Genomic DNA, 279,472 nt, shown 5'->3' with positions numbered 1-279,472 from the left:
TTACCTGTTCTTTACAAATTCTCAAAAGTACTTACTAGCCGCTCTGAGATTTCTTTACCGACTTCTCCGTGTACTTCAGTATGAATTTAACCAGATCCAGCTGATCTGAAAACATCCAGTTTGTATAAGTTATCTGTAATCTACTATATACTACTACTATACTACTATAACTACTATGTAATCTACTATTTTCTTATTTTAGCCTGAGTTCCCAGATCTTTTTCACTGACATTTGTCATTAGCCATCTGATCGGAGCTGATCTTTGAAGTGAAGACTGAAGCAAAAAGTGCATTAAATGCTTAGGTCTTTTTTCTCTGATATTATCATTCATTCCCTGGTGTATAGTGAATCATCTTTCTTTCATCTTCCTCTTACTACTAATGCACATACAGATTGCCCTCTTGCTTCCCTTTCTTTTCCCTCTCATTGTGTGCCTTGTCCCTAATTTTGTCCACATCCTTGTCCTTACGCCTAGGGGCACCCAGGCTACGTGTGAACAGAGCTTACAAGAGATGCTCACCAGCAAGGGCCGTGGTTTAACAAGCTGCGGAGTGCAAGGAAGTTGTGGCTGGAATAGTAAACTACACTCAGCATCAGGTGGCTAGTACTTCTGAAGTGTTTCGTAAATACCATGACAGGAAGGACTTCTAAGGAAAATCTTGAATCACGGTAATTTAATGGCCTTGCAGGTTTTCTTTTTTTTAATAATAGTTTCCTTCATGCATAAGAAGTGTCATGGGAAAAATCCAGTGGCACTTAGGAGTAAAGATGACCAGCCTCTTCCATGCCCTCAGCATTCATGTTCCCTGTTCCAGCTATCAAAACTCCTGTTTGTACCAGTGGTCTTGACACATTTGAAAGCCTGTGGATTCTTCCTTGCTCTCCCTGTGTGCTGTAACTGTCTTCCTTTATCCTTGCAGAAACTCACTTCCCTTCCTTTGCTTTTACTCCCGGTCTGTTTACTCCTTCCTCGTGCCTTCCTCCACAAGAACCACTCCCAACACTGCGCAGGACTTGCATACGTGTCTGGCCATCCCTCCTCCTGTGCCTAACCCAACCCTTGGGCTGCCTTCATGTGCTTTGCCTCGAGCAGGCTGTAGACCTTTTGCTTCAATCCGTGCTGATAAACCAAGTGCTGGGGCCTGTTCCTGATGCTGCTGTTACTAAATTGGAAGGAAGTGGACAAGCATGTAAAATGAAATCCCCTCTAAATCAACTTACCAGTTTTACGTGGGCCTCTCCATGCTCTTCAAGCTCTTGCAGCCACGCTGGTTGGATGTATCCAGACTGCCTGTTCGGAATGATCTCTGGTCTGTGCTAATTTCTGAACCCTGTCTGGAGGTGGTCTGGGAGAGCGCAGTTGGCCCAGGCCACACTGTGCCAGGAACAGGCTAACTTAGGGTCGTAAATGATTCAGTTACAGTGCTCATGCTCTGGCACAATTTAGTTAGTAGTATAAAAATAGCTTTTGTTGCTTAGATCTCGTCTCACTGAAGCTTCCTGCAAATTACAGTTGCTTTAGTGCAAACGCTGTATCATATATGAAACAGGAGAAATATATGGAGAAATCAAGCCAACCAGGAAACGGCACCCCAGTTCAGGCAGAAACAAGAATCCTAATCCCAAATCTTTGCTCTAAGTGCTTAGACAAAGCCACCTGTTACATTATGTGGAACTACGCTTAGTCAGATTGATTTATCAGTTGTTGCATCATGATTCTAGCAGGTTCCCGCTGGAAAGAGCTGCGGATGAATGAGGCTAAAGGCACTCTCTGCAATGATGCTCATTCCTTTATTGTTGTCATTGCCGGTTTTTGGAAGGGTGCTGGCACTTTCTGTTCATTTCCAGCACGGAGTCAAAGCTACATTACAGAATATTGAAGAGGTGTCCATCCAAAGCCAGGGGGTGTGTGAGATTAATGACCTCTCTCCGTACAGTATGTATAATATATATATATTTATAATATGTCCTGTATATTCATATGTATAGAGTGACAAGGCTGGGCCACCATACAGTAAACTTTTGGTTTCTAAATAAATCACCATAGCAACAGGCACGAAAATTTGGTCCTAATCAAGGCCCTCACCTTGTCAATCAATCCAAAACACACCCAAACCCACCCCCTGCGAAAAAAATCCAAATCTGAAACAAAAAAAACTAAATAAACAATTAAACAAAAAAGCCCAAGACCAGCCCACTAACCCCCTCTGGAATTTGCCCCCCTGTACAGTCACTCACATTGAAGGTAAATAGATCCCTTGGCTACACACCCACACACACACCCACACACACCTACATACATTCATATGTAAATACATACACACCAACATACAAAGAACAAAGAACATTACAAATATACATCTGAGGTTGTTGCAGCAACGCAGTGAGGCTGCGGAGTGACCCAGCCTGTCGTACCAAGGCGGAGGGAAGACACCGCTGCTAGCTTGTTGGTTCTCATTTTAAATAATCACTATGTATTTACAACCTTCCTTGGGTTTTGTGCTAAGAAGATTGTTGGGTTGTTGGCAGCAGTGGATAGAGAAGGAGAGTGCACATGAGATTTTTCAGACCTACACGCACAATAGATGTGTCAAAGCAGCACTTGGACATTGAAAGCAACTCACCCCTGTTCTCTGCACACGGATATTCATCACATGCATGCATACAGCCACACGTGCCTGTCCTAACACCATCAACGGGGGCATCTGGCTGTGGGGGCCTTCCTAGAACATAAAAGCCCCAAAAGCCAAATTCAGAGCAGGGCAAGTGATGCATCCTAACACCCACAGCCTGTGTCAAATCTCTGATGCCTGTCACCAGCCAGGCAGGGTGTCCAGTGGGCTGACTGGTGCAGCTGGGAGGGTTTCCATGTGGATCCCATTGCGGCCACAGTCCGTCGGAACAGTGTCCCTTGCCATGGCACAGGAACGTCCCTTTGGAGACTGGGCGCTGCAGGAAACTCTGGCGTGGAGAATGATTTAACAGATTCGCAGTCCTACCGGAGAAGGTGCCCCTAGATGAATAAAGAAGCAAAGCTAGCAGTCCAAACAGGCACAGCTACCCAAACTTCCTTTCAGCAGGACATACTGTGGCCTGGGGTAAGCAAGGGGGGATGAGAGGACACTATCAGCTCTTGAGCTTTGTCTCCTGTACTCTGGACAGTGAATGGTGGTAAAAGAGAATCTGTCACCTGTTCCCCATGTCAGGCCTCAGCTAGCTCTCTGGCCGAAGGTGAACTTGGGAAACTTTGAAAATAAGGAAGAAGGGAAGAATATTTCTGCAGGCTGCCCTGTAGACAGTTTCTTCTCTTTCTTGGATCTATACTTTCTGACCCTTACTCCCAAAGGATAGCCTGAAAATGAAAGCGAGAAAGAACTGGGTCTCTTTGGTCCAATGGGTTTCATAAGTTCTAGGGCAAAATGTGCTTCATGTGGTGCATATCGACATTACACTGGGTATTGGTGGCATTTGTGGACATAAAGAACTCACCACAAGCCATGAAAGACAACAGTCTTTCACTCCTAAAACGCTCTTCCTCGTGCACCCTTCTTCTCCAGCTGTGAAAGAGGATGTGTGGTGGGACAGGCCAGTTTCACGGCCATGTCCCATGCTGAGGAGCGCTGGGTGCCTTCCGTCACAGTGACTCTCTTCCCTACACAGCTGTGCGGCCTCACTCCTACAGAACTGACATTCACTATTCAATTCCCTGTCCACATGCAGGATTTCAAGGCAAGCTTGTATTCGGATGGAAACCCATGAGACAATTCAACATCCTACCAGACTATGGGTTCTTTTAAATAGCAGGGGGCTTTGCAAGGACGGGCCTTTGCTCTTCATAGCTACAGTGCCTGGGATTTGGCTGCTCTGTCTGAACTTTGAACAGGCTTCATGGATGGAAGAAACAGACCCAGCTGCTGCTTGAGGGAATAAGTTCAGTCCTGGGAGGAGGAAGCAGCCTACAGCTTCTCAAAATAATCTACAACTCAGTTACTTCCTTCTGGAATAGGAGAGAAGAAGGACAAAGATTTCAAAGAGGCAGAAGGTGTTATGGGATACAGGCAGGGGAGGGAAGATGGTAGCACAGGGCAAAGATCAAGAATGCAAGGCAGGATGATGTTACAGTAGAAATGGGAACAGATTCTGGGGAAGGGAGAAGAGATCCCACAGTAGAGCAGGGAACGTGTCAGAACAGCTTGAAGGTCTGTTCACCCCACAGCCCAGCCACATGGAGAGTGCTGCTGGGACATTCTTTTAGGTGTGATTCACACTGGTCTAACATAGATGCAACTGATGTCTTCTGTCCACTTCACTGCCTCATTCCTCTCCCTCCCTCCCGCGGGGCCTGGAAGAGGTCCTAGGTCCTGGAGGCACTGGTCTGAGCTATGAACAGTCCTCAAAGGGAAATTCTCTTGATCTCCAGAAAACACAGTCCCTACCTGTACTCTTTTCAGATTTGCCTCCCCAGTGACCAGTTTCAGAATACATCCATTTCAAGACCCATATCTTCCCACATGAACCAGGTGAGTCACTCCCTTATTCACTGGGATCTTGTAAAACAACCTGATCGCCCCCATCTCCACGCACCTGAAAGCCATCCCAGGTAGACTGTAGCTTTCTGTGCCCAAGTTGCTGGCCTGGCACTTCCAGAGATGGTTTTGAGCAAGGACCCACCTCCCATGAATTGAATTTTTGAAAGCTGAATCACTCAAGAACACTGAATGATGTCCTGGCAACCATTTATGCTGTTACCTGGGATGGGTTTTAATTTGCTCTGCTTTGTGCCAGGCAGTTTCTTTACTGCCTCCCCCTCTCTTACCCATCTCTTGCTCGTCCCTCTCTTATCCATTACCCATTTCATATCCATTACCTCCCCCTCCACAGCCCATGCAGTGGCCAGAAAAGTTCTCCAGACTGTCAGGTGAATGCTGTGTAATATTACCCAGCCCTCAGGAGAGCCACTTCTCCTGGCATCACCATTTTGTCCTGCATTTCTTCATTGCCTTTAGTGGCCAGGATGGTGGACAATATCATCTCTCGTTTTATTTAGTTAGATAATGTTGCTTCCCAAACTATGTGTTTCTTTGGGAGGGGTTGGTGGAAAGAGATGGAGATTTCCATCTGCTGTTCTTGCTCTAAGGAGTTATACACCCACTTAGTCAGGGACTGAAGCAAGCTGGATGTCAGACTACCTAACAGGGCAGGGCCAGCCACCTCCAGAGGGTGGCACAGATGAAGAAAGTCCCAGGAGCACTGGGACTGACTTTGTTTCGTTAATTTGCAACCCCTCTTTGTGGATTGAGCTGGCATTCACAGTGACAGTCATGCCCAGAAGTCAGTGAGATGTCATTGCTGCCACCACTGTTGATGCAGCTTGGAGAGTCTTGGTCTTTAACAAGCCCAGCTTAAGGTTCTACAACCAGGAAGTCTCCAAATTCCTGTAGAAGTTGCCATGATCTGGTGCATAAACCGTATGGGAAATTCGGTGGGATCCAGCAAAGCAAACGGTAGCGTGGAGAGTTCTGAGTTGTCTCATCTTGTGCCGAAGCCATCAGAGCGAGCGAGCTTGCTCTCTCTCGTCTGCTCTGAGGAATATAACTGTGCATTGGAGGTGAGCAGTACATCGGCGGCACAAGGGAAACGGAGCTCGCACCCGCTCCAGCTGCGTTCCTGGTGCGAGTTCCGGTGTTACACAGTTGTTTCAACAGTGTCGTGGAGAGAGGGGGTAGGAGCTGAGACTACCAGGGAAATCATCTGCGTGGTGCCCACTGCTAGCCTTGGATGTCCTGCAGTCTGAATGCGCCTCCTGACTCTGCATCATCAACCACTCCATAAATAAATACATTAAATAAATAAAGTGACAGATCCGTATTGGGGGGGGTGAGAAGGAAGGAGGGGGCAGCTCTCATCCCCCTGGGAGCTGTTTATGAGTGTCTCACACAAACACACGCTCACACAAAGTAGCTGAAGACAAAGACGAACAGGGACTGGTGGGGACGTGGCCGGCTGGGGCCCCTTCCTTGGCCCCTCGCTCTGGAAGGCAGCCATCAACGGGGCGTAGTCCTTGCTGTGTGAAGGTGTGGGGGACGAAGGGGTCCAGGATGTCACTCCTGAGCTGGCATCGTGGAGGCGCGTGGGGAACTGGAGGTGAGGGAAACATGCGTGGTTGAGGATGGCAGTGACCGTGGGGTCTGGCACCTAGAAGGGGATGAGAAAAAGAGAAAACTTGTTTTCCTTGCCCTTCCTCTGTCTCTTATTCTCCCCTTCTGCCAAAAGTTCAGTCATTTTCTCAGTGATTTGCTATACAGGTAGCATCAAGGGAAATCCAGTGTTGGACAGCACAATACCCTTTGTATTTCTTATATCATTGTCCTGCTTTTAATACTCATTTAACAACCATTACAAAAGTAATGTTAACTGTATTTCAAATGTAATTATGCACTAACAGTTCCAGGCTAGTTTCAAGCACAAGAAGAACTAGGGGAATAGGTGATCCTGCTGAACAGTAATTTAAATGTATGAATGCAAATTAGGTTGTAGCATTTAGGTTCCCATATTTGAAAAATCTGGCCCAGGTTCCCCTTGGACTGCTGAGTCTGCCTCAAAATAGAAACAGGAAATGGTTTCCTGTAACACGGTCCTCGCACAAACGCTGTCATCTGTCAGCTCTGGGGAGACATCCTGACTTCAGTGAGCGTGCCAGATGAGAAACTAATTAATTAGAGTCTGACTCACAGGTCCCAGGTCACGGTGGAGATGAGGGCATGGCAGAGGGCGCAGCTGCTGAGTGGACGGGCTCTGTGGCCCCCGAGCTGAAAAGGCCCAGGGGCGAGGATGGTTGGCAGGGGGGTGGACACAGGGGCGAGCTGGCAGGAGACACCGTCCCATTCCCAGTGTCAGGGCCCACGACTGCCTACATCTTTGGGTTTGCAGCTTCCTCTCTGCTGTGACTTCTTTGCATGCCCCCGGCCCGTGTGCTCCCCCAGCATTGCCTTGACTGGGTCCACAGCATCAGTGAATTCCACCACTCTGGCAAGCACTTACCAGGACCTGGACTTCCTCACCCTGGAGGCTGCTGGCCGTTCCAGGATGCTGTCCAGGTGCATCAGCCTCTCCAGGTGGAGAGCTCGTGGGTCCTGCTCAGCCGGGTCCCTGGTCCGTTCAAACTCAAACACGGCTGGAGGGGAGAGGTCCAGCTCCAAGAACATGATGTTCTCAGCCTGCAGCAGGACAGGGCAAAGAGAAAGCCAACATGGGAAATCACTGTGTGGCAAAACACTGTACCAACTGAGGCAGATCAACACTGCTGAGAGAAGCTCAACTACATGCTAGGGAGAGGGAAACACTTCTGATTACAGTGGCAGCAAGGCAAGCTCCGAAACCAGGGCCCAGACTCCCTGGCCTACTTGGGCTGTTCAGGTCTTTCATGCTACTGCATCCAGTAGAGAAAAGACTGAATGTCCCCATCCTTTCAGACTAATTGCAAGAGCTGCCTGAGTCAGTGAGCCAGCAGTTCAAGAAGTGGTCAATATGCACAGCTATTGATCCTGCCAAATGAGGCTGAGGTTTCTAAAGCTGGGGGTTTCATCTAAGTGTTTCAGACTATCACAAGCTTATTTATTCCATCTATCCATCCATCCATCCACCTGCTCCTCCCATGACCAAATGACTTCTTGCCACCCAGGTGTGCACCAATGTCTCTCACTTACCCGGTACCTAGGATGAGATCCCATAGCCATGGCCACACGGGCGTATTGGCTAATGGGCCTCTTGTAGCCCACAGCAGAGGTAGGCCTCTTCTTCATTTGGTTGCTGTTTCTAAAAATAAATTGTTAAGAGAGGAACATTTATTAGAAGATAAAAGTACCTACTAAAAACTTGTCCAAACAGTGAAGAACTAAGCTTGTCTACACCTCTCTGAATTCAGAATGCCCTTCCTGGCCTTCCTCGCATGACCAAGGCTTGGCAGAAGCCGGAGTGGATTTCCACAAGCAGAGAACTGCGGTGTTTTCCTGGATCCCTGCTATCAGCAGCACCACATCCCCAGGTCCCAGGTCTTCCTTAAGATGTCCCACTACTGCAGGCAGAGGCCCTGCCTACCTTCTTGCGCCTGTTTTCTAGAGCTTCCCCCTGAGCTCTCAGGCTAGCAGCTAGCAGGGAGGCTGCAGGGAGCAGTGCTGGGAGCTGAGTTTTTCTCCCCGAACCACAAACATACCCTCCAGCAGGCACAAGCGGCTGAAACTTCCACTGGTCCTCTTCACAGTCAAAGTACAGGCGATTCATGATTTTGTTCTTCTCTTCCGGTGGGATAAAATTCTCGATGATCAAGTACCTGAGCATGTAACATGTCAGGAGAGAGAAGGGACAGCAGAAACAGGGTAGGAAAGAGTGGGAAAGGAAGGAGTTAATATGACAAATAATAGAAAATAGGAAGGAAAGGGAGAAGAAGGAAGCAGAAAGGAAGGGGAGGAATGTTCAGAAGAAGAGGGAGATGTGCAGGGAAATAGAGAATTAGCCAGAAGATGGTAACATGAGTGCAAGGTGGGAAAGGAGGAGAGGAACAGGTGAAAACAGGTGAAGCAATAGACCCAAATGGCAGAAAGGCGAGAGAGGCAGCAAGCGAGACAGGGGAGAGAAAGGGCAGAGGAAAACTATCATTCAGAGAGGGGCGGAAGAAACATCAGCAGCTCTAAAAGCTTTCCTTTCCGACAATAACCCTGCATTTCCTGACCAGTCCATTCCCCTAAAGGAGTCCCCTGGGCCACTGCAATATTTAGCACACGTTGCCTGGCACTTTGCAGCCTCAAAGCAAACGAGGGAACTAAATCACGGGGAAACCTCCTGCGGGCAGAGCACGGCCCCCCCGGAGCTGGCAGGGGCACACGAAGGCGCGGAGACCTGGCTGGAGGCAGCTCGTCCCTCCCGAGAGCACCCGGGTCCAGCACCCAAGTGCCTCTATCAGCAGCAGGTTGAGCTGGCTTTTAAAAGTTAGCCAGTTCCTCTGCTTATCCACTTATCCCTGCCTAATTCCATGCAAAGCACGAGCCTGCCCATGCCGGCTCTGGATACCAACTGGTAAATACCTCCCAATCCTCCCTTCAGAGCGAAGCTACCTTAATCCTTGGTTGCTCGCCCAGGTCTCTGAGTCATGTAAACTATATTTGGTAAGGTCAGAATTACAGTGACCTGCCTAAATCAGGCCAAAGAGTCACTCCGTAGCTCTTGCGCCAGGCCAGCAATGTCATCCTTCGTAAGAGCATTTCCTCTCAGCCCCAGATTGTTCTTTTTCCCCTTTTTTTTTTTTTTTAAGGCTTAATTCATTTTCAAAATCTCTTTGGAGGATGGAAATCGGAACAAGTTCTGCTGTCCCAGCAAAAAACCTTCCCCATGGGAAATGCAGAAGTGATATTCACTCTTCTCCTTGTACGTCCAAGGGCCATGTTACGTCTGCCTGCTACAGAGCTGCCAGACCAGAACAGAAAAAAAAAAAAGGAAAACATAATAATAAAAAATTTACCCCAAAGGGAGTTTTTTCACATTTCGGGGGGCAAATTGAGAAGCTGTAGAAAATAGTTTCAATTAGACAAATTGAGTCTTATTTGAGTTTGCAGGTTTTTTAAAAGTTTTAATCATGTTCAAAGGAAAATGTAGCAACATTTGAAATGAAATTTTGTTCCTAGTAAAAAATATTTTATCTTGAAAAGGCTAAAATATTTATACTTTTTCTAATCTTTTCAAGATATTGAATGAAATAATTGCTTGAAATGGAAACAAACCCATTAAACATTACTGTTGAATGAAATCTGCATTTCCCGGTGGAAAGTTTCTGATGGGAAAATGCTGCCCAGCTTTAACGGGGGACACCGCTGTGCTGGGAGCTCCCGTGCGGCAGGGTCCCTGCGGGGGCCCTCAGCCTCACCAGCGACACTGGTGCCCCACCAGTGCCCTCCAAGCTGCCCTCCAGCCACCGTCCTCCATGCCCAGTCTTGCATTTCGCTGTGTCACGGAGCGGTTTTTCTAATGAGCCTGACTGACCTGGCCCCACCGCGCCGCCAACTGCAAGTCATCTGCATTTCTTCTCCACAATGACTTTACTGTATAAGTTTTCTACGCCATTAATAAAGACAGCTTTGGGCAAGAGCAGGTCCCCAGCCATCCCCTGTTAGGGAATATTTATTTCCGACTACAATTGCAATGTCAGTTAACCAGTTTGTAGCCCGTCTTGATTTTACAGTGGCTTTTCTGTTTTTATGGTCTTTCAAGGTAGTTTTAAGTCAAAAGCTTTCCATAACTCACGTGCATTCATTGCACCATCGTCCTTTCCGTTTGCTGTCAGAAACTCAGTGTTGGCTTTCTATGTTTTTAGCACAAACTGTGGTCAGACTAAGGTGTCAATAGGTAGCTGCACTGCCAGATTTGATTTTTTAAAATATATGAGCTACACCAGCTTTTTCTCCCAGTCCAAGTTTGGTAAAAAATGAACCCTAATAGTTCAAAACCTTTTCCAGCAATTATTTTAGTCCTCTTGCCTACAAGTCGTCTAGCTTGACAGGTTTAAATGCATTTAACACCTTCTGCCTTTACTGATGGAGGAGGAAGAGTCTGGTTATCCCTATCGATAGGACTATCGTTCCCTCCAGCCGTGGACCCCAGCTTCCCTTTGCCCGTGGGCGCCCAAGAGCGGCGATGCAGCCGTTGCGCACGCTTTCCCGGGAAGGAGAAGGAACACCTACTTGAGTTTTAGCTCCCGCGTCTGCTCATTCTGCGCCTCCTCCAGGTCCTGACGAACTCGGATGTACTCGTCGTGCTGATCCTGAATCTCTGCCTTCACAGCCTGCAGCTTGGCATACAGCTGGGGGACAGAGAAGAGGACTTCAGTTAGCACCGGTGCCCGTGAGCAGCTTCTGGGATTTTGCCCGAGTTTGCCCTGTGCCTGGGACAAGCCTGCTGGCTGCCGAGAGCCCTGACGCTCTGGTGGCCTGAAGGACGGGTCCAACAGAGGCTTCCAGCAGAGCTTGCCCAAGAACACGCCACGGGCAGCCTGTCCTGTGCCCACTCAGCTGAGGAGTTCCAGCCTGCTCTCAAGACCCACCTGCCCACCACCTGCCCCATAAACCCTCAAGCCTAGAAGAAACCACTGCCTCCCTGGAGCCCGCTGGATGGGAGATCCTCGGTGTATTTTGTGCCTTAGCACAGGTGCTAGCTATCGCCTGTGGGGTCTGAGAGCTGCAGACCAAGCGTGCCCTGGCCAGGACGGATTGCAGCACACGTGCTTTGACCCCAAGCTACAGGAGCCAACAGCGATGAAACAGAGGGGGACCGGGCTCTGCAAGCTTACGCCTGCTCCTGCGTGTTATCTAGCTGTGCAGACATGGACCTGAACTGCTTGCCAGGAGCCTGGCTGCAGTGTGGCTGGGCGGACAAGGCTGCAGCTCTGGCGTGAAGCCGAGCCTTTGGGACAGAGCCCAGGTGGTGGAACTGGGCTGGCCATCCCCAGCTCAGTGGGGGACGCGGTCATAGCACTCAAAGCTTCGTCCAGGCCAGCAGGTCCTGGGAGTAGGTCGCGGTGGCCTGAGCAGCCTGTACTGTCACCGGTGGCGTGCACTGAAGTTACACCAGCCACGTGCCTCCATGGACTTGCAGCAGCCAACATAAACCACTACGTATGTGGCAGGTGCTTTGCTCAGCACACAGGGAGCAGTCCAGACCCCCTCTAATTCCTTACAATATGGGCCAAGAGGCAATTCCCCCGGGCTGTTATCCCCAACAAAGCCCACCCCGCCACTGCGAAGGCCCGTGTGGTCTCACCTTCTTCAGCTTTTTGGTTTTGATCTCCACCTCCTGCTGCAGAGATGTGTAAGTCTCCCTCAGCTCCATGGTCTCCTCATCCCGCAGCAACATCTCCTGCTGCATCTCCCTCTCCCGGCGTTTCTGCAGCAAGGGGAAAGATGCACAGAGCCCAGCATGGGACAAGGAACCAAATCCCCCTCGGAAACCCTTGCCTTGGAGCCTAAGCCAGTTGCTTTCAAGCTGGTGTCCCCTTTCTGGTGGGCCAAAGGAGCCAAAGCTCAGTGCTGCTGAGCTTGTAGTGTCGCCTGGCGCCTGGGCAGAGCCCCAGGACCATCCGGTTACAGACACGTCTGTGTGTGCTGGGTCCTGGTAGTATCTGTAAGAGTTAGTTTGTCACCTTTTAGGTGGGACGCTTCAGTAGCACACGGGAGCAGCGCACTCCGCTAGTCACTCAGTGCCGTGCAAGGGGGAACGGGCACGGCAGGAGATCTGCCCACGAGCGGCAAGGACGGGTCTGGCCTCTGTTTTTGTGGACCGAAGCCGGGCCAGCCCCACACGAACACAGCCGTTACCTGCTCGGCTATCTCCTGCCGCTTCAGCTCCAGCATCTTCTGCTGCTCATTGGTGTGGTCCATGATGTTCCTGCCGCCGATGAGCAGTTTGCTCTCCATGGCCTGGGAGGGAAGAGGGTTGGGGAGGTCAGAGCGTGTCTCTCACCTGAACGGGGTCTGCTCTGGGCAGGGAGGTGGGGAGGGCTTGGCACGGGCTATATAACCTGTCCACCAGTGCTGCCACCCACAGCACAGCGATCCTGTGACCGCTGCGGCGAGCGCAGCCGGCGCAGACGCTGCACGGAGCTGCCTCGGGGACGTCGCAGCGCGCGGGCTGACGCGGCCGAGCACCGGCCGCTTCGCCGCCTGCGCAGAGCCCCCGGCGGAGCCATCCCCGCGGCGGGGAGCCCGGGGCGAGCTGCGCTAGGTGCCCCAGCCTGCGGTGGGGACGTGCTGCCGGTGGGGACGGGAGATGCCCTGATCGCATGCACGGCGGTAGGGAGCCAGGAAGGATCACAGCTGTCCTGAGGGACAGAACTGACCTCCAGCTCCAGCTTGCTGCAATCTGCTGAAATTTAAAGTAAAGGTTAGTGCCCTGGGGTGCACCCTCGCCCCGGGATGCACCTCGCTGCCGCAGCTCCCTTTGCCTTCTGCCGCCTTCGGGGTTTCTCCAAATCATGCCCCGAGAGCGCCTGAAACCGGAGACCAGTTTTGGCCTCTACACCTTGCCAAAACACCTGGAGGCAAATACAGCAGAACCGGGATCTCACCGGGACGTGTGCAGGGCCAGGGGGCAGGAAAGACGCGCGTGGAATAAACGGCTGAAATAAATAAACGGTGTCTTCCGAAGCTCAGGGGCTTCGAGGAGACCTGAGAGAGGGAACGACCCTCCCTCTTCACCCACTCGTGCTTCCCGTCGGCCTGACGCTGGGACGCCGAAGCAGCCGTGCGCAGCCTCCCCGTGGTGCCGTGTCCCCTGCCCGTCCCGCGAGCCGCGGGGGATCCCGTCCCGGGATGCGGGGACGGGGCTGAGCACAGGCATCCCCCCATGCGATCGCCCCGCTCGTGGGGGCCGCGGTGCCGGGTGCAGGGTTTGGGCACGTCCCCGCGTCCCTTTCCTGTCCCTGCGCTGGTTTGAGCCCGTCGTGCCGCAGCAGCGCAGCTGGGGCCAAGGAAGCGGCTTCCCTGCGGGCCGCGGCCTTGCAGACCGGAGCAGGGCCGAGCGCTGCCCTCCTGCCCCGGCGATGCCCCGAGGCACTTTTCCAGCCCCCCCCTCCGGAGCTGCATCCTGCAGCATCCCGTCCCCTGCATCCCACGGCTCCCGTCCCCTGCCTGGGCGAAGGGGGGCTCCTGTGTCGCACGGCTGTGCACGCACACGTGTACATCAGTGTACACACGCACATCCACGCGTGCACATGCACCGTCGCACAGCCATGCACGCGCATGCTTGGACACGTTTGTGCACACCCGTGCAAGCACTCGTCTGCACACACACCCGTGCGCGCACAAACTTGCACACGCTCACATGTGCGTGCACGTTTGCATGCGCACACACCCATGCGTGCGCATGCTTGCACACACACGTGCACAAACGCGCTCCTGTGCACACATGCATGCGCACGCTTGTGCACTCACACGTGTGCACCCATGCAGGCACGCGCGCACACACGCACGCACGCACACACCTCGCCTTCCCTCCAGCCACAGCCCAGCTCCTTTGCAAACATCTCCCGTGCTCGCCCCGCCAACGCCAATGCAAGCAGCATGATTAATCGCATCCTGTGGGAAGGAGCCGCATCCTGCACCCGGGAGCGGCGTGCCGGCGAGCCTGGGCCTCTCCGTGCCTTGCACAGCCCGTCCAGGCCTCCGAGCGAGGCAGCCCCGTCCCCGTCCCCCCGGCAGGGCCCAGCGCGGCCAGGTGCCGGGTAAACGGGGCGTTCGGTGCAGACAGAGGAGCCGGGGCCGGTCGTGATCCGCTCGCCAAATAGCTGCAGTTAGGGACGCGGAGCACGGCTGGAGCCAGGCAGCCCCGCGCCCGGGTGCTTAATCGCCCAGGCGCGGCGCGAGCGGCAGGCACCGACCCGGCGGGCGCTGTGGGCCCGGGGCCGGCGTGGATCCCGGCGCGCCGGGCAGCCCCTCGCTTTTGCACGGTTGGATTTGCAGCCATTTGCATGCAGCAAGGTTATTTTTCTCCCCAGCAAAGTCCCCCGGGCTTTGAGGCGAGCACGAGGGGAAACCCAGCCGTCCGCCCGCGCGCCCGGGCCCGTTTTACCCGTTTGCCCCCCAAACGGAGCCGGCGGCTGCCCCGCGCACAGCCCTGCGCCCCCGTCGCTGCCCCTCCGCAGCGCGGGCCGGGCAGCGCGAAAAGCCCCGGCGAGGGCCGCGAATCGCCGCCCGTCTCCTGCATCCCCATCGCGGCCCGGATTCGCTTCGACTTTATTACCGGTTCGACCACAAATAATTTCGTCTCTAATTACTCCATCTGGTGACTGCTCAGACTTAAGTACAGCAGAGCCCGGGCCCGGCTCTGTCCCCTGGCTCCCCGCAACGCGCCGCGGGGCTCGTGCGCGGCTCCGGGCCGGCTCCGGCGGCTCCTGCGGCCTCGGCAGCGCCCGAGCTGGCAGCCCCAGCGGAGGGACACTCGCCGGCGCCGGCGGTTCATGCCGCGACCTCGCTGCCCGCGGCGGGCAGGGAGCCTGGCTGCTGCCTTCGCCAAGCGGTGTCGAATCCCAGCCCTCGTCCTCTCCTGGGGACGCGGCGCAGGACACGGGACCCCCGGCACCCCGAACCCGGCGCCGGGCTGCCGAGGGGCTGGGTGGCCCGGGGAGGACGGGGAAGGAGGCGAGCGGACGCCGTGCTCGCGGTGGGGGGGGGGGGCTGCGCCAGGGCGCCAGGGCGGTTCGGTTCGTGCTCGCAGTGGCCTTCGCACTCGCGGGAGAAGCGCACGTCTGCCCAGGTGCGATGGCACACAGCTGTCCGAGCACCATGGTGCACATCTGTATGGGGGGGGTGGCACACATCTGTCCAAGTGCCACAGCGCCCCATGGCCTGAGCGGGACAGCACAAATCTGTTGGACCCCCTCAGTGCACATCTGGCTGAGTGGGACAGGACACATCTGTCCGAGCACCATGGTGCACATCTGGCCTAGCGGGATGGTCCTCGCAGATCTGAGTGGGATGGGGCACATCTGTCTGGATGGGACCGTGCCCACCTCTCCGAGCGGCACGGCACACACCCACCCGAGCGCTATGGTGTCCGTCTGTCCGCACGGGATAGCGCGCACCCGAGCGGGACCGTGCACATCTGCCCGAGCGGGACAGTGCACATCTGTCTGAGTCTGACGGCGGGCGTGAGACGAAGGGGAGCGCCGGCGCGCCCGTGTGCGACCGCGGGCGTGCGAGGGCTCCCGCGCGCGTGCGCCGGGCTCGCCCACGCGTGCCCTCGCGGCACAACGGTGCCTTTGTGCCGGCGCCGGGGGTGAAATGCCTGCGACGGTTATCCCGCTGCGAGAGGCGCGAGCGGCCCGGGAGGACACGGGGCCCCTTCTCCGTCTGCGCCCCGGGGCTGGCAGTGCCCGGCGAGAGGGGAGCAGCGCTGGGAGCGCGGGGATGCGGAGTCATCGCCTCCGGCCCTGCCGCGTTACTCAGCAGTTCCCGGCCAGGCCGTGGCCCCGAGCCAGCCCCGCGGCACCGAGCCGGGCATGGAGACGCCGCGGGACGGCTGCCAGCCGCAACCTGCGCCCCGCTGCAGGGGACGAGCCCGCAGGGAACCGGCCTCCGCGCCGAGCCCCCTGCCTCCGCCGGCAGCCCGGCTCCAGCACCCGGGCAGGACACAAAGCAGGGCCTGTTTCGGTGCACGGGGGCTCGTCGCCGGCGTTGCCGGATCCCGGCCGGATCCCGGCCCCGCTGCTCTGGCACGGCCGGGGGCTGCTGTGGTGGCAGGTCCCCGTCTCAGGGCGCTGCCGCAACAGTCCCGGCGCCGCGGGGATCCCCAGGGCACCGCGTCCGCCGGGAGTGCTGTCTCACGCATCCCAGTGTCTCACGCATCCCAGGGAAGCAGGAATTAAAGCCGCCGCGGGAAGCTGCCCCAGGGCGCTGCCGAGCCCGAACCCCCCCCAGCTCGTCCCGCTGCCTGCGCGGGGTCCCGGGGGACACGGCTCCGGCCTCGAGACCCCCCCTCTGCGGAGAAGGGGCGAGAGCTGCCTCTGCTCCGAGCCGGGGGGCAGGAGCCGCCTCCCTGCTTGGGGCCAAATTCCCTAGTTTGGGGCCGAATTCCCAGGCAGGGGCGGATGCCGCGGGCAGGACCCCGTGCGGAGGACACTGTGCCGGGTCTCCAGCGGAGCAGTACGGGGCAGAGCTGGAGTGACGCCGGGGGTCAGGACGCCGGGGTTCCTGCCCCAGCTCCGCCACCGGCTCCCGGCGCCACCTCCGTCCCCATCCCTGCTCCAGCCCAGCGGGCCAGGCACTGCCCGGGACACGCAGGACGCGAGCCCACGGCAAGGCCTGGCAGCTCCGCGGGGACCCGCCGGGTACACAGGAATGGCCCGGCGGTGCCGCTGCCCCGGCCTGGCGCGTGTCCCCGGGGCCACCGCCGATCTGCAGCATCATTCCAGCACACCGCCCCCCCCCCCTTGCGAGCGGCTTTGTCGTGCAGAGGTGGGGGCAAGAGCTGAGCACGCCAAACTCATGCCGCCAGTGAGGGCCTCACCCACCGCCCGATGGCTCTTCCCGCCCTGCACCCCAGCAGCTCCACGTGCGAGGCCGGCCGGCAGGTCGGTGTCCGAGAGCAGCCCCAGCCCACCGCTGCGTGGGGGCACACGGCTCCGCTCGGGCGCCCCGCTTGACCCCCCCCAGGTTCGAGCTCCCCGCTCGGGTCTGAAGGCCACGCAGGTCCCATCCCCACATCAGTCACGAGCACCCGGTGCGTGGCAACACCTACCTTGTACTTGGTGGCCAGTAGCTCCGTGGCCTCCTGCTCCTTCCGTAGATCCTCTATCATCTTCTCCTTCTCCTCCAGCAGCTTCTGCTTCTCCTCGCTCACCAGGCTGTGGTCATCCTGAATAGCTGCTTTCTCCTCTTCCAGCCTCTCCTTCTGCTCCTTCAAGTAATTCTCCATGTTCTTCTCCAGGCCGTCCTCGTTGTCATCCTCTCCTTCATTCTCCGTGGCACTTTCTCCATCCATCGCTTTCTTCCTCCGGCTGCTCCTTCTCCTCTTCTTCCCCAGCATGCCTCGTTTCTCCAGCTGGGCTTTCAGCCGGACAATCTCCTCCTGAAACTCCCGCAGCAATGTGTCCTTGGGGTCCTCGTTCACCCGGGGCTTGTTCTTGATGTTCTTGGCCCTGTTGGCAAACCTGAGGGTGGAGAGGCTCTCGTCGTAGCTGTGAGAGGCTGGGCCCAAGGTGGCCACCATGATTGTCTTGGCGTTGCCCCCCAGGGAGTCCTGCAGCAGACGGGTCAGCTTGGAGTCTCTGTAGGGGATGTGCGTGCTTTTGCCGTCAACTAGAGCCGAGATGACATTGCCCAGGGCGGAGAGGGAGAGGTTGATCTTGGACGCTTCCTTGGGGCGCTCTCCGTGGGCGCCCATTTTGCTCTGGCGCTCGCTGCCGGCGAGGTCCACCAGGTTGAGCTTGCCCACCCGGATGTGCTCCTCACCGTCCAGCCCTGTCTCGCTGCACTCGATGGTGATGAGGAAGATGGCGTGGGAGCGGGAGCTGTACTCGTTCATGTTGGTGCTGCCCACAGAGCGGGTCTGGCTCCCCAGGTTCATGACATGCTCGATCTCCTTGACGTTTTTCGTCACGAAGGAGGAGAGGTCCTTGATGTAAACCCCCGTCTCGGGGTTCTCCTTCAGCTCCAGCTTCTTGCTCTGGTCCTTGGCGAGGAGGTCTCTGATCTCCTCCTGGTAGATCTCCAGGTACGAGGCCCTCACAAGGTACTGCTGGTTCTGCGACCGGGAGATGTGGGTGAAGATGTGCTCGAAGGAAATGGGAATGATGCCCCTCTTCTCCGGCTCGGCCCAGGCCCCCTGCATAGTGTACGTCTTGCCAGTCCCCGTCTGGCCGTAGGCGAAGATGGTCCCGTTGAACCCCTGCAGCACCGAGTCTATGAGCGGCCGGACCGTCTCGTCGTAGAGGTCAGCCTGCTTGGAGCTGGCGTCGTAGACGGCGTCGAAGGTGAACGTCTTGGGCAGCTCCCCCGGCGAGGCCCTGGGGTTGCGGATGGTCACTTGCCCCAGCTTCACGTCCATCTCCAGGATCCTCTCGTACCCCGCCGCCTCCTCCTTCCTGCTCATGGGGCGGCAGCGGGCCACCACCTTCAGCGCCTCGCTGCTCCGGGGTTTGTTGGCCATCATGATGCCGCGGCTTCCCAACGGCCCCGCCGCGCCTTAGGAGACGGATGATCGCCCCGGCCGCTCCCCGGGAACGGGCACGCATGGATCGCAGCCCGGGGTTTTGTTTTCCTCCCGCCGGCGACGGCGGCCGCTGCGGTTGTTTCTCCCCCTGGAGTGCCGCACAAAGGACGCGATCAGGCGCGCCGCTCCGGCAGCATCCTGCGGCGGCGGTGGCGGTGGCGGGCGGCCTCCCCACGCCGGATCATCGCCCGCGAGCCGGGCGTGGGGGCCCGGGCCGAGCCGTGGCCGCGGGCGACGGAGCCGGGGGGCCGAGGGAGGCGCGTGCAGCGGCGGGGGGGACGCGCCGGGCCGTCGGCTTCGCCTCCGCTGCCGCTAGCAGCCGGGGGCCGGGGGGCGCGCGGGCCGGGGGCCGCGGGCGACGGGCCGGGGACGCCTCGCCCGCCCCTCCGGACACCCGTTCATCGCGGCGCGGCCGCTGCGCCCTGCCTGCGTGCGAGAATGAGGGAGGAAAACAGAGGCGAGGGGAGGGCTGCCGGGGAGTGATGCTGCCCGGCGGGGGGCGGCGCGCCGCGGCTGATTTGCTGGGAAGCGATGCACACGGATGCACACACGCACACGCACACACACGCACACGCACACACACGCACCCCGGGATGGGCTCGGCTCGGCTGCCAGCCCCGGCCCTCCGCCCCCCGGCCGGCCGGAGTCAGCCAGGCACGCCGGGAGCTGTAGTCCTGCCTTTGTTGCTGCTCCGGCAGGATGCAGGATGCAGGATGCAGGATGCAGGATGGGATGCGGCATGGAGGATGCAGGATGTGAGAAGCGGGATGTGGGCTACGGGATGTGGGGTGTGAGATGCAGCATATGGGCTACAGGATGCGGGATCAGGATATGGAATCTGGGATTTAAGATGCAGGATATGGGATACGGGTGCAGGATTGGGATGGGGTGGGGGATGCAGGACGTGGGATGCAGGGTACAGGATGTGGGATATGGGCTGCAGGATGCATGATGCAGCATGGGGGATGCAGGGTGTGAGATGTAAGATCGCAAGATCAGGATATGGGATATGGGGTGCAGGATGCATGATGCAGCATGGGGGATGCAGGGTGTGAGATGTGGGATATGGGATGCAAGATCAGGATATGGGATGCAGGATGCATGATGCAGCATGCAGCATGGGGGATGCAAGATGTGAGATAAGGGATACAGGATATGGGGTGCAGGATCAGGATACGGGATGTGGGGTGCAGGATGCAGGATGCATGGTGCGGGGTACAGGCTGCGGGACAGAAGACGCAGGGTGCGGGATGCACAGTGCAGGGTACAGGCTGCGGGATACGGGATGCAGGACTCGGCTGTGGGAGGCGCCCAGCTCCCACAGCGAGGCAACGGGGAGAAGCTCTTCCTTTCGGCCTCACTGCTGCTCCGGGGGCATTTCCACCCCCCCTCCCCAAAACCCCAGCCCGGCCCCAGCGAGGGGCTGGAGCAGGTTTGTGCTGGCTGCAGCCCCCTCCGCTGCCTCCCTGCAGGGGCCCCGCAGAGGTTTGCGGGGTTCGGAGAGGGACAGGGGGGTCGGGGTGTCCGCCCTGCGCCCGGCGCTCAGCACTCTTCCGGGCGGAACGAGCTCCGGGTGCCACGCGGGGCCGGCGAGGCCGAGACCCCCCCCAGGATCCATGCACGGCCCCGCTCGCTGCCCGGCAGGAATAACCCCGCTTACAGGAGCCGCAACAAGCGGCTTTGGTGGGAGATGAAACATTCTCGTGGCTAATCGAGTCACAGCAGCCAGAGATTATCCCTTAATTAATTAATTAGGGTATTTGCTCGTGTACGCAGGGCTGCTTGGTGCAGTCCAAGGGCTCCATCTCCAGGAGGAGCCTTTGCGGGGGACCGTCCCCATCCCCGATGATGCAGCCCAGCCCGGAGAAGAGCCGTTCTGGTGCGTGCACCCCGGGAAGGGGCTTGTGGGGCCGGGAAGCAGCTTCTTCCCACAGGAATTACGGGGCTGCCGTGCCAGGGCTCAGCGGCGCTGGCCGGGCGCCTGGCCCACCCGGCCGCTCGGGGGGACGGTGCCCCCGCGAGCACGTGGAGCAGGGCACCGCGTGCCCCGGCCTGGCCCCAGCACTGAGGCGGGAGCAGGACGGGACCCACGGCAGGGAGGTGCAGGGACCCCAGGGACGCTGGCCCCAAGGGAGTCTCTGGAGTGGAGGGAGGCGTGGAGCAATGCGGGACCGGTGTGGACACGGGGCAGCCTGCTCTTGGTGGCCTTGTCCCCAGGGCGTCACCCTGCATCCCTCAGGCAAGGAGAAGCTCTCATCCGCACGGCCACAGCACCCCCCGTCTCTTCACCCCCTCGGGACCGTGGGGCTGCGTCTCTGCCCGTGCTGCGTGCAAGGGTCAGAGCCTGCGCTGGTGCGGGACCGGGGGCAGGAGGAACCCGGGAGACTCCTTGCCCTGTCCCGCCAACTGCACAGCACTGCCCTGGTGTCCCCAAGGGTCCCAGGTTGGGTCATCGGCCCCTGCCTGGCAGCCCCCAGGTGCGGTGCCCCTGCCCCACATCCTCCACACGCCCACGGCTGGGGTGACGTGTAGGGCTGGGGCGACAGGGAGGGATGGGGTTACATGGAGCTATGGGGTGAGATGGAGGGATGGGGTGAGATGGAGGGACGGGGTGAGATGGAGGGACGGGGTGATACGTAGGGATGGGGTGACATGGAGGGATGGAGTGAGATGGAGGGATGGGGAGGGATGGAGTGAGATGGAGGGATGGAGTGAGATGGATGGATGGAGTGAGATGGAGGGATGGGGAGGGATGGGGTGACATGGAGGGATGGGGTGACATGGAGGGATGGGGTGACATGGAGGGACAGGGTGACATGACAGGACACGGTGACACGTAGGGATGGGGTGACATGGAGGGATGAAGTGACATGTAGAGATGGGGTGACATGGAGGGATGGGGTGACATGACAGGACACGGTGACATGGAGGGATGGGGTGACATGGAGGGATGGGGGACAGGGTGACATGCAGGGACGGGGTGACATGCAGGGACACTCCTCACCCGCAGGTGTCAGCACCAGACTGGAGCGTGTGGACATGCCCAAGGCTGTCGATGGCCGGTGCCTGATGCCCGGGCTCACGCTCGCCCTCAGGGCGGCTCAGGACTGTCCCGGCGGGTCCCCAGGGCGCCTGGCACCGTGGGCCACCCTGGCGCAGCGGGAGCTGGGGGACGGCGGGTGCCCGGCTGCACGGCTCCGCCAGCCTTGGGGCGAGCGTGGAGCCGGCACGGACCAGCCCCCTCCAAACGCGACGTCCGAACCGGGCAGCGGGGAGAAACCCGGGCCCCGCGGTGGCTGGGCTGGCGGGACCCCCCGCGCCCCCAGGTCCTGGCTGCCGGTGGGCTTTGCACGGGGTCCCCGGGGAGCCAGGCACGGTTCCTCATAAGGGACCCTCCCGGGAACCCCCCCCTTCACCACACTTAACCCGTCCACGCTTGCCCAGCTGGTTTTACCCCCTGCTTTCTTCCCCGAAGTCCCACGAAGGGGCAAGGGGGGAGGCAAGGCCACCGCCTGGGGCTGGTCTCCCTGGTGGCCTCCTTGGGGACTTCCCGGACGGGGCAAAACCCACCTCGTGCCACATTGACACGGGTTTATTCTGCAAGCGGGTGCTGCTGGGCCGCCCGCGCTCTGCCGCGGCCCCCGGGGGTGCAGCGTCCCTGAGCCCCTGGCCCGGGCGCCGTGGGGCCGGCCGGGGTGTCCCACGTGGGCGGCCGAGCTCCCGCGGGCGCTGGATTGCAGCGACCTGAGTCACGGGGTGGGGAGCAGGGAGAGTCCTGGGAGCCGGAGCTGACTCACGGCCCCGGCGCAGCCCAGCGCCCGGCACCGTCCCCGCGGTCCCCCGGCAGGCGAAGGCAAAGGGGAGGCATCTCCCGGCACCGGGGCGCCGGGGGGGACGGTGGGGCTGGGAGTGATGGTGTCGGGAGCAATCGCCTGCCGCCCCCTTCCTGGGCGAGGGTGGGATGCCGCGGCCGTTCCCCAGGGACGGGGCAGGCCCAGGCACAGCCCTGCGGCGACGGACGGCGTGGTTCGTGCCAGCCGGCGGCAGAGCTCCTGCTTCGGCCCTGGAGGAAGGCGCCGTGCTCCTTGTTTGTGGTCTCCTTCGATCCCTGTCGCCTGTCGGGTCAGCTCTGCCTGGGCATGAGGCTGGTGGGTACCACGATGGCCCAGGTGGGGATGAGCATCCTTGTGGGTGACGCTGGACCGGCCGGCATGGTGGGCTCGGGTCTGGGCGCCGTGCAGGGATCAGATGCCGTTCTGCAGATGAAGCCCGTGCACCCTGGTGGCCTCCCACCCCCTGGAGTCCGGCCTGCTGCTCCCGTCCCCCGAGGGCCCACGTCAGCCCCAAAACACCGCAGCTCACGGCTGAGTCGAGGGTTTTCATTCCCTGCCAGCCCCGGGCACTGCTCGGCTGCTTCCCCTTTCCTCTCGGCGTGGGCCCATCCCCTTCCCCTGCCCCCGTGTCCCATGGCCTCCCCGGGACCCCATGATCATCCCTGCGACACCGCAGCCACCCTTGGGACACCGTGGCCACCCTTGGGACATCTGGGCAGGTTTGCTGCTTGCCGAAGGCTTACATTTGGGATGTCCTGGAGAGGCTGAACTGATCCTGTGGCTCAACAGTCAATTGCACAGCTGGTTTCAATAACTGGGTTTTGGTTTCCACGACCATGGGACCTTCTCTGAGGATCAGTAACTGTTTGGAAGAGATGGGATCCCCTGACCAAATGGGGCAAAACTATCTTTGCCCACAGGCTGGCCAAGCTGGTAAGAAGAGCTTTAAGCTGGCATGACGGGGCAAGAGAGAACGACCGCTGGTCAGGTAAGGAGGTGGTGAATGGGGTTAGCAAGCAAAGGGTCTGCGAAGATGTGAAGAGAAGGGACCTCGTAATCGACAAAACAGGGCTGAAGGGGAGTCAAGGGAATGCAGGTAAATAAGGAAGGGCCTATGGGCAGTATTATGGGGCAAACTCTTGCGCTCCCGGGAAGCCAGCACGCTGGAGCGCCTCTCTGAAGCGCCTGTGCGCTAGCGCATACAGCGTGGGGAATGAGCAGGAGGAGTCAAAGGTCTGTGTGCAGCTGCGGGGCCACGATCTCACCGCGATCGTGGAAACGTGGTGGGTTAGCTCACACGATGGGAGCGCTGCGATGGATGGACGCAGGCTCTTTAGGAAGGATGGGCTGGAAGAGCATTGCCAGGAGGTGGAGGGAGGTGATCCTGTCCCTCTACTCAGCCCTAGTGAGGCCATACCTGGAGGACTGTGTCCAATGCTGGGCTCCCCAATACAAGAGAGACATAGAGCTACTGGAGCAAGTGCAGCGGAGGGCTACCAAGGTGATGAAGGGCCTGGAGCATCTCTCACATGAGGAGAGGCTGAGAGAGCTGGGCATGTTCACTGGAGGAGAGAAGACTGAGGGGGGATCTTTCAATGTGTATAAGTATCTGAAGGGAGAGTGTAAAGAAACTCTTTTCACTGGTGCGCAGTGACAGACAGAGAGGCGACAGGCGCAAACTGAAACACAGGAAATTTCATCTAAACATGAGGAAGAACTTTACTGTGAGGGTGGTTGAACACTGGAACAGGTTGCCCGAAGAGGTTGTAGAGTCTCCATCCTTGGAGATATAAAAACCCAACTGGACACGGTCCTGGGCAAGGTGTTCTAGGTGACCCTCCTTGAGCAGGGGGGTTGAACCAGAGGATCTCCAGAGGTCCCTGCCAGCACCAGCTACTCCGCGATTCTGGGAAAACCAGACCCTGCTGGACTCTAGCTGGAAGAAGCCAATTCTCAGCCCTTGGTGCGGTGCTTTGAAGATCGTGGGCACCCAGGTGCTGCAGCTCATCAACGCTGCGCAGTGGGAGAGCCCCAGGCAGGAATTTGGTGAGCTGTGTGCCACACCGTGTGAGGGTGACAGAGCACTGGAACAGGTTGCCCAGAGAGGTTGTGGAGTCTCCTTCTCTGGAGACAGTCAAAACTCACCTGGACACGATCCTGTGCAACGTGCTCTAGGTGACCCTGCTTGAGCAGGGGGTTGGACATAGACGATCTCCAGAGGTCCCTGCCAACCTCAACCGTTCTGCGATTCTGTGGTTCTGTGCCCCAGTGAGCTGCTGGGGTGCCCAGCACCCTCCATCCTGGTGTAAAAAATCCCCCAGGGAGAGGTGTCTCCTCCAGGAGGACCTGGCCCACGCAGGCTGATTAGCTTCTTCCAGGACTTGGCAAAGTGACGGGTTGGAGTCATTAAAGAATTAATGAAGAGGAGAGTAAGGGAAGCCCTGCCAAGCCAGGCAGGTTTATGGCAAGCAGCCCCGGCCAAATCACGCCAACGCCACCTTTAATGGGGCTAGAGGTTGTTCTGATAAAGGCAGCAGCGATGAGGTAAATCCTTTTGCCTCCCAGAGGCTTTTGACTCAATATCATACGGTATTTTGAGGAGGGAAGGGAGCTATCCGAACGCAGCCGGCACAGCGTGCGGGGGCCCACGGGCAGACGTGCCTCCCCCGCCGCTCTGCGACGCGGCAGGACGCCCCGTCCCCAGGCCGGGGAGCACACACACGGGCTCCCGCAATGGGAACGTCTCCACCACCTTCAGCCGGAGGCAGGCTTTCCGGGTGTGTGTCCGTCTGCTGGCGAGCAAATCTGAAAAACAAACCTGGCCACGGGGACACTCCCGGGCAGGGCAGCTCCCGTCCGGGTATGCTCGGCCCAGTGCGGGTGCAGGCATCCGGGCGCTCCGGTGAGGAGCGAGGGATGCTCTGCCCTGCGGGAGACGGGCCGGAGCCTCGCAGGCGTCTGCGGCTCCCCGCTATGGCCGTGCCCCTCGTCTTGTCCCCCTGGAGTCAGCCCCAGTCCTCAGACCCAAGATTTTTCCTGTGCAGGAGTACGGGGGGAAGGGGAAGAGGGGAAGGGAAAGCAGCCAGAAATGAGAAAAACAAAAAGGCTGCTCAATAATTGAGCGGCAGGGACACCCGATCCCGCCGCCTCCCCGGCATCCCAGCCCGGTGCCGTGCCACGAGCTCAGCGTGACCTCGTTCTCCGCAGGGCCGGGGCCCTCGGCTCCCCGCTGCGAGCTGGAGCGCGGGGACAGCGGGGCACCTTGGGGAGGGGACACGCGTCCCCGAGGCAGCACTCAGCCCTTGTGCACGATGGCCCCAGGCCGGGGTGAGGGCACCGCTGCGAGCGGGGACGGGCCAGCGGCACCGGACGGGGCGGCTGCCTGCGGCGCTGCTGCCGAGCCAGCGTGGGAGCGCGAGTGTGAGTGAAGGAGCGGGAGCGCATGTGTGTGCGTGCCTGAGCGTGAGTGCAAGTGCGTGACTGCACACGTGCGTGCGTGTAAACGAGTGCGAGGACAACGGCACATGTGAGTGCGAGCGACGGTGTGCACGAGTGCAAGCACGTGCACTTGAGTGCAAGTTTGTGAGTGAGTGTGAGCGAGCATGTGCATGAGTTCAAATGAGTGTGTGCATATGAGTGTGAGTGCACACGCACGTGAGCGTGCGAGTGTGCCTGTGGATTTGGATCTCGTGGCGACAGTGCCACCAAAAGGAAGAAAGGCGAGCAGGGCCCCGATCCTGCCAGGTCCTGTGCCGCCCTGTCGTGCCCTCCAAGCCCTGCCATGCCCTCTGGGCCGTACTGCTGCGTCGCCCATCCGTGCCCTCCCGGCTGTGCCGCTGGTGACAGCCTGGGAGGTAACGTGGCTCCGAGCGGCTGAACCAAACCTCCGCTCACTCCCCGAGCCTGGCGCGACACTGCAGCCTGCGCAGGGCTGGTGCCAACATCCCATCCACTGCGGACACTAGCTGCCCCGGCCTCTCGGGTTTCCCTTGCTCCCTCACCTGGGATAGCGGCGTTGGAAGCGGGAACCGCAGCTGCTCTCCCGCCAGGACAGTCTGCAGGTGCCGCTGGCTGCTCTGAGCCACCCCAGTGCTGCCTGGAGGCCGCTGGGCGCGGGAGGACAGTGACGCCGAGGGCTGTGCGCGGTGATCCCGTACTGAACGTGATGCTTCACCTCTTGTGGGACCCACGGTCTCCATCCCCTCTCCTCCAGCCCCGGGGTCTCTGCAGGGAAGTGCACCGAGGGGAAACGGTGCCAGGGATTTGGCTGCCGTTACCCTCTGTGCAATGGAAGGAGAGCTCCCGAGGCACCCGCCAGCCGCGTGGGCAGGGAGACGATCCGGCTGCCCACCCTAGGGAGCAGGCGACGGGGCTGATCGTACTCAGCGTGCATCTCTCTTCCTCTCTGCTCCTCCTTGTTTTCACAAGCTGGGACTTCCCACCTTCCCCACAGTCCCTCATTCCCACGTTATTCTTCAAACCGCCTTCCCAGCTTCCCAGCCACATTCACGGTCGCGATGAGCAGCTGGGTCCAGGCCGTTTCGCACGATTCCCGTTCTGGTTCCCACAGTCTGGAACGCCTTCGCTCTGCTTAAACAAACATTGCAGTGGGAACGCTCCCAGGCTGTGAAAACCCTTCTGCCCGCATTGTGTTCGGAAAAATGGTGTCGGGCCTTAAACAGCATCCTCTGCGCCGAGTCCTGCTGCTGCCAGCTCATGTCCAAGAGGTCCGGACTCTCTCCAGGGACGACCGTGGCCTCTGGGAACACTGCTCCGGGGACGGAGAGGAGAGGGAGAATCACACAGGCTGGAAACAGGGACACGATCGCCGTGCTGACTGCAAGCTGACAGACGCTATGCCGTGACTTAGCTTTTTGTTAAGGTTTGACTGACTGATACGGTGCCTTGCGCTGCTGGCTGGACCAACCCTGAAGAAAGCTCATCCTCCTCACCTGTGAAAGGAGAATAAGTCCCTGCGGGGGAGCAAAGGCCCAGCAGCTCCCGCGGGTCCCCCGGCCCTGGCCAGGACCGAAGGCAGCGATTTGCACCCTGCTCCGCGGCAGCCCAGGGCAGAGGAGCTGCTGCCGCTTGGCGCTCGCCCTGGCACGGGCTGACGGGACGAGCAACGTGCCCTTCAGGGCACCTCGCTCCGTCCCCGGACACCAGCTCTCGTTACACCCCCAGGTCTCTGCTGGACTTGTCATTCGACCCGATGCTCCGTGTGCCAGGACGAGCCGGGTGAGCGAGGGGAAACCTCAGTGGGCTGAAGGTTGCTCTTTGACGGGAACTAACAGACTTGGGAGCAGGACCGAGGACACGCTGGCAGCAACCGAGAGACTGTATCCTCCCAGTCGTTCCCTTCTCATCCTCTGTTTTCTTTTCTTGGCTTTTATGGGGGGAACGGAGAAAGGGGACAGCCTGCGGAAATCTGAGGCATTTGGCTGCTCTCTCCCTTCACCAGTCTGCCAGCGTTTCTAGGGCACAGTGCGGCTCGCCGGTGCCACGGGGAATGGGGGAACCCCCAGTAACACCAGTCCGAAGCTCCTGGGGATGCTTCCCGGACCTCTCTCTCTGCAGGTGAATCCCATCGGATTCAGCCACCTGATATCCTTCTCCTTGCTGTACCAGGGAGTCCCCGCAAATCCCAAGCCGAGGCAGGACGGGATCCGGTCCTGTGACACCGTACCAGCATGCAGTCGCCGGTCCCTGCTGCTTCCCCCAGGATCCCTGGGGGCTGCGGGCTGGTTCCCTGGGCTCTCCCAGCCTGCTGGAAAGGACCAGGCTGCAGGACCTTCCTGGTTGCTGCTCCCTTGGACAACGTTGGGTTCAGAGGTGACTCCAGCCGGTTCCTTACACTCATACAGTGAATTTCTGCAGGCCTGCTCACTTCGGTGCCTCTGGCATCGCTACACAGAACCTCAAGAAATATCTTTTTTCCATACTCTAGCTTGTGATTCTTGTTCATTGTTAACGTTACATTTATTTGATTTGTGTCACGATTCTCCTTCTATGCAGCGGTTTTGAAAAAGCCAGAAATGAGGCAGCCTGCTCTGGAGCATCTCTCACCGCTGCTGCTCTTGAACAGAGTAGCTTCATTGCCCTTTGCCTTCAGCTTGTTTCAAGCATACTTACACAACCTCTTCTGCAGCCTCCTGTATCCTCTTGATAGCTGAAACTTATTTTGTGGTTAGGTTCTGCCTATATCCCTCTTTACTTGTGTTATTCCTCTCCTGCCCTATGTTCTTGACTTCTCTTGTGTCATCCCCCTTTTTAAATGCTGGGTCACTGAAGAGCTTGTGAAGCAGCTGAATCTCTCACCAGCCTTCCCTCCGCCCTCCACAGTGCGTGGTGCACGTCTGTGGCTTGTCTGGCGTGGGCCCGTGCGATTTTGGGTCAACGGCTTGTAGGCTCAGGGTGTTTAACCACTCCTGCCCTTGATTATTTTCCTGAGAGTTGCTCGTTGCCTGAATGAGCTGATGTTCTTTTCTTTTCTTTTCTTTTCTTTTCTTTTCTTTTCTTTTCTTTTCTTTTCTTTTCTTTTCTTTTCTTTTCTTTTCTCTTTTCTTTTCTTTTCTTTTCTTTTCTTTTCTCTCTTCTCTTCTTTTCTTTTCCTTTCCTTTCCTTTCCTTTCCTTTCCTTTCCTTTCCTTTCCTTTCCTTTCCTTTGTTTTGTTTTGTTTTGTTTTGTTTTGTTTCTTTTGGTTTCACTGCCCATCCTAGCCCTGTTCTGATGCCCTCTCTCCCTTGAGCGTCTCCCAGCTGGGTGCCAGACACCTTTCTGCTCCTCTATGAACTGGATAGCCCGTGCCCTACCATACTGGTTCTGCAAAGATATCTGGGCAAATAGTCTCCAGTTACTGCACGCTTGCTTTGGTCCTTGCTGCTCTTGCAACAGGAACCAGCAGAAGAACGAGGCTGCTGGCGCGAGTAGGCCTGGTACCATTTGGATGTCGGAGGCTCCCGGTAGCAAAAAGAGCGACTCTGCCCAGCGGTGGGGCTGTGAGATGTCCCGGCTACACTCAGCCAAGTCTGCAGTGAGCAGGTGTTTGATTCCGCTTCCAGAGAGCTTGCAGGTCCTCCCTGTTGACCCCATGATGGATCGCTGCCACCAGCAATGTCCTGGGCTTCTCCCTCAGCGAGCTGGGCAGCTGTGGGCTTTCCCGGTGCCAACGAGCCGTGGCCATGGGCTCCTGCTGCACTGCCAGTCCACCTCCTTGGGGTGAGAGATCAGAGGCGCTCTGGCTCCATTGGGCGACGTTTCTGACCATGATCTTAGCATTTGTAGAGTGACAGAGACCAACGCAGCCTGCACTGAGCTCAGAAACCGCATGGGAAGGCAGTGCAAGGACAGCTCCTCTAGCAAACCCTGAGGAGGCAACCGGGAATTGCTCAGGTAGCAGATTTGCCCCATATCAAGAGGGAGGGAGTTAGAGGGGCAAGTGCAGCTTAAACTAAGCCTGGATTGAGGATGGATCAGTTTGCTGGCAGCTGACTCTTCTATAATTAGATGGCGGCTTCAGTAAGGGAGCCAACTTGGAGCACAGAGCTCCAACGTCTTCCAGTCCACAGTTGTATAATTAAAGGAAACCGTCCATTTTCAGAATGACTCTCAGATGCTTAAAACAGCAGGATGAATGATGAGATGTATCTCTTGATGAACAAAAGATCCTGCAAAGTGCTCCTTTTTCTGCAGGCACTTGGAGCTGCCCTTACAGGAGAAGACTCTCTGAAATGCTCCAAGAGCTCGGCGTGGTATGAATCCTCCCTGGCGAGGAAGCGGTCAGAATATGGGGGATTAATGGTTGGTGGTAACTTGCACCACCTTGGGATTCACTGGTCATGCAAAAGAAGGACCGGAAAGAGTCACGGCCTTGGTCAGCTTTGCCTGCTGCAGGATGGCACTGCCCATGTCCCTTCCATGCACACGGCATCCGTGACCCCCAAGCTGGATCCCATCTCTGCCCCGACTCGCTGTGTGACCCGGGATAACTTCATCCCTCCGTATGGCACGGCCACTCGCCTACCCGCGAGAGACCCTGCAGCCTCAGGGCTCTTCTCTGCGCCCCAGGGATTGCTTTGGCTGCCCTGACCCGCTTCTCTTCCCACTGCTAATGCTCCGGGTGGCCCAGCCGGAGCCCTGCCGGTGGGACTAGCGCAAGAGCTGTGGAGAAGCAAGTGCCCTGGGGCAAGTCCCGCAGTCCCTCTTCCCATCTCCGCTCTCGCCATGGGGGAACTGCAAGAGAGGGTAAAGGGACTGTTGGAAACCATTCAGGAAGCTCTAGACTTTTGCTGTGGATCTGGGTTTCAACAGATGTGGTGTGAGCAATATCTGTACGGCAACTAGATAAGCATCATTGCTCAGAGATTAAAGGATTTAATAATCTGCTGGCAAGATGTAATTTAAAGAGGCAGAGCTCTGGTATTACAGCATCAAATAAACACACTGAGAAATTCCCACTCTTCCCGAGTTCCCTCCAAACTTCTCTCTGAGCAGAATAAATCTCCAGTGCGTATGGTGTGGGCCTTCTTCTACACAGTCCCAGGGACTAAAATCTAATCTTCCCTTTCAGCTAGCTGCTTATTAATTGTTAATGTGCTTCTACAGAGCCTTTCATTCAGAGATCTCCAACTGTTCTGCAAGGAATAATGAATTAAGCTCCGCGTTAGGTAAGCAGGCAGTGTTTCGATGCGCAGGGAGGGAAGCGGTGCTGTGACTCGCCTGAGATCGTGGCACGATTCAGCAGCAGGCCGGGAAGCGCTGTTTCCCAGCCCCTTATTCTAATCGCTGTTTCGCTCTGGCGAGAACCTCAGACAACAAGGCCGTGACTGGCTCTGCAAAGCACTAACGGTAACAATGCTGAGCTTTTTCCTCCGCTCGCAGGCAGCGCGGCATCGTGACCTAACATTACCATGAGCGAGCAATGCTGCGACGAGGGGGGCAGAAACTTCTGCGTGCAGACGGAGCGTTTGGATGCCGTAAAGGGGGTGGGCTGCCTGCAGCCGCTTAGGGAGGCTGAGGAACGCGTGAAGACGAAGGCCCTGAGGTCTTAAACCCGGGGGGAAGCGTCTCTGCACACGTGTGCCTGAGGTGCGCCCTCGCGGCGCTGGGCAGAGCGCGGAAAACGCCCCCGGCACGTCCTCGCGCGCTGCCCGCCGCAGGGCAGAGCCCTGCCGAGCCCTCGGCGCTGGGCGCTTCCTTGCCAGAAGCGACCGTGCACACGTACGCGCCTGGCACTGAGACCCTCTTTGCCGAACGCTAGCCGCACTCGGCGTGACCTTTGCAACCTTCCTGCCGCCTTGAAGCGCCGATAAAGTGCTTCTGCGCCCCATTCCCTGGCGACTGCTAGGCAGCAACCCGAGGGAAGACGGTCGCTATTTCAGAGTAATGCAGCTGCGCTTCTTGTTCCTCTTGCGCGCTGCCTTGCCAGCGCAGCTGGGCTGGAGAGACAGACGGAGCAAGAGGCAGGGAAGTAGGATCCAAGGGACAGCCAGCCGGTAAAAACCACACCGTGCCAGCAGCTGTGGTAAGCGCCACCCTAAACACCGCTTTATCCTGCTGCTAGCAAAATGTCTTTTTAGGAAACTGCTGATGTCGAGCTGTCCAAGGCTGCTGCGGAGATCAGCTGAAGGCAGTAGAAAGGCTGGGAGGTATTTGTGTGAAAGAAGTATTTGTGAAAGAGAAGTATTTTTGAAAGAGAAAGTATTTGTGAAGTATTTGTGAAAGAGAAAAGCAGCGTGGGGGACCGCACTGGCGCTCTCCTGGATTTCCCATCAGGAATTCATCTTTCTGACCTTGTAGCTTATTTCTTATTTTTGGCCCTTCAAAGGTGTCTCAGAAAAATGTGACCAGCTGTCACGTACAGTTCGATAATTCTTTTTTTTTTTGAAGTCCCTGCCTTAGCAAAATAATAATAATAAAAAAAAAGGCAGCTGAATGCTGCATTTGTCTTTGGCCAGGAGGTTATTGGTATTCTGCATGCTGGAGTTCGGCGCTCCTGAGCAGCGGCTCCTCTGGCACCCAGGGTGCTCCAAAGCACAGATCATGCTGCAGTGACCTCTGGTAAGAGCAGAACGTTGCACAGCTGCATGCAGAGCAATTTCCACTCCCTTTCTGTTCCTCCTCAGACAATATGCTGAATATCTGGGGCTATCAGTCAGCTCCAGAAGGACTCTTGTCCTTACAGAAGTGCTTTTGTTCCAGAAACTCCTGAAGTGTTGGGAGCTGAAGGTGACTTGGGGGCTGGGTTGCTGCAGGGGGGTGACAGGGGGCTGCTACCCCCTGTTACTTGGGGACCCTCCTGGAAGGCTCCACAACAGCTCACACCTCAAGGTGAGGAACAGGGACCAGAAACGGCGTGAGCCAGAGCCCCTTCAGACCGCCTGACTCGTGCCTGTGGTAGAGCAGGGGCGATACTGTCTTACTGGGGGAGCAGTTGGAAAAAATAAAGCTCTTTGCTAAGGCCGTGGGGTTGGTGATGCCTCCTGGATGACAAAGCCCTTTTCCTCGCTTGCACTCACCAAGGGCCAGGCCCTGCTGTGTGAGAGGAGCTGACTAACCAGCCAACCTAGCATGTTGCAGCTTTCCTCGGGTAAACCTCCCCAAACTTATAGATCGTTGCACAAGTTGCTGGTGATTCACTTTTTCCCTCCCCACGGCAAGATCGGGAGCGCATGCATCTGCGACGCAGTGTTGCAATCTCAGCAGTTCAGCAGTTCCTGACAAGTGGGCTCCTACAGCCAGCCAGAGGCTGCCAGCTCGTGCCGGCTCTCCCTTTCCACTGTATTCTTCCCAACTTTGGTAACTATCCCTTGCCACCTCAGAGCAGTGCCCTCTTGACACTGGAAAAGAAGCTTCTCGGGAGGACGTGGTCAGGAGCCCAAGAGAGCTGCTGAGAATCGTCCTGCCTCTTGCAGGACGTCTCCAAATCTACCAGCCTTGCAGTGACGGTCTCCTGACCAAGATCCAGAGTGATCACAGAGCCAGGATGTCCTTGTCCTTGGCAGGGTGTCTCCTGCAGGATCGACTCCCTTAGTGGATAACATTTAGCGTCAGGGCCAGCGTTAGATGTCAGACAGAGAATACTCCATTTTGTCTGCAGTGGGATATGCATGACTTCATGTTACTTCCTTTCTAGTATCTTAGCAAATAAACTTCTTTAAACTTAATTGCAAGCTCTTTAGGGCAACTGATTATTACAAACGTCGGTGCAAACATCCAGCAATGAGCTGGTACTAATCAGCCTTTGAGGACTAACTGTGAGACGTCTGCCTGTGGATTCCCTGCTATGTACCTGTGGCAGTGTCTCCTGCGGAGTTCTCCATGGATACTGGCTTTCTTCTCCTAATCTGTTCAATTGTATGCAGGAAGTATTTTGTATGGTGCTCTTAAACTGATCTATCAAAATGCTAAAATTAAACCTTTTTGTGGAGCTGTAAACTCCTGCCCTATCTGCTATGTCTTTACTTAAAAGCTCCAACTCCTGCAGATAGCTGTGAGAGTTCAAGGCTTCTTGAGAAAGAGGTTTGTACCCCCACTAAATGTGGGGGAAGTGTGCTTGCAAATGGGAGCCTGGGAGACATGCAGGCTTAGAAATCAAAATACAAATGAAAGAAACCCAAGTGTCTCTCTTTAGAGATACGGTAATGTGAAGCCATACTTGGGGGGGGGGGGCTGGGGAAGGAGGGCTATGACTTGCATTAAACCTTTTGAGTAAGGCAGCCCACAAACAGTGGGAAATTACTGCTCACAGAACACTTAATTCTGTAAGTAAATCATAATTGACAATGTGCTGGATCACTTCTCGCTGCATCGCGGGGCAGTTTACGGGAGCGCTGGTTTGTTTGCGAAGAGCTACTCTTCCCCACTTTGAAGTGAATAGGTCTCCAGCAGCCCTGGGTGACCAGGCATGTCGAGTGGCTTCAGCAGTTGTTCCGCATCTTGGCTCTGATGGTAGAGCTCACTTTTCCAGTCTGGTGAGGCCGAGAGCTGCTGTTGAACGTCCTGAGCACCCAGGCAGCCGCCACGGACTGTTTGCCCTTCTGCTGCCGTCCTGGCTGGCGGTTTGATTCAGCGTATCCATGGCCAAACGCCTTCGTGTGCTCGAGGCACCTGGGCTCTCCGCGGAGGTCGACGCACTGAGTGCCTCCATCCCGTCAGTCTGCCTGGTATTTGTTCCTGATTTCTGGCAGTGCCTGAATGAGAATGAATGAAACTCCCCTTTGTTACAGTGCCTGGCTCCAGCTATTTATAGGAGCTGCTAAAAGCCTGCCCGGGAGTCACTGCTGGCGGAGAGGGACCGTTGTGCTCAAAGCCCTCGGCCTCCCAAGCGGTGCTGCCCATCCCCAGCACCGCTGTGGGCTCCGACTGGCTCTCACAAGGGAGGGCGGCCGCTGAGGGACCGCTGTCGCCAGCCCCGGCGCCTTCCCTCGGTGGTGATGAGGACCCAGGCCTGCGTGGCGGGTCCTTGGGGGCTCCGGCCTCTGCCTGAGGAGGCTTGGCAGGCCCTGGGGCTGGGGGGGCCTCAGGTCCCGGAGACCCCGCGGCCTTTCCCGGAGGGGGCTGGAGGGGTCAGACTGTCCCTGAGAGAACTGGTGGCCCCAGGCTGTCCCTGAAGGGGTGGTGGGGTCGTTGCAGTCCCTGAGGGAGCAGTTGGGGCCACTGACGACCCTGAGGGACTGGTGGGGCCACTGACGACCCTGAGGGGGTGGTGGGGCCGTTGCTGTCCCTGAAGGGGTTGTCAGGGCCGTTGCCATAACCGGGGGGGGGGTGGCGGGGCCGTTGCCGTCCCTGAGGAGGTGGCGAGGCGCCGCCCCCCGCCGAAGGTCGCGCTCGCGCCCTGCCCCTCGCTGACGTCACCCCCGAGCTGCGCTGCCCCACCCCGCCACCCCCTCCCGTTCCGACGCCGAGGCGAGACTGGCAGGCGGGCGCGCCCAATGGGAGCGCGGCGAGCGGCTGCGGGGGAGGGGGGGGAAAGAGGGGGGGAGTGGGAGGCGGGACTTCCGCGACGCGGCCGCCCGGCCGAGGGGAGGGCGGGGCCGCCGCGCCCTGAAGCCCCGCCCCGCGCGGCCACGCGCGGCCGCGAGCGCGCCGGCGTCACGGCGCCGGGGCGCGCGCCGCCCGCCTCCTCCAGCCCATTGCCATGGCCGGGAGGGGGGGGCGCTCCGCGCGGGCGTGCTGACGTCAGGGCGTGCGCGCGCGCGCACATCCCCCCCTCCTCCCCTCCCCTCCCCTCCCCTCCGGCGGCGCCATGACGCGGCGCGCGCGCGCCTGCCCCTCCACCTCCCCCCCGCCTGGCGGCCTGCGCGTTTAACGAGCGGCGCGCGCAGCCCGCGGAGCGCCCGTGAGGAGCCGCCGCCGCCGCCGCCCGGGGGGGAAGCCGCGCCGCACCGCGCCGGGCCGAGCGGAGCGGAGCCGAGCCGCGGGGTTATGAGGCCGGGCGCCGCCGCCTCCCCGTGAGGAGCAGCGAGCCGCCGCCGCCGCCACCGTCGGCGGCGCGGGGAGCGCGCGAGGCGCCGGGGCCGCCCCGAGCCGGGAAGCCATTTTGTGGGCCCCCCTCCTGCTCCTTCGCCGCCGCCCTCGCGCGCGGTCGCGGCCGGTGCTGCCGGTCGGGGTGGGCGGGCAGGCCCGCGGCGGGGGCGCCCCGTGAGGGAGGGCGGCGGCGGCGGGGGGGGGGCAAGGGAGGGGGCCGGAGCGGGCGGCGGCCGCCGCGCCTCCCCATGGCGAAGAAAACCTACGACCTGCTCTTCAAGCTGCTGCTCATCGGGGACTCGGGGGTCGGCAAGACCTGCGTGCTCTTCCGCTTCTCCGACGATGCCTTCAACACCACCTTCATCTCCACTATCGGTGAGTGCTCGCCGCCCTGCCCTTTCCCTCCCCCGCGGGAACATGGCCCCCGTGGCGTGGGGGCCCCCGGGCTCCGGCGGGCTCTGCGAGGCCTCCCCTGCCCCGGGGGTTGGCACATTCCTGCTCCCTCGCTCGTCACACGGCTTTTCTTTTTTTTCTTTTTTTTTTTTCTTTTTTCCTCCTCATTTTACCCTTGGTCAAGCAGCCCCCACGTCGGAGCGTCCCCGCGGGTCCCCAGGGACCCCCCCCCCCCCGTCCCCACCCCTTCGCCTTCTTGCTCTCGCTGTTTACGTAAAGCCCTTGGAGAGCTGGCTGCCCTGGGCACGCCCGACACCAGCTTCGCCTCCGCCGCAGGAAGAAGCGGCTTGGTTTCTCCCCGCACTCCAGCACAGCAGTTTTGCTGCTGTCAGTGACCCTGGGTGACCCTCTTCTCCCCCCCCCCCCCCCCAACCTTGGGGGTTGCGTTGGCAGCTGGTCTCCCACCCCGTCTCTGCCAGTTAGAGCGAGGACCCACCTGGCTCCTTCCGTCACTAGTTAATCTCTAGCCCCCTGTGCGGGCGAGGGAGGTGGCGTTGCCATCCCTGCACGGTATCTTCAGCGCTATTGATGTGGCCGGGCAGGAATGGTTGCACTTGTGGGTGGGGTCTGTCTTCTCGCATACCCTACAAAGCTGTCCTTCCCTCTCCTGCGAGCGAGCGAGCGAGCCGCTGGGGCTTCTGTCAGAACTCGCTGTTGCCCTTTATTCGTGTGCAGCTCCTCTCTAAAGCAGTTCCTTTAACATCATGAACGAAGGCTGTGTATTCTCATAGATTTTTTTTTTTTCCTTTCTCCATTTAATCTGTGCTTTTAGATGGGCCTTGTACCTAATGTCCTTTCTCCCTAGGTTTATCACAGTGGCCTCTTTTTCCCTCCTTCCCTGAACACCATCTTGTTTTGCAGATCCAGAGTTCAGGCCAGCGACTTCTAACCTTATTGGGGACTGACTGTAACAACTGAATAGAATTAATGCCTCAGCTGTATCTTGCAGTACCCACTGGTGTAATGTGTGCAGATACCTACCACACATCTGAAAAATTCAGGTGTTTCAGTTTGAATTGGATCTGTTTTTTTTGTGCTTAATGTAAATGCCTTAGGTGATTGGCAATACAGCTGTTCACCTAGGGTGGGAGATGATAAAGTGTCAGTGCAAATCCTAGTGCTAGGTGTAAGAGTTTGTTGCTAGCCACTCCTGTGTACTTCCTTATCAGTGTCCTAATGTGGCCCTACAAATACTGCAGCTCAGACTACAAGTCAAGACATAAGGCACTCTTAAGCAAGCCTTCAGTAATTTGAAGTAAAGCAAAGTATATCTGGGCTTAAAGGGCAACTAATTGTCAAGAGATAGTTGTTGCCTAATGTGTGTCTTTGGGCCTCAACTAAGAGCTTTGTTCAGAAGTTCTTAATTGTTTTGGGGTGTGGGGGGATTTCAGTTGCTCAAGTTCTTAATCTTGCCTCTTAGCATCTGCTAACTTAACTATTGAAGGCTGTATTTGTTTTGCTGTAGTGGCAGTAGTTAAATTTCTTACTGCTTGACAAATTCTGGCCTAGTACACATGGTGTTTGTTGCTTTCTGGGCTTGCTGGGAAGGCTTTTTCAATTATCAAAGCTAGAAGTAGTCAAGTTAAGAAGTTGGTGGTTATATGGTGGCTCTTGCTTCACAGAACTTGTTTTTAGTGATCAGTGATTTTAGTAATTACTTCTTGGTCTACATCACTCTGCAGTTTTTAAACTTTCAAGCAGAATATCATCAGGCTTAGTAGCAATGTGCATGTGCACAATTTGGAAGCATTTCTGAACAGCTGAGCCAATTTAGACCAGTAGGGATTTCTGGAGTACATAAAGGAAATACTGCTTGTAGTGCCAGTACATTAGAAGGCAAATAAGTTTTATGGCTAAATTTTGAACTAAATGGCTAGTTATAGTAGCTGTGAACACCGCTGGATGGTGGATTGGTGGGTCAGAGAATGTCGAACTTAAATTTCACAGTGAAGTTTAGCAGATTGTGGAGGGCAAATAGGCTTTCCATGTGGTGCTGAATTCCAGCTGCTTAACTGCACAAAGTTGGCTTAAAATGTATTTCTTCCTTATTACTTCTGCATGTAACTGTTTAATGAAAACATGTGGTGTGAAGGGGTCTGTGCTAACAACATCTGTTAGTTAAAAAAAAAAAAAAAAGAAAAAGGGGGGGAGGCAGTTCATTCATCAGGGAAAAATCTTGAACTCCTGATACGGGGTAAGACACCTGTCCTCTTAGTTCTCACTCTTTTGAATGCTGCATTGTTGCAACAAAGTAACTGAGTAATAGTCTGTTTGAAAAAAATGGGTTATCTCAAGCTGACGCTTGTAACTATAGTTCTTAGGTTTTTTCAGATTTTCCTCTGGACTGTGCCAATGCTGCACCAATAACAATGGCAATTCGCTAATGTAACATGGAACCTAAAAAGGTGTTTTGCCTGGCAGTAACTGTTGTGGTAACTCCTGCTGCAATAACTGCAACAGTTATGCTAGTTCTGTGGCTGCGGCAGAAGACTTTCAGGAAAAAACTCAGATGGAGTCTTTGACCTGTAGCAACAAGGAAATACTGTTTCCAAATCATTTGTGTACACAGTAGATGACATTGAAGGTGACTGGCTTATTGGCTGAATCTCTCCTTATACCTAAAGAAAAAAATCTTCATGGCTTGTTAGCTCTGATTCATATTTCTGTGTTTACTCTGAGCTCCACCAAGAACCTGAGATAGTCAAGTGGGTAAAATGTACTGTAGTCTTGACGGTTTTAAGCGGGGACTATTTTAGTCTTTCTAGTCTTTATAGTAAAAGATGAGTGTCAAAGAATACTGAAACTTTTATGTGTATGTAAAAGATGGGGGGGCAAAATGTTTTTTAATTGTATAAAAGCAAAGGTTTGTCTATATATGTAAGCAAAGATGCAATAATCTGCATTTCTAGTTCACATTAGTAACTTATTTACACTTACTTGCATCTTTACACACCTTAAGAACTGACAGCATGATCAGTGGTAGCAGATTGGGTGTGACTTACTATACTTGTAATTTGGTTTACTCTCTTTAACAGTTGACTTTGAATCACTTCAATCTAATATTTCCTGCTTAAAGAGCAGTTAAGCTTTTGGATGTGATGAGATGCATGTGTGAATGATTTCATTACCCTGTCTAGAGGTATTATAAATAATCCAGATGGTCCTTCTGCAAGAATCCCTAAGTCATCGTAACCTCCTTGATTAGAGCAGGGGCCTTATCTTCAAATTCTATATAGCTGTTTTTTTCCAAGTAGAAAATGAATAAACTATAGAAGACAGTCTACCACTAGCCATGTTTATTTTTAATAGCTCTTCAATAACTCTGCAAAAATCTTTTTTTTATGCTTAATTTTGAGAAATCTTGTGATGACTTTTTTCAGTTTTGCTTTACAGGTTCTCCACAGCTGGGTCGGTTCTGTCAGTGGTAGCTGTTCCTGTGAATGGCGGTGTTGGTCCTTGGTGCTCTTAAGCACTGGATAGTGGAGGCCCATCTTAGACTTCTGCCCAGAGTCTCATCTATCTGCAAACACTACTTATTTTAGTACTTTCTCTTCTGCCTCTAATGCTACTTGCAGGTTTTTTTTTTTTAATTTAAAAAAGGTTGGTATAGGTAGCCTCAAATAAATATATGAGACCTACATTTTCTTTAGTCAATTTTTATTGGTGTTTAACATGTCAAGTTGATGACTGTTTGAAGAGAATCATTGAAAAAAGATCTGTCAAAACTCTCCACGCACAGTTTGTCAGGGTCAGCAGATAAAGCGTTAGCCTTTGCTTCCTGAGCATAAGCAGGTAGAGACTGCTGTTCTTGCAAGAATGTCAGTGTCTATAAAAACTTTAATGTCAAAATTGAAATCAAGCACGTAATTGCTATTGTTTGACTAAATAAAATGCAAATTAAGATGAGTCACAAAGTGTTTTCCCAGGAAATCTGGCTACCTCTAGTAGTAGGTTAAGAGAACAAAGCGTATGTAATCCTTTGGAGACCTCCTCTAAATACTATTGATTTACTTAGCTAAAACTTTCATGAATCTTAACACATACTGAAGATATACTATGTTCTGTGTTTCTGTTCATTAAATTCTGTTATGACTTGCGGTCAGCATAAGTGGTTCTCCAATTCAAAACCAAAGAGACAGAGAAAAAGCAGTATGCTTTCAGGTTTGATTTCTGCATGTCTTATTTTGAATGCAGAAAAGTCTTTATTCTAAAGCTGTGTTAGTGTACAAAACTGTATTGTTTTAAATGCAAAGATGCATTAAACTGCTTTCTAACAAAATTGTAGCTTTATCAGTTTTATTTTTAAATTGTTATTTCTTCAGTCTTCGTTTGAAGTGATTTTTTTAAGTTGTTGAGCACTTGCTTTGGAATCACTGTATGTTGGTACATTTAAGTAGCAAAATTCAAAACAAGTCCCTGATATCAAAACTAGTAAATATAACAAACCTCTTCTTGCATCTTGTGATGATTTGAATGCCCATAATTGTGATATATCAATATTAGGAAGAAATGAGTCTCAGAATGGGGAAAAGCTTGGTAGATCGTGGGAGAACCAGCTAAGCAGAAGTTACATTCTGGATTGTGGGAAAAGCTTTTAGCTGCATGGTGGGTGTGCTGAAGTTTGGAAGACAATAAATAGTTTCTAGGGTCCAAAAAAGGGTATTGTCTCACATGTTGGCTCTACTGTCTTGCTGTTTCCCTATATTCCTTTTCTGTGTCTGTCTAGATTGTAAGCTTCTAGGAGCAGTAACCACCTTCTAGTTCTGTTTGTATTGTGCCCAGGCTGTGAGTTCAGTACGTGTCTGACTCCTGGGATGGAGCAGGTCAACTAAAAAATAAAAAATAAAAAAATTATTCACTCATTTCCAAAACATGGAGTCTAGAAATCATCAGACAGCATGAGATGCAGAAATAAGCTTATGCGTATGTAGTTGAACTGTAAAACTTCCTGTCACAAGAGCTTTTGGAAGCCAGAATATAAATGGAGTCAGAAAGAAAGTAGAAAATCAGTCTGAAGTAGATCCATCAGTGGCTATTAAAAATGATGATCTGGATGCAGTCCTGAGCTTGGAAAATTCCTCTACTGTTGATTGCTGGAGGTTGAGCAAGTATTCTGAGGCCTGGAAATGGTGGTTCTCACCTCTTTCTGCTGCAGACACCTAAGAGAAATGTTGCAGAGCTAATTGGGCTTGCAGTTGGATACAGTATGGTTGAGCACTTTTTTGTATAAATCTAAGGTCATGGATAGATGATGAACAGTAGTTTTGCTTGTGCATGCTTTACACAGTTGGTCATAAATGTTTGGATGGAGGTATGGTGAATAGCTGGGGAACTGAGCTGACTGGAAAATTTTTTAAATATAGTTATTTTTCAGCTGAGCTGGATCAGTTCCCTGATTTGGTTTCCTATGTGGCCATATAAATCTATAGCGGCAGAGTGCATAGGGCAGCTGGGGACAGGGAGACATCTGAATAGGTGGTATTCATACTGAGTGGTTACTTGTGAAAATTCGGTTTAGGATTGCCGTTTCATGGTACGAAGCACTTGGCGGCAGCACCAGTGTCTAGTGTTCCCTTTCTCCTTTCCCTTCTCCCTGCCCCCACGGTGGTGCTGTCTCTGCCTCGGTGGCAAAAAGAATTGAAGGGTAAGAATGCTGCTGAACCAACCGCTCTTTCACACGTATACCTGTACAGCGGCAACGCAATATAAGTAGGCCTACGGTTTCTTTTTCTGTTTGTCCTTGCGCTGATGTGCTATTTATGTTCGACTGAAACTAATAAGCAGCCGTTACCTAAATGTGCTAAGCGTGATCAAGGGACGTGGAAGCGGACGGGAAGAAGGGTGTGCAGGGTGCCTGCTCCTGGAGGTTGGCGGCTCCAATTAAGCCAGCGTTGTGTCCAGGAGGAGAGTGAGCTGGCACTTCAGCACTAAGTGGTGAAGATAAAGAATGAATGAAGTGACTAACATTTTCTAGGGAAAAGTGTGCTTCAAACTCAGAGAGCAGGCCTGTAGCTTCTGTGGCAGGCTGTCCATATAATCCACAGTCTGGTCTTGAATTTTACAAAACCAAGTGAAATGCCTGTTGACATTGGTAGAACTTGCTCAGGAACTGATAAGCAGGGGTATAGCCTTCACTTAGAAACAAAACACTTTTTTTCTTAGTGCCTTGTTGAGTGATGAGCACAACTGGGGGGGGGGAGGGAGTATTTTTCCTCTAGGCATTTTGATCTGCCTCTTCTGAAATAGTCTTTTCTTTTATTCCTCTCTTATTCTAGAGATGAGAAAATGCTTGATCTTTTCTATTCTTAAAGTTAATACTGATATTTAACCAGAGAATCAGATTGGTGTATTTATCAATGGACTCTCACTGGGGATAGAAAAACTTCCCAACTTGAAGCTTTTTTTTTAGCTTGTGTTAAGCAGACATTGCTGCCTGTAGTCCAGAGATGTTAAATATGTGGGGTTTTGTCTTGGCAGGCCACGCTCATTGTACCTGCTCCTGGCAGCCCTGGGAGCAGGGTGTGGGCTGGTTCAGCTCTTCTGATGGCAACAGCTTGCTCTTGTCCTCCCTCTTTCTGGAGCTGTGGAAGGGCAGCATGTTCTTGCCTGTTCGTTGTGCAGTGGAGGAAGAGCTGAAGATTCGCAGGAAGGATGGCAGCTGCAAGCAGGCTTCTCCTGGCAGAACGCTTTATCCTGCCTGGGGTTGAGAAATGCCCAGGAATGAGATTGGCTGAGAATGGGTTGCATTAGTTTTTTTGGCAGCAACAGCTTGCTCCTGTTCTGTTAAGTGACCTTCTGATGACATGTGGAGAAGGATTTCTCTCAGTGTTGATTTTGGGGACATGGTAAGGTATTCAAAACTGTTCTGTGAAGAAATGGGCTTGTTCAGATTCCTGGTGCTGTGGGAATTCCCTGTCTAGCACTGGGGAAGTATAAGAGAGACCTGCAGCTGGGACCAGTGCTGCTGCAAGCTTTCTTGAATGTTTAGTGTTTCAGTATAGCTGAACTGTGTGGGTTTTCTTCTGTGTGGGTTCAACTAGAAGTCTTTGCATATTTTTGTTCCTTTCTGTAGTTAAAAACCTTGAGGCTTTTTTGACTGACTGTTTTGTGCTGCAGAAGCCTGGAGAAATACCAGGTTGAGTAGTGTCTCACATTTCCTACATGTGATTTAATGCTCTTTGAAAAAGGCCTGCTCTCTTGATTGCTGTTTATATACACAATAGGTATAATGACATTCATACTTGTAGAACTTTTTCCTAAAGGTTACTATTCAAACTATTTTTACTCATATTCAGACCGATGATTGGCTATACAGATACCATATATGCTGAAGCATTTGTTGGAATGGGGAAGAATATGGGAAATGGTCTCCTTCAGATAATGTGAATCTGGTGTGGTATACTTCTTTATGCACCAGGAGTTCCTTTAGTACCAAAGTCTGACAGGGCTATAATCAAAATCATCTGTAGTAGGAGGCAATCTTGACCCAAGATCTGAGCTTCAGAACCTTAAAAAGAAGCAGTTGCAAAGATGGGGAATACTGCGATCGCTTCAGGAGTTTATCCATTTTAGGTTGGAGGTAAGGTACCCCTTACTTGCCTATCCTTGGATTTACAAGGATACCAGAAAGCTCATCAAAGCTGGTCCTGTCAGATCTTTGTCTCATCTGTGGCATATAAGATCCAGCTCTTGTTTCTGTTTCATTGTGGCAACACTTGCTCAACAATATGCACCTGGGCCTGAATAAAATTATTTCTGCTGTCTGAGATAGTTGAGAGTCTTAACTTGGCTGATGCTGGTCTCACCAGCATTCGAGTCATCTAAAGTAATGATGATTCATTTTACTTCAGGGGTTCAGTTATTAACTTCAGTCATCTGGGCATATAAATTACCATGCTGATGCTTGGCAGTCACTGATGTACCACGTGTTGTCTTCCCTGCCTCTCTCCCTTCTAACCGTGGTAAATGTTAACTGTTCTTTCTCCCTACAGAACCTCATTGGCAGCTGACTTCCCTGTAGCTAACTAACTTGATTTTCCTTCTCTTACTACTTTTTAAACAAGTTTTACTATTGCAGAGCTATAGTAAATGTCTGACCTTCCATATTAAAAAAAGTTGTATACCTTGGTTGCAGTATCTAGATATTCCCAGGTGCTTTAGCTAGCAATCTTAATTTTACATATTCTAAAAGCTTGCTGAAGTTTACATCTTATCCTCTTTCTAGTTCTGAAATGGGGTTCATGCTATAACTAGCTGCTTTTAAAAGTTGAACTGTCAGCATGGGATGGGGGGAAGAAAATAAGTAATTCCATCCATCTTAAGATAGCAGTACTTATTTCTCTCTGTCACTTTGAAGCTTAGATGTGTAGCTTAAATATAGCTGTCTAATTGTTGTTGGTTAAATGAATCCAATGCATCTGTTTCATTAACCAGGCTCTGAAATGCTTTCATCTCATACTAACATTTTGATCTTGCCAATAAACAACAAAATGCTTTTGAGCAGTTACTCAAGTTTCTGGCAAAAACATAGATACTACTGGCTAGTTTTTTGGGTTTTCTGCTTAATGTTGATGTGTGGGACAGCATGGACCAGAAATGTGAGTTCTCTGAAAAATCTGCTACTTCCATTCTCAGTTTAGTGAACAGGAATGTGACAGTTTGCACAAAAGGGGGCTCAAACTCCACCTGAGACAGTGTTAGACTGCTAGAGTCTGCTCAGTCATGGTGGCAGAGTGCCACAGGGCATGTTTCCCAGTGCTGGCTGCAGCAGTTGCTCCAGTATGTTTTAGACCTTGATCCATACAGAGAAGTGGGAGGATGCGCCTGTCCCGGCTCAGGCACCAGGCACCCCCTGTGGCCTGTCCCCAAGGCTGATGCTGAAGGCAAGAGGCAGTGAACACAAGTTGCTACAAGGAAAATTCTGACTGGGTTTTAGGAAAAAAATTTTACTGTGAGGGTGCTCTGAGTCTGGAACAGGAATGAAGGGAGGTGATGGAATTGTCATCCTTGGGGGTGATAAAAAATTTGCCTAGAGAAGACTCCTGAGCAACTGGATTTAATGCGACCCTGCTTTGGGTAGAGTATTTGAAGCACATACTCCACACTCAACAACCTGTGTCAGTCTGTGGCTTGGCTCTGGGTGCCAGGACAGGACCTGGGTGGGAGTCAGAATTCCCAGTGTGTTTCAGAGCTGCTGCTGGATACAATCGAAAGCACTACAGTCTGAAGAGATTGCTTTTTGGAAGTCTGAAGTGCTCCTTTTGATCTTCAGAGGCTTAGATAATGGCTACCAGCTTTTAAAGAGCTTCTAACAAAATAGTTCTCTAAGAGGTAGAGAAAAACACTGATAAAGAAGGCATGTGATGTCTTGCTCTGAGCAAGTTAAGGTGTTCCTCATCTAGCATTTGTAGAGTTCGGCAGCAGTGCTGAAGCTCCTAAGTAGGTGCTTCTTTGGTCAGATTTGCTGTCAGCATTTTTAGGTCTAAACTCTGTAACTGATGGTGCAGCTGAGGTCTCAGTTTATGTTTACATGGCTGAGTCCAGTTATTGGTAAAACTCTTCTTTAAACTGAATTCTTTCCATGTAAGTACTAATGTCATTTCCTAACATAGTCCCTTTCGATGTCCTAGCTGGACGCTTAGCTCCAGAGTAGGTAGGGGGTGTACAGAGTTATAGTAGGTTTTCTGCTGAGACAGGACAGCTAGCTGTGTGACCATTCTTGGTTCCTTTCAATGCAAAGTCAAATGGGCTTATTCCAATGGAATTGAAACCTGGAATCTCTGCAGCTGTGAGCTGCAGGGGAGCAGCTGTCCTGATCATCTTGAGGCACAGTGCTTGAGTATTTGCAAGGTACTAGCTTAAGGCTTTTTTCTTTTTGCAGATGAGGTACCTTGTGGCAGCATACAGTAAACTAAAAGAATCCAAACAGGTCTTATGGTCTCTGGTGTTGTCTTGGGAGAGGCTGATGTTTTGGGGTAGCAGTAACTTTTGATTGTAGGCAGTATAAAGTTGCTAACTGAGGTGTTGTGTGGCATTCTTCCCCCTCCCCCCTTTTCAAAGGTACATAATTCCTGTTTCTCAACCTTTTTCTTTCTGTGAGTTCAATTTGAGCATAGCGGTAGAGATGCATCAATAATAGCTGCTGGAGGTGGTAAAACTTTGACAAATGTGCTTCTGGGTAATATTGCAGTGATAGGCCTTATTTTTGATTCAAGCTTTCTTGCTTCTAACTAGCTTGGCAACCCTGTTGTTCACCTTCTTCCTCACTGGAGAGTTTTGATAAGAGGTTGGATAGAAACATATGGCACAGTATTTGATCTTGCCCCAGGGTACAGTGGTAGTAGCAGCCTTTCGTGGTCAAACTGTGCCATATAACTCTGGTGCTGGGAGCAGAATTGTCTTGTAGATTCCTAATACTTGGTTTAAACCAAAGATAAATACCTGCCATACCTCATACTGTGTGAAGGCTTTTGTTTCTTGATGCTGAAGTGTTCACAAGTCTTTTTTTGAATGTATGTGTATAAGCTGAACAATAACTGAAAACATCCTAAATCTTATGGTAACTGCTTCAGTTAGTACATACTGGACTGTACTGATGTAGTGCAAGCAAAGAAACTTCCAAGTTGGACATATCGTGTTTCACATCAGACACAGTGCCGTTCTTTGGAGTCAGTGTAGGGAATAACAGGTGTATCTTTACCCAACAGTTTTGTATTGGAAATCTTACGCAGAAAGGACTGGGTCACGGCTGATCTCCAACCCTGTCACAGAAGGGGATGATGCTTCCAGATTGCAGTGCTTACTACTTTACTGATATTAATGCAAATCTAATATAAACAATAAACTTCACTTACTGCTGTAGTGTGGTCTAGGTAGCTTGAGTTAGGGTACTCCTTATAAACTACTGTTAACCCTTCCTCTTTATAACTAAAGAAAAACAAACCTACTGATTTTCCGGCAATAAGTACTCACTTACAAGCACATACATTCCTTTTAGAGAGCTGGAAAAGGTAACTGTTAGACTGCTTCCCCAGAGAAAACATTTAAAACTTAAAATACAGTAACTAAGTCCCATCCCCCCCTGACTTGCATGGACTTAAAATCTTTGAAAGACTTCAGATATTATAAAACATGTAAAATATTACAAGTGTTTGTCTCAAATATTGATGATATGACTATATCATGTGAACAAACAATCTATTTAATGAAAATGATTGGAGAATTTCTGACTCTCAACTTTGCTGTTGAATGTTTGAAATACTTACGACACTGATGTTTGTTTCAGTGTGTTTAGTGTCTTTCCTTTGCTGTCGTGCCTGAAGCTAATCAAATATAGGTCAGTAGGTTCTGCTGAAAGCATGTCTTCCAGAAGATTGTCCGGTCTGAAAACAGCAAGTGATGGTGTCTCATTCCTTTCTTTTAGCTTTAACAGTAAGGATTATTAATTACTTGTTTTGATAATAGTTCTTAGTTTGTCTACTGCGATAAGTCAAGTATTTATAATGGGTTGACTGACTAAATTTTTTAATGACCTCTGAGACACAGTACTTATTGCTTTGGCAAAGCTAATACTGCTACCAAGGCAAACAAAATGAATCTATTTGCATTCATTTACGTACTAACTTTGTCAATCTGATCACTATAAATTAGGGTCAGTGTTAACTTGAGGTTTGGTTTTATGTAACCTGAGGACAGAATTACTGTTGTAGTTAAGTAGTGACAAATTTGCTGTTTCATAAATAGAATCAGTTTATGTGAATGTAGTTTCATTACGTACCATATTTATTTTCTAGCTGACAAATATAAGTAGATTATGACATTCATGAAAACTGATTTAATCAGATGTAATTGAACTTCCACATGCTCAGTGCACATGCTTGGTGGCTTTGCATGGAATTCTGATTAGTTGCCAGTTTGTATGAAGCCTCATCTTACTGGATTCCAGACCTTTCCTTATCATGGTTTTAGGTTTAGGGCCCAGTGGGGGTGGCTGACAGAGGTGCATATGGAGATATAGCTGCTTCTTGTGATGCTCTCTCCAAAAATACACGCTGGTAAAGGAGGCTGACCAGAATTTTACTGCCTGAACCAGAAGCTAAGGAGTAAGTTAGAAAATGAAAGATGTAATAGAAGTGGAAAAAATAAATCAACTTTCAAACCTGGAATTCATTGATGCTAAGCAGAAATCATTGCTGCACGGGAACAACTCTGCTGTAAATACTACTCCTTGCTAAAGTTTCTCTTCTTTCTTTTTTTTTTTGGCCTAATATCTTATAAATAAAAACCTTATTGTCTGTTTTGTCTCTTGCTGTGCAAAGAACACCACTAAAATAGTTCCATTGTTCACTTTCTCTTGTTTTGTTTGTGGGAGTCTTAAGGTTTAGCCTCTGGAATAAAAAAATGATAAAGTTTCTTTTCAAAGAAGTAAAAAAGAAAACCCTGTGTGTGGTTTCATAGACCTAAGTGGCAGCAGCGTAGGTGGTGTCAACAGGAAGCTTCAGTTTGCTTTCTGAGCAGAGATTTTTAAATGGTCATTTGAACTGTAGTTTCACATGACTTCTGAAAGTATGTTTTTTTTTTTTTTTTCTGGAAGGTCTCATGGTTTTAAAAAAAAATATCCTGTGGTATCCTCACCAGTTGGTCTGCCTGCTTTCTCTAGCCACCTCAAGTCTTCCTGCACAGCATCCTATAATGAAGATTGTCTAACACTGAATATTACAGGCTACTTATGGTTAGACTCCACCAGACAAAGTTTATTAAACTAATGCTCATAAATGAGATGACGGCAGCTGGGGAGAAGAGGATGAGAAAGTTTCATAATTGATTTTTGACCTGGAAAATGGCTTTTGTCCCTATCATGTACAGTAGGGGTATTACGTAACAGGTTACTTATACCAAAGTGAGACACTCTGAACTTCTCATTGCCTGGGGACTCAGTCTTGGTCTGACTGGTGTAAGTGTCAGATACACTCACTGCACCTGAAATCGATGGGAACTGTGGTTTGAACATGTCAACTAAAATGATGCTTAAAAGTTTAAACGTGCCGGATATTCTTAAGCATGTCATTTGAGGTCCAGAACTTTGTCTGCATCCATTTTATTGGGAAATGCACCCTTTCCTGGTGATCTCCTGAACTTTGCCCGGGCCCTGATATGGAGAGTGCTATCTGGCCAAGACCAAAACCATACCAGGAACATTTAAACAACCGGATGAAGTTCCAGTCCTGGGAACTTTCATTGCAGTCTCACGGATGAGTGATGCACTTCACTCAGTCGCACACTGTCACAGTCCTCTAATGCGCGATTAGGAGTGGCCATAGCATGTTGTATGATGCTTGATACCCTGAGGTTCTGATAGGCCAGTGTTGATGGATATAGCTGCAGCAGTTAAACAGCATGCCTCAATTGCTCCACCCTGTTTTGCCAGAGATAAAAAACCATATGTGTTCTTTCATTCTGTCTCAGCCATCCACATTAATTTAAATCACTGGTGGTGTCTTTGTTAATCATGCAGAAATGTGGACTTGGATTGCTGAGGCATGAATATGTTTCTGCCTTTGCACATGGGGAGGAGGATGTCACACTTGTCACAGAAAGGTAGCTAGAAACCTTTTTTTTTTTTTGAACTCTTGTTGATTTGAATTTAGCTCATTAAGATACTTTTCCCTACAGACTTCCAATCAGGCACCTCTGATTAATGTTTGTGAGCTCGTATATCTTAGTTCTCAGTTCACAGTTCCTCATTTCACAGGAATGTTTTTCTTTTTAATGCGGTGGTTTGTTCTTTTTGTTTGGTTGATTTTGTTTGCAAATAAGCTTCATCGCTAGCCTTTCCTTTACAGGGCGGTAATTAAATGTGTGCAGTAGATGCTAAGAATCTCACATATGTATCGAGTTTCAGCTCCTCTATTGCAACTCGCTGTCAATTTCATTGTTGAATGAGGCAGTTGCATTTAAATACTATTGAGGTGAGTACGTGTGATGGGACACCAACTAACTGATGCTGCGTAGTGAATGGAATACTGTCGTTCTTGACTTCTCGTTGTTTGGATTTGCTGTCTTAATTGCAGGTGTGGGGATGAACACCACTTTAACCTGTATGCTAAAGCTTACTTTCTAATCAACTTGTTAAATGTCTGAACAGTGCCACTTAAAACAGCTTCACAGAATTCCTGACTTTTTAATACCCCTTGTTTCTTAAGAGCCTTGTAGCTTCTGAGACCTGAATGTGTGGACATAATCTGTATTTAAGAACTGTTCCTTTTCCAGCTAATACAGTGACTTATATCTGCAAGTATCCAGTGTATAATGGGAAGGTAAGGGACTTACCTCTTCTGGAGGGCAGTAAGGCAGAATGAAAGCCATCTCAAGGTTTGCTTCTGAAGATGGTTAACTCTTCTAATGTAGGTGACAAGATGATGAAAAAGTGGAAGGTCACAGTCACTAAGTAAGTGGAACAACCTGGTGCAGGGAGAATAATCAAGGAGAGAGACAAGGGCTTGTGAATCATCTATATGTTTGATGTTAATCTTCTGTGAATGTTGCCCTCAAGTGCTCTTAAAAAGCTCCTGGTAGCAATATCATTGACTTGTGTGGTGATTTACTCTAAAATTAGCATGTAGGTGTTAACTTACTTGTGGCTTTAATATAAATATCTGAAGAGTGATATTTGAGGAGGTCTCAAGTGAGGCTAGTGGTGAAAGATGATTTTTGGTGCACCTGAAGGCTGTAATCTTGACCTAATTTAACATTCATGCTTGAAACAGATGCACAAAGGGAGCTTGCATGCCTGCAACTTATCTGTCCCTTTGAAGGGCAGTGGGAATATTTTAAAAACAAATTTTAAATTAGGAAAGTGTCTTTCACTCTTCTAGTTCTGAACCTTACTGTTCATCTTTGGACTGTCTGGTTGACTATAGGCAGAGTATGAGGCAAACTGCCTGGAAAACTCTAGCAAGGCAACTCTAGATGGGGAAACTACAGTGCAGTGGGAAGATCCCCTGTTTCTGAAAACTTTGAAGATATGTATGAATTCAAAGAATGTGGCCTTGCTCCGATAAGAGATCAGTCTAGATAACAGTGGCCTTCTATTGTTTTGGGGGATTATAAAGCCAGAGTCCTGGATTGTCACCCCAAATGAATATTCAGCTGGGTCCACCTTATTGGTTAGTCAGGGTTGGCTTGCATATATCAAATGTCTTTGTACTGTTCATTCCTGCAACACTGAGTCTCATTTATTTCAGTTTCTTATTCGTTCATAATGTATGACAGCATTTGAAAGCACAACAAATGCGTGTGTCTAGAATGGAAGAATTTAGGTCACACTGAGAAGTTGCTGTCTTGCAGGGTTGTCATCTGCTTCATTAAGGATGGATAATCATTTGAAGATGATCTGGCAACAGTGCTACTGTTGTTGACTCCGCTCTCCCTTACAAATATGTTCCAGAGATGTTCGTGTATTGATATGGTATCAGTGAAACTTAACTTGTAAAGACAACTTTCTAAAAATACTTTAAAAATTATACTGAAAAAATGAAGATTAGGGAAGAACTGTGGCAATGATTCAGAGGGACTGAAAAACTTACAGGAGAAACCTGCTGTTCAGTCCGACTTGTGTCTAGGTTTTAGATAGGATTTGATCAGCCTATTGAAAAAGGAATAAACCTTTTTGAGAATCTCTACTATGGTAGACTTTGTCAAAAGCTGAAGCTAAGCTTACTGTTTGTCTGGATTATAAGAATCTACTTCATTCTTAAAAGTGATGCTATAGGTAAATGTGTGGTTTATTAAGATGCACAACATCACACTAGCAAAAATTACTGGGTAAGAATCTTCAGCTTATCTTCTGAGAGAAAGATGTCTGGTCATAATGATTTATCTTGGTACCTAGTTTTTGAAGATAGCAGTTTCCAGGATAGTCCGGGTACAGAGACAAACCTCTTAATAATTCCTCTTGTCCCATGAATGCTAATTTCAGTACATGAAATAGCAGTTGAAGCTATAGCTATGCCACCCATAGTTTCTCTGCTTGTTTTTATGAATGCTGTGTAAGAAAAGCTTGTTCTGTACGATGGCAGTTGCTATCAAGGTGTTGTAGATTGAGGCTGGTGGCCTCAAGCTAGAGAGGTGAATGTTCACTTAAAATTGATAGTTCATGAGGGTACTAAAACTCAGTATTTAATTGGTTGCATAAATGGAAGAATGTTTAGCAAATAGATGGCTAGCAGCCTTTAGAAAAGGTGCTTTTTGAAAGGAGAAGCAGCTAAGTGTTAGGTTTGGTCTGAAAGTGGAAGATTGGCAACAGTGCCTCAAGGTGTGGGAAAGAGGAGCAAAAAAGTGTAAAAACCAATCAAACCCTCATTTGTGGCTGGTGGAATTAAACTGTAATTAAATTACTTGTTTCTCTAATTATTGTCTTTCCATGTCTAGCTCAATCAAAACTGAGCTCTCAAACAGGACTTCTGTGGATGTCTGCTGTTAACCAGTTGTTAAGTGGAACTTTGTTAGACTACTGGAATTAACTAAATGTGCATTTCCTAAGGCTTCATAAAAGATACACATTTTGCTATTTAGATGTAACTTCTGATGTTCTGTAACTGCTAAATTGTCATGACTTGGAACCTTCCAGAGCGGGAAGGCTGAGTTCTTTCTTGTTGCTGTTCTAGCTTCTGCACTCTGCGTTAGCAAAAACTTACTGCAGAGAGGATGAAACACTAAAGCACACTAAGTCATTGGATTTCTGTTTTAGTACTGCAGAAATCCCTAGTTTGCTCATATCTTGAATACTATGTTACAATCCTGGTCACTGAATATCAAAACCAAAAGAATTAAAAGTTTAGAGAAGGACAGCCAAGAAATGCAGAATGCCTTTCATGCTGGGAATGATACAGTGAGTTAGGACTTTCCCTTTGGGCTAGAAGGAGTGACCAGAGGGAATGCAATAGAAGCCTTTAAATAAGGAAGACGAGGACTTGAAAACAAGGCAAATATGGGCCTTCTACTTGAATGCTGTAGGTGATTTAGTGACAGTGAACACAAAGCTGAGGTAGTCAATGGTTCCTTTGTCTTTGCTGTGAAGGTCTTCAGTGGCAAGGTCTCCTATGCCCTTGGGCCTAGATGTAGGATTCAGGGAAGGAGGAGAGAAACTGCAAGTAACTCACAAGGAATAAGTCAGACTACTTGAGAAAACGCATTAATTTTATGGAACCAGATGGGATGCTGAGAGAACTAGCTGATTTCATTACAAGGTCACTGTATCTTTGAAAAGTTGTGGAGCCTGGGGAAGATCTCCAATGATAGGAGAAAGGTGAATGTCATGCCCACCTTCAGAAAGAACAAGAAGGATGATCTGGGGAGTTGCAAGTCAGTCAGCATCACTTTGGTCTCTGGGAAAGCCTTGAAGCAAGTTCTTGTGGAAGCCTTTTCTGGGCATGTGAAGGACTATTGGGAATAGCCAGCATGGATTTACCAAGGGTAAATCATACTTGACCATCCTAATTGTCTTTTCTGCTGAAGTCGCTAGATCTCTGGGTGAGGTAAAAGCAGTGGATGTTGTAAACCTTGAGCTTATTGAAGCCTTTGACATGGTTGCATGTAGCATCTTTGTATCCAAGTTGGGATGTCGCAGTCCATCCATCTAGAGTGCAAAATGACTGAAAAATGATTGGATCAACCTCCTCTGATTGCCGTAACATTTCAAAGGTAATAACAATCTTACCGTGGCATTGGCCAGTTATGGCCAAATACATCTCAGCTTGTCCCATGGATTTGTGTGACTTCAGTTTGCTTTAGTGGTCCTCTACTGTAAGTAGTGGCTTACTGCAACTAGTCTCAAGGGACTTTACTAATAAAAACAGGTGAAGAAAGCATCGAGTACCTTGGTGTTTGTGCCTGATGAGCGCCTCAAGGAACACCTGACCCATATTTTCCTTAGTTTTCATTTTGCTGCCAATGTACTCTTGTCTTTCATATTTGTCACTTGTTTCAACTCCACTTTCCTAATTCTATCCCTACGTGCTCACACAGTGTTGATGCAATTCTTCTGGGTAGCCTGTCCCCCTTTCTGCCTTCTGTGTGCTGCTTATTTATGTTTGAGCTCAGTCAGGAGTTCCCAGTGCTTGACCTTCTGCACACCTTTCTTGTGCTTTGAGGAGGTTATTCTTGAAGATCAACCAGCCCTCTTGGGCCCCTTTGCCCTCTGCAGGGCAGTCTCCCGTGGGACTCTCCTACCACACAGATCCTTAAACAAGCTGAGCGCTGTTCTCCTGAAGTTCAGGGTGGTAACTGTTATTTGTCTTGCTCTCTTCTTTCAGGATATTAAACTCCATGATTTTGTGGTTGCTGCAGTCATGGCTGCCCTCAGTCTTCATATCTCTGTCCAGTTCTTTGTTTATGAGTAACAGATCCAGCATAGTGCCTCCCTTAGTTTTATTTGTTGATCACCTATTTCAATAAACTGTCTCCAAAGCACTCCAGAAATCTCCTGGATTTCTTGTGGCCTTTTGTCTTGCCATACTAGCAGTAGAGATGGTACTCGAGCAGGACTTTAACTATGGCCTGCAAGTATGAAGCTTCTTTCAGTTGCCTGAAGAAGGCTTCAGCTACTTATTGCTCTTGTTTGGGTTGTTTGTAGCAGATTCTCACTGCAATTGCACCCCTCTTGTCCTGTTGTCCAGTCGTTACTTATAAGCTCCCGACTGGCTTATTACTTGTTCTGAAGGAAATGTGCATGTGTTTGAGCTGCTGTGTGGAGGACATCCCTGCTTCCTGGCCTGTCCTTCCTAAAATGTCTATTCATCCATTGCAGTGCTCCGGTCTTGCAACCTGTCCCACTGCACCCCTGGAATCCTAGTAAGATCACAACTCTGCAGCTGTGCATAATTTCTCCTATGTGTTTCCCGTGCTGTGGGTGTTTTGTTCCCCCACTTGAGAGGGAGCCCTAATCATGCTGCTTTCACAGGATAAGCAAGAGGTGAGAGCCTCCTCCATCACCTGATCCCCTGAATATTTCCTCATTGCCCATGTACCTTCATTTCCCTCTAGGCTTTGGTTGTCATGCCTAGCAAACCTAGTGTTAAGCCCTCCTCTCTACATTAGCAAGTCTGTTGCCAAAGATGCTCCTGCTGTGCTTTGAGATGGATCACATTCCTCTTCAGAGACGGTCCCCTGTCATAAAGGCAAAGCCGTGCCTGTGACACCCACAGAAGATGCCCACTCCTACCTAAGCACTTTCCCTTTCACTGGCAAGCATAAGGAGGACACTACTGGGACTAACATGCCATTTCCCCAGCCCCCAGTCTCCAGTCACTCTGGATATGCTCAACATCTCCCTTGACAGTGTCAAGGGTGCAGACACAGATGAACTGCAAGGGATAGCAGGCCAAAGACCAGACGAGCCACAGCAGTGTCCCTGCAATGTCCCAGGCCCAAGTCTCCAGCAAGTAACAAACCATGGGAGAGAGGAAGTCTGGTCAGGAGATAGGTACCTCCAATGCTACAGAAGGGAGTCTCCAACTGGGATTGCTGGCTGCTTTCCTACTGGTACTGATGTGTTTAGGCTCAGCTGTCTCTGATTTCTCCCCTGGCAGAGCTTGTTTTCTACTTGCATCTGCAGGTGGGGAAGGAAACTGCCTTCTATTGCCAGAAATCACAAGTCTCCCAAGATGGGGAGGGCTGGAGACTCCAGCTGCTTGTTCTAGCATAGCCTGTGGCTTTCCCTCCTTCCATGCAGCCTTCCTTGTATCCCATCTGAGCCACTGTAGAGAGCTTTGTTCAGTCTTTTTCAGTCCTCCAATGTCCTGCTGGAGGCCAGTCACTAGTGGGGGTACCTGAAGAAAATGGGACCAAGTAGCTATTCCTTAACATCTTCATCAGTGACCTGGATGATGGGACAGAGTGCACCCTTTGCAAGTTTGCAGATGATACACTGTTGGGAGAAGTGTTTCATACACCAGATGATTGGGCCACCATTCAGAGGGATCTTGGCAGACTAGAGAAATGGGCAAAGAGGAACCTTGTGAAGTTCAGTAAAGGGAAGTGCGAAGGCCTGCACCTGGGGAGGAATAACCCATGTGCCAGGACAGGCTAGGGGCTGACCTGCTAGAAAGCAGCTCCGCAGAGAAGGACCGGGGGGTCCTGCTGGGCAACAAGTTGACCATGAGCTAGCAAGGTGACCTTGCAGCAAAGAAGGCCAACAGTATCCTGGGCTACATTAGGAAGAGCATTGCCAGCAGGTTGAGGGAGATGATCCTTCTCCTCTCCTCAGCCCTGGTTAGGCCACACCTGTGGTCCTGTATTCAGTTCTGGGCTCCTCAGTACAAGACAGACATGGACATACTGGAGCGAGTCCAGCAAAAGGCCACAAGGATGATTAAGGGACTTGAGAGGCTGGGAGAGCTGGGACTGCTTTAGCCTGGAGAAGAGCAGGCTCAGGGGGGATCTTACCAGTATAAATACCTGATGGGAGGGAGTAAAAGAAGGCAAAACCTTCAGGCTTTTCAGTGGTTTCCGGTGAAAGGGCAAGAGGCAATGGGCACAAATTGAAATACAGGGAATTCCATTTAAACATAAGAAGAAGCCTTTTTGCTATGAGCGTGATCAAACACAGGAGCAGGTTGCCTGGGGAGGTTGTGGAGTCTCCATGTTTGAAGGTATTCAAAACCCGACTGGACTCAGCCCTGAGCAAGCTGCTCTAGTAGATCCTACTTGACCTAAGTGTTGGACTTGGACAATCTCCAGAGGTCCCTTTCAAACTCAACTATTCTGTGATTCTTGATAACCTCCTTGCTGGTACTAGGGGCTGCTCTTGGGTTTCCCCTCAGCCTTCTCTTCTCCAGGCTGAACAAGCCCAATTCCTGTAGCTTCTCCTCACTTAAGTGCTCTGGCTCTGAACATCTTGGTGGCATCTGCTGAAATCACTCCAGTTTGTTGATGTCTTTCTTGTGTTGGGGGACCCAAGACTAGACACTGTATTCTGGATTTGGTCTAACAGTTGCTGAGCAAAGGGCTCACCAGTTGCTGCTGCTGGGAAATATGCCTTGTGGCACCTCACCACATTCACAGGGGTGACTCTACGAGTCCTGCACTGTCTTGAGTAGTTTTCTGGGGCCCTTTCTGTGCAGACTGCTGAGACCCCGCTAACCTCTCCTGTTGCTGTGCTCCTGGAAGCTGTCGCTTCTGAGCAGCGGTTATATAGCTGCTTTCTAGATGAATAGGAGACCTTGAGTTGTTGTGACCTGTGAGATTACTAAGAAACTGTATCATGTAAATTTGTATTGTGAAAGTTTGTAGTCTTTTTCTTAAGTGTTTATTTTAGGTCTGAGCAGCGCGGTAGTAGCCTTTAGTTAAAAAGAATGGACGTCTGCTTTTGTGTAGGCACTTCGTTCTTGGTTTGTTCCATAGTAGTAGTTGCTTTTACTGGATAATATCTCTTCGGCTTTTGGAGTTGTCTGCAATGGTTGATGCACTTGCAGGTTTTAGTGAGGTCAAGAAAAATCGAAAAGAAAGGGCAAATTTTGCTGGAGAGCTTAGCTTACTCTGTGTATCTACTGTCTGGGTGCTGTCTCAGCTCTTTGTTGAAACAGAGAAGATAAAATTGACCTTAGAGCCATGTAAGTAACCTGCCCTGGTTTTTCTAAGGGAAGGAACTGGCACCAGGGCTGCAAATGCAACTATACTAGCCATGTCTTTGTGTAAAGTTTTGTTTTTGACTATACAACTTCTCCCATTAATCGCACTCTTCCTCTTCCTTTACCTAGTTCCCCATCTGCAGATGGAGAACACAGCATGGGCAAGTACTAGAGCAAAACCTGGGGTATCTAGTTTCTCTTTCCACCTCTGAAATGAGCCACCTAAAGACAGCCCAGGCCTGAGGCTCTACAGCCTGTGCTGGTTGTCTGACCTGTTTGTGTATTCTGTGGTAGGTTAGTGTTCTTGGGAGTGATCCATGACAGCCTACAGCTCTCCTTAAGAGCTAGGAAAGAGGTTTGTGAGGCTGGGATGCTCAACCATTCTCTGAGGACTTGCATGATTTTTGGAAAACTTGGATTCAGTGATCTTAATTTTCACCTTTCCAAAGCAAGATGGAGTTGTTTGTTTTTTGTGTAAGTTTGTGTTAAACAGTATTATGGCTTCTCCTTCTTCAAGGAATTCATTGCCGCACATGAGTATAGAAGAGATCCAGTCTCATCTGTGTGTGTGTGTATGGATAGGCATGTATATCCGTGTGTATATACATATGTATACACATGCACACAAAATCAACAGATAAGCATATGTATAAAATAAGTTTTCTTCTGAAAGAGGAAGACAAACTGTCTTATTTGTTTATGGGATTAAATACTAAATCTATTTAAAAGCTGGAGAAGAAGGTGGGTTCAGTACTGTGAAACCCAGAGGTGGAAAGCTACCTTGATAGCTCTTTGTACATCTTCCTACAGAGGTGTAAGCAAAACTAGTATTTCCTGCTTAAGTTTAGACACTAAGAGCACTGGGTATTTGTACGTTGTCAGACTCTAAATCATTGATACGCTTCTCCTGGTATTGATTGGATTGCTCCATTTTCTGTTGCTGGTCCCCAGTATTTATTTGGTTCCTTCCCCAAGTAGCTGAACATGTTACACCTGATCAGGGCTAGATGTAAGGAAAAGTTCAGATGCAATGTAACCTTGATTCCTGATGAATAAATACCTTGTTAGAGAAACTCGTTATGATATAAAGTATCAGTTCTTTACGTGGATCTGCAGTTTCTTCATATCGCCTGAGAGAAACCAAGTAGTCCAGGTTCTCAGGATTCCTGGTAGGCTTTGGTAATCTCTTTCAGACTTGCTTTAATGAGCAAGAGTTGGAGACTTTGTGTAGTGACTCCTTGTATTGCTTTTATTGCAATCATCTGCTGAAAAAAGACTTCACGCAGAATTTATAGCCTAGCAGGTCTACCTGTTAAAGAAATCCATGTAAGATCTGAGCTACAAATAATACAGGAGAATAGCCTGGATTCCTGTTCCATTTATAGTTACTGGACTTTTCTGCCATCTATAACTGAATGCCATGCTTTCTTCCAAAGGTAACAAGTCTTATTTCAAAAAGAAATAACATGACTGTAGAGGCCTGTCTCAACTAGCCTAAAGCTTCCTGTTGCTCGTCAGCTGAATTTTGTACCTATGATAAAACTTATGCTTTTATTCACGCTTTTGCCAAAGGATGAGAATGTAAATAACTTCAGTTTCTGTTCCAGAACAGCCTGGATAATGATTAGTTTTGGAGGCTCACTAGGGATTTCTAAATATTAAAAAGTTATAAATCTTAAAAGTGGTATCTCTTCATGGATGCCTATTACTTCCCTATGTGTGCTGGACCTGTGAAAGGGAACATCCCAGGGAGCTGTAAAAATGCGGCTCCTGCTGACCCTGCAGCTGTTTTCCAGGCGGCTCTTGCTAAATTACAGTGTGCCTAGCAAAGCGGAGAAGCCATGCTGCAGACAAGAAAAAGACTACCTGATTCTTCTTAACCTGGAAGAAAGCAGTCATTTGGATTTCCTTCTGAAGAATCAGAATTGAGGTTATTACGGGATAATGTAATTTGTACGTTTGTCAGCTATTCATGTAATGCTTCTTAATCAGTCACTGTAGTATAATAACTTTCTCCTTCCCTCTTGTATTGATGGCGTTCTGTCCTTCACTCTCAAGAGCAGTTGGTTTGTGATGTAGCAATGGAAGAGTGATCTATACAGAAACCTGGAATGGGCTTGAGAAGGTGAAACGTGATATATAACTGCTTGGATGCAGTGGTTATGAATTTTAAATACTGTCCTTTTCTGAAACAAGTCCTGAGTCTTCATTATAGTCTGAGAGCAATGGAAACTCAGAACTGCTGAGCAGGTAGTTCTGTGTTCACCAACACCTTCAGCTATGGAAGCTTACACAGACTGCACTGGAATGCTCTATCAGGAGTGACCGAACATGTGATGCTTCTGTTGATACAGAGACTTAAGAGCTGGACTTCAGCGGCCTGATGTAGAAGCCTAACATTTACGCTTCCAAGACTGTTTTTGGCCTGCATGTAGCAATTCATTGTCGGTGTTTTATGGTGAACAGGCAAAATTGCCTTTCAGTATTTGTGTAATGGCAGATTTTGTCTTTTACATATCATGAGGTCTAGTAACTTTTTTAAGCCTTGATGCTAGAAGTCTAATAACCTAAAGAAGGCATAAATAGTTTCTATCTTTTTAATGCCGTGAGTTCAGTTTTTGGTCAGTCCTAGGCCCATACCAGTTGCTTAGAGCAACGTAAGAGACTTGAAATTTGGTGGAAACCCAGAAGTGAGCTAGAAACCTTGGATGATCAGCCTATAAGAAAGCTTTGTTATTAAACTGTGTGAACTACACTAAAGCATAAGAAACTTTCCAAACTTTTACTTGAAAATGTGGAGTTATATTGACAACATAAAAATGTTTAAGATACTTCCAGGTTTTTCTTTGAATTCCACCTTGCTCTAAACTGTTAGAATTAGTATTTTACCAACACTTAAAGAGGGAATAATTTCATGTTCATCTTTAATTCATTAATTCTTCAAATTTGTACTTCTTCTATAATAGTAATATGGCCATTGATAGTAATGTGGCCCTTCTGCATGTCATTTTATTTTATTTATTTATTTATTTTTACCTGTTATCCCTCTTAAACTCTTTCCTGAAATTAATCTTCATGTCACTGGAAATTCCCCGTATCTGTAATCCATTCCTCTGAAGCCTTAAGGACTTAGCTGGAAAGTTCTTCAGAGAGGCCTGGAGCTGAATTGGTCATAATAGCTGTGCGAAAGTCCACTTTTTCCAGTCTGTTAAAACTAATTTGGAAGTATTTATAGGCAAATGGCAATTGCTATTTATAACTTTTTCTGTTATGAAGGGCTGAACTAGTATTATAATGTAGTTGGAATGGAAGCAGAGTATAACGTGGTATTAGAGATTTATTTTATCCCTAAATACTGAAGTTAGCTAAACCCCTCTCGGTGCAGAAAAGAGTTAACTTATTTGGCTAGCTTAGCAGCTTCCTTTATCTTAATGCGTAAAAAGTGCCTGTCAAACATCCTGCTCTCTGGGCAGAACCTACAAGTAAGCGTCACTGTATAAAATACTTTTATTTATGATCCCTTGGCAAATGCTGTGTGCTATTAATGTTTGATACGCAAATATTGCTGTGGAACACGACATCATAGCGAATGGCTTGGCTGAAAGCAGCACAGCGGGGGGGGGGGTGGTTAAAACTAACTCAACTGCTTTTTGGGCAGTTTTGCATGTTGGCTGTTAGCCATTTAGCGGGTTTGTTTTTCAAACCCCGTATATATGATCCCAGCTATATTGATGTACAAGTTTAGCTTAACATGAGTAATGCAATATTGCTCGGCTAGCTGCGACGAATCGAACGCTTTGAGCTGTCGTCCGCCGATTTGCTGGCGGCTACGTGCATGGCTCGTGTCCGGCGGAGGGAGCCCCGGCCACGGAGCTGGGAGCTGCCGCGGGGGAGGAAACTTGCTTCCTTTAGAAGCAACCGCGTCACATAAGAGCCTTCCTTAGTGTGTTATTTTTTTAAAGCTTGAAATCTTTTGCGTTGTTAGAGGCCTTTAGCAAGGTGCCTTTGAATGCCCGACTGCTTAGGTTTTGTTGAAACTTCTGCAGAGCTTCATAGAAATGCTCCCTTTACTGGTATCGCGCTGGACTCCTGTGGACTGGACTTCCTGACAGCTAACAGAGTATTTCAAATAAAAGGTCTGTGCCAGGTAACCTGCAATTGGAGTCTAAAAGTTCCAAGCTGACATCCTAGAATTAGGGGACAACTTTGGCCTTTAATTGCTGCCTTGCTTTAAATCCCTAGAAATGGGGAATTTTGCCCCTTTAAGCTTAGATTAGTGTTTATGAAATACTTGAAAACTACTGTTACGGATGGCATAAGAGGCTCTGTGAAGAACTGTATTTGATAATCATTTCAGGGTTTTTTCTCCATTTTCTTTTTTGTTGTATATTTACTAGCTGTCCATCTAGTGCAAGCGTTCCTGCCTCTGCATGAAACAGGCCTGTGGGGAAGGGGCGTTCGCCTCCCCTCCCCTCGCCTTCCCCCCCGGTTGTGTAGCTGTTCTCAGAGAGGCTCGGGTGCTCTGATTTTTAGGTAAAAGAATTTAATATTTCAACTTTAAAATGAAGTACTGCTTACAGTATATTTGGGATGAAAGGAGTTAAACTTTGTAGCGTTTAAACCAGATTTCTCATGTAGACTTGTTATATATAAAGTAATGTTTCCTAAACTCTGTTTAATCTTAATTGGTGTAAAATGACTTTGTAGATTTAGGAGGGAAATTTGTGACTTCAGCTGCTGCTTAAAAAAAGGCTAAATATAAGCAGATTTTTAGAAAACATGAAAAATCATCAGTGTTGGTTCTCTGATTTGAATTGAAAACCAGACCTCTGATGTCTAATTACTCTCAGAGCATTTTGAGGAGACCGCTGTTGGTGTTCCAGCTCCGCTGGATATCGTCTATGCCAGTACTTGTAAGCATTTGGGGAGAACGAGGTTGCAACAAGACGGGGTCCTTGAGTCCCTCTTGATCCGGAGGAGCTGGGGCTTCCTCGTCCTGACTTGCCTTGGATTGCCCCTGCCTCGATCCGAGTCCGTCTTTTCTGGACAAGAGTGATACGGTTTTCACCAGGTCTTACACGATGATGTTCTTATTTCCCTAACTTTGCTGGACATTTCTCACTAGGTGCGTGCAAGACTGTATTTGTCCATTTTAGAATTGCCTCTCTGTTGGTATATAGTTATTCCATGAAGGTAAAATGGTAATTTCTTAGCCTTCAGTCTTTCCTCTTTTTGTTGCTTAGAAACAGCTGCTGATTCGTAAAAGAAATTCTTGGTTAACAGGCAGGTAATACTGCATTTTGTACTACTGACATCCATCCCTTGGTTTTTTCTTCAAGGTTACCGATTTCTTATTTTAATTGTGCTTTTTAGAATGCCTCTCAATTTCGTGAGCAGCAGACTTTAATATGGCAATTTATTACACCAGAATTAGTAATGCAAATATTAAATACTGGTTTCAGCACTGATCTTGGCTAATGATCTGTCTCCAGTTTGATAGTTTCCTGTCCTTCCTCTCCCCTTTGGTCAGTCCTTGCATATCCCATACTCAGCTAACTTCCCTGCAGAACCGTTTCAGATTTTGCCACAATTTAACATGTGAATTATTTTGTATTAGTTGATATTAAAAGTAAAACCTCATTCATGCTCTGTCATTGAAGATGACCTCAGCTTATCCTAAGTTTTGAGAGACATGGTTAGGCCCTTCTGTCACGTCGTGACTTCCCTCGTACAAAGCCAGAGGCAGGACCAGAGATGAACTCGGATGAAGAGAAGTAGTGGTTGGGTTCCAAGTAATTCTGATGGAGATAACTTGCGTTTTATTGCTGGTAAAAGCTTCATGTCACTTAAAGCTTTCTGTTTACGTTATTGAAGCTTGAGGTTGACTGTTTATAAACTTTGTGTGTGTGTTGAATCCAAGAGACAAGCAGCGGAAGGTCTGAAATGTATCAACAGTGTAAAAGGCAAGACGGCTATTTTTAATAGTCTGCAGTCTTGCCACATGCTCTGTTTTAAGCTCTCCCACTGACCTCTTCAAATTCAGTTAAACAGGTAACAAGCATTAAGATTTTTGAGGTTAATCTTATTCTTACAAGTAGATTATTTAGGATTAAAAGAAAGGAGAATCTCAGAAAAAAAGCTTGGCAGTTTTTTGGGAGGTGTTTTCTGAAATAGTGCCTAATCACAAGGATTAGGCATAAAAGTTGTTTAAAAAAAACATGGTTTCATCTTTTGGGAAAATAATATTTTTAAAAAATAAGAAAAAACTTGCTATTTTAATTAGGATGTTTAAATTTACACCAAACCCCAAAATTTCCTTTGTTAGAAGTTCTTCAGAAAAATTGTAAAAGCTTGATATTTTTCATTGCTCTTAAAACTAAGCAAGATGTTTAAAAGTCTTTTAGGCCAGATCATCTTAAACACTTGAAAGTGTCTGAAGTTTGACCAGTTGTGTAGACTCTCTGAGGCCCTGTTTGCGTTGGTAGCCATCCTCTTGCTTTCCAGCTTATTCTGATGTTCTTGATTTGCCTGACAATTCAATAGAAGAAGAGAAAAAGCTGTTTGAAACAATTCTGAGTTGATGTGGAATTGCTCTTTTGTAAATAAATACCAATTATTTTTTATGTATTTATTTATTTTAGGGATAGACTTCAAGATTAAAACTGTTGAATTACAAGGAAAGAAGATCAAGCTACAGATATGGTGAGTAATGTACCCAAGGAGCTATCTGGTGGCGTGCTCTTAAACCTGCTTCTGCAAGAAGCTATCTGAGTGAAGTGTAATCTCAGAAGAGACTGAGATTGCCGAGGTTACGTTCAGGAATCTAATTTCATAACTGTGGTGTGTATTTCCAGCAGTGGTAAAACTCCATGTGTGAAAAGCTCCATGTGTTAAAACTGAAAAGTGGAGTGCCAGCACTGTCTGAAGTTGTTTAAACTAGTGCGACATTTTAATAGATCCTGCTCACTCTCTTCAGCTTTTTTCAAGAAATAGGGAAAAGATCTGCGTTGCATGTGTAACTGCTGTTACTGGACCATTACTTTGGACAGGCTGTTGGCAACTCTCCTGTTTGGAAGGACAAGGATATTAGTAGTCTGTGTTTTAGTGGGAAGTGTTTTAAAACTAGAATTTTTAAACTACAAGTTGTCTTGAATCTATTTTAAATTGACCTGTCAGCCTTCCTTTGCATCAGCAAGAAACTGCAGTTCCTCTCTGCACTTATTTTTTTCCATAATAAACTGTGGACAGTTTCTCAGTTGGCTGAGAAGATGACTACTTTTCTGTAGGAAAGTCTAACATGAGGCAAAACTTAAACTTTGTTTTCCTTTAGCTTTTTATGCATGTCTAGCTGGAGATTCTTTCCATTTTACTAGCCCCTTAGCAAGTTAGGGCAAGAAAGTTAGTGGCTTCTCCTAGCTTGCGTTTTTGTTTGAACTCCCTCCACAGCCAAGCGCACGTATCACTGACGCACTCTCTAGCTTTACTTTGAGTTCAGAACTTGAGTTTGCCCGTTTTGTCGCTCGCCAATAAAATCCTTATTTATTGCTTGATGATGTTTGACATTTGTAAATGCCGAACTCGTGGTACTCTGCAGCATGGATTTTAGCCAGAAGGAAGCATTGTTCTTCCTCTGAGCCGTCTTTCTACTGCCGTGAGACTGGCTGAACGATCAGCCTTCCCGACGGATGTTTTCTGAACCCTTTGGGTTACCACTGCTCTGAGTGTGCACCGTCCCTCAGCTGTGTCTCCTATCCCAGTCCTGTGAGCACCTCCTTAGCCGAAATGCGCCAGCTTAGCTATTTAGTTTGTGTCCGGAGAAGAGGAGAGTTGTCAAAATTGATTTTGTTTTAAAAACCGCGTAGCTGGTGGATAAAGAAGCACGTGGATGCTGAAGTAACTCAGTGCCCAGGAACGCTTCGTTGGGGAGCAACAGAGGGCAGCCTCTCCGTAAGGGCAGTGTTTTAGGCTGGGATGCCTAAAGAAGGATAGTTGTAGATAAGCTGGGAACTGAAAGCAGAGCAATAAAAAGGAAGAGACTGAGCCATTCAGGCTAAAGAGGCATTCAGGTGTAATATAGCTTCCCCGATCGAGTTACTGGGGATCTGTTGCTATGATCTTAGTCTGTTGGACTGCTAACATTCAGATTTTCAACCCAAATCAAAGCATAACTTCTAACAATCATTTTGTGCATCGTATTTTTTTTACCAAACCAGGATGGATGCTGTGAATTTCAATAGGATAGAAGGATAGAACAAAACACTGAAATGACTTAAAACAAAGTCTTAGACTAAACATCGGAAAAAATCCTCATGAAATGTAATAATTGAATATATGGAATACTGAGGATGTGGAATGTGTGTATAGACAGACAAGCAAGCTGTCATGAAATTGTAAGCACTGTGGGGTTTAGATGCTTAGAGAAATGAAGAGAGGTTTGGATGGGCTGAGTTTTATTCTAATACAAATATTAATCTTGTATAGCTTTGGCAAGTAACTTCACTTCCCCCCCGGAAGACCTTAAAGTACTACGATACAGGTTCTCAGCGTGATCATGCTAACATGTGGTTCTGATTGTTAGATATTGACAGAATACTCATATTTTGTACCAAATAAATGAACACTGACAAACTCATGCCCTAGGTGTCTTGGAATAGACTATTCCTGATTGTTGGACATGGAACTCTTCAAAATTTTTTTAGCATCTTTAATTGAGACGTGTTTCCTGGTGCAGCACTCCAAAGTAACCGCTTTCCGAGTGAGGAGTGTTGATGGGACAAAGTCAAGAAATACTGTGAAGTAACACATAGGGAATTGCTAGCTTTCCCAAAGTTCACTGAATGCATTGTAAAATAACTTCAACAGATTTCTGGGGAGTTGAGCTCAAGAAGCATATGATTCATGGGATGGTTGTTCTGACTGTAAATGACGGATGACCTGGTAAGCAAGCATGGAATTTTTACTAGGAGTATTTAAGTGTAGTTGCAACCTTTAAGTGTTGCAAAGATGAGAGGTGGTTTGTGAATCTACAAAAGCATGCTCCTTGTTCCTGACAGTTTGAAATTTCACTTTTGAAATTAAACTTGTCAAGTTTTGGATAAAGTTTCCTATGGCACACGCTCGTCATGCAAAAAATATGGGGCTTTATCTAAGACTCTGCCATTTCCATCTTTGCCTCTAAAAGGATTTTTGCCCAGCAGTGGTTTGCTGGTAGCTAGAATAGCAATGTGTTTTGGTTAAGATACTTTATTTTGTGTAACGCATCTATATTTAACTGTCACTTCCTGTATTTAAACTGAACCTTTATTTCTGGGAGTTACATAACATATTTCCAGGACAACACCTCGTCCCCTCCGCAGTAGCTCAGTAAGCAAGGGATGCACTGGGGCCAAGGGTTTCCCCACTAAACTTGCGGCTGTGCTGATAGCTTTTCTTGCTTTGTGCCGAGAGGAGGGAATGTGCTTCTGTTGCTGATGTAAATGCACAAAAGCTAACATAGCTGAATCGATTTAAAGAATATATTCTGAATCATGGGTAGAGCTTTCACGGGGATGCGGCTACCATACTTGAATAAGCTGATCAGAAGATAACAAAAGAGCTTCAGTGAAGAGAAAACAGACTCAGTTTCAGTTAAGGACAGGAGACGGGACACTTGGTACTTGGGTGCTTCCAGTTACGTTGCAGTTATGCCTGTGCCTCAGGTGTGTTTTAGGCAGGATATCCATGTTCAGAATTTAAAGGAGGAATGACTGTTCATTTCTGTCTGCCCCCCCCCCCCCCCCGAAAGCAATCAACCCGTTTCTGAGATTGTGTGTCACTTTGTTTGCCCTGTTTCTTGTATGAGTTTCTGAGCTGCTGCTTCTGGTCCCTGACAAAAACGGGATACTGGGTGCAATAACTGTGTCTGGCCTCGTCCCCAACTGCAAGTTCAGCAGTGGGTCTCTAAAATGGAATGCTGTTCTCTTCTTGCTTGTTATCCATCCATTTTATTTTTAAACATCTTGGGAAGCAAAGGTAGTTTTGTCTTGTATTATTATTATTATTATTATTGGTGGTGGTGGTGGTAGTGCTTATTTAGATTGATACCTACCTTGAGGTTTTTTCAGTACTTGACATTCATCTTCATTTCAGAATAGTGAAATTCAGCTGTTTCCAAAATGACAGATGCTAACAGATAATTTTGTACACTAAAGAACTTAGTATATGTTAGCCATTTTCCAAATATGAAGGAGTTTCTTTACATAAAGTTGCCCAGTGTTTACAAAGGACCTGGGCTTGATAAACCATCGCTGGCAAAAGCGATGACTGAACAAACCTGTAGCTTGCAGAACAAGCCTTGAAAGGTTTCTACATCAGTGGGGACAATTAAGTATTTGATTAAGTAGCATTTGGTATTTACAAAGGTGAAGGGTGTATTTCTTTTCTCATACAGAAAACAATAGAAATAAACTGTTTCTCAATTTAAAATTACTATATTAACCTGCCTCTCACTGAACCATGTAATCCTCCATCACCATGCGTTAAACGCATTAAATCTTCTGCATGCTGCTGTCCTTGTATAGGAGCTGCTCTCTGTCTGCAAAGCTAGATCATTGGGTTTTAGTGCCCTGCAGCATCGTCAGAAACCTGACACTTCTTATGCTTTTGTGTGTTGGTTAGTGCAGATTTTTGTACTCTTCAGGACGGGGACAGTCTCTCGTACCTTGTCTAGCACGATGAGAGATCAGTGTCACAGAATGGCAGATAAGAACAGCTCTTTCTAATACAGCTCTGCTTCTTTCCTAAAAAGCAGGACAGCTATGTACCTATTATAGGGTATGGAGACTAAGCACACGTGATGATGTCTCAGTCATGCCTTGACCTTTAAGATATGCAGAAGTGAAGTAAGAATACCCAAGGTCAAGCTGAGTTAAACCTCACCAGAGGCGATAAACAGCTTGCTATTCCATAGCTGTTAAAAAGTGGAGCTGCTGTTCAGTAAAGTTCGAGCTAGGATTAAAGATATTGCTCCAAATGTTAACGTGCGTCTTCGTTGCAAAACGGTGTTGCAATGGAGAGAGGAGGTTGGGACAAAGGGAAGTGGAGAGTGGTGGGGTGGGTAGCGAGCAGGACTGCGTTTGTGTGCATGAAACTCCTGTACGGCTTGAGTTACGCTGGGCAAGCTCAGCACAGTGTGGGCTGCAAGCAAGGAGGAGGACGGGAGGCTGCTCTTGGGACGAGCCTCCTGCGGGAAGGAGCTTGGTCAGTGCAGGAAGGGTCACGGCGTAGCCAACGGTGGTAGCAAAGGATGGAAGAATCGAGGGTCCTCTTAATTAAGAGCAAAAATGGACAAGTAGTACAGTGACCTACAGTTGATGATGTGATGCCATGTGGAAAGTTACTAATGGTGGGATTTAGTACAGGATTTGGCAAAAAGCTATAGGTACAAACGTTTGGAGATAAAAATATTTATGAAGGGTGGCACCTGGAAGGAAGGGCACTGATGGATTTCTTGAAAGATACTGATATTTTCAGTAATGGTCATAGCACAGAGAAGGGAGGGAGAAGGGAAGAGCCAAAGTAAGAATGATTACTGCTCCAGAGAGAGGTAATATTATCATTGTAGAAGTGATGAAACACTTCTGAGGAACAGAGTAATAGAACTAAAAATGCAGCTGTGGAGAATGTAATATCATACGCTCTGGGAGCTTGGGTACAATTGCTTTGCAGTGGGAGCTGAAAGGCTAAGGCATCCTGTAATTCACTGAACTTACTAGCGTAAATGCAGCAATTGAAAAATTAAAGTGACTTTTTTCTGATACAATGGGTGCGATCATTTCCTGTGGGCAGGGAAATAAGTGTCATGGTTTAATATAATATACAGTTTTGATTACCATGTTTCGGAAAGGACAAGTAAGATGATCAGAGGGATGTAATAGCTGTTTTAGAAGGAACAACTAAAAACATTAGGATTCTTCAGTTTGCAGGAGAAGTGACCAAAGGGGATTTTTAAAAATACGAGTGTCTTGAAAAAGGTAGGTAGATTGGTTTGCTCATTGCCTCTTCCAATACAAGAACATTGGTTCTAGCCAAGGCTGGAAGGTGGCGTGTGAAAACCACAAGGAAGCGACTTTAACGCTGCACGCAGTTAAGCTGTGCAACTCCTCATCACGCGGTGTTGTGGTAGCTGCACATTGACATGGGTTCAAAAGGGAGTTCACAAAAGAACAGTCTGTTTGCGACTGTTCAGCATACAGATGTGATCTCTGAAGTGATCTCAGAAGTCTGTGGACTACAAAGACCTGGAAGCTGTGAAAATATTCTGGGGAAAACCTCTGCTGTTTGCTGCTGGAGAAAGGCTGGCTGAACCGCTGGCGCGACCAGGTGTGGCTGTTACGTGCTTGTGGGTACACACAGAAGTCGGCTCCAGATTTTTCATTCAGTGAAGTGAAGACTGAAAGGAAATATTATTGCTATGCTTAAATACCTAGTGGTGGCAGATGCCAAAGGAAGAAGGAAGCCCTCTGAGCTCAAGGACTGTGGAAATCAAAGTTACTGGAAATCCACCAGCGGGGATGGGAGACACTAGATGAGGTTCTAATTCAGTGTAATGGGGATGAAGCAGAGAAAGGAAAAGGTGGAGATAAGGCTGGAAGTAAAGAAGTCATGATACATCCTGTTCTGCTACTGCAGAAAAATGTGTCCCGGGAGCCCTCTTTCTGCTCCTTCACAAATACTCGGTGAAAGCCGTATGCAGAGAATACTTAACTACTCGGAGGCCTCTGTGCCTGGACTCTGGAGTCCGGGCAGATTACTAGGAACTCCAGGAGGTAATCCCAAAGGTGAACCAGCAGGATGCTGATACTGGGAGAGTGAATTGGTTTAAACAACAAAAAAAGCCTAGTGCTAACAGTGTGGAGCGCGGGAGGGCAGAAAGCTGTTCAAGAAACAGCTGCAGGATTTACGTACAGGTTTCCTGGGGTTATAAGCAGGGTGGGGTTATGTGAAGAGTGAGTGAGTGATGAGCCTCTTCAAGAGGTCGGTGTTTGCTCTTCCGAGCAAGTGTAGTAGGTAATCCAAGCTTTCATAAACAACCACACGCATATACAGTTGCATTTCAGTGCCTTGATTCTTAAAGACTGACCAAAATATGTGGATACAGCTATATTCAGGGTTGTGCAGAGGTTCTTGGGGACTAACCGCTGTTGATTTCTCATTCGTGAATTTTCCGTTCATCGGTTTTCCTGGCAACCTGCCAACGTGCAGTGTGTGTCGTCAGGCCCGTAACAAGGAACTCCAGCAGACGGGGATGTAGGTACGTGAGTGAAGCACTTGCTGCTGCTCGCACCTAGGACAGGCTTGCTGGCAGAGTTGCTGCCCTGTAAGCGTCTGAGCGGGCTGCTTGTAATGCTAATGCCGGAAAGTTGAGATCGAAAAAGTTAGAATAAGAACCTGAAGAACTTCCAAAGCTGAGAAAGACAAGTTATCATCTTCTCTTAACTGGGAAGTTCTCCTCAGTGGTATATACAACGGTTATACTTAATAGTGATATAATAGAACAGCTATTAGTATGGAATCAGCAAGAATACAAAATTGCTTTTGTAATAAAAAGCACTTAATTTGGAGAATTGAAGACATCTAATTTTTTCTTTTTTTTCCTGCCTAACTACCACTCTGATCCTCATGTCTTTACGTAAAACTTGAATGTCATTGTGTTTTCCTAAAGTCTTGTTGACTGACTCCAAATTCTAGAAATAACTTCATTTTTTTTTAAATATGCAATTCTTAAATTTGTGTAGAAGAACATAAAGTAAAACTTTTTCTGTCAGTGCATCATAGCTGGGAACACATTTACCTGGCTAGAAAACTTCCTGCAAAATTTTCTGTTTTATTCTGCATTAAGCTTCAGAATATGATCTTTTCTAAAGCAACTTATGTTCCATGCTTAGTAATTACAAAAATAATCACCCAAGCTGAGTCTAAGTAAAAAATTTGCATCAGTGTAGCTAATGGAGATAGTTACACATGTATGGATTTCCTAATGTATGCAAGAGCTGGCATGCAACAAGTATGGTGATGTCCACCTAAAGCTGCCAACAGCTCCACTAATTAGATATGATCAATCTTACTAATTTTTGTATTACCCCAAGAATGTCTAAAAGTTAACTCTTTTGCCGTTGACTGCTTTTGAGACAATTTGGCATGGATAGATTTCTATATAACTTTTTTCTGGACGAATATTTCTTCAGAAAAGCTGAAATTTGCCAGTCATGAAGTGTCTTACAGATGTTCCTCTGTGCAGGAAGGTCTTCCACCCGGTGGCTAAAGCTTCTGCAGCATACCTGGTGTTAGCAGTGCAGGCTCAGTCGTTCAATGCAGTATTCTGCAGTGTAGTTTTTTAAAAAAGTAATTGAAGATACCGTGGGACGTTATTGAAAACCTTAGGATTATTTTTCTGGGAATTACTTGATTTAATACACTGAAGACCTTTATTTCATGCTGTGTGGACTGGAAGGACCTTCATAAATCATCGGGTATTCTCTCTTGTTGCAACCATGTAAACCTTTCATATACAAATCATGCTACACTGTAAGGTTTTTTTGGTCTCTGCTAGGTCAGTTGGAAAGCTGTCCCAGAAATTCCCTTCTCTTTTGGTTAGGCTTTTAATATCATATAGCGTAGGCATATTTGAATATTGGCAAGTGAATAATAGATTTTTCGCTTTTCTTGTGCTTTTCCTTTCCGTCCTCTCACTATTTACACAAGACAACCTTCTTTGCCTTCATTTTGCAGCTAAACAAATCCAGTTCTTAGTTTCCTCTTGTGCAGCAGAGGCTCATTTTCCTTGGCTACCCTGCTAGTCCTTGCCTGCATTTATTTTAGTGTGGAGAACTTCTGACCGCTGTGGTCGGGCTGGCAAGGGAGCGCTCTAGACCCCGGGTGTAGGTGTTCCCTAGCTTCCACGGATACTCAGCTACAGCAAGCATTTAAGAGGCACCCATAGCTTTCGAGTGGATTCTTATGTCTTAGAGGTTTGAACAAAAGAATGGAAACTTAGAGCGATAAGCAAGACGTGGTCTCAGGTCCTCTGATGCCATTTACACAAGGTGGATTCATCAGTCTTGGACAGTTCGAAAACATAACTCATTTCCCCTGTGTTGTTTGCTTCAATCAGTTCCCTGATATCAGATCCATTAAGAGTTATCTTTGAATAATGAATGGAGAGATCCATTAAGATGAGGAAAGGGCAAATAGTTACTTGCTTTTTCCCTCCCCAGCCTTCTTTTCATCCACTTGCTTAGTTTCAATTCCCAGAAAAATTACTGGAGGAGTTAACTAAGCAAGGCAGTTGAAGGCACCTAGGAGAGGACAAGAAATGAGTAACATATATATATTTAGTACAGTAAGGCATTTCTGACACTGTCCTGCCTCATATAAGCAAGTTAGGGGAAAAATGAATTAGGTGGAAGAACTATCAAGCAGCTACAAAACTTGTGGGGGAGGAATTAAACTATGTGCAAGTAGGAGTTTTGCTGAGATGTTTTGAAGGAGTCTTTCCCAAGTTTCGTGATAGGCAATGTTTTCTTTAATGATTTGGATGAAGGAATAGTATGGTTATTATATTGAAGATAAGCAGGAAAAGATGAAGTTGCAAAGTACTGATAATATAGAGGACTGGATTATAGTTCGGACTTTTTTTGACTGATTGGAGAAATACCCTTGAAAAGAGCTCTGGGAAATTCATTAGAGACAAATGCAAAGTTGTACAGTTCAGTAGGTATAATCGATGGCTTGAATATGAGAAAAGCCACTTGATGATGCGGAAAGGGCGGGAGGGGGGGACGCAAACAGGCTGCTCTCGTGTGCTGAGCAGCGATCTGGGGTCCGAGCCAAACGGAGCTGATGGGATTCTTTAAGCAGCAGCTTTGCAGAGCGTTTCCTCTGCCTCTCGGGAACTTTTCCTCCCTGACGCCATGGGGTTTAAGGGCTTTTGATTTATTCCCTATTTGCCGTATAACAAACTGATATATGGCCAGAACTCTGCTGTGCGCTTAATCAGCCTGATGTAGCAACTACAGTCGGTGTTTCTTAGCTCGATGGTAGGTGGCTTGGTGGGGGCGAGAGCTGAATTGTCACCAGTCTGAATTGCCTTGTGGTTTCTGTATTCGGACGAGGCGTTTGCTAGCCCCTAGGTACAGTTGAAAGGGCAATGGCTTGAACTAGTTTACCGTCAGTCTGTGATCTTTGCTGAGGCTATTGGTTTCTGAATGAGGAAATTGGTGCCTGTGGGCCAGGTGGGGAACGCTGCACGTATGCTTAGCTGTTTTCTATTAGAGGCTAAACAGGTGTTTCTAAAAGAGTCTCAAATACCTGTAGTGTGTTTCTCAAAAAAGCCTCAAATTGTGGAAATCTGGACTGAAATCTTTCTGAAGTCAGTTAGGGAATGTTTAATCACAACTTGAATCCGTTTAAATTTGGAGGTACCTTTGTTTCTAGCTTGTGAGAATAGCATCATTGAAAACTGTCAGTAAATACGTAATCTGTCGGGTTTATGCCCTCTGAAAGGCATGTCTGTGCAGTTCACTCTAAATACTCAACTGAATGGCATGCAAGTTTTTGTTTTTTTGTTTTTTTTACCAAATGTGATGCATCCCATCAAAGGTCTCAGGACTAGAAGAGAAATACGCCTTCATTAACCTTTCATAATCAGTGTTCATCATCTTCCTTATAGAAATTGATAACATAATATTAAAGTTATAGTATATATCTTAGATTTATTTTTATACTCTTCTTTTGACCTAAAATTTCAGGAATATAAACTTCTAAGATAAGTTTAAAGCTTTATAGACCTGATCTGAAAACAGTTTTTTTCTCTCGTAAATATATAATATCTGAGTCCCAGAAAATGTTGAGCCACTGTCTTCCTGGCTGCTCAGCAGCTGCGGAGATGGAAAGGGAGCTTCTCGTTCCCTGCGCTTTTGCTGGATCGGTTCGTTGGGTCAAGTCATCACTGGCTGCGGTTCCAGTCTTTTCTGACTGCTAGAGCAGCACTGCTAGACAACCTAGAACGTTTTAGGAACTCCGTATGGAAACTTTGGTCCTGGATCTGCTAGGTGTGTGCCGTGTCCAGTCAAGCTGGTCAGTGGTTATTACGTTTAACCTACAGACTGCAGTTGGAGTCCTGAAGTGACTTGCAGTTGTGTGTTTGTTTTGGAAGAACTGCTCTGTAAAATGAGAATGTTTTGGACGACAGAACATTTCTAGGGTTACTCGGACACATTCCCAATGCTGAAGCTCACAGTTGTGTTGAAATATTATTAGAGCATTTCTTTCTCCTGGTTATATTCTGTCAGGTACCAGGTCTCACTGATACTAAAAAGTCTTTGGAACACTTTAAGATATGAAACTTCAGAATAAAAACATCTTTTGGGCACAATTTTCAAGTTGACAACTTAATTGTGATGGCTTTCAGTTAAAAAAAAAAAAAAAGTTTATAATTAGCAAATTTCTATCATAACTTGATACCAGCATTATTTAATACTATAACTAACCACTTTGCTGTTCAACAGATCTGTTCATCTGTTCATCTTCTGCCTCCTAAGTTATATAAACTGAGTTAAGCAGTCCAGTATCTTTTGCCTTTGACATAGTTGACTCTGAAATGTGTTTTTAAAAAAATCCCCTTTGAAGTAAAATCGAAAGAGAAAAATTCCAAGCCTTAACTTTCTGTATCCTTATTACGAGCCCGGGTTACTGAAACTTGCCTTTTCTGTTCTCTGAATGTTTAACTGTGTCTGGGAGGGGACAGGCCTGCCTTGGAGCTCCTGCTGATGCACACAGTGCATCCTGCCGTTCGTCGAAAGAATTGCACGTCCTAGGTGATGGAGTGAGGGAGCAGGTACCCGCCGTGCCCTCCTGTCTAGCAGATCTACCTTGCCGCTTGCTGCAGTGCTCGCCTCTCATGTGCGCTCTCGTCTGTTCTTCGCAGGGACACAGCAGGGCAGGAACGATTTCACACCATCACCACCTCTTATTACAGAGGTGCCATGGGAATCATGCTAGTATACGACATCACCAACGCCAAGAGCTTTGAAAACATCAGCAAGTGGCTCAGAAACATAGATGAGGTGAGTAGTGTCTTTAAGATCCTAGACTTTGAGCTGTTTGTTGTGACCCATAGAACATGCGATGAGTCCCACAGAACTCAGTTTTGGGAGTGCAGCTTCTGTTTCGACCCAGGCAGGAGGTGCTATGGATGATTTAATACGGGGATTTGGATGCTGCTCTCAGACTGACTTGTGTGTTGCTTCCCTCCCTCAACTCTGCCTTCAGCAGTGGCATGAAGGGTCACAACGCTGCACTGTGGCTGCTGATGTCACTGCAGTGAAATGCCAGAGTTCAAATTCAAATGTGAACAAAACTAATTTCTGTGCTGGAGAATACTTGGAGGAAAGGGATACATGATTTTGATGACTGGGAATTGAAGTTCTCAAGAAGAGCTGCCAGGACAAAGTGGCGCACAAAGAAATCATGCTAAGATGGAACTTGTGGAGTAGCTATGAGAATAGATCCCCTCTAGTACTAACCTATTTTGTTAGGCTGTGTAAATCCTCAAAGATAATTAAATGTGGTTCTCTCCATTCCCTCAAAATTGATGTTAGGCTATATTTGCAGATTTATTATAGCTGACTGTTGCAGATAGTATTGCAGACTGCTTTTGTCAAATGTTAGCAATTTATTCAAATCTGTATGGCTGATTTTTGCCTTTATTAGAAGAATACCAAAAGAAAGAAGTTGGTAAAATTTCAAGTGAGGTCAAATGGAGCAGAGGAAACCAGTGTGGAAACCAAAAGAGACTGGGTCCTCAAGAGCCTGTTCCTGGGGAATCCTGAGGTGTGAGCAGCTCAGCTGTGAGCTTTCACCTGTATTGTGCTATCTGCAGATGGAATAAATGTGTGGGTTTTCCAGTTTTCTTTTCATCCTAGAAAACATGGAGAAGAGCTTGTGGAACTGAGCATCAGGAGATAGGTGCTGCCAAGCTTTGCTGGTTGAAGCCTTGAGGCTGGTGGAAAAATTCTTACAGAACAAAAATGTGATATTAGGCCTTTAATTTCCTTGTAGGAGAAACGGAATAATATATACTGTTTATGGAAAGGTATAGATATAGGTAGAGAAGTGAGAGACAAAATTGTAAGGCAGCAAAGGAAAAGACTCTGCAGTTTGCTGAATCTGAACTTGAAACCAAGGCCCGTAGATTCTGCAGTTGCTTTGTTTAAGAAACTTAGCAATATCCAGGATGGTAAGTAATGAACGTCCTTCATACCATTCTGTCTGAGATAGCAGATGCATTTGCTGACCTCAGTCTTTCAAATCTGTGTAGCAGAAATCCCTGTGGCTGATTTCAGGTGTGCTGTGAAGGCATTTCTGGAGTTCAACAGGTGATGTTTGACACCTTAGGAAGTGTTTTTATTATGGAAGAAGCTCACTAATGAAGTGCATGTGCAGAAGTAACAGGTGAAGTCTTTCTACTGAGATTCCAGCTCATCTTCAGGCTTCTCACTAAAATCAATGACAAGTGTTATCTACTCATGTGTACAGGATTATTGAGAATGGTAGTTGCAAAAGCAGCAGCTAAGTGCTTTGGTTTTACAAGGAGTTAATATTTTAAAGGATATCATCTCAGAATTTTTAATAAAGCTGATGTTCTAAATTGCAATTTTCTGCAAGGAGGCTCTTCTGTAGGATACGTAAGCCCTGATTTAGAAGTAAAGAGGAAAGGTAAAGATGTTTAAGAATATTGTAACTTCATTGTTGTTAAATAATTACTTAAAGGTCCCAAATTCTGCGAAGGCATACCATGTCATGGACTTTTCCTCCTGGCTAGTAGGCATTCGGTAGGTTGTTCAAGTGCTCGTATTATGCGTTTGGGCTGGCTGCATTTGAAAGATGTCTGTTGCTGTGTAAACAGCTCTGTGTGCGTGAAAAGTCAGTGTTTTCAGCGCACAAGATAATTTTAATCTACCTTTGCTCTCTGGGTCCCCTTCCTCCTTGTGACCTGAAGGAAAAAAATGGGGGTGATTCTGGTCACACTTCTTTCTCCTGAGGAATGTGAAGTGGGATAGTACTGTAAACAGGAATACTGGATACGTGGATCTTTTGCCTCTTTAGTTCTGTTAATGCTTCTACCATAAAGTAGTATTAAGGCTGTTGGAGTGAAGGTGCAGATTAGACTTTCCAAGAAGTTTCTCATGTCAGATTTTAAAATACTTCAGTTATCCACTTAAGTGATGCTTTGTGCTGTGACTGCTGGAACTTTTCTGCTGGTCTCATGGATATCTTTGGCATATTGTTTCCTTACTGTAATGGACATTGGCAGTATTTCAGTTATTGAACTGCCTGGATATTTTTGCTCATTCAGTATTCCTTGAGAAAGCATTGGCACTGTGTTCCGTCTTACAAAGCGGATTCCCTGTATACGTGGTCCTACTTTTACTTGAACTTTGAGCATTAGCCTGGCCTCGCTTCAATTTTCCCGTTGTGATATCCTGTTTGTGCGTGCTTGGTATATAGTCTGCGTCCCGTTTCACTGCATGAGTGTGCCGCCAGCCTTTGTGAGGTACTTTGCAGAAAGATCTAAGACACAAAGCTGACACACAGTCTTGCTCTGTTTTCAGCATCAGAGGAACAGCATGATGCTAGATCTCTAATTTCCCTTTGTTATTTAACCCAGAAACTCCTCTGAAAATAAAATATAGGCAAGAGGACTTTTTACTAACGATTATTTGGGTTTGGGGTGATTGAAAGCATAGTTGCAGTTCTTTAAGAGACTTGCTTGTCTACAGTAACACTATGCAAAGTAACCCTTAAACACCAAGAAATTAAAAATACTGTCAACCGTAGCCATTTCAGCACCTGAAGCTTGGTTGTTGGCAACTTAGTTTTTGTTGTTGTTGTTGTTGTCCCATAATGTTTCGGCCTGCATAGCATCTTTTTTATAAACGTGTTTGTCTAGAGCATATGAAACCTGGCACTGCTAAGTGTGAGGCAGGAAGCTGATTCTTTTCCTAGGTCATTGAATACGACAACCAATATTTGATAGATTAATGTCCTTGTCTTAAAGGAAGACTTCCTACTAAGACTACAAGAATAAAATGGAAGGGGAAAAATAACTAGCGTTGGGGTGGAGGTGGAGCTGTCTCAAAGCTGTAGCTGTTGTCTCATTCCGCTGACAGGATATGAGCCCTTTAGTCTAAGGGTACTGTCTAAAGAACGCTTTCTGGCAGTCTTTGTTAGGACTCGGGAAAGTGCAGGTCAGCTAGGCCTGTAAACACTAGACTGGACTTCAAACAGCTTGGAAATACAAAGGTAAAGTAAGTATTTACTGTTTGTTGGAGGAGGTGTGTGTGTAAACCTGTCTCTTGATCTTATTTTAGCATGCCAATGAAGATGTGGAGAGGATGCTGTTAGGAAACAAGTGTGACATGGAAGATAAAAGAGTTGTCCCTAAAGCAAAAGGAGAACAGGTGAGTGTTGGACAAAAACTTGCTTATCAGAGTAAGCAAATCAGTGCCAGAACTTCCTGTCGTCTCCAGATTGTTTAGATGCCACAATGGGATATGCCAGAGAACAAACAAAATAGCTGGATTTGCTCATGGTTTGTAAGTCCAGGGAATGTTTTCTCAGCAGTTGCATTGTCATCAACTGCCACAAGTGGAATGAGTTCAGCTGCAGTTTCTGCTTTCTTTGGTAACTAAAATTTTGCAGCCATCCTTTTATTAAGTTCCTTGTCATGTCACAGGTTTGTATGTTATCTATCTTCTTATGTCCAGGCATTGACTTGTAATTTAACACACTTTTATTGCTGTCCTTTAATGATTAAGTTCTGAATCTTCTTTGTGACAGTTTGCCTGACTTTGTCTCCTGTCTACTGCACTAAAAGAATATTATATGCTCATAAACTTTGCGAGTTCCAAAGTTATAGCAGCACCAATTTAGTAACTCTACAGTAATGCTAACCTTCTGCTTTCTTTTTTTTCATTTAGATTGCTAGGGAGCATGGTATTAGGTTTTTCGAAACTAGTGCAAAAGCAAATATAAACATTGAGAAGGCATTCCTCACATTAGCAGAAGACATTCTTCGAAAGGTAAGTGCTTACAGGTTTTGTTTCTCTGATCATTTGAAAAAATATCCTAAAACTTCGGCTGCTTTTGCTTTTGAAATTTCCCTGAATTGTTGCAGCTTCTTATTTTGCTACCCTAAGATCAACAAGTCCTTGTAGGAGGAATATTGTACAGTTAAAGCTTCTAATACTTGTTTGATGCTTCCTTATTATAGAGGTACTACCTAGAGGGAGTAACATGCATCAAAGAGCCAAGGAATCTAAACTAGTAGCTGTTCTGTCTTAAACTCGTAATTGTGTTGTAGATGTCTGTTGTAGAGTTCAAACATTTGAACTGATCTGGAAGAGAGTTCTCCTTTCCCTCCTGCCACCTTTCTTTTCTGCTGCGTGGACAGGGAACTCGAATGTTTATGACTTCTGTCCGGGCTGCCTGAAGTCAAATCCTGAGGAGACCAGAGTCACGGAGCCCATGCTCACTGGTGTTTGCTTTCCTGTTGTCAGTCAGTCGGTGTGTGAGGCGGGCCACAGGGCTTCCTTGAATTTCTCTTGTGACTATAAAGTGTCCCTTAGTAAAATACTTGGTCACAGTTTTAAAATTTGCAGTGATGGAGAATCTATAGGTGCCTCCATAGACTGTTCTGTAGGTTACACTTTAAAACTTACTGTTTTAAAATGTGACCTTTATTTCTGGTGTGCCTCATTCCATTGTATAGTTGTTGAATCCTGTCATGATCTTTTTCTTAAATAAAGGAATCCTCTGCCTTTTCCCCTCTTCTGCTGCTCTAACTTGGTGCTTGCTGGTTTATTAGTTACGTTTTCAACCATCTCCATCAATTCACAGTGTTCTTCAAAAGCTCTCAGTATCCGTCAAGAGTGGTTTGGATATGGTTGACAGATGAAACAGATGGACTAGATCTGTCACTTCTTACCTGTTTTTAGTGGTTAGTTCTTTCAGCCTCAGTATTTTGTTGGATGCTTTCATTGGAAGCTTACTTTATAACTGTGAGAAGAACGAGGATAATCAGTTCTTCCTGTGGTTAGTTCTCCATCCTGTAAAGTATGGCCTACCGTAAAGATGGCATCTTTGCTGAGTTGCACACGCAAATCTTCCTAGACCCAGGGCTGCAAGACACCACTATAACTGAGAGTACAAGGTGGGGGGCAGGCTACCCTTGAAATCTTTCATACGTAGCAAATGTCTTGATTTCTGATAGCTCCCGCTGTTTTGTTGTGAGATTGGGCCAATGTGGGTATGCAGACGGCTCTCGGGGCTGATTTCAGTTAGCTTAGAGACTTTACCTTCATTACTGTCTTCCGCTCCTCTGCTGCATGAACGCTATCGATAACATTTGTCTGAGTTAATTGATGAAAAGTTTAGTGCGAGGTCAAGGCCGAATCTTTTCACGACCCTTTAAATACGTATCTGCTCAACAGCTTCTTGTTTGCAGTTGTAATTTTGACTTGTTGCTTAATCAGTTCTTGCAGGCTTTATGTGAGAAATTAGATGAAAATTGTTGGCTGGTGGTAAATAGAAGGCTGGACTAGCAACTCTTAGTCAACCCTTTGGGCCTTTAAATTTTTGCTTTGGGCCTCTCTCTGCTTACATGAAGAAGAGGGGGACTTAACTTCTGCGGGGCTGTGATAAAGGGGAATAAGAAAAGGAATATAGATGCTAAACTGCAGTTTTCTCATGAGTGTTTATATTAGTATCTAAACAGCTGAAAATAGATGTTATCATCTGATCAAAACCACTTGACTTTAATTTTTGCTTTGGTCTAACCAAGTTTATATCCCATGACGCAGACAAGCCTGTTTGTGCACTGCCTCAAACTGGTGTCCTGAGTAACTGGAAGGAAGATGCTTTTGAACAGCCCTTCTTTATCCATAAATTACTCTGTGGCTTTTTAAGGTCATTAGTTCACATAATTTAACTACATCTTGTGCTAGTTATACACTATGATTTACTCCACCAAAGTCCAAGTGTCAGTTCTAAAAGCAGGATCTAGAAATAGTTTTAGTTTACTTTGGGGTTGGCCAAGGTCAAAAGTTTGTTCCAGATTTCCAGTTGTTGATTTAAAACAAAACAAAAAAACCCACAGATTGGTTTTGCACACTTCTGCTGACAGGGGGAGGAGAATTCCCTACATTTTTATGGAAGCGTTTGTCCACAGTTTATGCATGATACTGTTTGATGTAAGTTTTTCTGTAAGCTCTACCTCTTCAGCACTGAATACTTACTCTGTTGCAGAATGTTTCAAGATTTATCTAACTTTTTTTTTGCTTGTTTCATTGCAGACCCCTGTAAAAGAGCCCAACAGTGAAAATGTAGATATCAGCAGTGGAGGTGGGGTGACAGGCTGGAAGAGCAAGTGTTGCTGAACGTTCTCCTATATCACCAATCGCCATCCACCGCCCCTTTTTTCTCGCTGCAAAACAAACCACTCTGCCCGTTTTTAACCTTAAACCAATGTTCTGTTCCTCATCTTAACAAGCTGCTGTCTGCCTTTGTCTTTCTGTTTAGGACAGCTTGCGTACTATAATTTTATCAACAACATGTATAGGAAAATCATGTCCGTGACTTCATTTTTTAATGTTCCTGCTCAACTTACCACTACGTTTTGGTTGTATTATAGTCCCGTTCTTCCTGACATTAAAACATATAGCAATCATATTCAACTCTATTCTGCAAATTGTATAAGAATAAAAGTTAGAATTAACAATTTATTTTGTACAACAGTGGAATTTTCTGTCATGGATAATGTGCTTGAGTCACCATATTCTCTAGATGCATCAGCAAAAGAGCCAGGAAAACACTCATTTTCGCCTTGAGTATGTGAATGGGGTTTATTTTGTCCTGTGCCTTATGTGGAAAGGAACTTTTGTTTTTCACTTCTTTTTCCCCCCCTGCCCCTTCTGGTGGAAGCATGTGCAGGAGACATACCATCCGCACTTGACCATTTCAGAATACTGAACTTTTGTGATTGCTTTCTGTAATTGTTGGTGTAATGCATCGAGGACAAAGGGTGGTGCAAAAAATATTACATTTAATCTGCTATGTCTCCTTTTTGGTGATCTAGCCATTCAGAACTGTTCCTGCTGCCATTTTTTTTTCTCACTTGCAACTCTTTCCTTTTGCCTGCATGCTGCCTTTTATTTGCTTTTTTTCATGGTGTGATGTGTTAATTAAAAGGATGGCAACGTGGTATGTTTGCCAAAAATTTAATACAAAGCACTGATTTAGCTTTCAAGATGAAATGTTGAAGATACCTACTAATTTCCCTCTAGCCAATGTCAGTCACTAGTATATCTTCTCTCTCCTCCTGCATAGCCATTGGGTTTTATGATATGGAAGAGTTATTTGCATGCACTAGTTTTCTATGGAGGGTGATGTGGTTGTCTACTTTATGTGTATGAGTATAACATGCAGTTCCCAAACTGACAGCAGTTGACACGAACTTAACGTTCTCTCTTACTGTTAGCCTCTCCAACCAGTCGTTCGGTAGCCTAGCAAAAGGCCGAGTAAAACTAGATTTAAAAAAAACAAAACAAAACAAAAAAGTTGGCAGTTTAATTTATTGCCTCCCTGAGAACTTTCCATTTCCCAGTGTTAAGAGCTCTGCGAGTCGCTCGTACTTCAGTCAGCCTTGCGCTCACTCCGGGAGGGAGTGTGGGCACGGAGCAGGTGATCCGTGCAGGGCTCCCGCGGCCCTGCGGTATTAACTTGCTTTTCCAGTTTGCCTTCTCGCTTGGCCCGTAGATAAGGGCACGCTGGCTGCGCCGCCGCCGCCGGCGTCCTCGCGAGGCACCTGCCTTCCAGCAATTGAATGGCTTCCTTCATTTCCGAAAGAAAAAAAGAAAAGAAAAGGGGGTTGATGACTGCCAGTCTGACTCTTTGGACTGCTCCTGTTGAACTGGATGTTCAGTCTGCAGCAGCATTTGTGCTTTCACTTGCCTTGCATTTAAAATACCATGTAGGAGACCTTCTCCAGCCAAGGACACACAAACGTTTTAAATAGACACCTCCCCTTCTCCCCCCCCCCCCCCGCCAAAAGCCTCCCGTTCCGCTTTAAAGTCGGACAAGCTTGTGCCTGACTCTTGTCCGCTTGGTTTTTGGACTTTTCTCCAGTAAATGATTAAAGTAGTAAATAATGCTGATTTAACTTTAACGAGATGACAGTGTTTTAACATTGAAACTCTTGTTTTGACCTGCTTTCAGTGTAGTAACTTTACCGATGTGTCTCCCTTTTCCTCTGTATTTTGGCATTTTGTCTCTGTATTTGTTAACCCTTCCCAGTTGAGTGGCTGTTGGGGTGAGCAGGACGCTGGGACGCGAGTTGATAAGATCGACACGGTTTTGTTTCTCCTGTGCTAAGCCTATTGATCAGCACTGTAAATAGGATGTGGCTACCTTTTTGTCAAATCTGCACTTTTTAACATTATCAAAAAGGGAAAATGGAGAAATATACATCAAATTTTTTTTTTTGTATAATCTTTGTTTTAAGCGTGAGCTTTTTATTTGCGTAACGGGGCTCGGCCCCTTCTGTGTAAATCTGTTGGGATCCTTTGTAGAAGCTGTGTTCGTTGGAACCGAGCAGTTAGAGAACAGTCCACTCTCTGGTACTACTAGCTACACGTTCAGTTTCATATTCTACTTAACAAGTTAATAAACTGAAATATTTCTAGATGGTCTACTTCTGTTCATATAAAAACATGAATTTTAACTATGTGGCTTGGCTTTCTTTTATTTGTGGAGCGCAAGGCCCAGCTGAGGAGGAGGAGCGAGCGCCAAGAGTAAAATGCCCGTGCTAAAAAGTCATAATCGCGTTGGAGGAATTTGCGGTAACTTCATTTCTGCTGGTATCTAAATTTACCGCTCGCTAGCGAACTAACTGCTTGTGAAACCCGTGTTTGGACGACACCCCCCCCCTCCCCAGTCCTGTGCGTGGAATAAAGCCTAAGGCCTGCATAGGAAGCGATCCGAGAGGAGCTTTCCCCGTGCCTCCCTCGCGCAGTGGAGGCGGCTGGAGGCGGCGGCGCCCGCGTAGCCTGTGCCGGGGGGAGGCGCGCGCGTAATGTAAGCGGCTGTCGGAGGAACACCGGCGCTACCTTTTGTCACGGCAAAAAGTGTAACTCGATTAAATTGGTAATGATGAACTGAAAGCTGAGGTCGAATCTATTGCACAGGTGTGTTAACCGTTTTATGTTTAGTGCTCAAACGTAGCCTTCGCTCGCGTAGAGCGAGCTCTCGGCGCCGCGGTCAGGATCGGGAAGGTTAAAGTGACGAGGGCTCCAGTGCCTGACAGAGGTAAAAGCTGCACTTCGGATGATCGGACTTGGATTGCGGAAAAACGGCATCAATTTATAAGGTCTAGGATTAATTCCCATGCCTACGATTTTTTACTTAACCTTTTAATATTTTTGCTACTCCACTCTGGCTTTTTATTTAAAACACATTCTTTTGTACCACTTACTGTATCAAATTGTATAAAAGATCACTGTCCCATTCTTGGTCGTACCAAGAGCAAATAAAAGCTTTTATAAACTTGCATTTGTTCCTTCCTGGGCCCTGTTAAATACGCCTCAGGTCTCGCTTGGCCCACGCCGTGCAGGAGCGGGCCTGGGCGCAGGGCGCTGGGGACCGACAGGTGAGTACTTGGCTCCGATGCCCCCTTGCTGCAGCACCTAACTCGCCCAGGGCGGCGGCGGCGGCGAAGGGAGCGGCGGCAGCGCGGAGGAGGCAGGCGGGCGAGCGCGTTGGCGCAGGGCTGGTGCGTGCCTTGGGCCGAGGGAAGAGCTTTGCGCCGCGGGCAGCGGCAGCGCGTCCCCTGCAGCTGCTGCGGCCGCTTGGACGTAGCGATAGAGCATTCAAAGCATGAGCCCATCTGCACTCCGAAGAAACTGCTTGAATCCTGGTATAGCTACTACTTTTCTCTTTTTTTTATATAGAAAAGCTTTAGCACCGTTGTCCTGCCCTTGAAAATTAACCATCTAAGTGAAAGGACGTGTCCGAGGCTGCCGGGACCGCGCTCTGGTGGTAACCGTACACGTGCACGCCGAGCCTCGCGGCGTAGGGGTAAACCGGAGCCTCGAGCGCGTGGCTGCAAACACCCAGGAGCTCCTGGTTCTGCAGGGAGGTGACGACTCCGTTCCTGCAAAAATATTTAATAAAAGCAGGCGGTTCTGCCTTTACCTCGGAGCAGCTGCAAGTATTACAAATGCAGTTAAGCGTGGCCTAAGTGGGGCTTAAGGGCAGCGCTTACTTCCAGGGAAGGTGTGCTGCGCGGTTTCTCCTTGCGCTTGCGCCTTCCCCGTGCTGAAGCACTCGGAGGTGACAACGGTTTCCCCCTTCCTAATGAGCTGGAGCCGTTTTGAGGGAAGAGCTGCCAGGCCGGCGCAGTGCCCCGGTCCGGTGCTTCTCCCGCAGCGCGGTGCCGAGCCGCGAGCCCCGGCCGCCCACGCGGGGGGCTTGGCGCCGGTGGGGACCGAGGGGGACGGGAGAGCTGCAGCCCCTTGGCCGGTCCCTCCGGGCTGCTTCCCCTTTCCTCCGCTCCCTCCGATTTCCCGGCTGGCCCTGCGCCCCGGATCTGGCTCCTGGCCTCCTCTGCCCGGCTTGGTGCAACCCGAAACGCTGGCGCCGCCCTTGGGGATGCCGCTGGGGAGCTGCTGCACCGCGGCACCGCGACGCTCTCGGTTTAGACGCGCAATTCCTCGCCCGTTCGGCTGCCGCTCGGGGCAGCTCTGCCGGGAGCTGCACCCGCCTGCAGCGGGGAAGCGCCGGGTTTGCTCCGTGCGGCTGCCGGGGGCTGCCGGGGGCCGGGGCTCCCTGGTGCCGGCGTTTCGGGGGGGTTGCAGGCTGCTGAGGCGAATCCTGCCCCGAATGCAGAGGGAGGTTTTCCTGCCTGGGCTCGGGGGCAGCTGCCGGGGCAGCAGCCGTCAGCATTATCCCCTTCGGGGGGACTTCGCCTTCCTCCCCCTGCCGCCCTCGCTCCGGGCTCTATCGTCTCTGCTCCGTCCCCATCCCAGCTTTTTGGGTGCCCAGGCCTGCCCGGACCCCCGTCCCGGGGACCCTGCTGCCTTTGGGGCCTCCCCTGCTCTCCTGCCTGCAGCCCCACGGGGCGTCAAGCCCCCGAAGGGGGGGGGTCGGGTCTATACCCCCCCCCAGCGCCGCAGGTTTTGGGGACGGGGTGCTGGGGACCCCCCCGGCCTGGTGTCCCCGGCTTGGCGCAGCGGCGCGGTGGCTCCTGCCTGGCGTCGCGCTGCCGGGAGATGGGGCTGCAAGGCAAAGCACCGGCACCGGCACCGGCTCGTCGCGGCCCCTCGCCCCCGGGGGCTGCGGGACCAGGCCGCATCCGGCCAGGCCTTGGAGCTGCGCCTGGAGCCGAGGGCGCAGCGGCATCGCGGGGGCCTTGCAGCCGCTCTCCCGCAGGCTTTTGGCTCGTTTGAAGCATCCCGGTCTGGATCTGGGAGGAATTAATACCTCGGGCTCGGCGTGGTGCCTGCAGCAAGTGCAGCTTCGCCGGGCTGCGGCTGCGTCCGCATCCGCATCCGCATCCACGTCGGGGAGGACTGGGCCAAGCCGCCCCCTCTCCCTTTGGCATCCTGCAGCCCAGACCTCGCATTCCCGTTTATTTTTCTGCCCTGGCCTGGGCACACAGGTCTCGCAGGGTGCTCGGCATGCGGCCGCCTCGCCGCCTGCAGCCCTCAGCACCTCGTTCCTGCTGCCCTGCAGCGACGGCTTTTGAGGTGCCAAACAGTGCGACTCGGGGCTCCGAGGGGTCCCCGGGACCGCGGCACCGAGCCTTCGTGTGGCTCCAAGGAAGGTGCCTCCGTGCATGACTCCCTCCTGGCGATGGGGCAAAGCTGCCCCTCGGTTCCCAGGGAGGGACGTCCTCACCCTGACGCACCGATGTCCTGCCTGGCTCAGGGGATGTGGCAGCAGGTCACCCCACGCGGCTGGATCTGGGCACCCATCCGGGCACCGCTCTGGGGCTGGATCCAGGCATCTGTTTGGGCACCGTTCCGGGGCTGTGGGGAGGCTGTAGCCCCCTTGGGGCTGGATCTGGGTACCCATCTGGGCACTGCTCCAGGTCTGGATCTGGGCACCCCTCCGGGCACTGCTTCGGGTCTGGATCCAGGCACCCATCTGGGCACAGCTTCAGGGCTGCAGGGAGGCTGCAGCCCCCTGGGGCTGGATCTGGGCACCCATCCGGGACTGGATCCAGGAACGCATCTGGGCACCACTCTGGGGCTGGATCCGGGCGTCCGTTTGGGCACCACTCTGGGGCTGGATCCAGGGACACACCTGGGCACCACTCTGGGGCTGGATCCAGGAACGCATCTGGGCACCACTCTGGGGCTGGATCCGGGCGTCCGTTTGGGCACCGCTCCGGGGCTGCGGGGAGGCTGCAGCCCCCGGGTGCGGTGCGGGTCTGGTTGCGGGTCCGGTTGCGGGTGCGGCAGCCCCGGGGCCTCCCGGGGGCTCTGCAGAGTCTCCCCACGCTCGGCGGCGCGGGGGCCCGGCCGGGCTGCGAGCGGAGCCGCCCCGGTCCCTACCCCGGGGGGGGGCGGCCGGAGCCCCGGAGCGGCGCCCGCCCCGCTGCACGCGTCGGGGGGGGCCGCGGCCGGAGCCCCGGGGGGGCGGGGAGGGCCGGGGCCGGGGCCGGGGCCGGGGCGGCTCCAGCGGCGGCGGCGGCGGCGGCGGGGGCGAGCGGGCGCCGCTGCCCCGCAGCCCCGGCGCGGCCCCGGCGCGGATGGAGCCCGGCGGCGCCGCCGCCCCCCGCGGCCCGGCCCCGGCTTGAGCCCGGCGGCGGCGGCGGCGGCGGCGGCGGCGGCGGCGATGCGGCGGCCGGCGGCGACATGGAGAAGCTGGCGGCGGGGCTGGCGCGGCTCCGCTGGGGCCCCGCGGCGCTGCCCCTCGATGTGATCGTCAGCAAGTGCCGGCTGCCCACGCTCGTGTGCCTGGGCCAGGGTGAGCGGGGACCGGGGGGACGCGAGCGGGGGAGCGACGGAGGAGCCGCCGTGGGACGGAGGGCACCGGCTGGGAGGGAGGGATGGGAGCAGGGAAGGGATGGAGGAGCCGCCGTGGGGTGGAAGGAACCGGCTGGGATGGAGCGGACGGGCTGGGATGGAGGGATGGGAGTGGGGAAGGCGGTGGAGGAGCCGCCGTGGGATGGAGGGAACCGGCTGGGATGGAGGGATGGGAGTGGGGAAGCACCAAACGGGACTGGTGCAACCAGGGAACTGCGAGCAGGGAAGGCAGTGGAGGAACCGCCATGGGATGGAGGGATGGGAGTAGTGAAGGGACGGAGGGGAAGGGGGGAGATGGAGGGATGCAAGCGGGGAAGGCAGTGGAGGAGCTGGAATGGGATGAAGGGATGGGAACAGGGAAGGGGTGGAGGGGACAGGGAGCAACAGAGGGACGGGAGCAGTAAAGGGACGAGGAGCGATGGAGGGGTGGGAGTAGCGGAGCAATGGAGGGGACGGGTAGGGGTAGCAAAGGGATGGGGAGTGACAGAGGGATGGGAGTAGCAAGGGATCGGAGGGGACAGGGAGTGATGGAGGGATGGGAGTAGTGGAGGGATGGAAGGGCAGGGTTGGCAGGGAGGGGTATGGGGAGGGTTGCAGGAAGGAGGGATGGAGGGAGAGATGAAGTAAGGAGGGAGGGATGGAGGCTGGAGGGATGAGGATGAGGGAAGCATGGCAGGATGAAGATTGGAGGGATGAAGGCTGGAGGGATGGGGAGGGAGGGATGAAGGCTGGAGGGATGAGGAGGGAGGGATGAAGGCTGGAGGGATGGGGAGGGAGGGATGAAGGCTGGAGGGATGAGGAGGGAGGGATGGAGGCTGGAGGGATGAGGAGGAGGAGGCATGGAGGGATGAAGGACCAGGTGAGGCAGGGCAAGGCCGTTTGTCCCGCACGAGGCACTGGCACAGTTTTGGCCCGTCTCCATGCAGGCGCCGGGGCTGGTCCTGCTCCTGGGGCTGCCCCGGCCGGGGAACGTGGGGCAGCAGCGGGGGGGGTGCAGGGCCGGGACCCCCCCAGGGCCAGCTGGAACCCCTGGGGCCAGTGGGGACCCCTGGGGCCAGCAGGTCCCGCCTGGGCCAGGCGAGGGCAGGACGCAGGAGGAAAGGAGCAAGCGTGTGCGAGTGCGAGCGCCTGTGCGCGTGCGAGTGTGTCCGGGTGTGAGCGTGTCCAGGTGTGTGTGAGCATGTCTGGGTGTGTGTGAGCATGCAAGTGAGCATGTCCGGGTGTGAGTTAGTGTGTCCAGGTGTGTGTGAGTATGCAAGTGAGCATGTCCGGGTGTGTGTGAGCATGTCTGGGTGTGTGTGAGCATGCAAGTGAGCGTGTCCGGATGTGAGCGGGTGCAGGGGTCCGTGAGCACATGCATGCACACGCGTGTGCCCCAGCGCGGTGAGGGAGCCGGCGTGCGCGAGCATCCTGGGGAGGTGCCGGCCACCGGAGGCTTCGTGGGAGCGCGGTGGCGGTGGTGGCAGCGGTGGCGGCGGTGGCAGCGGTGGCGGTGGTGGCGGTGGCTGCGGTGGCGGCGGCGGTGGCAGACGGGCAGGCGCACGCGGGGCCATGTGGGCGCGGGGCCCGCGGGGCAGTTGCGGGGCGCCCGGGGCCGCATTGCTGGCGAGGGCCCGGCCCGGGGCGCGAGGGAGCTTGCGGGCACAGGGGGCTGCGCAGCCGCCAGCAGCCGCCCGTCACCTTCCCGGCCTGGTGCCGTCGCGGCGGCGTCGGGGTGCCGCGGGGGCTCGGGGCCAGGAGCGGCCGGGGGCCGAGCGCCATCGGGGGCTCAGGCTCAGCCCCAGGCAGTTCCCCCTTTTTGGACTGAGCTTTCCGGACTCGGGTTTGCGGAGACCCTCCGGGGGCGAAGCCTCCGTGTCGGGCAGGAGCCAGGTTCCTGGGAGGAGGGAGCCAGGCGGGGACCCCGGCGTCCGGGGGGGGTGGGGGGATCCCCCCGCTGCCCGTTTCGGAGGTCTCTGCCGGCCGCCGGGCTGCTCCCGTGCGTCGCCCCGCGCACAAAGCCGTCCGTCAGGGCGGCCCCTTGCCGGGTGACTGCGCAATTAGGTTGCTTCCTCGGGCCGTGCCTGCGTGAGCGAGTCCAGCGGTGCTGGGGGGTGCGTGTGCACGAGTGTGTGTTTGCAGGAGCGTGTGTGTGCGCGTGGGTGCATGAGTGTGTGTGTGTGTGTGTGTGCGCGTGTGCACCGCGGGGCTGTGCGGGGCTGGGAGCAAGCACACGTGTGATCCCCGCAGCGCGCCGTGTGCACGGCTGCACGTTGGGTGTGCAGGCGCGTGCTACGCAGAAGTGCAGCTGTGTGCACGGATGTCGGTGTGTGTGCCGGGTGCCGCAGGGAGCTGTACAGGCTTTGGGGGGGGTAGTGTAAGATGCCTTCCCGCTGCTTAATTCGGGAGCTCTTTTGGCCCAGGCTAACGTCCGGCTGCCGCTAAATGTGCCGCTCGCACTCGGGGCTGCAGGGGTGCGGGGGGACGGTGCTCAGGGCCCAGCGCCCGGGGCGGTGCTGGGCGAGGAGCCCGGGAGGCTCAAGCACGAGCAGCAGTGGCACCAGTGCAGGGGGGCAAGGGCAGGGGAGGGGGTCCGGGGGCAGGGTGCATCCCCTCCCCGGAGCAGGGTGAATTGCCCTTCCCGGAGCAGGGTGCATCCCCTCCCCGGAGCAGGGTGCATCCCCTCCCCAGAGCAGGGTGCATTCCCTCCCTGGAGCAGGGTGCATCCCCTCCCCAGAGCAGGGTGCATCCCCTTCCCAGAGCAGGGTGCATCCCTTCCCTGGAGCAGGGTGCATCCCCTCCCCGGGTGCATCCCTTCCCCGAAGCAGGGTGCATCCCCTTCCCAGAGCAGGGTGCATCCCTTCCCCGAAGCAGGGTGCATCCCCTTCCCAGAGCAGGGTGCATCCCCACCCCTGGAGCAGGGTGCATCTCCTCCCTGGAGCAGGGTGCATCCCTTCCCTGGAGCAGGGTGCATCCCCTCCCCGGGTGCATCCCTTCCCCGAAGCAGGGTGCATCCCCACCCCTGGAGCAGGGTGCATCTCCTCCCTGGAGCAGGGTGCATCCCCTCCCTGGGTGCATCCCCTCCCCGGGTTCAATCCCCTCCGCGGAGCAGGGCCGGGGGCTGCGTGCCGCAGGCGGGCAGAGGCCGTGCGCAGCGCCGCGCTCCTTGCCGTGCTGAGGCCTCGCCGGCCCGGGAGCCATCTCCCACGAAGCCTGGCAATCCCGGCTCCGGCTCCGTGTCAATAAACTTGTTGTTTGTGGCCGCTGCTTCAGCCTTTCAAGAAGGACAAAGAAATTGTTTCCAGGGCAACTGGCGGCTCTTGGCAGCAGGCACCTGCTCATCCATCCGTCCGTCCGGCGGAGCCGCGCCGAGGCCCCTTTCCCGCGGCGCCCGGCGTGGGGCTCGCGCCCCGCTCCCGGCCGTGCCGTGCCCGCATCCCGCCTGTCCCCGGGCCCTGCACGCAGCCGCCCCAAACGCCGCCGGCCGGGGCACCGGCGTGACGCGCACGTGTGCCCATGGCTGGAACCTTCCCAGCTCCGTTTTCCAGGCGCACGGAGTAATATTTCCAGGCCTGGAAAGGCCGTTCGAGTGTAGCCGGGTTGGGGGGGGGCTGCACGTTCCCAGGGTCCGGTTTGGAGGAGAAGGGAGGGATCTTTCCTCCGAGGGCTGCTCGGGGGGTGCGGGGGGGGGGGGGCGCTCAGCACCCTGCTCCCGGCCCCTTGCAGGGGAGTACGTGGAGGGGGTGAGCGCCCAGGACGTGCTGCTGATCCACTCGTGCCGCCAGTGGACCACGGTGACGGCGCACAGCCTGGAGGAAGGGCACTACGTCATCGGGCCCAAGATCGACATCCCCCTGCAGTACCCAGGTAGGGGCGCGGGACCGGCCGAGGGGGCCCCGACCGCCCGGCCACGGGGATGGGGATGGGGATGGGGATGGGGATGGGGGGGCGCCCGGAGCCCCGCGGCCGCCGCCGCTGCCGCCTTAATGACCACGCTAAGTGCTCGCCCCGGCCCTAATGAGCCCTGCTAATAAATAAGTCATGGGGAATGGAGCGGGGGAGGGGTTAATCACCCGTCTCCGGGGGGTCGGGGGGGTCTGGGGGGGCCCGGGCTGTGTTAACTTGCTTTACTGGGCTCGTTCGCACCGGTGCTGGCGGCTCCCCGCTGCCTGGTGGTGGTGGTGAACCAGGGGCGTGCGGTGCCCTCGGCCATGGCCATGGCCCGGCCCTGGCCTGCAGCCCCCTCCCGGGCTGCCCCCGCTGCTGCCCGCGGCCTGGGTGCTGCGTGGCCTGGGCAGCCGGCTTCCTCCCGCTCCTCTTCTTCCTCCTCCTGCCCCTATTCCTCCTGCTTCTTGTCCTCTTCCTCCTCTTCCTCTTCCTCCTGCTCCTGTTCCTCCTTCTGCTGCTGCTCCTCCTCTTGCTCTTTGTCCTCCTTCTCCTGCTCCCCTTCCTCCTCCTGCTCATCTTCCTTGTGCTCCTCTTCTTCCTCCTTGTGCCCCTCTTCTTTCTGCTCCTCTTCTTCCTGCTCCTCATCCTCCTGCTCCTTGTCCTCCTTCTTCTGCTCCATGTCCTCCTCCTTCTGCTCTTCATCCTCCTTTTCCTGCTCCTCTTCTTCTTTCTCCTGCTCCTCCTCCTTGTCCTCCTCCTTGTCCTCCTCCTTGTCCTCCTCTTCCTCCTGCTCCTCCTCCTGCTCCTCTTCCTTCTCCTACTCTTCCTCCTGCTCCTCCTCCTCATGCTCCTCTTCCTCCTGCTCCTGCTCGGGGCATGCAGCGCCGGTGTGGGGCTCCGCGCCGGGCTCTGTGCTGGACGCAGCTCCCTGCCCCGAGGCGGGATGGAGTTGGAGGCAGTGTCAGGCATGGTGCTCGAAGTGTGTGTGTGTGTGTGTGTGTGTGTGTGTGTGTATATATATATATATATATATATATATATATACACACACATATATATATATATATATGGGGAAGGCGTTCAGAGAGGAAAGCCAGACCCGCTGCATGGGGAAGCGCAGGTCTGGATGAGGAGGCCAGAACACAGACGGGTGCGATGGGCCTGACCGCCGGGGCTGGGGCCGGGGCCGGAGCTGGGGTGCAGCCGGGGCTCCCGCACCGCCGGGCAGGCAGCAAGGAGCACTGCGCTCCGGCAGCCCGGAGACGGCACCGCCGCGGAGGCATCCCCGGATGTCCTGGCGCGGGGACAGTCCTGTGCGCCCCCCCCCCCCCCCCCCCTTCCCAGCATGGCCGGATTAGTATTCCGGTCAGGAAATACTCCCACCGAGCCTCATGCTAATGAAGGCACGATTTTGCTCCTGGACGGCACCTCCCGGTTCCTGCCCCCGCTCCCGGCTGCCCGCATTAGCAGGCAGACGTGCAGGGCCGACGCGTCGCCCGCGCCGGCGGCTTTGTTGCAAATCCCCTTCCCCTCACTGAGCCCCCGTCCGGGTGGCAGCTCGCGCTGGCCCGGGGGCTTTGCCGCTGTGCATTGCTCGATCCAGCCTGAATTGCACGTTTCTGCCTGTTTTGCGATCCGGGCTCCTCCATTGCCGTCAGCCCTGCGCCCTGGGCGACGGGGCTGAGGGGACCGTGGCAGCTCGGGAGCCTCCGTGCTGCTCCGGAAACCGCGGTCGCTCCCGCTCTGTGTGCATAAAAGGGCTGGAGAAAGCGGGCAGACCAGGAAAATGCTGCACGTGCTCGTGAGCCTTTGCAAGCCAGTTGGCAGCCCCGAAGGGTGACCGAGGACCCCGGCACGGTGGGAGCTGCAGCACCCAGCCCACAAGCATCCGGGAACTGAGTGTCCCCAGGGCTCCCAGCACCCAGCAGCATTCGGGGCGCTCCCCAGGGCCGTGCTCCAGCCCCTCTCATCCACACGTCCGCACTGAGCTCATCGATCTGCTGGGGCCTCCTAGACGTGCTGACGGCATCCCCCTGCCCTGCGCCAGGTCCATGGGGGGCATGCGGGAGTGAGAACTTCCCGTAGCTTGGCCCTAGCGGGGGCTGCAGGGGTTTCCCCAGGTCGAGGCACGGTGGGGCTGAACAGACCCTCTGGGGGTGACGGTCCACCTCCTCCCAGCACCACGTCTGTAGGTCTGGCCCTGGCCAGGGGCTGCCAAACAGTCCTGGTGGGACAGCCTGGCTGTGTGTGCGATGGGGTGCAAATACTGCTGTTTCTAGTGGGGCCAGTGCACCTTTTCCCCAGTGTTTTTCTGATTGAGGAACGGGGGAAGCACGAGGTCTTCGTGCCCTGGCAGCAGGCAGGCACAGCCCAGCCGATGCAACCGCAGCCTGCTTGAGCCCGCAGGCAGGTTTGCAGTCTGCAAAGCCCGTGGGGCTGGTGTCCTTGCCCTGGGGGCTCCTCTCACCGCTGTGGGTCTGGGTGTCCCGCACAGGCAAGTTCAAGCTGCTGGACCAGGACCGGGACATCCGTGAGCCCGTGCAGTATTTCAACAGCGTGGAGGAGGTGGCCAGCATCTTCCCAGACCGCGTCTTCGTCATGGAGGCCATCACCTTCAGTGTGAAGGTTCGTGTGGGGACAGTAGGGGGGCATCAGGGGATGGTGGTGGGACATCAGGGAGTGCCGGTGAGATGATTGATAGCAGGGGATGGTGCTGAGGCAGCAGGGGATGGTGGTGGGACAACAGGGGATGGTGGTGGGACAGCAGAGGACCTCATGGGGTGGTGGTGAGACATCAGGGGTGGCAGGTCCTGGGGCTGCCGCCTGGCGCTGGCCCCGTGCCAGGTGCCCTGCTCAGCCGCTGGCTGTCCCGGGGCAGGTGGTGTCGGGGGAGTTCAGCGAGGACAGCGAGGTGTACAACTTCACGCTGCACGCGGGGGACGAGCTGACGCTGATGGGCCAAGCGGAGATCCTCTGCGCCAAGACGGTGAAGGAGAAGTCGCGCTTCAACACCATCCTGCGGAAGCTGGGCAAGGCGGCGCCGGCTGCCGGGGGCAAGCAGGTGAAGGGCAAGATGCCCTGCCTGATCTGCATGAACCACCGCACCAACGAGAGCCTCAGCCTGCCCTTCCAGTGCAAGGGGCGCTTCAGCACCCGCAGCCCGCTGGAGCTGCGCCTCCAGGAGGGCGAGCACACCATCCGCAGCATCATCGAGAAGGTGCGGCTGCCCGTCAACGTGGCCGTGCCCAGCCGCCCCGCGCGCAACCCCTACGACCTGCACGCCATCCGCGAGGGCCACTGCTACAAGCTGGTCAGCATCATCTCCAAGACGGTGGTGCTGTGCTGCATCCTCCGCAAGGACGAGCTGGTGCCCTTCCACTTCCTGCTGCTCACCGACATGCCCCGCTTCCAGCTGCCCGAGGGGCTGCTCTGCGGGGACCCCCAGCTGGAGAAGCTGCTGCGGGACAGTGCCGCGTACTGCCACGAGCGCTTCAACCCTGATGAGTACTCCAAGGCCGTGCGGGAGGCCAAGCCCGACTTCTCCGAGGAGTGCGCCAGCCCCCGGCGCATCCGGCTCTGCCTGCAGGGCTACGCCCGCGAGGAGCTCAGCCAGCCCTTGCAGCGCCTCTCGCTCTGCGTCTACCGCGGGGCGCTGGCCCACGCACCCGAGGACGTGGCCGCCCGGTGCCAGGACCCGCTGGGCGCAGGTGGGAGCGCCCAGCACGAGCACCCGGTGCTGCCTGACTTCTCCGACCCCGACAGGGAGTACATGACACCCGACTGGGCTGAGCCCGAATTCAGGACTCAGGAGCAGCTGGAGATCCCCTACGAGGAGCTTTGGAGCAACCAGAGCCTGGAGAGCTTCTTGGAGCCCAGCAGCAACCCACTGGGGCTGGGCTGCACCAACAAGGGGCGGCAGGACCTCATCTCCTTCGGGGCTGCGTCCCCGCTGGGCTCTCCGTGCCGCCCCGGTGCCCCCAGGGATGACCCCCTCGGGGACACCCCACCCCCCGTGCCACCCAAATCGGAGGCAGTAAGAGCTGGGTGCCCACCGCGGTCTTGCCCCTGGGGACCAGGAAATGAGACCCCCCCCCTCGGGGTCCCGTCTACCTTGGGTGCATGGCAGGAGCCAGGCTCAGCATGGCTCCTGCAGACATCCCTATGCTGTGGGCAGGAGATGCACACCCTGGGGTCTCACTGTGAGTCCCCTGGCCCCACGGCATGGCCAACCAGATACCCCCAGGTGCTGTGGGGTTGTGGGGCTGGGAGCTGGCCTGAGGTGGTGGCCACAAGTGAGTCCTTCACCTGGGCTCCCCCCCTCGCCCTCGCTGGGTGATGATGTGTCCCGTGTATCCAACGCAGGCTGTGCTGGGAGTCCTGGAGCCTGTGTCCACCTGAGGCGCAGCCCCTCGTGCCGGAGGATGTCTGGCCGATGGGATGGGGAGGTCGTGCTCCCTAGCTGCTGCGCTGGGGCTAGCCTGGGCTCTGGTCCCCAAGGGACCCCGAGGTGTGTGCCTTCAGGCTGCCCTGCACCATGGGGTGCCCAGAGCCTCCAGGATCCCCTTGACCATGGGGGTACCCAAAGACTCCAGGTCCTCCTTGACCATGGGATACCCGAATCCCCCAGGCTGCCCTGCACCATGGGGTGCCCAGAGCCTCCAGGTCCTCCTTGACCATGGGGTACCTGAATCCCCCAGGCTGCCCTGCACCATGGGGTGCCCAGAGCCTCCAGGCCCCCCCTTGACCTTTGGGTACCTGAATGCTCTGAGCTGCCCTGTGCCATTGGGTACTCAAAGCCTCTAGACCCCCCTGCACCATGGGGTACCCGAATCCTCTGGGCTGTCTTGTAAAAGGTACCCAAAGCCTCCAGGTCCCCCTTGACCATGGGTACCCAGATCCTATGGGCTGCCCTGCACCATTGGGTATGCAAAGCCTCCAGGTTCTCCTGTACCACGGGATGCCTGAACCCCTGGGGGCTGTCCTGCACCATGGGGTATCTGAATCCTCTGGTCTTCCTGCACCAGGTGCCCAAAGCCTCCAGGACCTCCTTGACCATGGGGGGTACTCAAATCCTATGGGCTGCCCTGCACCATAGGGTACCCAGAGCCTCCAGGGTCTCCTTCATCATGGGGTACCTGAAGCCACTAGGATGCCTTGCACCATGGGGTACCCAGAGCCTCCAGTACCCCCTTGACCATTGGGTACCCAAAGCCCCCAGGTCCTCCATGACCATGGGATACCCGAATCCCCTGGGCTGCCCTGCACCATGGAGTACCCAAAGCCTCCAGGACCCCCTGCACCATGGGGTACTCAAAGCCTCCAGGTCCTCCTTGACCATGGGGTACCCAAATCCCCCAGGCTGCCCTGCACCATGGGGAACCCAGAGCCTCAGGGCGCGATCGGGGCTGACTGGACAATTGGGAATGGTGGTGGTGGTGGGGGGGGGTCACCCAAAGTCCCCCCCGTTGCCCCGGCCTCCCTCAGCCCCCAAAGCGTGGGGTGATGGGGGTGATGGGGGTTGGGGGGGGGGGGGGCAGCCCGATCCCTAACCGGGGAATCCTTGGCCGGCTCCGCAGGTGAAGGAGGAGTGCCGGCTGCTGCAAGCGCCGCCCGTGCCGCCCCGGGGCAGCCGCCCGCCGGCTCCCGGCAGCCCGCCGGCGCCCCTGCGCGTCCCCCGGCTCCCGCCGGCTCACTCGCCCAGCCCCAGCCTCTCCTACTACTCCGCCGGGCTCCACGACGGGTGAGTGGCTCCGGTGGCGGCAGCGGGGGGCGGGAGGGGGCCATGGCGGGACGTTCCCCCTCCCCACCACCACCCCACCGGCATGGGGGACCCGGCGTGACGTTCTCGCCTTCCTCCGGGCAGGTCCGGCCCGCGGAGCGGCAGCGGTTCGCCCTCGCCCGACGCCTACTCGCTCTACTGCTACCCCTGCACCTGGGGCGACTGCAAGGCCGGGGACCCCCCCGGGCGGCCACTGCCCCCCCCCGCCGCCACCGCCCCCACCGCCCCCACCGCCGCCGCCGCCTCCTGGTCCGACCCCTGGGCCTACGGCGAGGCGGGCGGCGGCGGCGGGGCCAGCGGCCGCTCGACGCCGCTGCCGGTGGCCGAGCCCCCGCCGAAGCCCTGTCACGGCTGCCCGCGCCTCAAGCCCCCCCAGCCGCAGAAACGCTTCGCCCCCTTCGGGGCGCTCAACCCCTTCGCCGGCCCGGCCTACGCGCCCAGCCCGGCCTCCTCCGCCGAGTGGCTGGAGGGCCTCGAGTGGCCCAAGGCGGCGGCGGCATCGGCATCAGTGGCGGCTCCCTCCTCCTCCTCGCCGGAGCCCTTGGCCCCCTTCGAGGGTCCGGAGGCGGAGGGTCGCGGGGGGACGGCGCCGGCGCCGCCGCGGCCGCCCAAGGGCTTCGACGGCGACAACATCGTCATCCGCAGCGCGGCCCCGCTCTCGCCCACCATCCTGCGCGGCGCCGAGGGCGGCGTCACCCGCGTCTACCTCACGCAGGGCGTCATCGAGGTGCCCCCCGCGGCGGCGGCGGCGGCGGCGGCGGCGGCGGCGGTGGGGACGCGGGGCGAGGCGGGGGCTGCTGCACCGCCGCCGCCGGCCGCCCCCCGGCCCAGCGGGGACGGCTCGCCCTGGCTGCCGCCCGCCGACCTCTCGGCCCTCTCGGTGGAGGAGGTCTCCAAGTGCCTGCGCTTCATCGGCCTCTCCGAGGACGTCGTCAGCTTCTTCGCGCGGGAGCGCATCGACGGCAGCATCTTCGTGCAGCTCAGCGAGGAGATCCTGGCCGACGACTTCCGCCTCACCAAGCTCCAGGTGAAGAAAATCATGCAGTTCATCAAGGGCTGGCGGCCCAAGATCTAGCCAGACGCCGGGGTCCGTCTTCCCCCCGCGTGCCGGCTCCGCTGGCAAACTCGGTGTGCCTCCCGGGCCATTGCCCCATGGCCATGGCCTCACCACCGGTGCCTGCCTGGCCACCCTGGACCAGGAGCATCTGCCTTGCCCCGAAGCCGAGCCAAGGAGGCCTCACGGCAAGGGCTCCCGCGGAGCCGTGATAAGTCACGGCTCCGACTCTCCCTCGTCCCCTGGACTGAAATCTCCCCCTGCCTCGCTCCGGGGTGCCCACGCCTGGCAGTGCCTCCTCCCACGGTGCTGCCAGGCTGTCCCCCACAGGGTCTCCTCCACCTTGTCCTCCACGGCCGCTCGCCCCGTCTTCCCAGGGAGCTCGGCCCCATTGCCCCATCCCCTTTTCTGTTTTAACACTGGACGGTAATTTTGGCCCCAAAGGGCTGGAAAATATTGAAGTTTGCTTTGACTGGTTTAACTTAATCCTTGTGGATTAGTGTAATAAACGTATGGGAGAAAACAAGCCACTGGAGAGGCCCCTTTCTTGGGGAAGCAGGGCAGAAAGGGGCCCTCGGCGGATCGAGGTGCTGCTCCCACCCCTGTGCCCTGCACGCCCTTGGCACCTCGCCTGGAGCAGGTGCGCGGAGATGCCCCATACCCAGCACGTGGCCTGGGTCCTGCCCTGTGGCATCACCCCTGGGAGCAGGTCAGTGCCCTTTCAAGGCCAGCCACAGCCCTCGCGAAGCCCCATCATCCCCAAACTTCCCCGAAACGGCACGCTGCAACCACCAAGGGCTGGAGCAGCCCAGGGCCCTCATGCCACCCGCAGCTGCAGCTCAAAACCCCACAGGGCCCTGGGCATGGTTGGGTTCATCAAATCGGGTGGGGCCAGGCAGGAGAGGACAAGCAGCAGGGCACCCCCCCAGGAGGGCCTGAGCCCCTAAGGCCCAGGGAAGAGGAGCTCGGCCCCATCCCAGCACTGCTCCCAGGGAAGGGGGACACGGACAGCACCACAGAGCAGCGTGGACACGGCTCCTGGAGATACTGCTTTTCCTCCAGGGAGGGTTGAATGTTGTTTTGCAGCTCTGCAAGCAGCCGGATGCCTCCCACAGTGTTACAGAGGACAGCAGAGGCAGGACAAGATTATGTCTCAGCCTGTTTTTATACCGGTAACTTTGAGAAATGAGCACACACACACCACATGAAAAGAGCAGCATTGCCCAGGTCCCGGCCTGAGGTAAGAGCCCCGCTTGGGCTACAGAGAAAGGCTGGAGCCCAGACAAGGCAGAGCTGTGGCCCCCAGCATCACACAGAGCCAAGGAAGCAGAGGCCAGGCCAGCTCTGAAATTAGTGACAGGTGCACAGAGATTTAAAGCCTTTTAGTTTAAATTGAGCTCTCCCCAAGGGGGACCCTTCTGGCCTTTGGCTGCTTGATTTGCAATTACAGGAGGGTCCATCTGCCAGGATAACCCTGGCGGCAGCGCTCAGGGCCAGACAAAAGAGCCGGAGGCTCCTCACAAGCACTGATTGATGGCGGAGGTGACAGAACAGGGCTTTGTTCTGCACTGCTACCCTCCCCTGCCTTTCCCCACCCTCTGGCAACTGCCGACTGCCTCTTTGTCGGTCTCACAGCTCAGCACACTGCTGGCCAGCGTGGGCGGCTCCTAACACATCAAGAGGACCCCAGAGGATTGCCTGAATGCTTTATTTCCACCCCGAGTGGTTCCATTCCTCAGAGCCGAGAGGCTGCTGCCCCAGTGAGACAGGATTAGAAGCAGGCATGGAGTCCAAACCTAGGAGACGGGGATTTATTGTTGGAGGTTTACAGAAAGCGAGGCCTCAGAGCCAGCCATGTCACGGATGCTGCCTGCCATGCCGGGAGCTCCGGCGAGCGCAACATGGAGGTGAATGCAGAAGAATTTCTCTCTTCCAACATGGAGACCCCAGGTCCACGCTGGCAGGGGACGGAAGTGCCCAACATACAGTAGCTGATAAGGCACTTGAAATGACTACAAGCCACAAGGCAGTCCACTGCTTCCCTCCTTCCTTCCTTGCCTCCCCCAGGTACGTCGCAGATTAACCTACAGAGAATGAGGTGTTGGTGGAGAGCTGTGGGGCCCCAGCTCTAGCTGTCGGTGCATCACGGGCAGGAGGCATCGGGCCACTCTCACTGGTGGAATTTCTTGCTTGGGTTGTTGGCGTAGTCCAGCAGCAGCTGGCATGGCGTGAACTGGCTTCCATAGACGGCCTCGTACTTCCGCAGCTTGTCCACCAGCTGCTTGGCTCCATAGGAGTCTGTGTACCTGAAGGGACCTGCCAGGGACAGAGGGATAAAAGTGGGATACGTTTGTATCAAGGCAACGAGAAGCACCAAGGTGCCTGGAAGGGTGAAAGCACTGGATTCAGCCGATCCATCCTTAGGCGGAAGGGACCCCAGCGTCTGGGCAAAACGCCATGTGGGTGAGTGGTGCAGGAACCCTGCTCTCTGCCTGCTGATCTGCACTGAGCAGAGGGAGACTGAACGGTGCTTATCAGCTCGGCTTTATCTGTGCCTTTTGTGGGCATGAGGAGGGGAACAGTGGGTACTTGGCACCATTCTTGAGCTCTGCATGCAGTGGGAGACCAGGATTCCAGAAGCTTTGCAAGAACTCTGCCTGCCCATCCAGGTGAGCAGCTACGGCAAGAGAAGAGATACCAGAGCCAAAGTTCAGCCTCACTTTCCACTGGCTAAGAGACACAAGACCGCACAAGAGGAAGCCAGGGATCTCTTGAAAAATGTAGGTCCTTTGCAAATCTCCCACATACCCCACGACTAACAGCCATGCTAAGAGGTCTTCCTTTGGGGTTATGGAAAGGGCTGACAAGGCTGGGGCTAGCATGACTCTGCCTTCTTATTCATACCTGAAGACACAGCAAATGGCCCGGTTTGATTTATTTGATCCTCATCACCCTGAAAAGCCCTGTAATACAGTTGTCCCAGCAGAGAGGAACTCCACAGGGTCCTAGCAGAAATGTATCACACACCTTTAAGCAGCCCTCAGCCCCACCACCCCCTCTTGTGTGGCTGGCAATGCTGGAACATCTCTGGCTCAGGCTTTATAGGAGAGAAGGAACTCAGGCTGGACAGGATTTGCAGTTCAAACCTGGCCTTAAAGGCTGCTTACCTCTGGCGGCTAGAGCCCACTAGGCATGCCCACCACACTGCTTTTGAGCCAAAGCGTGCAGTCTCACAAGCACCCCAGACGAACCCACTTACCTCCCAGGTATGGCGGGAAGCCCAGGCCAAACACAGCACCGATATCTCCCTCCACGGGGTTGCTGAGGATCCCTTCCTGCAGACACATGGCTGCCTCATTCACAAACCTCGTCACCAAGCGCATCTGGATGTCCTCCTCAGTGCAGCTGGAAGGAAATAGTCTTTAAGGTTCTGAAGGTAACAAAGCAGTTGGATGGAGGAGCACGTGAAGCCAGCAGAGAAGGGGGACAGTGCCAGGCTTGGGGTGGGGGGGAAAGAATTGTTGCTCACGGGGACCATCCCTAGCTCCATGAGGCTAAGGAGTACTAAGATCTGTGTTGCAACCCAAGGCAGGCGAGCAAAGTGGCAAGGACTTGATCAAGTCAAATGGGAACTGCTCCAAAAGACACTTCAGTGCCAGGCTGTTCAATAGGTGTGACACCAGGAAGGTCTGGGTTCCCGGAGGGAAAGGCAGGGGCTGCACCAACCCACCTGCTCCAACAAGCCCCACCACAGAAGCTTTCTGCAGAGGTGCTCAAGTGAATGCTGGTAAATTCAGGCATGTCCATGTCCCCACTAGCACAGGCTCTCCAGAGCTAACAGCCTACGCCCAAATATGCCAGCCAAGACCAGCCAAATGCCATCTATAGCAACTCCATGTTCAACTCTGTTCTCCAGTGCTGCCTGCTGTGGCCCTCCTGCTGCTGCTCAGAGCCAGGAGAAGGAGCACTTGGCAGGGGGTAAGAGCCAGCCCGCACAGCTGCTCGGCTTGCGCAGTTACTTACACTTCAGGCCTGGCTGGCACCTTGAACCGCGCCAAGATCTCATCCATGCCAGGATTCAAACTCCTGTTCTTCACCCCCTCCTGGTAAACGTAAAAGCCTTTTCCTGCCTTGCGGCCTGTCAGGGAAAAAAAAGAGACAGTCACATCCTGCCACATGTCTCGCTTGCTGGGGACACCTTTGCCTCTGAGCTTTTCTTGTGTTTCTGTTAGCACAAGCAGATCCTCCCAGCACAGGCAGCTTCTCTGCCTTTCAAAGCAAACATGTTTCCTGCCTCACCAAGGACACAGAGGGAAGGAGACTGTCCATCTGACTCCTTGGCAAGGTGCTGCCACTGTGCCAGGCCTAAATGCCTTTGCTAGGTGCACACAACAGTCAAAAAATGTCACTGCTTCCACGGCTACAGCAGCAAAAAGGCATAGTCCTTGTACATGCTTGGGAGGGAGGGACAGAGATGACAAGATCTCCTGAGTAATCCTCACTGCCAGGTTCAGTCAGAGGCAATGTTTTGAGGGCAAAAGCAGTCATGGCCCAAGTGCAGGTCCCACTGACACACACCGCTCTGGCCTGGCTTGTTCAGCAGCACAGCTGCCTCGGCGCCTAGTTATACTGGGGAACAGCTGCCATACGGAGGAGCCATGATCTTTCCTTGCATACAGCTTCTAAACCTCAGCTTGGAGCTTGTTTCACTTGAGCACCTTTATTTCCATTCGCTTCCTCCCCACATCCCAGAGTGTTCATGCAGGTTTAATGAAGGGGCCAGACAGAGCTTCATGTCATCTTGTCTGCTGCCTCGGCTCTGGGCAGCATCTTTGCCTGCTGCAGCCATTTCTGCAAAGGAAGGTCTGACTGCAGCCTAGGGTTTACTCGGGGTTCAGCTGAGAGGGACTCCTGCCCCATTCGCAGGACTGTTTCTCTGCTCTCTCGCCTGAGGCAGAGGAATCTGATGGATGCTAGTACTCTTCCTTGAACAAAGGGGAAACGTGCTGGTTTAAATCAGCCTAGTGTCTCACCTAAGAAGCCTTTTTCCACCATGAGCTTGAACAACTCGATGTTGGCTCCTCCAAAGCGCTCGCCAAAGGCCTTGCCGAGGTCCTCAGCCACATGCGTGGCCACATCCACACCCACCTCATCGATCAGTGTGACAGCACCGACGGGGAAGCCGAAGGCTGTGGAGATGGTGTCTAATTTCTTTGGGTCAGTACCCTCCTGCAGGAATAGGAGGAGAAGCAGTAAGATCTCTCTGGATGAGGACCCTCCCCCATCCGGGGCCACTGACTGCAACCAGCCCCATTAGCTATTTGAGAACAGACAGGAGCAGCATAACTGAGCTTGCACCACTCCTGACTGTCCGCTGCTGCTGTGTAGGGAGGGAAGAGCCTCATCACTGCCTATACCGGGTCCCGTCGCACCACAGCTCAGACAAGAGCGTGCTGGGGACGTCCAGGGAAACTGGGGCTGACATCCCACTGCCACTTGTTGACAAAGTGTGATGCAAATTTCTTACAGCTGGCACCAAGCCTGGGGCAGGACAGGGCTCTCTTCTGCAAGGTGCTTTGCCTTGAACGTGACAAAAACCTGCTCACCTCAAAGGCCAAACAGGGCAAAGGTAGGACATGGTGGGCAGGGATCTGCTCATGGTCCACCCTGCCATTGCAGGTCATGCCCTGATGAAGACAGCCTGACTCATCACAGCCCAGGAAGATGCTCTCAAGCCTGGCCACTGGGTCAACGGCAGAGCCAAGAGAAACCTGCACGCTCACTCCCTGCCTTGCTCCCAGTTGCCATTTTGACTCCTGTGATTAAAACCCTGCTCTCTGCTTTGCAGCTCTGGGCTGTTTTGCCAGGGAGGGCAGCTTGCAGCTTAGGGAGAGCTGCCTTGCAGACAGGCAGTGTCCATTCCCCGTGTCACACAGCACAGATAACGGCGCACCCTTGCACCTGCAATTCACCCCCTGCCTCACGTGTACCCTGGATGTTTTCAAATCTAGATACCGTATTGCAACAACTGTCCAACCGAGCTTCCTGACAGCTCTGGGTAAGAGATGCGGCTCACGGGACATGTACCAAGCAGGAACTGAGTGCAGTGGCTGGACAAAGGGTTTGCTGGATGCTCAGTAGCTGACCGAATACACACCTGGAGAACTCGGACCACTTCTGCCAGCATTGGCCCCAGACACCTGGTGGTATAGAAACCAGGCCCATCCTAGGGGAGAGAAGTGCAACAGGAAGGCAGGTGAGTTCAAACAGCAGGAACACTACCTTTATTGATCACACAAGAACTGTTTCACAGTCTGAGCTGCAGTTCAGGCACTGACAGGCAGAGACACTGAACTGCTCTATTTTTAATGGTCTGTAATTGACTTCTGGAACAGCTTTTACCTGTAGGGCTCACCAGGGTTTGAAAACCTTCATAAATTTACTCCCTGGAAGTCCCCAGGGTGTTTTTTATTTAAAATAGTGCCTGGAGGTCCAAGGCAGGCTGCAGAAGTCCCCTCGCTTCACACCAAGCCCAAAAGGCTGCCTGGGGGTAAAGGGTGCTCAGCCTGAGTGAAATAGGCATTAATCTGTTGTTTTACCTGCTGATGTTGCTCACAAAGTCAGGAAGCAACAGATTAGCTGCAAACTGCCATTCAGGGAAGCATCTAATTTGGAAGTGAGGATTAGAGAAGCACAGTATCTCCACTGACCTACAGAGACACCTAGGGCACTTTTAGCCAAGCCAATGTTACCAGCGCCACAGCAAACACCTGCTCTGCAGCACCGGCAACCTCACACTTCAATGAAAAGACAAATCCGAACATACACTTATCAAACTGCTCTGAACCTACAAGCTAATCCTGCCGCAGAGGTGAAATGGCATCACTGATGCTTTCTACTAGGGAGCATGAGACCTGCTCTGTTTAGAGGGCCATGTGCTTAACAGCAACTGTCAGCCTAATGAACCAGCCCAAACCCATGGCTTTGTGCCCTGCTGCCTCTTCCTGGAGGCCACCGTGATTCATTCACAACTCCTGACTTGCTGTGCTGCACTCAGTCCTCTCCCCCCGCTCTGTGCAGCTCTTCCCTGACACTTACATGTGTGTTTCTGCCCTCCCTCTCACATGAGATTTAAATCCAAAGAGAGGAGGATTACTGCTCACAGGTCCCTCTATTTCTGCTGCTCCGCAGGGAGAAGAGGCAGTGAGAGTCCTGCCCAGACTCCGCTCTCAGATGCCACTTGAGACTTCAGCCTCCTGAGGGATCACCTCGGCACTAGCCCACTTCCAACCTCCCTTTTGACTTCACAGCAGACGTAGCTAAGGCCAGTGTATTCACAGCCATGTTACATCCTCACCTCAGTGCACAAGACTGACCTTTATTCATTAACCCAGCTCCTATTCGGGCAGTATTCCCTCACCTTCACCACGATGACAACCTTGCCCTGTTTGAGCCCAATGGCAACAGCAGAGGCAGCTGTGTCCTCGGATGTTTTGTCTGTGGTGATGATTTCCAGCAGCTGCATTTTGTCAACAGGGGAGAAGTAGTGCATCCCGATCACCTAGGGCAGAAGGAAGAATGGAGGGTTAAAACGGACTCTGGTGCCCAGAGCAATCGTCTGGGAAAGTCAAGTGCCCAGCTGCAGGAGGAAGCAGGCCAGCACAGGCTGCAAGACTTCGTCACCATGCTGCGCTATCATTCAGCCACATATTCCACCAGATCCTTCTCCGAGGGGGGCACTTTCCAGCTCCCTCTCTCCTTGGCTTTCCCAAGGATGCAGCATATGCCCACAGCTCTCAGCCCACTGAAGATCAGTGCATGCTGCTCAGCTCTGTCTGTACTTGTTAATGGTCTGGCAGCAAAGCTTTCCAGGGAATCTTAGCTGAGCTCAGACCCCCCGCGAGCCATGGGCACTGCATGATCTGCAGGCGCTATCTGACTTGGGAAAGCGGCCACGTTCCTAAGTGGTGCTTTTCCTGAGCTTTCACAGCGGAACAGCAGTCACAGAGACAGCTGTTGAGCAGATTCAGTGTTCTGCTTTTTTTTTTTTTTTTTAAAAGTGATGAAGTAATCTACGGACAAGGCGGCACATTTCCAGAAATTAATTATAGAGGTAAGTGAAGCCTTCCTTTGGGAATGGCATTTAAATGTAGATTATTCATCTCTGTGCCTGATCTTCCTAATACAGCCATGTAATCAGGATGTCATCTTCATGCTTCCTGGAAGCTATGCTTGGCACTAAGATCTACATAAGTCAGAGACACCTTGCAGGAAAGTTGCAGACTGCAAAAGTAATTAAAGAAAATGCATTAACTAGTTAACTGATTTCCTATTAGCTTCCCCATAAAGAGGTATTACATGGGCAGTTTATCCAGCAAGAGGATGCTATTTGCGAGTATGAACAAATAAGACAGTTTGCATTTCAGATGCAACTAAGGTCTGAACAGCAAGCCATAAAGAGACTCATGAAGGTCACAGGTACCTCTAACAGTTGGGACACACATTTTTACTCTACAACTTTTACAGGTGTCCACAGAACTTCCACAGGAAGATACGCAGCAGAGGCAATGAACTGCCCTGGGTAGATTTGAGACCCTTGTAGGGAACTGTAGGAATTTAGGGAAGCAGCTGAAGGCACCTGTGCAGCAGCATTTGTGTAACACTTTCTGACAGAGCTCTAGAGCTTCCCTTTCCTTCTCCCAAAGCTGCTACTGCCTCCCCTTCCCACATATCTCAAAGAGCCTGGTTCTTGCCATGGGATCGTCTTGCCATGGGACATGCTCGCTCTGGCCTGCATTTTCGGCAGCCTGCTGGCCCCAGGCAGGCAAAGCAGATTCCTCAAGCTAGGGGAAAGCATTTCCCCCCTGTTATATCAAGGCCACCCAGACTGATGCTTAGCCGTTGGGAGGTGATGCTACCTGATCACACAGATCCCTCACACCACTCTGGACACCGCAGTGTCATGTCTGGCCTCCCCTCCTGCTGCTCCTGAAGGGTGCAGGTCTCCTGCAAGGCCTGTGTCAGATCTGCCAGCCTCATAGTTAACAGATTATCACAGATGCCCTCAGCAGTCATGGATGCCACTACAAAACTGTGTGTGCAGCTGACTCCTCTCAATCCAGTGCATTTGCATGTCTCAGATAGTAACTCCACCAAATGTGTCCCTCACAGCAGGCTGCTCCATGTGAAACAGATTTTGACCCAGATATCCTTTTCTGGGCTATGGCTATGGGATGAGGATGCAGCTACCAGGGAGGAGCAGGCCATGGCACTGCTGCTTAGACTTGAGTAGAAGCAATAAAGTACCCCCCTGTTCAGGTGGATCATTTGGAGCCACAGAGAAAACCCACCACCCACCTCAGGAGCTGATCCTATGGCTGACCAGTTAAAAAAATGGGTCCAGGGTCCCAGTTTCAGCATCTCTGAGTTCAGCTACCAGCTGCTGACTTTTCTTCCCTTTTTGCTGCTACATTAGTGCCCTTCTCCCTAGGAAGGTACTTCCCTGCCATGGCAAATGACTCCTACATCTAATGAATTTTCTCAGCTTGAGTCTTTCCACAGCTTCTCTGCCTCTTGTGTGCATTATTGCTTCCTGAACCACTGATCTCCCTGCAGTACTGTGCCCTGCTGCACCAACATCTCACTTGGGGCAAGTCCACCTTCATCCCCTTTGTACCTATCGAAGGATCACAAGCTCTTTGTTCAAAGCTTGCACTGGAGGCAGAGGTCGAGCTGTTTCACGTTCTGAGGAGGAAGCAGAAGATCCCAGCCCTCCTCAATAGCAAAGCCATTTGCCACTAGCAAGCAGCTCAGCACAGAGCAGACTCACAGCAGGCCCATGGTGTTGGGCACTCACCTTCTCTGGCCTCTTGCTAGCAGCAGCAATTTGGCTGATTGGGAGGGCAGACGTGTTACTGGCGAAGATGCAGTGAGCAGGGATCACCTGTGGAGAAGGGGGGGGGGGGGGGGGGGAAGACAGTTTAAATGTCCAAGGCCAGATTTGGACTGTGATGCGCAGAGCCCTGAGAGAACAGTGCTAGCACAGAGCATCCCAGCATTTGGTAATGCCTTAAGAACAAGACGAACCTCTTTCAATCTGTCAGGGCAGACAACATTAGAAACTCATCCTAAAGCAGCAGTGCAAGTCAGCCAGAACTGAACTGCAGGACAGCTACACTGATCTCTCTCCAGGTTTGTGATACTGGTCTGTCTCAGATCCACCATGATTCTGCCAGTTCATTGCGACCACGTTAGACACTAAGGAGGGACTCCAGAGAGGAGCACAGGCCAGTTCCTTTAATATACACAGCCACTTTCTCAAGCGTGCTCTTGAACAGAAAAGGAGCAGTGGCAGCAAGCTAGGGATAGCAGGTAAAGGACTATATATCGTGGAAATACAGAAGGACATACCTGTCACAAAGCACTCAGACAAATGGAAATTTTTTTGGAGTGGCTCCCAGGAGTCCAGGTATGTCAGAACTGGATAGGAAAATTGCTGTTGGCACCCACCCATGTACTGAAATGAGTAACTAGTACCAAGCACTAATCTGCAGCACAGAGGAGATGTGAAAAACCCAGCAGGGCAAGACACACTGAGTGTCCATCGTACAGGGGCTATGTCTAGCACAAGCTGCTCAGAACTGACACTCACAGCCTCCACTTCCTTCAGCACTTTGTGCTTGATGTTAATGTCCTCAAACACAGCCTCGATCACCATGTCTGCTTTCTCAAAGCCTTTGTAGTCCAGCTGGCTCGTCAGGTTGCTGAGAATCGAGTCCCTCTCAAATGCTGTCAGGCTCTTCTTCTTCACCTTGCTGTTCAGCCTAGGGAAGGACAGCTCCGTCAGAGCTCCAGGCTAGGCCCTGGTTCATTGTGACACCAAGCTCATCCACCCCTCCTGGAGCTGGGACCCAAAACACCATCTGCAATCCAGCAAGACTGTCACTCTGCCTACTGGCCCCTCTTTCCATCCGGAAAAAGTAGGGCCCTGCTCACGCAACTCTTGGTGCATTAGTCTGAAGGTCAGTCATTTACAATCCTTAGAGTTGTGCAGCTGAGCACTATCTCTGCTGAGCCAGGAGCATGGGGGAAAGAAATCCAGCTTTTCAGAGGTTTGATCCGATGTGTCCCAACAAGAGCACCCCCCTCCCCTTAGTTCTATAAGCTACTGCTAAATCTAAAAACGAAAGCAGTCACATATTAGGTGGTCTACCTACCTAAGGAACTAAGGCTGAATACACTGGACCTATTTCGTAGCAATATCCCAGCACACTGCATAGGGCAACCTTAAAAGAAAGCACTGTTGTGATATCTACTGGAAGAAGACTCCAAAGGGACAGACGTGTCAGGAGTTCCCGATCGCCTAAAAGTGGAGGAGTATTTTGACTAAAGGAGGCCTCAGCCAATCCCGAGTGAATTCCTTTAAGCTCCCATACCCCTTGAAGACCTGCTGCTGTCCTCTGTCCAAGCCTTGCTGTGCTGTGTCCTTCAGAATGGTCTTCAGTCCTTTATCCACTGAAACCTGTGCAATTCCAGCTCCCATGAGCCCTGCTCCCAGCACAGCCAGGGTCCTACACAGAAAGGGGAGACACATTCAAAGCCAGAAATAGCTGAATTTCTACTGCCAGTCAGACTCATACAGATCCTGCCCATCTAGGTGGTACTTCTAGTGAGGTCACACAAGAAGATTTCACTTGTGAGCGAGACCTCTGAACTGCAGAAGATTGGCCTTCTGGAGCTGGAAATCTCTCTGCTATGCTATGCTGCTTTTCAGGGCTCTAGACCAGTCGGCCCCAACAGCCTTTCAGCAGAGGTTCTCCGACTGCTCCTTTAGGCATCCCACACTTGCACTTACTTGACCTCTCGCTGAGGTGTTCCAAACTTGTTCTTCTTGCATTGCACCTGCCCACGGTAAAGTCCAAGCAGTGCCCTGCTTTCTTTAGTCATTGCAAGATGGCCAAAATTCTGGAAGAAAGGAGAGAGGGAAGCAAAGAGTTTGGCCTTTAACAACTGTCACACTTTCAACATGCACGCATCAAAAATATGGCAAAGGGGCAGCACAGTCACCCATGCAATTGCACAGACTAGTAACCTGAACAGAAATGGAAGAGCAGACAGGGCATGTGCGTCCTCTTTGCACAGAGTTACCTTCAATGCTAAGCACAGCCCACTTTGCATTATCACCTCCCATACAGGCTGCCAGAAGGCAGTAGGAAACTGCTCTTTCAATGTCCTTTTCCATAAACAATATAATTCAAAGCTTCTGAAAAGAGTGTGTGCCTCTAACCCTCAGGGTCTGCCTAGTAGGAGCCTGTCAGGGAACGAGAATAGCCATGATACTTTTATGTCCAAGTCCTTCCTACCCACTGAACCATTCACAGCTTGTTTCCATTCCTTGTAGGACTCTCCCACCACACTCTGGGAAAGAGCTTTCACTGGCAGTTCACTGTTGTGCTGGTAAACCAGAAGCAATCCTGCTGCCTCAACCAGCCAGCAGCTGTGGAGTCAGGATGAGATCAATGCAGGAGCCGATCTACTTCCCCCAGTGGCAGGACCAGGGCAAGTGTGTGGCCCTTTCTACCCCCCCCCCCCCCCCCACATCCTCAGCTAGCTGGGGACCAGTGCCCCAGTGACTGACCGCCAGGTAAAAGGATCCTGCCTTCAGACTTTTTGACACCTTTTCAAATTTTTAAACAAGCCAGCTCTCACTGAGAACTGTAGCCTGATGCTACTTTCAGAGGATCAGGGTTGTGCAACAAAATCAAAGCAGTCAGGAACAGAGGCAGGAAGACAAGAGACAGTCTAAGGCGACAGCAAACTAACAAGGCTGTCCGAGCCAAACCAGCTAAGGAAAATCCAGCTCTAGAAAAACCATCAATACAACATTTTAGAGCAGGCAGTATCTTCCTTAACCACTGTCCTGCGAGTTAAAGACTCGTTAAAATACCAGACACAAAGCCTGTAAGAGAACCTGCAAACCTCCTATCCTGGGGGAAAGAGAGAAACATTAAAAATAAATAAATAAGACATCACACAGACGCTTTGTCTTTAGAGGGTTCTGGGAAGATCTCTATCCTGCTGCTATTTTGAGGAAAAAACATTCATCCTCTTCTGAAAGGAACAAAGCATCCCCAAACTTTTATTTAGCCTCAGATCAAATGTAGGTGGAATGAATAACTGGAACAGAAGGGGTACATCCAGGAGATCACTGTTAAGGTATGAAGCAGATGGCTACATCTCAGACCAGGACCTAGTCACTGGAAGAGAACAAAAGAAACTACTAGACATGTCACAAGAAACTGCTGGACATGGCAGGTAACTGTGTGAGAAGGTGACAAAAACTACAGATGACAACAGCCATGACAAACAGCTGGATTTCATTGGTGGTTAAGGGGGAGTGACATGAGAGACGACCAAACTGCAGAGATAAATGGACAGGAGCATTGGGGACCTTCCGGGGTGTCAAGTCTTGCAAGGCCAGCAGTGCCCAGGTAACCATATCAGCAACAGTGTGTAAGGCCAAGATTATCTTATCAGTATCAAAATTCCAAATTTGGGTACAGATGTAGCAAAATTGGGGCCAATGAGGGAAAAGTATTAGGAACATGTTGTTTACTGGGGAGGAGACAAGGGCAGGGAAAGGGAGGGATCAACATGGCCGGGGGAAGAACAAGCACATGAAAATGGAGAGAGGTGGGGAATAAAAGTGTCAGGCATAAGCAAGCTGTTGGTCAGAACGCTTGTCTGGCCAAGTGCTACAGCTGATCACCAGTCTGTCCTGTCTGCAAATTAAACTCTATGCCTGTCTTCCTGTGTGTGTGCATGCGTCTCTCTAATTATTAGCAAACTTCAAGCTGCACTGGATAGCATGTAGGACAAGAGGTCTGGGGCCAGCTGCTTGATAGACCAAGGATCTACAGACAGCTACCGGAGGGACGTACGTGTGTGAGTGTGCGCGCATGTATGCACATGTATAACCACTAGTAAATCTCAATTCTGATCAGCCAAACAGGAGTAACAGCATCGGTCATCCCTGTTGTTCATGTCTACGCGCCTGCTGTTTGTGTTTACGTGGGTGCTAGTAAAGGCACTGCTCTGTCTGGGCTGATCCATGTGGCCAGCTGTGTGCGTATTTATCTGCATCTTTGCAATACATGCTCATTCTCACCACCGGCTGGATCTAGGAATGGGAAAAAGCAGCAAACAGTCTGAGAGGAGAAATACTTTGGGCCTTAAAAGGCACAAGGTTTGACTTCCCTTAGCAGTCACTATCGGTACTAAACTTAACCAATGTGCCAAGAAACTAAAGGATCGAAGGCAAAGGATCAGTGAAATGGAGGCTTATTTCACAGAATCACAGAACAGTTCAGACTGGCAGGGACCTCTGGAGATTGTCTAGTCCAAAACCGCTGATCAAAGCAGGGCCAGCTAGAACAGGCTGCTCAGGATCGTGCCCAGATGGCTTCTGAGCATCTCCAAGGACAGAGACTCCACAACCTCTCTGGGCAACCTGTTCCAGTGTTCAATCACCCCTACAGTAAAAAAGTTTCTTCTTATGTTTAGGTGGAATTTCCTGTATTTCAATGTGTGCCCATGCCTCTTGTCCTTTCACTGGGTGCCACTGAAAAGAGTCTGGCTCTGCCGTCTTTACTGCCTTCCATCAGGTAGTTACACACATCGTTTAGCCTGGAGAAGAGAAGGCTCAGGGGGATCTTATCAATCCCAGCTCTCTCAGCCTCTCCTTACGTGTCATATGCTGCAAGCCCATAATCATCTTCATGGCCCTTTGCTGGACTCGCTCCAGTAGCTCCACGTCTTTCTTGTACCGGAGAGTTCAGAACTGGACACAGCACTTCAGGTGTGGCCTCAGCAGTGCTGAGTAGAGGGGAAGGATCACCTCCCTCGACCTGCTGGCAATGCTCTGCATAAGGCAACTGAGGATGCTGTTGGCCTTGTTTGCCACAAGGGCACATTGCCGCCTCACGGTCAACTTGTTGCCCACCAGGACTCCTAAGTCCTTCTCTGCAGAGCTGCTTTTCAGCGGGTTAGCCCCCAGCCTGTACTGGTGCCTGGGACTATTCCTCCCCAGGCGCAGGCCTTTGCATTTCCCTTGGCTGAACTTCATGAAATTCCTGTCTGTCCAGTTCTCTAGCCTGTCAGTGTCCCTCTGAAAGGCAAGTACCAGCCAGTATTCTGACCAGAGTGGTAAATAGATAGGTAAGATCCGCAGAGGGACAGAGAAGAGAGTAGTCCTGTTTTGGATGAGAAACAAGAACTGAAAAACAACATCTATTCAAGAGTACACAATTATTCATGGGTGAAAAAGGGCTAGCACTAAGTATCTGGACTAGAAAACATGACAAACAGCAAACGAGTAATGGAGAATCAACACTCTAAGCAAAGATGACAGTGAAAAAAAGGTGGCAGAAGAAACTGAACGCTGGTAAAAATGAAAGGTAACAAGTTTTGGAAGAAATGACTTAGTTGTACCACATTACCGAGGAGTACTCATGAGACTAAGACAGCACTATACCCACCTATAGAGTACCTGTTTCATATGACAATCAATCAGTCAAAAAAACAAACAAACAAAAAAACAAATAGAAAATCCTACTATGGGACATGTAGAATGGTGAACTTCATCTGGTCACTCCCAACTCAAAAAAGATAGAACAGACAGGAATAAGAAAAGGCCACAAGCTCTTTTCACTGATGAAGAAGCTTGAAAAAACAGTTCTGTTGTTTAAGATAAGCCATTTTCACAGTCCCACTCCCAGAAGAGGGGGCAGGGATCAAGGCACCATTTTGAGCAGCCTGTGAAGAGTATTTTCCTTTGTGCAATGCTAAACACAAGTCTTCCACTTCTATATAACACACCGATTACTACTAGGGACCTAATCTCCTTACCTGGGATTCAGTGAGGTATCCAGCGTCATGCCCCTGATCAAGACCAGTCTTTACAACCTAGTCAAAGAAGAGCAGTAAAGATATGCCACTGTTAAGGCATGCCTGCCAACAGCTACACTTTAATTAATTACTTGTTTAGCTGTGCCTCCTGTTTTCACCATCAGCCCTTCCCCAAAATTCAAGGGACAGTTGAGACTCTCTGGATCCTCTCAGTGCTGTCCAAAGCAGAGCTATGAACCATCTGGTCCTTCCAGCACAGAGCAGCTACAATGGCAATGCACTTTCTGTCGGGTTAAGTTTTACACATACCTCGCACTTTCAGGAACTGTTTCAGTAAGACTGTGCTCCCAGGGTCAGAGGGAGACATTCACTGGTTTTAGACAAGTCTTGGCAACAATTTAAATAGTGAAAAGTCATTTTAAAATAATTCATCCACGGGCAATGTTTTCAAGCAGTACAATGCCTGTGTTACTTAGGGGACTAAGTTTTAAAGTTTTGGGTGCTTAGTGCTATGAAAATAGCAACTTGCCTTGCTTCAAACAGGTTAATTATCTCATTAGAAACTGTACAGGAAACCTGAAGAAACTGCAGCTGAAAGTTGCACAGAAAGTATTCCAGCTAAGCCTTCCCTCATTTGGGATTATTGATCTTTCCCTTATCGGTGCCAGTACCACATGAATTGCTGGTGATATTCTGGGAAGCTATTCTGAATTTGAATGTTTGCTCCATACAACACAGCCAGTACTCATCAAGACTGATCTTCTGTAAAGTACTGCGTGGTTTGACTCAGACGAAGGAACCACCTTCCCTCTCTTTGTTGCCATGTTTTATCCTGCAGATTCACCTTCAATGTAGTTTCATGTGTCTCAGCAGGAGTTACCTCAATGATTTTTAGTGGAGCAGGGTAGAGTCCTTTGGTCTGCTTCTGAACTTTGCTCTCCACTGTCTTGTAGACTTGCTGCCTCACAAATGGAACAGCCATGGCATAATCTGTTATCTCTGCAAGATGGGACAGAACACATCTCAGCATGGCCCTATATGCATAACCAGCCTTTAAATGACTAACCTGAATGTTGAAGACTATAGGTGTGAATATTGCACATCTGGAATAGGAACGTGCACCTGAAACCCAGTTAGACACAGCTAGCATTGGTCTGGTCAGATGGTTTTCTATGGCTTGTTCCAAGGACACGTCCCTTTTAGGGCTAAACTATCCTCCTAATGCAGTCAGTGACAGACTGCAAAGCTGACCTGTGGAGAAGAACTGGCACAGACAGATGTCATCATTTCTGGGCTCTGCTAAGTGTGTGTGTTAAGGGCTCTGCTAAAGAGGATCAGTGCAGAGCAGGTCCATGTGCCTCTCCCCACTTGATTACACAAGGCTGGTACAAAACTTGCTACTAAAGCTTACAAGATGGATAGTCCTCTGGGGGGAGGTGCTGTTTCCTCCCCCAGGCCTGGTTCCCTTCTAGTACACTTCAGGAGTCACCATGCACAGCTCTGGCAATGCCACTTGAAGATCAGATGTGCAGAGTAATGTTTTCTCTATCAACCCATCTGGTTCTGGAGACTATTACAACATGAAAGAACTTTGTTTTGAAGCTGGAATTAAAAAAGAGCATGAATATACCCCTGAGAATCAAAGTTACATTATACTCACTGCAGTCTCTTGGGAGTTGGCTATGATACCCATAGACTTACTCTGTATTAGCCCTTTTGATCTTTTGGCAGACACAGTCTTGTTGGCTAGTCCTCTGGCAAAGCCAATTGCTACTTCCTCCAAGTACTCAATTGTTCGTGCTTCTGGAGCTTTCAGACCTGGCCCTGTGAACAAAAGAAAAGTTATGAACAAGATGGAAAGGCTCAGCAGGAAAGCATTTGAAAAGACCAAAACATTTAATATCCATGGCATTATGCAGAAATGCCAAAATGCCAATTCCCAACAGTAGACAGCAGTACGTCCCTTAAACATCAACACTGCTTTCATGGAACCATGGAATAATTTTGTTGCAAGGGAAGACTGGAAGCCATCCGGTCTAACCCACTGCTCAAAGCAGGGCCAACTTCCAAGTTAAATCCAACTTTGGAATTAGATCAGGTTGCTCAGGGACGTGCTCTGTCACATTCTGAGCACTTCCAAGAATGGAGATCCTGCCACCTCTCTGAACTCCCGTGCAATGTCTGACCATCCTCATTACGAAGATCTTTTTGTAACATCTAATTGAAATTTCCCTTGCTGCAATTTGTGTCTCTTCCCTTTCATCCTTTCACTTTGTGTAATTGTAGGCAACACCTATATCTTAACAGAACATAAGTGTCTTGCCTTCCCACCTCTTGGTGCACCTCTGCTTTCCTCTGTGGTACAGTAAGTGCACAACTGAGTTGTACTGACACTATTGCTATTAAACATCCAGGCAACACTTATCAATAACTGCATCCTTAAAAGTTATTTGTACTGGAGCTAATGCACAATAAAACCTCATCAACCTTTGACCTTAGGTGCAGGAAACCTCTCACTTGCTTTAGCTAGCACCAAATACAGTAAATTCTAACCAGATCCCAAATGGCATGCAATCCACCTCGCTGCTCATCTGTGCTAACAAAGCTGTCCTAAAAACAACAAAGCAAGCCATTACAAAGGCATGTTTTAGCAAACTCTGGGGGTGGGTTGCACAATTTCCAAGCACAGGGCTGATGTCATTAACACAGGAGAACAGAGCACAGGGTTGAAAATGCAGTTATGCATATTAAGCTGCTGGAGGCAAATAAAATGAGTAATTAATGAAGGAGCACTGCCCAGTAAATTTTCACAGGATCACCACAAGGAAACTGCAGCTGAAAGCGCAGCCTTGGGCTGGGCTGCCTCTGACCTAGCAGAACAAACTTGACAAGATTACAACTCTGCATCCTTAAGCTGGGCAATCTCATTAATCTTTGCTGGGAACAGCTCCAACCACACCCACATACTGTACAGGGTCCTCAGAGCTAAGAACATACCACAGCAGACAGCTGCTCCCTGATAGGGAAAACAGTTATTTAAAAAACAACCCCAAAAAACAACAAAAACAAACAAAAAAAAACAAAGACCCCCCCCCCAACTCTACAGAATTTGAAAAGGTTTCACTTCTCTTTTCACAGAAACTTGAGAGCGCATATTCTGCAGACTCCAGATCCTGCTGCCTGCTGGAGGGTCTCCTGGCAAGGAGCAGATAAAGGAACACGGGCATTTTGACCAGATCATAAGAGCTCACCATCAGGATGTTTTACCTTTCCCTGGCAGTAAGTCAGAGCCAGTCTAGAGAAAAACAGTCCAAACTTAATGATACAGCAGATTTCATTTTACAGTCAGCTCGGAAAATTTACCCCAGAGCTGCTGCCTAGTCTGCGTTTCAGCAATGACCAACAGCTTTTAGAGCATTCATTGGAAACTTGAGAGTATTCCCACCTCCAAGGGTGAAGGGGTTTCTGAGCTGAAACCTTACCAGCCTGCAAGTTCCCTTCCACCACATCAAGGCAACACGGGACCTTTAGCTTTAGTGATGTGAGGTGCTACAGTATGTGAATACCTCATTTCCCCTTTCCATTAGCTTTGCGTTCAATGCCCACAAGCTCTGGACTTTGATACTGCAGCTGGAAAAAACACTTTATTTATAGACCTGAACTGTAAGAACTATTTAGGTGAGGTGGTGAAATCCACATATGTGCTTCTTTACCTGCAGTTGCCTTTCAGCATCTTAATTGCTGTAGGGTCTTAACCAAGGAAGCTTCAAGCTGTCAACTAGCATCTGCTTAATTATATAAAAAATCTGGGCACATTATTAAGTGGATCAAAAGAATGCTGAAGAGTTCCTTATTGAAGGAGAACTAATAGCACCCCATGAAACCTCCTCCTTGGATTCTACAGTCCATCTACTTCTGCCATTCCCACTAGATGAAATTGTCTCCTGATTAATGCTGCCTTTTTCCTTTAGAGCCTTCTATTATCAGTTAAAGCATCACCACAGATAAAGCTGCTTTTGCCCAGACATTCAGAATGAACATGAAATACTCAGCAAAAAGCCTTCTGGCACTGGGTGCTGCTTGAATGAACAAAGAACGCCTCTAAGGTTCACAGATCTTTTTTTTGTGTTCCTCCTAAACGCTTATCTGATCTGAGTTACGATTCCTAACAGCTCTTTAAAAGTTCAGGTTTCCTTTTAGCAAGCCAGAGTAATCATTGGTATAAAAAGCCACATTTACAAGACCATACTTAAGCAACTACGCAGTGGTAAAGTTTACTCAGCAGATTTTTTACTCAAGCCAGGGTGCCACTGACCCATTTTGTAAGTCAGAGGAAAGCTAAAGACATCTCACCCAGCTGAACAGCGGTATGTGAAACAGAACAGACACTGGGGCTTCCCCTGCTTTTCTCAGGATAGGCAGATTTTTTTTGTTCATCAAATTAAGGCACGAATCGCCCACTGGGTCCTTCGGCCATGCTCTGGCTGGGGAAACTGAGCTCAGCACTCTGCAACTATGTGGTAGTATCAGCTGCCACGATGGTTTCTAACTCCCAGCTGCAGCTGTTCAGAGCTTTTGGCAGAGGCTGCAGAGGGTTGGCCCCTCCAGTCAGCTACCTTCCAAAAAAGTTGCCCTGATGCAAGAACAGCAGAAGCAAGCAATTATTCATTAGCCCACTTAGGAGTTGGAAGTGCAATTTGGTCTGCAACTTGCAAGGAATTTCTCCATCCAACTGAAAGTCAGTTAGCAAGTCAGAGCACCTAAGCTGTGGGGGTTGGCTTCTTCTCAAGATCTTGTCACTGAGATTAACATCTGCAGGCTGCATAAATGTAGGCATCGGTCACCTAGTCTCCTTTTATTAGGGGTTGCAATCTGTCCCTCTGACATGATAAATGAGGAATGCAGGTTCTTATCTGTATAATTAGCTTACGCAAGAGAGCCAACAGGCCGACCCTTTATTCTAACCTTTCCCTATTCACTTAGCTTTAGCCTGAGCCTGACATTTCAAGGTCCCTGTGCACATGCTTCTCAGGTGGGAATGGTGATTGCACTGCAGAGCATCGTAAGGACTTTCCAGACCACACACTCTGCCTGCATTAGACTGCTGGCTGCATGGAGGGCTTCTCCACTCGTTTCAGCAAGGTGGAGAGGTTAACCGACAGGCAGGAGATCAGCTTCCTAAGCAGCTGGAAGACAATGCTAGCATCCTCATGTCTGACCTAGTGGGTCCACCAGCTGGTCAACCAGACCCATCTTCTTTGCTCTGTCAGCACGGATGTTCCTCCCAGTCAGCATCATATCAAAGGCAGCAGGAAGTCCCACCTGGAAGGGCAGAAAGGGGTTTTCAGAGTGGGAGCATGCCGTGAAGCAGAAGGGGATATTAAGATTTTTCTCCTACTTACCATCTTTGGCAGCCTCTGAGTGCCCCCTGCCCCTGGCAGGAGTCCCAGTAACACTTCAGGTAGGGCCAAGACTGTTTTCCTTTCCTTTGTTGCTATTCTGTAGTGACAGGCAAGGACAACCTTAAAATGGGAAGAGAAAACAACTCAAGATTTCCCTTTGAGAGACCACAGAAGAACTGGGCACCCATCACAAAGCTCCCTTCCACACCCTGCCCCAGTTTTCCTCTTCTCATCCCCAGTTCCCTAGTTCAGCTGCACAGATTCCCTCTGTGCTCATTCATGGCTTCCTCCAGTGAGAGGAGGGCAAACAGGGCTGATGATAGCAAGCAGCTATTGGCATGGACACAAGAGAACAGATTTGAGCCAAGCTATTTTTAAATCTCATCTGGACTCTCAGGGGCTAAATTCATTCACCGCACTCAGAGCACAATCCCATTTATAGAGCAGCCATGATGCTCAGTCTATCACTGGATCACCAAGTCCAGATTCTTCACCATTGTGCTTGCAAAAAGCTGAAATTGCTTGAGAAATCAGTGCACAGCTGAAGAGACTCCATCCCCAGAAATATATTCCATTTTAGTAAAAACTTTGCTGCAGGAATAATCACAGAGCTGTTCAATTTACAAAGCCTCCTCTTTCCTCATCATTACACTGGGCAGAGATGAGAAGATTAGCTACTTAAGAATGCATAATCCTAAACAGAGATTATGAAGCAAATACTGCACCCAGCTGAAGTGGCAAGTGAGAGGGAATGTAGGCCAGGCTGGAGCCTGACCAGGTTTCCCAATCTCATCCTTCTCACAAGAACCTTTAAAAGAACACAAGTTGCTGGGATGCAAGGCTTATTTCAACTGAAAAGAAGCTATTTCCAGCCTGGATTCTGCCAGCAGCATTTATCTAGATCCAAAGCCCGCTGGAAACAGCTTGTTTTCCCAGGAGTGCCCTCATCTGAATATTAGCCTAGCATGCACAGATTTATATTTGATTAGCTCTCTTTCAACAGTAGCAGAAAAATTAGCATGGCAGAGCCCTGAAGCACAACCAAACCATTAATTAGCCACGAATTCGTTTGAATGGATGTACAGAACCCACGTCAGGCCTCAGATCCCTCTCACACCCTTTCAGAATAGTCCTGCGGGCATCATTTGGCTAGTTTAGAGAACCGGTGCTACCAACTCCCACTGTTGCTTGGCAGACCCCAAACTGTCCAATACCTCCAGTCCTCCTCCCAGGCAGGAGCCACTGATGGCAGCAACTATGGGCTTTGGAGACTGCTCAATTTTTTCTAACATCTTCTGTCCTTCCTGAGAAAGCTGAGTCACTTCCTGAGAAGTCTTGCAGGCTTCAATCATGCTGCAGTGAGGCAGAAAGGCTGATCAGAATTGGAAAAGCACTGAGAAAACAGCAGTAAAATGGAGAGTGCTTCAAGGATTTTATTCCCCTCTTCCCACAAAGCTCCAATGACTGACAGACAGGCAAGAGCTATTTAGCCCCACAGATTTAGATTAACGGACAACACAGGAAGACTACCAAAATCAGTGGGTTAAGTCACTGCATACTGACATCGGACTGTGCCTGCAGGCAGTGAATGAGTTTCCTTGTGTCAGAGCTCTGAAAGCCTTTTGGGGAGAGAAGGAAGGGTCATAGGAAGCCTCAAAGCACTTGCCAGGAAGGGTGGAAGGGAGAGACCAGGATCACTTTTTAGAGGAGCAGATGGCCAGTGCTCTGACGTTGCACTCCGCCAATTAGAGACTCCCGGAGCCAATTATTCTCACAGAGGCTAGCAGTGTTTGCCAGGCAGGCACAATTCAGCAGGCTCACAGCGTTGAGACCAGCAGAAACCTCTTAAACACAGCCTGTCCTTTTGCCCTGCTTACCAGCTAAAGCTACTGCCTCCTTCCCACCACAGCATGGATCAAGTCTCTGCTCCTGAATAAGGCTGGACAAAAAGGTAACAAGTTTTTGAAGGGCTGATGTGTAATTTACCTTCTCCGCTCAGAGCTTTCTGGCTTTTAATGTCTTTAAACAACTGTTCTGTCATTCCCAAGGCAGGACTGGCAACTGATTGCACTCCAGGCCCAGGTGAGAGCACCCACATACGGCCTACTCACAGCCTGCAAGAGTTACTCAGCCTGGGAGGCTGCTCAGATGCTCCATATGGCAGAGAGCCAAGACTGCCTAATCAAGGGGCTGTGTTGGCCAACTGCCAGGCACTCAAGAACCAGCTTAAATGAAGTTCTGCATGCAAATTATCTGTTCTTGTTGTGCCCCAGACCAAAGTACAATGCTCACCCCTGAGCCAGACGGGGAACTTTCCTTGGCTGCACCCTGGCAGGCAGGAAGGAGCGACCCAGTGCTAGAAGCAAATGGGGTTTAATGCCTAGCCATGTTCCTCTTCATCAAGGCCCTAACTTCATTTAAGCAAGTTCCTGCCAAGTTACACATCCTGTGCACATGGATTTCATATCCATTCTCCTCCTCACCCCTGTGGAAATGTCAATGAGAAACCGCTCAGACTTCGCAGCACACCAGACCTTTTGCCCCGGATGCTGGACTTCGGAGAAAGCTCCATCAGCATAATTTCTACTGCCACCCAAACTTACTCAAGATCTGCTCCAGCAATGAAAGAGCCTGGCTTTGAAGAGATGAGGACGGCACTTTTGACAGCTTCATTGGCCCAGATTTCATTCATTACATCAGCAAGCTCCGAGTGCAGTTGTCTGGATAGAGTGTTCACCTGAAGGCAGCAAATACACATTGTAAACAGAAAGCCCAGGAGAGAGTGGAGTTAAACCTCTGATTAAGTGCTGGACTCAATCATCGTATCATCAGAAAACTCTCACAGAAGAAAGACTAAACAAAAAGCCAAAGCCAGTGGTTGGTCTAAATGGATTTTCCAATCTGTCTGATGCCAGTAGAAGCAGTAGCTCTACAGCCCTTTAAAAAGTGCATTCCAGCACAATTATGTTTCCGGGCGCACAAATTGAGCCCAGATTTGCTATAAAGTTTACTTCACCCTGTGTCACAACACAGCCAGAAAGAAAACCTCGAGATGAAACCCTGCAGCAGGTCATCAGGTAATCAGTTCTTAAAAAGTTCCTTCCTCAACCTCACAAACAGTGGCTTTGTGACCTCAAAACTCAGGTTTTAAGAGTTTCTAAGTTGTTTTGTTCTACCGAATGGACAATCTCCTTAATTATTTTGAATCCAGAACTTAATAATGTTCAATGATATCTTGTGCTGGTGAGAGAGACAAGTTAATTTGGTACATACAAAATACTTCCACTGGGCACTTTCCAGTATGTTCTTTTATTATATGCCCTAATTCTCATTCTCAAATTTCTACTTTATTCAAATTTGACAGGCAGCAGGTTAGGAAAGTTCTTGAATTAGCAATATTCAGTGCCTTCTCTGTACCACCTGCATTCCTGCTATTTCCTCTGATATGCCTATTAATCACAGTCAACAAAACCGTACCTTTGCATTTGGTGTGCTGAAACGTACAACAGCAACATCTCCTTTGATCTCACAGCTAACGTGCGTTCTAGCTGGAAACAAAATCCAATAAACATAAGCTGATAAAGTGCTTCCATTTAGGAAAGAAAAATTAAACTTACATACAAAAACTTTACGCTTACCCTGAAGAGCGGTGGAGGTGGAGATCTTGCGGCAAGCATAACCTAAGGCAGAGATGTTGCAGATGTTACAGGCATTCTCAGTAAGCTTTTGAGGTGATCTCAGCTTAACTGCCCATAATTAATACACTCTCCCATCTTCCTTTATCTGCTGAGGCCGGTGTTTTAGAAAATCCTGAATATCAGCCAGTTCCTTCTGCTGTGGCTTGACCTGTGCCACCACCAGAATTCAATGGACCCTATGCTACTGAAGCGACATTCGCAGTACAGATCCCATACTGGACTTTCCAATACCAGGAATGCCAAACTGAGGGCAAAAATCAAAACCTTCTTACCAAAGAGTTGCCAACAGATTAAGCAGGGGACCTACACGGGTGTTTTGACATTAGGTGTGCACAATTCAACGCTTCTTCACATGTTAAACTAGAGAGACCTTACTGCCCTTTGGACAGTTTCAAGCCTGAATGTTAAGTTCTCCCCAGATCAAACACAGATGACCTAGAATATTTCTGCAAAAATACACTATTATGCCAGTAAATTTTGCCACTCCAAGTGTTACTTCACAGATCACAGGGAACATACCTGGTAAGCCACAAAGAAACAGCACAAAATGTTTATTCTCTCCTCCAGTCTACCAATGAAATGGTTGATCCATCTCTACAAATTACATATACAAGCGCCTAGACAAACTCGTCTTGTTTCAAAGCACTCTGAAAAATCAGAACGAGGTATGACCAAATTCTGTTTAAAAGCGAAGTGCTACTTTACTCCCACAAATATCCCAGATTCCCCTTTCCTGCCAAGAACTCGTGTTTTGCCTGATGATCTCTCACTACGCAAATGAGTCTCAGTTCTGTTCAAGTGACCTTGATCTTGACTGAGAGGATCCTCCAACGCAGATCTAGGCTGAATCTCTGCCAAAGCTGTTTTAATTCTGAAAGTCTAAAAGTGTTACTTCTTAGGCAACATGCCGTACATCTACCAGTTGGAACACAGCCATTTACTACTCGGCACTGGTAAAATGCTCAGAGCTGAAACAATCCCTTTCCCAGCAGCAAGAAGGCAGAAAACCCAGAGGAGTGAAGACAACCTTAAAACCTTGGCCCGCACCTTGCAAACAGGCACGTTTCCCTGCCCGCAGCCTTGTGACACCGGCTCAGGGCTAGAGCTCCTTTGCACTTTGACCCTCTTTCCACTTTGTCCCGGGTGCTGGCACCGGGGAATGACCTTTGCGCTCCATTCCCGGAGCCCAGATACCCGGCGGGACGCTGCGGGGCGGGGTTGGAAATTGTGTGTCAGTCCGTCCCACTCTCCGGCAGGGAGGCTCGTGTGCTTGCAATACCACTTTATAAACAAAGTGTGAACTGGTTTCCACTCCAAAGCTACTTTAAAATATTTCTGGACTGGAACAAGGCCCAGATTGCGATTACTCAGGTCAACATTAATTTCCTTAGACTTTCTGCGCACTGAAGCTGGGTACTCCTGAAACTAAGCACCAACTCTCATTTTGCACAAAACAGAGCATTGTCTGCCAACAGTTTCTCCACCGACATATGTGCCTCCGCAAAACGTGATGCACTTCATCGGGTTAAAATACCACAATTAACAAGCTACCCCAGAATCACAGAACGCTTGAGGTTGGAAGGGACCTTTAGAGGTCATCTAGTCCAACCCCCTGCTCAGGCATGGTCACCTAGAGCAGGCTGCCCATCCACGGAAGGTCAGCACTGCACAGTCCTACTGGATTTCTTCACTTTAATGTAGACATTGTATTGTATTGTATTACTCCATAATGACAGGCAGGGCAGAAAGGAGAATCTGATCAAACAAAAATCTCTGCGGCAAATCAAGTGATAACGTTTTCCTTCCACACCCTCAGTCGGGCACCTCCTAAAGCCGGGATAGGGGAAGGTAAGTAGCATATCACTCTCTCCAACGCCCACCTAGAGCAAGGTGCTGACTATACAGCATAACTACATCGTATACAAAATAGACGATCTCAATTCAAAATAAAAAAGTGAACAGATGAATGATTCTTCTCCTCTTTCTATAGACTAATATACTTTGTCCTTAACTCTTTGAAACCACTTTCTGAAGACACGCTTCCAAGAAAATTTTAAACTTTGAATTCCACTTTGCCTTTCAGTCTTAACACAACAGCTAGAAAGCAGAAAAAAAAAAATCAAGGGCAAGACAGAACAAACCTCACTGTATTTTAATATAAGCTCTTTTGGGAAACACACTGTCGTTACAGTAACAGTTGCTTAATATTTGAGTAAGAGTTTTTTAATTCTAACTTTCTGTGTGCTATTCTTGACAATATTTTATTTTAGGGTGCAGTATACTCTTGGAAAACAATTTCTATGTCTAAAATTAAAAGCACATTTATGCAGTCACAGTCATAGTACAACTGCTTTAGGCTTTGACTCATTCAGAAGTAGCAGTGATAACTTGCCAGGATTGAAGCCAGAAAAATCCTCTTCCAAATTCTGAAGGAATAACAGCAGGCCAGATGTACATTTCTACCATTTTATTAATGTTCATTCTGGAACTCAAAGCCCTGAATATATATTCAGTTTTCACTACTTCACATTTTTCACTCTTCGGACAACTGACAGACTGGCTATGAAAAGGAACACCAAACACCTCAGAAAATTGTTCTCAGGATTTAGCAGAGCGCTTCAGAAGTAAGCGGAGAATGGAAAAGCCTCCTTTCACACAGTCTGGCTGGGACCTGTTTCTTCCCACTTTCTCTTTCCTCTATCATTTCCTTGGCTGCTTCCTTGTCCTGCGCTTCCCCTTCCTGCCCTTCCACTCACCTGGAGACAGCACGTCACCTGAAGTGGGAACACCAGCCATAGATGGTTCAGGAGAAAAGGCTTCTTGTAGTCCTGGACTAAGCCAAGCACCAGCAGAACAAAAGAGCTGACGCTCACGATGACGGCTACTGCCTACGCTTCCAGCCTGTACCTGTGAGCTGATCGCGCAGAGCACTGAACTGCGAAGACGGGAAACTTCTGACAAACTGAGTTTTACTAACACCTGTGGGAACCTGTCAGCGTACCATACGCGGAAGAGCAGGTAAGACTAGCTCTTAAGCTTACATGGTCTTCTGCCTACTTCTTGCCTTTTGCAATTCTTTTTTGGCCTGTCCTTGATACATGTTGTTCTTCCGTAACAAAGCATTTGCAAAAATGGATGCAAATGCTTTGTTACGGAAGAACAACATGTAGGAAGACTGCTATTAATTACGCCGAATGACAGAGTCCAGATAGCAGTGCCAGAACAGAGTATTTGTAACGAAGAATATTGCCAGTTACAACAAGAAACCCGCAAGTGGCAGTCTAAGCAATCTCGGGAATTACTGCCGATCTGCTCATTACCAGTTGCAGTGCTCTGCTCCTCCAGCTACCAAGTCACATATAAACTTGTTCCAATCCTGTACGTAAAACAGGTGTTAGGCTTAAATGAAACCTTGCCAGATTTCAGCTCTACATTGACACCACACCCCCAGGCCCTTCAAAGCACAGAAATAAGAGCTTGTTTCCAACGACTCCAAGTCTTAGCCTTAGGCTGGCGCAGGGGCACCTTGCCCCTCCTTTCTTTGGTACCTCTGTGACAAGGCACCGGGACTCAGCCCTCAGCAGTCACCGTGCACAAGCGAGAAGGTGCTCGGGCTTTGCCTCGCGTCAGCAGATCGCAGGGGAGCAGCGGTCAGCGACCGAGACGCTTGTAAACACGACCTAGGCGCGGTCTAAAGACAGACCGTGAGGCCCCTGGAGACACAGACACACACAGGCACCTTCGCTCCTCTCCCCACACAGGGGGGGGCAGGGGGATCCCCTCCCCTCGGGGCCACATACAGACCCCCAGGACGAAGCTCTCCCCCGGGGGCACGCACACGAGAACACCCCTTCCCACAGATACACAGACACGTGTGGGAAAACGCTCCTGGAGGACAGCCCCAGGAGACACGTGCGCAAGGACACGGGGACACCCCCGCGCGCGCGCGCACGCACGCCGGGGACACACGCAGCGTGCAAGGACACAAGGACGCCCCCTCCCCGGAGATCAGCTCGCACGCACAGCACAACCCTGCCTGGAGCCCCAACGAACACGCAAGGTCGCAGGGACACTCCCCCCCCCCCAAAAAAAACATGTGAGGACGTGGGGCCGCCCACCCAGGGACACAGAGACCAGCCCACCCCAGGGACACGCGTGGGAGCGTCCCCCCGTGGGGACACACACACACCGCCGTCCCCCAGGACACCCAGGCACAGACACCTGCCCTGGGGACACCGAGGGGAGACAGAGGGACGCCCTGGAGACCCCCCCCCCCCCCCGCAGGCACACGCGGGACTGCCTCCACGGCGGCAGTCCCCTCCCCAGAGCCCCCCAGGGACACGAACACCCCCGGATGCTTCCCCACGGTGACACCCCCCCCCCCGGGGACACCTCACTCCTCACAGCCCCCCGGTGACACGCACGCGCGTGGCCTCAGTAACGGCTGTCTCTCAACCCCCATCCCAAGAACACGCACACGCGTGGACACCCCCGGTAACACCCCGTCCCTCACAGCCCCCCCCCCTCCCCCGGGGCCACGCACACGCGTGTGGCCCCACTGGCCACTGACCGCCGTCCCTCAGCCCCCACGCGCGCGGCCTCACAACGCCCTTCGGCGACACGCACACGCGTGGGCACCCCCCCATGGAGGCCGCGCCTCGTCCCGTCGCGCCGCTCGCTCCCGCCCCGGCCGCGGGGCCCCGCTGCTCCCGCCGCTCACCCGGGGGCCAGGCGCGGCGCGGCGAGCAGTACTTGGCGGCGGCCATGAAGCGCCCCAGGCTCCCGATGCCGCGCACCGCCGCCGCCATCTTTGCTGCGCGCGAGGTCGAATGAGGGAGAGCCGCGCGGGCACCGCCCGGGGGCTTCGCCGCGCCCTCCCCTCCCTGCCCGCCCCGCCCCGCCGGAGGCTGCCCGCAGCGCTGCCTGCTCCCGCTGTCGCCTTCGTCTCCCGCTCTCCACGCTTGGCTCCGCTCGCCGTGGGGCGTCTTCCGGTTGCCACCTTCTCCGAACGGGAGCGACGGTCAGGACGGCTGGAGGGGGGGCGCCGGGCTGCCCGGCTCGCCGCCTCTATCAGGCGAGCGTTAGGGCAGCCCGAGAGGGGCGGGGCGCGGGCGCGGAATAGGGTCCTTCCTGAGTGGCGGCGCGGCGGGCGGGCAGGCGGCGGCAGTGCGCAGGCGGCGGCGGGGACGGGACGGGACGGAGGTGCGCGGGCAGCGGCGGGGACGCGGGGTGAAGGGGGGCTTGTGCGTGTGACGGAGGTGCGCAGTGCGGGGGGGAAGCTCTGCATATGTATATATGTGTACATATATACATATGTGCGTGTATATACGTGTACATTATGTGTGCGCGGCCTGTCTGGGGCCGGTGTGAACCTCCCGAGGTGTGTGAGAGAGCGGGACGCGCAGCTTGGTGTGTGCGCGGTGTTTGTGCGCGCCAGGGGTGCGTGTGGGGTGCGAGTCGTGGATGTGTAGTGTGGGGGGAGCGTGCGCGGTGTGTGTCTGGGGTATGTAGCGTGTATTTGGGGTGTGCGGTGTGTGTCCGGGGTGTGTGCGAGAGAAGCGGACATCTAGTACAGGTGTGTTTTTGAGGAGTGTGGTGTGCGTGTGTCTCTGGGCTGTGTGAACTGAGGTTTCTGCAGGAGAAGTGGATGTGTAGCACGGGGAGTGTGGGGTATACACGTGTGTAGAAGTGTGGGTGTAGTTTGTTTGGAGTGTGGTGCATGTGTACAAGGAGTCTGTGTGTAGCGTGCCTGTGGGTGTGTGGGGTGTGCGAGCTGCCTGGGGTGCGTGTGTGAAGAGTGCACGTCTAGTGCGTGGCGTGTGCCCGCGAGCAGTGGATGTAGTGCGTCTGCGGGTCAGTGGTGCGTGTGTACAGGGATGGGGGGTAGCGTGTCTGGGGTGTGTGGTTCGTGTGAACTGCCTGGGGCGAGTGTGAGAGGAGTGACTGCGTAGTGTGGCGGGTCTGTGGGTGTGCCGGATGTGCAGGTACAAGGAGTGGGTGCGTAGTGTGTCTGTGATGTGTGGTGTTGTGTGTGCAAGGAGTGGGTGTATAGTGCGTGTGAGAGCTTTTTGGGGTGGGTGTGCAAAGGTGTGTGTGTGTGATTTTGAGCACGAGAACTTGTGTGGGGGGTGTGTGGAGAAGGGGTGGATGTGTAGTGTGGGGTGTGTGGGTGAGGATGCATGTGGGATGTGCGTTTGCGCTGGGTGGGTGTGCAGCATGTCTGGGGTGTGCAGTGCAGTGAGGGTGTGTGTGTATGAAGAGGTGCGTGTGTTTGCGAGTGTGTTTATGAGAGCGTGTGTGCGCTGTGTGTGCAAGGGGTGGATGTGTAGTGTGTGCAGGTGAGAGGGTGGCTGCTCTGTGTGAACGAGGGGCAGGCTGCAGCGTGTCCGGTGGCGTTGTGGGGTGCGTGGAGGGAGGAAGGGGAGGGCGGGCTGTTCTGTAAACTGGGCAGATGTTGCGGATTCTGGAGAGATTTGGCTGGATCGCTCTGTGTGCGTGTGCGTGTTGTAGGGGTTGTCTGGTTGGGGTACCTGGAGGCCAGGTGACTATTCTGAAAACGGGGAGGATATCGCACGTACTGGGGGCGAGACCAGTCAGGCCTGTGGGTGTGTGAGGGAGCAGCTGTGCAGTGCGCAGCGGGTGGGTCTGTTCTGGGCCCCTGGAGAGGAGGGGAAGTGGGTGACGTGTGTAAACCGGGCACGGAAGATTGGGGGGGAGGTTCAGCTGGGTGTGGGGAGAGAGCTGGACACAGATGGAGGAAGAGAACTCGCACAGAGGCAACGGGGAGAAGGGTGGCTCGAAGGAGGTCTCTTGTTTTGGACCCTTATCGATGAGGGGAGACTAAGACTTGTGGGACGCAAGCGCAGCTGAGAGGGCCGGGGAACGAGCGTTGCTCCATCGGTTGTCTGAGCTGTAGGGAGCGAGGTGCAAGTGTGGAAGGGGGTGGCTGGCAGGATGTTGAGTTCTGAGAAGCCGAAGGGAGCTGCTGTACTTGGGTGAGGATGGGCTGGGAGTGGGACTGCAGGTGTTCCTCTAGCTCTCTAGAGAAAGCGTGTCTGTGTTTGGAAGAGAGAGAGTGCTGTCGCTTTGAACATTAAAAGCGTGAAAGAGTAAGCTCTGTAGTGAATGTTGTTTGGAGGCGGCTGAAGAGCTGGAGCTGCAGGGCCCTTTTTTGCCCTTGGCAGGAAAAACTGCAGCTGAGGGTTCGTCTGTAGGGAAGCCTGGTGATCCTGTTTTGGAATGAGCTCTGGAGAAGGCCGCGGAGGAAGCCTTGGGGGGTTGCTTACCAGCTTGTTCTACTTCCCATGGGGATACACAACAAAAGTTACTGAGGTTAGAATCAGCAGATAAAACTCAGGGTAGTGGCGTGGGGTTGTGCCAAGGAGAGTGCATTAGGAGAGTCATGCTGGCAGTGAGATTGCCTGGGCTCGGAGACAATTTTCCAGTGGGGAAGTGGTGGAACAGTTATTGCGAGGGGAATCTAAAACTGTGCTGGCTGCTGCAGTGCTGGGTCATCGGGGAGATGACTATATATTTACAGGAATGTTTGCAGGCCACAGTCATAAGCCAGACTAATCATGTGTTAGATGCTGTTCAAAAGTGTAACAGAAAGTAATTCCCGGTGCTGCTGCACTTGACTGCCCTTGATGTGTCTTCTCTTTCTCCACTTTTTTGACTTGTGTGAATCAGGCAGACTGCTTACCTTGAAATTGTTCTGAATAAGGCAGATTGGACTAATAGCGGTCTTTCTTCACCTCTCTAGATCTCAAAATGACTTCCATGTTGACCCGTATCATCAGAGACCTCCCTGCTTCCTCAGCATGGGCTGCCAGGGTCTGTAAGTATCTTTACATTCATTAAAGGCTTGAATTGATAGGTCATAAAGTTCTGTTTGTTTTAAGCATTACATTTCGAAGGGACGCTTGTGTCTGAATATCTGTTACATTGTATTTTTTTTTTTTAACAACTAATTCCATTGCTGACATATTTGTTGTTTCCCGCATCTTCCACTGTGGGAGGAATCTCATGTTAACTGGTAATATATATTATATTGTTTTTATGAACACAGTAAATTAAAAAAACCAAAACTTGTAAATGTTCAGGTGCACTTGTCATGTTGGAACATGATCTTCTTTTTTAACATTTCTAACAAAAATAGCTAGAAACATTTTTGTCACTTATGATTTGACAAATCCTACTTTTTTTGGTTCTTGTTTTCCAGCTGCCAGATCACTCAGCTGCTCTTCACAGTTACAAGCAGCAGGTAAAGTGAAAGCATCAGGAATCCCCGGGGGTTTGTACTAGAGACTATTTTTGAAGCTGCCTCCCTTTTCCAGAGACTCCTACACAGATCTCAGAAACACAAGGCAGACTTCATTAATTCAAGAGTGCCTTTCTAAAGTTGCAAACTAGTAAAACTACGGGCAAAACAGTGCTTCCAGTTGAGTCCTCTAGACATCTGAATCCCCCTCACACCCAACAATTGTGCTCGGTTTGGAGCTTGTGCCGCATTATCACCTGATAGATTGCTATTTCTAGGATCTAAACAGAGAAGCTAAGCTGGGAGATTATATGTTGTCCAGTTATAACCAGGCCTCTTGCCCAGGAGGAATGGGGACTGTCCCTGACTAGGAGAGGCTTGTGGAATTAGCTCTAAGCTCCAGTAAGACCCATAAGAGGCTCAGGTCTCGGTAGAGCAACTCAGCGCGCACAATTAATTGATTGTTAGATGTGACTGTTTTTAAGCAGTTTGGGTAATGCAGGGTTCTGGGACTCATTCTGGGGTTGCTCGGGTGACTCTGATGCTTTGAGCTGCCTGGATTGCGGAAATTGGCCTAGACAGCAGCTCCCACTTGTCTCCTTAGCTTTGCCTGGAGAGCCCTCTTATATAGCTCAAGTGTAGTGCTGGAGTTTCGTACTTGTGCTTTCACTTGCTTGAGCACGGTACTTAGCTGGATTTAATCTGCTTTTACATGCCTTTTCCTTTTCTGGCTTGTAACGGCAGCTGCCTCGTGCTGCTGTGTATGCTGGTTGAGAATTGTAAGCCTGACTGCGTTAGGAAATTGTCATTGAACTCCTTGTTAATTGTCACTCTAGAATAGCTCTGACAGTGGCCTATCAAATGATACTGTATCATGATGTTGTTTTATCTCGAACCTGAGATATTCCCACGCGTTATGAGGAAGTAGCAAGTTACCCACAGCAGCAATATGCCCTTTTTTTACTACTACTTTCCTATGGAAGTGAAAGCTAGTTGACTTCTTGCACTGTTTTGATTCACTGTGAGTTGTCTCACCTTCGCTGTGCAATAAGAGCACATACGTGAACAGTTGCTGTGAAAGGTGGATTGTTGTTTGCAGTCCTTGCTGCTCCCCAAGTGAGAGACTGGGAGATCTTATTCTGGTTGCAGGGCTTTGAATTTGGTCTGCTGCATTTATAAGTCATTCAGCATTTTTAGAGGTGTCTTTTCCTGCAATATTTTTGTCAGTAGTACTGGAGATTGAGAAGTATGTGCCTCTATTCTCAGCTGTGCCATTGCCTCAGTAGAGCTATAGATGAATCTCTCTGCTGATGGGGGAAGCTGAAATCCTGTGTTGTTAAATCATTTTTCCCAGATCACATGCTCAACCAGAGACAAGATTTCACCCCAGGTCTCCTACCTACTCTGGTTTTGACTTATACACCAAAGGGGACTCTTTCTCAAGTTTTGTAGTAGCTTTAACAGGATCTTGCTTTAAGCTTGCTCAGATTCGTGTTAATAATTACTTAAACTTCTCCCTAAGCTGTCCAGCCTAAGAGTAAGAAGACATTAGCCAAAAGTGGCGTGAAGAATATTGTTGTGGTAGAGGGCGTCCGTATTCCATTTTTGCAATCTGGCACCTCGTAAGTATAAAATAATAAGAAAATGTATGTTAACTTGATTGGTAGTAGAATTTTTCTGTGAAAAATGTTGGGTACGGTTTGCTCTGTTGATTTCAATGTAGTTACTTTTGTACAAAAAAATACTGAAATGGCCGAGTTAGACTGCTGGCAGTTATTTTCCAGTTTATATTATGAAAAAACAGGGCTTGAAGAAGATTGGCCATGAATGTGAATTCGAAGGAGAATGCAAATTTGTGCTGCATGTCTGGAGGAACCCATTGATGCCCCTATAGCAGATAAAGCAAAGAGTTTCACAAAACTAGCTGGACAGTAGCAGAGAATCTACTGTAGACTCTTCTTGTTAGACTATTATACCACCAAATTCACAGCCAAATTAGGACCGGAGAGAATATCTTTATTCTGTTACTGCTGCTTTTCAGTGCTTTAGTGTAGTGATTGTATGCTGACTTACACATAGATAGTCCTCATAACCTCAGGTATGACGTGTTTACTTACAAATGCACTGTCCCTGTGATTCAGAGCATTTCTGGTGTCTTCACCAGTTCTGTGCTGCTGATGTACACTTAGAGTGCTCTGGTGAAGAAGACATCTCCTTTGGTTTCTGACAGTAAGTTTCTGCCTCTCTTCTCAAACTTCCAGGTATGCGGATCTTATGCCCCATGACTTAGCCAGAGCAGCATTGCAGTAAGTAAACTGAATGTCAAAAGAGTTCAAAAAACTGTCTTCCGCTGGACTCCTGGGGTCCTGGTGTTGGTACAGTGGCTTCAGCAAAGCCGAGCGCCAAGGTTCTAGTTTTGTTGCTGAACAATACAATCCAAGTGCTTCATTTTTCATGGTCTGCCGCTGCCTTGGTAGGTGGTTCAAGCAGTAGGGTGCACAATAGACTTGTGCAAAAGCAGATTGTGTTGTTGTCCCGCTTGACTAATTTCAGTTGATTTGAATTCTGGCTGTGTATGGTTCTCTAATAGAGGTCTTAGCTACTGTCTCAGTGTGCTTACAGTTCAAGACAAAAACATCTGGGCAATTCAAAGCAAGCTAAGTGACATGGAGAGTAACAGGCTAATTCTGTTGTCTTGAATGTCGCTCCCATCCTGCTGTGATTTGACAAGAGCTGTAGGTCACCAGCAGCGCTCTTTTTAATTAAGAAACAGGGCAAAACGCTGTCGAGAAGAGTACTGTTGACCAGGCATGACTTGGGGAGGATGGAGATTTCAAGTCACGAGGAAAGATCGCGAGGTGTGGAGTTGGGTGTAGTCATGCCAAATCTGAATGCCGTCTTTGGGGAGCCAGAGGAAGGCCAGTTAGGTTGACAGGCAGCGTGTTAGGTGTGTGAGGGCTGTGCCCCAGAGATTGAAGGCTGAGGTGGTTTTAGTGCACTGCTGGAGAGAAGGTCTTTACTGAGGTGTTTTTAGTTTTATTGGGTGTTTTGCAATGCATGAAACTACATTTGAATCCCACTAGCCTTAATCAGTGCCCACAATGGGATTTGCTGTCTTAGCATAGTTGCCAAGATGTTCTGGCAAATTGTGCGATGTGTTTTCTAATGAACTGTGAAAGCTTAACTGCTCGTTTTCTATATGTCTTTATGAGACTCTTACATGTTCCTATACTAAAGGTAATTGGCTTTGTTATCCCTGAGCCCTTATTCCTTTAATTTTGATGTCAGAATGTTCCAAATTAGGGAAGATATTAACAGCCACTTCTATGGGGGAAGAAGAGTAACTGCTTTCATGAAACTATCTATATAGTCATTTATATAGTGATAGTATCACTATGATCATTTGCAGTCTATAGTCAATTATACCTTTCATTAAGTATGTGTGCATGCAAGATTTCTTCTGAATTAGGAGTACAATATGTAGCTCTGTTGTTGCCGTGTTCTCTGGCTCGACTGGTGGAAGATGGATGTTTGAGGACTATGGCAAGGTTATTGCTTACTTGGTGCAAATTCTGTTTGTTTCTGTCTTCTCTCAGAGGGTTGCTGAACCGGACCAGTGTCCCACGGGATGTTGTTGATTACATTGTTTATGGCACAGTTATCCAGGAAGTGAAAACAAGTAACGTTGCCAGAGAGGTGGGTTATGTGCAGCATTTCTCCTGTAAGCCTGATTTAAGCAGCTAGCATGAAGATAACAAACCCTGTGAAAGAGAATCTATTTTGCAGTTCATTTAAACACGGTTTGGGAATATAAGCTAGTTGTACAGTATTGTCCATAAAATAACTCTGTGGGATTCTGCCTCCTGTTGAAATCTACCATAGGTTAAGTTTATTTTGATGCTGTGAAGCCTCTGCTTGATTCTTCCCTGAAAGGGGAGCTTTTGTTAATGATTGCCGATCACTCAACTCTGACTGCCAGTTGGACTTGGATGCTGGCTTGCCAGAAGTACTTGACAGGATCAGAACATGCTGTGATATGTTGCTTTATTGTGGTATTTATTTATTTTAGTTGACTGATCAGATGCAGCATTTGAATGATTTGAAATGTAGTAGCTTGGCTGCGCTTTCTTCTGGCAGGCAAAAAAACGCAATTCATGTCTTATACAAAGAAAGAACCTGGTCCACTAAAGTAATGTTATGGAGATGGCATGTGATTATCTATAATCTGAAGCCTTGATACTGTTTGCAGCCACCAAAAGCATTACGTAACCTGTGCTGGAAAGACTTACGAGATGATCAGTATCTCCAATTCCATCGGCAGTTTTATCCTTGTGTATGCAAATACTTGCTTTGGTCACGTACCAGTCAGATGAGGCTGTGGTTTAATTTTAACTTGGGAACAACTGTTGAACTTTAAACTAGTTGGCCACGTCTCAACTAGGGAAGGTCCTGGTGTAGGCAGTTCTCCTGTGACGGGAGCCTGTGCTCTCAGCTGGGTCAAATGAGACGCTGCTTTCTGGCAAGCCTGAACCACAAGAAGTGTTTTCTGTTCTGTGCAGAGCAAGTCTCAGTGCCTTGTACTCGGAGGTCTATCTAAATAATTCTTTTCATGTGCTGCCTTTGCAAATAAGGGGAGGCAAAGACAATGTTGTATGTTTGAAAGCTCTTTAGGGAATCATGAGGTGTGTGATTAATTTGTTCCTTTATTAATTGGGCAGGGGGCTGGTGGGTGATTGCCCCCATACCTGGCTGAGAGCCTGGACAGCTGGGCAGCTGCCTTCTCCTCCTGTTTCGAGAGTCCGGCCGGGGAGGGAGGCATGGCTGATGCAGTAATTGGTCGGATGGAAACTTGATGCACTTGTTTTCAGCTTAGTCTGCGAAGGTGTGTTACTGCGCAGAGGGCGGCTCTAGCCCCGTGGAGGCAGAGGCACAGGTGTAACCGTCATTCTTTATCGCTCGTAGGCTGCCTTGGGAGCTGGTTTCTCTGACAAAACTCCAGCCCACACGGTCACTATGGCTTGCATTTCTTCAAACCAGGCTATGACTACAGGTATGTTGGCTGGAAGAACAAGTTGTGGTTTTGAAAACTAAGCATCTGAAAAAATTCTGGGATGGAAGGGAAAAGTTTTTGAACCAACAAAATATTATACGAATTGAGTATCTGCTGTAGGCCTGCCAGCGGCTTGACACCATTTGCATTCAGCAGTAGTATCTGCTCAGTGTCCATGTTAGCTTGAGAGGTAAAGACTCAGGCTTGATAAGGAAGTTACTGCCTTTTAGGAAGGCTACTGTCATCTTTGATTTAGCCTAAATTGAGCAAAAAATTGAGACTTGGTTACTATCCTGAATCACTAAGGAGACTGTTCTCCCAACTGCCATATGTGACAAAGAGAAGTGGAGGTAAAGTTACAGAGTTAGTATGAGTCAGAAAACTCATGTTCAGCCTGCTCAGTCTCTGGTTAGTATGTGTTGTATAACTTGGCTAAAGCTAGAGGCCGGAGAAGGAAACAAAACGTGGTATCATCCAAGGACATCTGCTGATAGTAATGTGGTAAGTGTTGCTTCTCCCCACGGTTCTCATGGGAAGCTCTCTCTCGTTCTGTAGGTGTGGGTATGATTGCGGCTGGCCAGTGCGATGTCGTCGTAGCAGGGGGTGTGGAGTTAATGTCGGATGTTCCCATTCGTCACAGTAGGAAGATGAGGAAGACTATGCTCACGCTTAACAGAGCCAAGACTTTGGGCCAAAAGCTCTCTCTGATTTCCAAAATTCGCCCTGACTACTTTGCTCCTGAGGTAATTTTTTTCACACATTTAGATATTCAAGCTAAACTATTTTATAAGGAGGTGTAAAACTCACTGGAGAGCTTAAAAGGATTTCAAAAGGGGTGAGATTGCTTTCTGTGGCTCACCTTTGTTGGTTCTCTGTTGTCCTGTGCTTTAGGTTAGAACTGCAGTTGATTAATGCAAGTTCTATAGCATTCTTTAATCCCTGCTTTGTTTTTAAATGGTTTTCTTACATGTTGGTCTTCAATAAGCCTAACTTATTTCAAGACTTCAAAATCCCCCTCTCTTTCTGCAACTCCTAGCCCAATGTGTGCTGGAGACTCTACAAAGTAGAAGCCTTTTTCATCAAAATAAAGCTTATGCAAGAGTCCTAAAGGGTCAAAGGAATTTTTGTTTCCTAAATAGTAGAAGTAACAGACTAAATATACTGAGGATGTTTCTCTCTGATATTAAAGTAATTGTTGTTTGATTAATGCATCTGAAATGCACAATTTGATGACTCTTCCTGGCCAAATCCTGCCAGGTACTGACTGTGTTCAGCTCCCATGTGTGGGCCGTGATGAGAACTGGCCGTCTTCTGGTTAGTGTCAGGAGTTTGCTGTAGAGGGAGCTGCTCTCCTCTGTCTTTGACACCATGAGAAAGGTGAACTGTGAAATCATGGAGATGGGAAGGGAGAGTGTTCCCCTCCTCACTACCAGTGAGTGACCCGAGGTCTTCATGAGAAACTGTGTGCGTTCATGCTGCTGACGGCCTCCTTTAGCGAGTGCCGCGATGCACGGAAGTGCAGTGTACATATAGTAGAGGTGAGATCAAGTCCAAATAAGGTATGAAAATGCAGGCTTAAATGCATGCAGGAATTTCCTGTGTGCTGTTGGAAGAATAAAAGCTAAGCTGAACTTAGCAACTAAGCTGAACTAAGCAACTGAACTTAGCTGACCTGCTGTCTCTAGTTTTGCTTGAGGAGGTCTTTGGCATGGATTTTTAAGGTCCCTGGATGTGTTGTTTCACCTTGACCCCAAAAGTCCAGTCACCTTTGATAAGGGAGTCTGTTCTTGAGTCCCCGGGACAAGCAGCAGTGTGGATCTCATTTTATCCACCATATGCACTAGAACTGGCAGTTCCTCTAATACATTTGATTAAGTGGATTCTGGTATGGTACCACGTGTTATTTGTGTAGCTCTAACAGTAGCTGCTCTATTTAATGGAAGGACCTCACTGACTGATTACATAGGGCTTAACCGACTTCCGAACTTTAATCATGGTTCATAATTGCCTGTAACCGCTGCAGGGACAGGTGTTTATGTACGCTGACTTTACTTTTTCTTTCGGTAGCTACCAGCTGTGGCCGAGTTCTCCACCAACGAGACCATGGGGCACTCTGCCGATCGTTTGGCTGCTGCCTTTGCAGTCTCCCGTGTGGAGCAAGATGAGTATGCCCTCCGTTCGCACACACTAGCCAAGAAAGCCCAGGATGGAGGCTTGCTGCTCGATGTGGTGCCCTTCAAAGTGCCAGGTAAAACTGCAAGTGTTTCATAGCTAGCATGTGGTAGTTCAATAAAGAAATAATTGATTTTAAAAAAGGAGAGGAAGGGCTGGGCTCAGATTTGTAGTTTTCTGTGCATCTCAGTTATGGATTTGGAGTCTTTGATATGCAGCCTGTTTGTCCCTGAAAAAGTACTATCTAAGAACATGTTTCTAAACTGTTCTTGCATGTCTAAATTCTGTAGTGCTCATCTCCTCTCCCTGCTAACGTGATGATAGAGCAAGGAAAATCAGAACTATTTGACGAAGAATCCCTCTGCTCTTTCAGTCAGACAAGAGAACCAATTTTTATACCCCAAACTATTAACAGCAAATAGTAAGCCTAATGAAATCCTGGTTTGATAAATCAGGTGCTGTTTAGGAAGACCTGAAATTTGATTCACTTGGAAGACTTCAGTTCACCAGGCATCCTGGTCATTGCTCAAATCTGAAACAGCTTGGGGACAAATTTTAAACTGTCCCTTCTGTGGACTGAGTTCCACCCTCATCCTGCAGTCAGCCAGTGGGAGGGCTTTGGTGTACCTATTCATTTTTACTTTGTAGTTCATTTCCTAAAGAGACCTTACCTATAGATCCACACTCAGATAGTCTTTAAGCTAGAATTGGTGCTTTTTGTAAACTGGCTTATTTAAGCAGTCAGTATAGTTGAAGGTGAATATATTTGTTTCCTCACAGTGGTCTGACTTCCTCAAAATTTGTGACACAGGCATGTACTGATTTAGAAACAGTTCTCCAATTTAGATTTTATAATCTAAATTTAAATTTTTTTATCAACTGTTTTTTTTCAAGTGGTAATTTTTTCTTATGTAAGTAGACTTCAGCACTTATTATTTTGGTCTTTAAAGAGAAAGTAATGTAGCTTCAATTTTTTTAAGTGTTAATTTTTAGCCACATTACAATTATTCTGATACCGTTAATGGATTTTTTCCCTTCTTTCTCCTCCCATTTGTCATAAAAAGGAGAGTTTTCTGAATTTTTTTCTGGACTTCTGATGTGCAAATTCATGTATGTTGCTGACTTTCTTAATATAAATACTTTTTTTCCCCCCATCAATAGGCAAAGATACAGTAACCAAAGATAATGGAATCCGTCCTTCCTCAATGGAGCAGATGGGCAAGCTGAAGCCGTCTTTTGTCAAGCCGTATGGAACTGTCACAGCTGCCAACTCATCCTTCCTGGTAATGCATGTTCCCATCACCGTGTGAGCTAGAGGGGAAAACTGTTTTACCCTCTGCTTCGCAGAGCTACCTAGATTAAGATGATATCATCTGTTTGAATGAATTGACTCCTTTGTGGTATCACCTGTTTTAAGACTTTGCAAGGGTAGCTTCGAACTGCATTATAATCTAGTGAATTTGGGTGCTGGATGGATTGTCTCTATTTAAAATCCAGAACTAAACCCCTAAAGTTTTATGGTATTTTACCTTTTTTGTGTTTTTGGTAACTGCCTTTTGAAGAGGAAAAAGCGGTGGACATTCAGAGGCACATGCAGAAATTCTGTCCCAGGATGGGATTAATCATATTTTAAATCTAGAAGTTAGTAGTTTTAAAGTGATGAGTTTAAACTCGTCACTTTAGGGCTTACCCTGAAATCCACAGAGGGCTGGGAGAGATTTCTTTAGCACATCTATGATGAGCTCTGTGTTCTACAGGTGCACCTTTCTCTAGTACCTTTAAAGGGAGCCTTTTAGATGCTGAAGTCTAAAGTAGTTGTGTAAATTAGGCTAGGAGAATCTGAGCCCCAATTTCTGTGACTCAGTAGAAGGTGACTGCCGTGGAAAGTCTCCCACAGAAGGCTTGAGGCAACTGTCTTTTCCTGCATGCGGCCTCGATGGATTCTTGTATGTTTAAAAGGCAGTTTCACACTCTGTAATGAGTACTTCAGAGAAAGCAAGTAACTAATGCTGGGGCTCTTTCAGCAGCAATTACACTTATTCTTTAGGGTTCCTGGGGACTTACGAAAGCCTGGTAATGTCATAGTCTTGGTGGTGTTAGGAACTGTTGAGTCCCTGTTGGTGTGCTGTACACAGCAGATCTGTAGGCCAGCTTAGGGTTGTTATCCCAGTAGTAGGTGACCCTGAGCCAAGGACATCAAGTTCATTTTTGCATTGTGGTGAACCCACGGCTTGTGTCATCTGAGAATTATACTCCAGTTTTGGAATGGAGCCGAACGGACAGGGGAGTGTTTGGGAAAACCAGCTTGTCCTCAGGGTTAACAGGGCAGTTAGGCACCTCTGTCCTGCTTGAAATTAGGGAGAGTTTGGGAATTTGGACTGTAGTGAGGTGCTTCAGCAGTGTGTTTATTGACATCATTCACAGATCATCTATCCACCTGCTTAGTCATGGTGACTTGTTTTTTGTCCCATACCATAAGGCTTCTGCATGTCCTAGGAGATAAGTAATTCCTCGTGAAATTGTCTTCTTGTGTGAGGCCCGTGTCTGGTTACAGCTCTTTGGCAAACAGTTATTCATAAGAATGCAACAGCAGAGTCTGCTCTGAACGTCTTTGGGTGCCGTGGCAGAGCCTGGACACTGGTTATGTTTGGGGTACTGTTTTGCCAGCTGCTCTACAACAGAGTTGTCAGGCTCGTTTTGTGTGCGTGGTGCGATTGCTCTTCAGGCAGTTGCCTCACTGGGTTGGTTTGTCTGCCTGTTTCAGACAGATGGTGCTTCGGCAATTCTGCTCATGTCCGAGGAGAAGGCTCTGGCCATGGGATACAAACCAAAGGCCTACCTAAGGTAAAAAGGGAGCGCTCTGCATGGCCTCTGAAATCTGCTCTTGCTTCCTTCCTCTCCTCTTTCTGTTACTAATAGCATTTTTCCTGTGCAGGGACTTTGTGTATGTGTCCCAGGATCCAAAGGACCAACTGCTACTCGGGTAGGTGACGATAATGAAGAGCATCCCCTAGCAGTCCTCTGCTACTAGCACAACACCCTTGTCTTACCGTTACATATTTGCTTTTTGTGAGGTAGCTAATTAAAACACTGCATCTCTTCAGGCCTTCTCGCAAGGTGTAAGAGCTGGTGTGTTAGATGTGACTCGGTATGGGGGGGTGGCTGACCTGAGAGAGGAGCTGTGGCAGAAATATTCACCTTCATTTGCTGAGGGGCATCTCGGCATGTTGACGCTACTAGTAGTTACTTGGGGTTGTGTTTCAGTTGGGGTGGAACAGGCTGAGAACTGTACCATGCATCCTAGAGAGGAGGAACGTAACGTGGCTCACTGTGGAGAAGGGGGCAATACTGTGAGGAAACATGTTGATGTTTGACGTCTGTTTCTTAACTCTTATTCAGCCCAACATATGCTACTCCCAAAGTGCTAGAGAAGGCTGGTCTAACCATGGCTGACATTGATGCATTTGAATTTCACGAAGCCTTTGCCGTAAGTAACTCTGGAACTCTAAGGGCATCTCTAGCTGTAAAATTCTGTTCCGTAGACTTCTGTTTTCATGTTGGTGAAAGCTCTTGTTAACACTTTCACTAAATGTAGAACTGCATGTAGATACAAATGTAAAATTACATCTGTGTGTAAGTACTGTATATATTTTAAATATATAGCTGACATTTTATACATTAACATAATCTGTGCTGAAGATGGCTTATGTTGCTTGCAGTCACCAGGTGAGTACAGATTCTTCTAAAACAACCTGAAAAATCTTACTTCACCAAGACCCTTGTATGGAAAAGAAACCATTTCTCCAAGTCATCTACTAATTGGTTTGGTGATATGTATTTATATGGTGAGATGGCATGTTAACTGGACAGTGTATTTCTTGAACTAGGTTTGAGCTAATATTGGGGCGATCCTGTAAAACACTTTTCTGCAGTTGGATGTATTAGGTTTTTTGGCTGTAGCTAATCTCAAGATATCTCTTAGCGCTAGATAGCTAGCACTGTCCATAGGCTTTTCTTCAAGTCTGCTGTTATCCCTGTTCAAGTTGCCCTCTTTTCCCTTCCAGGGGCAAATTCTGGCCAACCTGAAAGCTATGGATTCAGACTGGTTTGCACAAAACTACATGGGCAGAAAGTCGAAGGTAAGGACACAAATCAGGAAGCTTTTATCCTTAGTTTTAGTGTTGTTCATATTCCACGTGGCAGAAAGGTATGGTGGTGCTGCAAAGCAGGGCTTCTGTTATGTTCAGTGAGAAGTAATGTTTCTTGAACTTTGGATTAGCAAATCCCAGTATGAGCAGTTTCTTTGGGAATGATGGAATTCCTGTTGACAGCAGGAGGTGGAGATCTAGAGCCATAATACTAATAGTTGGGGAGGAGAGAATTGTAAGTGATGGGAGAATCTTTGTCTTTCTGCATACCTTCTAGCAGCTTGTGGTCTACCTGACTGCAGATGACGAAGTAAAGCCTTTGGTGTGGTTTTGTACTGTCATTGGGTGTTTCTACGTGCTAAGGAACACTTCACCGCAGTCCAGGCTGGCCTTGTAGGTTTGGTGGTGTCGTGGCGAGGCCAGGCAGTCTCCTTCCAGACCGGTGATTGTGTGTGTCCCTCTGTGTGTTCCTGCAGGTTGGAGCCCCACCTCTGGAGAAGTTCAATACCTGGGGTGGCTCCCTGTCACTGGGACATCCTTTTGCTGCCACTGGTTGCCGTCTAGTAATTACTGCTGCTCATAGATTGAAGAAGGAGGGAGGACAGTACGGTCTGGTTGCTGCCTGTGCTGCAGGAGGACAGGTAATAATGCCGTGTGCTGTGTCCTGTTCCCTCTGAAGAGGGGCAGTAGTTGCATCTCTGCTCCTGTCGGTACGGTGAAGTCTTGTCCAGTTACATGGGTATGGGACAGCTCTGAAGTGCCAGGGCCTCCGTCTCATCCACTTAAGAGACTCCACAGCCCAATATCGGAATCATTCCTGTGTAATGGCTAGCGCAGCCTGTTGCTGCCTCTGAGATATGAAAGGGAAGGAGAGATTTCTCCCATGTTCCGAGGGTTTTGTTTACTGACTCATTTATAAAGACTGCCCAGATTGTGGCACGTGAGGATCTTTCTAATCCTGGGAAGAAAGATCTTTACATGAAAAATGGGGGTGAGAGGGACTGTACCAGATTTTCAGTGGCTCTTGAGACTTCTGGATGGGAGCCCTGGTTCAACGTTGTAGTGCCCGGTGGCAGTTCTGTAGGGACCTAGTGTAGCTGGCCTTCTCGTGACCTAAGGGCGCTGGCCTGGACGTTGCTTCCTCACTGAGTTGCTTTAAGAGCTAGTTTGGCCCTGAAAACAGCGTGATGCTTGGTCAGGATGCTCTCTTGGCCGGCCCAAAGCGCACCTGTGTTACGAAGCCATCAAACCGCTGTCTGCAGAATCCTGTTAGTGACTTGGCCCCGGGTTTTCATCTCCCCTTTGGTTTATTGTGGTCAGGAGGCGGGTGTCTCGTATTGACTGCGTGTCTGGAATAATTAGCCCTTTCTGTGACTGTTCTCTCTCTTCATTTCAGGGGCACGCGATGATAGTGGAGCTTTACCCTCAGTAATGGGACGAGAGACTGCTGAATGGATGTTCATACGTCCTGTGCCTGGCAATGTCATTTCAATGCACTAATAACACGTACAATCCTTCTGAGGATTTTTGGTGGCCTTTGTAAATATCTTCTAGCTACTCAGCTAATAATTTTCAACCAATGAACACACACTAGAAAATATTCCCTGTTCCCAGAAAAGTTAATATGGTTCTTAGTCTGTCTAGGGTCCTTGTAACCAAACAGATTTCCACTGTAAATCTTCTATAAACAAGATTTTTTGCGGGGGGGGGGGGGACATGACGTGGAGAAAAAAATGATTCCAAAACTATGTACAAAGAATTACATTTGGAGTTAAGGAGAACTGTAAAGTGTTGAATGTCTGCAGGCTAAGATGTGTAATGTGCCCTTGTAGAGAGTAACAGTTATTTTTAGAAACAGGTTCAAACTGAATTGGCTGACCTGGTTTGCCAGGAGGAAGCGTGCTGCAGGATGTCGAAACAGTATTGGAATTAGCAAATTGCTTCTGAGAAATGAGTGTCACTGATGTTAGCCACAATACAGCCACAATAAACCAGAAAAAATATAAACTTTGACCTTTTTTTCCCCCCCCTTCTCCTTGCCTGCAATGTATGGACTTTTTCCGTGCTGCTCGTTCTGAAGGCCATGTGCTCTGAGATGTTACCAGGTATCTGCTTTCTGATCTCTTGAAAATGGGACACAGACTATCTGAAAACTGCCCAGAATTCACCTTGAGCTCTAGAGTCTGAATAAATCACCAAAATAACACATGCTTTTATGAGAAGGTGGTTTTTTTTTTTTTTTTTTTGGTAATTCCTGCTTCTCTATGACCCCTAGTTCCACATTTTCAGTGTCTAGCATTTTGAAAATGCAGAAAGCGCAACGTGACGCTTATTCAGAATCAAGTTGTTAATAAACTTCAGTTGTTCTTAGCCTTTTGGTTGATATTCTGGATTATTTTCCTCACTCATCTCCTTATGTTCTCTCTTTGTTATGCCTCTCCCAGTGCGTAACTGGGGGCTGCAACAGGCTAAGGGGGGGGGACGGACGCTGATATAGTCCCAGCCCTGATCTGTCGGGGGGGGGGGCCCACAGCTGGGTGACCCCCAGGCAGCCAGGCCCCCAGAGCTGCCCAAGCATCTACCCCCCAGAACTGCCTGAGAACCCTCCAGAGCCACCTGAGCATCCCCCAGAGCTGCCTGAGCATTTCCAAGAGCTTCCCGAGCATCTCCCAGAGCCACCTGAGCATCTCCCAGAGCTGCCTGAGCATCACCCCCCCCCCCAGAGCTGCCCAAGCATCCCCCAGGGGTTGTCCAAGCATCGCAGGTGCTGCCTGAGCACCCCAGGGCCTCCTGAGCGTCTCCCAGAGCCACTGGAGCATCTCCCAGAGCCACTGGAGCATTTCCCAGAGCCGCTGGAGCATTTCCCAGAGCCGCTGGAGCATCTCCCCCCCAGAGCTGCCCGAGAACCCCCCAGAGCCTCCTGAGCATCCTCCAGAGGCGCCCGAGCATCCCCCGGGGGTTTGTCCAAGCGTCGCGGGCGCTGCCTGAGCCCCCCCGGGGCCGCCTGAGCACCGCTGGGATTTGCCTGAGCGCCGCCGGGTGTTGAAGCATCACCGGGGCAGCCCGAGCACCCCGGGGCTGGGCGGGGGCGGCGGCGGGGGCGGAGCGGCCCCCCCCCCCCCCCGGCGGCGGCGGAGCGCCCGGGGCGGGCCGAGCCGAGCCGAGCCGAGCCGCGGCGGGGGAGGCGGTGCCGGTGCCGGTGCCGGTGCCCGGGGCGGCGGAGCCCGATGCAGGCGCGGCGGCGGTACGCGCTGCTGGCCCTGGGCGCCTGCCTGCTGCTGGGGCTCTACGGGGGCGGGCGGCGGCGGCCCGGTCCCCGCTCGCCGCGCAGCTCCGCGGGGCGCCCGGGCGGCGGCGAGGCGCGGCGGGGGGAGCCCCGGGGGGAGCCCCGGGGGGCCGCGGCGCCTCCGGCCCGGCCGTGCCGCATGGAGACCTGCTTCGACTTCAGCCGCTGCCGGCGGCACGGCTTCCGCGTGTACGCCTACCCGGGGGGGCGGCGGGCCTCGGCCGCCTCCCGGCGGGTGCTGCGCAGCCTCCGCGCATCCCGCTTCTACACGGCGGAGCCGGGCCGCGCCTGCCTCTTGGTGCGGCCGCTGGAGGCGCGGGGCGGCGGCGGCGGCGGCGGGGGGGCGGCGGCGGCGCTGCCCCCCTGGGACGGCGGCCGCAACCACCTGCTCTTCAGCCTGGCCGCCGCCGCCGAGCCGCCGCCGCCGGGCTTCGACCCCGGGCAGGCGCTGCTGGCCCGCGCCGCCGCCGCCGCCGAGCACTTCCGACCGCGCTTCGACGTGTCGCTGCCGCCGCTGCCGCCGCTGCCGCCGCCGCTGCCGCCGCCGCCGCCGCGCCGCCCGGGACAGCGCTGCGCCCCCGCCGCGGTGCCCGCCCGCCGCCGCCGCCGCCTGCTCCGCGCCTCCTGCCGCCCCGTCCGGGGCCCCGAGCGCCGCCGCCGCCCGCCCTGCCAGCGCCGCGACGACGAGGACTACGCGCGGTGAGGGCGGCCGCGGGGCTCCGGGGGGCTCCGGGAGGCTGGGAGGCTCCGGGGGGCTCCGGGTTCCCGGCGGCTCCGGGCGGCTGTGGGGCTCCGGGAGACTCCGGGGGGCTCCAGGTTCCCGGCGGCTCCGGGAGGTTGTGGGGCTCCGGGAGGCTCTGGGGGGATCCAGGTTCCCGGCGGCTCCGGGAGGTTGTGGGGCTCCGGGAGACTCCAGGGATCTCTGGGTTCCCGGGGGCTCCGGGCGGCCGTGGGGCTTCCAGAGGCTCCGGGTGGCTGGGGGTGTCCGGGTGCTGGGGCGCTCCGATGGACTGGAGCTCCCCCCCCCGCTCCGGGGGGGATCTGGGGACTTGGAGGGGTCGAGCAGGCTCCGGGAGCTGGGGTGGGGGGAGAGTCCTCGGGCACTGAGGCTCTCCAACAGGTTGTGGGGCTTCGGTGAATTGGGGGGGGGTCTCTGTGCACCAGGGTGCTCTGACAGGCTGTGGGGCTCGGGGGGGCTCTGGGGAGCTGGGGGGTCTCCATGCCGCAGGGTCCCTGAGTGGCTCCAGGGGACTGGGGAGCTCTGGGTGCCGGGCAGCTCTTGGGGGGCCTGGAGGTTCTGGGCTTGGGGGTCTCTGGGCACTGGGAGCTTTGGTGAACTCCAGGGCACCAGAGGATGGGGGGTCTTGGGTGCTCGGGGGGCTGAGGGGTGCTGGGGGACTCAAAAGTCTGGGGGTGCTCCAGAGGGCTGGGGGGCTCCAGGACACTCCGAGAGTCTTTGGGGGGGCACCCCTGGGAGGGGGCATTGACCGTGGGGCAGGGTCTCCCCCATGGGGCTGTGACCCTCGGCTTCCCAAACCCTGCATGTCTGCACCCCAAAAAGCGCTTCCTTGGGGTCATCAGTGTTCCCCCCCCCCTACTCCGGACCCTGTCCAGGGACAGCGCGGCATGTGGGTCCCTGGCCACGAGTGTGACCGGAGCCCCGGGGCCAGCACTGCGGTCCCATGCACCGGACGCTCCCCTGGGGAACATCAGCTGGGGCTTGGTGTTGGTAGCAAGTTTCTTGCACAGGGAACGGCTTCGGTACGTTGGCACAACCCTGAGCATTTATTGGCTTTGTTTATGCAACTTGTTTTCTTCTTCTTCTCAAGAAACACTTTTTGGGGCACAAATTCATAGTTAAAAAGTAACCGTAGTGAAAAGGGCCTTTGAAAGCAGAACGTGCTTCCTGAATAACTTCAGGATAGTAAGTCTGGAGCTGCGGCTTTCCTGCACAGGGGAAACCAAGAAGTCGTTGCTGTAGTACAGTTGTGTGCTGATAGCTACTATTTTTAGGAAAAGCAGATGTCTCGCTTTTAGCGCTGAGGACTCGGTCTGAATTTGCAGTCCCTAAAGGCAGAGACGAGTTGCCCGCGGGAATGTGTTGCAAAGACTTCAAAACCGCTTGCCGTTTCGCCCGCGTGCACGGAGATTCGCTCGTGCTAATGGGTGCGAACGGGGCGGTTCTGCGTTCGAGCCCGCGTGCGGCTGTGGCTGTGGTGTCCGTTCCCAGGAACGGGCTCCCGGGTCGGGTCTGTGTCTGCTCATTTCTCTTTTTCCATCAAAATCATGCCGGTCTGCTGACCCGCAGCAGCCTGCCAGAAGGCTTGTTCTAAATTTCCATATGGCCGTGGCAGCCTATCATTAATTTAATGACTGCTTTTCTAACAGCTCCATCATCTATAGAGTTAACACGAGTTTTAAGAAGGCAAAAATAACAGCATATGGTTTTGCATATAAATGTTGCTCCATGGATTAAAAACCCTGATTTCAATTTGATCCAGTTGAGCTGCAGCTTGTAATAGTTTTGCTTTCCCCTCCCAAAATGACTTCATCTTCTTCTCGTATTGCTGATGAAAACACAAAGCGTTTTTTCATTAGTAAGAACTTAACCAGGTTTCCACCGATATCCAGGGCTCTCATGAGATGATTGAATTTCTGGTATTTCTCCTTCAGCCTGAGAAGTTAATGCCTGGTGATTATACCCCGGATTTGATGTCTCAGGCATGGTGGGAGCCGGGAACGGTGCTTGCTGCCTCTCTGCCTGTGCTTGCCCAGCCGGGACAAAACCTCCCGCGCTCCCACAAAACCCACCGGGCGAGGGGTTCCCCGGCTGCGCTCGCCGTCCCTCTCACCCTTTTTGCAGCCGGCGTTTTTTTGGCATGATTAAATGGGATGTGTAAGTGCCGTAACTGCGTCTTGAAATGCAGGTGCAAAATCTGAGCTAGGCGAGGAAAAATTGCCCCTTAACTGAACACTTGGCAGTGTTTTTCTCTTCAGGAGCACGACGGTGTTCGCTAATGTATTCTGCAGTTTCATCATGTAATTAAGGCTGTTTTAATGCCTTTAAACTAATTTTCATTAAAAAAAAAAAAAAGACAGGTGAAATTATGAAATTATGAAATTATGGCTTTTAAAAGTAGCTGAGTACTTCCAGAAATGGAATAAAAGTGTGCTGCGTGTTTCATTACTCTCTGCTCTGAAGGAAGCTGAAGAGGCACCGGTGGGCTCAGCTGCGTGGCTTGAAGTTGCAAGCGAAGACTGCGATTTTGCTGCGTCTCTTAAAGTATTCGATCTCTACGCGTAAACGGTGGCGTCCAAACCAGGTGGGCTGAAGACAGTCCGTGGTCTCCCCATCTGAAGGCAGCGGTCCCAAAGAGAAGATATTTAAGATATAGCGAAGGCTTTTAGAAATAACGATGCGACTCTCAGCGTACGGAATACCTGCTGTTATCCCCTTCCTGGCCGGAGGGGGAAATTCAGCGTTTTTACTGATGACAAGTTGTGTAATTGAGCTCTGGGGGGTGTCTGACGCCTGTGAAATTTTTCACCGCTGCTCAGGCTTCTCCCAGACCCGGGGACTTGTTGGGGCGGTGATGGAAGGCAGAAACGATTGCCCTTGTCTGCTGCTGTTGCTTTCTGTTTCTATACTTAGGTGCCAAGGGTGGGAGAAAGCCCCGTGTGTCCCGAGGTTTATGAAATGTGACAGTTTTAATGAGCGCAACGTCTTTCCTAGCAAAGTTCCTGCTGTATCGGATGCAGTCCTGTGCCAATTAAATAATTGGCTAAGTGCTTCGAGTGCTTATTTTTAGATCGCTGTGATTACGCCGCCAGGAAGCGGGAAGGTTGCGGTGACGGATTTGCGGCGCTGGGTGGGAACTTGCCCTCCGCGTCCCGATGGGCATTGCGGACAACCTTGTGCCCGGTGCAGGGGCCCCTTGGTGCCTCTCCTTCCCGCTCGGCTCGGCTCCGACCAGCTTGGAGACCCGCTGCCGGGGTCTCCAATGGGCTTTTGCTTAAAAATTTGCAATGCCGTATCAGGTGCTTTTTCCCCCCAAAGGTACTGTTCGCAAGGCTGCTCTTTGGGGCAGAGCCTGATCTCACTTCAAGCCCGTTGCACCTAAAACTGCTCTGAGGACATGCCAAAGGCTGCTAGGAAAATGGGTGAGATACAGCAGGGTCCTTTAATCAATGCTACCTTCACCGGGCCACGAGGTCCGTGTTGTAACGGGACTGATCTGAACAGCCCAAGCTCACGATACAGGAGAAATGCACCTTATTTAAGGAATCAAGGAGAAGTCACTATCCATAACTGGTGCTTTTCTGATGGCCTTGCTCCTCCCGTGGTCTGGTGTCCGTCAGTCCTGCTGAGCTGTGTGGTCATGCAAAGCTTCACCATACCCACGCACTCTGGGAGTGTCATATCAGTAGGAATATAAGAATATAAGAAAAAACGTTTTTCCAGTGAGGGTGACAGAGCACTGGAACAGGTTGCCCGAAGAGGTTGTGGCATCTCCATCCTTGGAGATACTCAAAGCCCATCTGAACAGGGTTCTGGGCAGCCTGCTCTAGGTGATCCTGCTTGAGCAGGAGGTTGGACTTGATGATCTCCAGAGGTCCCTGCCAACCCCAACCGCTCTGTGATTTGGTGAATACAGACTCGGCTGGTTTTCTTCTCTTTTGCCTCATCCTTCTTTTTGCATCATCCATAAACGGTCACCTCCTCACTGATTCTGCATTAGTAATGCAATTTCTTGTGCTGTGTTTTGATTGACATCAAACAGGGAGACGCTTTTGAGCTGTTGCGCATGGGGAATGACGCTTGCTGCATGCACCTCGCTTTGGCTTGGTGTAGCCGGGGCTCTGGCTTCCGGAGGGGCTCAAGTGGAAGTCCCAGTGTCGTGGGTGTGATGGATGGCAGCTCGTGTTGGTGGAGGTCCCGTTGAGTTCGGGGGTCAGCCTGGAAGTGAGCTGTGTGTGGGAACCCACGGATGGTCAGGGAACATTGGCCATGTGGTACCTAACGTGCTGAAGTGAGCTGTTCTTCCTGCAGAGATGGTAGTTTCTGACCATTTCCCCCACCTGTCCCTGGGGCTTCCCACCCTTCCGCCGATCCATTTAGATGTGCAAGAGGAGACGGCAGTAGAGACAAGCTCTTTCTTCGCCTTGTTTGTCTGGCATTTGAGAATTAAAATGCTGCTCTCTTAAGCCTTATAATCGATGAAAATCTCAGGACAACGCTGTGGTGGCTGCTGGCATCCCAGGTGGCCACCAGGAGCTGGTTTGGAGGTGCTGAGGGTCCCATCTGTCCTGTGTCATGCCTGCTGGGTCCCTATGCACATCTGGGTGCTCAAGTGGAGCTGCTCTAGGCTGGTGCTTGCTCTTAAATTGCCCTCGAATTGCCAGTTGTGTTGGGATGGGGAAGAAGCAGGTTGATGTGAACTGTGAACCTTCGAGACGGTCTCATTTCAGTGGTGGCATCTCAGGAAGTTCCCCTCAACACTCTGCCTGCGGCTCTGCTCCTTCCTGGCAAAAAGGAGGACTCGGGGCCTCAGCAGCTTGGGGAAAAGATGTTAAAAATATGCCCAAGCCGCTGGAGGTAGCTGCTTGTGGTGCATCATGTCGTCATCCTTGGAAATGGAGCTGTGGCTCTGAGCATTCCTCAAGGTTTAATGAAAGGTTTGATGAAACACTGACTTTGTTTAGTAAAAAAGCATATTTTTAAGCAATCTGAGCATCCAAAGCAAATAAACCTTGAAGTAATTTAGATGTTAAGCAATTGAATTATGCCTCTCATTAGGCTAAATGTTAGTAAATAAACAGAACTTCTGAGCTGAAATTCATGGGCAGCGGTTGTCAGCCTCAACTTAAATGGTATCCATTAATTTATTTTAATAACAGTCTCCGATAATGGCAGCTTAATTCACTCTCAGCCATGTAAAGGGATGTCACAATAATTGACCTTAATAGCTTGCTGGAATGGTATGGAGAAAAAGCATTAATTCATCTTCCTGGAGGAAGAACAGCAAATTAAGTAGATTTTTTCCATACCACCTGCTTTGGCAGCAGCAGATGTTCGGTGGAGGAGTAGGAGGCGGGCGGTCTCCTGCTCGTGGGAGGAGGCAGCAAGGGTCCCCGGCTGCCCTCGCAGCTTGGTCCCGTGTTTGCGAAGCAGGACTGAGCACGGCTAAAACATCCTCGGTCAACGTCCCCGTTAACCTCCTCTGAAAACCGCCAGTAAGGAGTTTTTGCAGCGATGGGCTGCAGAAAGGCTTTTCTGGTTGGAAAATGATGGATTTTTCCATTCACGTACCAGGTGCTGACTTCTGTTTTCATTTCTCCCTTGGAGCGGGTGGATAACCTGCGTCTCAGGCCAGCCCTGGTTTTGGACATGGTAGAGGTCCTGATGGGGGTCTTCCCCGTGCTCCGACACACGCAGTTATAGCACGAGGCTGCTTCTGCGTTTCGGCAAGCCCAGCCTTGAAGCCTGAGATGCACGAGGTGATTTACCCGAGGGTGCGCGCAGAGCGTCTGCTCAGTGGGTTCATTCTGCTGTTGCCGTTGCTTCTCCTCATCCCTGTGCTGGGACGTGGCTCTAGCAGCCCTGGAAGGTGCAAACTGGGTTGCTTGATGCTCCTTGGTCTTGGGGCCACGGTGTCCCCCATTCCCAGGACATGGTGTCCACCATCCTGGGGATCAGCGCTGACCCAGGGGAAGGACGGGGCAGATGGTCCTGTCGCCAAATTGGCCCCCCACAACGCTCGGGTCCCTTGAACTGGGCTGTGCCTGGTCCTCGGAGGAGATGCGAGCAGGGTGATGCTGAGCTTTGGCGCTGCTGCAGTTCTTTTTATTGGTTTCTCTCATCCATAAATTGAGTTAGTCTTTGGCTTTCTGCCTGCACACCGGGCTATTTATTATGGTGCGTTGCAGGATGGAAATGCTAAAGTAAATGTTGAAAGGCGAAAGCGCTGATGCGATGTGCAGCGCAGGTCTTCCTTCCACTGCGCTTGATTTCATGACAGCACAAATTTAGAAGATACAGATAGAGGAATTAAGGCTTAATTTTCGTTGATCCCACACATCCCATCCCTGTTGTCCTAAGGAAATTGCTTTGCACAGCAGAGCTCAAAGTGTGAAGCCAGATGAGGTACACCCCGTAGGGACACGTGGCTTGTGCTCCCAGCTTGCTGCACCCGGCCCGGCCCAACCCAGCAATGGCCCGATCTGCCAAAATTGGGGCAGCTGCACTGGGATGAGATGGGAAAGGAAACGTGAAGTTCGGAAAACTGCCAGTCCTCACCCTAGCCGAGCTGGTTTTGCAAGAGGCTGGCTCAAAAGCTTCAAATCTTGCACGATTTCTTTCCCAAGTCCAGGTCCCCGCTCTGCTCCGTGCCGTCCTGGTCCGCGGGGAGCTCTCCCGGCTGACTGGCCTTGCTTGGCTTGTCCTTCACTGAAAATTAAACTGGCCACGGAGCTGGCGAATGCACCAGTGCGTAGAGGGGGCTGTGTCACATGGTGGCCCCAGGGGCTTGGCTGCCTTGTGCATCTCCAAATCCACTGATGAGCAAGCGAGTTTGCAGGGCTGGTGGCCTCTATCCATCTCTCCCCTTTCGGTGAGCCATGTGCCTGGAGGAGAGCTGAAGCTAAGAGGAGTTGGAGTGATGTTTAGCCCTTGAATTGGCTGCAGCGGTGAGATGGAAGATGGTGAAGACCTTCCCCTTTTGGTATATCCATGCAGGCCAGTCCCACGTCCACTGGGCATCGCCCCGCTGGTGCGGGTGTCTCGGGTCGCCCTGGTGCAGCGTTCCCCAAATGCTTGCGGGGTTTTTCTCCAGCTGCTTTTCACGGTGCAGAGTGTCTGGCGGTCGCTCTTCCCTCCTTCCTCTCCATGTGTTGCTTCTTCTCGCTCCGCTGCGTTCCCGGGAGCCGGTGCAGCCCTCCCGAGATGGAGCCAGGCTTCGCTGCCGCTCCAGTGAGTTTGTGCATTCTCTGCTATATCGTGCTGGCTCACCGGTCACTGGGACCCAGCCGGCCATGCACATGCACCTGCCTCTGCTTCCAGGTGTCCCCAGGGCTGCACACTCAGATCCCACTCGCCATGGGGTGCTGGAGAAATGGTCTGTCCTGCCCTTGGTCCGTGGGGACCCCGCTGGCATCCTCCCTTGCCCTTGCCATGCCTTGCATGTCTTGGTGGGAAGGACCAGGAGAAACTGGCCTGGACCTTCCTTTTTTTCCTTCAGCTACATTTCCTGGGAGGAAAAATTCTGCTTTCTAGTGGGGAAATTGCCGTGCAAACCCCAAAGCTGCTAAACCTGCCTGGCTGCATCCGCAGCGCTCTCAGGCTTTGCAAAACTCAGCGACCCGTTTCCATGCCTCTGTGGGACGGGGAGCCTGGCCGTCCCATGAGCTGCCCGCTTTGCCGCCCTGGCCGCTCCTGAATGATGGTTGTCACTGCTGGATGGCTTGTACTTCTGCCTGCTGAGGATTTCACTTCTGTGGGAAATTCTGAAATTCCCATTTTCGGTCCAAATCAAACTAGAAAAATTCCAAGATGCCCGAGAAAGAGAGTTTTTCCCCCTGCGTCGGTGCTGGGCCACGGAGGTGTGGAGTTGGCGGAGCTGCGGTGGAGGTGTCCCGTGGGATCGTGCCCTCTCCCTGCACATCTCCAGCAGCTCTCCTTGGCTGCTGACATGGCCCCTCTGGAAGAGGAGGTCTAAGGACCTTGTCTGCCTGGGGGATGCAGCCACCGACGCTCTGTCTATCCAAAGGGACCTATTTCGGATTGTGAGGCATCTCTTGCTTAGCCAAGAAATAAAGTTGCAAGAAAATTGAAATTACTTGTACGTTTGGGTCAGATCTGGCATATCATTTTGGCCAAACCCAACCAAACCAGTAGCCTGGGCAGTGATGCTCTGAAAGTGGGAGATGTTTCCCTTTGACACTTCCCAAACGGAGCATTGCAATTGCGTTAGTTTGCAGTTGTGTTATGGGATCAGAGTAAAAAGTAGCATTTATCACACGGTCTCGTTTCAGTTCTCCTTTCCCACTAACTCCTAACGCTCGCTTTGCTTTTTGGGCTACTCCTGAGCGTTGAGCCAGAGCCCTCTCTTAGGCCTCGTTCCTGTGTGGGAACAGTCACGTCGGAGCCCACCAGCTTATATCTAAGGCTGAGGCCGCTTTCCCACGGGCATTGCTCGGTGCGGGGCTCCAGCTCTCGCCGCCCTCACGAGCTCCCTCTGCTGCGCTTCACCGTCAGGTGCATTTTGCAAATCCATGTGATCTCCTCAAGGCTCATTTTGGGCATAGTCGCATGGATTCCTGCAAAGGTTTCCCATGGATTGCCAGGTCACAAAGTTCTTCTTATTAAAGTCAGGCTCCCTTCCCCCCTAAGTACTGTATTTAGCAGTGCACCCGCTCATTTTACGCTGTATTGTAATGCCTCCCGGTTTGCCCTGGGCAGGTGTCAGGCTTTGCTGGGACCCCGCTTCCCCGGGAGCCTGGCACCTTCTGGAAAAACTGGCATCGTGTGTCCCACCTGAGGCAATTTCAGGGGACACATTGCGCTCAGTTGTTAACCAGCTGGTAGCTGGGATGTGGGGTTGGGCGATGGGGAATGGCCCAGCACTTCATTTCTCTTTTTTCCCCTGCTCTTCCTGCCAGCCCGGGAAGGTTTCCCTCTGCTCCGTGCTTTCTCCGAGCGATTCTGCAAGGCCGGGAGGACAGCCGGCCAGCCCGCCGCTCCCAGCACGCACAGGATTTGCACAGGGTGAACGGAGGTGGTTGGCAGTGGGTAGCTCGCAGCTTCATGCACCATGTTTAATTCATTGTCTCAGGTGGGTTTTTTCTGTGTTTCTCCTTCTTGGAAGGAGAGAGCAACGTGTGGTTGCTGGTGACGGGGCAGCGCATGCCTGAAGCTAATGCAAAGAGGCTGATGGGGTTTGGAGGAGACCTGATTTAATTAGTTGCTGCAGAGACCAAAAGCTGTCAGCTTCGGCAGGGAAGGTTGTTAAGGGCATTTTGTGGTGAGCTCATTTTGTGTTTTGGAAGGCAAGAGCTGGGAACGTTTCTTGAACCGGCAGGTTTAAGAGCTTCTTTGGGCAGCCACGACGTGAGACCTCGGCATTTCCCCGACTCCCAGGTCCGGGGCTGAGCGCGTTTTCACTGTGTGGCTCCTCGCGATAACGTGCGTGATTAGCAAATGGGCAACAGCGCCCGTCTGTCCTTCTGGCCCGCCGGATCCTTCCTTGCCCACCTTCAGTGAGCTCCATTCCTTTGCGCTTCTTGGCTTTGCTTTGCCCTCACCCTGCACTTTCCTGTGCTCCTGCTGCCGTCGGAGAAGCGGGAGCTCAGCCGGGGACCAGGCGGAGCACCGTGCCATGACACACTGCCTTTAATTCAGCCTTTAATTGATCCTTGCCAGGGGTACATGACGGTGGAGATTTCTTGTTGGCTTGTCTGGGTTATCCTGGAACAGAGGATAAAGCCAGAAAGGCCGATTACGGTCCTGCGGTCTGACCCTGTCCTTAGTGCAGGACTCGCGTGCCAGAATTAATTCTTTTTTGAATGAGAACGAAGCTTTTCAACAGCCCCCCGGATGGCGTGAAACCTGCCCGCGGTGGAGCAGTGCCTTCGCCCCGCGCGCCTGCTGCGCCAGTGTCTCTCGCCCCTGCTTTGCGGGCTGCAGTGGGTCCCAGGAGAGCCGCCGCAGCCGGGTTGGAGTGGAGAAGGAGGAACGGCGATGCTATGCTGCTGCGCTGCCGGCGGGCGACCTCCTGGGTGAAATACATCCCCCGGAAAGCCCTGAGACCCGGGCAGCTGCGTCCCTCCAACAGGAAGACGACAGCAGCAGCAGCCATAAAGATCAAATTATGATAGAACAACTAAAAGGCTATTTTTTACCCATGTGCTTTTATTCGTCCCTGTGCGTTATTTCATTAAGGCGGGTTGCTTGTATTTAAGTGGTGCCTCGGGCTCGTTAGGAGCAATTGGTGTTGCTGAGGGTGCAAGGGGCAGCAGGGGGATCCCAGGGACTTTCCTCGTCTGCTTTGAGGGCATTTTCTTGTGGTGGCACCCGGTGGTGAGGGGTGCCCGGCGGCATTTCTGCATGGGACGCCGAGAAGGGAGGCTTCCTCCTCTCCGCCAAAGAGCCTCGTGCATCGCACATGTGCCTTGCTGCTACCCCCAAGCCAAAAAGCCTCGTGCATCACACGTGTGCCTTGCTGCTACCCCCAAACCAAAAAAAACCTCGTGCATCACACGTGTGCCTTGCTGCTCCCCCAAACCAAAAAAAACCTCGTGCATTACACGTGTGCCTTGCTGCTCCCCCAAACCAAAAAAAACCTCGTGCATTACACGTGTGCCTTGCTGCTACCCCCAAACCAAAAAAAACCTTGTGCATTACACGTGTGCCTTGCTGCTCCCCCAAACCAAAAAAAACCTCGTGCATTACACGTGTGCCTTGCTGCTACCCCCAAGCCAAAAAGCCTTGTGCATTGCACGCGTGCCTTGCTGCTCCCCCAAACCAAAAAAAAACTTGTGCATCACACGTGTGCCTTGCTGCTCCCCCAAACCAAAAAAAACCTCGTGCATCACACGTGTGCCTTGCTGCTACCCCCAAGCCAAAAAGCCTTGTGCATTGCACGCGTGCCTTGCTGCTACCCCCAAACCAAAAAGCCTCGTGCATCACACGTGTGCCTTGCTGCTACCCCCGAGCCAAAAAGCCTCGTGCATCGCATGCGTGCCTTGCTGCTCCCCCGGGGCTGTTTGGGGTGATGCAGTTTTCGCACAGGCACATCGACCAGTGCCGTGCCGCAGCAGCTAAACCTTTCCGGACCGGGCTCAGCTTTGCCATTTCGCCTCTCCATCCTGTGCTCGGTTCAGCCATAAAACGCGCGTGATGCTGGGAGAGACTCAACTGGGACCGGGGAGAAGGAGGTTTGCACCGTCCGGCCCGGGGCGATCTCTGCCCATGCTGCGACAGGAGGCAGCTGGCTGCCAGTTGGCTTCCTGAAGGTGGGATTTAGAAAAAAAAAAAAACCTTAAATAATCCGTTGGCGGGGTGCTTGCTTTTGAGCTCAGCGTGGAGGAGGGCTGCACGGCGCGGGCTAACGCGGTGTTGCACGGCCCCGTTGCCCACGCTGACCTTGCACCCTCGCCCGTCTCGTTTAGCGATGCGCAGCTCGGGTGGCAGGGGAGCGAGAAACGGGAGCGAGATGAATGAGCCGGCAGGCCGCGGGGAATGAAGTGTCAGCGCTGCCATTTGATCAAGATTTCCAGTTTCCGGGCATTGCTAATGTGATAAATGCTGAGGGTTGCAAAATATCTCCAGCGTGGTTAATGGTGTTTTTTTCTGTGTTCGTTGTCTGTGACAGATAGATAAATTATTTTTATGGAATCTGATTCCATCACTTCTTCATGCTGTAAACAATCTTTAGAGGGAAGATTTCTAGTTTTGAAACTTCCATGCTTGCATTTTTTCCGGATCCTGGGGGGAGGTTTTATTATCCAAATGGTTCCTTCCTCTTCGGGCTTCCTGGGACGTGATTGCACCTTAGAGAAAGCTCGTTCTGCTCCGGCAGCATTTGATTTTGAGAAAATGTAATGAAATATCCCTGCAATCAAATTGCCTGGAAACGTTACAAAGGGCCCAATTTAAACCCCTGAGCCTGTCGATTCAGCGTCACGGCTGCTAGCTCCTCTCGGTGAGATCTGGTGGGGAAATCTCCCCGAGAGGTGGATGAGGGAAGGACTGTGGAAACGTTTCCCGGGTCCTCGGGTCTCGTCCCAACCATTAGCCTCCGCTGCGGCTGTCTCAGCTGGCGGATCCCTCCAGACCTAGGTGGGTTAGTGGTGCTTGGATGCAGGGAAGCCGCATCCGGAGAGCCAGGTCTTGAATCCTGGGCTGCACTGCTCCGTAAGCACCTCGGGGCCTGTGATGCCAGGTCCTCCGCGGTGCATGGTTTTGGTGGAGGCTGGTGGCACTGGGGACTCTCAGCATGCACAGGGAGCGTGACATCCGTGTCCCTGGTGTCCGGGCCGGGCATCCCATAGCTCCGTTCCCCAGGAGTTCGGAGCCACCTCCTGCACCTTGCTTTGAACCCGGCTTCATCCGATGCTCCCAGCTCTCCTGCTGTCAGCAGCAACCTGGCAAGTACCCTGTTTCCATGCTTTTAGATGCTTATTCCTGCATGCCAGAGCCTCCCCTCATATCCCCTTTTGCTTAGTTTCCTTAAAAGCCTTTAGTGAGGGCATTTCCCGAGCCTTTTGGCGAGCCGGGTGGGCTACAGCGAGTGGATCGCCTTAACTGAGCTCTTGGCGACCCTTCAAAGCGCTCACGCGAGTTTGCGAGGCGGGAGCCCTCACTCAGTGCCGCGGGGGTTTGGCACGTCCCCAGGCGCCCTCCGGGTTTCTTCTGTGCGAGCTGCGTCGGGGTTACACGCCTGCAGTTTCTCGCATCGCCCTCAAAACCCGCCCTGAATTTTAGTGTCACCTTCTCCGCCCTCCCAGGTGGGAGGCTGAGTAATTCAGCACCGCTGATAATTTGGCTGCTTGGTCCCGAGCTCTTTGCAAACTCCTGGGTCGATACACTGACGTGGAAAACACTGACTTGGAAACCTCATCCCAGCTCTATGGGATGTGGTTTGTATCTTTATTCCACACGTGTTGCAAACGTCATCATCCAAATGTTTCTGAAGCTGACGCGATTTTAAACGATCATTGCCCGTTCTTTGCTCCGGTAATCTCGGATAATTTAAAATGGATGTGTTACCTGAGGTGTGTGATCTGGATGGAGAGCAACTGTTCGTTGCACTGCACTTCTGAGTTGCAAATATTTCCCCTTCAATTCTTGCAGTGGGGATGTATGCAAGTAACTTCACCAGTCATATGCTGCTTAAACATGATTTAAGAAAAAAAAAGGCTACATCAATATGCTTGCTATTTTCAACTTTTCATGCCTTTGGGGAAAAAAAAAACAAAAAAACCCCACTTGTACATCAAGAGGTGCTTATTGGCATCGCTGGAGCCCTCTGCTTCCATCTGCAGAATGTTTTCCAGTCTGGAGCATCCCGTTTTTCCCTTGCTGGGAGCGGAGGTCAGTTTGGGATCTGGTTTGCAGGACAGATGGGCTCGCTCTTGGCCGGGTGTGCTCCAGAGGCAGGGAAAATTAATTAGGCACTAAAATCACGACAGTGAAGTAGTGTGTGTACAAATACCCAGGTGCGCGCAGTGTCGCGACCTTGACCCGATCCGCTTGGTTTTGCGGGCGTGCTGCGAGGCAACGTGCGTTAGCAGTACAAATCCGGGTTGAGTTAGCGGCGTCCCCTCCACATCCTCGAGGGCTTGGAGTGAAGAACCCACAAGGGAAAGCCCAGGGAAAGAGCGGAAGTTGGGATAGTGCTGAATCCGGGTGGGAAAAAACCATCACGTTTCTTCCCTTCCTACTTAGTCTGCGCCTTCCCCCCGCCGTGGCTTTGGGGCTGTGTTAATCAGGCAAGTTAAACACGACCCGTCGCATGTGCTCCCCGCCAGATGCGCTTTAGCGGTAATGAACCAGCTCTGCAGCTGCTCAAATAATATTCAGCAAACAGATTAGGTGAATAAAGCCAACGTGAAATCCATTGGGGAACACCTGCAGAGAATTGTCTTCTTTGGTTTGCCTGGCCTCAGTGGTTCAAATGACATTTAAAACACAAAGTATATAGACAATATTGCAGTTATCTCAGCCCAGGCAGCAGGAGCTCCTGGGGTAGGGATGACAAGGGAAGAGCAGTGGGAGATTTTGTCAGTGATGCTCGGGGAAATCCCTGGCGACGTCCGTAGAGGCACAGGGATGGACGGGGTCTCCAGAGCCCATTGCGTCCATCCCTGTGTCCTGTCATAGCCTGGGTTTTCTGGGCTGTTTGGACGGTTGTGCTCTGTCCCTGATGCAATGAAAACTAGTGAGCATCAGATAGAAACGGCAGGTTGGACAGCAAAATAGAAATGTCAGGTTCAAAAGCGAAATGAGATGCTTTTTCCTACCCAGAAGGAGATGGTCTTTGCTACAACGTGTGGTTAAGCTGCTGCACTCCTTTCTACAGGTTGTTGCAGATGTCAGAAGTTTACGTGAGTCCAAAAAATGACCAAATTAATGAAAGACAAATCCTTCCAGGACTAATGCCCGCAAAGACCTTTCCCCCAGCTTTGAAGTCCACAAATTGCTGAGGGCTGGGAGAGCGTTTGGGGAAGTGTGTCACCCCATGCCTGCGCCAGGAGCTGCTCTGGGCCGTTGCCGGTGGCAGGACCTGGGCTATGTCCTGCTCTTGGGTCTTGTGTAGCCTCTCTCTTCTCGTCTCTTCCCTCGCAGAGGGGTCAGCGGTCGGTTCTGGACCCTGCACACTTGCACCCTGCGCTTCGTCCTACTCCCTTCTCCCACGTGGGTGAGGGCTCCAGGGTCCCAGCCGTCACCAGCCAGCCCTTGCTCAACGTTTGGCCGTGGAGGGAAGCCACCATCCGCCCGCAGCTCCAGCAAGACCCTGGCCTGGGTGATGTGGCTGTTTGCCACAGAGGAGCATGCAGCTGGGGTATTGAAAACAGGTTGCTGCATTTGGAGGCCTGGGCTTGGCTTTTTCCTTCTTTTCCCTCCAAATGTGACCTTCATTTTGATTTCCAAGCCCTCATCCCTCTCTCCGCTCTCGCCTGTGATAAGTCTGGTGGGAGGGCTGTTCTGGCCGCAGAGTTAAACGTCCCTCCTGGCACTTTGATCTTGGAAGAAAGGCTGTTTCTATTAAGCTTAATGATCCTGCTGGAAGGTAGATCCCAGACTCTTTGGGCTGTTGCACCGTGGGGAACACTTGTTTCCGAAGCTCATTAGTTGCTTTTCCCCTTGCTCCCTCTGCTGCCTTCCCCCCCCCCCCCCACCCCGTCCTCTTTTCATCCTGCTCCCAGCTGGATTTCAGGGATGGATGGATGGCTGGTGCAAACTGCCCCCCGCATCAGGCTCCTGTGAGTGGGGACGTGCTGACGGGCCATCCCCGGCGGTTTGCCGGTGACCTGCTATGGCGGGGTGAAGCCATGCAGGGTCGGGGTGCAACCCGTCCAGGTTTCTCCTCCTGCCCTGGGTTGGCAGGACGGACAACCAGGCTCAGGGCATGGCCAGACAAGCGGGCATGAAATCGGCCCCTTTTATCCCTCTCTTTTCCCACGCTTGCTCCTCCCCAGTCCTTGATCCCCGTCTTTGGTTCCTCTCCTCAAAATCCTGTTATAAGTCTTCTGCAATCCCCAAATGCTCTTCCCCTGTGTGCTTCTGGATTGCTCCTTCTCTTGAGGCTTGGTACTGGCTGTCAGCTCTTTTGGTGAGAGGGAAGGAGATTTTTGTGTGGTGTCCGTGTTTGCTGCGCTCGAAGGTTATTAGTTACTGTAACGCATGGCTCGTCAAGCTCCTTGCTCGTGCTGGTAGGTGGTGGAGGCTGGTTTCTCCCTTGTGATCGGACACGTAATCAAAATCTCTACAGCTCTGCGCAAGGCTTATTCTGAAAACCTGTCTAATCTGCATGTTCCCTTGCGTACAGCTGGGAGAAAAGCACACCAGTTTGTGTGCCGTGATGCAGCCATGGAAGGCTGCCTGGAAGGGCAGGCATGGCATGGGGAGGCCGTCTTCCTTGACGTGTTAAAGCCAGAAGCACCTCCTGTGACTTCCCTTGATGGTCGCACAACCTGGGCATTTAACAACAGCCCATGCAGATGAGGGAGTAGAGCCTTGCATCGAAACGGAGTCTCTGCACGTTTCCCTAAGACAGATCTTGTGAGATGGTGGGAAGGTCACCCAACTCGCTGTTCCCTGGCAGCTAGGCTGGGAGTGGTGGTACCTCGCCTCTTGTGGTCATACCTGGCCTCTTGTGGTGGTACCCGGCCTCTTGTGGTCATACCTGGCCTCTTGTGGTCATACCTGGCCTCTTGTGGTGGTACCTGGCTTCTTCTGGTGGTACGTGTCTAGTTGTAGAGCACCTGGATTTGCAGGTCCAGAGCATGGCTCCAGCATCTTTTCTGAGCTTGGAACTCTTTGAGCTCCCCCGAAACGGACCCAGTTGCTTTTGTCTGGCTGCTGTGTTTCCCAGAAAGTCAGCAGACTGGATGTGGAGATGCGGAGGATCTGCCGTGTCCTTTGAAAGATGTCACTTGCAGAGTTAAAAACGTGCAGTTGAGGAAAGTCCTATCTGGGATCAGTGTCGCGGGTGAGAACAGACGAGAGAGATATTGTTAACTGCTCGAAAGCCGTTCCAGTCTAGATTCAGACCTAGCCAGCAGTCGTTGTTCTTTTATTCGCTTGTTCGTTTCTCTCTTCTTTAAAGAAGAATTGACCAAGCAAAAAATGAAAAGCCGAGGAACAAGCCTCTTGCATCGGACAGCTCCCTTAATTAACTAGCAGCTCTAATTGAGCAGCGAGACACGCAGGCTGTCTTGTGTCACGCTAGAATAGAGTTCATTCTTTTTCCCCAAATGCAAAAAAGACAATGATGTCTTTTGTGACAGTCTCTGGAATAAACCATAAATGTCTTACAGTGACTTTGCGGTCCCTGGTTCCCCAAGCGAAGCTCTGCCGACGGCTGCTGAGGGAGCTCGGCACTGGTGAGGACCAAGAGCTGGAGCTTGCCCACGGGTGCCCGGGCTGTTTGCAGCAAGAGCCGAGGGATGGCCGGTGGGCGCAGTGCCACACGCGTGTGTGTGCCGCAGGCTTGCAGCCGGCAGCAGCGTGCACAGCCAGGCCTGCTCCGGGTTTCACCGGACGCAGGCTTGGCTCCAGGCGCGCTCAAGCTCTGGCCTCCAGGGAGCTCTTTAGCGTCTGCTGTGCGCTAATAACTTGGATGGATTGGATTAGCCATTAATAGCCTGGTGGCTGGATCCAGACATGAGAAGGGGCTTAGATGTGTGCTTCATGGCCAGAGCAGATGTGGTGTCTTAGCTGTGGACCAGGACCACTTTGTGCTAGGACCAGCACCAGGAGAGACTGCTGGCCCGTTGCAAGAGAAGAGGCAAAGAGCTGGGCACAGGGGCTGCATCTGGGCTAGCCACCGAAACTGTGCCAGTGCATGGGCCTGGGGGGGGGGGGGGGAACTCAATCATCCTCGCTGCTAAAGTGTTGGCTGGTCACTGGCACCGGGGGGGGCTAAGGTCAATGTGGGCAGAGCCATCCACAGGGCAGGTTAATTGGGGCCACCCATGCTGTTGGATATGTGTATATATATATATATGCATATACATAAATACACGAACTTGAGCTTCCCTCAGGTCCCTTTTGTTTATGATTATGGGTGGGATTTAATACAACTAGTTCAACCAACCCAAAGGCCAGAGTCTCCTGTTAGCTGTCTGGGCTTTTTCTGTAGCCAGAGGTGAGACCTGAACCTCTGCAGGGGATCCATCCCCTCCTCACCTTGGGGTATTGAGGAAGTGGGGCTGAGTCGCCTTTGGTCATTGCTGGTCCCTCTAACGAGGCGCAAGGGGGAGCAGAGAGGATGAGCTTTAGCTTGAAGCCTGACCTCTGGGTGGCCAAAATTCGATGCAATGAGTCCTGCCCAGCCTGCGAGGATAGCGTAAAAGAGGCGGCGAGGCAGAGCCTGGCCAGGGTCACGCGTCTGCCCTGCCGGGGTGGTTGTGGCCAAGTGCTTGCAGGGGTGGTGGAGGTTTGGAAGAGATGGAGGGGTTGCTTCACAGGCAAAGCAGAGGAGTGGAAATTTGAGCAGGAGAAGGCTTGGGGATGCTCTGAAAAGCCATGAGGTAGCTGATGGAGGGACGATGAGACCAAGCCGACCTTGGTGTCACCCGAGGGGATGAAGGCTCAGACTGGGACAGGAGATGTGTAGGAGTATCAGGAGACTCAGGAGAAGGGGAATGGGATTGTGCATGATTTAAGGAGGGCTTTACTTTCTCAGCTGGGTGTATTTTCCTCTTGGTTTGAAGCCTGTAGCTGGTTCCTGAAGATAGCGTGTGGCCATCTCTCACCATGCCTTTGATGGCCAGCCATTTGTTTCATTTAGGTTTGTTTTCCTTTCTCTAGCTCATGCTTGTCATTTTTAATTTATAAGGACATCAGAAATAATACCATCTCTCCCAGCTGGCTCAGAGCGATGAGGGAAGAAGGCTGCCAGAAGTTTAATTACTTTTGCTAGATCTCAGGAGACAGGGCTAGAAGGGCCCTCAGGAGACTGGCTAGACCATGCTTCTGCCCAGAACAGGATCAGCTCTACCCAAAGATACCACAAAAATGCCCTTCCTGGCTCAGAGATCCTGGAGCCTCTAATTGCTCATGGTTGCGAGCATTTTCTGCGGAAATATCTCATTTTAGGAGCGTATCTCCACATACCTACCCCATTCCTATTGCTCTTCCCTGGGCCTCCAGTACCAGCCTGAACCAGATGGACATTTGGTCTGGCCCGGAGCAGTTGATCTTAATGTCAGAGCCAAACCCAATGATGTCAAAAATGGGCTATCTTATATGATTATTATTGGTAGTAATAAAACCTAAGAGCTGGTGAGACTCTGGATTTAGCTTTGCAGCTGCTTCCAATGTGGATGGTCGGGGTTGACAGGCAAGCCCAACACTCAGTTTTTAATCTCCACCTCGGCGTGGAGCTCAGCCACGGTCTGATCCCCTCCAAAGGGGGCTGCCCCACGGAGCCCCCCCCGTCTGCGGGGACAAGCTGCATCTGCCCAGACGTAACTGGTGTCGGCTGGGCTGTAATGAGGGACAGTCCGGAGGTGGAAGGAGGTCATGGAGAGCAGGGAGCTGGCTGGTCACCTGGGGTTATCCAGGCTCATTTTGCAAATTAGACGTTAGGGAAAACTTTCCGACACGGAGAGCAGAGGTCTGGGACAGTCTTTGGGGACTCGAAAGCTGCTGAGGGCACTCGAGGGGATGAAATATATCCTGGGAGAGGCAGCTGTTACGTCGCTAAGCCCCCCCGGACCGTAAATTCAAACGGCACTATGTGCTCCCGGGGCTGTGCATATCCCGCTCTTCCGCAAACCGCTGGAGCCCCATTTAGACATCACATTTTCTCATGCAGCCGAAACGGCCAGCCCGCAGCCCCTGCGCCAGCGCCGACCTTCAGCTCCAAGCACTTTTCTCCATCCTTGGCGTTTGCTCCGCGGACGTATTTGCAGCCCGCCCGGCATTGCATCGCATCGCCAGCTCCGGCCGAGCATCGCTGCCGGCTGTCTGGGCATCCTCCTTGCCCCAAGCCATCGCGGCGGGGAGGCCGCGGGGCCGGAGCGGCAGCTCCGGGCGCATCCCCTGGTGGGCTTTCCCATTAGCCAGGGCGGCTTGCGCACAACAAATGGATGGGTTTGCTTCCAAAAAAAAACGCTCCTGGGGGCTAGAGAGCAAAACATGTGCTGTGCCAAGGCCAATCTTTTTCAGGCCCAAGTGATTTCTTGCTAAGGAGGGGGATGTGCGTGCAGTGCCTTTCCGTGGCAGCAGAGAGGAGAGCCGATGGGAGTCAGCCCTGACTGCTCCAGCCCGGTCCTTAGGGTTTGGGTTAGGGTTAGGGTTGGGGTTCAGGGGTCTCCTGTTGGAGCAGCCCTTGGGGGTGCCCAGGGCCTGGATCCCCCTTGCAGCCCCCCGCTGCAGAGCACACAGCACCTTGCTGCTCACGGAGGGAAGCGGCCAACGCGTCGGAGGTGACTTCTCGGCGGTGGGATCTGGGCCGGTGGGATGCGGATGGGCCGGGTGGGTCGGCATCAGCACGACCGGAGAGGTGGGGGGGGGGGCCAAGCTGCGGGGATGGGGCGAGCTGGCCCGGATGCACGGGGACCCCCCGGGCCAGCACGGCGCAGGGGTTGTGGTTGATGGGACGGTGCGGAGGCGCCAACAACGCTCGTCCTCTCCTGTTTGCACTGAGAGCTGAGCGGCGTTTATTAAAAGTGGCATTAAAGCGTTAAAGTTGTCCAGCTGGGTCGGGAAAGCCACGTTTTCGGCGTCTGAAGCGACTTTCTGATTCAAAATTGGATGTGCACGGTAGAAGGAGGAGGTGGTAAATAAATGCGCCGGGAGATGGTTCAGTCCCCGGGGGAGATGCCTTGCAGCGGCTGAGCCCCGCCGGTGGGTCGCTCCCGCGATTCCCTGCGGCCGCTGACCTTTCCGCGTCCCTTCTCCTCCTAGCAGGTCTCCAAGCAGTGACCTTAATGAGAGCAAACGTCCCCCCCGCTCCGCCACGTTATCGGCGGTGCTGCGTTTATAACGCCGCGAGCAGGCTTGCTGCTCCCCTCGTTAAATGCAAAGGGCAGCGCATCCCTGCTCGTTAGTCCCGGAGAGCGTCAGGGAGCTGGGGCAAGGCGGTATCCCGCCCTCGGACCTTGGGGAGCCCCGCGTTTGGGCTGCGAGTCCCTCCCGCAAGGACCGTCTCGCCAACCTGGGTCTACGCAGCTCCTAAACGCGATGGGCTGCTGCTCTACGGTCCCAACCCCTGGGACCATCTGTGGTCCTGCTCCTGGGAGTTTCTCCCAGGAGAACTTCTCACTAATCGTTGGAATGGACCCAGCCGGAGGAGAGGTCCTGGCGGTGCCCGGCAGACCCAGGACAGCCCAGGGGACGGCCACGCTGAGCATTTCCTGAGGGTGTGTGTGCAGAAGGATGCAGAAATCCTCAGCCGTTATAGCGCATCGTGCGGAGGGAGGTGAAAGCAGGGCTCTGCGCTCAGCTCCACCTGTGCCGGCGGGATCCTGTGCCGTGGGGGGGCCGGAGCCGGGTGCTGCAGGCTGCACCGAGGGCTGGATCCCCCCGGCAGCCCCATGCGCCGTGGGGAGCAGGGCCACGGGCAAGACAGGACCTTCGGCTCCCTGCGGGCTCTGTCTGAGACCTTGGAGGACACGTTGCATGGGAAGGAGCTTGTGACTTCTGAGCAAGCCTCCGAGTTTGCAGGTGCAATTGGGTGGGAATAACTAGCTCTGGTGGCATCAGCTCGATCTAAAGGCATCACCGCCATTAAAGCAACCTCTGCTTTTACCTTGCGGATCCCTATGGGGTGTCACCTGCCTTGACGATAGTTTAAAGGTGCTCGTCTCGCTGTCTCGCTGCTCGGAGCTGAGCCCGACTCAACGCCTTGGCGCGGCGTTGTTCACGGCTGCCCGGGAGCTGCCTCCCTCCCCTTGCACGGTGCCGCTCTCGGTCGCTCGCCTTCCCTGCGAGGGCAACGGACGCTGTGCTGGGGGTTATTTAGGGAGAAATGCTGCCCCCAAACCCAGCCTCCGTGAGCCGATTAACCTGGAGCATTGCCAGCGCCGTCGGTCCGGGGCCCCGCTCTCGCAGCCCCCAGCCCTGCTCCTTGGCTGAGCTCGTGACAAAGATGCGGCACATTCGCAAAGCGCGAGATGTTTTAGGGCACAGATTTTAGAGGTGTGAATGAGGGACAGGCTGAGAAAAAAATGCTCACCTTGTACTGAAATGCTTATCATTAGGTTTCAGAGTTAACAGACTTCTGGATGAGAAGGGCAACTCCCACCACTTTGGGCTGCCTGTATTTTAGGGGTTATTTAAAGGTTTAGGCAGGCACTGGTAGGACCCACAGCTTGGGGGGCTCCTTCCAGCAGCCTCTCCCAGCTCCTCATACATTTCACCCCAGTTTTCCTGCACCCATTTAAACCCTTTATTCCTTATTCTGTCCCCTGAGGTGGATGGTGAAAGGACCACCGTCTTGGCAGCACGCTCTCCTGTGTTGGAGGGCTGCAACTGTGTCTTCTCCAGACCCCTTTGGGGAAGAGGCTTCTTTCTCTCCACTGTCTTTATCCACCTCCAATTTCCTCAGCACCATCCAGGGCCTCTCTCCGGGCAGGTTTGAAGTCTCCTGACTCATTTAGCAGCCGCTGAAATATTGATGCCTCCAGGCAGGAGCCAAGATGTCGCGAAATGAAAGAAATGAAGGGAAAGCCCTGGAGATAGGCAGGTCCTGCCCAGCCGTGTCCTTCTGCTCCCCATCCGTCGCATCCCCCTCCCATCATGCTCGTCCCCGCTGGGAACTGCATCTCCTGCCATCCCTAGGGACACGGTGGCGTCCAAGCCCCCATCCCTCTGCTCTGCTCCGTGCCTGGGTTTCCCGCTGCACGGGGAGGTGATGTCCACACTCATGGGGACGTCGCGGACCCGCGGGAATCCCCGGTGAAGCCGAGTGCTGCGGGCCGGCGCTGCAGAGATTCATTTCTTCCGCTTCGCTCCTAATGAGAAGCATCGATCTGGTTCGTTTCGGTACATTTGTTTCATGTCTCTCGCCCCCCTTCTGTGCGAGTTTAATAAAGCTGGGCCCTCAGCCGTCTGCATCCCACGTAAGCCGGACGGGGAGGCTGTTTTTTGGATCCTTCTAATTAAGCAGAGCCTCATCGTTCTGGCCCGTGTCTCTGGGAGGTCCGCTCGGAAATCTCTTGCAGCGGAAAGATCTGTCGTTAAGATTTTCCCTTATTAAATTCCTTGAGCTGCGTTAGGACATGATGAAAGAGATTATTGCATCTGTCTGCTCCCCGCTCGCCCGCCGACCTGGGGATGTTCGGGAACAAGCAGCATCAAAGAGGCCAGACACCGGCTGAGTTCGTAGCTCCGGCTTCCTGCACCCCTCCCCTTTCATTGCCCCTGCCCTGATTTTTGGGGCAGACCCATGTTTTCTTGAGCACCGAGCCCCATCCTTGGCACCGGGCTGTCTCTGCTCCTTTGAAAAAAAACGATGATTTTTTTTGCAGAGGCGCTCGAAGGCGCCCTCCGAGGTTTCATTTCCGAACGTCGCTTGCAGCGAGTGGCCCAAACTGCTCAAGAGCCAGGTGGAAACTTCTGCTCGCGGCCGGGCCGAGCGCTTCCGCAGACCCCCATTACTCTCTTGGTTTTGTTTCGACGGGGTCGTTTTGCAAAGAAAAACCCCTTCCCTCCCGGAGAGCGGCTTCGAAGGAAAAAAGCTGGATCTGAACACGTCGGGCAGGGTGGAAACGAGCAGCTGGGGCTGGAAGAAGGATCGAAGGGGCCACGTTTGCTGCGCGCTGCTCTCCGAGTGTGCGGCTCCCCGCTGGCTCCCCGCTCCGCTCCGCTCACCTCCGAGCCGGTTTCTTACTCCTCTGCGAGCGAGCGGGAGCGGCAGGTTGGCAGGGAGGGTCAGGAGCCTTCGGAGCCGCTCTTTGAGCCTTGGGAGGACTTTAAAAAAAGGCCAGTTTCAGCGATAGGGAAAACACTCCCTCTCCCCGATGGCTGGCTGAGCTGCAGCATCCCGCTGGGAGCTGGGTGGCCGCGTCCGGGTGCCCGTGCCAGGTGATGGGATGCGGCAGCCATGTGCATCGTGCCACCCCCCCCCCCATCCTGCTGAAACCAGCAACCCCCCAGGTGATTTCAGTCCCCGTGAGAATGATCCGAAAATCCCATTGCTCTTAAGACCCGCTGCAAGCCCCCAAACCTCCGTCTCACGGCAGGTGGGTGCTGCTCTTCAGGGGACGCAGGCGGCCGCTTGCTAAACCCCAGCCGGTGCAAGGTGCCGTTTGCAGCCCGGCGGATACGCTGGAGATGGCTCCCTTCCCACCCGGCCACGGGAACCCCCTCATCCCGGCTGGAGCTGGAGCCCTCCCTGGGATTTGGCACCGCACGGCGGTGCAGGTGCTGACCCACGTGGGACTGTTGCCATCAGGCGAACGCCGCTTGTTCCAGGCATCCCTTGGCAAAGACGCTGGTGTCAGGAGGACCCCAGGGAAACATTGGAAGCACTCGTTGGATCAGCGTCTGTCCCCCGTCTTCCTCTTAGCTCTGCGACAGCCTCAAAAGGCTGCAGCATGTTCAACCGTTTCTCCATCGCCTTCCTCCTGCCGACAGCACAGGCGCTGGTGGGGAAGGGTCCTCCCTCCCGGCACTTTGCAGCAGCCTCGGGCTTTGAGGACCATCCTGATGGGCAGCAACGCGTGCTGGGGCTCTCCAGCCGGGGATGGAGAGGGACGCGGCAGAGGTCTGCACGTGCCCAAGGAGGGCGGAGAGGGAGCGCTCGTCCGTTGGCTCTGCGAGGGCAAGAGCCAGGTGTCCAAACAGCCCTCGGAGGTGGCAGGTCCAAAGCAAACCGGGGAAGGTGCTTCTCTCCTTGGAGCACGGTTAAACTTCTCCTGTTAAAGCTCCTCTTGCTCAGCAAGTCCCCAAGCCCCTGGTTGCTGGAGGCTGGGACGTGCTGGCGGCTCTCCTGCTATCCTCGCTGTCCGGGGCATCTGCAGCTTCTGGAGGATGGGTGATGGGGACCACGGGGCGATGGGGACCGCGGGGTGGAAAGGCAGGTAACTCACCTGCTGCAGCAGGGTCTGAGCAGGCAGAGGGAGGAAAAGCGCCCCGGGGGGCTGCATCGCCTGCACCGCTCCAGCACAAACCCAGCCCTGGGGCAGCGGCAGCTTGTGCACCAAGAGCTTCTCCACCAGCCTTCATTGCACATCTACCCTGCTCGCGGGCTGAGCGAGGAGCCCTCCGGTCCTCGGGGGGGAGAGAGGCCCCCGGTGCGTCCGCCTGCGCTGGCAGAGGGGAGTGCGAACACCCCTGTGTGCATTGCACACCCACCCACTTGCTGCAGTTCATCCTGCTGCCTCCTTTTATTAAAGGATAACGTCAGCAGAATTGTAGCTGCTAACCAGATAACTGGCTGTGCTGAAAGTTAAATGTCACCAGGAACTCGAGGCATTTACGGAAAATAAATCCCAGGCTGATCGCTTGCACAGCCGCAAACCTCCTCCCGCAGCATCTGCGAGGAGGGAGCAGCAGCCGCCTGCCGTCCACCCTATCCCACCCCACCGCAGGAGACCCTCTCCGTTTCTCCTGGTGCTTCCAAGTGATTTCCTCACCTCTGCTGCCTCTGGCCCATCTTTCAAGCTGTGCAATCTTCCTTGCCGCTCTTAGGATCTGGGGGACTTTCAGCACCAACCTGTATCAATTTTAAGGTGGTAAATACCAGTCTGAATGGTGCTTAACAAGAGTGTTTAGGTTGCAAGGCAGTTTGACAGCTTCACCTCTGCCGCAAACGCTCCTGGCGCTGTTAAGCCCAGCAGAAACATTTTCCCATCCGGTATATGCATTCTGGAGCCCAAAAAAACTTTCCTGAGCCCTGACCCGACTGGTGACTTCAAACCCTGCAGAAAGCGCCCTTGAGCTTCTGCCTGGGGCTGCAAACAGCCTTTCTTCTGCTCTGCTGGTGCTAAAGGGAGCTGGCTGGGTGGTGGTGTCCGTGCTGGTGAACTGAAGAGCGATGAGACACGTTTCCAGGCGCTTTTCCTTGGCTGCCCACGCTGCAGTGCCACCTGCCAGATCTGGTGTGGCTTATTTGTGCAAAATAAGTGATTTCTTCATGGTTTCCCCCGTGGCCACAAATGTTCCCTTAATAACAGCTTCCTGCAGATTGGAGATTTGTTCCTCCGTCCCCACCTGCCTCCCCCCTCCCCTGTCCTTCCTCGGCTGGACGATCCCAGCTCCAGCAGCCCTTTCTAATCGGTTGGCTCTTACAAACCTCTTTAACTCCTCTCCAGGCTTTTACCGGCTTGTCTGCATCCCCGGTGCAGCGCGGTTCCTGCAGCCAAAGCTGCGCTGGTGCTGAGCAGAGCAGAATGACCCTCTCACGAGTTTTACACGCATCATCCCTGCTCTTTTAGCCCCAAAACGAAAGCTCCCTTTTTTTAGCAGTCTCAGCCAGTTGTAGGTGATCGTCCCAGTGCCACCGTCGGTGGTGCTTCCCGCAGTGGAAATGCCGCATGAGACCGTGTCAGCAGCCTTGTTGAGTCAGGACACATGACAGCTGCTGCTCCCACCACCTCCATGGGGCCAATTAGCCTGTCTGGGAAGGGAATTGGATGGGTTTGACAGTATTTGTTCTCAGCAAATCCACACTGGCTGCTTTTTATCACCTTATTATCCCCCAGGTGCTGGCAAATTGATTGTTTAATAATCGGTTCTGGTGTCTCTCTCGCTATGGAGGTTGTGCTGGTGGCTTACGAGTCCCCTGGCTCCCCTTCCCTGCCAAGCGTGGGCCCTCTGCTTTCCTTCCTCTCTCTTCAAGTGTATTTGTAGATCTTTCCTTGCTGCCTTTTATGTTGCCAGTTAATTGAAACTTGCACCGTGCTTTACATTTCTGACGTTACCTGTCCCTTCTTCTTCTCATCCTGATTCATGTGTCCTTAATTCCACTTTTTGTACAATTCCTTTTTTGATATTTTGAGGGCATTAATGAGCTCCAAATGCAAACGAGCCCCTTTCAGACTGGGTTTCCCAGCTCTTCTGCACCTCTTTGAAGCCTCCTCTTTCATGCTCTGCGTGGCCGTATCCTGAACTGAGCGATCCGCAGAGCCGAGCCGCTGCGCTGTGGCTGTCCGCTCCTCTGCAGAGCACTGGGGAAAGCACAGCGTCCCTGTCGCCAGCGCTGCCAAAATGCCTGCGGCCCGCGAGGAGCAGCGGGAGAGGTCAGTGCTTGCAAGAGGACTTGTTCGGGCGCTCTGTTGAGGTTAAGCACCAGGGAGGACTTAGGCATGGGAGCGCTGGGGCAGCACCGGCTTCAACCTCACGGGACCTTCCCTGGTGTCCAAACCCAGGGCAAATGCTGGGCACCTTCTTGGGCCCAGGGGATCTGCTCCATCCACCAAAGACACCTCTGTTTCCCCAGCTGTGTCACTGCTGCCCTGGCTGATGCACCAGCTAAATCCTCCCTGTCTGCTGGCCAACGTAATCAAATTGCACCCAGTTGTGGCTGAGGGGGATGCACGTAATTAGCAGGGATGCTGATAACCATTATAATGAACTGTTTGGGTGGATAAAGGAGGATTTCTTCTGCTTGGAAGAAGCAGCTGTGAGTCCGAGGGAAGAGGAGAGGAGGAATATGGCCAGGTGGGAAATGCTCCCTTCGTAAATGAGCCGGGGAGCAGCCAGGCTGCAGGCAGCAATTGCCCCGGGATGCACCAGGAGCCATTGCCAGCCCAGTCCTTCCTCTTCCTCGCAGGGCCCGTCCGGGTCAGCAGCACAAACCATGCGGGCTTGCAAAGGCCTCTTGAAATGCTCCCTGGGGCGGCCGCGCTCCCGCTCGTCCCCGGCCGCGGCACGGAGCAGGCTGCCCTGGCGCCCTGCCGCGCTACGTCTAAGGGAAACGGGGGAGCCCCCAAAACCCCCTCTCCTCGTGGATCGCATCCTGGCAGCCCTGAGCACGTCAGCCCGGCTCGGCCGGCACCTTCCCTCCCTCCAGCACGGGACGGACACGTGTCGCGTCTCTCTGCGACACGCGATCACATTCTTTACAAGAGCGACAAATTTGGCCAACGCGCAGCTTAACGACCCCTGCCCCAGCTGGTTTTGCACTGGGTGATTAATTCCCCCTACGTTTCCTTCTGCCAGGACCCTGCTCTCGTTTAGTGGGGTCTCCAGTTCGGTGGCAGCCGTTGCTGCATGTATTCACGCTGCTTTGCTAATAAATTTTTAAATTGCCTATTGCTTTTTAGCGACTTAAAGGATTGATGTGCCGTTCATGAATCTTGGCATCTGCGTTCCCGACGCAAGCGTCTCCGGTATCGCCGCTTCCTGGGGGAAGGGGGCTGAACGTCGCAGCTCGAAGTCGTGAACGTGGCGCCTGGAGGAGGTCGGGGTGAGGAGGAACATGCGTTTCCAGGCGTTTTCCCAGCGGGAGACCTCCGGCTCCTAACGGAGGTGCTCAGACGTGGGCTGCGCGGTGCCGTGCCCTGTCTGCCCTGCTGAGGACCGGGCGGGAACGGCCGCTGATTCCCCGCTGAGAGCGGGACAGAGTCCGGCCTCGGGGACCGCGCGGTCCCTTTGCACGTTTCCCATGCGCCGTCAGCCCCCTCTGCACAGTGACGGGCCCTGAATCGTCCTTTTTCTTTCCCCGCCGCCACTACCGGGGAGGTGACAAAGCCTGCAGGAGCGTGGGGAGGCTCAGCAAGCAGCCCGGGAGGACCGCGCGGATGCTTTCCTTGCATGCAGGTGCAAACTTCATGGGACACGTCCTCTGCTCTCCGAGGAGCTAGCAAGGAGCATCCCTTCCTCTGGGGAGGGGGGGGAATCGCGGGCAATGGCCCGCGTCGGGCAGACAAGCGGCAACTTAAAACGCGTTGGCCGTGAGCTCGGAGAGGCTCCTGTTCCCGGCGAATCCGCCTTTGCTTTGGGCCGGGGCAGCCCCATCGGTTTGGGCTCCGCCAGCCCGGCGCGCTCGGTGTCTCCCGGCGGAGCGGCGCGGGGCTACGCCGTGGCAGCAGGGCGCAGGCGAATAAATCACCCTGCGGCCGTTCCCCCCCTTAAGGCTCTCCCCGCTCCGCTTTATCCTTCTGACAGCCTAATAATTAACGCATTGGGAACTTTGGGTAATTAACACCAAACAGCACGAAAATTAAAGAGTTATTTAACTAATCCACCCTAAATGCTCGGCTAATATTCCTTCTCCCAGAGAAGCCCCCGGAGGGAAGCCACGCGTGCTGGAAGGAGCCGGTGCGGGAAGGGGCTTGCGATGGGCTGGAGTCTCTCTGGGCAGGACCCCGCAGTACGGTGCTGTTTCCCCCCCCCCCCGCAAGCCCTGGTGCCTGGTGGGGCTGGGAACGGGGGTCCCGGGCTCCGTCCTCGCCCCGTGTTGGTCGCTGGCGTGCCGGTGCAAGGCTGGGCGCGTGGTGCCGAGCTCCGTGCGTGCGGAGGATCCCGCCTGCGGGGTGCAGCTCTGGTTAGGGGAGGGGGACGTAAGTGACCATCGTCCGGTGCCAGCTCTCGCCGCGCGGGAGCCGTCTGCTCGGTGCGGCGCCCGCCCGCGTGAGCAAGCCCGGCAGGAGCAGGAGAGGGCGTTTGGTTGGGTCCGGACCGGCCGTTGTCGCTTTGCTGCTTCCAGACCGCTATCCTTGAGGAATGACACGTTTTTGGGTGGGGGAAATTTGGGTGAGAAAATGAAAATATCCGCTTCTCCGCTGTAAGGGCTTCCGTCCTCGGCGCCAGCTTGGGCTCCCTTTCCCGCCCGGGGGGGGATTTGAACCGTGCATCCGCCTGCGGAGACCCTGCCCCTCGGGGTGCCACCGGTGCCGGGACCGAGCCCTTTTGCTGGTGCTTCTCCGCTTCGTACGAAGAGCTGTTCGCGCTCAGGGACCAGGTCCGCGCGCCCGGGCTGCTGGAGGCGCCTCCGAGCTGGACACGTCCCCGCTCTTCCCCGGGGCGGGCGGACGGCTCATGCGGAGATGCGGCGAGCGGAGCGGGGCCGCGCGCCTCGTCCCCGAACGGCCACCAGCAGCTCGGGTCGCCTCATCTTGTCGCTCGGCACCGATCGCTCCTCTTTTTCCCACCCGGGGGATGGCGAGGGGCTGGAGCGGGACGGCTTGCAAGGGATGAGCAAGCCCCGGGAGGGGGAGGATTCACCCTGCTCCGGCCTTTGCGCTTTGATCCGATTTGCTGTTTATCTGCAGGGCGATGAACGCAGGGGCCCTTCGCCTTGGTGCAGGGGAGGTTTTATGGCCTCGTTAAGCGGCTCCCGGCGCGGAGGGCAGGCAGGAGACGGAGGGCAGCCGTCCCACGCGCTGCGTTCAGAGGAGACGCGCTTGCAAGGCACTGCTCTCCCTGGAGCAGCCTGGATAAAGCCCGGATCTGCCCTAAGTGCCGCCGAGTCCAGGTCTTGGCTCGCTCCCTGGGAAGCTGCAGCTGCGGCACAGCAGGGCACCCGTGGGTGCAATGCTGGGACACGGGGGGACGACGTGTCCCTGGGGTGGCAGAGTTGGCATTAGACCCCCCCCCCCCCCCGTAAGGAAGCGTGTCCTCTCTGCTATAGCAAACCACCCCCCCCCCCCCCCCCGCACTGGGGCACGTGTCCCCCACCTCCGCGGGATCCCAGCTGGCAGCCGGCCCTCCCGCCCCGGCGAGCCGTGCCAGGATCCGGCTGCTTTACGATGCTGGTCCACGTCGCCGCACGGCTGCACGGCGGAGCTGCCCTCCAGAAGGGCCGCTCCGTGCCGGCTTGCCCCAGCTGGAAGGACAGCGCGGAGGAGCTAAATTTTGCTCTTGCCGTGGCATGTTCCCAGTTCCCTGTTGCAAAAGGGGCTCAGCTGGCAGCTGCTCTCAGCCTCCCGGGGAGGCACTTCCCGCTGCCCGTCCTTCTATGAAGGACCTGGCAGGGGCGAAGAGGCATTTCTCCGCTTCCTGCGCATCCGAGCGGAGAAAGAAACAGCTGCCGAAAGCGGCTTTCGCTAAGCTGTGGGACTCAAGGTTGCTAGAGAGGACGGCATGAGTTTCTCTGCCCCGCCAGAGCTCAAGCTCGAGACACCCTCCCCTCCTCACTGTCCCGCGAGCCGGTCCTTCCGCAGCCCGTATCTGCTGCAATCAAAACTGCAGATGTGCAGAGACAGCTGGACTGATTCAGACATGGCAAAACTACCAGAAAGCTTGTTTTTACCTTCTGCTGATCAAACCCTGCATAAGGTGCATGCGGAGGAAACCCCGGGAGGCTGTTCAGAACTGTCCCTGGTGGTACCCGGGTGGGCAAGTCCCTTGGCTCACCAGACAACTCCAGCGGTTGTACCGGCGCTGTGCACGGCGTGGGGCAGAGCATGCTTGTCCGCCCCTCGGAGCCATGGTCCAGGTTAATCAGAACCCCAGGGAAAGCCCAGTGTTGCATCCAGGTGGGATCCTGTCCTCCTGGAGCGTCAGCCCCTGCCAGCAATCAAGCTGGTAGCTTCTCCCCGGGGTGCAGCTGGGACCTCCTTCCCTGCTAGGAGAGCATCAGCACACTGGGAGCGTTCCCACCGCCCAGGTCTCCCCACAGCCCTGCTGCAGTTGCTAGCGCCAGCCTCAGAGAGACCACGGCTCCATGCACGCCTTTTCCTACCTTTGACCATGACCATCATCAGCCACCTGATGAGCAAGGGGCAGGAAGCCAAGCGCTGAAGCTAGGGGATATCCCTGGAGCTGGAGGCAGTGCATGCCTTGAAGCAAGAGATGTAGAGCCCTCAGGTTAGCAGGCAGGAGTTAATCTATTATTCAGAGCCACCCTGTTGGGCTGTTTTTTTTTGTTTTTGTTTTTTAAGAGTCATTTTAAAGGCCAACAGGCCATAAATCCCCTTAGTTTCCTATCTCTTGAGCTGTTTTATAGCCTACTTGCAGACAAAAAGCTTCACAGTGATATCAGGACACCCCCCCCCCCCAAGCAGCTTTGCAGGCGTTGTGCTCCGTGCCGGGTCCATCCAGACATACCTGATTTCCTGATGTGCTTGGGAAGGGGATTCAGCATGCTCTGGGGAGCTGATCCAGATGACCATGGTGGGCAAGGATGGCTGGGCTACCTAAGGGGTCATCCTGGGTGAGAGCAAAGGTCCTTAATTCTTGTTGTGGAAGAGGTGTTACTCAGTCAGTCTCTACCTGCGCTCTCCAAGACGCTCATGATTTTGCAGCCCTCTATCATATTTCCAGCTCACTTGTCTCTGTTCCCTGTCTCCTAGTTTACAAGCTCTGTGGTCCCTCTGTGGTCCTGCCACCCTGGAGAGAAGTGGCAGAGGTCTGGGTATCTGTCTGCCGTGTGCTGGGAGATGGATCTAATGCTGAATTAGGATGGAAAAGCCTGGTGTTGGCAGCCAATGCAAACTCACTGCTGGCAGCTGGTTCCTGAATTAGGAGTCAGCATTCAGCTCCCCACAGGAGGGCAAAGCGCAAGCAGCACCAGATGTTGACTGTGGCCAGATGTTCTTCTTGGCCTGGGGCCCTGCAGGTTGGTAAGGGCGTAAAACTTGTGCTTAAGCTCTAGGAAAGGGATCATTCCCCCTTGTAACACCCAGGAGCAGTCCGAACCTTTGGCTTTCAGAGGTGCTCAGCAGGAGCAAGCGCCACGTGGGCAGTCTGTGTCTCCTGCCCACCCACCCGCGGTGGGTTCGGTACATAATAACGAGCGGCTGCGAGCAGCTCACGAGCAGCATCTTCCTGGCAGAAGGCCGCACGGCCGGTCTGAGGGTCTGACCCTCGCTTGCCACAGCCAGGCAGTTTGGGTTTTGAAGGGAAGCAGATGGATCCCACAGCCCTGCGCCGTTTCCCATTTCGGATCCCGCGGAAATGGGCTTCTTTAAGCGCGACGACCCCTCTTCCTGGCCACGTGGGCTGCTTCTCGGGGTCGGGAGGCCAGGGCTACTTTGCATACACATTTGCATAATTCTTTTTAATCCCTCAGAAAAACACTGTGGCTAACCAGCACGAGAAGGCTCCCTAATTAGTGCCTGGAGGCACGTGGCGAATGCCAACTAGTCCTGCGGCGCAGCTCCAGCCTACTAATGTCTCACGCTGGGATCACACCTAGCAGGGGCAGATCTCACTGCTGACGTATCAGCATTGAGCAGCAACATCCCCCCCTGATTGACAGGCCATTAAACCGTCAGCCAGATTTTAATAATTCTGCCGAAGTGCAGGGAATTTTCATCAGCTTTTATTTATTTGTATTTGAGTGACTCTGCCACCTGGGATCTGGACATGATGCTTCAGCGATGACATGGGCCAACAGATGCATGCAGGAGAGAACGGGCAAAGAGCTGGAGAACATGGCTAGCAAGGAAAGATTTCAAGTACTGAGGGGGGGGGGTTCATTTTGTGGAAGAGAGCCTAGACTTTAAATGCATATATTTCTGGAAAAAAAAAAAAAATCTGCTGGCAGTGTCCATGGGGTCAGAGCAAGGAGTAATGGTCTGAAACTGCTGTGAGATTTGGGGCATCTGTCATGAGCAAAGGCCATGTGATGGTAGGGATATCTGCCTGCCAGGAGGGCTGGCTGGGAGGCAGGGGAGCACCAGACCTGCTGGTTTCAAGCAACAGGGAGATGGGGGCTGTTTGGGAAGGGTTTAGGTAAAGCTGATCGGGTCTCAGGACGGGGGGCTGGGGAAGATGGCTGGGAGATTTGGAATTCTCCTGGTCTGTCTCCTCTCCTCCAGAAGCATTCGTGCCTTTTCATCAGTGTTATGGATTCACAAGCACCTGGAGCTGAAGGCTATCAGAGACCGCGGTTTGCCTGAACCAGATACCTTCCTGAAATTTGTGGAGGCGTAGCTGGTCTGGGTTGTCATTCAGCTGCAATGGCCAACGGTCCAAAAGTCACTACAAGGCGGAGACACATACGGGCTGGAACTCATCTCAGGAATATAGAGACATCTACAGCCTCCATCAGAGCCGGTCGCCTGCAGCATCCCTTCATGCTGCTGCAGGGCAACCAGCACTTGGGGTGCGATTCACCGCACGCGGCAGCTGACGGCTCAGGCAGGATGGTTGGGCTGTGTCCTCAAGGTGCCTGTTTCTCTCTACTGATATGAAGGTGACCAGCTTTGATGCAGGCATTTGCAATACAGAATCAGAAATTAGGGGAGAGGAGTCCTACCTGCCTATACTGTCATCGCATTAGTTCCCAGAAGTACGTGTCCCCAGGGCATTTTACATCACTTGAGGCTGCTTTTCTGTGAATCCCCTCATTTAACACCCCTTGAACTAGAGCAGATCTTTTAGAAAAGCATTCCGTTTTGATTTAAAATTCCCCAGTGCTGGTGAATCCACCGCAGCTCTGAGCAAGCCAGTCCAGGGAGTGAGTAGGTTAATCCTGGGGGCCCTGGCAGAGCCCCCATCTCCCATTTGCTCCCTCTTCACCAATTCGCCTTTTTTTGCAGCCTTTCCCAGCCCTTGCCCCCAAATCCTGTAGGGCTCGGGTGTCAGAGAGCCATGAGGGATGACTCTGCCAATGGGAAGAGAGCAGGTGCCGGAGCTAGGTCAATCCCCACCGCTCCATCCGGGCAGCTCCTTCGGCAGCTGTTTAATCCATCTCCTTCTGTGTTATACCCTGCTTCCTCCCTTGTGCATCCTCTGCTGCTGCAAAACTGCCGGACCCTTTCTAACCGGTTCCTGACTATGTCCCTGCGCAACGCTCCGGCCACGAGCAGCGTCTGGCTCACGGTGCATCCTGCATCCCTGAGTGCTGTGCCTGGGCGCTCCCCAGTCTGCAGCGCCTCCTCCTGCAGGCCTTCGTTAGCCCCTCGATGGGCACCGGGCTCGTTAGCGTGGTGTCTCTGCTTCCTAACCAGTTGCTGAGTTAACCCAGGGGCTGGATTGGACTTCTCACTTTTACCTGCACGGCCTGTGCTGGGTGACACGCAGGCCAGGAGGGGGGTGGGAAAGAGCAGGATTCAGGGGAAGGGCTCAGAGCAACAGCCCTTCTCTGTTAGCTTTTCTGATGGCAAGCGATGGGGGGGAAGAGGCGGCTGGCAAATGGAGCCTTTTTCTGAGAAAACAAGCCAGGTCTTCCAAAAAAAAAGCAGCAGCTCTTGGCAGGCAAACCCCTCCGTCGCATCTGGTCTGGGAGTGGGGCCAGCCCCGCTCTGCTGCGCACTGGGTGATGTCTGCACGGCTGTGCCTGCTGGGACGCATGGGCTGGCATCTTGTGTGGGGCTGGAAGCAGTGGGCAGAGGCTGTGGGCTCCCCGAGTTCAAAATTGGTGGTCAAAGGAAGAAATGAGCTAAGGAAATCACTTGAACTGTCAGAGAAGAAGAGGTGCTCCTACAGCACGCAAAGGGCATCGTGGCAGCGTCACAGGGACTGCCTTCACCTCCCCAGCAAGATTCATCAGGGATTTCTTTATAGCCGGAGGGGCTGGGCCAGCTGTTGGCTTGGGGCTGGGTTTGGGAGGAGATGTGCTTCCAGTTCATAGCGAACTCAAAGCGTGGACTGTCTGACTATAGGACCTTATTTTTTCTTTCTTTTAGCATCAGGCATTTAGACAGTGAATTAAGAGTACAGTCAAGCAAATGTTATTAATGTTCTTCTGTGCTGCTCAGCTGATAAGAGACAAAATGCACCATCAATAATACCTCGGTGCGCTTTCCTGCACTGCCCAGCCACAGCAGCAGCCGGATTTCTTACCTCGGCTAATTGAAATTCCAGGTTCCTCTCCAGTCTTATCAGGGGAACAGCAAATGTGAGGCAGAGTTCACTTTGCTTTCCCTTTGTACAAGACTGGCACGAGACGATCCAAGAGGCAGCGTGCGCTCACCGAGACCACTGCCGGAAGCGTGCCTAATGCAACGGGACTGCTCATGTCTTGGGGCAGCACCTATTTCTGCCCAGCTGGGACCCGCACGCTGCAGTCCCGTTGCTGGAGCTGTGTCCGTGCATGTCTGCTTTTGAAGGCCCTCTCACTAGTGCTTTTGCGTTTGCGATTTTGCATGTTCCCAGATGCAGAATCACCTTCGCAGTAATGTGCAACTGGGCACAGTGACGGTGATGTGTTCGGGGATGTGGCAGGGGTGAATGAGTTTGAGGCGCGTAGGAATCGATGCATGCACAAACATGCACACGCAGGCTCTGCTCTTGGGCCGCAGGGGTGCATTCAGCTGGCTGCGGGCATCGCTTGGGGCTGGAGCCGGTGTGAGCACGGGTGAGTGTGTCGGTATGCATGCACAGGACTGGATTTGTGCAGAGCAGCTGCCATGGGAATGAGAGGAGGACTGACATGTCTCCACGTCTGCTTGGGGCCCCCAAACGTTTAACACGAGCTCTCTGGCTTTCTTCAAACTTTCTTGGCTTCTCTGTTGCCACCCCGGGATTTCTCATCCTTCCTCTCTGCTCTTCTCCTACTTTGCAAGACGTGAATGTCAGCTCCAGGTGGTCTCTCTGGAGACCTGTCAGCCATGTAATGTTATCAGGGAGTTGAAAATCAGCTGGGCTCTGGGCTTGAAAAGAGCTTTGGGACATGGCACTGCGCTGGTGGCTGGTGACACCAAACAGGGATCACTGGGATTGATTTGGAAAGCAGCGGAGAACTGCAGCGTGAGCCGAATCCCCCGTTCCTCTTTCCCAGGGCGATGTAGCCGGACATTTGCTAACTGTCCCTTGTCTCTGTCTCATGCAGTCGTGCTCCCCCTCAGCTAGGCTATAAATGCCGGTTTCTTGAGCTTGGTGGTCAGGGAGCAATCACAAAGCAGGGTGAGCTGGTTTCGCAGCTCATAGCGATTTGGGGGGGGGGGGGGTGTCTGGTCCGCACACATCACCTGCCTCCTCCCAGCCGCATCCCCCCACTGCTTCCCTTGGGCTGGCGCTGGGTTTCCCCAGGGTCTTCCGTGGGCTCATTCAACTCTCCAACCCGGCTGAAAATTCAGACAGCCCAGGAAAGTCCAGCCAGCTCAAAGGGCCTGGAAATTGCCGGAGGCAGTGCAAGCGGCAGAGCCACGTGGCCAGGAGCGTGCAAGGAGGGTGAGATGGTGGGAGGTGAAGAGAGGTTGCAGGATGTGACTAACCTGCCTCTTCCCTGCTGGAGCCTGCACCCCGGAGAAGGGACTGTCCTCGCCGCGGGCCCTGATGGTGCTGCGGTGGGGGCCGTGCAGCATGGCTTACATCCGGATCCAGCCTCGGGGTCCGAAGGAGCCTGAGGGTCCCCCTGCTCCAGGGCTGGTTATTTCAGGGTCTGGCTAGCTTAGGGGGTGACTCGAAAGACGTGGGGAGCGGGCAAACTGCAGCGAACAGGGGGGGATGCGAGATGGAAGGGGGTCGGCCAGCCAGCCAGCCCTCTCTGAGCACCCGCTCCGTCTCCAGCCGTGGCTGAGCCGGGATCTCCTCCCTGCAGGTACGATGACCAGGAGCTGCTGCGCAACTCCAGCTTCTGCCTGGTGCCCCGGGGCCGGCACTTGGGCTCCTTGCGCTTCCTGGAGGCTCTGCAGGTGAGCAAGGCTCCTGCCCTCCCCGCGGCCAGGTGCGCTCAGGGTTGGCTCTGCCCCAGCCGGGAGGAAAGCGTCCCCAGCCTGGGGGCTCAGATACCAGCTCCATCCCTTCCTCCCTTGCTCACCCTGCTTTTCCCTCCGCAGGCTGCCTGCATCCCAGTGCTGCTGAGCGGCGGCTGGGAGCTGCCCTTCTCCGAAGTCATCGACTGGAAGAAAGCAGCCGTCATTGGAGACGAACGGCTCTTGCTGCAGGTAACGTAGCCGTGCAGGGCTGTCCCCTGCCTGCGTGCCCCTGTGTGCTGCAGCAGAGCCAGACGGTGCGGACCCTCCTGTTCATGCAGAAGACCGTGCTGGTCGGGGTGCTACAGACAGGGCTCAGACACGTGGAGCGGCTGGGGTTCGACCCGCTGGAAGGGGCTGCCAGGCAGCTGCAGGGCTGTGGCAGAGCTGGGGACGGTGGGGCTAGACAGGACTGAGAGCAGGACCCCGGCGTGGTGGGGTGGGGAGCACAGATCTAGCCCGGATGTAGGGACAGCTCTCTGGGTGGCTTCAGATCCCTCCTGGGTGTCATGTCCCATGTCCGTATGACGGGGACAGGACAAAGTAGCAGTGTACTTTGAGGTCCCACGAAAGAGGACTTGCAAGTGCCCAGTGCCCTCATCCAGGGCCAGTTCCAGATTGCTCAGGGTCCTGGATGTTGAGCTACTTGGAGCATCCGGCCACATAGTCAGGACCTGGACCAAGGCAGACCTGGGCCGGCTGGCTCCTTCCTGCCACTGGCTGTAATGCCAGCTGGCATTTCTGCTTCTGTCCCATTGCTCTTCCTCCATCTCTCTTCCAGATCCCATCGATAATGCGATCTATAGATGAAGACAAAGTGCTGGCCCTTCGGCAGCAGACTCAGTTCCTGTGGGAGACCTATTTTTCCTCGGTAGAGAAAATCGTGCTGACCACGCTGGAGGCAAGTGCTGCAGCTGGCAGAGAGAGGGACTGAAGCCTTCTGGCATGGGAGCTCAGACCAGGCGAGGATGGGGCTGCAGACAGCAACATGCGCTGACTTCACCCTGGGGAATGGCCATGCTCTGTATGCATATATAGTCCTCCAGGGCTGCTACCCGTGCTGGGGAATGGAGTTGCTTTACTGTTAGCATGACTGGAATGGATGCTCCAGCCAGCTGGGACCACGTGGCTCCCCCTGAGCTCCATGCTGAAGGTCATGTTACATCTGCTGTAAGTGACCCTGTTGCCCCCCCCTGCCAAAACACATGCCCACAGTTCCCAGGAGACTCCAAAGCCTATTGAACTTGCTGTTAAGGAAGCTCTCCTTCCACTGGGATAGCAGAAGTCTTATACAGTCCTCCCAGATCGCTCGTCATTTCTAGGGGGATTTCATCATTCAAAGGGTATTCCTAGCTGAGGGAAGCTGCCTGCCCAGGAAATAAAGATCTCTGACTCTGGGACATCTGTCAGGACAGCTGGGCTGACAGGCGTTGTGTTGGGTCTCAGACCAGGCTTGGCAGAGCCAATGATCAGAGGCATGTTGTAACGTGCAAAGACGCCTGCAGAGGATGTTAGAAGAAGGCAGAAAGGGCTGGCTAGCTGGGAAGGACGTGAAAGCCATGACAGAAAGCCTCTGCTGTGTTTTGCTGATGGGCTCTGTGATGCAAAATTGTTCCCCTCCTGTCTTTGCTGCTTTCCCAATAAATGGCACTGTGGAGACTGGAGGAAGGAAGAGCCATTTATTTATGTCTTTCTGTATTAAATAATTACCAGCTGGACCATTAATGTGATAGTGCCTGGCCTATGCTAAAAATCATGTGGGCACTGGGATAGAGCCCTCTCCTCAGAGGATTCGGGGAGCGAGTTGCAGGTGTTCAGCACGGTGATGCAAGTCTGTCCCTCTTCCACGAATCTTCAAATCCTCACTGCAGCAGTGTTCACCTCCTGGAGGTCCCAGGATGACAACACCCCAGCGACAGGGACTGCCTGCCTCCCTTGGATGGAAAAACCCTAAGACCAGAGAGCTACGAGGAGGTTTCTCGGCAAAGTGCCTTGTGCAAACAGGGCTGCTGGGCTTGCTGGAGGTGGAACACGGCTTCATGATCCCTCCTGTTTGAGAGGTTGTGGCACTGCTAGCGTGAGCAACCAAGGATTAGTTAGTGAATAGACCTGGTTTAACTCTAACCTGGACAACAGCAATGAGCGCGAGTGCCTGCACCCCTGTTTTGGCAGCGATAGCCCACCACCAGCATTCCTCTCCAATGCAATAGGGGGGGAATCTGCAATCGCCACCTCTGATTTCTCCTTGTCCCTTATTTATTTTTATTTTTTTATTTTTATTCCAGATTATCCAGGACAGGATAAACTCCCATATCACCAGGAACTATGTGATGTGGAATGCCCAGCCAGGCGGGCTCTATGCGCTCCCCCAGTTCTCCACCAGCCTGGCTGACTTCCCCTTCTACTACTTGGCCCTTGGTGAGCACAAGCTGGGCTGAGACCCACCTCCTGACCCTAATGGCAGAGTTAACCCAGGGCAGGGCCGTCCCCAGGGCAAGCTGGGCCCTGTTTGGGAGGGGAGAGTTTCCCAGCCTGGCCACGGCCAGCCTCGCTGGGGTCTGATGGCAGGGAAGGGGCTGCCGCTGGCTGGGTCAGTAGGAGAGACGGACCCTGCAAGCCCGAAGGTGGAAGGGTTTTGGTGCTTCCCCTCGTGCTTTGGCACTGCAGGCTACGGCAGACAGACTTGCTCCAGAGAGGCCTGGGACAGGAGAACTGGCAGGGAGGCAGGACAGGGCCATCCCCTGGGATGGGGAGCCGGTCAGGCCAATCAAAGCACAACAGTTCACCTCCACTGCTGCCCCCCCAAATCTCTGGCCCGGTGACTTCTGTTGTGGCAGCAGCCTGCCTTGCTTTCCAAAATGAACGGGCGCTTTTGCAGCTTAGGAAACAACCTGTGCAGCTTCCCTCCCTCCTCAGCCCCGGGAATGCGGGTGGGTGAGTGTGCTGACTCCATCTTCCGGGAACATCCCTCAGGAGCAACGTCCCAATCCCACATGCTGGCTGCCCCCTGACACGAAGAAAGAGGACTGTGTCCCAGCTGCCCTGAGAAGCTTCCCTGGCACTGGGTGGGCAGGAGCACACACATCCGTGCAGGCATCTGCGTGCGCACCGAGCATGAGCGAGCAGCTCAAAGCCCATGTGCGTGCCCGTGGCATGACTCTGGGCCCTGTCTCACCTGTTGCAGGTCGAAGCCCGGACAAGGAGTTCACCGCTGTCATCCAAGCAGTGTCCCCGCTGTTCTCCCAGTCCCAGCCCATCATCAAACTCATCCTTGCTGTCGCCCTGTCCAAGTATTGCACCCAGGCATGTGCCTGCATGCAGCGGGTGCACGGGGAGGGTGCAAGGAGGGATGGGTTGCAGTGCCGCATGCCTCCTCCTGATTCCCTTCATCATAGGACTTTTCAGCAAGGCCTTTCTGCTGTTCCTGGTGCTCACCGCGGAATGGTTGGAGGAGGAAAAAGCACTGGAAGGAGGATCTTTGTGGGGAGGCACTGGCTGTCAAGGCTGGGGCTCAGCCCCCCCCCTCTCTGTGTGGGATGGAAATTGCAGGGTTACAGCTCCCCGCTGCCCATGCGGCCAGGTCCAGAGCCGCCAGGATGCTCTCGCAGACATTACGCTGTGCCCACAGTGCGCTTAGGGAGAGCACACGCAGGGCTGGATGGGGTGGGGGGGGGTGGGCTGTGGCTCAGCCCTAGCTGTGCACCGGGGAGCTCTCCTGCACCTGCAGGCTGACGTGCCTCCTGGAAGCAGCCCTGCCCCTGTGTCACCCGCTGCCTCCCCCCCCCCCCCCCCCCGGTGTCTCCGCTGCAGATCGTGGTGCTGTGGAACTGCGACAAGCCGTTGCCTCCCAGGAGCACGTGGCCCTCCACCACCGTGCCGCTCAGCGTCGTGGAAGGGGAGCACAAAGTAAAAAGGGGGGGGGTCGCGCGGGGCTGGGGAGGGTCCCTCGTACCGCTTGCCATGCGAGGCTGGCCCTGAGCAGGGGTGTAGCACAAGCCCAGCTGGAGCAGGAGCGTCTCTGGGAGCTGGGATGGGGTCTGGGGTGTTTGCAGGATGCAGGTACATTGTCCGTGGATGGGGAGAGTTTGGAAGCGCTGTTACCCTGGCAGGGAGGGGAGTAAGGTTTGGGGGCCAAGGGCAGGTGCTGGTGGGCTGCAGGGCTGGGGAATGGCCTTGCCAAGCAGGGTTTACCTTCCTGCTTTACCCCCTAGACCACGAGCAGCCGTTTCTTCCCCTATGACCTCATCCGGACAGATGCCGTGCTGAGTTTGGATGAGGACACTGTATTATCCACTAATGAGGTATTTCAGGCCAGGGTGTGGGGGGGAGCTGGGCCGTGGCAGAGGGGTCTTGGTGGTGCTGTTGGAGGAAAGGCTTGGTTGGAAGAGGAGCGTATGGGCACACTGCATCCGACTCGCCCCACCGGTGGGGCCACGTTCTGGAGGCACAAAGGGACCCAGGAGCTCACTCCTGTTGCCACTACATCCTGCCCATGAGTTGCTGCTGTCTGAAACCGGCGCTGACTGAGAGCGGCGTGGCCAGGATGGAGATGTTTCTGCTCCCTGCCCCAGCAGGAGCCTGGGAAGTGCTCTGCAGCCCAAAGGACTGGGACACTGGTGAAACCTGCCAGGGGCTTTTGGTGCCCGAGCAACCCATCTCCCCTATGTGGGGCCAAGACAGGCTATGTTCACAGGGGCCACCACCCAGGTCATGGTTTCTCCAGGAGAAGAGCCAGGTCTCTGCAGGTGGTGTGGCTTGCTGACTGGGGGCTGGAGAGAGATTTAGAGGGCATAAAGCTTTAGAGTCTCTTCCCTATGGATGCAGGCAACTTTCCAGCTGGAGTATTGGTCCAGGGTGGTTGCAGAGGGATAGGAGAGAGCTACATCAGCCTAACCCTTGTGCCCTTCCTGTTCTTCCCCTCCATGGCTCCACTTCGGGGGTCTCCAGGTTGACTTTGCCTTCATGGTGTGGTGCAGCTTTCCTGAGCGTATTGTGGGCTACCCAGCCCGGAGTCACTACTGGGACAGCAGCAAAGGCAGGTGGGGATACACCTCCAAATGGACTAACGAGTACTCCATGGTGCTGACGGGAGCAGCCTTCTACCACAGGTGAGCTGGGCTGGAGGGTGCAGGCTGGGAGAGCTGGGCTGGGGCACAGAGAATTGGTGCTGAGCTGTGAGCAACAGGCAAGACTCAAACCTCTCACATGGCTGCCTGGGATGCTGAGAGCATCCTGCAAAACATGGCCATGGTCAAGTGCATGTGGTCCCTGGGCAGAGAGTGGGTGTTAGCTGGGATGTGCATCCCTGAACATGCTTGTCTCTGGTATGAGGGGGAGCTTGGTCCTTTAATCTCCTGCTGTATTTAGTCCTGGTCTTTACAAAAGTCCTACTGATGTGAAGACCCATTCATCTCCCTATAAAGATAGTCATATATTTTATAGGGGCAACAGAGATAGTCCTGCTCAGTAGGGCAGCTAGGCAATGGGTGGACGTGGGTTGGGTCAATCTATCCTATAAATCTGAAGTGCATCCTTGGGATCTGCATCCCATCTTCCTCAGTGCCTCAGAAGGCCTGCACCTGACTTGACCCCCATGTTTCACCTCCACTTCCTTAGAGGCTTGTATGACTGACATGTTAGACTGGGGGATCTCAGAGCATCTCTGGTCACAGGTCCCTCCTGAGAAGAAGCAGTGCTGTCCCAGGCCTGGGGATGCCCAGGAGGGACTCAGAGGGGTCCCTTCAGACTGCTGACACTCTCTGAGCTCTTTCTTGGTAGGTACTATCACTACTTGTACACCTTCTACCTGCCAGCCAGCCTCCGCAGCATGGTGGACCAGATCTCCAACTGCGAGGACATTCTGATGAACTTCCTGGTCTCCGCTGTCACCAAACTTCCTCCCATCAAAGTCACCCAGAAGAAGCAGTACAAAGAGACCATGATGCAGCAGGTTTGCTCCCTTTCTTAGCCTGGAGGAGCCGATAGCAGGGGACACCGGGTCCCTGCTACATCTAGGTCTCAGTGTTCAATGCATGTGGATCCCAGTGCCTTCTTCCACCCCTCTCTGTGCAAACACAGAGCTGAGCCAAAAGCTTTCTCCTCACCCCCCCCTATCCCAGCCCCTTGGGACCCCAGGTCCCCTTGGGACAATTGGACACCCTGTACCTGTTCTTTGCTCTGTTCCCTGCCACCCTGGGGCAGCCAGCGGAGGAGAGATGAGATCTAGAAATGAAGGAGGAGCATGTCATGGTCACCATCCCTGACTGTGTCCCAAGGGTTGGGCCTGACACTCTCCTTTCCTGGAGAGGGGTGAATGGCTGTCCCTGCCCCAGGGAGGGCTGAGGGCTGGATATGTGTGGGACACAGTGGGCATCAGTCTGCTTCCAGCTTCTCTTTGCTTTTCTCTGCCGGGGCCTGACCTCTTGTGGCAGCTGCTCCACATCACAGTGTGCAGTCCAGCGAATAGCTCCGCACAGGGTTATGTCCCCAAAGCCGGGATTCAAGCTAAGGTTCTGCTGGGTCTGACTATGAAGGGTGCTGAGCACAGCTGTGTATCTATGAAACAGGCCCTGGGCCTTCTGGCTGGATATCCAAACATCAGAGACCCATTTTTTGAGATGGGACATCTCATGTCTCCATCTATCCTGAGCCAATTCCCTTTACAGACAAGCACTGGATCTGGAGGCAGTTGTGCATCCAGGGTAAAGTCATCCCATGCTCACTGGCTTGTCATTGCAGCTCAACCCTTTTTCACTGGAACAAGCTTCTCATTGCCTGTCCTCATTGTTTTGGATGGGGAGAGGTCCTGCTCTTGTGAAGCTGCTGCGCCTGAAGAGACAGGGAGCCAGACACTCCTGCTCATAGTGCTTTTGCCCCATCTCTTTGTAGGGATCCAAGATGTCCCGCTGGGCTGACCCGGAGCACTTTGTCCAGCGCCAGGCCTGTATGAACTCTTTCACAAACTGGTTTGGCTTCATGCCCCTCGTCCACTCCCAGATGCGCCTGGATCCCGTCCTCTTCAAAGACCAGGTCTCCATCCTACGCAAGAAGTACCGGGACATTGAGAGGCTCTAGGACACCTGACGCTGGGGCTGGGGTCAGAAAGGGACTTCTCCCTCTGGGGAAGTACCTGGGCTGGGGGTACAGCCCAGGGCAGCCTGGCAGGGAAGAGCTGCTGGAGCATGGACTCCAGATACTGCTTGCTCTGCAGTTTGTCTCCCCTTTGTTCTCTGCAACCGTGAGTCAAAGCCAAGCATGGTGCCTAAAAATCACGATCTGCAAGCAGAGAGGCAGGCAGCCTGGGACAGTCCCTTGCTTGTTCCACTCTCAGATCAAAAGGCCTTTTCCTTCCATTGCTTCATGCATAACATTTCCCCATCTGCAGTCATCACAGAGTGGACAGAGCCTGGCTCCTTGCCTGGGACAGACCCTGGGCAGACCTGAGAGAAGTTCAAGCCTTTCTGCTTCATTCCTTTGCCTCTGTCAGAAGTTAGAGCTGGGGAACAGAAAGCTGTGGGGGGGATCAGAGCTTCTGACACTACTCACCAGCATTTGCTGGTGTGACAGCAAAGGCCTTTGCAGCTCTAGGGGTGGATATGTGGGGTGGTCCACCGTCATACCTGGTCATGGTAGGTTAGCAGAGAGAACCTGAATCAGACTGCAGACAAGCCAGCTCCAGCCTCTGCCGAGTTTCCAGATCTTTCCATCCTTTGTTTTCTTCCTTTTCTGAGCGCATTTGCGCTCCCCAATATCCCACAGCCAGGACTCAGCACTGCAGCAGGTCTGTAGAGTAAGAGAATCTGAGCCATTTTATGGGTCTCCATGTGAGCTTGCCCCCATGTCTCAACACTAGGCCGTCCTGCAGAGCCTGAAACCACTCGGAACCCAGCCCTCTCCATTAATTGCCTCTGTGTCTTGGGGAAGATGCCCCTCAGTCAGGAAAAAGACAGATCTATATCTCACTATGGGAAGCAGCACTGCAAAGTGGAGCAGGGCATTGCTGAAGGAGGAGGGACAGGGTCTGGTAGAGGCTGATGTCCAATGTGGGGGCCGGATGGAGCATGGCGAGTGAGGCACAAGCCACCTCTGCAGGTTGTGGCACACTGCAGCGAGAGATGCCCAGGGCTCGAGAAAGGTCATTGTCCTCAGTGCAGCAAGTATGAGACCCTTCAGACCTTGCATGCTTTCTTTAAGCTATTATTTCTTTTGCCCCCTTGCAGGGGAAGCCCTGCCATCACCAAACAACAGAGGAGAGCATTTGGGTGGTCTCTGTTTTCTCAGCCCTGGAGTTAATAAGAGAAACAACAGCGGAGGTGTTGCAGGCTGGAGCCGGGAGTCTTGCCACAATAACCAGTGGGTCACCACCGGCCCCTTGTTATAGGGGGCAAGGGAGGATTGGCCTCTCATATGATTTAAGCTATCCCCATTTTGCCAGAAAACAGGAATTCGGATGTAACTCAGGCAGCAAAGAAATTGCTGGCATCCCTCTGATAACAAGCATGTCACTTATCTGGGGTGGGAGGACTCACGTGGCCAAACCTCCATGCTGCCCTCCTCTCTCCCTCCACTTGAGTGGGACAGCAGCCAATGCACAAGCTGGTCCGAAAAGCTGGTCCAGAGAAGCAGGCAGGGGTCTTAAGGCCAGTCCGGCTGTTCCTGCCTGGGATTATGGGCTGGGGGCTGCACATCTTCCTCTAGTTACAGGACAGACCGGAGATGAACCTGCCTTCAACCTTTCGGGGCAGGACAAAGGGGAGCCAAGCTCTTCCCCTCCTGCCTTTGCCCCCAGCACGCCGCTGGATTCCCTGGCAGGATCTGGCAATGCCAGGGAGGGTTTTTAACTCTTTTTAACCCTTTCCTTTCTCCCCACAACGCCAGCTGCCACACCTCCTGCCTGTGTTGGCTCCAAGTACCACGCTACGTGCGGGTGCAGGAAGGCAGAGGGAGATCTTCCTCTCTCTTTCCCCCACGCACACCCTCCACCAGACCCCAGGCACCTGCCCACACCCAGCTGTATACATTTTATAAAGAACCATCTGTAAAATACAAAATCCCCATTCAAATAGCTGTAAATGCACATTTTGTATCAGGATTTGTTGAATTAAACTGAACTGGCACTTTTTATGGAAGCCTGTGCTCTGATTTCTGTCCATGGTCTTTCCAGAGTGGATTGGTCTGTGATTTCACTGCACTGTGAGCAGGTACAACTATTGCAGCATGGCTTTCCTGGATGTCAGAGCTCAACTGCCTTCTCTTCCCTGCCCTGGGCAGGCAGAGAGACTCCAATACATCTGTAACACTCGGAAACAGGGGAAGAATTCCATGCCGGGGGGTTCCAGATCCTGCATCCAGAGGGAGGCCAGCAAGGAAACTGCCCCTCTGAGCCTGTTTCAGAGGAGTCAAAGCTGTGACAGGAATAGCCCATGGCAAGGCCAGCACTGAATAAGGCCTGAACCATATCTGAAAGTGTTGATGACTGGTCCACCAATGCACAGAGGTGGTAACATTATAGCTACAGCAGCAGGATGACCATAGGCAATGTCTACAGCAGCAGGGAGCGTGGTGCAATAAAAGCACGTCTGTAGAGCAGTGCTGGGGACCTGACATCTGAGCTATACATATTTGTAGGTAGTTCAACTTAGCTCTGGTCTGGCTGCATGGCTGGAGACCCTCTTTTGGTTCAATTTCACTGGAATGATCCAGTTTGTGCTCCAAGACTGCCCTGCAACAGAGCATCCTCTAGCACAGAGCAGGAGGCACCAGTATCAAGCCATGGATAGTATATGAATAGCAACTCATCCCAAGAATACGCACTTTCAATGGCCCCAAACCCTGGTGCCGAGCACCTGTTTCAAGGTGCTGAGGATTTCAGTCACCTCCAGAGGCTCTGGGTCCTGTGGATCAAAGGGAAACAGCCCTGGAGACTCCCTAAGCTGAGGGTGTTAGATTAGTGCCACAGAATCAGGCCAAGGTGCTGAAGGGATGAAGTGGACGCAGACTTGGTCAGAGTGTGGAAACTGGAGCTATTTCTTTTTCCCTTTCCTATTCCTGCAGTTACCAAATCTCCTATCCATGTCCTGAGCATTGGATGCCACCTAGTGCACAGTGCAGAGCAAGATTTGGCACGCAGCAACGTGCATTACGGAGGGATGTGCACATTCCCTACAGCATCCCTCTATGGGAATGGACTTGCCTGGAAGGCAAGAGGGGCTTGGCTCCCTCCATCCCATTCCCTTCCCTCACATCCCATCCCATCCCTACATCAGCACGTGCCACCTGCCAGTTCACACTGTTGCTGCCTCTACCCTTGGAACGTCTCCTGCTCCATCGCTGGGTGTCCAGCTAAGACATGTCCCCTCTTCAACAGGGAGATGCCCTCCTAGCTCTGGCAGGGCAACTTCAACATACCCTCCAGGCTGTGCTACCTGGGGCTTGTGTGTGGTTGAGCTTCCTCCTCCTACCCACAGAAAAAGGTCAGGTCTGAGCAGAGTCCTTCAGGCCTTTCAGCTGCCTCTCCCGCCCTGGAACAAGATGTGCTGTCTGCTGCGACTGACCAGCGTGGGTGGTGCGCTCGTACCTGGTTCCTTTCTCTCCTAGCTCAGACAAGGGTGTTTCTCCCCTGCCTTGGCTGTTTCCCCTCTACAGATTGTCTTGCTGGAGGTTCATACCCTGGCCCTCCAGTTTTGCCTCGACTCAGAACATTCAGGACCCTGCAGGGGCTGCAGACACCTACAGGGGCTGGGAGATGGGCTGCAGAGCGTGCTGGATGCGGGAGGGCCGGTGGCAGGGGAAGCCATCCCAGCAGGGCTGGTGTGTGCCATGCTGTGCCCCTACTGAGGGCTGCTTATGGGCTGGGGATGAGGCAGAAAGGGTCTGTGAGGATGCTGCAGTGCTGGAGGAGTGGGTAGTGCCCCAAGGCAGGCAGCTCAGTGCTCACGGGGCCCTGCCTGTTGCTGGATCCTAGAGGCTGAAGCATCCTTCATGGTTGCCCTCAATGGTAGCATGCGTGATGCCACCCAGGCGAGGGATGTACCAGAGCATGTAAAGTGAGAGGCAGAGGGTGATCTTTGTCTAGCAGCTGGGAAGAAAAGCACAGATGCTGCTGTGTGTGCTGAGTCGCCTGTGTGCTTGCTGGGTGCTGTGCTCCTGCCACTGTCTCTGGCGTGGGTAAAGGCCAGGGTTACTCAGTGTCCCAGCAAACTGGTGCTGGAGAGGTTTCTGCTGGTCCTAAACCCCCTGCAAAGCAGAGTGGATTTATGGTTCACAAAACTTAAGCTAAAAAGCACTGTGTGCAATTTACCGTGTGATTTAAACTGAAGGACCGCTTCCTTCGTAGTTTGAAAAGATTTCACTTTCTTTCACACACAGTTAGTCTGACTGCCAGGCAGGAAAGGGAGAGGCAGACACCGGCATAGAGGGACACTCCAGGTTCATGAGAGGTTAAACAGTGTAGATTTCATGAAGGATGTGCACTCCAAACTCCCTGGGAACTGTGCCAAGAGGCCGCTGACGGGAATCTGTTGGACCCACGGGTCGGACGACTGGGTGGGACTCCTTTATTCCCCAGAAGTATTTCCTTATCTTGACTGTGCTCAGCTCAAGCAGCTACCGGCTGTGAAGCCAGTAACAAAACAGAATACGTACGCCCTGCCCTGGCCGGTTTTGGTCGGGGTGCGGAGGGCAGAGCAGGTCGGGGGCTGCTTCCACGTACTCTGCCAGGCCCCCGACTCCTTGCCGGATCTCTCGCAGGTGAGGGAGTTCGTATCGCCAGGAGCTGTCACTCTGCTCCTCTGTGCTCTCCCCTTGAGCTACGGTAATAAACTGCTTCTGCTCTGACCTGAACCTAAACTGTATTCCATTCATTTCCACGACAATAGTGCTGGACATTGCAGTTTTAGAACATGTGGACAAACTGTCCAGAGGAGATGAGGGAGAGTGGCCAGAGATCCAGGAAAGTACAGCCTGTGGGGAAAAGCTGAAGAAAAGAAACATGATAGAGATCTTCAATGATGTAAGAGTTAGCTCTAAAGTGAAATAAATTGAATTCTTCTCTGTGTCCTCTGTGGATTAGATTATAATAAGGGAAACCCAAGGTAGGGCAACTTTTTCAACAAGACTAGGAAGCACTCAGATAGTTAGATTGTCTGATAAGGAATTAAATATCCATTTCTGGAGGTGCTTATGGGCAGAGATAATAACTGATCACGCTCAGAAAAGCTTTACATGACATCTCAAGGTTTTAATGACCTCTCAAGATCTATCTAGCCCTATTGTTTAGAATCACTCTGTGATTCTAAAAAAGTTGCCTTGCAAAATAAAGTTGGTACCGGCTCTGCAGAAAGACAGGGCAGTTTGCTAAGGTGGGCTGTAGCACCTAGTCTCAGCAATAGGCATGTGATGTTCCCATGACAGATGCTACTATTTGGCCATTGACAATGACAGACTCATAGAGATCCCAAACGACATTGGCTCTCAGAGTCATTTTTAGGTAGTTTAAAATTAGTCCATGAGTTCATGTTAGGCATCTAGGTCCCTCTAGGGTAAAAGAGGTCTTTCTCTGTAGAGCATTTTGAAGAACTCACTGGCCTTAGTCACCTGAAATTTACATGACTACAGAGAAGTGAGATGAAGCCTCCTTGGTGTCTCTGTTTCTTCAGGACAGCCTTGGCCTGTAGTATTAATGTTGGCCACTGTCAAGTGTTACTATAACACAGTCCAGATTCAGGAACTACAAGAGCTAGCAGCAAGAAAACACTTGCTGTGCCATCAGTTTTGTTCATCAGACTTAAGATCTGCCAAATATTCTTTTAGACTCCCTGCAGCATGGGGGTACAATGGGAACTTCCATTCTGCTCTTTTCAATAAGATGCTGCACCGCAAGAGCCTGGAAAGGCAGCCTCGACCTGCTTGACTGATGGAGTTGCATCTTCTCAGTGGATCTTACTGAGAGTGGTGGCAATGAAGACAGACTTTGTCCCTGCATGAACACAATGGATCCAAAAAGGCTGTAGTGAACCTTGGACACCCACATATATGTAGTAGTGAAGAAATATTTGCCCAGCTCCTTGGTGCACGGCCATTGCTCATCAGGCTCCACATCAGTTCACAACAGCCAGGGCTTCCTGATTTCATACAGGTTGAACAGCTTCCCTCATGTTTTACAGCTTCTCATCAACTGGTCCTTAAGTTCTTGCAGTTAAGCACCCCCAAACTCCAAGGAGAAGGCAGCAATGGAAGTGGGAAAGGTGCCTGGGCAGACTGGCAGAAGCAGAGGAGCAGCCGAGGTGCAGGAGTGAGATGAAGGGCTGGATACTGGAGCAGACTAAGGAGACTAAAACATCCTGCAGACCGACATGAGGGCCAGGAACCTCAGTGCACTGGCTGGTGGCTGGGCTGAAGGGAGAGACTGGCTGTGTCCACGCTACGAGACACAGAGCCAGGTCATCTCTGCTGGGAGCAGATCATCTCTGCTGCAGTTTGGGCTCAGACCAACTCCACGTCCTCTCTGTTGACTTGCCAGCACAGCCGCTAGCATGAGGGGGCACAGGCCAATGTGTCTGGCCCCAACCCATCCCCAGGTAGAGGCAGGGGGTAGCCCGGGTAGCAGGGCATCCCCAGGACAGTTTGGTTGGGCCCTGGTTGGGAGGAGAGAGTCTTTGATGGTTTGAATGTGGCCAGATGGTGCCAGGAGTGCCCAGGGAAGGTGATCAGGAAAGGTGACACCACTTTGTTCACAACTCTTCTACTGGGTCAAGCTTCTGACGGTTTCATAAGAGAATCTATTATTATCAGAAAATCCCCGAGACACAGTAGGGAGCTGCTGATAAATCCTGGTTAACATATTTGGATTTAGGCCCAGCCTTGTAAGATATGCGCTCTGAGCCCTGGTGCCGTTTCTTGTTCCAGTGCTAACAGCAGCTTGCTCTCTGTGCCAGCTGCTGTGTATCTAGCACCCTTGAACATCTTTCTTGGTCTCCTGCTTACAACTTGGCTATGAGGCTATTTTGAGTCAATCTGTCTCAGGTGCCTTGCACTCCAAATGTCCACGGGGATGGGTGAAACAGGAGATTTCACAATTCAAGGGATTGGGGAAGAATGACAATTAATTCTCTTTAGGGTTAAAAAAACCATTCACTGACTGTGTTTAGGGTATTTCTGTACAGTCTTATAACCCTTTAATCCAAACACCCTATCCCCTTCTTTATTAAGGGAGCCCACCCTTTTCCTATGTTTAGCCATTCCAACAGAGTATTTGTATTTTGGTTTTATTTGCATCACTGTCTCAGTGTTTAATTGTCATGCTTCCTCCAAAGCACCTTCCTGACTGGAAGAACTGTTTGATATTTCAAGTCACTGTTTACTCCAGTTTTTATGTGTTCTTCTATTAAAATTTTCACTGTTTTTTTTATGAAATACAAAACAGCTGCAGACAAACATAGCCACTGAGCAGCCATTATCAGTAACTGATTTCTTTTTTTCACTGATTACTTATTTCTTTTTATCAGGCTGTCAGGCGACCCCTACCCATTAGCCAGAAAGAAAATACAAGGGTAATTTTGGGACAGGGACCAAGAAGTGACTGTGTTATTCAAATGCATGCAACTTTCCTGCCTTTTCTGCAAGCAGACCAGAACTTATTACAAGCTTCATTAATAATTATTCTTTATGAATGGTCAACTAAAGACCATTTTGTTTGTTTTTTTCTTGTCATGAACAAGATGAGCAATCTGTAAAATGAACACAGACAAAAAGGAGAAGAAGAAACATCTGTCTTATGTGGAACATGTGGAAAACCAGAAGTGGGCAGACCTGGAAAGAGACTTGAGTTTCCTTATGACTGATTAATGATACCGATAACGTGCTGAAGGAATAGATAAAAGCCAAATTAAATGCCGAAGCGGCAGCATGTGCTGACCTTGGACTCCGCACCATGTCGTAACCATGTCAAAACATACGATCAAAAAAGAAGTTCTTTAACAGAATAAAGCACCTAAAGATTGAAAAGTACTGGCCAAATAAAGAGGAGGTGATAGACGCCCCCTCTATCTGGCAGTCTGCACATTTACAGGAAAGCTTTCAGTGCCCCCTCCATGATGTTGATGAGCCTTTTCTTCCCCCCAGTAACTGACTATCAGGGCTGGCACTGTGTTTGCAGCTGTGTCCTCAGGGGCCATCATGCCTCGGGGATAGACAAAAAGCAATCCCTGCACTGCTCTCAGCTCTCTCAAGCTCATCCTCTTTATGCAAATTCAGAACAGATTTAAAAATCACTTTGATTTTTTTCTTCTTTTCACCCATTCCTGGCTCAGCTTTGCTCTGTTTCTCAGAAATCGGAGTCTTTCTTTGAGAGGGCTAAACCAGGCTGTGACTGAAACTGGCTCTCAGGCTCCTTTCACTTTTCATTTCAGACTCAGTAGCTAATTCAGCCGTTCCAAAAGAGTATTTGTATTTTGGTTTTAGTTGTATCGCTATCTCAGTGTTTAATTGTCACACTTTCTCCTTCCTGACTGGAAGAACTGTTTGATATTTCAAGTCACTGTTTACTCCAGTTCAACGCTAATTTAGCACTGAAGGTCAAGAACAGGCTCAGCCTGCTTCCAAACATTTTCCATGGAGGATGCTAAGAGGAGAGGCCTTTGGCAGAGGTCCCTGCAAGATCCAGCAAGATGGATGCTTCCAGCAAACTTCCAATATCTGTGACAAAGGCCTGAAATTTTGAAGTACTACCCACAAGCTGGGCATCATCAGCAGACTTACTTGAACACAAAGCACTGTTCTCCTCTACAGACAACCCTTCCGACCCAGGGACTCCTGTGCTGAGATCATGCCACTTCCACCTGCCCCGGCCTCAGCCTTCATCTCCCACATACCTAACCCACAAGCAGCTTCCTGCTCCTCCCTTGTCTATCTGCAGATTGAGTCTTGCAACCCTGACAAGTCCTCATGACACACCAGTGCAAGGCAAGAACCAGAGAGCAGGACGCTGCTGTAGCCCTCTGCAATGTGCTCTGCAGCCAAGGCTGGAGTTTCTTCATGCTAGCTTTGACCTTCTGTTGGTGAGCTGGTCACCCCAGACCCCCATGCAGGCAGGGGAGAGACATGGACAGTCCTTGCCTCTCTGAGATACTACTCTAGGGGAGATGGAGTGTGTGTCTACCCCTCTCCACTGATCATGAAGGGAGTTGTGATGAGCAGCTCTTGCTGGATATAAACATCTGCACAGCAGATGTCAACATTTAATGGAGATGAACTCCCTTTTCGGGGGATCAGTCTCAGTGTGCAGATTGGGACTTTTGTATCCCTTGGTCTCTGGCTCACTCTGTTCAGGCACCTTTTGCCATGTGAATAGAGACTTTGCAAGCTTTTACCTTAAAAGCAATTATTTATTTGCTACTGCACACAATAGATAGCTAGGACTAATGAGCTCTCTGGCTCAGCATTAGTCAGCTTAGTACCCCAAGTGAGGCCCCTGATGAGTCTTTGGTGGCTGGGCCATCATCAGTCAGGAGGGGAAAGGTTGACCTCCATTATTCTTTAGAAATGATCCTAGATGATGCTAAATTGCCATCTCCTGACTCTCTGTTCTTTCATTTTGGGACAAGACTGGAGAGTGATTAGAGGGTCAAAGGTTGGAAGTGAAGGGAGAGGGGATGAAGAGCAGAGCAGGCAGAAAATGGTGGCAAAAGTGATTGTGGCAAGTAGGAGGAAGCTGGAATGGGAAACGATGCAGTGCAGGAGAGGAGAGATGAAAAGGAATGACAGGAGACTGCTGTTGCAGAATGGGAACTAGGTGGAAAGAACTGGAGCACCTGGGCATGATGTTCAGCTCTCAGATCTTGGATAGGCACACCTGGGTGTAACCTGGGCTCCATCTCCAAACTCCCACTGTGCCCAACCAAGCCTAGAGCAAGAATCAGCTCGCCCCAAGGCAGACAACCAGGAATCGCTCTCCCGCGGAGGCAGATGGACACCTCACTGCAGAGACCTCATGCTGCACAAGCTGAACCTCCCTGAGCTGCCCAGTTCAGCTGAACAGCTGTGGTGTGAAACCTGGAAAGGAAAAATTTATATAAAATGCATGCAATGAAAGGGAAGCAGACATTTTTGATGAGAATGAATGATATCTGTAAGAATTTCAGACAGAAAGATCCAAAAGTGGGCTCGAGGAGGATGCTACTGAGTGAAATAGGATGGGGGAAGGAGGACTGAGGGGAAGAGATGCATGTCAGAGAGATTTTCAACAGAGTCCTGAAAGCTGTCCAAACCCTGCTCTTTGCTCTCTCCCTTTAACGCTGAGATCACAGGCAGCAGCTTTATCAGCATGCATTCAGTTTCGTACAGCTGATATCTGACACAATTGTGCAGAAGCAACAGAAACAATCAGGAAACAGATGGGGGAGAAGCTAGGGACCCAGGAATGCAAATCTAGCAGGGCTCCCTTGGCAGTGGCAGGATGTTGTTCTTCACTTTGCTGCAGCTTCTAGGTTTCCCTTTCACAAGCTGACTCAGTGGTCACCGTGAATACATGTGATTTCCCAGAAAGCACAAACCCTTTTCACCCCTTTGTGCAAACAGGAAGGGGACATTACTTTCAAGATGACTTGTGTCTATATAAAAAGAAGGGGGTGAGCTGGGCTGCGAACACACACGGAGATGCAGAGCACTGAAGAGGGAAGGTATGATTTTTCTCTGCCTGTGTGCTCTGGGGCAGGGAGGGGGAGGAAGCAGGACTGACTGGGGGTCCTTTTTGTCCTCGGCTTTGTATTTGATGCATTTTTTTGACGAACTGAGAGATGCCAGGGAAAGAGAGAAGGGATTTTAGCACATGAGACAAATGGGTGTCTGCTCTGGAGTGTGGGATGGAGGAAGCAGCTTTTCCTCGTCAGTCTGTTGAAGAAGCTCACGGTGCCTGTGGTGTGAGGGCAGATTTGGGAGGGTATGACTGAGGCAGGAGGGTTGCATGTAGGAGCAGGCTGGAAAGAAGAAGGGATCCAGGGAGGGTTTCAGGGACAGACTGATGTAAGCAAAGGTGAAAAGTCTGGGTTCAAGAGCTGGCACCAGGACTGAAGGGAGAGAGAATTGCTGTCTATTCCAGGAAAATAACCACTGTGGAGCCCCTTCTCTGCTGCGAGCCCCTGGCCAGGCTGGCTATGGCCAGCCTGGAAGACTCTCCCCACCAGCCAGGGCTCATCCAAGCTGCACTGGGGATGCCCCTTCCCTGGGGATGGGCCCTGGGGTGGATGTGCTGGCCTGAAGCCCACCTGTGCCAGGGGCCTGGCAGTGTCCCAGCATGGATGGCTGTGGAGTTATGCCTGTGCCCTGGCGCTGTTCTAAAAACAGGACTGTGCCCAGGAGCTGACTGCTGAAGTCTGGGCAGGGTGTCGAGTTTGGAAGGCAGCTCTCCACTGCTAGACAGCACGAGTAAGGCTGGGGAGGTAGCAGGTATCTGCAAGTAGGGGCTGAGCTCGGGGCAAGAACAAAGTAGGTCAGCAGCAGAGTGGAACAGCTCAAAGAAGCAGGGACGGACTTGGAGGGAGTGCAGTGCCTGAAGAGTGGGTGAGAGAGCAGGCTGGGAGCTGAAGCTGAAGAGTGGCCTCATAGGAGTCAGGAATGGGTAGTCCATTAGGAAGGGGTATGGTGGGATTAGTGGTTGCATGCTGGGTCCAGGAGCAGGGCAAGAAGGTGAGATAAGGGGAGGCATATTCAGAAAGAAGTGGGGAATGGAAGCATGACGGAACCAAGATCCAGATATGGGAGTACTGAGCAGAACCATGCCAGCCATTTCAATAGCTGGTTGGCCTGTTTCTAGCCTGAAGGAGCTGTTTTTGGATACAGTCAACATGTAAGTTCTTCTAGTAACAGAGTGATTGAACAGGGAAATTCAGGGACCAGGGGTCAGGAATGGAAAATGTTAAGGTGAATTTGAGCAGGTGTTGTCGCGGGGGCGAAGGGGGGGGGGGAAGAAGGTTATTAGTTATTAGTAGGTTATTCTTATTATTATGTCTGGGTTTATTGAAAACAGATTTACTGAAGATGGCCATACAGTGTAGTCATAGCAAGCAAATCTTACTGCACATTTGTTAGTGCCCGAGTCTCGGTTTCTTACCACTCCAACGGTTTCTTGTCAGAGGTTCTCTTAATTCCAGGAGAGTAAACTTGAGAGGCGTCCCAACTCAAGGGGAGATTCACCTCCGTGCAGCCCACTGCCGTGCAGGAGAGCTCAGTGGGCTCTAGGCTGCAGCGCTATTTATGGGCACGGAGTTTGACTCATGGTCATAAAATATTTGGTGTGGAGATAAACCTTTTTGCTGATCTCATGCTGTGTTGGGGAAAATACACCGTTTTGCTGATCTCATGCCCATTTCTGGCCTCAGCAGTTGCAACCAGCATTGCCTAGTTCCTCCTGGTCAGCCCTGGGCGCTATCAGTTATTTGCAGTCAGCTGGGGCCTCAGATAAGGTGTTTTTGTGCAGGGGGGATAGTTGTGCTCCACCACACTTTGGGCCTGAGATGGGGGGGGGGGTAGTTGCGCTCTGCTACGCTTTGGGCTCGAGATGTGTGTATGTGTGTGTGGGGGGGGTAGTTGCGTTCCACCACACCTGTGCAGGCAGCTTGAATGGTGTTGCCTCCCAGACCTGTGCATTAGAAAATATGGCAATACTTTGATAATGTGCTGCATTCATGGGACATCCCATTCTTTCCCCAAGCCTAGAAGTTTTTGCATTTCTTCCTTAAAATGTTATAGTGGGATTCACCTCTCTTAGAATCTAAACATCTCCACCCAAATTACTCTGTCTCCTGTTACGGGCCCTTCAAAGACACAAGCACTTCCAGAGTCCAGTTCCTCTGGGGTAGGGCTGAGGAAAAGCATCCTTGAGGTGGCTATTCCTGTCCATTGCCTTTGAAGGGAGACTGGAGTGACTAGTGCCCATGGAGATGTCTACACTGGATAAGTTTAAAATGGGGTGGGAGGTTTCCCATGTTAGGTCTCTACTTAGCTACTGTACCTGCTGCTAGTTATACCATTTGCCTTATTTTCTACAGGCAAATTGCATAAATACTTCAGCATACACTACAGTCCCACCCATAATACCAGGATTTTTGTCACTATACCAACAAAAGAAGAGATCCTGATTTATTCCATAAATATGCTTAGTGGTCCTTCCCATGTACTAACACAGTTAGACTCAGCTTCTTTCTTATTATTAAAGAAATAAATAAGTACTGGTCTTGATAAAGCAGGAATTCCTGTGGCTACTGCATTCTCCTCTCAGTTTTCCATTCTTTAATAATCCATTCTCTAATGAAACTGTCCCAGGACTTCAAAATGCATGTGGGTGTTTCTCTCCCTCTCTTCAGGGGCTGTAGATGCAGTTGGCAATGCTTCATTCACAGAGGGCAGATCATGATCTGTCCAGTAGTATGACAGGGCACATATTGCTGCACTGTCAACACCGTTCCCTCAGGCTCTCCCACATCCAGCCTTTGTCTTGAAACCAGATGAGCCTGCAAACAGAGAGCACAGACACTGACTAGCACAGCCTTCACCCATCTGGCCCAAGATGTTCCTCCAAAACTGTCCCAGCAGGCTTCATGCTCCTGTAGCTCCCTCAAGACTCTCCCACCATGACCCTGGGTACATAGTTCCTACTCCCAGGATCATGCTCTAAAAGCAGCACCTGGAATGCTAGGAAAAGAGACAGTGTGTTCCCAGGTCATCTGGCTCATTATGAAAAATCTGGGGCACAGAAAGGTGATTCGGGCACCCAAGGCCTCATGTCTGGAGCTAGGCCTTTTCCCTAGGTCTCCAGGCCCCGGCCGCACAGGCCAGCCTACCTGCATCCTTCATACCCTGTCACATCTTCTCCCCATGAGAAAGCAGGCCTGAACCCCACACCCTCCCATGTCAGCAGCCACAAATCAGTGGCAGTGAGGCCAGTACTTCAGAGATCGGCAAGTGGTCTGGTATTCTGGGATGATCCCTATTTTGGGGGATTCTTTTTAAATTACAGTCAGATTGAGCTTTGACTTCATGGCGAGGCTTGGTCTTCCTACCCTTGAAAATGCTACAGCATACAAACATTATAGTCCTGTCCTGGGTCACTCTTTTTGGGCACCTTTTGCTGCATGCAAAAGAGACTATGCAAGCAGGAGATCCACACTTTGTAAATACAAAGCAGCTCCCGGGCTAATGTACACAATGGGTACCTGGGTTTAGCTCCCAGGCTAAGCAATAGTCTGCTCATACCCCCAAAAGCCCCTGATGAGTCTCTGCTGGTTGGGCAGTCATTGAGTGGGTAGAGAAGGGTTGGCTTCCACAGCTCCCTGGAATGAATCCTTGATGTTCATGGGTTGCCATCTCCTGACTGCCTGTTTTTCTCCTTTAGGATTTTGTAACTTTCCATCTTGGTGTTTTTATTCTTGAATCCTTGAGGTGCTCCCTATCTTCATCTTTACAACCCTGCCTTGTCAACTGAGCCTGACGTGTGACAGTGTACTGTCTTAGTGGAATTTCCCTTTATCGTCTGGAGCGCCAATCATCTGACCAAAAGGAGCATCTGTTGTAGGGTGAGATGGATCAGATCCCAAATCCATTAATTGTATTGTTCAAATATACAATGAGTGTAAAATACAAGCTGACATTAAAGGCTCTGAAAGGTCAAAGAGTACAGTAACAAGTACCTAGGATCAATACCTATGTTGGAAAAGGTCAGTAAGAAAGTGTAGCGGGTAGGACGAAAGCTGAATACACATGGAAGTTTTATGGACTGAAAAATTCTCTTCAGTATTCAACTGAACTGAGAGAATTATCAGGTTTGCATGACAAAAGTATGTTTTCCTCTTTCACAGCCATGGATACACAGGAGGACAGATCAGATGATGCTGAAAAGGGATATCTGGCTAAAAAATTACTGGTGGAAAGCTGTGAGAGAGAAGGACTGGATGCAGAATACTGGCTCCCAAAACTGTCGGCGATACTGGGGGTTAAGTCCAGAGAAGCTCTGAAACATCTGCAATATGAAGATTACCTTAAGCTGGAATGTGAAGTACAGTATCCCTGGGAAAAAAAGGCACTCCAACAACTCCTGGAAATAACAGACAAGAAGAAAACTGTTGAGGAGTTGCAGAAGAAGCACTTGGAGATGACAAAAGAGAGGCAAGAAGCAGCCAAGTTAGCCCTGATGGAGTTGAAAAAATTGCAGAACAGCAGCAGTCACACCAAGGAATTTATAAGAAAGAAAGAGGAGCTGTGGAAAGCCTTGGACATTCCCCAGGAGTACTGGACACTATCTGAGAAGACACTGGTGGAGGTGTTGCAGAGGATAGAAAAGCAACTGGAGCAGCAGGAGGAATCAGTGTGCAGGAGTGAAAATGTCTCCGATAAGGAAGTCTTAAGGCGAGCATCAGGGGGACTGGCCCTGCAGGGCATTTACAGAACCAACAGCCTTGTGGACATGCTGGCAAAGCGAGAGCAGCTCATCAACATTCCTGATGGATTCAAGCTCGCTGGTCCAGAACAAGGGTCACTGCTTGAGAAGAAAGAGTTTTCATCCTCTGCAGCAGAAGCCACTTTCACCAAGTCCATGGAGCAGCTGGGGTTCAGCATCAGCGTTGCTGCCAAAGCCGGGTTCTGGGGGTTTAATGTTGAAGTTGGTGTAGATTACAACAGCTCCTCACAGTCAGAGGAAACCCACCAGTCATGCTCTGAGCAGGCATACATTTGCACCACCAAGTACCAGTACATCCCTCTGGCCTCCTGCTACTTCCAAAAGCATCAGCTTCGCCTCTCGGATGCGGCCCTGCGGGAGCTGCAAGACATTGAGCAACTTTTGAGCATCACTCAGGAAGCAAACAGGCTCAACATGCTGAAAAGCAGGTGTGGGAGCTTCTTCAGCAGGTTTGGGTCCCACGTAAACCAGGGCCCCCTACACTTTGGGGGAATATTCTGGTGGAAAGCATCTACAGAAGGATTCAGGGCTGAGCAGCGGGAAGAGATGAAGAGACAAGCATCTGAAGCACTGAACTGCTACATTGGGGCCAGCTACAACAGCTTTGGTGTCAGTGCAGGAGTGAGCTCTGATATTGCAAAATCCAGTTTCGAGGCAACATTTCAGGGAGGAGACAGAAGAGATGCACAGACAACAATTCAGCTATTTGTGACCAAAACAGGAGGCCCATCAGAGGTGGATTCCCTTGCTCAGTGGAAATCTGGGCTAGTAACTAGTAACACAACTTGGTGTGTTATTGACCGAGGCTTTCAGCTGCTCCCAGTGTGGGATATAGTCCTGTCTAACCACAGCAACGATTTTAAATCTGTTCATCAAATGAGTAGCAGCCTTCAGGCTGTGTATGAAGCTCTAACTAATCACAATGTCAGCATGTTGTTTGGAGAGGAACTAGTCAGTGCAGTGGAAGAGGCCAGAGCTTTCTTAGGGGGAGTGAAGGCCTGGGAGTTCACAGTGGATGAAAAGAAATTGCTCATGTTGATAGATTTCAAACAGAATCTGAATGAAAAAACAAAAAATCATAGTGTCTGGATCAATATGTGCCTGTCAGACAAAGCATTGCAGGAGTTTCTGGTAAATACCGTTTTGTCTTGCCAGAAGTCATCTTCAGAAAACACCATGTATATCAAATCTCTGCTGAGGTGCCTGCTGGATCCTCATGTGTATTCTGTTAAGGATTTTCCCAGGGCTTCTTTTATTATGCAATGGATCTTTCACACTGAGCACACAATTCCTGAAACTCCCAATATTTCTGAGTTTGAAGATCTCACTAAGACACTGCTGCAAATGAAAGAGTACATTCAGGAAATCACCTATGCACCGGAAGCCTCTGCCGCTGCTATTCATGAAGCAAAGATAAAAGCCACTCTGACCATAAGCCTATCTGTTTATTCCTTACTCCAGTTTCTCCGAGACAGAATGCAGAAAGACATAGAACTGTTAGTGCTTTTAGTTACGACCAGCACAGGATACCAAGTGGAAAGCAGCACTTTTCAGTACCTCCTTGGATGTCCAGAAATTAATTTCATGATAAAGGAAATGCAAATGGCACATAAAGAATATCTGAGTCTGAAGGACCAGGATGTTTACAGAGCTCAGGCCTTCCTGCTGCTGATGGGTCTAACTGTAACACCCGAATATAAAGAGCTGTCTCTTGAGCAGAAGCATGACCGTTTAGTTGTCATGAAAGATCAAATGAAGAATTCATGGTCCACAGAGATAAAAATTCTCCTTGAAAAGCACAATGCATGCAAAGACTGGGAGATGCTGGAAAGAGACTTGCATTCCTTTACCAATGGATGCTTGGATGACACATACGATGATCTGAAAAAACACAATATAATCAAAGACATGGAAGACACTTTTCAAGGAATAAAACCTTCTAGTCAATCTATATCAAAATCTGAGCAGAAATCTTGCAGTGAATCCAAAATAAATGAAGTAATTGCAAATCAGGAGTTCCTCAATTTACTCAGGCGCCTTGGACTAGAAAGTTACTATCCAAGAAAAATGGGGACAGAAGATTTCCACCTAATATACAAGACATCTTTACATGACAGTCAGCCCACCAAGGACAATGAACTACCATTTTACTTCTTGCAAAAGCTATTAACGGTGGATTATCGGGTGAGATACCTAGTTTGCAAAGACAAAAGTAACCAAGAAGTAACACATATACCAAAAATTCAGGAAAATAAGCATGAACCCTCTGACAACTTCGATGATTTTTTCACTGATTTTGGTGAAGGATCCAATGAGTCTGCAAACAGGGAGAGTCATGTACACCCCATGGACCTCCAGATGGCGATTTTTCACTGTGCCAATGATTTCATGAGACAGTACCTTTCAACAAAGCTCGCTTTCTGCCAGTTTGCGCTTCCCCTCCTGGTACCAAATCCATGCACCTCACAGATAGAGTTCCCTCTCTGGTCCCTCAGCCAAATTAAAAAGAGCTGGAAAGGGACAGAAAAATTGGGAAAGCAGACCACAATTAAGAGTCACAAAAACAAACTGATTTATCAGGCAGAGACACCCATTGTGTCCTTCATACGGATTGGGAGTTCTCCTTCCTCTTCCAAGTCGCAGATCCTGAATGCTCTGCTGAGTAAACACAAACATGACACTTTCTTCCATCGGCACTGCAAAGGCAGCACCAAAGACTGTCTTCTGATGAAAGGTGTTGTGGAGATCTCTTGGTACTGTCCCAGTGGCAGTGCTGATGACACTTTTGACTGCTGTGTTGCTTTCTGTAATCTGCATGGAGATGCAAGAGACCATGAACCACAACTGCAGTTTTTACAGGAGATATCTTCTGTGAATGTGGCTCTCTTATCTGAGTCTGATCAGAGAGACAAGAAAGGCATGAAAATTTTACGTGACCTGTGGCAGTCTCAAAAGCCTTTGATTTGTCTTTTCACTGAAAAAGAGAATGTTGCATCTGGCCAATCTAGCCAGAACATAAAAATAGGTATCAAGAACAGAAATGAAGCAGAATTAATAGGTGAGCTGATAAAAACAATCAGAGATCGACTAGCAGGGTCAAACAACCTTTTAAGTCTTGATGCCTGTCAGGACATAGCTCACCAACATGGATTCATTGTTGATGAAGATGCAGAAGAGTGTGTGACAGCCAAAGCAAAAGCAAAAACCTTGGTGCAACTCTTGAAAAAAGAGAAATTGTCTGAGATCAAATCACAGCTACTGCCTCTTCAAGGAAAACTATGGTACACATGGTGTAAAAAGGACAAAGAGCTCACCCGCTTGCAGGAAAAGAGGAACAAGAGCATAGAACATCATCGGAGCCAAATTGAGTCAGAGAAGTCTGCAATACGAAGAAAGCAATTAGTCAGAGCATTCCCCCTCAATCAGCTGATGAAATCAGTCCTTGGCTTTCTCCAGTCACAATCAGAAGACACCAAGAAATACTTCCTGCAATGGATGAAGGTCTTTATGGATGACCTGTCCTCTGATCGCCTTGATGAACTTAAGAAAGAATATCATCAGTTATGGTATCAAATCCTGGCAATAAAGAAAAGCAATGAAAAAAACGATCTGAAAACTCTATTGATGAATAAGTTAGAAGTCCTCTCAAATGAAATCAATGATTCATCCATTGGTCTTGAGCATATTTTGAGAGAGGTAGGGCAGATTCATGAAGCTCTAGAACCAATGAACTCAAAAGATAAATGTTTTTTCAAACTACCTGAAATTGCAGCCGATCTGATGGTTTCAGGGTATCCAATTGAACTGATGGATGGTGATGCTTCCTACGTACCATTACGATGGGTTGGGGCAATCTTTGACAAATTAATTGAGAAGCTAGGGGACAAAAGAGTGTATGTTCTTTCAGTGCTTGGCATCCAGAGCACAGGGAAGTCAACCCTGCTGAACGCCATGTTCGGTCTTCAGTTTAATGTCAGTGCGGGGAGGTGCACCCGGGGAGCGTTCATGCAGCTGCTTAAGGTGGACGAGAAACTCCAACAGGACGTGAACTTTGATTACATGCTGATTGTTGACACAGAAGGACTTCGTGCCATAGAGATGGCCAATAAACAGTCACTTAATCATGACAATGAGCTAGCCACCTTCGTCATTGGCATTGGCAACATGACTCTGATCAATATCTTTGGAGAAAATCCTTCAGAAATGCAAGATGTCCTTCAGATAGCTGTGCAGGCTTTTCTGAGGATGAAGCAAGTCAACCTCTCCCCAAGCTGCTTGTTTGTGCACCAAAACGTTGGAGAAATAACTGCAAAGGAACAAAACATGGAAGGACAAAGACGCCTGCAGGAGAAGCTGGATGAAATGACAGTGACAGCCGCCCAGCAGGAATTCTGCGATGTCACCTGCTTCAGCGATGTCATCCGCTTTGATGTCAACACCCACATTCATTACTTTGCTCACCTCTGGGAAGGAAACCCACCAATGGCGCCACCCAACCCCACTTACAGCCAAAACGTGCAGGAGTTAAAGAGCAAAATTCTCCAAGCTGCCAAGAAGGAAGTGCAGGGCAGTATTTTAAGGCTCTCAAGCTTGAAAGTTCGTATTAGTGACCTGTGGAATGCTTTGCTGAATGAAAATTTTGTTTTTAGCTTCAAGAATTCAGTGGAGATTGCCACGTACAAGAAACTGGAAACAGTATATAGCCAGTGGACCTGGCAGCTGAGAAGTCACATCCTGGATTTGCAAATGAAACTGGACAATCGAATTCAGAATGGGGAATTGCAGAAGGTCACCATAGAACACCTTGAAAAACTAGTGCAAGAAAAAAATGATACCATCATGAAAGACCTGGAAAAGTATTTCAGTGAAGACAAAGACCGTGAGATCCTGGTTCAGTGGAAATCCAGCACTGAATTGAAGCTGAAGGAACTAAAAGAGTCACTTCTTGTTGAAACGAGAAGGAAATGTGAGAAACTTATTGAATTAAAGAAGAACCAGGGTAAACTGGATGAAAGGAAGTCAGAATATGAAAATGAGCTCCTGAAAAGGAGCAGGGAGTTGGCTCTGTCTATAAAAGGCCAGAAATTAAGTGAAAAAGAATTGAGAAAGAACTTTGATGCTCTCTGGGTCCTCTGGGTTACTGAAGTGTCCTCTGCTGCTCCACCTCCAGAACAGGTTAATATTGATGTTGATGTGGAAGATGTCCTTCTAGACCATTTTAAGGAGCCTAATCTAGCAGCAAGAATTAAGATATTTTCCAAAAAGCACATATTTTCTGTTGACTTGAAGAAACATGTCATTAAGAAAAATAGTTGGCTCTCCTGGTCTACCAATTTAGATGATGCTGAGGTGAACCACATAAATCGCATTACAGAAAACATTAAGGCACATGTGAAGGCAAACATTGATAAGAAAGAAAAGGACAAAATGGATTACAGTCGAAGTTTTATTCATGAAATACTGAATGAAGTAGAGAAAGGTATAAACTCTGTCCCTAGCAATGCAAAATATAGTTTTAATAAAGATTACAAAATAGATTTATCACTGTATCTGTGCAAAATGGCAGCAGAAAGGTTTAAAGACATGCATACAGCATTCAAAATAGCAAATGATCCAGCCATCTACCTAGAAAGCAAGAGAGAAGATTTCTTTAAATGTTTCCAGATTTCCTGTCAAGGAGCAACTTCTGTCACAACATTTGCTGATTTTTTGTGCAATAAGATTTCCCCAGCTCTTTACCAGGCAGTCTATGAGAAGACAGCTCTTACCATAGCTCGAGACATGAAGGCTAAAATCCCAGATTTTGGTGGCAATAGATCTCAACTGGAAGTTTGCATATTGAAATACCTGGCACAAGAGGAAAATTTTGAGAAATTCAAGCACTACCTTCATTCCCCAGAAGATTTTTTTGAGGAGTATATCAAGAAACGTGTTGATGAGTACTGTTTAGATAAGAACAGGAGGCTGGAGATGTTCTTAAATGACTCTCTTACTCATTACTATGAAAACATTCAGTCAGCTGTTTTTACAGCAACCAGAGTTGTCAAAGATAGAAAGGACAAAAATGACAAAATCTCTCTTTGGCTGGATGAATTCTGCAGCACACTTGGAGAGGTGCTAAACTTGCCCAGAAAGGACCTGAAAGGCATTGAACATCTGAAGACAACAGACATAGAGTTCCTGAATAATGCCATGACAAAAGCATTGGCTCCCCTGCAAGATGAACTTAAGCAAGGGTTTGCTAACGCTGATATGAGCTCTTTTGAAAGGCAGCCACACACAATACTGGCTGAGCAGTTTGCAGGGTGCTGGAAGCAGTGTCCCTTTTGTGGGGCTGTTTGCACAAACACTATGTCTAAGCACGATGGAGACCATCAGCTTGTTTTCCATCGTCCTAAAGTTTTGACGGGATACAGGTGGCATAAAACAGACAATCTAGTTATTGACATTTGTTCTAGTAGCGTTGCAAGTGAATGTTTATTCAGGATTGGTGAAAACACATGGATTCCTTACAAGAAATACCGGGATGCAGGGCATCCTTATTCTACTTGGAACATTCTACCTGATCCATCTATGCAAGCATACTGGAAATGGTTTGTGTGTCATTTCAGGACACAGCTAGAACAACTGCACAATGGGAAATTTCAAGGCAAAGGAGAAATACCTGATCCATGGAAGAGAATTACAAAGCAGGAAGCAATCTCTGAACTGGACAAATTTTAGGCTAAGTTGATACGAGGGAAGAACTGCAAGTGCTCTGCATTTTAGAATAATGTAATACAAGTATATCCACAAAATATTATTATGATCATGTCCTCAAGCCATGAAAACTAACTGCTCAAAGATTTGGGTGAAATAAGGGCCGCTCCTCCTGCCCCTTATTCCTGCTCAGTTCTATTGCTTCCTCTGATGAAGTCAGAGCTTTCTTCCCTTCTTGCCATAAACATTGAACTCAGTTTTGCATTAGAGCAAAAAGAAAAGCATTACTGCATCAAGCAGTCATATGACCAAGATCAAGTACCAGATGAAGAACAAAGATGACATTAGAAAGTACCAGTCTTATCAGCTGTTATGAGAAAATGGCACTGCCAAAAAATAGCTTCCCTGCAGCAAATACTTGTCTCACTTAAAGAGAGAACTCTGGTATCTGAGAGCAGTTTGACAGTTGTGGGGACCTGTGCTATTTTGTTTTTTGGGGATTATTGTTCATTTATATATAAACAAGTGACTTTCTATCTGTCTTTGAAGTTGCTAAAATAATTAATATCAGCAGCCTGTGTGGACTTAGATAGTGATTTAACTCATGTTTATTAGGTGTATTTCACACGTTAAGATGTACCCAGGCTTCCATGACCCATTCCTACTCAGGTGCCTGGGCCTAGCTAAATTTCCTCTAGCTCTTAGCCAAGCCAAATGCTTTTGTGATTTGCTAGTTGTTAAGAGCCTTTGTATAACCAATTTAGAGAATGACGTATTTTGCAGCTTCAGCAGCAATTATCAGTGTGTGATCTTAGTGTTTCTGCTGTCAAGACAGGCAGGTGTGAATTGTGTAATGGTATAGAGAATGTGCAACTGGTTGAGACCATACCAGTGACCAAGGAGATAGATGGGTAGGTGAGTATGGAGTGTTTGCTCCACAGTTCCCACAAGACACCTGGAACCCCAAGGATCTGAGACTCCAGCAGTTGGCCAAGTGTGGTGATTTGTTATAATCCCTTGTAGTCTTTGATAATAAATGTGTTGAATTGGAGCAGACTGGTCTATGGAAGCTGTATTTCCACGTGAGTCACAAATTGTGATCATCACCAAGGAACACTGAAGCTGAATTCAGGCAGAACGTCTGTGCCGCTCTGGCGTGTGGGGAGACTTCCTGTGCCCAGTGCCAACAAATTCATATGCAAGGCACCCCTCCATGCCCCACCCCAAATGTACATGGGTGTCTTTGCACACTTGGGGTGTTGTAGTCCCTTCCCAGGGCATGCTCTGCATGCTCCCAACCCATCTCCTCCACCCCTACCTACTGGGGTAGGGGAAGAACTGGGCCAGGAGCCCTTTGCTCCCCAAACGCTGCCCATGCCATATTGAGAGTAGGGAACCTGTCCTCATGCCCTGGGCCACCCTCCACATGCCTGCATAGCCTCCAAGGACAAATAAATGCTGGGCATCTCTAACCCAGCCTCCTCCTCAAAGCAGGGTCAGCACTTAAATTGAGACCAGGCTGCTCAGGCTTTGTTCAGTCTGTTCTTGAAAACCTCCAAAGACAGGTTTGTCTTTTCAGCCTCTCTGGGACCCACCGCAAGTGGGTACAACCATCCCTCAAGAAACCTTGTCAGACCTAGCAGGGCCCAGCTCCCTCAGCACCCCCATAACAGGCCCAGCTCTCCTCAGCTTCCCCACAACAAGGCCCAGCTCCTCCATAACATGGCAAAGTACCTCCATAAGAGGTCCAAATCCCCACAAATAGGTCCAGCTCCCCTCAGCTGCCCTACAAGGCCCAGCTCCCTTCAGCTTGCCCATAACAGGGTCCAATACCCCCATAGCAAGACCAGCACTCCCATAACAGGCTAGGTCCCCTCAGCTCCCCCATAACAGGGTCCAACACCCCCACAGCAAGATGAGCATCCCCTATAACAGGTCCAGCTCCCTTCAGCTCCCCATAACAAGGCCCAGCACCCCCACAGGAAGACCAGCACCTACATAAGAGGTCAGGTCCCCACAGCTCCCCATAATAGGGCACAGTACCCCCATAACAGGCCCAGCTCCCTTCAGCTCCCCATAACAGGGCCCAGCACCCCTATAACAAGCTTGGTCCCCTCAGCACCCTCATAACAGGGCCCAGCACCCCTATAACAGGCCAGGTCCCATCAGCTCCCCCATAACAGGGCACAGTACCCCCACAGCAAGACCAGCACCCCCATAACAGGCCCAGCTCCCCTCAGCACTGCCATAACAGGGCCCAGCACCCTCATAACAAGCCCAGCACCCCTATAACAGGCCAGGTCTGCACAGCTCCCCCATAACAGGGTCCAGCACCCCCACAGCAAGCCCAGCACCCCCTAACGCACCAGGTCCCCACAGCTCCCCATAACAGGGCCCAGCACCCCCATAACAGGCCAAGTCCCATCAGCGCCACATAACAGGGCACAGTAGCCCCATAACAAGCCCAGCTCCCCTCAGCTCCCCCATAAGAGGGCACAGCACCCCTATAACAAGCCAGGTCTGCACAGCTCCCCCATAACAGGGTCCAGCACCCCCATAGCAAGACCAGCACCCCCTAACAGGCCAGGTCCCCACAGCTCCCCATAGCAGGCCCAGCTCCCCTCAGCTCTCCCAAAACAGGGCCCAGCACCCTATAACAAGCCCAACTACCCCAAAACAAGGCCCAGCTCCCCTCGGCACCCCCATAACAAGCCCAGCTCCCCCAAAACAAGGCCCAGCTTTCCCCTCAGCACAGGGCAGGCGAGGCCTCTCTCTGCTGGCCTGCTGCCTCAGCAACCAGCCAATCAGGAAACAGCTAACAGTCCTGCATCCACCAATCAGGAGGCACCTACCAGGAGCTGTTGCTGCGGCAGCTTCTAGAAGCTTCCCTAGGCCAGGGAGGATTTAAGAAATGACCAGAGAAAACGGACATAGGAAGAAATGAATAAATGAATCCACAAAGAGCTGCTTCGGGGGGGGGGGGGGGAGAGGGCATCCCCACAATCCCCCCTGTGTGTGAGTTAGTAAGCCCCCAAGTGAAAATTAGTAAGGAACACCCCAAAGAAATGGCTGGGGTGTTTGGTGGTGGTGGTGGTGGGGAGCTGCTGAAAAATAAACGACCAAACCTGAACCCAGACACCTTCAGATCGATAAATAAACAAAACCCTACAGTATGTAAGTGAATGAATGACCCTACGGGTGATTGCTTGGGGGGGGGCAGGAACCCTGCTAAAAAAAAAAAAAAAACAAGATAATTTCAAGCCCATAAAAAACTTCCTGAGTAAATAAATAAAAAACCCTGCAAACAGGCTGCTGAAATACGGGGAGCCAGCCACCACCCTCAATCTGCCAAAAACAGGGAGAAAAGAAAAAAAACAGCTGAAAATCAGAAAGGAAACGCCCCCCCCCCAAAAAAAAAAGAAGTGAAAATGTGGGGAATCCTTCCCCCTTTCCCCCCAAGAGCTGCTCAGATAACAGTCGGGGATTGAGAAGGCTGCGGTGGAGGCTGCTGTGTTTCCAGCTGACATGGTGAGAGCTGCCTGCAGCAGGATCTCCGTCTGGGCCACCCCCGGTACGGCCTCCTGGGCACTACTGCCCGGATGGCTTCTCCCCTCGCGCCACGACGAGCGCCCATGTCTTGGGCAGCTCCCGGAGCAAGGACCTGCCCCTCGTCTCCCCACCCCACTGTCCCCAGGACCACGAGAGACCGTGGCTAGCGTTGGACCCGCTCTTCTGGTTTTCACACTTTGTCTCCGCCCTGGCCCTGATTCTGCACTGCTTAAATTGCGGTAGGAGCCGTGGAAATCTCCATATCCACCGCCTGAGCCGGGAGGGAGAGGTGGCCCTCTCGGGACAGCCTCCCGACCTCCCCATGGATCTGAGCATCCTGGATCTGATTTTCCCACAGGAGAGTGTGACCGACTCTCACCAGGGTCAGCGGGAGACACCGGGACTCTGCAGCAAGGAAGTAATGGGGCTTGAGGACCCCCCCCCTCCATCAGCACTGCAGGACGCTGCCCACATACGACGAGAATGTCAGAAAGTGAGAGCAGGCAACAGGCCCCTGTTAATGTTTATTACTGATAAACATGCTATAAGCATGGGAGCTATAAACATGGGAAGGTGTGTTACAGGCAGAGCAGAGCCACAGGATCAAACACAAGATACAGACTTGGTTAAGGGTAAAATTCCATGATATTTCCATTCACGAGGACATCAGATGAGAGGATTGTATTTGTCCATTTTGACTTTAAAATCACAGACTTCAGCAAAAACTGCTTCATGGAGTCCATAAGTTAAACACACTCTCCATAAGTGGGTTAGAGAAAGTCAAAGATGTTATGTGTTGGCCATGGTATCTTGCAGAATCTGCCCACTATTGTTTGGTTTCTTTCTAGAAGGCTTGAGTTTATTTTATACATGTTTCTGGAAATAAGAACAGGAACTGAAATAAAAAGGTGCAAAATAAAATTCAGCTTCCAGCTGGCATAATCTCTTTGACTGCCTGCAATGGATGCCAATACATTCAGTCCATTAACAGACAGTTTTGTGCTGTGAGATGCTATGTTGAGGTGATAGCTGTTTCAGCTCACAGATCACATCTTTCTTTGTAAACTTCTCCCATTCTGGAGGGATTGATCCTTTGCCCTCAAATTTTGCGTGGTAATCTTGTTCCAGTTGTGAGCGGAAATGGCACACAAACCATTTCCAGTATGCTTGTGTGGAGCTGTCTGGTGTGATGCTCCAGTTGGCATAAGCTGGTCCTGCTTTTCTGTAGTTTTTATAGGAAATTTCACTGTTATCATCAAGCACAAGGAAACAGTTACTTGCTACAAGACTGGAGCAAATCTCAATGACGAACTGGTTTGTTCTAATCCACTGGGTACCATTCAGGGCTTGAGGACGATGGAAGTGGACGCTGTGGTCCCCATCATGACCAGGTATTGTGTTTGTGCAAAGAGCCTTGCAGAACGGACATTGCTCCCAGCATCCGTGGAGCTGTTCAAATAATATTTTATGAGGTTTCAAGTTAAAAGGTTTCAAATCAGTCACTGAAAATTCCTGTTTCAGGTTTTCTAGCACAGGGGCCAGTGCTTTACTCATTGCCTCCTTAAGGAACTCTATGTCCTTTATTTCCTGATGCTCAGTGCTTTTCAGATCACTTCTGGGAAGTTCGAAATTATCTCCAAGTCTGCTACAAAATTCATCCAGCCATAGGGAGACATTTCCGCATTTGTCTTTGACAACTTGAGTAGAAGCAAAAATAGCAGAAACAATACGAGTCTGGAATGAATTCAGGGAAATACTTAAGAATTTCTTCAGCCTTCGATTTTTCTTGTCTAAGCAATAGTTGTTAACACAATTTTCAATGAAACTTTCTAAAAAGTCTTTTGGGAAATGAATGTACTGCCTGAACTTCTCAAAATTCTCTTCCTCTGCAAGAGAGATGAGAATAGCTGTTTCTAGTTTAGATCGATTGCCATTGAAAGCTGGATAGTTAGACCTCATCTCACAGGCTATGTCAATAGCAGTCTTTGCATACACTGCCTGTCGAAGAGCTACAGAAAGCTTGTCACATACAAAATCAGCAAATGCTGTGATAGAGGTTGCTCCTTGGCAGGAAATCTGAAAAGTTTTGAAGAAGTCTTCTCTCTTGCTCTCCAGGTAGAAAGTTGGATCGTTTGCTCTTTTGAAAGCCTCATGCATATTTTCAAACCTTTTTGCTGCCATTTTGCATAGAGACACTGATAAATGTATTCTGTATTCATTAGTAAAGGTATATTTGGAGTTACTGGCTGCAGAGTCCACCTGTTTTCTTATTTCATTCAGTATCTCATGAATGTAACTTTGGTTGTAATCCATTCGCTCCTGTTCCTTTGTGTCGATGGTCATGCTGACGAGCTGTGTGATGCGGTCTTTAAGCTGCTCAATTCTGGTTATATCACAGCTGTCCAAAGGCTTTTTCATCACAGGCAGTGCTCCCTTCATGACAACATGCTTGGAAATATCCACGGTAAATGCATCTTTCTGCAAGAAGCACTTTATTTTTTCCTCTATGTTTGGTTCTTGTTTGAAATGCTCCAGCAGAATATTCTCAATATCAAGGTTTATGTTTGGTTCCTCAGGAGGAGGTGTGCTTGAAGATACTTCGTATACCCATTGTTTCCAAAGGAGATCGAAGTGTTGTCTCAGCTTTTCTTCATTCAGCTCTTCGTTCTTTAGTGACAAAGCCAACATTTGGCTTCTTTCAAAAAGCTTCTGTTCATACTCTGACTTCTTCTGATACAGTTTGCTGTGATTCTTCTTTAGTTCAATGAACTCTGCAGACTTCCTCTGTGTCTCATCAACAAGCACTTCTTTCAGATCTTTCAGTTTATTTTCAATGCTTGCTTTCCACTGAATCAAAACCCCACTGTCTTCATCTTCCCTGAAATACTGTTCCAAATCTTTCAAGATAGTCTCATATTTCTCTTGAACTTCCTCCATAAGGCTTCTTCGGGTCACGTGCTGAATTTCTCCCTTTTTAATACGATTGTTCAGTTTCATTTGCAAGCGAAGGATGTGGCTCCTCAGCTGCCAGGTCCACTGGCTATATACTGTTTCTAACCTGTTGTATGCAACAATTTCCAGAGTGTTTTTGAAACTGAAAACAAACTTTTCATTCAGCAAAGCATTCCACAGGTCACTAATACGAACTTTCAGGCTTGAGAGCCTTAAAATACTGCCCTGCACTTCCTTCTTGGCAGCTTGGAGAATTTTGCTCTTTAACTCCTGCACGTTTTGGCTGTAAGTGGGGTTGGGTGGCGCCATTGGTGGGTTTCCTTCCCAGAGGTGAGCAAAGTAATGAATGTGGGTGTTGACATCAAAGCGGATGACATCGCTGAAGCAGGTGACATCGCAGAATTCCTGCTGGGCGGCTGTCACTGTCATTTCATCCAGCTTCTCCTGCAGGCGTCTTTGTCCTTCCATGTTTTGTTCCTTTGCAGTTATTTCTCCAACGTTTTGGTGCACAAACAAGCAGCTTGGGGAGAGGTTGACTTGCTTCATCCTCAGAAAAGCCTGCACAGCTATCTGAAGGACATCTTGCATTTCTGAAGGATTTTCTCCAAAGATATTGATCAGAGTCATGTTGCCAATGCCAATGACGAAGGTGGCTAGCTCATTGTCATGATTAAGTGACTGTTTATTGGCCATCTCTATGGCACGAAGTCCTTCTGTGTCAACAATCAGCATGTAATCAAAGTTCACGTCCTGTTGGAGTTTCTCGTCCACCTTAAGCAGCTGCATGAACGCTCCCCGGGTGCACCTCCCCGCACTGACATTAAACTGAAGACCGAACATGGCGTTCAGCAGGGTTGACTTCCCTGTGCTCTGGATGCCAAGCACTGAAAGAACATACACTCTTTTGTCCCCTAGCTTCTCAATTAATTTGTCAAAGATTGCCCCAACCCATCGTAATGGTACGTAGGAAGCATCACCATCCATCAGTTCAATTGGATACCCTGAAACCATCAGATCGGCTGCAATCTGTGGCAGCTGAAGAAAATGTTCATCTTTTTGAGTATTCACATCCAAAGCTTCATAAATCTGCCCAACTTCCCTCAGAATGTGCTCAAGACCTATTGTAGAAGCACTTATCTCAGTTGACAATGCTTCTAACTTATGCCTTAGTATATCTCCTGCATTGCCATTTCCTGCAGAGTAGGCTTTCTCCTTCATTTGTGACCACAAGGCATGGTATTTCTGCTGGAGTTCTGCAAGGTGGTCAGCTGACAAGACATCCATGAACATTTTTATCCACTGCAGGAAGTACTTTTTCATGGTTTCAGAATCAGACAGGATAATTTTCAGGACTGGCTTCATTAGCTCATTTGGGGGGGATCCTTTTTCCAACTGCTTCTGCCTTATAGCATGTTTTTCTGACTCAATTTCACTGCGATGCTGTTCAATGCTCCTGTTCCTCTTGTCTTGTAGGCGGGTGAGTTCCTTGTCTTTCCTACACCACTCATGCCATAATTCTCCTTGAAGAGGCAAGAGCTTTTCCTTCACGCTTGCTACATTTTTCTCTTTGCAGAAGGCCACCAGTGCTTGTGCCACGGCCTTGGCCTCTTTGCAGTCTTCTCTGTCTTCATCAATAAGAAATCCATATTGGCGAGCAGTTCCTACACATGTGTCCAGACTGCACCTACCCTCTGCATCTTCTAGTAAACTTCTGATTGTGTTTGCCAGATCATCAACTAAGTCTGCCTCATTTCTGTTCTTGATGGGTATTTTTATGCTGAGGTTGCTCTTGTCAGATACTTTGATGTTCTGTTTGGTTATACTCACTGCACTGCCTTCTTTCTCAGTAAGAAGGCAAATAAAAGGCTTTGGGGACATCAAGAGATCACGTACAAGCTGCTTACCTACCTCATTCTCATCAGAAGTGGTAAGTAGGACCACATTTAGAGAAGCTATCTCCTGTACAAATTTAACTTGTTGTTTGTGCTCTCTTGCATCCCCATGTAAGTTAGTGAATGCAATGCAGTTCTCAAATCTGTCATCATTTCTTCCACTGGGACAGTACCAAGAGATCTCCACAACACCTTTCATCAGAAGACAGTCTTTGGTGCTGCCTTTGCAGTGCCGATGGAAGAAAGTGTCATGTTTGTGTTTACTCAGCAGAGCATTCAGGATCTGCGACTTGGAAGAGGAAGGAGAACTCCCAATCCGTATGAAGGACACAATGGGTGTCTCTGCCTGATAAATCAGTTTGTTTTTGTGACTCTTAATTGTGGTCTGCTTTCCCAATTTTTCTGTCCCTTTCCAGCTCTTTTTAATTTGGCTGAGGGACCAGAGAGGGAACTCTATCTGTGAGGTGCATGGATTTGGTACCAGGAGGGGAAGCGCAAACTGGCAGAAAGCGAGCTTTGTTGAAAGGTACTGTCTCATGAAATCATCGGCACAATGAAAAATCGCCATCTGGAGGTCCATGGGATGTATGTGTGTCAGACCTGTTGTAACAGAGGCATTGATTTCCTCAGTATTAGCATTTAAAAAATCACTGTATATATCTGAGGAATCATCTGAGCACTCAGTCCCAAGGCTTGTTGCATTCAGCGTGCTCAGAATGGGTTCTTTTGCTTTGCTGTCATCCTGGCAAACCAGATACCTTACACGATAGTCCAGCATCAGCAGCTTTTGCAAAAAATAGAAGGGGTATTCACTGCCAGTTCTGGGCTGGCTGTCACATCGGGAAGTCTTGTCGATAATGTGAAAATCTGCCATCCCCATTTTCCTCGGGTAGTAATTTTCTAGTCCCAGTTGTTTGATCAAATGGAGGAACTCTTGGCCTCTGGAACCCTCATTCATTTTAGGATCATCTGACTGCTCTGCTGAGGGTGATGGCTTTGATGAATCTTTCTGCTTAGCCCCCTGACAAATATTAATTAGCTCCTGTTTTATAACTTCTTTCTGCAGATCACCGTTGGAGGTTGCATATTCTCCATTTACAAGGGAATTCAGATCTTTCTCTAGAGCACCCCCAGGATCACATCTACCATGCTTTCTAAGGATATCACTGACTTCTTCTGACAGTGAGTTTCCTATGTGATGTTTCATCCGAGTCAAGCATTTAAACTTCTGTTCTGGAGACATGTCTTTGCGTTTTGCTGTCATACTCAGACCTGTCAGGAGCAGGAAAGCCTGAGCTCTGGGAGTGGCTTGGTTCCTCAAACTCATGTAGCGTTCATGTGCCTTTTTCATTTCACTTAACATGAAGCTAACATCTGGCAATTCAAGGAGATACTGAAAAGTGCTGTTTTCTTCTTGATATCCTGCACTCTCTGCAATGCAGAGTAGTAATGATGCTACATCTGTCTCCCCTCCCTCTCTTAGAGCCTTCAGGAAGGAGCACAAAGCTAAACTCAAATTTAAACTGACTTTAACTTTTGCTTCTGTCTCTACCTCTGGAAGATGCACAGATGCAGCTTCTTCCATGAGATCCTTCATTTTCTGGAGATTGTGCAAGAAATCACTGAATTCATAGACACATGGTGTTCTGGGGGGCTCTTCTTCATCATGAAATACCCACTGCATAATGAAAGAAGATTTGGGGAAATTGTCCACTGAATAGATATGAGGATCAAGAAGGCAACGCAAGAGAAATTTTATGGACAAGGTATTAGGAAGAGATGAATATTTATATAATGAAACTGTTTTTACCAGGAAATCCTGCAGCACCTTGTCTGCCAGGCAAGTGCTAACCCAGATCTTGTTGCTCTTTGTTTTTTCATTCAGATCTTGCTTGAAGATCATCAGTTTCACTAGCTGCTGCTCATCCCCACTGACTTCCCAGGACCTGATTTCCTCCAAGAATGACTGGGTTTGTCCCAAAGCACTCACTGTTCCCTCCTCACACAATGTACTTACAGGCAGGTTTGTTAATCTTTCATACGCAGCCCGGAGGCTGCTGCTCAGCTGATGAACATTTCTAAAGTCTTGTCCATGATTGGATAGGATTATGTCCCACACTGGGATCAGCTGAAAGCCTCGATCAATAACACACCAGGATGTGTTACTGCATTTAAGTTCATTTTTCCAGGATTTGAGGGAATCTACCCCACCTGGGCCACCAGTTTGGGTCACAGAGAGGTGAACCTCTACTTCAAATGATTTTCTATCTGAGCCTTGAGCTGATACCTTGTTGGAGGTTATATTAAGTGTTGGTGCTGTACTGAAGCTAAAACCTCTATAGCTGGCCCCAATGTAGCAGTTCAGTGCTTCAGATGCTTGTCTCTTCATCTCTTCCCGCTGCTCAGCCCTGAATCCTTCTGTAGATGCTTTCCACCAGAATATTCCCCCAAAGTGTAGGGGGCCCTGGTTTACGTGGGACCCAAACCTGCTGAAGAAGCTCCCACACCTGCTTTTCAGCATGTTGAGCCTGTTTGCTTCCTGAGTGATGCTCAAAAGTTGCTCAATGTCTTGCAGCTCCCGCAGGGCCGCATCCGAGAGGCGAAGCTGATGCTTTTGGAAGTAGCAGGAGGCCAGAGGGATGTACTGGTACTTGGTGGTGCAAATGTATGCCTGCTCAGAGCATGACTGGTGGGTTTCCTCTGACTGTGAGGAGCTGTTGTAATCTACACCAACTTCAACATTAAACCCGACTTTGGCAGCAACGCTGATGCTGTACCCCAGCTGCTCCATGGACTTGGTGAAAGTGGCTTCTGCTGCAGAGGATGAAAACTCTTTCTTCTCAAGCAGTGACCCTTGTTCTGGACCAGCGAGCTTGAATCCATCAGGAATGTTGATGAGCTGCTCTCGCTTTGCCAGCATGTCCACAAGGCTGTTGGTTCTGTAAATGCCCTGCAGGGCCAGTCCCCCTGATGCTCGCCTTAAGACTTCCTTATCGGACACATTCTCACTCCTGCACACTGATTCCTCCTGCTGTTCCAATTGCTTGTGTCTGGCCTCTGTCTCCTCCATCAGAGTCTTCCCAGAGGGGTGCTTGGGCTCCATGGGGACCTCTAGAACTTTGCACCAATTCTCCTCTTTCTTCTGCGTACCTTCTTTATGGTGATCCTTGCCTTTCAGGTGTAACTCTTTTACTTCCGTCAGAGCTGCTTTAGTTTCCTCCTGCCTCTTTCTTTTCTCCTCCACACATTCCTTCTGCTGCTGTTTCATCTTTGCCTTGCCATGTGCTTGAAGGAGCTCTTTCAGGGCTTTTTTCTCCCATGTGTACTCTGTGTTGCTTGCAAGCTTTAGGTAATCTTCATCTGTCAGATGTTTCAAGGCCTGTGTGCCAGTAATTCCTAGCTGTTTGTCTAATACAGGGAGCCAGTATGCTGTGCGGAGGCCTGCTTCTTTCAGTGCCTCTGCCAGTTCATCTTGTCCTGTGTCACGCTTAGCAGGATTTTCTGGTGTGCTCTTCCCTGAAGACATGGCTGTGGGAAGGAATGCAAACATGCCTTCTCATTGCAATCAGATGAATAGGTCCCTGCCTCCTCTCCATGCAAGCTGGTTGGGCTCTGCAGTGCGCTGGACTCTGACTGCTGTTCACAGCAGTGCTTGAGTCCTGGTTTGTGGACCCAGTTCTAGAGGGATTGTCTGGTAGGGCTGAGTCAGGAGGAGCCACAGTTCGTCCCCTGTTCCCCAGAGGAAGCACTGAGGCCACATGTTCCTGCAGGATGCTGTGGCTTGACCCATTCCCTACACTGGCTGTCAACAGGACTTGGCTGGTACCTTGCTGGGTTCTGCCTGCTTTTTATCATCTTTGGAAGGTTGTGGTGACTGGGAGAGGTCTCTAATGGCTGGGAGAAGGCAAACATTGTGCTTTTCTTCAAAAAAGGTGAAAAAGAGCATTTGGGAAACTACAGGACACCCAGTTCCTAAGCAAGTACTCATGGCAGCCATGTCCAGGCTCAAGAAGGAGAAGAAGGAGACTGGGTACAACCAGCAGGGATTTGTCACAGCAAGTGTGGTGCAGCTCTGGGATAAGGGCCAGAGAGGTGGGGGGATCTCTGCTCTTGACTAGACATGGACCTGAACAACCTGCTCTGTGTTGGCCCTGCTTTGAGGGGGGTGCTGGACTATAGACTTCCAGAGATCCCTTCTAACCTACGTTTTTCTATGTTTTTATGATTCATTTGATTCAAAACTGTTTTGAGGAGAGGGGAAAGATCTGGGATTGTGCTGAAAATCTGCTTTAGAGCCCTACATGCACCTTGGATCAGATTCAGCTGTCGATAGAGACATCTGTACAGGCAGTAGGGGATATTGCACTTACTGATCACCCTCAGGATAGCATCCTTAGACAGCACCAGTGAAGCAATAAGAGGATATGCAGATTTAAAGTTGATTTGGAGGCTAATGAGGACATCCTAGAAGAACTGTCTGGAGCCCTTGGATCAAGTGATACATGGATGCAGTAGATCTCTCTGTCTACAAGATTTGTAACTGAGGTTCTTAGTTACATTGATTCATTCAAAAGAAGGCCTTAGGAAAGCCAAAAGAGTTGATGCTGGTGGGAGGTGAATGCAAAGTTGACAGGGAACTGCATTCTGTCAGGGTTTCAAAGCCAAGTGGCACTTGTAATCCAAGGAAAAGGGGAAAAGTAACAGGGAAGAGCCCTAGACATAAGGAATCAATGCATCGAAGGATATACAGAATAAGGAAAGGGTCCCCAGCCAGAGAAGCTCTCCCTCCCCACCCTGCTACTCACTCCTGTCACTGCCCTGGCTTTGCAAGAGGGCCTACAATAGGGTCTGGGGAAGGGGGGTGTCACGTTGGAAACAAGCCTTTAACAAACCATACAAAACAACACAGAGATCTCTGGGAAAGCACAGCTCTCACATGCTGGTTCTGGCCCTGCGCAAATCTGTCATTTTACACCTCTGTCTGCCCTGTGACTCTGTGGCCTGCCAGGGCGCATGCGGCCTTCCTGTGTCGAGAAATTGCTGCTGAGAGAGGAAACCTGACTGTCTGGTCCCCCAGCTCCCAAATGAGAGCTAGCACCTTCCTCTCTGGTCCCCTGCTTCCAGCAGCAGGGAGAGGAGGTCTGTCTGATCCATGCAGAGGGGACGAGGGGTGAGGATGAGTGAAAGCAGAAGCTGTGACAAGGGGCTGAAAGAGGGGACTGAGGAGCTGGGAGGCAGGCAGGAGAGTGGCATCAGCTGTGCAAAGGCAGGGCACTGGGAAGGGAGCACATGGGGAATGGCAGAGCATGACGATGGAGGAGGGCTCAGGGAGGAAATGGCTGGAGGAGAAGGGGCTGAGGCTGGAAAGAGACCAGGGCGATGGTGCTGGAAGGAGTCAGAGTGTAGCAACTTCACTTTCACCTTCACTTTCACTTTCTCACATCGTCCTTGTTCGACCCATCCCCCTTCCCCATATTTGCCCCCTACAGGCTTCCAAACACGAATCCCTTGCCCCCCTGCCCCTGGAGCCCATAGGCTCTTCTCACCTGGGATCATCCCATGCCCAGCCCTGCCCTACCTGCTCCAGAGGTCCCCCTGCCGTTCCCAGCCTGAGTGTGCGTGGTGCCTGGGATGCTCGGGGCTGTTAGGAACTGGTCAGACTCCAGGCAGGGAGGGGAGGGACTTGAAGAACAAACCAGAAGGAGGTTCCCTGAGTGGGAGGGAGCTGGGCTGAGCCTGGCTCCAGCAAGGGTCACACCCCGCATGTGTGCAGGACAACAAATGAAATGCACTGCAGGGTTGTCTTCCCAGCCCAAAGACTCACTGCAGAAACGAAGACTGACCTGAACTGAGATGTTCTGCTCTCTGAGACTTTTGGACCACCTTTCTCTTTCCATTTCCTTTAAATAGAAAAGTATAAAACTGCAACAAAAATTAGAAGTGAAATGAGCACGACTGGGACTGGGGATGGTGGTAGGGCTGTGGGCATGAGCAGCTCACCCAGCGCTCCTGCAGGTGTGGGGGGAGTGACCAGCACCACCGTGTGTGGCTCCAGTGGGACAGGGAAGAGCAGGCGGCCGGTGGCCGTGTCCTGCAGGCAGGGCCTGTGAGGCCGTCCAGTGGGCAAGGAGTTCTTGCTTGTGAGCCTGGGAGGGAGAAAGGAGGTGAGGAGGGAGCCCAGGGCTCCCTGTTGTCCCCCAGCAGGAAGCCCTGGTGCCGGCAGGCCCCCAAGGTGACCCAGGCTGAGGGCAGAGGGGGGCCCTGGGGCCAGGACTCCACCAGGGGGCCAGGAGCAAAGGGGCTTGGCAGTGTGTGAGCAGCACGTATGGGGCATCTCCGGGGCATCCCTTGCATTTGCCAGGTCCCTCCCCAGGCCAGGACCTGCTCGTCTTGGTTCCCAGCCCAGGCCCAGGTCTCTGGCTCTGGGCTGCATCCTGCTCTTGCCTGCCGTGGGTCTCCCCAGGGCCATGGGGCAGCCCCCCTGCAGGCAAGGGCTCCGCTTACCCTGCCTGCCGTCTTCCTGCAGGCTCCTCCGTGTCTGCCGTGCGGAGGAAGGAGGCTGCTGGAAGAGGAGGCAGAGAGGGAGTGAAGCGAGGGCAGCCCCTGCGCGCAGCCCCAGCCGGGGCAGAGGGTGGTGGGCGCAGGCAGCAGGGGGTTTGTGGGCAGGGAGCCGCTGCGGAGTGCGGCTGCGCTCTGGCACGGGGCTGCTCACCTCTGGGCTCCTCCACGCTGCCATTGCCCAGGCTGCCAGCACCGTCCAGAGGCCCCTACAGAGGCCAAGAAAGCGGTGGTTAGTGGTGAGCAGCCAAGCTGTGCCTGGATCTCCCCTGTTCGGGGAAGGGCTGCGCTGGGAAGGCAGAGCTGAGGGTGGAGGCAGCTTTGGGGCAGGCCAGTGCGGGTGCCCTTGCTGCAGGCGCTGCTGGAGGGCAGAGCGGGCAAAAGCAGGGCGCCTCTGCCTGCCCATCTGCACCAGCATGCCGGGCTGCAGCTCAAGCGGAGGCCAAAGCGGGGCCGCGGCCACCACCGGCCACGCAGGCCCTGGCCAGGCCGTGGAGCTGCCTCCAAAGCGGGGCCCATCCACACCACCCCAGCCATGGGTCCTGCCCTGTGCTCAGCCCTGCGCCTGCCCGTGCACTGCTTGGGGCATCGATGCCTCGCCTGACTCCTACCTCGGGCCAGCAGATCCTCATGCCAGGCACGAAAAGCAGCACCACACACAGCGTGGTGAGGACGTTCCAGGCCGAGGGGATGTCGAGCAGGCACAGGAACAGAAGGATCAGTGCCACGAGCTCGCACACGGCTCTCACGCGAGGCTCCATGCCGCCAAAGCGAGGGTGTCTCAAGCGTGCAGCCGGCACAGCGCTCTGCGCCCACGTCCTGTTTGCAGAGGGCAAGCCAAAACATGGCGCACAGCCCTGAGCAGGGCTCCCCTGACAGCGACCCTCAGCCTCCCACCCAAGGGATGGCAGCACAACCCAAACTGCTCCTCAACCATTCCCTCCCCATGCTGCTCCACCAACCTCCCCGGCCCTGCCCCCTCTCCTCTGCTCTTGGGCTCACCCTTCGCACGATCCTCTGCGCCCCAAGATTGACAGCGTCAATCTGCCAGAACGAGAAGAGCAAAAGGCCACCGAGAGCAATTCTGGAAGAAGAAGGGCACAGTGCGCTCACTCCATGGGCCTTCCCAGGAGTCTGGAGGCAGAGACAGGGCTGACGGGTGCAGGTTCATGCTCCTTTTGAGGGGAGCTGGTGCCCACTGCCATCGAGGCCAGCGGACACCCTGTGCAAGACATGTCAGGGGAAGGGAGGGAAGGGAGGGTCTGGGGGTCTGGTGTTGTGCGAGGTCGGTGCTGGAGGGCTGCAGAGGAGGAGGTGCAGCCGGTGGTGGTGATGGTGGGCAGAAGGCATGGGCATGAGCAGCTGGCGCTGGGACTCAACCGTTGTGTGCCTCTGTGATTTGGCAAGCCTGCGTGATGGGTGGCCCTGCAAGGGTCTGAGCCGTGACGCAGCAGGGAGGGCTGGGACAGCGCCGGGTGAGCAGGGTTGATGCCCCTGTGCTGCAGCAGTGTGCGGAGAGCCCCCCGAGATGGGAAAGGGAGCCCGGCCAGGCCTGACGCCCAACTCCAGAGCTCTCTTGGGGCACTGACACTTCCCAGAGAGCCACAGTCTGCTGGCTCCTTCACAGCAAAACCCTCTGGTCATTGCTGCAAGGAGCGGTGGCTTTTTCCTGCTGCCCCTGGGACTGAATGCTCAAAGCAGCCTGGGCTTGGAGGGGGAAGCTGCAGACCCAGTTGTTACTAGGGGCCTCAGACAAGGAGTCTCCAAAGGGGGTGGGAAAGGGGCAACTGTTACCGGGAGCTTCAGACAAGAGTGCACCCAGGAATACAAGTCTCACAACTGTAACTGATGCATCCTAGAGGAGTACAGATAAACCAGCAGAAACCAGCAGAAACCAAGGTTAGGAACAAGACAGCTTTCTCAAGCCAAGAAATGAGCCAAGCGACGCCGAGCTCCTTCTCCGCAGAGCTGCTTGCCGGCAGGTCAGCCCTCAGCCTGTACCAGTGCGTGGAGTTATTCCTCTCTAAGTGCAGCATCCTACACTTTCTTTCACTGAACTTCATGACGTTCCTCTCTGCCCATTTCTGCAGCTGCTCGAGCTCCCTCTAAAGGGCAGCACAGCCCTCTGGCGTGTCAGCCACTCCTCCCAGTTTTGGATCATCAGCAAACTTCCTGTCCCTTCATCCAGGTCTTTGATGAAGAAGTTGAACAAGACTGGACCAGGACTGACCCTGGGGGACACCGCTAGCTACAGGCCACCAACTAGACTCTGCACTGCTGATCACAACCCTCGGAGCTCTGCCATTCAGCCAGGTCTCAATCCACCTCACTGTCCACTCACCCAGCCCACACTTCCTGAGTTTGTCTACGAGGATGTTATGGGAGACAGTGTCAAAAGCCTTGCTGAAGTCAAGGTAGACAACATCCACTGCTCTCCCCTCATCTGCCCAGCCAGTCATTCCATCAGAGAAGGCTATCAGATTGGTTAGGCATGATTTCCCCTTGGTGAAGCCATGCTGACTAATCCTCATCACCACCTTCTTGTCCTCCACATGCTTGGAGATGACATCCAGCATGAGCTGCTCCATCACCTTTCCAGGGATGCAGGTGAGGCTGAGTGGCCTGTAGTTCCCTGGCTCCTCCTTCTTACCCTTTTTGAAGATCGGGGTGACATTGGCTTTCCTCCAGTCTTCAGGCACCGCTCCTCTTCTCCATGACCTTTCAAAGACGATGCAGAGTGGCCTAGCAATAACATCTGCCAGCTCCCTCAGCACTCGTGGGTGCATCCCATTGGGGCCCATGGATTTGTGGGTGTCAAGTTTGCCTAAATGATCTCTAAGCCCATCGCCCTCAACGGAGGGAAAGTCTTCCTTTCTCCAGACTTTCTCTCTTGCCTCCAGGGTCTGGGATTCCTGAGGGCTGGCCTCAGCAGTAGAGACTGAAGCAAAGGCGGCACTCAGTAATTCCGCCTTCTCGGTATCCTTCGTCACCAGGGCACCCACCCCATTCAGCAGCGGGCCCACATTTTCCTGAGTCTTCCCTTTGCTACTGATGAATTTGAGGAAGCCCTTCTTGTTCTCCTTGACATCCCTTGCCAGATTCAATTCCAAGGATGGGAAGCAGCAGCTGGCATAAGATCAGTGCTGGCTTCAGAGGCTCCTGCGCTGGGAGTGAGAGGACAGGCAGGGCAGATGCTTCCAGCGGGAGCTTCCCAGCCCTCCCTGTCATCAAGGCTGCAGGTGCAGGGCCCCAGCACAGAGAAGCCTGCATCCGCTCAGGGGCAGCGTGGCAGCAAGGCGGCAGCATGTGCCCTCGGCCGTGCCTCCTCCTGCGAGCCCCACGCCCAGCAGCCAGAGCAGACACAGGCACTTCCAGCATGGGACTGCAGCGAAGGAGAAGCAGGCAGCAAGCTGGGCTGAGCTGGAGGCAAGCTGAAGGAAGCGAGAGCGGGAAGCCAAGCAGCAGCCGGTGCCAGCCGATGGCTCTGCAGCACAGAGCACATGTCTGCACAAAGGAGATGGCCCCGCCAGGCCAGACCAAGGCACGGGCTGCTGGGAGATGTCCCTGACGCTGCTGGTGCTCTGCTGTGCACACCAGTGACCCTGGCCAGGCCCCCGGGACACCCCCGTTGGGGTGCTTGTGGGTCTGCGGGCAGGAGATTGAGGGAGAGTGAAATTGTGGTGGGAACGAGGGGGAGCGGGTCACATCCACTTGCTTCAGGTTGAGTTTTGTGGATGACTCTGAGCCTCCTCTTCCAGAAGCTCCGCAACTAAGGCTTATTACCCTGCTTTCCTGCACGCCCAGCACTACGGAGCTGAAGGACACTTGTCCCTGAGGCTGAGGAGGGAGCGGCAGCTGCTGCTGCTCTGCTGCAAAGGTGCCAGTGGCTGCCCAGCCCTCTGCAATCCCAAGCTGGCTCCTCACACCTGGGGCAGCTCTTCCTTCTCAGCCTGCAGCCCAGCACCACGGAGCTGAAGGAAATTTGTCCCTGAGGCTGGGGAGGGAGCGGCAGCTGCTGCTGCTCTGCTGCAAAGGTGCCCATGGGTGCCCAGCCCTCTGCTTTCCCAAGCTGGCTCCTGGCACCTGGGGCAGCTCTTCCCTCTCCTTCCTTGCTAAGCCTGCAGCAGCACCTCCTAAGTTGCTACCAAAGGCCTCTCAGCAGCCCAGCGCAGCCCAGCGCAGCACTGCCTGCGGAGGCAAGCAGAGGCTGCAAGGGAGCTCCGCGGCCCCGGGCTGCGCTGGGCGCGCAGGGTGTCTGTGCTGGCGGCGGCGGGGCAGCGTGGGGGCGATGGGCGGGTGGGAGAAAGCGCCCGTGCGCAGCCCTGCGCTGAGCTGTGCCCTGGCGGAGAGAGCCCGTGCGCCGGGCTGCTTTGCGCGAGGAGCCCTGCGGCCCTGCTCTGCCCGTCTGCCACGCCTGCCCTCTCGCTCGCCGCCTCGGTGCGCGCTGCGTGCCCTGGGCTCCTTGCTGGGCCACGGCCAGCACAGCGGTGCCCTCCTTGCCTCAGCCACGGCCAGGGCTGCTGGTGGCTCCTCGACTCTGGCCTGGGCCTTTGCCCACCTGCTGCAGCTCCAAGGGCTCCGTGCAAGAGCAGCGGTGCATGTTGCTCCATGCCTGTGCTCGCTGCCTGCCTGCACGGCTGTGTGGGGAAGGCGAGAGGTTTTGTGGGCAAAGGAGAGGCCCCGGCAGAGGCACCCGTGTCCTGCTGCGACTGTCCCTGCCTGTGGCAATGGCTTCCATCCAGGGGCTTGGTGACTTTGGGGAAGAAGAATCCCTCTCGACTCCCACTGACTGGTGCACAAAAATTTATTTGCAGCGGCCCCGAGGGGAGCAGGGCGTCGAGCTCAGCGGGGCGCTTGCTAACGGCGCCTGTGGTCGGGCGCTGAGCTCCCTGCTTGCGCGCCGCAGCGGCTCCTCGCCTGGCGCCTCGCGGGCGCTCGCGGCCTCCTCCCGAGGAGGGCGGCGCATCTGCGCACGGCCTTGCGCAGTCCTCGGAAGGCGCCGCAAGTGCAGCCCGGGCACAGCAGGGAGCCCAGCGCCGCTCTGCAGCCGGCAGCGTCGGCAGTGTGGGCAGCGGGAGGGGAGGGCGGCTGCGCTGGTGGGGGCCAGAGCTGCACGGTTGGCCAGCGCGTCAGGGCCGGGGGAGCCGATGGCCGCGCTCGGCTTGGGCTGCGGGGCTGCACGGGGGGCGCGAGACGCCGAGCTGCGCCTTGGCCTGCGAGCGGGACGGGTGCCCAGGCCCGCTGCAGGATGGACTTGCGGGCCACGTGCGCTGGCCAGTCCATGTGTGGGGTTTTGGGGACAAAGTTGAGCAGCTCGTGATCCTTGCTGAGGAACACGGTCTGCTTGACCCCGAAGCGCACACGCCGGCGTGCTGGGGGTGCCGGTGGGGCTGTGGGGTTGACCAGCTGTCCCAGCAGTCCTGCAGGTGTGGGGGCAGTGGGCAGCAGCAGCAGCGTGTGTCGGGCGGCAGGGAAGAGCAGGTCTCCGGTGTCCGTGTGCTGCAGGCAGGGCTCGTGAGGCTGTGCAGCGGGCAAGGCGTCCTTGCTTGCGAGGCTGGGAGGGAGAAAGGAGGTGAGGAGGGAGCGCAGGGCTGCCTGTTGTCCCCCAGCAGGAAGCCCTGGTGCCCGCCGTGGGTCTCCCCGTGGCCGTGGGGCAGCCCCCCTGCAGGCAAGGGCTCCGCTTACCCTGCCTGCCAGCTCCCTGCCGGCTCCTGCACGTCTGCCTTGAGGAGGAAGGAGGCTGCTGGAAGAGGAGGCAGAGAGGCAGTGAGCGAGGGCAGCCCCTGCGCGCAGCCCCAGCCGGGGCAGAGGGTGGTGGGCGCAGGCAGCAGGGGGGTTTGTGGGCAGGGAGCCGCTGCCGAGCGCGGCTGCGCTCTGGCACGGGGCTGCTCACCTCTGGGCTCCTCCACGCTGCCATTGCCCAGGCTGCCAGCACCGTCCAGAGGCCCCTACAGAGGCCAAGAAAGCGGTGGTTAGTGGTGAGCAGCCAAGCTGTGCCTGGATCTCCCCTGTTTGGGGAAGGGCTGCGCTGGGAAGGCAGAGCTGAGGGTGGAGGCAGCTCTGGGGCAGGCCAGTGCGGGTGCCCTTGCTGCAGGCGCTGCTGGAGGGCAGAGCGGGCAAAAGCAGGCGCCTCTGCCTGACTCCTACCTTGGGCCAGCGGCTCCTCACGCCCGGCACGAAGACCACCACCATGCACAGGGCCGTGACGATGTTCCAGGCCCAGGGCACGTCGAGCAGGCACAGCAGCAGCAGGCTCAGTGCCACGAGCTCGCACGCGGCTCGCACGCGAGGCTCCATGCCGCCAGAGCGAGGGCGCCTCGAGCGTGCAGCCGGCACAGCGCTCTGCGCCCACGTCCTGTTTGCAGAGGTCAAGCGAAAACAGAGCACGCAGCTCTTAGCAGGGCTCCCCTGGCAGCGACCCTCAGCCTCCCCGCACAAGGCAGGGCAGCAGCACCCAAACTGCTCCGCAGCAGCTCCCTTCCCGTGCCCGTCCACCAACCTCCCCGGCCCCGAGCCTCTGCTCTGCTCTTGGGCTCACCCTGTGCACGATGCTCCGCGCCCCAAGATTGACAGCGTCAATCTGCACCGGGAGAAGCAGCAAAGGCCGCCGAGAGCAATCCTGGAAGAAGAAGGGCACAGTGCAAGGCAAGCGGCAGCGCATCCCTGCGGCTCGTGGGGCGGGCGCTGCCCCCGGAGGCAGCCTGCAGGGGTTTGTGGGCTCCGCGGAGGCCACCCAAGGCAGGCAGAGCGCTGCAAGGGGAGGAGAGCCTGGGCAGAGAGCGCAGGAGGCAGCTCTTACCCCGCTGCCTCTCTCCTGGGTCGCAGCGCAAAGCCGCGCTCTTCACCCGCTCGCTCGCTCGCTCGCTCGCTCACGCACTCGCTCGCTCGCTCGCTCGCAGGCAAAGTGACCCCGGAGGTGCCCCAGCCCCACCTCCGGAAAGATTCCGCGTTGTGATGCGATGGCGACAGCACGGCGACACCCCTGGGGCGCGATGGCACCTCCAGAGCTCGGCTGACACCGCTGTCCCCCAAACACCAACAGTTCCCAGCACTGCCAGAACAAGCCCCACACGGCTGCGGCCGGCAGAAACCCCAACACCACCCGAGACCCGTCACCTTTGCCAAGCCCCTAGGAAGGCGGTGGCCTTTTCCTGGCGGTGCCAGACCCCTGTGTCCTGGCCATGCAGGCAATGCCAGCAGCGATGTCTCCCCAAACACGGCGCCCAGCGCCAGCACACCGCGCGCTGCCCCCAGGCTCCCCCGCGAGCGGGCTCTCGTGGCACGCCTGGGTCGCAGCGAGGGTCTGCTCTGCATCCGTGTGCAGCTGAGGAGCTGCCAGGGCCCTGGGGGGGCATGGAGAGGGAGGCCCTTTCCCCGGGGCTCCCCGCATGGCTGGAGAGGCAGCAGGCGGCCCAAGGCCTGTGTGGGAGGCCTGGGAAAGTTCCCGCTTGGTGGTACAGGCACCCTCGACGCAATGCCCGACTCAGGGCTGCTGCCTCCAGGCAAGCACCACCCGGCAGGACGCTCGAGGAGCCAAGGGCACGCTGGCAGCACGCCCGGCCGCAGGGTGCCGCGGGCCCCGTCCCGCTGCAGCTGCCTGGTGCCGAGGGAGCCCGTGTGCCCGTGCCCTGGCAGCCACACGCTCACGCCTCTGCCCGCAGCTCTGCCCGCGCAGGCTCCCTGGCTGCTGGGAAGGCAGCTGCTGCAGGGATGGGCACTGCCCCTCGGCCCCCCGCCACGCTGCGCCCCAGCTGGGTGCACATGGGCCCAGGCCAAGGAGCCCTGCCCCAAGCCGTGCCCAGGAGGCAGCAGATATTGGCCAGGGCAGAGGGCGGCTTGCTTGTGAGCTGCCTGCGCTGGAGGCGCGGGGCCTCCAGTTGTCAGCACTGAGGGTGCTGTGGGGCAGCGGGGCTGCAGGGCTGAGCCAAATGCTGGCCCGGCCACTGTGGGAGTCGGTCTGCGATGTGGGGCTGGAGGCAGAGGCAGGAGAGCAGCCAGCAGCATGGACGCGGAGGCGCAGAGCAGAGAGCTTTGCTCTCTCAGCCCTCCTCGGAGGGAGAGCCCAGGGAGCTTTGCAGCTTGCAGAGTTGGTTCCCTCTGCTTTCGCTGTGGGGGAGGCACCTCTGGCTGCCTGAGCTGCCCACAGCCCTGTGCAGGGCAGCTGGTGAGCACGGGAGCCCCCTGCATGCCTGCGGGGCAGGCGGCAGCTCTGTGGCACACTGCTGGGGGGCTCGCAGGTCTGGCCGAGAGCTCGTGGTGCCTCACAGCACAGGGGTCTGGTGGATGAGGGAGCATCAGGATGTGGGCATTGGTGCTGTCATTCTGCTGCTCACCTTCCAGGGAGTCTGGAGGCAGAGACAGGGCTGACGGGTGCAGGTTCGTGTGCCTTTTGAGGGGAGCTGGTGCCCACTGCCGTCGAGGCCAGTAGACACTGTGTGCAAGACATGTCAGGGGAAGGAAGGGAAGGGAGGGCGTGGTGCTCTTGAGGCAGGAGCTCTGGTCTTGTACGAGGTTGGGACTGGAGGGCTGCAGAGAAGGAGTGACGCCAGTGGTGGTGGTGATGGTGGGCAGAAGGCAGGGATGTGAGTGGCTGGGCCTGGGAGGAGCGAGTAGACGATCTCCAGAGGTGCCTGCCAGCCTCAACTGCTGTGTGCCTCTGTGATTCGGTGAGCCTGCGTGGTGGGTGGCCCTGCAAGGAGCCGAGCTCTGATGCAGCATGGAGGGCTGGGACAGCGCATGGTGAGCAGGGTTGATGCCCCCGCACTGCAGCAGTATGTGGAGAGCCCCCGAGACGGGAAAGGGAGCCCGGCCAGGCCTGACGCCCGACTTCAGAGCTCTCTTGGGGCACCGACACCTCGCGAAGAGCCACAGTCTGCTGTGCATTTCGCAGCAAAACGCTCTGGTCTGGTCTGGTCACCATCGCAAGGAGCGGTGCCTCTTTCTGGGTGTCCCTGGCACCGAGGGCTCAATGCAGCGTTGGGCTGAGGGGAGAGTCGCAGGCTCAGTTGCAGATTAGGGAATCCCAGGACAGTAGTTAGAAATCTTCAAGAAAAAGGCCAGGAGAACTTCCCATCACCTTAAGTATCTGCAAGTCTGGTATTTTGAACCTGGAGGGGAAGAACAAGAACAGAACTGCTGCAAGAACAACCATCTCTGCTGCTAGCAGAGGCCCATGGTGGCCTTTTGAATTCAGAATTTACTGTTTCCCTGGGACATCTACTGAAATGTTCTCCTCTCTCCCAGTCTCTGAGCTCATCCGGTGCTTCATTTCTAACGAGCAGAGCCAGATCTGCTCAGGAAGTGCAGCCCAGGTCTCTGGACACACCAATGACACCTGAATCAACCAAACCAGGGTCCCCTGCAGCAGTCCTTCCCATGACAGGCACGCTCTTCAATCCCCACGGGGTTTTTCTCCTTGAGCGCTGAGGCCATGGGCCAGCACTTCTTCATTCCAGAAGCTCCAGCTTTTTCATGCTGAAAAGGAGTCCCACCGAGAGGACCTCCATTTCAGAACTACTGCCAAAGAAAAGTGTCTGTGAACTGCCCAAGCATGAACTTCAAATGCAAGGTGCTCTGTGGCTGTTAAAAGCCTTTCTTGCCTGGGGATTTAGTGATTTAAGGGTTGTAATTAGGAACGTCTCATCCTAAAGCAGGTGCCTGCAGGTGATCAGCAGGGCCTTGCTCTAAACTCTGATGACTGTATTCAGATTTCCATTGATGATAAAACACTTTCAGGACAGACAGCGCAGGCTCCCGTGGAGGAGACAGAGTCCACACACTTAATGTAGTCTGGAGGGCTGGACTCGCTGTGTCATTGCAAGTACCTTTTATGTCTAGGGGACAGGACTTGTGCTCTATACTAGACTAAATTACTTTGATAGCCAGTGATTCTAAGGAGAACCTGGGATGGCTTGCTCGGATGGAGATGCCTCCCCTGTGGACATTTATAGCAAGGGGAGATTAAATGTCACGAGGACAGCAGCAAGACCAGCAGTGTTGCTGGCAGTGAGGTGGCCACTGTTTGAATCCCAACCAATGTGCTCATTTCCCTGCTTTTGTCCTTATCTGAACAAGGCAGTCACACATCTCTCCTGCCTGAACCCTGTAGGATTTCACTTGAGCTCTCAGTTTCTGCTCTGCACTATCCCTCCTCTCTTTTTCTCTGTCTTTCTCTGTCCTCTGTCCAGTTAAACTGCTCAATGGCTATCTGGCAATGGCCAACAGAGGCCTTCGCTCTCGCCCCACAGGGGAGATTGTTGTCAATATGGAACCTGAGGTTGCCATCAAGAAGATGGAGACGATGGTGAAGCTGGAAGCTGTGAGTATCCATGTGTCAGCGCTACTTTAGCATCTCTTTCTTCACTGCATTGCAAATAACTGAGGGATACCCCCACGAGCAGAGGCCACCTTGCCCTGTTGGACATGTAGTTGGACTGATGCCTGGAATTAAAGGCCTTGGGGTCACAGTCAGTTGTACAAATTAGTCACTTTCTGTCCTGGCTGAGCTCAGCTAGTGCTTGCTGCCCAGAAAAAGACTGTGCCTGGCTAAGAAAATTAGGTATTTTTATGTTTTCTTTCAAAGACAGTTAGACAGGAATGAGCACCCGTGAGCATAACCCTGCCCTTGTGCTGTTCTGTCTGAACCATCGTTCTGGGAACGGTGCAGACACAAGCAGCCCGTCAGCAATGTCCCACTTGCACAGCTGCAGCAATCCTGCCCTCTCAAAGCATCGCACAGCGTATGATCTCTACAAGCAGCCAGGACTAAACAGATTTCCCTGGTACTTCTGCCTTTTTTACTATTCACCCCTTTCCTCAGGAATAGTTTTGAGATATGTAAATTCCTATGTCAGTTCTTTGAAATGCCTCTTCAGCAGTCTGGAAAAGGGGTCAGGGTAATTTCACTGCACAGCTAACGTAGAGTAAATCTGAGCCACCAAGGACACATCAGATGCAAGGGGCACAGGGCTGGTCCAGGCACACCAAGTGAGCCTGATGAAGCCAGTGCTCTTTAGACCTGCTGTGCCTGCCCTGAAAAATCAGCAGGCTACACACTGGACAAGCAATGTGTCCTAAAGGAGTCAGACTGCTCATGCGCTGAATATGCCCGTGACCCTTTTCCTGCCCAGAAGAGAAATTTCAGCACCCTCTCATGCCTTCCTACTTCGGAGCTCTCTCGACAAAAAGAAACGGCTGTCTCTCCACAGGAAGCTCTTTGTAGGGACATGCTCATGTCCTTCCCCACAGACAAGCGGCATGTGTGCATACCTGTGCCTATGGGCACATTGCGGGCTCCAAATGTGCCTGCATATCCATGGCCCCTCATGTGCACATTTGCAGAAAGACCACAGCACATACAAAGCCACTTCTGCACAGATGCACATGTGCATGCACACCCACACATACGCAAACGGGTGTGCATACCCCACAAGTCCTTGGTGGATTTACATATGCACCTATACATGGAGTTCCTAGCAGGTGCACAAAAAGCTCTATCAATCACATGAATTTGCATTCACAAGGAGTCTGTTCGCACAGCTGTGTTCAAGAGGACCCCCCAGAGTGCGTGTGCATGTGTGAAAAGCCCTGGCATGCACATGCTTCTTGGCTTCCTGAAATCTACCACAAAAACTTGCAAACCTCCCTAGCTAGACAAAAAAAAGCTCCAAGGGAGCAGAGTGGTGTTATCCATACTGAAGGTCCAGGTATCTTTCCAGGCCCATGCTCTCTTTGTTTGGGATCGTGGTTCTTCATTAGCAGAGGTCTCCCAAGAGGAGGTGGGTTTGGTGTGTCACAGCAGATGTCTCCTTTGTACGCATAGCTTCCCAGCCAGGGCTGTTCATTCAAGGCCTTTGGTTCCTGCATCCCTAGGGAGCTGTTTGTGACTTCTCCCAGCTCACTGTGCAAATGTGTGTGTGTGTGCATTTGTACTCAGCTGCTTTTTGGCGGTGCAGTTGCCCCACTAACCTGCTCTTCCCTCTCGCTGTTCCCTTTTACCCCTGGCGGCAGAACTCAGATGCAGTGGTGAAGGTGGATGTGGTAAGTGACGGATCTGCTTTGCATCCCTGCTTCTACCCCTCCACACCCCATCCTGCCCTTCTGTGTGGCTTCCAATGAACCATCCTCTGCCTTGCCTGTGCTCCTGCTGCTGGGTGTGAGTGGAGCTGGGCTGCACAGCACAGACACAGGAAGCACCTGATCCAGGCAAGGAAGGCAATGGCACCGGCCACCCTCATGCATCCTCAACACCCTCCAAATAAGCAGGGACCATGGACCCTTCATCCCAAGGCAGAGACAGCGCAATGTTGCTTAGACCATAGCTACAGCACTGGCTTGGTCCCTGCAAATTTGGAAATAGCTGTGAGTGAGCACTTCACAGCATAGCTGGACTGGGAGGAGCAGGACAGACAGACAGCACCCTGAGAGTGTGCATGATGATTACTCCCACCACAGCTATCTGGTTGTGGTACCAGCTCCAAAAGGCTTAATGGTGACACTAAGTGGACTCAGGAGACCTTGCTGGGTCAGGGGGGCCTGGCACCACGTAAGATTCAGGTGCTTCAGCCTGGGAAATGCATGGGTGAAAGGGATGACGGACAAGTGAGGACGTCTCAGGTTTAGGACTCTGACACCGTCTATCTGGAGCCTTGGGCACCTTGCTTTGCTACTCTGTGCCTCAGTTTCTGCAGTTGTAAAAGGGGGCAGGTGCTAATGATGCAGCCCAGCCAGGAGGGTTCTGCCTTCCCGAGTGATTTACCCATCACCTTGGCACTTTGAGAGACACCTCGCTTCCATTTTATCCCTCTTATTCTCTGTCTTTGCTTCCCTTGTTCCTGCAGTCTGAGGAAGAGAAGGAGAAAAAGAAGAAGAAGAAGAAAGGAGGAGGAGGAGAGGAAGCAGAAGAGGAGGAGCCGGATGAGAGCATGCTGGACTGGTGGTCCAAGTATTTTGCTTCAATTGAGACAATGAAGGAGGTGGGTGCAGAGCAGTGGAGGGGTGTATGTAGAGGGGCATAGGAAGATGTTGTTCTCTGCCTGCAAGGTCTCGGCTATATCCAGCAAAACAGCACAGCAGCGCAGTCCCAACATCTGTTGGGGCGGCACAGCAGTGGACTGCTCTTTAAATGCAAATACTGCCCATTCCTAGCACTAGAGCTGGGACCGCTGGCCTGGGAGAGGAGGGGAAGCGTGTGTTTTAAAGTCTCCATCCCCAGTGTGAAAAATGGGGCAGTAGAAAAGCAGCGATCAGCTTCTGCTTCTGCCTGCGGCCCCCTTGATCATTGCCGAGCTGGCAGGGGGCACACGGGCTTGCACCGGCCGGGTGCCCAAGCTGTTTCCCTTGCGGGTACCAGCCCAATCGTCTTCCCAGCCCCTCATCTGTGAACTGTCCAAGTGCACAGGGATCCCATGCAAACACAGCCACGTCCTCCTGCTCCTTCCTGTCCCGTCCCCTGTGACAGACTCTCCCTCACACACAGTCCTGCTCGTGGCTGAGCCCTACCTTTGCAAGAAGTCCTGCTCATGTACCAGTGCTGAGAACTTTTACAGTGAGAGAGGGGGTGATTCTTTTCTCTTTTGGGGACTGATCCTCCACTGTTACAAAGAAGAGCCTTAAAACTAAAGGATCTTCCCACCACCAACATCCCTGGCCTTGGGAACTCCTCCAGCCACCCTTGGATACCCCAGAGCCATCCCCATTTGCCTGGGCTCCATCCAGCTTCCTGGATAGACACAAAATTCAAACACAAGAGAGGCATAAAACTGCTTTGGATGTCTAATAGGACAGTGAGAGGAGAAAGTTGTTCCTACAGAGAGCAGGGCAGTCTTGTGCCCAGAGGCTTGGGGCCGTGCTGCTTTCCTCGCTAACCTTGCCTGACTGTCAACAAGGCTTTCAACTGGCAGAGCCGAGCAGGATTTCTCTTCCTTGAGTGCACTGATTTTGTGTCTGGTTTGTATTCAGAACACAGTTATTTAGCAGCACGAAGACTGTATTGAGCACCTTCGATTTCTCCAGTTCTGCTAGATCCTCGCTCACTGCTCAAACAAGAAAGAGAGCTGTGACCCCTAAGCTAGGCATTTGCAATGAGCACAGAGACCTCAGCGCAATTGTCCACTCATTGTTCATTTCATTTCTCCCCCAGCAACTCCGGCAGCAGGAAGCGGCCGCAGCAGAAGCGGAGGAGAAGGAGGAAATGGAGATTGCAGAGGGTGAGCTGTTTGCAAGCAAGGGAGGGAACGGGGCAGGGAAGGGTAGGACCAGGATTCCTTTTGGTGCTTGGGCACCCAATTCAGAGCGTGCAATTGCTCTTCTGCTTAATCAGATACTCCTGGCGTGCTGCATATCCCCAGGCAGGATCAATTTTTGTGAATGCAAACCTAATGTGGACTGTGTTGAGCTGACATACTAGGATGGAAATGCCAGGTGACTCCCATTCAGAGTGTGGCATTGTGGCAGCCTCCAGATCATCCATGCTGGAAGGAAGGCTGTGTGGAAGTAATGAGATTAATGACTAGGATCTGTATTATTGACTGAAGGCATTTTCGTGCAGTCAAAAGTTAGTAGTTGCATCACCTTGGCCATGCATTTGTATTAGCTCCAAGGCTGTGCGCTCAAAGTCTATTGGGAAAACAAAGGATTAGATACTTTAAAATCACCTGTACAGGGTTTTCCTTCCCCACCATGTGGGAGGATTTATGGAGGCCTTCTTATTTTGCCCCAGTTTTGCCAGGGAAGAGTCAACCAGACAAAATGTTCAGGATTCATCTAAACTTATTGCTTTTATCTTCAGTGTAGAGCTCTTATTTTCTGGTGTTCTAGAATGGGCAGTAAAGAAAATTATGCACTTGTAGGGCAAGTTCTCTGACCTGTTTTGGATACTGTCTTAAGATGAGATGAACTGTGCCCTCAGTGCATTTTTCTCTCAAGGAGTATGGGGGTCTCAGTAGCTCATATGGGGCATTGCAGATGCCTCAAGCTGGGTGAGAGAAATTTCCTACCAAAAGTGATGTGGGCTGAGAATATCAGTGAGCTGGGAACTGCTGTCCAAGGGTGATCTTGTCCCACTTCAGGCTCTTTGGCAGTCCTGCCAGCAGGGCTGGAAAGTATTTCCCTAAGGACTTTTACCCATGGTTTTGATTGCCCAGCTCAGTCATGAAGACTGAGATGGCAGGACATCCCCATGCAGCGCCAGACATGGGTTTGAAGCATTCACTTTTACTGTAGGGATTTATTTCATGTGATGGAGCAGCTCAGCTCTGGGGGAATGGACAGGAGGAGAAGGTTAGGAGCCTTTGTGTACAGGCTCAGCAAAGGGCCACCCTGCGGACTGAACGGTCAGTGGGGTCAAGAAGGGTAGCAGCAGATAGCATTGAATTCCCAGCACCCTCTGCTTCCCCTGCTCTCCATATATCATACATTCACAGGAGAGGAGGTTGTTGTCTTGCTCATGCAGAATCCATTAGCTAAGAAAAATACAGAGCCTAGTTTCTATTTAAAGACTAGCCTTCATATCACGAGAAAGATGAGGCCAGGTGTTGCTGATCTTGGAGATGATTCTGAGCAGCTTCTGCCTTGGCTTGCTGTCACAGCAGAGCTGTTGGGGGGGGGGGTGTCTTGTGTCCCTCCTTGTTCTCTGTCAGTCATTCTGAGCAGGGTCCATTTCCCCTTTGCACTCCCCTTCCTTCCTCCTTTCCTCTTCCACATCAAGGGTTTGTCTGTTGTCATCTGTCTGTTGTCATCTGCATTGCGCAGCAGTCATGAAAGCTGGCAGGACAGAGGCAGCCAGGGCCAGGGATTGCACATGGGTGGGAGAAGTGTGCGATGTTGTCCAGTCTCCTTCGAATGTGCCTTTCTAGGCAGCCTGTTCTGTGTCCTTAGCTGGTGTCCACTCTGAACAGAGAGATCCTAGCACCTTGTTGTTCCACCCGGTCATTGGCATCACCTTTCAAGAGCAGCAGTCTGTGCTTTGGCACTGAGCTTCAAGCATCGTCACCTCAGTGATACCTAGGCAGGGGTTTTACTCTCCAGGCTGCACACATCTTGGGGGTGTGGGTGCAGGAAATATTCTCTTCCATGGGCCCACCTAGCAGGGCCCAGCCAGGTGCCCTTGATGTTTTTCATTCCCTTCTCTTTTCTCCAACATCACTGTCTGCTGACTGACTGTCAGCTTCGAGGGCACAACGGAGACCAGAGTGAGATGGGGAAATGAGCCCTTCAAGGAAGACTGGGAAGGGTATCGTACTACCAGCGCAGCAGGAAGAGTGGAGGGAAGAAAAAAAGGTGCTATGAGTAGGATCAGATATTTTCACTGCTATTGAAGCTAGACAGAGCCTAGTGCTCTCAGTGCGTGTTTCATAGTCCTCCAAATGACTTCTGCTAAGGTCAGCTCTGGAAGCTCCCTACACAGAGACCTCTGGGCTCCTGGAAATGCTGTGACCTGAGCTGAGGAAAGACAGGATAGAGTTTGAAGGGCTTCTGTAGGGCTGAGATGGGAGTTGCAGGCAGTAGCAGCTGTCAGCTTTCATGCTCCTCCTGTTCGAGTACCTGTGATCATGTCCCCCTTCCCTGTCTTCCCCTGCTCCACCTCACCCTCATTTCCATCTCCTCCATCCCTATCGCTTCCCCCCGGACTCAGAAATCAAACTTGATGACTCTCCCATGAAAGGCTCCAAGAGTCAGATGAAGAACAAGGAGAAGTCCAAGGCACCCAAAGATGACAAGAAGAAGCAGCAGCAGTCAGGCCCTGAGCTTCCTGAGAAGAAGAACAAGCAGAAGATCGATGAACTGAAGGTATGTGTGTTGCCAGGGGGAGGAGGAGGAGGCTCTGTCTGCTTGACAGCAGGCTGGAAGTCAGATCCCAGCCATCTGGAAAACACAGCAGGATGGATCACCCCTGCATGGTGCATCTCCCCTGTCAGGGGGGGTACCTAACCCTAGGTGAGATGTGCCTTGGGACTGCCAAATTCTCTCCATAAACTGAGAGAGTCAAAGGTAACTAGCTTTGCAGAAAAGGACCTGGGATCCTGGGGACAGCAAAAGTCAGCAGTGCAGCCTTGTAGCAGTGAAAGACAACTGCATGCTGGGCTGTATTAACAAGAGTTAACCAGCAAGATGAGGGGAGGGATTCTTCGCCTCTTTGTGGCGCTTGTCAGATCCCATCTGGTTTCTCTGTCCTGACTGGTGCTTCCCAGAACAAGGAAGACACTGACATACTGCAGTGGGTCCAGTGGTGGAAGCCACCAGTGTGGTCACAGGTCTGGAGCACATGACATGCAAGAAGAGGAAGAGGCTGGGAGCTGGGTTTGTTCAGCTTGGAGAAGACAAGGTGAATGGGGGATCTAATTGCCATCTTCAGCTACCCGATGGTACATAGTAGGGAGTCATAGAGAAGGCAGAGGACAAAGGAGAGCGCAAAAGGACAGGAGGAAATGGACACAAGATGCAGCAAAGGAAATTCCTGTTGGACGCAAAGCATCATTGATTTCCCACAATGGGATTATTTACTGAGTGTGCTGCAACTCTGCAGAGATCTCAGTCCTTGGAGATACTGGAGCTCGACCCTGAGCAACCTGCTCCAACTTTGAAGTTGGCCCTGTCTTTAGGGCCAACTCCAGAGGTCCCTTCCCACCTGGCCTCCCATATGACTCCATCCCATCCAGAGATGCCCACATTTGGTCAGGCAGATCCCATGCTCAGCCAGTGGACATCTAAAGCTGCTGAGGTGAACGCCACACTGAGTGCGCAAACAGCTGCTGTATGTAAGGTTGAAACACAACATGTCTGATGGCAGCAGGAATCACTACCATCACTGTATGTAGTTCTTGGAGGGGTTTGTTGCACACAATGCAGCTGGAACCAGAAGTCCTTGCAGGAATTACAGAAAAAAAACAAAGGCAGGGGAGCTGTGATTTGCTCTCTGTAACTGCACTGAAGGATCAGACAGTTGTGTAGCTTAATGAACAGTGTCAGAAAGGAATCAACTCAGTCCTGAGATCGGAGGAAGATGCTCTGAGTTGGTGAGACCAACCTCCCCACTGTGGAATCACAGTCTACAGCTATATCAGGAGATGAATCAGGGACAGGCATTGCCCATCGCCCACCCAAACCAGGATCCTGCCCCCAGGCTTGGCACCGGGGGCCCAGGCCAGTGTGCCCGGCCCAATCCCACTGCTGAGCAGGGGCAGGGGTTAGCCTGGGGCAAGGTTATCACAAGGGCAGTTCGGATGGGCCCTAGGTGGGGGAGAGTTTCTGCTGGGCCACGGCCAGCCTGGCCAAGACTCAGGACAGGGAAATACCCTGGTTCAGTATAGTGGTCCATGGGCTTTACCTGGATTAATATAGTCTGTAAATCTGGGGCTGAGAAGGGATTTGAACCTGGATCATACACAAAAGGGGAATAGCTGCATAGCCCGTTCAGCTGAGGTTTGCTCTTGTACACCATCAGTTTGTGAAGGTGCTTGTGGCATCAAGGTCCAACCCAATGACCTTGACCCAATCCCTTCCCGTCCTGGAGAATTAGGCACTGGGAACGAAGGTGTCCATGCTCACTTTGAGTTTCCTTGGGTAACCACTGGAACTTTTCCTCATAATTTTTTTTACCTGATTCCCTCTAATTTTCTAACATCATAGGTCTTCAACAAAGAGCTGGAAACAGACTTTGATAACTTTGAGGACTGGTTGCACACCTTCAACCTGCTCCGTGGGAAGATCGGGGACAACGATGACAATGCAACAGAAGAGGAGCGGATAGTGGGGAGGTTCAAAGTGAGCCTGGCTGCTGAGTCGGGTCAGGGCAGGGACAGCTTGGGGAACCCTTGCCCGCAGGTTTCTCTCCTGAAGGTGCATTAGCTAAAGGAGGTTGGATGCAATAGATGCCAATTTGCATTGATCCAACCACATCTCCTTGCAGGAGGAAAAGCCTCCAAGGATAGCCCCAGGAATCAGATGGCTTCAGAGTGCATCGCAGAGGGAGTGATTCACTGTGGATATAAGTCATGCCCCCTCTTGCTGGAGGGAGTGATCTTGGCCAGATGAAGCCTGTTGATGCCAATTTTACTCTTCACTTGTTTAGGAGAGGAGATGAGCTGGCAGTTCCCCACCTTAGCTAAGATCAGATGGTCAGGGAGCATGGAAATCAATTGTGTTCCACCTGGTAGTTTCCAGATTTCCCAGTCCCTCCCTTGACAACACCTTTTCTTTCCTTTGCTATTGGTTTTCTGCCAGTTTTATTCCTGGAATTCCCTATCCATGAGCACCTTGCTAGTCGGATTCCTCTGCAGGCCTCCTTCACTTTGTCCAATTTCTCTGGTCATGGTTGTATCCTCTGAAGGGGGTGCTTGTGAGGCAGAGGAAGCTTACAGACCTTGCCTGTCTGCTACAAAACATGTCTAGAAACAAGGATAGAAACCCAGCTTTCAGGAAGGGTGGCTTGGGATGGTCTGCCCACTCTGAGCCTCTGGAGCAACACGACTAATCAGTCTGTGCACTCCCTTGCACTAGGGCTCCATGTGTGTCTACAAAGTGCCTCTCCCTGATGATATCACCAAGGAGGCTGGATATGACCCCAACTTTGGCATGTTCCAGGGGATCCCCAGCAATGACCCCATCAATGTGCTGGTCCGAGTCTATATTGTGCGGGTGAGTATAACCATGGGGTTTGCCAAGGTGTGATCCTATGTTCCCTTACACTACTCACACCAAGGAGCTGGTCCTGAAGCTGCAGGGACACTGACTTTTAGTTCTTGGTGCTGTTGGTGTCAGCAGCCACATGATAACAGATGACACCAAGGCCAAGGATGCAGCATGAGGACTGAAGCAGCTCATTGATGGGCACCTGAATGGGGTGTCTCCATAGCTTTGTGCTCTAACCACTGGGCTACTGAGCCTCTGTCAGTTCCAGAACCCTGACGTATAGGATGGGCTGAGGTGTCTGTCCTAGTGCTCAGCCTAAGACCAGTTTGGAGAACAATCTGGATCAGCCCAGACTACAAGATTTTGGTTCCTTGCATAGCCACAGCACCTCAGTGAGGCACATGCAGAGCAAACCAGGAGGAGACAGGAGCTAGCAGATCTGGCTGAAGGGCATGTCACCTCCTCGGACACGTGGCGAGTGATAATTGACGTGGTCCAGCTAATGCGTGTTTCTTTATATGGAGTACACTATGGAAAAAGTCCTTCCTGGCCCCTAAACTTGTCATTCTTGTGTCTGCAAGCATGTGAGCGAGGCACCCTAGCCAGGCACTAAGAGATATCTGTGACGGCATGCTCCTTTCCCCTTGTCTTCTTGATATCTCAGTCAGGTTTCTGCTGTAGGTCTCTGTTTAGAGGAACCTGTTTCTTTCCACTGATGAGAGAGAAGCCAAAGGAGACAGTGGTTATGTCTTTCGTAAGGGCCACGGCCACGTGGACCTGGCATGAGCCAGCCCAGACCAACACGCCCAGCATTAACCCATCCCCAGGCAGGGACAGGGGAGAGCAAAAGGCAGGACTTATCCCTGGTTTAAACTGACCCGCCATATTTAGGGGGGTAAAAGAACTTAGCCGCATGGCTATGGCCAGATAGGGCCAGCTGGTTTCAGGGATGGAGAAGAGGAACTGTCCCTGAGTTGTTCACTAGCATGGACTGGGCTGATGTATCTTGTCTTTTCCCTACAGGCCACAGACCTGCACCCAGCTGACATCAATGGGAAAGCTGATCCCTACATTGCCATCAAGCTAGGGAAGACAGACATCAAAGACAAGGAGAACTACATCTCCAAGCAGTTGAACCCTGTCTTCGGAAAGTGAGTTGCCCCAGCCCTGTTACCTCTCTGCACCCTGAAGAGTGAGTTAAGCCCGCCAGGCCTTGGACCTGCACCCTGCCCATCCCACAGCCGCAGCTTGGGGTCGAAAGACGGGACTGATCACACTGAACTTTCCTTGCATGCAGTGTAGGTGTCCTCATTTAAGTCATCTGTCCTTCTTTGTCAGCAATTGGTCTTTGGTCACCACTGTCAAGAGTGTTTAGCAGATAGCCATAGCTCAATGCTTTAGGAAGCATTAGGCCTGGATGCAACTAACAGTATAGCCTGGCTCTCCAGCGACACACAAACTTAGTTCCAGGGCTACTGGGAATCCAGGTCAAGCAATCATCATGATCCATCTCCTGTCTAGGGCTGCGTGTTCCAAAACCGTCCATGCAGAGAATTAGTTACAACACTAAGTTGAATGTACAGCAGTGGCAGATGCAATTAAACACTATCCAGAGACCGGAGCAGACCCACCTCACCCATGTGTCTGTCTTGAGCACCATCCAAACTGTTTAATGGCTACAGCCTGTTCTCCCTCTCCACCTGCTTTCTCTTGCCATAGATCCTTTGACATCGAGGCCACCTTCCCTATGGAGTCCATGCTGACGGTGGCCGTGTATGACTGGGACTTGGTGGGGACCGATGACCTCATCGGAGAGACCAAGATTGATCTGGAGAACCGCTACTACAGCAAGCACCGAGCTACTTGTGGGGTGTCACAGACTTACTCCATGTACGAGCAAAGCTTTCCCTGTCCAACCTCTTGCCTGGACCCATCTTGGTCTCATTTTCCACACTAGGCCTAGATCTCCTGTAGGAATCTCCCTCTTTCGTTGCCTGGTGGTGAGGGAATCTGTGCTGTGCCCTCACTAACATGGGCTTTGGGACCAGCACAGTAGGGTAGCAGCAGAGCAGGTTGTAAGCAGGAGCACAGGGCAAGTAGGAAGGGGCTGAGGGGCATTTGTAGGGCTGAGCATAGAAGTGAAACCATTGCTGAAATAGCAGCTGGGCCAAGGCAGCAGAGCTGAGCATCAGTAGTCAAGCAGAGTGCACTGGGGATTGCAGGTCTGGGTCAGCACAGAGTAAAGAGACTGGGGAGGAAAGGTACTGGCAAAGTGTAGAGTTGGGGCGCAGATGGCCCTACCTTTCTCTGAAGTTTCACATTTGGAGCCTCAGATCCTTCCCCTGTGAATCCTGGGTCCTGAGGACAGTAGCATTTGCCTTCCTGGCAGATGGAAACAAAATTCCTTCTTCCTCCAAATCTTGCTACTACGTCTCTGACCTTGCCTTCTTGTTCACAGACATGGCTATAACATCTGGCGTGACCCCATGAAGCCCTCCCAAATCCTGTCCAAGCTGTGCAAAGAGGGCAAGGTGGATGGGCCACACTTTGGGCCAGGAGGAAGAGTGAAAGTCGCCAACAGGGTCTTCACTGGCCCCACGGAGATCGAGGATGAAAATGGTACCCACCCCAGGGCATGAAGGTGGGGAGGGGAGCAGGGGGCTGGGGTGTCCCCTCATCATCCAGAACTGAATCCCGTTACCCCATGCAGCATTGCAATGTCTTTCCAGACACCATCTTGTGGGGGCTTGAATTGTGTCACCAGCTAGCCAGTGACTTATAGACCACTCAGGCCAGAGTGTTGCTGTCAGAATTGCTTGTGAGCATCCATGGCATGGCATCATCAAAGCTGCCTTTGAAAACTTCCTCCTGGCAGTTTCTGTCCAAGGAGTAATGCAGACAGCCCATCCTGGCCCTTCCAGGGTTTCGGAAGCCACTGTCCACATAGCTGCATCCCCAAACAGTGATTGTGTCCAAATGACTCATATGTGCTCAACAAAGTTGAATGCAGACCAGGAGGGGTACAGAGGAGGACAGCAGTGTCAATGGATACGGAGCTTGTTTATCTTGGGGAAAATAGAGGCTGGCAGGGGATCTGGACCTTCTCTGTGAATGCCTAGGAGTAGAAAGAGGAGAAAGAGGCGTTAGGAAGTGTTGGTGCAAGGACAAAGTGGGTACAAGGAAATGGGGAGGAGCAACTACTAGGCAGTTCTGCTCCCTTGGAGTGGGTGGGAGCTGGAAGAGGTAGCCAACAGGAGCAGTGTGCGTGCAGCCTTGGGGAAGGAGATGTCACCAGAGGTTTGCAAGCCCAGACTGGGTGTACTGCTGTCAGTAAGAGCTTGGGTCCTGCTTGGGATGGAGGAACAGGGTTGTTTGCTGTCCCTGGTGTCTCTTCTGCTCAGTTCTCCAAACTCAGTGCTCCCTTTACCCACACAGGACAGAAGAAGCAGACAGATGAACATCTAGCCCTGACCGTGCTGCACCATTGGGAAGACATCCCACGAGCAGGCTGCAGGCTGGTCCCTGAGCACGTGGAGACACGTCCGTTGCTGAACCCTGACAAGCCGGGCATTGAACAGGTCCCCACAGACCCAGAGCAGGGGGGAAAAGGCAGGGCCTGCTGAGCCTCCAAGCAGGGAGGAGAGATCTCAGCTGGGCAGACCAGCTGCAACCCACCTTGTCATGGGGAACAGTGGGGAGGGAGGCAGCCTACGAAAAGTGGCACTTGGCCATAACAGCCCTAAACACTCTGCCTTTTGACCCCAGCTGACTAAATCCTCAATGCCTCTTCATCTGCAGCTGGCATCCATTTCATACCCCCAAGTCTCTGGGTTCCCTGCTTCCCCCATGCCTGTGCTCTTCTTCCTTGGCACCATGCCATGCCAGGAAAAACTCCTTCGAAAGGGGCTATAAAGGACCAACAGCACAGTGGAGGCCTGCCCAGCCCCACCTCTGGCAGGGTTCAGTGTGGTGCTGCAAGCCCTGCACTGCCTTGGCAGGACTGGCACAGCCTTACTGATGCAGAAGGGCAGGAGGAGCTGGGGGGGGATGCTGCAGGCATCTTTGGGCAAGGAGGATCTAGGGGACCTGACTGCACCTCTCCAACCTTGCAGGGTCGCCTGGAGATGTGGGTGGACATGTTCCCCATGGATATGCCGGCACCAGGTCCTGCCACTGATATTTCCCCCAGGAAACCAAAGAAGTAAGGAGTCTCCCAGTCAACAAACCCCAGGGAAAACCCGTGGCTGGGGATGAAGCCCTGCTTCTCCGCTATTCTACTGCTTCTCCATGGCCCACCTTGGCACAGCCATCTGCCTGGGAACCCCGACCATGCTGGCATGTCCAGAGATCCCAAGACTGGAGGCATCCAATGATGTCTTCCCCTTCCCCACCAGCTGTGAAGCTGTCCCCGCAGGGTGCTATCCCATCTGTTCATTTCCCAGCACCTCCTGATCTCTCTGTCTGTCTAGACTAGGAAATTAAATTGTTAGCTAGTCCCTGGTATGGGGGAGGGGGAAGACCAATGCGCAGAGCCCCAACCCAGCCCCAGGGGCAGGGGTTAGCCTAGGTCAGGGCATCCACAAGCCCTTTCCTGGAGGGGAGAGTTTCCCAGCCTGACTGGGGCTCGGGCCAAGGAAGGGTCCTGGCACCAGGCAAGTCATGGGGACAGACTTGGTAAATCAAAGTAGGACAGAGCAGGCAGCAATCAGTGAAATAAAGAGTTCTTCATCCCATTCCTGTCCTCTCCCCCTCTCCCCTCTGATGCTCAGCCCATCTAGACGTCATTTAGAGAGAAGAAAGACTTTTCCTTCCTCAGCCTCCATCCTATCCCAGTCTTAGCCAGCTAGACTGTGTCCTTGGGCCCCTTTTGCCCATCCCCAGGAGCTGGGATGCAAAGGCAACATTTGCATCCTCGTGGGAATCTATTGCGCTCCTGTACTCAGAAGACTAGTGTTAGGATCTAAAGCACACTGAAACTGGAGAGAATTTCTTCTTATCTCAGAGGGCCATAGCTTGGGTCTGAAGAGCAGAGCAGGCAGCTGCAGGAAAGCTGAAGACAAGACAAGATCTAGCCACTGAAGCAGACTGGAAAAACAGAGGCTTGTCCATAATGCAGCTGGGGCAGCCGTACTCAGTAATGCCCTGTAAGCTGGAGCTGAGACATTCCTACTGAGGGGCTGAAGGGAGGGCTTCAACAGCCTTGAAAACACCAAAGCACCCTCTCCTGCGGGGAGATGGAGCAGGAAGGGCCACGGCTCTGGTTGCTCTGGTTTGGCAGGGATAAATGTGAGCTCCAGTCAAGTTGCACGTTGACACGCCAACGCATGCATGTCTTCACATGTGCACTGACGAGCACATATGTGAGTGCCTGTGTCTGTAGGAAGATACTGTATTTCAGCAAGGTTCTGCCTGTTAATCATCCTAGGGATTTAACCCAGCTCCCCTCTCTTTGCCAGGAGTTTCAGCATGTAACACCAGATGACAGTGTGGTCTGTTAGCTGTGAGGAGTATCCCCGTGTTGCTTGGAGAAGTGCTAGGTGCTGTAGAGGCATAGCACAGCCCTTGGAGATGACTTCTGAAGGCAGAGACAGTGACTACTTCACTGGCGAGAAATCCAGTGACATTTTTGTCAGGAGGTATGTACGGTGTGGCTGGCCAGTGTCACCTCTTCTGCTTCTCACCTGGGGGGGGACGGGGGGGTCCTGCTGCTGACTTGGGCCCCAGGGCTGGTTTTGGAAAGGGGTGTCCGTGATGCAGCCAGTAAGGGTTTCCACCTGGGGAGGGCCAGATAGCGCCAACGCTGCTGTTGAGTTTTGTGCTCTGTCTCTGCCTCTTTGTCTCTCTTGCTGGCTGCTTGACCTGCTGCATGTGTCTGTCTGCGCTGCCTGGCCCGGCTGCCCAGCTTTGAGCTGCGGGTCATTATCTGGAACACCGATGAGGTGGTTTTGGAAGACGATGCTTCCCCGGTGGGAGAGAAGATGTCTGACATCTATGTCAGGGGGTAATGGCCAAGGCCTTGCTGCTTGGTCCCTTCCGTCCCTCTGCCCTTGGACAGGACCTGAGCGCGGGCTGTTCCTCTGCTCGTCTGTCCCGCAGGTCTGCGTCCCCACGTTCATAGCTCCTGGCTGGCACAGCGCCTCTGACCCCTTGGCTCTGGTCTTGGTGCCCTCAGTTGGCTCTTCAGCCCAACACACCTCCACTTCCAGCATCTGGATCCAGATTCCCGTTAGTTTCCTGGCAATCCTATCTCTGCTTCTCTCTCATCCAGCAGCCAGGGAGAACCACTTCCAAAACGTGCCTGTTCCAGAGATGAGGGAACGCACACCTTCACATACCAATTATCCACAAGACATTTCTCTCCTGAGCTGCCAGCATACAGCTAAATCCAGGGGGGTGGAGAAGATATTGTCTGTAGTTCTAGATCTGATGTTCTGTTACTGGAGCCACCCATTAAAATCCCAGTCCGCTGTCTCAGACCCCACTGACCCTTGCCATATTCAGCACGAGGCAGGTGCTGCTTATGGACCATCTCTGAATGAGCCCTGGCCCAGGACTTACCTTAACACGCTTGTGAGATCCTTTTCTCCTGTCCTCATCTACCAGCACTCTGAGACTGGCTCTCAACATGGGGTCCGCCAGCTTTGGGCACCAGATCTCCCTTTCCCGTCTCTGTGGAGCTGCCTGGACTGTCCTGCTTAAGCAAGAGAGGATTTGGATTTCCCAGAGTGCAAACTAAGATCCTTTCATTCATGTTAAATTGACACAGACAGGTTAAGACAAAACTAAATTATAGTGCAGTGCTCAGCTGGCAAGAAAACAAGCTTTCTCCAAAGGCTTAAACCCTATGCCACGGCAAAGATGCATGAGGAGGAAGGTCAAATCAATGTAACGGCGTCTAAGGCTGATGGCTGACCTCACACCATGCAGTGATTTCCCACATCCCTGCTAAACCGCTCAGCGCTTCCTAAAAGCTACACTGCTGCTCTGCAGCCTTGTCTGCTGAGGCCAGGTCTCCTCCTCTTGCACCTCATGCTACTCTTGGAGAACCAGTTCCATTTTTTATCTCTGGTCCTGTTTGCCCAGTGCAGTGGAGGGTTGTTTAGGACTGTGCATCCAGTGCCTCCCTCCGCATTCCCGGTGCCATGCTGCAGAGAGGGCACGTGCCCTTGGAGCTATGAACTTTAATGTGCTGGAAGGACCCATGCTCTCTACATCATTCATGCCATTGCTGCATACTGGCAGACCAGTGAAAGACGTGTGTGTGTGTGTACATGTGCGTGAGGGGGACAAGGTCTTGTCACTGTCTGTTTCAAGGCAGGTAAGTAGGTGGTTTGTGCATGTGTGGCTTTTCTGCAATGGCTCTTAGTCTGAAATGCAACAGGCCTTCGCCGTGTGCGTGAGGTGGGGTTGCTTACCCTGTGTGTTTTGCGGGGCAGAGCGGGATGTCAGCATGCTCAGAGTCCATGCCAGCGTTCAAGCACCCTCACAGTGAAGAGGGATATGCTTCTATTTAAGTGCAATTTCCTGTATTTCAGTTTGTGCCAACTGCCACTTGTCCTGTCACCCAGCACCGCTGAGAGGAGTCTTGCTCCCTCTTCTTTACTCCCCTCATTGCACACTGATAAGATCGTCCTGAGCCTTCTCTGCAAGAAGAAGGGCACAGTGCGCTCACTCCATGGGCCTTCCCAGGAGTCTGGAGGCAGAGACAGGGCTGACGGGTGCAGGTTCATGCTCCTTTTCAGGGGAGCTGGTGCCCACTGCTGTCGAGGCCAGCGGACACCCTGTGCAAGACATGTCAGGGGAAGGGAGGGAAGGGAGGGTCTGGGGGTCTGGTGTTGTGCGAGGTCGGTGCTGGAGGGCTGCAGAGCAGGAGGTGCAGCCGGTGGTGGTGATGGTGGGCAGAAGGCATGGGCATGAGCAGCTGGCGCTGGGACTCAACCGTTGTGTGCCTCTGTGATTTGGCAAGCCTGCGTGATGGGTGGCCCTGCAAGGGTCTGAGCCGTGACGCAGCAGGGAGGGCTGGGACAGCGCAGGGTGAGCAGGGTTGATGCCCCTGTGCTGCAGCAATGTGCGGAGAGCCCCCCGAGATGGGAAAGGGAGCCCGGCCAGGCCTGACGCCCAACTCCAGAGCTCTCGGGGCACTGACACTTCCCAGAGAGCCACAGTCTGCTGGCTCCTTCACAGCAAAACCCTCTGGTCATTGCTGCAAGGAGCGGTGGCTTTTTCCTGCTGCCCCTGGGACTGAATGCTCAAAGCAGCCTGGGCTTGGAGGGGGAAGCTGCAGACCCAGTTGTTACTAGGGGCCTCAGACAAGGAGTCTCCAAAGGGGGTGGGAAAGGGGCAACTGTTACCAGGAGCTTCAGACAAGAGTGCACCCAAGAATGCAAGTCTCACAACTGTAACTGATGCATCCTAGAGGAGTACAGATAAACCAGCAGAAACCAGTTGAAACCAAGGTTAGGAACAAGACAGCTTTCTCAAGCCAAGAAATGAGCCAAGCGACGCCGAGCTCCTTCTCCGCAGAGCTGCTTGCCAGCAGGTCAGCCCTCAGCCTGTACCAGTGCGTGGGGTTATTCCTCTCTAAGTGCAGCATCCTACACTTTCTTTCACTGAACTTCATGAGGTTCCTCTCTGCCCATTTCTGCAGCTGCTCGAGCTCCCTCTAAAGGGCAGCACAGCCCTCTGGCGTGTCAGCCACTCCTCCCAGTTTTGGATCATCAGCAAACTTCCTGTCCCTTCATCCAGGTCTTTGATGAAGAAGTTGAACAAAACTGGACCCAGGACTGACCCTGGGGGACACCGCTAGCTACAGGCCGCCAACTAGACTCTGCACCACTGATCACAACTCTCGGAGCTCTGCCATTCAGCCAGTTCTCAAGCCACCTCACTGTCCACTCACCCAGCCCACACTTCCTGAGTTTGTCTACGAGGATGTTATGGGAGACAGTGTCAAAAGCCTTGCTGAAGTCAAGGCAGACAACAGCCACTGCTCTCCCCTCATCTGCCCAGCCAGGCATTCCATCAGAGAAGGCTATCAGATTGATTAAGCATGATTTCCCCTTGCTGAAGCCATGCTGACTAATCCTCATCACCACCTTCTTTTCCTCCACATGCTTGGAGATGGCCTCCAGGATGAGCTGCTCCATCACCTTTCCAGGGATGCAGGTGAGGCTGAGTGGCCTGTAGTTCCCTGGGTCCTCCTTCTTACCCTTTTTGAAGATTGGGGTGACATTGGCTTTCCTCCAGTCTTCAGGCACCGCTCCTCTTCTCCATGACCTTTCAAAGACGATGCAGAGTGGCCTAGCAATAACATCTGCCAGCTCCCTCAGCACTCGTGGGTGCATCCCATTGGGGCCCATGGATTTGTGGGTGTCAAGTTTGCCTAAATGATCTCTAAGCCCATCGCCCTCAACGGAGGGAAAGTCTTCCTTTCTCCAGACTTTCTCTCTTGCCTCCAGGGTCTGGGATTCCTGAGGGCTGGCCTCAGCAGTAGAGACTGAAGCAAAGGCGGCACTCAGTAATTCCGCCTTCTCGGTACCCTTCGTCACCAGGGCACCCACCCCATTCAGCAGCGGGCCCACATTTTCCTGAGTCTTCCCTTTGCTACTGATGAATTTGAGGAAGCCCTTCTTGTTGTCCTTGACATCCCTTGCCAGATTCAATTCCAAGGATGGGAAGCAGCAGCTGGCATAAGATCAGTGCTGGCTTCAGAGGCTCCTGCGCTGGGAGTGAGAGGACAGGCAGGGCAGATGCTTCCAGCGGGAGCTTCCCAGCCCTCCCTGTCATCAAGGCTGCAGGTGCAGGGCCCCAGCACAGAGAAGCCTGCATCCGCTCAGGGGCAGCGTGGCAGCAAGGCGGCAGCACGTGCCCTCGGCCGTGCCTCCTCCTGCGAGCCCCACGCCCAGCAGCCAGAGCAGACACAGGCACTTCCAGCATGGGACTGCAGCGAAGGAGAAGCAGGCAGCAAGCTGGGCTGAGCTGGAGGCAAGCTGAAGGAAGCGAGAGCGGGAAGCCAAGCAGCAGGCGGTGCCAGCCGATGGCTCTGCAGCAGAGAGCACATGTCTGCACAAAGGAGATGGCCCCGCCAGGCCAGACCAAGGCACGGGCTGCTGGGAGATGTCCCTGACACTGCTGGTGCCCTGTTGTGCACACCAGTGACCCTGGCCAGGCCCCCGGGACACCCCCGTTGGGGTGCTTGTGGGTCTGCGGGCAGGAGATTGAGGGAGAGTGAAATTGTGGTGGGAACGAGGGGGAGCGGGTCACATCCACTTGCTTCAGGTTGAGTTTTGTGAATGACTCTGAGCCTCCTCTTCCAGAAGCTCCGCAACTAAGGCTTATTACCCTGCTTTCCTGCACGCCCAGCACTACGGAGCTGAAGGACACTTGTCCCTGAGGCTGAGGAGGGAGCGGCAGCTGCTGCTGCCCTGCTCCAAAGGTGCCAGTGGATGCCCAGCCCTCTGCAATCCCAAGCTGGCTCCTCACACCTGGGGCAGCTCTTCCTTCTCAGCCTGCAGCCCAGCACCACGGAGCTGAAGGAAATTTGTCCCTGAGGCTGGGGAGGGAGCGGCAGCTGCTGCTGCTCTGCTCCAAAGGTGCCCGTGGGTGCCCAGCCCTCTGCTTTCCCAAGCTGGCTCCTGGCACCTGGGGCAGCTCTTCCCTCTCCTTCCTTGCTAAGCCTGCAGCAGCACCTCCTAAGTTGCTACCAAAGGCCTCTCAGCAGCCCAGCCCAGCGCAGCCCAGCCCAGCACTGCCTGCGGAGGCAAGCAGAGGCTGCAAGGGAGCTCCGCAGCCCCGGGCTGCGCTGGGCGCGCAGGGTGTCTGTGCTGGCGGCGGCGGGGCAGCGTGGGGGCGATGGGCGGGTGGGAGAAAGCGCCTGTGCGCAGCCCTGCGCTGAGCTGTGCCCTGGCGGAGAGAGCCCGTGCGCCGGGCTGCTTTGCGCGAGGAGCCCTGCGGCCCTGCTCTGCCCGTCTGCCACGCCTGCCCTCTCGCTCGCCGCCTCGGTGCGCGCTGCGTGCCCTGGGCTCCTTGCTGGGCCACGGCCAGCACAGCGGTGCCCTCCTTGCCTCAGCCACGGCCAGGGCTGCTGGTGGCTCCTCGACTCTGGCCCGGGCCTTTGCCCACCTGCTGCAGCTCCAAGGGCTCCGTGCAAGAGCAGCGGTGCATGTTGCTCCATGCCTGTGCTCGCTGCCTGCCTGCACGGCTGTGTGGGGAAGGCGAGAGGTTTCGTGGGCAAAGGAGAGGCCCCGGCAGAGGCACCCGTGTCCTGCTGCGACTGTCCCTGCCTGTGGCAATGGCTTCCATCCAGGGGCTTGGTGGCTTTGGGGAAGAAGAATCCCTCTCGACTCCCACTGACTGGTGCACAAAAATTTATTTGCAGCGGCCCCGAGGGGAGCAGGGCGTCGAGCTCAGCGGGGCGCTTGCTAACGGCGCCTGTGGCCGGGCGCTGAGCTCCCTGCTTGCGCGCCGCAGCGGCTCCTCGCCTGGCGCCTCGCGGGCGCTCGCGGCCTCCTCCCGAGGAGGGCGGCGCATCTGCGCACGGCCTTGCGCAGTCCTCGGAAGGCGCCGCAAGTGCAGCCCGGGCACAGCAGGGAGCCCAGCGCCGCTCTGCAGCCGGCAGCGTCGGCAGCGTGGGCAGCGGGAGGGGAGGGCGGCTGCGCTGGCGGGGGCCAGAGCTGCACGGTGGGCCAGCGTGTCAGGGCCGGGGGAGCCAAGGGACGCGCTCGGCTTGGGCCGCGGGGCTGCGCGGGGGGCGCGAGACGCCGAGCTGCGCCTTGGCCTGCAAGCGGGACGGGTGCCCAGGCCCGCTGCAGGATGGACTTGCGGGCCACGTGCGCTGGCCAGTCCATATGTGGTGTTTTGGGCACAAAGTTGAGCAGCTCGTGATCCCTGCTGAGGAACACGGTCTGCTTGACCCCGAAGCGCACACGCCGGCGTGCTGGGGGTGCCGGTGGGGCTGTGGGGTTGACCAGCTGCCCCAGCACTCCTGCAGGTGTGGGGGCAGTGGGCAGCAGCAGCAGCGTGTGTCGGGCGGCAGGGAAGAGCAGGTCTCCGGTGTCCGTGTGCTGCAGGCAGGGCTCGTGAGGCTGTGCAGCGGGCAAGGCGTCCTTGCTTGCGAGGCTGGGAGGGAGAAAGGAGGTGAGGAGGGAGCGCAGGGCTGCCTGTTGTCCCCCAGCAGGAAGCCCTGGTGCCCGCCGTGGGTCTCCCCGTGGCCGTGGGGCAGCCCCCCTGCAGGCAAGGGCTCCGCTTACCCTGCCTGCCAGCTCCCTGCCGGCTCCTGCACGTCTGCCATGAGGAGGAAGGAGGCTGCTGGAAGAGGAGGCAGAGAGGCAGTGAGCGAGGGCAGCCCCTGCGCGCAGCCCCAGCCGGGGCAGAGGGTGGCGGGCGCAGGCAGCAGGGGGGTTTGTGGGCAGGGAGCCGCTGCGGAGCGCGGCTGCGCTCTGGCACGGGGCTGCTCACCTCTGGGCTCCTCCATGCTGCCATTGCCCAGGCTGCCAGCACCGTCCAGAGGCCCCTACAGAGGCCAAGAAAGCGGTGGTTAGTGGTGAGCAGCCAAGCTGTGCCTGGATCTCCCCTGTTCGGGGAAGGGCTGCGCTGGGAAGGCAGAGCTGAGGGTGGAGGCAGCTCTGGGGCAGGCCAGTGCGGGTGCCCTTGCTGCAGGCGCTGCTGGAGGGCAGAGCGGGCAAAAGCAGGCGCCTCTGCCTGACTCCTACCTTGGGCCAGCGGCTCCTCACGCCCGGCACGAAGACCACCACCATGCACAGGGCCGTGACGATGTTCCAGGCCCAGGGCACGTCGAGCAGGCACAGCAGCAGCAGGCTCAGTGCCACGAGCTCGCACGCGGCTCGCACGCGAGGCTCCATGCCGCCAGAGCGAGGGCGCCTCGAGCGTGCAGCCGGCACAGCGCTCTGTGCCCACGTCCTGTTTGCAGAGGTCAAGCGAAAACAGAGCACGCAGCTCTTAGCAGGGCTCCCCTGGCAGCGACCCTCAGCCTCCCCGCACAAGGCAGGGCAGCAGCACCCAAACTGCTCCGCAGCAGCTCCCTTCCCGTGCCCGTCCACCAACCTCCCCGGCCCCGAGCCTCTGCTCTGCTCTTGGGCTCACCCTGTGCACGATGCTCCGCGCCCCAAGATTGACAGCGTCAATCTGCACCGGGAGAAGCAGCAAAGGCCGCCGAGAGCAATCCTGGAAGAAGAAGGGCACAGTGCAAGGCAAGCGGCAGCGCATCCCTGCGGCTCGTGGGGCGGGCGCTGCCCCCGGAGGGAGCCTGCAGGGGTTTGTGGGCTCCGCGGAGGCCACCCAAGGCAGGCAGAGCGCTGCAAGGGGAGGAGAGCCTGGGCAGAGAGCGCAGGAGGCAGCTCTTACCCCGCTGCCTCTCTCCTGGGTCGCAGCGCAAAGCCGCGCTCTTCACCCGCTCGCTCGCTCGCTCGCTCACGCACTCGCTCGCTCGCTCGCTCGCAGGCAAAGTGACCCCGGAGGTGCCCCAGCCCCACCTCCAGAAAGATTCCGCGTTGTGATGCGATGGCGACAGCACGGCGACACCCCTGGGGCGCGATGGCACCTCCAGACCTCGGCTGACACCGCTGTCCCCCAAACACCAACAGTTCCCAGCGCTGCCAGAACAAGCCCCACGCGGCTGCGGCCGGCAGAAACCCCAACACCACCCGAGACCCGTCACCTTTGCCAAGCCCATAGGAAGGCGGTGGCCTTTTCCTGGCGGTGCCAGACCCCTGTGTCCTGGCCATGCAGGCAATGCCAGCAGCGATGTCTCCCCGAACACGGCGCCCAGCGCCAGCACACCGCGCGCTGCCCCCAGGCTCCCCCGCGAGCGGGCTCTCGTGGCACGCCTGGGTCCCAGCGAGGGTCTGCTCTGCATCCGTGTGCAGCTGAGGAGCTGCCCGGGCCCTGGGGGGGCATGGAGAGGGAGGCCCTTTCCCCGGGGCTCCCCGCATGGCTGGAGAGGCAGCAGGCGGCCCAAGGCCTGTGCGGGAGGCCTGGGAAAGTTCCCGCTTGGTGGTACAGGCACCCTCGACGCAATGCCCGACTCAGGGCTGCTGCCTCCAGGCAAGCACCACCCGGCAGGACGCTCGAGGAGCCAAGGGCACGCTGGCAGCACGCCCGGCCGCAGGGTGCCGCGGGCCCCGTCCCGCTGCAGCTGCCTGGTGCCGAGGGAGCCCGTGTGCCCGTGCCCTGGCAGCCACACGCTCACGCCTCTGCCCGCAGCTCTGCCCGCGCAGGCTCCCTGGCTGCTGGGAAGGCAGCTGCTGCAGGGATGGGCACTGGCCCTCGGCCCCCCGCCACGCTGCGCCCCAGCTGGGTGCACATGGGCCCAGGCCAAGGAGCCCTGCCCCAAGCCGTGCCCAGGAGGCAGCAGATATTGGCCAGGGCAGAGGGCGGCTTGCTTGTGAGCTGCCTGCGCTGGAGGCGCGGGGCCTCCAGTTGTCAGCACTGAGGGTGCTCTGGGGCAGCGGGGCTGCAGGGCTGAGCCAAATGCTGGCCCGGCCACTGTGGGAGTCGGTCTGCGATGTGGGGCTGGAGGCAGAGGCAGGAGAGCAGCCAGCAGCATGGACACGGAGGCGCAGAGCAGAGAGCTTTGCTCTCTCAGCCCTCCTCGGAGGGAGAGCCCAGGCAGCTTTGCAGCTTGCAGAGTTGGTTCCCTCTGCTTTCGCTGTGGGGGAGGCACTTCTGGCTGCCTGAGCTGCCCACAGCCCTGTGCAGGGCAGCTGGTGAGCGCGGGAGCCCCCTGCATGCCTGCGGGGCAGGCGGCAGCTCTGTGGCACACTGCTGGGGGGCTCGCAGGTCTGGCCGAGAGCTCGTGGTGCCTCACAGCACAGGGGTCTGGTGGAGCAGGGAGCATCAGGATGTGGGCATTGGTGCTGTCATTCTGCTGCTCACCTTCCAGGGAGTCTGGAGGCAGAGACAGGGCTGACGGGTGCAGGTTCGTGTGCCTTTTGAGGGGAGCTGGTGCCCACTGCCGTCGAGGCCAGCGGACACTGTGTGCAAGACATGTCAGGGGAAGGAAGGGAAGGGAGGGTGTGGTGCTCTTGAGGCAGGAGCTCTGGTCTTGTACGAGGTTGGGACTGGAGGGCTGCAGAGAAGGAGTGACGCCAGTGGTGGTGGTGATGGTGGGCAGAAGGCAGGGATGTGAGTGGCTGGGCCTGGGAGGAGCGAGTAGACGATCTCCAGAGGTGCCTGCCAGCCTCAGCTGCTGTGTGCCTCTGTGATTCGGTGAGCCTGTGTGGTGGGTGGCCCTGCAAGGAGCCGAGCTCTGACACAGCATGGAGGGCTGGGACAGCGCAGGGTGAGCAGGGTTGATGCCCCCGCGCTGCAGCAATGTGCGGAGAGACCCCGAGACGGGAAAGGGAGCCCGGCCAGGCCTGACGCCCGACTCCAGAGCTCTCTTGGGGCACTGACACCTCGCGGAGAGACTCCGTCTGCTGTGCATTTCACAGCAAAACGCTCTGGTCTGGTCTGGTCACCATCGCAAGGAGCGGTGCCTCTTTCTGGGTGTCCCTGGCACTGAGGGCTCGATGCAGCGTTGGGCTGAGGGGAGAGTCGCAGGCTCAGTTGCAGATTAGGGAATCCCAGGACAGTAGTTAGAAATCTTCAAGAAAAAGGCCAGGAGAACTTCCCATCACCTTAAGTATCCGCAAGTCTGATATTTTGAACCTGGAGGGGAAGAACAAAAACAGAACTGCCGCAAGAACAACCATCTCTGCTGCTAGCAGAGGCCCGTGGTGGCCTTTTGAATTCAGAATTTACTGTTTCCCTGGGACATCTCCTGAAATGTTCTCCTCTCTCCCAGTCTCTGAGCTCATCCGGTGCTTCATTTCTAACGAGCAGAGCCAGATCTGCTCAGGAAGTGCAGCCCAGGTCTCTGGACACACCAATGACACCTGAATCAACCAAACCAGGGTCCCCTCCAGCAGTCCTTCCCATGACAGGCACGCTCTTCAATCCCCACGGGGTTTTTCTCCTTGAGCGCTGAGGCCATGGGCCAGCACTTCTTCATTCCAGAAGCTCCAGCTTTTTCATGCTGAAAAGGATTCCCACCGAGAGGACCTCCATTTCAGAACTACTGCCAAAGAAAAGTGTCTGTGAACTGCCCAAGCATGAACTTCAAATGCAAGGTGCTCTGTGGCTGTTAAAAGCCTTTCTTGCCTGGGGATTTAGTGATTTAAGGGTTGTAATTAGGAACGTCTCATCCTAAAGCAGGTGCCTGCAGGTGATCAGCAGGGCCTTGCTCTAAACTCTGATGACTGTATTCAGATTTCCATTGATGATAAAACACTTTCAGGACAGACAGCCCAGGCTCCCATGGAGGAGACAGAGTCCATACACTTAATGTAGTCTGGAGGGCTGGACTCGCTGTGTCATTGCAAGCACCTTTTATGTCTAGGGGACAGGACTTGTGCTCTATACTAGACTAAATTACTTTGATAGCCAGCGATTCTAAGGAGAACGTGGGATGGCTTGCTCGGATGGAGATGCCTCCCCTGTGGACATTTATAGCAAGGGGAGATTAAATGTCACGAGGACAGCAGCAAGACCAGCAGTGTTGCTGGCAGTGAGGTGGCCACTGTTTGAATCCCAACCAATGATGTGCTCATTTCCCTGCTTTGGTCCTTATCTGAACAAGGCGGTCACATATCTCTCCCGCCTGAACCCTGTAAGATTTCACTTGAGCTCTCAGTTTCTGCTCTGCACTATCCCTCCTCTCTTTTTCTCTTTCTTTCTCTGTCCTCTGTCCAGTTAAACTGCTCAATGGCTATCTGGCAATGGCCAACAGAGGCCTTCGCTCTCGCCCCACAGGGGAGATTGTTGTCAATATGGAACCTGAGGTTGCCATCAAGAAGATGGAGACGATGGTGAAGCTGGAAGCTGTGAGTATCCATGTGTCAGCGCTACTTTAGCATCTCTTTCTTCACTGCATTGCAAATAACTGAGGGATACCCCCACAAGCAGAGGCCACCTTGCCCTGTTGGACTGATGCCTGGAATTAAAGGCCTTGGGGTCACAGTCAGTTGTACAAATTAGTCACTTTCTGTCCTGGCTGAGCTCAGCTAGCGCTTGCTGCCCAGAAAAAGACTGTGCCTGGCTAAGAAAATTAGGTATTTTTATGTTTTCGTTCAAAGACAGTTAGACAGGAATGAGCACCCGTGAGCATAACCCTGCCCTTGTGCTGTTCTGTCTGAACCATCGTTCTGGGAACGGTGCAGACACAAGCAGCCCATCAGCAATGTCCCACTTGCACAGCTGCAGCAATCCTGCCCTCTCAAAGCATCACACAGCGTATGATCTCTACAAGCAGCCAGGACTAAACAGATTTCCCTGGTACTTCTCCCTTTTTTACCATTCACCCCTTTCCTCAAGAATAGTTTTGAGATATGTAAATTCCTATGTCAGTTCTTTGAAATGCCTCTTCAGCAGTCTGGAAAAGGGGTCAGGGTAATTTCACTGCACAGCTAACGTAGAGTAAATCTGAGCCACCAAGGACACATCAGGTGCAAGGGGCACAGGGCTGGTCCAGGCACACAAAGTGAGCCTGATGAAGCCAGTGCTCTTTAGACCTGCTGTGCCTGCCCTGAAAAATCAGCAGGCTACACACTGGACAAGCAATGTGTCCTAAAGGAGTCAGACTGCTCACGCGCTGAATATGCCCGTGTCCCTTTTCCTGCCCAGAAGAGAAATTTCAGCACCCTCTCACGCCTTTCTACTTCGGAGCTCTCTCGACAAAAAGAAACGGCTGTCTCTCCACAGGAAGCTCTTTGTAGGGACATGCTCATGTCCTTCCCCGCAGACAAGCGGCATGTGTGCATACCTGTGCCTATGGGCACATTGCGGGCTCCAAATGTGCCTGCATATCCATGGCCCCTCATGTGCACATTTACAGAAAGACCACAGCACATACAAAGCCACTTCTGCACAGATGCACATGTGCATGCACACCCACACATACGCAAACGGGTGTGCATACCCCACAAGTCCTTGGTGGATTTACATATGCGCCTATACATGGAGTTCCTAGCAGGTGCACACAAAGCTCTATCACATGAATTTGCATTCACAAGGAGTCTGTTCACACAGCTGTGTTCAAGAGGACCCCCAGAGTGTGTGTGTGCATGTGTGAAAAGCCCTGGCGTGCACATGCTTCTTGGCTTCCTGAAATCTACCACAAAAACTTGCAAACCTCCCTAGCTAGACAAAAAAAAGCTCCAAGGGGGCAGAGTGGTGTTATCCTTACTGAAGTTCCAGGTACCTTTCCAGGCCCATGCTCTCTTTGTTTGGGATCGTGGTTCTTCATTAGCAGAGGTCTCCCAAGAGGAGGTGGGTTTGGTGTGTCACAGGAGATGTCTCCCTTGTACGCATAGCTTCCCAGCCAGGGCTGTTCATTCAAGGCCTTTGGTTCCTGCATCCCTAGGGAGCTGTTTGTGACTTCTCCCAGCTCACTGTGCAAATGTGTGTGTGTGCATTTGTACTCAGCTGCATTTTGGCGGTGCAGTTGCCCCACTAACCTGCTCTTCCCTCTCGCTGTTCCCTTTTACCCCTGGCGGCAGAACTCAGATGCAGTGGTGAAGGTGGATGTGGTAAGTGACGGGTCTGCTTTGCATCCCTGCTTCTACCCCTCCACACCCCATCCTGCCCTTCTGTGTGGCTTCCAATGAACCATCCTCTGCCTTGCCTGTGCTCCTGCTGCTGGGTGTGAGTGGAGCTGGGCTGGGCTGCACAGCACAGACACAGGAAGCACCTGATCCAGGCAAGGAAGGCAATGGCCACCCTCATGCATCCTCAACACCCTCCAAATAAGCAGGGACCATGGACCCCTCATCCCAAGGCAGAGACAGCGCAATGTTGCTTAGACCATAGCTACAGCACTGGCTTGGTCCCTGCAAATTTGGAAATAGCTGTGAGTGAGCACTTCACAGCATAGCTGCACTGGGAGGAGCAGGACAGACAGACAGCACCCTGAGAGTGTGCATGATGATTACTCCCACCACAGCTATCTGGTTGTGGTACCAGCTCCAAAAGGCTTAATGGTGACACTAAGTGGACTCAGGATACCTTGCTGGGTCAGGGGGGCCTGGCACCACGTAAGATTCAGGTGCTTCAGCCTGGGAAATGCATGGGTGAAAGGGATGACGGACAAGTGAGGACGTCTCAGGTTTAGGACTCTGACACTGTCTATCTGGAGTCTTGGGCACCTTGCTTTGCTACTCTGTGCCTCAGTTTCTGCAGTTGTAAAAGGGAGCAGGTGCTAATGATGCGGCCCAGCCAGGAGGGTTCTGCCTTCCCGAGTGATTTACCCATCACCTTGGCACTTTGAGAGACATCTCGCTTCCATTTTATCCCTCTTATTCTCTGTCTTTGCTTCCCTTGTTCCTGCAGTCTGAGGAAGAGAAGGAGAAAAAGAAGAAGAAGAAGAAAGGAGGAGGAGGAGAGGAAGCAGAAGAGGAGGAGCCGGATGAGAGCATGCTGGACTGGTGGTCCAAGTATTTTGCTTCAATTGAGACAATGAAGGAGGTGGGTGCAGAGCAGTGGAGGGGTGTATGGAGAGGGGCATAGGAAGATGTTGTTCTCTGCCTGCAAGGTCTCAGCTATATCCAGCAAAACGGCACAGCAGCACAGTCCCAGCATATGTTGGGGTGGCACAGCAGTGGACTGCTCTTTAAATGCAAATACTGCCCATTCCTAGCACTAGAGCTGGGACCGCTGGCCTGGGAGAGGAGCGGAAGCGTGTATCTTAAAGTCTCCATCCCCAGTGTGAAAAATGGGGCAGTAGAAAAGCAGCGATCAGCTTCTGCTTCTGCCTGCGGCCCCCTTGATCACTGCCGAGCTGGCAGGCGGCACACGGGCTTGCACCAGCCGGGTGCCCAAGCTGTTTCCCTTGCTGGTACCAGCCCAATCGTCTTCCCAGCCCCTCATCTGTGAACTGTCCAAGTGCACAGGGATCCCATGCAAACACAGCCACGTCCTCCTGCTCCTTCCTGTCCCGTCCCCTGTGACAGACTCTCCCTCACACACAGTCCTGCTCGTGGCTGAGCCCTACCTTTGCAAGAAGTCCTGCTCACGTACCAGTGCTGAGAACTTTTACAGTGAGAGAGGGGGTGATTCTTTTCTCTTTTGGGGACTGATCCTCCACTGTTACAAAGAAGAACCTTAAAACTAAAGGATCTTCCCACCACCAACATCCCTGGCCTTGGGAACTCCTCCAGCCACCCTTGGATACCCCAGAGTCACCCCCATTTGCCTGGGCTCCATCCAGCTTCCTGGATAGACACAAAATTCAAACACAAGAGAGGCATAAAACTGCTTTGGATGTCTAATAGGACAGTGAGAGGAGAAAGTTGTTCCTACAGAGAGCAGGGCAGTCTTGTGCCCAAAGGCTTGGGGCCGTGCTGCTTTCCTCGCTAACCTTGCCTGACTGTCAACAAGGCTTTCAACTGGCAGAGCCGAGCAGGATTTCTCTTCCTTGAGTGCACTGATTTTGTGTCTGGTTTGTATTCAGAACACAGTTATTTAGCAGCATGAAGACTGTATTGAGCACCTTTGATTTCTCCAGTTCAGCTAGATCCTAGCTCACTGCTCAAACAAGAAAGAGAGCTGTGACCCCCTAAGCTAGGCATTTGCGATGAGCACAGAGACCTCAGCGCAATTGTCCACTCATTGTTCATTTCATTTCTCCCCCAGCAACTCCGGCAGCAGGAAGCGGCCGCAGCAGAAGCGGAGGAGAAGGAGGAAATGGAGATTGCAGAGGGTGAGCTGTTTGCAAGCAAGGGAGGGAACGGGGCAGGGAAGGGTAGGACCAGGATTCCTTTTGGTGCTTGGGCACCCAATTCAGAGCATGCAATTGCTCTTCTGCTTAATCAGATACTCCTGGCGTGCTGCATATCCTCAGGCAGGATCAATTTTTGTGAATGCAAACCCAGTGTGGATTATGTTGAGCTGACATACTAGGATGGAAATGCCAGGTGACTCCCATTCAGAGTGTGGTATTGTGGCAGCCTCCAGATCATCCATGCTGGAAGGAAGGCTGTGTGGAAGTAATGAGATTAATGACTAGGATCTGTATTATTGACTGAAGGCATTTTCGTGCAGTCAAAAGTTAGTAGTTGCATCACCTTGGCCATGTATTTGTATTAGCTCCAAGGCTGTGCGCTCAAAGTCTACTGGGAAAACAGAGGATTAGATGCTTTAAAATCACCTGTACAGGGTTTTCCTTCCCCACCATGTGGGAGGATTTATGGAGGCCTTCTTATTTTGCCCCAGTTTTGCCAGGGAAGAGTCAACCAGACAAAATGTTCGGGATTCATCTAAACTGGTTGCTTTTATCTTCAGTGTGGAGCTCTTATTTTCTGGTGTTCTAGAATGGGCAGTAAAGAAAATTATGCACTTGTAGGGCAAGTTCTCTGACCTGTTTTGGATACTGTCTTAAGATGAGATGAACGGTGCCCTCAGTGCATTTTTCTCTCAAGGAGTATGGGGGTCTCAGTAGCTCATATGGGGCGTTGCAGATGCCTCAAGCTGGGTGAGACAAATTTCCTACCAAAAGTGATGTGGGCTGCGAATATCAGTGAGCTGGGAACTGCTGTCCAAGGGTGATCTTGTCCCACTTCAGGCTCTTTGGCAGTCCTGCCAGCAGGGCTGGAAAGTATTTCCCTAAGGACTTTTACCCATGGTTTTGATTGCCCAGCTCAGTCATGAAGACTGAGATGGCAGGACATCCCCATGCAGCGCCGGACATGGGTTTGAAGCATTCACTTTTACTGTAGGGATTTATTTCATGTGATGGAGCAGCTCAGCTCTGGGGGAACGGACAGGAGGAGAAGGTTAGGAGCCTTTGTGTACAGGCTCAGCAAAGGGCCACCCTACGGACTGAACGGTCAGTGGGGTCAAGAAGGGTAGCAGCAGATAGCATTGAATTCCCAGCACCCTCTGCTTCCCCTGCTCTCCATATATCATGCATTCACAGGAGAGGAGGTTGTTGTCTTGTTCATGCAGAATCCATTAGCTAAGAAAAATACAGAGCCTAGTTTCTATTTAAAGACTAGCCTTCATATCACGAGAAAGATGAGGCCAGGTGTTGCTCATCTTGGAGATGATTCTGAGCAGCTTCTGCCTTGGCTTGCTGTCACAGCAGAGCTGTTGGGGGGGGGGTGTCTTGTGTCCCTCCTTGTTCTCTGTCAGTCATTCTGAGCAGGGTCCATTTCCCCTTTGCACTCCCCTTCCTTCCTCCTTTCCTCTTCCACATCAAGGGTTTGTCTGTTGTCATCTGTCTGTTGTCATCTGCATTGCACGGCAGTCATGAAAGCTGGCAGGACAGAGGCAGCCAGGGCCAGGGATTGCGCATGGATGGGAGAAGTGTGCGATGTTGTCCAGTCTCCTTCGAGCGTGCCTTTCTAGGCAGCCTGTTCTGTGTCCTTAGCTGGTGTCCACCCTGAGCAGAGAGATCCTAGCACCTTGTTGTTCCACCCGGTCATTGGCATCACCTTTCAAGAGCAGCAGTCTGTGCTTTGGCACTGAGCTTCAAGTATCGTCACCTCAGTGATACCTAGGCAGGGGTTTTACTCTCCAGGCTGCACACATCTTGGGGGTGTGGGTGCAGGAAATATTCTCTTCCATGGGCCCACCTAGCAGGGCCCAGCCAGGTGCCCTTGATGTTTTTCATTCCCTTCTCTTTTCTCCAACATCACTGTCTGCTGACTGACTGTCAGCTTCGAGGGCACAACGGAGACCGGAGTGAGATGGGGAAATGAGCCCTTCAGGGAAGACTGGGAAGGGTATCGTACTACCAGCGCAGCAGGAAGAGTGGAGGGAAGAAAAAAAGGTGCTATGAGTGGGATCAGATATTTTCACTGCTATTGAAGCTAGACAGAGCCTAGTGCTCTCAGTGCATGTTTCATAGTCCTCCAAATGACTTCTGCTCAGGTCAGCTCTGGAAGCTCCCTACACAGAGACCTCTGGGCTCCTGGAAATGCTGTGACCTGAGCTGAGGAAAGACAGGATAGAGTTTGAAGGGCTTCTGTAGGGCTGAGATGGGAGTTGCAGGCGGTAGCAGCTGTCAGCTTTCATGCTCCTCCTGTTCGAGTACCTGTGATCATGTCCCCCTTCCCTGTCTTCCCCTGCTCCACCTCACCCTCATTTCCATCTCCTCCATCCCTATCGCTTCCCCCCGGACTCAGAAATCAAACTTGATGACTCTCCCATGAAAGGCTCCAAGAGTCAGATGAAGAACAAGGAGAAGTCCAAGGCACCCAAAGATGACAAGAAGAAGAAGCAGCAGTCAGGCCCTGAGCTTCCTGAGAAGAAGAACAAGCAGAAGATCGATGAACTGAAGGTATGTGTGTTGGCAGGGGGAGGAGGAGGAGGCTCTGTCTGCTTGACAGCAGGCTGGAAGTCGGATCCCAGCCATCTGGAAAACACAGCAGGATGGATCACCCCTGCATGGTGCATCTCCCCCGTCTGAGGGGTACCTAACCCTAGGTGAGATGTGCCTTGGGACTGCCAAATTCTCTCCATAAACTGAGAGAGTCAAAGGTAACTAGCTTTGCAGAAAAGGACCTGGGATCCTGGGGACAGCAAAAGTCAGCAGTGCAGCCTTGTAGCAGTGAAAGACAACTGCTTGCTGGGCTGTATTAACAAGAGTTAACCAGCAAGATGAGGGGAGGTATTCTTTGCCTCTTTGTGGCGCTTGTCAGATCCCATCTGGTTTCTCTGTCCTGACTGGTGCTTCCCAGAACAAGGAAGACACTGACATATTGCAGTGGGTCCAGTGGTGGAAGCCACCAGTGTGGTCACAGGTCTGGAGCACATGACATACAAGAAGAGGAAGAGGCTGGGAGCTGGGTTTGTTCAGCTTGGAGAAGACAAGGTGAATGGGGGATCTAATTGCCATCTTCAGCTACCCGATGGTACATAGTAGGGAGTCATAGAGAAGGCAGAGGACAAAGGAGAGTGCAAAAGGACAGGAGCAAATGGACACAAGATGCAGCAAAGGAAATTCCTGTTGGACGCAAAGCATCATTGATTTCCCACAATGGAATTATTTATTGAGTGTGCTGCAACTCTGCAGAGATCTCAGTCCTTGGAGATACTGGAGCTCAACCCTGAGCAACCTGCTCTAACTTTGAAGTTGGCCCTGTCTTTAGGGCCAACTCCAGAGGTCCCTTCCCACCTGGCTTCCCATAAGACTCCATCCCATCCAGAGATGCCCACATTTGGTCAGGCAGATCCCACGCTCAGCCAGTGGACATCTAAAGCTGCTGAGGTGAATGCCACGCTGAGTGCGCAAACAGCTGCTGTATGTAGGGTTGAAACACAACATGTCTTACGGCAGCAGGAATCACTACCATCACTGTATGTAGTTCTTGGAGGGGTTTGTTCCACACAGTGGGTTTGTTCCACACAATGCAGCTGGAACCAGAAGTCCTTGCAGGAATTACAGAAAAAAAACAAAGGCAGGGGAGCTGTGATTTGCTCTCTGTAACTGCACTGAAGGATCAGACAATTGTGTAGCTTAATGAACAGTGTCAGAAAGGAATCAACTCAGTCTTGAGATCGGAGGAAGATGCTCTAAGTTGGTGAGACCAACCTCCCCACTGTGGAATCACAGTCTACAGCTATATCAGGAGATGAATCAGGGACAGGCATTGCCCATCGGCCACCCAAACCAGGATCCTGCCCCCAGGCTTGGCACCGGGGGCCCAGGCCAGTGTGCCCGGCCCAATCCCACTGCTGAGCAGGGGCAGGGGTTAGCCTGGGGCAAGGTTATCACAAGGGCAGTTCGGATGGGCCCTGGGTGGGGGAGAGTTTCTGCTGGGCCACGGCCAGCCTGGCCAAGACTCAGGACAGGGAAATACCCTGGTTCAGTATAGTGGTCCATGGGCTTTACTTGGATTAATATAGTCTGTAAATCTGGGGCTGAGAAGGGATTTGAACCTGGATCATACACAAAAGGGGAATAGCTGCATAGCCCGTTCAGCTGAGGTTCGCTCTTGTACACCATCAGTTTGTGAAGGTGCTTGTGGCATCAAGGTCCAACCCAATGACCTTGACCCAATCCCTTCCCGTCCTGGAGAATTAGGCACTGGGAACGAAGGTGTCCATGCTCACTTTGAGTTTCCTTGGGTAACCACTGGAACTTTTCCTCATAATTTTTTTTACCTGATTCCCTCTAATTTTCTAACATCATAGGTCTTCAACAAAGAGCTGGAAACAGACTTTGATAACTTTGAGGACTGGTTGCACACCTTCAACCTGCTCCGTGGGAAGATCGGGGACAACGATGACAATGCAACAGAAGAGGAGCGGATAGTGGGGAGGTTCAAAGTGAGCCTGGCTGCTGAGTCGGGTCAGGGCAGGGACAGCTTGGGGAACCCTTGCCCGCAGGTTTCTCTCCTGAAGGTGCATTAGCTAAAGGAGGTTGGATGCAATAGATGCCAATTTGCATTGATCCAACCACATCTCCTTGCAGGAGGAAAAGCCTCCAAGGATAGACCCAGGAATCAGATGGCTTCAGAGTGCATCGCAGAGGGAGTGATTCACTGTGGATATAAGTCATGCCCCCTCTTGCTGGAGGGAGTGATCTTGGCCAGATGAAGCCTGTTGATGCCAGTTTTACTCTTCACTTGTTTAGGAGAGGAGATGAGCTGGCAGTTCCCCACCTTAGCTAAGATCAGATGGTCAGGGAGCATGGAAATCAATTGTGTTCCACCTGGTAGTTTCCAGATTTCCCAGTCCCTCCCTTGACAACACCTTTTCTTTCCTTTGCTATTGGTTTTCTGCCAGTTTTATTCCTGGAATTCCCTATCCATGAGCACCTTGCTAGTCGGATTCCTCTGCAGGCCTCCTTCACTTTGTCCAATTTCTCTGGTCACGGTTGTATCCTCTGAAGGGGGTGCTTGTGAGGCAGAGGAAGCTTACAGCCCTTGCCTGTCTGCTACAAAACATGTCTAGAAACAAGGATAGAAACCCAGCTTTCAGGAAGGGTGGCTTGGGATGGTCTGCTCACTCTGAGCCTCTGGAGCAACAGGACTAATCAGGCTGTGCACTCCCTTGCACTAGGGCTCCATGTGTGTCTACAAAGTGCCTCTCCCTGATGATATCACCAAGGAGGCTGGATATGACCCCAACTTTGGCATGTTCCAGGGGATCCCCAGCAATGACCCCATCAATGTGCTGGTCCGAGTCTATATTGTGCGGGTGAGTATAACCATGTGGTTTGCCAAGGTGTGATCCTATGTTCCCTTACACTACTCACACCCAGGAGCTGGTCCTGAAGCTGCAGGGACACTGACTTTTAGTTCTTGGTGCTGTTGGTGTCATCAGCCACATGATAACAGATGACACCAAGGCCAAGGATGCAGCATGAGGACTGAAGCAGCTCATTGATGGGCACCTGAATGGGGTGTCTCCATAGCTTTGTGCTCTAACCACTGGGCTGCTGAGCCTCTGTCAGTTCCAGACCCCTGACGTATAGGATGGGCTGAGGTGTCTGTCCTAGTGCTCAGCCTAAGACCAATTTGGAGAACAATCTGGATCAGCCCAGACTACAAGATTTTGGTTCCTTGCATAGCCACAGCACCTCAGTGAGGCACATGCAGAGCAAACCAGGAGGAGACAGGAGCTAGCAGATCTGGCTGAAGGGCATGTCACCTCCTCGGACATGTGGCGAGTGATAATTGATGTGGTCCAGCTAATGCGTGTTTCTTTATATGGAGTACACTATGGAAAAAGTCCTTCCTGGCCCCTAAACTTGTCATTCTTGTGTCTGCAAGCATGGGAGCGAGGCACCCTAGCCAGGCACTAAGAGATATCTGTGACGGCGTGCTCCTTTCCCCTTGTCTTCTTGATATCTCAGTCAGGTTTCTGCTGTAGGTCTCTGTTTAGAGGAACCTGTTTCTTTCCACTGATGAGAGAGAAGCCAAAGGAGACAGTGGTTATGTCTTTCGTAAGGGCCACGGCCACGTGGACCTGGCATGAGCCAGCCCAGACCAACACGCCCAGCATTAACCCATCCCCAGGCAGGGACACGGGAGAGCAAAAGGCAGGACTTATCCCTGTTTTAAACTGACCCGCCATATTTGGGGGGGGGGGGTAAAAGAACTTAGCCGCATGGCTATGGCCAGATAGGGCCAGCTGGTTTCAGGGATGGAGAACAGGAACTGTCCCTGAGTTGTTCACTAGCGTGGACTGGGCTGATGTATCTTGTCTTTTCCCTACAGGCCACAGACCTGCACCCAGCTGACATCAATGGGAAAGCTGATCCCTATATTGCCATCAAGCTAGGGAAGACAGACATCAAAGACAAGGAGAACTACATCTCCAAGCAGTTGAACCCTGTCTTCGGAAAGTGAGTTGCCCCAGCCCTGTTACCTCTCTGCACCCTGAAGAGTGAGTTAAGCCCGCCAGGCCTTGGACCTGCACCCTGCCCATCCCACAGCCACAGCTTGGGGTCGAAAGACGGGACTGATCACACTGAACTTTCCTTGCATGCAGCGTAGGTGTCCTCATTTAAGTCATCTGTCCTTCTTTGTCAGCAATTGGTCTTTGGTCACCACTGTCAAGAGTGTTTAGCAGATAGCCATAGCTCAATGCTTTAGGAAGCATTAGGCCTGGATGCAACTAACAGTATAGCCTGGCTCTCCAGCGACACACAAACTTAGTTCCAGGGCTACTGGGAATCCAGGTCAAGCAATCATCATGATCCATCTCCTGTCTAGGGCTGCTGGTTCCAAAACAGTCCATGCAGAGAATTAGTTACAACACTAAGTTGAATGTACAGCAGTGGCAGATGCAATTAAACACTATCCAGAGACCGGAGCAGACCCACCTCACCCATGTGTCTGTCTTGAGCACCATCCAAACTGTTTAATGGCTACAGCCTGTTCTCCCTCTCCACCTGCTTTCTCTTGCCATAGATCCTTTGACATCGAGGCCACCTTCCCTATGGAGTCCATGCTGACGGTGGCCGTGTATGACTGGGACTTGGTGGGGACCGATGACCTCATCGGAGAGACCAAGATTGATCTGGAGAACCGCTACTACAGCAAGCACCGAGCTACTTGTGGGGTGTCACAGACTTACTCCATGTACGAGCAAAGCTTTCGCTGTCCAGCCTCTTGCTTGGACCCGTCTTGGTCTCATTTTCCACACTAGGCCTAGATCTCCTGTAGGAATCTCCCTCTTTCATTGCCTGGTGGTGAGGGAATCTGTGCTGTGCCCTCACTAACATGGGCTTTGGGACCAGCACAGTAGGGTAGCAGCAGAGCAGGTTGTAAGCAGGAGCACGGGGCAAGGAGGAAGGGGCTGAGGGGCATTTGTAGGGCTGAGCATAGAAGTGAAACCATTGCTGAAATAGCAGCTGGGCCAAGGCAGCAGAGCTGAGCATCAGTAGTCAAGCAGAGTGCACTGGGGATTGCAGGTCTGGGTCAGCACAGAGTAAAGAGACTGGGGAGGAAAGGTACTGGCAAAGTGTAGAGCTGGGGCGCAGATGGCCCTACCTTTCTCTGAAGTTTCACATTTGGAGCCTCAGATCCTTCCCCTGTGAATCCTGGGTCCTGAGGACAGTAGCATTTGCCTTCCTGGCAGATGGAAACAAAATTCCTTCTTCCTCCAAATCTTGCTACTACGTCTCTGACCTTGCCTTCTTGTTCACAGACATGGATATAACATCTGGCGTGACCCCATGAAGCCCTCCCAAATCCTGTCCAAGCTGTGCAAAGAGGGCAAGGTGGACGGGCCACACTTTGGGCCAGGAGGAAGAGTGAAAGTCGCCAACAGGGTCTTCACTGGCCCCACGGAGATTGAGGATGAAAATGGTACCCACCCCAGGGCATGAAGGTGGGGAGGGGAGCAGGGGGCTGGGGTGTCCCCTCATCATCCAGAACTGAATCCCGTTACCCCATGCAGCATTGCAATGTCTTTCCAGACACCATCTTGTGGGGGCCTGAATTGTGTCACCAGCTAGCCAGTGACTTATAGACCACTCAGGCCAGAGTGTTGCTGTCAGAATTGCTTGTGAGCATCCATGGCATGGCATCATCAAAGCTGCCTTTGAAAACTTCCTCCTGGCAGTTTCTGTCCAAGGAGTAATGCAGACAGCCCATCCTGGCCCTTCCAGGGTTTCGGAAGCCACTGTCCACATAGCTGCATCCCCAAACAGTGATTGTGTCCAAATGACTCATATGTGCTCAACAAAGTTGAATGCAGACCAGGAGGGATACAGAGGAGGACAGCAGTGTCAATGGATACGGAGCTTGTTTATCTTGGGGAAAATAGAGGCTGGCAGGGGATCTGGACCTTCTCTGTGAATGCCTAGGAGTAGAAAGAGGAGAAAGAGGCGTTAGGAAGTGTTGGTGCAAGGACAAAGTGGGTACAAGGAAATGGGGAGGAGCAACTACTAGGCAGTTCTGCTCCCTTGGAGTGGGTGGGAGCTGGAAGAGGTAGCCAACAGGAGCAGTGTGCGTGCAGCCTTGGGGAAGGAGATGTCACCAGAGGTTTGCAAGCCCAGACTGGGTGTACTGCTGTCAGTAAGAGCTTGGGTCCTGCTTGGGATGGAGGAACAGGGTTGTTTGCTGTCCCTGGTGTCTCTTCTGCTCAGTTCTCCAAACTCAGTGCTCCCTTTACCCACACAGGACAGAAGAAGCAGACAGATGAACATCTAGCCCTGACCGTGCTGCACCATTGGGAAGACATCCCACGAGCAGGCTGCAGGCTGGTCCCTGAGCACGTGGAGACACGTCCGTTGCTGAACCCTGACAAGCCGGGCATTGAACAGGTCCCCACAGACCCAGAGCAGAGGGGAAAAGGCAGGGCCTGCTGAGCCTCCAAGCGGGGAGGAGAGATCTCAGCTGGGCAGACCAGCTGCAACCCACCTTGCCATAGGGAACAGTGGGGAGGGAGGCAGCCTACGAAAAGTGGCACTTGGCCATAACAGCCCTAAACACTCTGCCTTTTGACCCCAGCTGACTAAATCTTCGATGCCTCTTCATCTGCAGCTGGCATCCATTTCATACCCCCAAGTCTCTGGGTTCCCTGCTTCCCCCATGCCTGCGCTCTTCTTCCTTGGCACCATGCCATGCCAGGAAAAACTCCTTCGAAAGGGGCTATAAAGGACCAACAGCACAGTGGAGGCCTGCGCAGCCCCACCTCTGGCAGGGTTCAGTGTGGT

General features: G+C 52.2%; 9 protein-coding genes across 12 annotated transcripts in view; 6 read left to right on the top strand and 3 right to left on the bottom strand.

Moving 5' to 3' along the window:
• Positions 1 to 1,788: 1,788 nt before the first annotated feature.
• KIF3C (kinesin family member 3C) lies at positions 1,789 to 18,884 on the bottom strand. Its single transcript, XM_013961164.2, has 8 exons — positions 17,279 to 18,884; positions 12,361 to 12,462; positions 11,807 to 11,929; positions 10,732 to 10,850; positions 8,214 to 8,330; positions 7,708 to 7,816; positions 7,043 to 7,218; positions 1,789 to 6,196 (listed from the first exon to the last, which is right to left on the bottom strand). The coding sequence occupies exons 1-8, from the start codon at positions 18,689 to 18,691 to the stop codon at positions 6,103 to 6,105; spliced, it is 2,253 nt and encodes a 750-aa protein (XP_013816618.1). The 5' UTR covers positions 18,692 to 18,884; the 3' UTR covers positions 1,789 to 6,102.
• Positions 18,885 to 36,245: 17,361 nt separating this feature from the next.
• On the top strand, positions 36,246 to 85,775 carry RAB10 (RAB10, member RAS oncogene family). The gene is made up of 6 exons (XM_067294490.1): positions 36,246 to 36,426; positions 64,772 to 64,832; positions 76,096 to 76,234; positions 79,541 to 79,630; positions 80,150 to 80,251; positions 82,523 to 85,775. The coding sequence occupies exons 1-6, from the start codon at positions 36,300 to 36,302 to the stop codon at positions 82,604 to 82,606; spliced, it is 603 nt and encodes a 200-aa protein (XP_067150591.1). The 5' UTR covers positions 36,246 to 36,299; the 3' UTR covers positions 82,607 to 85,775.
• A 3,308-nt stretch (positions 85,776 to 89,083) lies between these two features.
• Positions 89,084 to 100,067, top strand: GAREM2 (GRB2 associated regulator of MAPK1 subtype 2). Its single transcript, XM_067294893.1, has 6 exons — positions 89,084 to 89,195; positions 92,960 to 93,100; positions 95,616 to 95,746; positions 96,000 to 97,154; positions 98,698 to 98,861; positions 98,985 to 100,067. The coding sequence occupies exons 1-6, from the start codon at positions 89,084 to 89,086 to the stop codon at positions 99,973 to 99,975; spliced, it is 2,694 nt and encodes an 897-aa protein (XP_067150994.1). The 3' UTR covers positions 99,976 to 100,067.
• Positions 100,068 to 101,751: 1,684 nt separating this feature from the next.
• HADHA (hydroxyacyl-CoA dehydrogenase trifunctional multienzyme complex subunit alpha) lies at positions 101,752 to 129,784 on the bottom strand. The gene is made up of 20 exons (XM_067294489.1): positions 129,681 to 129,784; positions 124,901 to 124,942; positions 124,740 to 124,810; positions 123,866 to 123,999; positions 122,477 to 122,615; positions 121,263 to 121,382; positions 121,080 to 121,182; positions 117,562 to 117,684; positions 116,741 to 116,859; positions 115,861 to 115,917; positions 111,809 to 111,918; positions 111,390 to 111,524; positions 110,606 to 110,777; positions 109,811 to 109,897; positions 107,375 to 107,515; positions 106,112 to 106,180; positions 104,988 to 105,183; positions 103,978 to 104,092; positions 103,214 to 103,359; positions 101,752 to 102,270 (listed from the first exon to the last, which is right to left on the bottom strand). The coding sequence occupies exons 1-20, from the start codon at positions 129,766 to 129,768 to the stop codon at positions 102,125 to 102,127; spliced, it is 2,313 nt and encodes a 770-aa protein (XP_067150590.1). The 5' UTR covers positions 129,769 to 129,784; the 3' UTR covers positions 101,752 to 102,124.
• A 325-nt stretch (positions 129,785 to 130,109) lies between these two features.
• Positions 130,110 to 146,960, top strand: HADHB (hydroxyacyl-CoA dehydrogenase trifunctional multienzyme complex subunit beta). 2 transcript variants are annotated; one of them, XM_067294488.1, is made up of 16 exons: positions 130,110 to 130,162; positions 132,723 to 132,797; positions 133,182 to 133,223; positions 134,743 to 134,842; positions 135,482 to 135,526; positions 136,817 to 136,916; positions 138,183 to 138,270; positions 138,826 to 139,013; positions 140,338 to 140,518; positions 141,604 to 141,725; positions 143,207 to 143,286; positions 143,378 to 143,425; positions 143,842 to 143,929; positions 144,507 to 144,581; positions 145,067 to 145,231; positions 145,987 to 146,960. In XM_067294488.1, exons 2-16 carry the CDS (start codon positions 132,731 to 132,733, stop codon positions 146,020 to 146,022), a joined length of 1,425 nt encoding a protein of 474 aa, XP_067150589.1. In that variant the 5' UTR covers positions 130,110 to 130,162; positions 132,723 to 132,730; the 3' UTR covers positions 146,023 to 146,960. The 2 variants fall into 2 exon arrangements, with proteins under 2 accessions (XP_067150589.1, XP_013816615.2); XM_013961161.2 differs by lacking the exon at positions 130,110 to 130,162 and adding an exon at positions 132,237 to 132,292.
• A 40,518-nt stretch (positions 146,961 to 187,478) lies between these two features.
• Positions 187,479 to 193,362, top strand: LOC106499622 (exostosin-1-like). Its single transcript, XM_067294633.1, has 8 exons — positions 187,479 to 187,631; positions 187,791 to 187,998; positions 188,765 to 188,883; positions 189,391 to 189,486; positions 189,792 to 189,881; positions 190,528 to 190,688; positions 191,359 to 191,530; positions 192,469 to 193,362. Exons 1-8 carry the CDS (start codon positions 187,479 to 187,481, stop codon positions 192,652 to 192,654), a joined length of 1,185 nt encoding a protein of 394 aa, XP_067150734.1. The 3' UTR covers positions 192,655 to 193,362.
• LOC106499624 (interferon-induced very large GTPase 1-like) lies at positions 192,584 to 215,260 on the top strand. Of its 3 annotated transcripts, none has more exons than XM_067294484.1 (3): positions 192,584 to 192,609; positions 206,966 to 207,146; positions 207,429 to 215,260. In XM_067294484.1, the coding sequence occupies exon 3, from the start codon at positions 207,431 to 207,433 to the stop codon at positions 214,748 to 214,750; it is 7,320 nt and encodes a 2,439-aa protein (XP_067150585.1). In that variant the 5' UTR covers positions 192,584 to 192,609; positions 206,966 to 207,146; positions 207,429 to 207,430; the 3' UTR covers positions 214,751 to 215,260. The 3 variants fall into 3 exon arrangements, with proteins under 3 accessions (XP_067150585.1, XP_067150588.1, XP_067150586.1); XM_067294485.1 differs by lacking the exon at positions 192,584 to 192,609 and adding an exon at positions 204,401 to 204,421; XM_067294487.1 differs by lacking the exons at positions 192,584 to 192,609; positions 206,966 to 207,146 and adding an exon at positions 204,055 to 204,421.
• A 3,521-nt stretch (positions 215,261 to 218,781) lies between these two features.
• LOC136991617 (interferon-induced very large GTPase 1-like) lies at positions 218,782 to 228,865 on the bottom strand. The gene is made up of 2 exons (XM_067294483.1): positions 228,698 to 228,865; positions 218,782 to 226,647 (listed from the first exon to the last, which is right to left on the bottom strand). The coding sequence occupies exon 2, from the start codon at positions 226,643 to 226,645 to the stop codon at positions 219,260 to 219,262; it is 7,386 nt and encodes a 2,461-aa protein (XP_067150584.1). The 5' UTR covers positions 226,646 to 226,647; positions 228,698 to 228,865; the 3' UTR covers positions 218,782 to 219,259.
• A 34,474-nt stretch (positions 228,866 to 263,339) lies between these two features.
• The window catches only part of LOC136991646 (otoferlin-like), a 23,367-nt gene continuing 7,234 nt past the window's right edge, over positions 263,340 to 279,472 (top strand). The window contains exons 1-12 of the mRNA XM_067294632.1: positions 263,340 to 263,367; positions 266,056 to 266,186; positions 267,861 to 267,890; positions 268,690 to 268,824; positions 269,992 to 270,058; positions 272,514 to 272,638; positions 274,495 to 274,629; positions 275,365 to 275,502; positions 276,525 to 276,652; positions 277,221 to 277,391; positions 277,960 to 278,120; positions 278,937 to 279,079. Coding sequence (XP_067150733.1) covers positions 263,340 to 263,367; positions 266,056 to 266,186; positions 267,861 to 267,890; positions 268,690 to 268,824; positions 269,992 to 270,058; positions 272,514 to 272,638; positions 274,495 to 274,629; positions 275,365 to 275,502; positions 276,525 to 276,652; positions 277,221 to 277,391; positions 277,960 to 278,120; positions 278,937 to 279,079 — 1,392 coding nt within the window. The remainder of the gene's footprint in view (positions 263,368 to 266,055; positions 266,187 to 267,860; positions 267,891 to 268,689; positions 268,825 to 269,991; positions 270,059 to 272,513; positions 272,639 to 274,494; positions 274,630 to 275,364; positions 275,503 to 276,524; positions 276,653 to 277,220; positions 277,392 to 277,959; positions 278,121 to 278,936; positions 279,080 to 279,472) is intronic.

Source organism: Apteryx mantelli, chromosome 3 (assembly GCF_036417845.1).
Source record: "Apteryx mantelli isolate bAptMan1 chromosome 3, bAptMan1.hap1, whole genome shotgun sequence".
Classification (NCBI taxonomy): Eukaryota; Metazoa; Chordata; class Aves; order Apterygiformes; family Apterygidae; genus Apteryx; species Apteryx mantelli.
The sequence above is the reverse complement of the archived record's forward strand: the minus strand, read 5'-3'. Positions and strand labels throughout refer to the sequence as shown.

Bases quoted from the DNA above. Each gene is read 5' to 3' on its own strand.
- KIF3C (XM_013961164.2), bottom strand. From the start codon at position 18,691: ATGATGGCCAACAAACCCCGGAGCAGCGAGGCGCTGAAGGTGGTGGCC. The intron at 12,463-17,278 runs GTAGGTGTTGCC...CTTCCCTCCCAG, and splicing joins TACTGGCCACCAAGTACAAG to GCCATGGAGAGCAAACTGCT. The intron at 10,851-11,806 runs GTGAGACCACAC...TCTGTCCCCCAG, and splicing joins AAACCAAAAAGCTGAAGAAG to CTGTATGCCAAGCTGCAGGC.
- RAB10 (XM_067294490.1), top strand. From the start codon at position 36,300: ATGGCGAAGAAAACCTACGACCTGCTCTTCAAGCTGCTGCTCATCGGG. The intron at 76,235-79,540 runs GTGAGTAGTGTC...ATCTTATTTTAG, and splicing joins GGCTCAGAAACATAGATGAG to CATGCCAATGAAGATGTGGA. The intron at 80,252-82,522 runs GTAAGTGCTTAC...GTTTCATTGCAG, and splicing joins CAGAAGACATTCTTCGAAAG to ACCCCTGTAAAAGAGCCCAA.
- GAREM2 (XM_067294893.1), top strand. From the start codon at position 89,084: ATGGAGAAGCTGGCGGCGGGGCTGGCGCGGCTCCGCTGGGGCCCCGCG. The intron at 89,196-92,959 runs GTGAGCGGGGAC...GGCCCCTTGCAG, and splicing joins GCTCGTGTGCCTGGGCCAGG to GGGAGTACGTGGAGGGGGTG. The intron at 98,862-98,984 runs GTGAGTGGCTCC...TCCTCCGGGCAG, and splicing joins TCCGCCGGGCTCCACGACGG to GTCCGGCCCGCGGAGCGGCA.
- HADHA (XM_067294489.1), bottom strand. From the start codon at position 129,768: ATGGCGGCGGCGGTGCGCGGCATCGGGAGCCTGGGGCGCTTCATGGCC. The intron at 110,778-111,389 runs GTATGGGAGCTT...GTCCTTCCCTAG, and splicing joins CAGCAGCAGGTCTTCAAGGG to GCTGAACAGCAAGGTGAAGA. The intron at 109,898-110,605 runs GTGAGTGTCAGT...CCTTCTCCACAG, and splicing joins TGCTGAAGGAAGTGGAGGCT to GTGATCCCTGCTCACTGCAT.
- HADHB (XM_067294488.1), top strand. From the start codon at position 132,731: ATGACTTCCATGTTGACCCGTATCATCAGAGACCTCCCTGCTTCCTCA. The intron at 133,224-134,742 runs GTAAAGTGAAAG...CTTCTCCCTAAG, and splicing joins TTCACAGTTACAAGCAGCAG to CTGTCCAGCCTAAGAGTAAG. The intron at 134,843-135,481 runs GTAAGTATAAAA...TCAAACTTCCAG, and splicing joins TTTTTGCAATCTGGCACCTC to GTATGCGGATCTTATGCCCC.
- LOC106499622 (XM_067294633.1), top strand. From the start codon at position 187,479: ATGACAACACCCCAGCGACAGGGACTGCCTGCCTCCCTTGGATGGAAA. The intron at 188,884-189,390 runs GCATGTGCCTGC...TCTCCGCTGCAG, and splicing joins TGTCCAAGTATTGCACCCAG to ATCGTGGTGCTGTGGAACTG. The intron at 190,689-191,358 runs GTGAGCTGGGCT...CTTTCTTGGTAG, and splicing joins GGAGCAGCCTTCTACCACAG to GTACTATCACTACTTGTACA.
- LOC106499624 (XM_067294484.1), top strand. From the start codon at position 207,431: ATGGATACACAGGAGGACAGATCAGATGATGCTGAAAAGGGATATCTG.
- LOC136991617 (XM_067294483.1), bottom strand. From the start codon at position 226,645: ATGTCTTCAGGGAAGAGCACACCAGAAAATCCTGCTAAGCGTGACACA.